The sequence below is a fragment of the Aythya ferina genome (genome assembly GCF_964211825.1).
Source record: "Aythya ferina genome assembly, chromosome: 3".
NCBI classification, from domain to species: Eukaryota; Metazoa; Chordata; class Aves; order Anseriformes; family Anatidae; genus Aythya; species Aythya ferina.
In genome coordinates, this window is record NC_140298.1 from 79,758,551 (window position 1) to 80,046,908 (window position 288,358).

At 39.6% G+C, this 288,358-nt stretch overlaps 5 protein-coding genes and 3 long non-coding RNA genes across 21 annotated transcripts in view; 3 read left to right on the top strand and 5 right to left on the bottom strand.

Moving 5' to 3' along the window:
* Nucleotides 1–16,700: 16,700 nt before the first annotated feature.
* On the bottom strand, nt 16,701–40,118 carry KIAA0408. Its single transcript, XM_084514386.1, has 7 exons — nt 39,894–40,118; nt 31,425–31,531; nt 27,100–27,297; nt 24,508–24,849; nt 24,082–24,161; nt 21,584–22,943; nt 16,701–19,631 (listed from the first exon to the last, which is right to left on the bottom strand). The coding sequence occupies exons 3-7, from the start codon at nt 27,232–27,234 to the stop codon at nt 19,458–19,460; spliced, it is 2,091 nt and encodes a 696-aa protein (XP_084370512.1). The 5' UTR covers nt 27,235–27,297; nt 31,425–31,531; nt 39,894–40,118; the 3' UTR covers nt 16,701–19,457.
* An 888-nt stretch (nt 40,119–41,006) lies between these two features.
* Nucleotides 41,007–70,768, bottom strand: MTCL3 (MTCL family member 3). Its single transcript, XM_084514385.1, is given in 7 exon segments — nt 41,007–41,503; nt 41,506–42,766; nt 43,395–43,466; nt 64,503–64,661; nt 68,119–68,343; nt 68,613–69,607; nt 70,528–70,768. Coding segments are annotated over 6 exon segments (2,685 nt in total). The 5' UTR covers nt 69,543–69,607; nt 70,528–70,768; the 3' UTR covers nt 41,007–41,465.
* Nucleotides 68,301–84,802, top strand: LOC311434292. The gene is made up of 5 exons (XR_014691361.1): nt 68,301–68,379; nt 75,289–75,529; nt 77,356–77,532; nt 82,346–82,599; nt 84,671–84,802. It is a non-coding gene; the product is annotated as an uncharacterized lncRNA (long non-coding RNA).
* On the bottom strand, nt 82,540–89,797 carry LOC311434291. 2 transcript variants are annotated; one of them, XR_014691359.1, is made up of 4 exons: nt 89,731–89,797; nt 86,882–87,019; nt 85,642–85,755; nt 82,540–82,669 (listed from the first exon to the last, which is right to left on the bottom strand). It is a non-coding gene; the product is annotated as an uncharacterized lncRNA (long non-coding RNA). The 2 variants fall into 2 exon arrangements; XR_014691360.1 differs by lacking the exon at nt 89,731–89,797 and having other exon boundaries at nt 86,882–87,573.
* Nucleotides 89,798–93,441: 3,644 nt separating this feature from the next.
* Nucleotides 93,442–108,697, top strand: LOC311434290 (protein LEG1 homolog). Its single transcript, XM_084514387.1, has 6 exons — nt 93,442–93,789; nt 98,084–98,167; nt 102,800–102,984; nt 104,110–104,243; nt 104,749–104,987; nt 108,255–108,697. The coding sequence occupies exons 1-6, from the start codon at nt 93,462–93,464 to the stop codon at nt 108,440–108,442; spliced, it is 1,158 nt and encodes a 385-aa protein (XP_084370513.1). The 5' UTR covers nt 93,442–93,461; the 3' UTR covers nt 108,443–108,697.
* A 6,793-nt stretch (nt 108,698–115,490) lies between these two features.
* THEMIS (thymocyte selection associated) lies at nt 115,491–207,384 on the bottom strand. 3 transcript variants are annotated; one of them, XM_084515268.1, is made up of 7 exons: nt 207,181–207,383; nt 188,391–188,549; nt 179,836–180,294; nt 175,803–176,848; nt 131,262–131,415; nt 122,384–122,540; nt 115,491–117,518 (listed from the first exon to the last, which is right to left on the bottom strand). In XM_084515268.1, exons 1-7 carry the CDS (start codon nt 207,269–207,271, stop codon nt 117,509–117,511), a joined length of 2,076 nt encoding a protein of 691 aa, XP_084371394.1. In that variant the 5' UTR covers nt 207,272–207,383; the 3' UTR covers nt 115,491–117,508. The 3 variants fall into 3 exon arrangements, with proteins under 3 accessions (XP_084371394.1, XP_084371396.1, XP_084371395.1); XM_084515269.1 differs by lacking the exons at nt 115,491–117,518; nt 122,384–122,540 and adding an exon at nt 127,681–127,752 and having other exon boundaries at nt 207,181–207,384; XM_084515270.1 differs by lacking the exons at nt 115,491–117,518; nt 131,262–131,415 and having other exon boundaries at nt 122,501–122,540.
* A 14,337-nt stretch (nt 207,385–221,721) lies between these two features.
* LOC311434803 lies at nt 221,722–225,002 on the top strand. The gene is made up of 2 exons (XR_014691742.1): nt 221,722–221,898; nt 223,703–225,002. It is a non-coding gene; the product is annotated as an uncharacterized lncRNA (long non-coding RNA).
* PTPRK (protein tyrosine phosphatase receptor type K) overlaps nt 224,566–288,358 on the bottom strand; it is a 413,276-nt gene continuing 349,483 nt past the window's right edge. The window contains exons 14-34 of one of the 11 annotated variants that reach the window (XM_084515260.1): nt 265,320–265,458; nt 263,913–263,954; nt 261,732–261,761; nt 258,024–258,184; nt 255,866–255,901; nt 251,595–251,779; nt 249,776–249,863; nt 248,716–248,792; nt 248,506–248,523; nt 245,833–245,869; nt 244,197–244,294; nt 243,342–243,458; nt 242,447–242,601; nt 241,222–241,357; nt 239,190–239,339; nt 238,375–238,548; nt 234,035–234,166; nt 233,679–233,804; nt 229,787–229,950; nt 228,286–228,421; nt 224,566–225,837 (exon numbers count right to left, since the gene is read on the bottom strand). In XM_084515260.1, coding sequence (XP_084371386.1) covers nt 225,784–225,837; nt 228,286–228,421; nt 229,787–229,950; nt 233,679–233,804; nt 234,035–234,166; nt 238,375–238,548; nt 239,190–239,339; nt 241,222–241,357; nt 242,447–242,601; nt 243,342–243,458; nt 244,197–244,294; nt 245,833–245,869; nt 248,506–248,523; nt 248,716–248,792; nt 249,776–249,863; nt 251,595–251,779; nt 255,866–255,901; nt 258,024–258,184; nt 261,732–261,761; nt 263,913–263,954; nt 265,320–265,458 — 2,255 coding nt within the window. In that variant the 3' untranslated portion in view covers nt 224,566–225,783. Of the gene's footprint in view, nt 225,838–228,285; nt 228,422–229,786; nt 229,951–233,678; nt 233,805–234,034; nt 234,167–238,374; nt 238,549–239,189; nt 239,340–241,221; nt 241,358–242,446; nt 242,602–243,341; nt 243,459–244,196; nt 244,295–245,832; nt 245,870–248,505; nt 248,524–248,715; nt 248,793–249,775; nt 249,864–251,594; nt 251,780–255,853; nt 255,902–258,023; nt 258,185–261,731; nt 261,762–263,912; nt 263,955–265,319; nt 265,459–288,358 lie in introns of all 11 variants that reach the window. The other 10 variants (XM_084515257.1, XM_084515262.1, XM_084515261.1 and 7 more) reach the window with 10 other exon arrangements.

Here is a 288,358-nt window from a genome sequence, read left to right on the forward strand (position 1 = left end):
AACAAATGATTTCAGGCCAGACAGTGAGTCTGTTGTCTTTTGGGGCTGCTGTCCTGGGGTAGGAGCCTCTACAGATTTATCTGCAGAGTGTCACAGTCACTTCTCTTACCCCCTTGCTTCCACTGCTTTCTGATGATTGTCAGACCCTGCACAAAAGGCATGTCAGTGCCCCAGCCTGACAGAAGATACTTCATTTTCCTTTGATGGGTTAATTAGTTGAAGTTTTAATGTGCTGAACTGCTCAGCATGTGGTTCAACAGACCCAGAGCCATTGCAACAAGGGGACAGACATAGCTGGAAAGGGGAAGGAAAAAAGAGAGAGATGTTGGGCCAGCCAGCAATTGGTCTCTCACCAGCCTAAATCCATGTACATACCTAGGGGGATACAATTCTTCAGGTCTAATGCTCATTTCTATTTTAGTCTAAAAGGACAGTTCAGATAATGAGCAGTCTCCTTGAAACAAACCCTCAAATTCTCCTCTAGGTCTGACCTGTGTGAACCAGACCAGGTTTTTGTGTGCAATTAAACAGATACAATTTCACACCGTTATCCAAAAGGACATGACTGGCCTGCTGCACACTCCCAAAGCCTCCCTAGCACTGAGGTGGGGACAAATGGCAAAATGAGTCAGGGAATGTCTCAGTCTGGACGTCAGATTTTATTTTTCCCCTGGGCCTGTTTGCAGCTGGATGTCTCCCCAGATCTTGCCCGCCGGGTCAGGGCAGAGCGATGCTGCTGCGAGCCATCCTGGCCACGTGTGCTGAGCTCAGCGTGCACATATGCGTGCGTGACCGTGTCCATGTGTAGATCCTTTCTCACAGACATAGCAGAGTTTTCTTCACAGGCATGGAAACTGGTACACACATGATTTTTGTCCTGACTTGGCAAGGCTTCCCCATCTTGCTGCCATTAGTACATTTTTTCCTCTCAGTGGTCCAGCCCTAGAGACCACCCTGAGCTCTTCTTGGGATATGTTTGGCAGCTAGAGGGGTCTGCATGCCAATTGGATTATATTTTATACATCAGCAGCAGTGCCTGGAACAATGCCTGATCTTTTGGCTTCCTTCTGTGGTGACCTTCTCTTTTGTTCAACTGCTGCATGCTCCAAGGCCTGTCGGTCTGCCAGGTGCCAGGGAAGCAGCAGCAGGACAGAAATCCTCCAAGCATGTACCTGCCCTTCCCACATTGGTATGGGCACTACAGGAAGGCTCACAAGGAGCAGCCTGTGAGCAGTTCAGCTCCTGCTGGACAGTGTCCTCTCCGTCAAGCACTGGGCCAGCAGGAGCTCCTGGGTTTGATAGCTTTGGCTTGTCTGAGTTAACAGCCATGCAGTCAGCCCAGATCCGGCCTGTAAGAAACAATGAGATCTCCTGTTGCCCCTTGCAGATGATATACGTCCTTTGGCTTGTGTCCATGTGAAAGTTTGCACATTTGTACCGATCCTGCCCTTGCTATACAACAGTTTGGTGTGCTCTCCAGCACTCTCTCAAGCTGCTATCAGCCACCTCTTTATACCACATAGTGTGTAAGGTCAAGCTGGTATCCCACACCATGTGGACCGAAGGATGTGGCCTAACTTTTCACAGACCTCAAGATACTGCTAGCATCAATATGTTCCCTGGGAAGGCTTAAGAAAGATGCTATTCTCTCACATCAGTCTGCAGACTGCACGGCACAACCTCACAGACCACACGTAGCAAGGAGTGGGACCACATCACGTGCTCTCCTGGGATCCACAGGAGCCTGACATGAAATGATCCAGCTGGGCTCTTCCCCTCCTGCACTCCCTCCTGCACTTTGAACTCTGCACTGGGAATGGCATGCTTTCTGTCCTCTGGTTATATACTCTGCTTTCACCCTGGAGACACTTTAACAGTCAGGAACTCATGGTGAACCATGGTCCTTGGAGGTTCCTGCAGAGAAGAGGCAGGAGCCCTGTCCTGTGGTCCTGCCCACGGGCACCACTGAGGCTGCAGGCAGCAAAGAGGAGTTCAAGCACATCGCTGAGTGTGTCTGCCTTTGGCACCAGGGGACTGGTTCACTGGCACCATGGGCCTTTCACACAGTGCAGGAAGTGTAAAAGCCCTTGAAGCGAAGTCTGTATCAAGTCATTTGGTGTCTTTACTGCCTATTCTACTGTAAATGAGAGCCAGGCCCCAATATATCCCAGTTAATGTATCATATTGATATAATTTCATGTTGTGTCATACCATGAAGGACAAATGAAGGGTCTAGTCTTGCAAAAAATATTTAGTACCTACAGAACACTCTCAAACAGCCCTTGGTGACTATTTATAGCAGGTGTGCATTACTCCGTGGCGCTCTGAGGTCTGGGGCTGTAGCAGACGGATGCACAATCTGGAGCAAGATGTATTTGCCCATGGCTAGTAATAACAGAGTTTGCTGTAGGTCTTCCACTGCTGTTTGCCTCTCACTTTTAAATGCTACTCACTTTCCCTGCCAGAAAAGTAGATTACTACTAATTGTCAGAATAAACCACACTCCTAATCTCCACTGAAATGCAGACCCCTTCAAGGTGAATGTCTCCAGCTTAGCTCTGTATAGCTATGCTAGGGTGCAAACAGGGGAAAAATAAAGAAGAATATATCTGCACATAGCAAACTAAAAGAATTGTCACGAGTGTTTCCAGTACTATATTTTTTTTCCCATTTTCAGATGTTCCTTTGCTATTGCCTTTTTTTTTTTTTTTTTTTTCACCTTTGGCTCCAGTTCAGTGAAATGTTTGAGCACATGTTCAGCTTCAAGCAGTTAATCGTGGCTTATGTGCTTTGCTGAATTTTGGCCCTGTTACTAACTACCTGCTTCATACTATTAAGGACAGTCCTGTATTACACCATCTGCAGACCTCACCTCAGGCCCTGTGAGGTTACTTCAAACACTGGCCCAAACATACTTGTTCAAGAGCATTGCCAGTTGCTGTTTCCCCTGGGAACACACGGTGCCATCACTGTCTGTCTTGGCCAATGTGTGCCTCATTCTTGAGAGGGCAACCTTGTGCGTCCTCTGCAGAAAGCAGACTCTAAATCAGCGGTTTCATGTGACACTGCACTGTCACCACCTTGCAGCAACAGCACTGGAGACAGCGGACACAAAATTAAACCCTCCATGGCATTCACAGCGAGGGGTAGGAAGAGTATGCTGTCGGCATACAAGTTTCTCTCTAATTGTGTGTGGACTTGCACTGCATCAGCCTGAAGGCACTTTCCTGCTCACGTGCCCATTAATATATACCTCATTCAATAGACATCTGTTTCTCTATTTTTGCACTACAGCTTAAGGTAAAGTGAATCTGGCAGAACACAAACTTTGTTTTCCACTGCAAGCCCATTCGAGAGAGGCTTCTCCTGGGACTGCAGGTTCGTGGAGCGACTAGAGGGAAAGCTGCAGAGCCAGGCACAGAGCCACTTTTGCAGGGAGAGAAGACTCATGTAGTGCCATCTGCCCTGTAAATGCTTTTGGCAGTGCAAACATACATACCATGTCCCCAGTGTGTAACACTTCCCACATAGAGAAAATTAACATCCCTTGATAAATCACACCCCTCTTCCTCTGGATTTCACTCTGCTTGGACAGATTCTCACAGAAATGCTCCTTAAATGCTACATTCTCAAGCTGGCTTTAGTCCCTGTCATTTTATACAGGCATGAATTAGTGTGCTAACAGGAATGCATGTTAAGTGCTTTGTTCATGATTGAGCAATAAGGATGGAAAAGCTTTAATGACTGTTCCATGATGCAGACACTATAAATAGAGTGTATTAAAAGAGGATGGTCTCTAACACATTATGTTCTAATCAATAACAACAGGCTGACTCCAATTATATTTTATTGTGTCTGATTGAGAGAAGTATTTACACTGAAGCACTGGTGTGACTCACAGCAGTGCTTTAGTTAGGAGTCAGATTCAATTAGGAATATTTCAGACGAATGGCCATTGTTTCCTTCACTCAGCCACTGTCCAGTTCACAGGTCTTGTTTCAGTCAACATGGATGTCCTTTCTCTGAGCTTGCATTACCTGCACACATGGTTGTCTTCACAAGGGCGCTCTCTAAGCTCGTTGAACCATACGATTCATGTCCTTGCTGGATGCAAACCCCAAGAGATGTAAGAACTCTTTGTATAGGGAACTCTACAGACCCCAAGTGCATATGATCCTTCAAAAATTTTTAACAACAGTAAACAGGAGAGAGGAAAAAGTACAAGGCAAGAGAGGAACATGACAGGCCAAAGCAATCTGCCCAAAGTTGCACAGCAGATGAGAGCCACAGAGAGGAAAAATACCACATCTCGTAACTCCTGCATTGTTAGATCTACCTGCAGTCTTCTAGACATCAGTTTTTTTTTTTTTTTTCACATAGGTCTGAGCTCTATTGCCTTACCTTGCACCTACATATGGCAGACTAGACGTGGGAACACAGCAGAAGTCTGTGGTACCCAGGTCTTAGCTGACACATGGCAGTCAGTCAACAGTTCACGTGGCAGAGACCTCACGTGCCCATATGAGCCTGAGGAAATGCTTCACTTGAACATGATCAACCTGCAGACTTCAAATGCTCAGAACACAGGTAAATTAAATCTGAATACTCATTAAGTGTGGTAACACCTAATGAGAACTGGGCCTATGACAAGCACATAACTTCAACTTTCAGCCATTTTCCCTCATAAAAAAGAAAGTGATGGAAATACTTAGCAGTGAGAAAAGTGGCATGTTTTATCTTTCTTTGTGTATTGGGTATATGTGACAAGATTTGTTAGCAGGCAGGCTCCATGGGAGGTTTCTGTGAGAACTGACCAGATTTAAAGCTTGGCTAATGCTGTAGGAAAAACCTTCGATCACATACTGCATTATGACAGCTAGTACAATGGTAATTATTACAATTTCATATATCTATTTTACACAGCAGCAATTACGTTCCTACTTAATACTTTCTGACATCTTGTGAAGATGACTTGGGAGCTGAAAAGCAGGGAGGCAGACACACAGTAGAGCATTTGTATCTGCAGTAGAGCAGTTGCCAATGGCAACTGATACTATAAAGATCATTTCTGTCTCCTTAAAGTGGCAAATCTGAAGACATTTCTTGTGTTTTGTTTTGTTTTTTTTTTTTTTTCTTTTTCTTTTTTTTTTCTTTTCTTTTTTTTTTTTTTTTTTTTTTTTTTTTTTTTTCAGCTGCCAGGCAAGGACAGAAAAATGGAAAGAGACAGAAATAGGTAGCAATAAAGACCAACATACATGGTGGTGTCAAAGATAAACCAGATTTATTTGTCTCTCAGAAGCTGTTATGATCTAGAGAGAGGAAGCCCACTGCTGTCAGTGAGTTACAAAAGTTGGAAGCTAGGACTGAAAATATCTATTAGAACATCATTGGAAGGCTAGATCCCAAAATAGCTTTGCCTTTGAGAAATATGAAGTTTACTTTCTGTTAGTCTACATCTCTGAACTTTTGAGGTTATGGGATGTGACGGCATCCTTGGGAGCTGCTAATGTCAGCATCCTGACTTCCAAAGAAACTGTACATTATTGGGATGGACATTCTTATCCATCAATTATTAATAAGCAAAATGTCATTTCTCCCCCAATTTGGAAAGTCTCAATAGCACTCAAGTAGCATAGGTACCATGTCTCACTTGTACTAGGGATGTCCGATGTTTATTCTGACACAAAATGTGAATTTATGTTGCCAACTCACTACTTCCCAAGGCTCCAGGGATCTAACATGCCGCATAAGCATCACGTGTGCTAAGTTACCATGGTCAGTTGGTGACATCCTCCTCCTCTGTTATTGGCAACACTATCCAGTTTCACAGGCAGTACTGAGGCCCATAGGGACCGAATGACCACAGCCGTGTAAATAGCATCACCAGGGTAAATATGTAGACACACACAATGTTAGGAGGAGGTCATGCTCGATACTTTCAATACCAGGCTATAGTTAGTACCTCTGCCATGACCTAGGCACTCAGAAATGAATTACTGCTGATCTCTTGAAACTTGTTGAGCCTCTGGGCTCATTTGGAAGATTTATCTCATTCTGCAGTAAAGAATCTCTTAATATTTGTCTGCACATTTATAAGAAATGTGGGGTTTAGGATACCTCTTGATGTGGTAAATTAGACTAGAGTATTTGGAGATGCAATTGTAACACATATTTTGCCTATAACATTTCCAGAGATAGTTTCCATCTGATTCTGCCTACAGCGTGAACTTTCAGCACAAGGACACTTTGTTGTTTTTTTTGGTCCCTCCATCTCTCGTATTTGTTGTATATTATTCATGCCCATGAGTTCTGATCAATGTTTTTGTATGTGTCTGGCACTATCAAGGCCTGTTGCCTCTAAAAGGTACACCACTAGATTTGTTTTTTTTTCCACATTAAAATACGCCTATTATTATGATGATGTTTTTACACAATTTCCCAGTATATCATTACCCCTTGCTTTATTGTGTCTACCCTATTTTAAAGGATATCTTTTTCTGAACCTAGATTTGGCTGAACACTAAGCACTCTCTTGTAGTCTAAGAGAATAGTTCATTTTTACTGAAACAAAATTATCTATTTAAACACTTTTTAAATCAAGCCAGGGATCACGAGCACTGGCCAGTGCTAAGCAACAGGCCTTTGTGCACTGCATTTACATGTATTAGCTAAGTTACCATGTTCTTTAAAGGAGGAAAGGCCTGTGTTTTACCAAATGAGAAAACTAGCGGCTTTGAGTGAGACTGTATCACAAAGATTTCATAACAGCATGTTCCAGAGTGGGGGCTAATCCGCTTTGTACCTGTGTTGAACTTGCATCCCTACTTGTGCAGACAGCCTGAGCTTAGGCTCCTTTTAACTATCACTTGCCCCATGGCAGGTGGCAGCCTGTGAATTTCTTGTGAGCAGGACTAATTTTTTACAAATATATTTGAAGTGCAGCCTTCAGTTGGATTTTTCCCTACACAATTTTACTGATTGTCTGTCCCCAAGGAACACCTAGTATTTCTACTAGTCATTGGCAAAACTCCTGTGGACTTCAATGCAAGTTAAATTTGGCTGCAGAAAGAGACATGTCATTTAGTCTGTGTGATGGCTTTTGGTCTTTCATTAGCATTTGCTGCCCACTGCTATACAAAACAAAATGACCAGTTTCTAAAAAGAAAGATGAGTCTTCCGTATGCATGTTTTCTAACGACATGAGTAATAAATAGTCATGGTAATTTCATTGCCTGCATGTGAATGTCTGCAGCTTCTAGAAGATCATTTTTCAGAGCCACCAAGTGAACCTGCAGGTCTCGTTAACTGTGACCCTGCTGCTAACTCCATATACAAGCACTACTTAGTGACTCAGAGATAACCACTAAGTAACGTTCAGTGGCTTAGCAGCTCTCAGGTCAGTGCTTGCCCCAGCTCCACTGTTGTTGTGTGGACATGCCCCGGGGCATCCCTGTTAGGAATTAACTTGGTGTTGGCATAGACAGCCACAGAAATCCTCTGCGTGCTTTGCAGTAGTGGTGAAAATAACTAATGTATGTCAGAATGCAAAAAGAAGGGGGGTGGAAAACAGTATGAAATACGCTCTGGGTCATGTGATAATACAGGGAGAGTTTCTTATTCAAAACACAGTTTGCTTCTGCCTATTTTGTGAGGACTGGATGGCATTAGAGGCAAATCCGAAGCATAATTAGAGGCATGGCAAAATTCCCCATAAAGGATGCTTGAGAAGTTTGGGACAGTTTCTGTGGACTGAGTCAAAAAAGGTTTTGTAAAAAGGAACAAGACTAAAAGCATGTAAAATGACCCAATCAAGAAAGTGAATGAGGAAGTTACATTTATTCTTTCTTTCATAAGAGCATGGGGAGGAATGAAAGAAAAGCAGTTAAAAAATGTACATTTTCACCATGTGCATAGACAGCCTGTGTTCTCATTAAAGCAGGCACCCTTAAGGACAGAAAGGCAGGTTAGGTTTGCTTACAGCTGAAAGCAATTTCAAGAGCTATAACAGTACTAGTCCGCAGGGTCCAAATCCTAATCTTAGCTGGTGGGGATGGTCTTGGATGTGGCTGTAATGGTGACTGTGAGAGGTATGGGTTCAATTTCCTTCCCTACCCTGCAATCTCAGTTTGGTGGGGAGGAAGGAAAGACAATAGAGGGCCAGATGCTTAAACATGGTTTGGAAACCAAAGTCCCATGAGAACAACACATGTCAGTGCCTTTAAAACATGGGTCTCTCTGTGCCTCTGCTCTCCAGCTACAGAGTGCAAACAATGGCATTGCACTCCATCCAAAAAACACAGAAGGGCCAATCTGTCAAGGCTTAAGAAGTGAACAGATCCATATTCCTGGGACCAGGGATATGAGAAACATTATCTTCAGAATTAATTAATATTCCTAATTCTGTGGGATTTTTTGCTTGTTTGCTTTTTTCTCCTTGTCCCGAAGTACACGATATTGCTGACCTCTGAGGAGGTCAGGCTAGGCTAGTATGGCAGCAGTGGTCCTGCTCTTGGAGGGGGATATTCTGATGCCACAGAGCCAGGAGAGCAATAGCAGTGCTTGATGAGTCCTGCCTGTGACTCAGCGTCCCTCTCCCCTTTCTGCCTTAAGTTTTCAGTGACTGAGGTTGTATCCATGCCTTTGCTCCAGCATGCACCTTTGATGACAAAGCATCAATGAATGTGATGAAAAGCAAAAGCGAACTCAGCGTGAACCTTGGAACCAACTGCTGGCAACTCTGGGATGAACCTTTACTCCTCTTCCATACACAGGTACTATGCTGAAACTACAAGACCCAGCATGCAATACCACATCTTCATTGAAACAGAATATTAGCTGCATAGGGATTAAACATCTTGGTAACAAAATATCTGCACTTATTACTGTTTGGAGAAAAGCTTTTTTTTTTTTTGGATTTGGTATTTCTGCCCCCAGGAACCTGCATTTGAGGTGTATGATACAGCAAAGTTTGGAAGGCAGCAGGTTCAAAGCACCCCACCGCTACTACAACTACACGAGAGGAAGAAAAACAGCTATGCAGCACCTTTTGACTGCATTCTACACAGAATTGGTATATAAAGCACATAACAAATATCAGAAGATGGACCTTGGCATTATATCTGGCCATGCTTGAATAATCGGGTCAGTCGCATTTGTTCCTGTTCCAACCTCTCCTGCAGATACTGGCTTCCGTGCTTTATTCTGGTTCATGCAGGCCCCGCAACCATCTGCAATTTGGCAGCTTCTACTGAGTTAGAAAATGTCAGCGGGAGAGGGGAGGGGTGGCTAAAGAGAAGAGAAAAGACAGAAACTTTTCCAGCCATCAGCTTGCCTTTCTTTTCAGCATGGTTTGTGTGAGCTCTGCTGGCAATACCTACAGCTTCTTTCTTTCATTAGGACATCTGATTGCGCTAACTGCAGCTGCCCACTGCTTGATTAAAGATGTGCTTTTAACTGACAAGAGTGCAATTAAATGTGAGAGCTGTATGGATCCAAGACCTTAATCAGGGGCAGGAGAATAAAGTATTGCAGACTTGGAGCATACTGCCTGGAATCTGTTAACTCAACGCTGACAGGCACAGACCAGCTCGGTTTTGAATCCAATATGCCTTATATGGAAGATTCAGCAACATTTTAATAATTTTATCCACTAGGTTGATAATAGGAAGTTACTCTGATGACACTCTGTGAGACTTGTGCGCTGGTCTTAGGGATGCCCACAACAGTTTTCCAGAACTAGGACCAAAACTCAGCAAATTTTGCCAAAGTGTAATGTGGAGATACATGTTAATCGAAGAAAGGAATTCTCTTTGCATCTTTTCATGTCTTTCTTCCATGGCTCCTTTCCAGATTACTCTCACAAATTCAAGGATAGGAAATATTAGGTGAAAACTGATCTTAAACATACTGGGCATGATTCAAGACAGAAAAGACTTCTAATGATTTCAGTGGATTTTGGATTTGTTGCTCTTTGTTTTACCCTGAAATAGGGAGTTCGTGTTGTCTCTCTGCTATGTCTGCAGAGTGACTAACATAATCTAAACAGACAAGTCAGCCAAAGAAAGTATTATTATAACCATTATTTTGAAGAAGGGGAATGAAAGTCCAGACCTGCAAAACTATGCAAGTGCCTCACTCACTCCTGCAGAAACGAGCACTGGGTCCCTCTTTGGTAACCTGACCCAGTGGTTTGAGTGAGATTAGCCAAATTGTCTGTTGGTACAAGAAACCTGAGCATAGACCCCCACAGTCCCAGTCCCATGCTCTATCTTGATGCTGTTTCTTTTCTTGGATTAAGATGAACAAACCAGAAAACTAATAGTAAACATGCAGTGATTAGTCCTGAAATGTAAGTACAAGGATGAGGCTCTGCAGAATGCACGTAGATTTTAAAAAGGGACTCTTCAAAGTGTAAATATAGATTTACAGAATAACTTACCCAATGTTACACAGCTCACTGGCTAGAATAAGCTTGACACAGTTATCAGATTACTTGAGATAGTGATCAAATTTCTAAATAACTCATCATACCTTGCTAATCTGTGAAAGCACGTAAAGGCTGTACCCAATGAGTTGCTCTCTAGAGTTACTAGTGAACGGAGTCTGAGCAGAACAAATGCTACCTCCTCAGTCTTCAGTGAGATCTATAGTTAATATAACATAGCTCTGACCTAGTTCATATGTTCATAATGGCACGATAACATTGTCGGACTGGAGCACTCTTCTGAATGCAAAACCAGCTAGGTGTGAGATGACATCAACGACACCATCACTAGACTATGCAAATTAGACTAGTCTGGAAAAAAAAAAAAAAAAAAAAAAAAAAAAAAAGTAAAAAAGACAAACTGAACAAATTGGACTAAACCAGGGTTCTGAATCTGTCCAATTTTGGATGAATTCAGTTTGGACACATTTGACCTCTGTGTGCCAAGTGAATGAACAGAATTTCCCCAAATCATCCTGAGTTGGGGAAATCTTCAATTTTATTCCAAGTCTTTTTTCTACAGCCTTTCTCCAAATCACAGGAAAATGTAGGTTGGGAAAAATATAAGCTTACTCAAACTGGCCCCATAGATACAGCAGCAAACCTACAGTGTTTGAACAAGATATCACGAGAAAGTATTAGGACTGCTTTAGCTGAAATGAGTAATACATGGCTTGGTCCAACTCCCTACCCTAAAATGTCTCAACATTTCCTTTCACTGGGGTGTTGGTTGGGATCCCCAGTCCAGTGTAACGCCACTGTTTGTTTCAGTTTAGCTAACACTGATTCTAACTGTGTATGGGCCCCACTGTTGCTGTTTCCATACAGTGAGCAAAGCAAGGAAGAAGCAATAAAAAATAGATCAATGTGTATATGCACATGTTGTGTACGTGTTCTGTGTACACATGTGTATGTGTATACATATAAAAGCGAAGCAAGCACTCAGAACTGGTGAGCTTTGATTTTTCACAAACACTATAGAGCCCCAGAGGTGGTGTATCCAGCATTACATCATCCTGCTTCTCCCAAACATATTTAAGTGTATAGCTCCTATGAAACACAACAGCTAAGACCAAAAGACATATGGTCTGGCACTGAATGGCACCTCCTAGGAAAAACACAATGTCTAACACATAACTACTCTTAGGAGGTTGTACAGGCAGCATAGTGATGCTTAAATCACAAGACCACTGTTATCTTCATTCCCGAATATTGCAAATTACTCTCATCGTCCACTTTCCACTCATTACGACAGAAACAAGTTGGTTTATTTCCCAGAGACAAGAGTAAAGGGACAAGTTAATTCTAAAAACATTGGTGGGCTGGCAGCAGATCACTGGCTGGAGATTTTTAAACAGCTTTAAATTCTTCTTGGCCCTTTATACATCTTGTTCAGTTTTTGGCTACCTTTCAATAGAGAATGAGGAATTCTTCACTTTCTGTCCAAACTGTTGTAAAGTTTTGCTATAAAAAGAATTAAAATTGCAGAAACCCATCCAAGAGGTGGTTGAGAGAGACAGAAGAGCAGAAAACAAAAGCTTTCTCCCCAGTACAAAAAAAAACAACCAACCACTACCACCACCAACAACAAAATTCAGCCCCAAACTGGCTGCTTTAGAGCTTGTTGCAGGACGACCACAAATGGGACCTTTCTCTGGCTTCTCAGAGACAGGCCATGGAAACCTCTTGTATTTTGCAGGTCTGGAGGCCTGCAGAAGAGGAGCTGAAAGGTTAGGAGAAGCTCCTAGGTAGCTATTTTTACCAATCCCTTTTCTCTTCAGCTTGAGTGGTTGAATCTTTACCTCCCAATGGAAGGAGAGGCAGGGAAGGAGTAAAACTATGGAGGGGGGAAATGGAGATTCAACTTCTCTGCATGGACAAGAATGTGACTTTATTTGTTTAATTTTAAACTGCCAAAACACTACAAAAGTCTCCAAACCATGCAATGTCCTTTTGCAGTGCCTAAGCTAGAGGATTTTTCTAACTCTCTCTATTACCACTCACCTTCCACCTTCTCCCCCTACCCTTCAGTAAAATAGGCAAAATTAGGATCAGAGCTTGTACAGTAGGCTTACAGTATTTGGAAGGAAAAGGTGGTATGTATAAGCACATTTTTCTCATTAAAATATTTGACTGCATTTACTTACTTAAAAGAAAATGAGCTTTCAGAAATGGCTGGATCCCATTAACTGACATGCTGGTTTTAATGTGTAAAGCATTTCAGTACCATTTTTTGGGAGGAGTCCGTTTACTTACAATATTGGAGGTAATTTGCCAATGTTTAATATGAGTCTGACCATGGTACCCATCTATACACAAAATGGCATCCTAGAGCCAAAACAGCTACACTGGACACCGTCAGACTTTCCGGAGGGAAAATTGTTAGCATGTCAGTTTGGAAAATATCATCTGACCCAGAAGATCAAGCACTGTGACATATATATACACAGGAGATGTGACAGGATAAGAGCCAGCTTGTGATCATCTTACCTCCTTTGGTAGCAGGCTACTTCTCTGAGCAGGCATTTTGGTTTCAGAAGAATTCCCCATGGGACTTCTTACCAGGAGTAGCTCAGGTAGTTCATCTGCCTTCGGGTGATTTTGAAAAATGAGTCTTAAACTCCCAATCAGCATGCCTTTATGGAAACTACAAGGATTCTGCAAAGAAACAAGCAGTCCATATGTACACATGTATTTGTCTGTGGTGCATTTCCATCAATAATATCTTAAGCAGCCCTACAACATATATGGTTCCAGAATTGTTGAACTGCTGCAGATATCTCATGATGTAGAAGCAAAACCCAGTATGATTTTCTGTGTCACCATCCAAAGTGCACATACATGTATGAGTGCAATTGTCTTTAAAGTCCTTTTCTTTAGTTCTTTTCTCTCTTCACAAGCATGATTTCTTGATGCTACAAGTTCTTCCAGTTGCAGTAAACTGCTTTAGGGAAATCTAAGGGGCATTGACAAAAGACTATGCAGGCACATCTGCTACATCCCTGTGACATGCTACCAAGTTAGAAGTCCATGCATCCACGGAGTCCAAATATTGAAGAACCTTCACCATTACTGGGGTGACTCGTCAAGAGGTTTGAGCTCACTTGTTATTATCAGCCATTAAACTTGCTTACCTGTATTACACAGCTGTGCAGTGCTTGCGCTCTTCCCTCCATTTCATATTGGTATCACATCTACTCCCTAGTAAAGGGAAACATTATCTCATGCAACACAGCCCAGATATTTAGGGCTCACACATTAGATGAAATGACATAAAAGTAAGATGTAGGGATTTTTCCCTACGATGTCATTTTTTCAGTGATTATTGGCCATGGTGATTATTGACCCACACAAACATGCATCACTGGGAGGAATCAATCTCTGGAACTTTCAACAGAAGCACTGTAGACTGAGATTACTGAAGAAAAGGCTTAAATCAGCAGCCTCTGGATAGGTACAGGAAAATTAGTTCCTATAAGAATAAACACTAACTAGTAGTTGCATATTTTTTTCACTGCTCTTTTACCCAGGGAGTAGTAAGAGATTTTAGACTACATGAAATGGATCTGATCCAAATTCATGAGATGCTCCGTCCCAGGACAGGTGCTACTTCTCCTTCAATCCCCAGATGTCCTTAGAGAAGGGCATCCCCACAGAAAAGACCGTAAGACTATAATTTTTGTCCCAGTCTGGTGAAAAACATCCTGTACAGAGGACTGACATTGCTTGTACTCTTGTCAGGCTGCCTGGCATGACCCATGGAGCTGAGGTACAGCCTGGCTCTTGTTGTACTAAGGCAAAAAGCTGATTTACATTTATGTTTCAGGAATCTCCACATTTCAACAGTGTGACAGAGTGTCCCCTTGCTGGGAATCCTGCGTGGGTAGAAGATACAATCTGCTGTGCATTCAGTAATGTTCATGCCATGAGCACTATCATGTTCCTGGTGGTAAAACCAACTGCTGCCAATGAAAGGATTAACAAATGAAAAAGGCATTCCTCAATAACCACCATAACATCAGATATTGGAAAAGGAAGGATTGGTATTAATCTGACATCCATTTCAGTATCTCTTGCTATTATTGGCTCACAAAATGGGAAAAGGGTACATACAAGGATGCTAATTGAGAGAAGACAGCACATTACGGGAAGTTTCAGGCGGTATGAAGCAGGCAGCACACAGACATCTTCCATCAGAAGCAAAGAACTAGCCACAACAATCACTACAAGTGTTACAGCCTCCTATTTGATTGATCTGTTTCCTTTCTGGCTTTTATTTGCACACTTTCACTTTGATCTTATTGAGGGTTCAAGTCTCCTTACACCCCCGAAAAGCCAATACAGTTCTCTGTAGAGTAACACAGTTTGAAAGGCACCCTTAGGTATGAGCTGCCATAGCCACACAACCAATGAACGAACCGTACACGTCAGGAACACATATCTGCTGACACAAGCACTTTGCAAAACAGAAAAGAAATGTTGGTTAAGGGGTAGAAGCAAGCCTCACAAGCAGATCAATCATCGTTTCAAAAAGCATGAGCAACAGGTTTTATATACTGATGCCATTAACAGTTGATGAAGAAATTGCATTTTCAGTAAAGCGAACCAACAAGTTCTAATATATTTGTGAATGGCAATAATTATATCAGCATTTTTAAGAACAGGCTGTCAAAAAATATTTTGTTGGTGGTACAAATAGAAAGTCCTGTGGTATGGCATATACATAAAGAGCAGTGGCAATAAACAACCTAAAAATATACATCCACCAGGAATCAAGGAGGGATGGAAAGGCCAGAGGCAACAAGGGGCTTTGATTTAGTGCACCGAGAGGAAATGCATTCTGCCTTCCAGTTTAAAAAGCACGTACACAATCAAAGAGTCCACTACAGATCCATTCAATAGAGAAAATCAGCAGTATAATTGCTATAGCTGTACACCGCAGGTCTCAAAGCCAAAGGAATTCTTTGCATAGCAGCACTGTGAGAATTGCATAAGTTCTCTCATGCTAGGACATTTAGGCTCGGTCCAGAAACAACAAAACTCTGAGGGAAATGGCCTACCTGCTGGGCTGCTGTGGAGCTCGCTGAAATGCTGTTGAAGACATTTGGATAGAAAATTCCTATTTACAGGTACAAGTTCTTAAGTAGACAACTGGAGCAATAAACTGGTGCTCTGAGTGCTCTGGAGAGTTATATTACATTGATTGCCAGTTCTTTGCTATACATAACAGTTAACTCCTTTACAGTAACAGTCAAAGAGAATTGCATTGTTGATGGAGAACAAGCAAAGTTCATCCCTTCAGCAACGTTTTAAAGATATATAAGAAGTCTATCACTAAAACTGTAAAGATAAAACATTTAGGGGAAATATATTCTGTCTTTGAGGAACAATATCCAGAGGTTTTGCAGCACTCGGGTGGCCTGCTATGTTGTATATGGAGCCAAGGCCTGACCCTCTCTTCCCTGTGTGTTTCCTCCACACTGTGGTCCTCCCTAAAAGGGTTTGAGGGAAAGATGATGTCTCCATCAGCTTATAAATATTTCAGTGGGCAGCTGATTTCTCGTGTGCAAGAGGGTGCCCTTTAATGTGCCTGCCCTGTTACTTGGTTTAAGGTTTTTACACTTTGAAAATTCTCTGCTGCATTTATTTCAGTGCCCCTAAGCATACACTCACAAGATCCCAGACTTGTTCAGAGCACAGGTAAGAAGACTCTGTATCAACGTTAAGACTTGAGGTGGCATATAGAAGAATAATAAAAACTTATTTTAAAAAATGGCTTAGAAAACAATCAGCGACATAGGCGACAAACATAGGCGACACCAGCATTATGTAATAAGTAGAGTTGATTCTACCTAGGCTATTTATGGTTCTTTTACTAGTGTATCTGTGTGCATGTGTATAGAGCCTCTTTTGCCCAAGAGCTTCCAAGATAACTACATTTTCCTGTCATATGGGGGAACCTGGAGCTCTTTCCTCCTACAGCAAGTGCAATGAAGCCAGTACTACGGTTCAGTAATCACAGTTCTGGGAACTAAAAAACTCACAGCAGTGCACTGCACTGGCCCTGTCATGGGTATGACTGAAAAGGATATTTAAATAGCTTCAGCAGCAAGTTTCTAAAATTGGTATATTCATCTAGCCACCTACAGATCTAAATCACCAGTTTTGATGCTTTCAGGCATCAGAATCATGTCTATAATTAGATGGACACAGAAAATCTTGACAAAATGGACTTATTCTTTATTTCAAAAACCTTCTGTTCATTAAACTTACATACATCAGGGAATGTTGTAAGTATTTGATCCTTTCTCTGTTATTCAACAATGTGATATATGTCCAAAGCAACCAAAAAATAAATAAATAAAATTAAGTGAGCTAAAGAAACACCTTCACTGATTAATTAAGGGAAACTCTTTCATAGTTACATTCGTCAAACAAAAGTGCACCACCATTTTTCAGAACAAAACTGCTTAACATTACCATAAAGGTAACTGAAGGAAGTTTGATTGCAGTCAGCACTCTGAAATTAAGAACTATAATTTTACAGTTCTCTCACATTACCCTTTCCTCAGCTTTAGGCATTTAAAGCTGCTCAGCTACTTAGGCATTTAAAAGGTCAATTTGCAAGGCATTTCAGTTTGCCGGTTTCCACAGTTAGAGAAACTTTTAAGCAATGTTCCCAATTCACTATAAATCATTTGTAATTTTTCTAGTTCTAAGGAAGCTAATGGAGTGCAATCTCTAAATTAGGTCAAACAAGAACATTCATAATACTCTTGATTTTTCACTCGAGCACATGGATTTTTGTGTCTGTCCAAATTGTATATTTTCTTCAAGATTCTCTGTCCTTATACAATTTCCAGTAATTACTTTGCAATAATGTCCAAGTGAATTTTGATGAATTGTTGATCCATTTGAAGCCTTCACAAATTGTTATTGGGTTTCCTGCCACTCACACATAGAAAGTACCAGGAAGTTAAGACTGGGCAAATTATTCTGAGCATGCTTTTGCCAAGCAGGCAGCCATGACAGCATGGCTAAGGTTGGATTTATGGCTCTAATACTTGCTCAATCCAACACTGGCTTGCCCGAAAAGTTATTGATACTACCTTGGAGGGTATATTGCTCAGAACAAGCTGCCCTCTGCTTTCTCTCTCTGCAAAACTACAGTCATGCAGAGGAAAGAAGAATAAGGCCCTAAAAGGAAGCAAAAAGGTGTGGATTCTTATCATGACTGGAGTAAGACAATATATCACTATCAAATTAAGCACAACTAATTTTCCCTATATTGCCACACAAACAATTCACTAGGACAAAAGCCTATACCCTCTCTGAAATCCTTTTTACATTCACATATGAAATGTGCACATTAATGGATCCTGGGATGATTTCTGAAATTCCTTTGAACACACTGTGTTTCTCCAGGAGAAGAAGAAAAGTTGCAAGACAAGATTAGGCTGATGTTGAAGCACCTCTTTACTCCTTTTAACCTAGACATGTTGTTTAAAGGCGACATTTATCATCTTTACCACACTACGCATCCAGCAACAGCCTTGAAAAGGGTGCAAAAATTCCAGGATGAGGGACACCGTCTTTTCAGCAAGAGTCTGGGTAGTATCTGTGTTTCTTTCACACTGTGCGGAGGAACAAGCCAGGCTCTGTACACATCATCGCAATGGCCCATAATGCCGAGTCAGGTGATAGCAAAAACACACTTCCAATGCCATTTGCCTGGGATTTCTGGCACCACTGTGATGATATCTTGATGCAGTATTTCCGTACTAGATGCAGCTTGTTGCCAGAGTGCACGTAAACTTTGTAACTGACTGCCACCAGTCAGTCAGGGAGCGGTACATTAGCAAGTGGCTCAGGCACTCTAGTCTAGGAGGAGAGTAAAAAAGGAGTGTGCCTGCAGCACTGGGAACAACAACGGTCCTTGTTCTCCTGCCTTGAGTGAGAGTAAACAAGTCCATTGTTCTGTGACTTTGCCAAACCTCAAAGTATAGCGCTAGAAGGAAAAAGAAGTTTCACAGAATTGAGCATATACAACCCTTATCTTCCCTTCATAAATTGTATGTTACACTAGTTGAAACTACCGAAGTGTTTACAGTATGCTATATATATAATGGCGCATTTAAGCTTTTTAAAGGGATTCGGTCATTTCAGGAATGTCTCTGGTGCTGAAAAAGGTTAATGTATTACAAATCATATAATATTTTAATTCAGAAAAAATATGTCTGGGTATTTTGACCTAGTATCATAAGGGTTAGGAAACTGAACGAGGATGCCATGAAGCATGACTGACAAATCAGTCGAGCTAGTCTGCTTCAGATACATATTGTGCAAGGCATTATCGCTGCAATCAGTCACAAAAATGCATATTTAGTTTTTGTACATTAAATACTACACCTGTGAACCTATGTAAAAGATATACAAAATATAAATGTCATCAGGACTGTATATTTCAAACTTTTTAAAATAAACACAAAGTATATATATATATATGTCAGCATATAGGTTGTAGTTTCAATGTCAACACTAGCACAGTTTTTCTCTTCTAAATACAGACCTGTATACTTCCTAGTCCAACACATGCACCTACAAACACATGATCATGCATACAGCTTTACGTTCTGCTGTTTGCAGAAGAGTCAGAATATACAGCACTATACATTGTTCCAACTCAAAATTGATTGGCAAATTAAGGAAGATGCCACTCAAAATAAATTCTTTGTGAGCTAGTACTAAAAAAAAAAATAATAAAAAAAGAGAAAACCAGGGATATAGTTGTTCCATCTTAATAAAAACACTGAAGACCATGATGATGACCTAAGATTCAAAATGTTTTGTCCGGCATGTGATGGGGTCATTCTTGGACAAGATAGGATAGGGTAGAACTGGTCACTGTAACATGTCAAACACAGTTACAATGAGGTGCAGAGCTTTCGCAACACCACCCAACCCATCTCTGGGTTCAGACTACTGAAGTCTCTGAACGAAAGGAGACAGAGCAGTTGTATGCCGTCCTTCTCATAGCAGGTGGTGCTGACGGTGATCTCGATGCCCATCTGGAAGGTAAACGTCGATTTGCTGGTCGGGCTGGTCGGGAGAAACCCTTCCCACTTGAACATTTAGCTGGCACAGATATCTGGAACACAAAGGCAGCTCCTTGCTTTAACACGTTAGGGCACAAAAGTCTTTTGTGGAATGCAATAGGAATGTAGGAAGACATTTAGGGTGACCGCAGAGCAGGTGGTCTGAAGCTATTAAAGGAACGCAGCAATGAACAGAATGCAAAAGAACAGCTACTTCTATGTATAGGGCTTCTTGCATCAATGGCAGTTTAAAAAATGTGGAGACAAGTGTCAGATGCAAGGAAAGGGACAAAATGTTAATGCAAGACAGAACTGAACATTCCCTGTTTATTTCTTTTCCTTTTTAGAAGATTTGTGAATGAACTCTGTATACTGTTCTACACATAGAAGTTAGAATGCCATCTTACATTACTGGAGTGTGGTCTATGGACTTTCAAGCACTTTCTGATAAATCCTTTTTCAGCAGTCACATCTTGCTGAGAACTCTTTTTCCATTAGCACAGCATGAAGCTGTTTACTCTTGGTAAATAATTCAGAATGCTTATTTATTAATGAAGTGTCATGTCTGCATGCAGAGCCTTATATACACCAGAAAAACAACAGACTTTGATATTAACTACAGTGATGTGAATCTGAAATAATGAAAATAAACCAAATTCCTCCATGCCTCATGCCACGTGTAGTTCCTTACACCTCTGTGGCATGAATGCTGCTGGACTTAGAATGGTACCCCCTAATCAGGCAGTATCCCACACTTTATACAACATAAACAGCCATATAAAGTGTGAGCAACATAAAGTGAGTGGATAAAATGATCCAATTGGCTTAGTAAAGTTATTCTTGGCTGATATCAACATAAATTCAGCCATTATCTGATCATTATTTCTTCCCTACATACTTATTGATGAAATTTCATTTTCCTATCAAACTTTCACTGGATAAAAAAGAAATCAGAGGTTTTCCTCTATGCTGTAGCAAAGGTGTTTCTACTAAACAAGATGCTGCAAGAGGCTGACATAAAGACAAGCAGTAGAAAATCTATATGGTCAGATTCTCAGCTGTTTAAATTCACATGGCTCCACTGAAGTCTGTGAATTTGTGACAGTTTAAGGCATACCAGCTGACAGTCTAAACCCATTTAAGTTTCTCGGCTCTGAACACATTTGCCTTCTCTTTTCTGAGATGCTAAGGGGCATGTCTATTTATGTTCTTTGGCCAAGGAGCTCTTCAGAAAAACTGATTTTTCTTTCTTTGTGGCCTTTTATAAAACCTGTAACTTATAGTATATTTAAAAAAAATAAAAAAATTAAAAAAAAATCAACACAAACACATCTGTTTCTTTTCTCATTAAGAAAGAATGTTGGCAAAGGCGATACTTCTAAACTTTTGCAAATACATTTCTGCCAAATATAAATTAATTAGTTATGCCATACTCTTCTGTTCCTGTGAGCCTATTCTTGAATATATAGGACAAGCCTGGAACTGAGACATGAGTAAGAGGAGGTCACTTTATTACTGGAAGCTTTAAGGAAGCTACAGCACCCATTTTCAAAGGCAGTTACAAGAAAATCCTGAAACAAGCAGCACCCAGGACAGAAGAATCCTGTCTCCTCTAGGATTTTGACATTACTGTGTGCTTAAGACTTTTGGAAAGTCTTATGAAATATCTAGCCAGCTAAAGGAAAAGGGGAGTGAGTTAAAATCTGATTGCAATTTTCATTAGTTCAGTCCTTGAATAACTGCACTGCAGTTAAAATCTAGTTTTACGTAGCAGCAGCAGAGAGGAGAATCTGGCACACATCTTCACTGGTCATGCTTACTTAAATGCTTCTGCCTAAAACTCTATTATCTTCAATGAAAATCCTCCTGATTCATCCAGATCCTGGCCTAAATAATCTATTTTTATGCAATTATTTACACTGCCAGGTTAGCTTGCCTCACATTAGAATCTGAAGCTCGGTACGAAACTGAACTATTTTGCTCTTGCCATTCTTATGAACCTTACCTCTGGTAACTTCTGTCTCTCCTTTCCTCGCTTGAGTTGCTGCCCAATATGCCTGGCTGAATTCCTCGGAAATTCTTGCTTTCCTTGCTCAATCTGAAGCATTTCTAAATACTGACTCAACATCTCACAACCGCCATCGGTGGATTCAGTGTTTGCCCGTGTCCACTTATCTTTGCAGTGTTTTTCATTACATGGAGAAGTCACTGTGGATTTTTCATAGTTTTTCAAAAGCTTTTCAACAACACCATAGTTTGACCTTGAGTCAGCTGAACGCGGGCGACCGGATAAATTACTTGGTCTCCAGTCATGCTCATGAAGCATGTGTCTATAACTGCTAGTACTTGGAAGTCCATTTACTTGCTTTTGTTGCCCTGCTGATCTGACAGCTTTGCTGGGGTTGCTGGTTTCTTTTTCCTTTTGTGCAGACAATTCAGGATTTGAAACATGAGATGTATCTACAGTTTCTGTCCTGCTAATAGCAGAGTCACAAGGTGGGCTGCAGGGTTTGTGATCTTCTGACGCTGTTTGAATCACCAGGTTTTCTTGCAAAGCATTGCTACGTTTATCTGTGTGGAATACAGTCCGGTTAAACTCATCAATCTTTGCTGCTAAAGTTTCATTTCTTGGGGCCTTTCCCAAAGTATACCTACAGTCTCCCAAAAGATCACTGTGCAGGGTAGCAGGGGCATAAAAGTCATTACTGTAAAAAAGACTGCTATGAGATTTGGGATTTTGTTTCTGGTGCATCTTGTTGCTTTGGGCCATATTTCCATCTGAGCAACTTTTCTGGGATGACAGTGGGGAGGACTCACTTTTACTGTCTTTGCCAGCATCATATGCCCACGTGTTGTGGCAGAAACTTGTTGGTACATTGCACTCATTTTTGGTTACAGGTATTGCAGCAGTTACCACCACAGGACCTTTCACAGTCTGCCCTTCATTTGTCACTGCAGTTTCATTTTGTTTTATAGGCAATGGATTCATCAGTTTCCTTCCACTCCTACAGTCCTGAACTTTGCAAGTGCTTTTGATGCCTGGATCTCTCATGGGTGCTTCAGAAAGCTGTACTACTGCAGAAAGTGAATTTGCTAGGTGTCGAGAAGTGCTCCGTGGAGGAACTGGTGGAGCTTCTTTCTTTTGCCAAGGTCTGAAGTCTGCTCCTCCATCACCAATAAGACCACCATAGGACATGTCCTTCAAACCCTTGCTGGAGCTCATCAGATTCTTCCTATTATTATGCTCCTCTGTTTCAAAAGCAGCTGAAGTCTGTGATTCACTGCTGGCCACACGGTTCATCTCAGGCAGAATAACTGTGTTTTGGGTTTCTTCAAATTCCCCCAGGAAAGGAAGTGACTTCATTCTGGACATAAAAGAAGAGGTATTTTAGGGATGAGCAATAAGGGTTTTCCCCCAGGGGACCTCAGCATGGATCCATTCTCTCTGAGAGCAGGTGTTTTAATGCTGGCTACTTAAAAGGATTTGGGAGTGGTTTTGCTGCAGCTGATACATACAACATATTTGAAAAATACATGAAGAATTTGAAGAAAGCTCAACCCAGGGAATTTTGTGTTCCATTCTCTTGACACTAAAATTATTTTTCAGAGTTTTTAGTGATAGATAGTCAGATGACTAGTTGTTCCCTTAACTGTCCTATAGCAAGGATAGTGGCAATAAAAACTTAGTGACAGGCAGCACATTGACTGTATGGTTGCATAGGAGAGTGTAAGGAGTCCCTCTCATCTTTGGGTGCATGTGAGCTTGCCATGTGCAGATTTCCTAGGGAGCTCAGCAGTCATAGATTAGTCATAGATTAGACATAGCCCGTCTCCATCTCTTTCATGATGTGTCACACCATGTCAGATCATGGGTACAGTCTTACCTTCTGAGCATTTATGCACTACTCAAGAGAAAGTCTGGTGTTTAGCTTGCTAAAAGAGACCATGAGCATTGAATTTTTAATAGATGGTGGAATATTCATTTACTGTACTTTTCAGGGTGTGGTTTACTATCTTTCCATTCATACAAATGTATGATCGTTCTTCCTTCTCTTGCTTTCTTCGCAGTCTTGGATTATAATTCCCTGACATATCTCCAATATTTAAGGCTAAATCTGTGTTTAAGAAACCTCCCAACCATACCCATACAAAATTGTACAGAATTGCATGGAAACAGCACCAGGGCAAAGAGAAATATCTGTTCATTTTCCCAAACCTCTATAAATCCGTTAGAAAAACACGTACAATGTCATCTCATACTTATCTCATACTTATCTCGTTTTGTAGGTTCTATAGATAAACTAAATTCTTCTAGTAAAACATGGTCTTTTATTATATTTCAGCAAATTTAATTTGAAAGTTTTATGCACTGAGAGACTGAGAGGATAGAAACTGCTCAGCTGCTAATAAATTCAAGAGCAAACCTCCCTTCAAAGTGAACAGGAACACAACTTTATTATTAATTTTCTTCCTCTAAGATAAAGAGTCCAAGTATGTTTTTACCTTCTGTGGTTAGACTTCTTTCGAATTTCCTCTTGATAGCTGCATAATTCTTCACTAACTCTGGCAAGTTCTTTAAGAGCCTTTGTAAATATAAGAATAGTCTTTTAACATAAGCCTTTAAATGGTATCTCCGGAATTATTTTGAAACTTGTGGTGATTTGAATTTAAGATTCACAGCAAAGGGAATTAGCAAAGCAAAAGATATTAATATGCCCCCCGGTTAGGAATTGATGTAAAGTGCATGCTGTTAGCACATTTAAACAGTGGTAAGACACACAACAATGGCAAACTGAGGAGGAAGTAGAGGAAATAAAATGTCTGCAAAAATAAAATCTGGAAGATCAGTTCTTCAGGTTAACCCTGGCAGGCCAAAGCTCTCAGTATTTTCCTCACCCTTATAATTGAAACATGGTAGACTTTACTTACTATATTGAGATCACCAATATAATTCTTGGCATTTTTCTTGGAAGTTCTGATGCTGATACTGTCTTCAGGTTCCTCATGGTTCTCAAAAGCCAAATTGTCCATTAGCAGAATATTGTTTTTGCTCTTGGCTCTGGCTTCTTTACCTTCGGGTCCTATTTTACTGAGCAAACTCCCTTTTTCCATCCTGTCATTTACCACATTGTGTTGATAGTTCAGCTCCACTGTGTCACTCTCTTCTGAAGTGGGGGAATGTATGGACAGCTGCAGCATCTTGCTCTGAATGGCCTTATTATCATGGACGTTCATGTTGTTCTCCCTTCTAAGTTTTACCTCCTGGTAAAGCTGAAAAAAACAATACAACTTTCTATTAAATCACAGCACTCTTCTCTATGACTCAGTGATAAGTCCAGAATGGCATATTTGGCAAATGCTGTCACCCCTTTATTTTCTTTCACACTGTCTGCTAAGACCCAGTAGCTTTATTAGTAAATGAAAAGGTGTTAGTTCCTGTTACCCAGCACATCAAAACCAGGGAACTTTGACAAATTATAAAGTAGAAAAAATAGCAACATCATAAAAACCTCTTCTGCTTACAGTATCACTTCTTGTGCCAAGTATCCCATGGCTCTTTATAAACATTCATTCTTAACCTGCTTTTATGAAGAAAGCATAAAGCAAGCACCTCTGGACAGCCATCTGCCTGCTCTTTCACAGTGTATAAGGCCAACCCAATGGCTTTTGGAAAGACGGTGAAAAAGAATGACAACGTGAAGAACATGTGGACATTTCATAGTTAGTGCTGTGGATCTGAAGTATTCTCATGTTCAGAGACTTGACACTTGACCTCATCCTAAACTCTCAAATTCACTAACAAAGCCCAGCTGCTCATGAAACCTGAGGACTAAACTTTGTAATTTCCTAGAAATGAGGGCTCCATATGGGTTCAGCACAGCAATAAGAAAGAAGGATACTACCTCGTAACTTAGCAATATCATCTCCTAAATCACATAGGTCTTCCTGGAGGAATCCATGAACCAAGTTAGTATTTAGTGGGCTAGAGAAAACTACCAAATGAAATTACAAGTTGATAAGGTAGCACAAGTTTTGTTGAGGAAAACCCTCTACAGATGATGGCATTTAAAAGGCATCTCCCCTTTTCTCCACCCTTGTGGCTTTTAGTGAAGAAACACTACGCAACTGAAATCAAGGGTAGCTAGTTACAGACATAGCTTAAGAAGGGACTTTTGGATACCAATAAACTTGGGGTATCATCTCTAGTTTTGTCTGGTCCTGTAATACTCAGCTATTTGCATCATCGATTCCCTTCATTCTCTTTTTCTCTGTCATACTTTTATAATCCATATGCTAATAAAAAACATTGAACAAACATGGCCTTCACTGACATTGTCAGGACTACTAATAATCAGAATACCTTTTCACAACACATTACTGTCATTTGAAAACCGCTCATAAACCTAACAAGCTTATTTTCAATATACACGGATCACACAACTAACTTTTGTAGCCCCCTCACTTTGGTGGTAAAATCAGGTAAGACAGCAAAGAAATGTCTTAACACAAAGGACAAAATGCAGCAGAGACTGTCACACCAAGGTATGTAAAAACTGTAGGTAATATATGGGAGAGCTGACATTATGGAGTTATGTTGTATGCTGAGGGCAGTATATGGCTGCAATTCGTTTTCCTTCTCATACTAAGCAGTCTCTGCCATACATTCCTGTGCTGCTCAGCCACAGGGAGGTGTTGGCAGAGAGCAAGCAAAACTACTCCATGCGTATATTAGCATGAAAAATGTGGAAAGCTCAGTGATGAAAAAACTTGTCTCTGTATGTTGCTAAAGCAGATTCCATTTATGCATTTCAGTGTGTCAGAGGGTTCTGTTGAAGTGACAATTTGGAGATAAAAGAGTAACAAAAAATTACCTGAACTATTTCTGGAAGGAGATGCCTTACAAATGGCACAGAGCGAGTATTTGTTAGTATGTGTAAACACAAGTGGTGTCAGGGCTTTCATACTATTTATTGTAGCCATTTTCTCTACTAAATGCTGTCCATAAATGGAGCAGGTTCTAGCCAGAAAAGTTCTGCATCATACGGCGTTTGATGTATGACTTACTTTTTTAACATTACCATTTATTCTAACAGACTTGTGCCATATAACTCCCTTCCCCCCCCTTTTTTTTTTGCCAGAGAATTACAATACCTAGATTTTTTTGTTACTAAATATGCATTTTCCTAAACCCCATACGTGCAGATCTGCTCAGCGTGTCTGAACATGTATAAAATGAGCACTGTGGCTCATGGCCAGAACTGGCAGCGGTATATATAGCCAACAATACAGCAAACTTGACAGAGTTACATTTAACCTCCTACATCGTATTTGTGAATATTAAACGAACAATGGCAAATGCTGATTAACACCAGGCTCTGTATCCTACCATCAGCTATAACAAAATCCCAGTGACAGATAGGAGATAGGATATAACTCAGAGAAAAATAAATCAAAGTGACCTCTAGTCACTGAAAAGACTCAAGAAAAAATGCCAGTGCTCAGAGTTTTGTTTAGAAGTACCTCTTCAATTTTCTTCTGCATGACCTTCCATTGACATTCCCATTCCTTCCTTTCATTGTCAAATCTCTCCAGCAGCTCCATCTTCTCCTTATTCCAGTTCCTCTCTGTATTCTCCAGTTGTTTACGCAGGTCCATGGTTACAGTCTGTGTAACAGCAACAAGATAGCTCTGCTTTTTTCTTTCTTCCCTGAATGTTTCCTGAAAGTTTATCAGAATAAGTCTTATTTGTCTTTGAATCTAGCTTCCAGAAAAAAAAAAAAGAAAAAGAAAAAAAAAAAGAGCAAAAATTCCACAACCAAATAATTAATGGAAATGAGCTTGCAGGAGAGAGCAGTACAAGATTGCATTATATATATCTGCAGTATGACTGGAAGATGAAAAACTAAGCGTTACAGGACACTAACCTAGGGGTAGACAGGCCCAGTCTGAGAAGAGGAGGGATGCACAGCCAGCATCACAAGATTCACCAGTGTCTCCCACAACAGGCTGTGTACCATGGCCAATTCACATCTTTGATGTTACTACTCACTATAAACATGCTTTCAAAGAAATTCGAGTCTATGTGATACTGAACGGCACTTCAGGACCTTGGGATCCTGTGAGGTCTGCCCTTGAGGGTGAAAGCTATATTTACATTTGTTCAAAAGACAACTGCAGGTGTGAAGGTATCATGTTTGCTGTCTCACTCCTTTTACACACGCATTTAGCATGGAAAAGACTATGACATTCTTTTAGGAGTTAAGACTGTAAACGAGACATGAGAAGAAAGTTCTCATGGCTATATGAATGCTTTAGAACACACAAAGAAAAAGTCAAGAGAAAAGCAAGTAGCAGGTAACAAACACACATAGCATAAAGCATTAATCTATAAAGATTTCATGTATTTTGGATTCACAAATCTACATCTATAAGTGTTAGTTTTAGGACTAGCAGAGAAAACTGGAAACTGTTCTCTGAGAGCACTAACTCAAATTTATTTCAAAACCTTGCTCAGAATATTTCACTCATTTGTGATTCAGTTTCTAAATCCTCTTCAGAACTCTTTGGTTTCCTTGTATGTGTGAATGAAAAAATATTAATAGAACTACCAAACACATATTTTAAAGGAAATATTTTGGATCTTCTCATTTGACATTGGAGCAAAACAGTTACAGATTTTCTGGGCCTGATATTCCTCGTGCTTTGTTAGGCTTACAGTAGAAACTCCACTACTGTCAGCACACTTACTATGCCAGCTAGGCCAAAGTAATGCTCATTCATTCAGTTACAGTGAATTCTGTGGCGTAATGGCTGGTACATGCACACTGATGCTTCAGTTGTTAACTTTGGCTCTCAAGGCATGCTGTTGTGTTATTTAGGTGGACCTGGAGTTTTTTGTGACTTTAATCACAAAATGCCTGTGCATTGCCTTGGTCTCCAACCAGAAACCAAGTGTACAGGCAGGCAAATGGCTTATCAGAGAGTTAACTAGAGGTAAGCCCCAGTTTATGTTACTGGAATTTGTTCATTTCCCTGACTGACAGTCAGTGACTCTCAGCTCACAGGAACAGCCCATTTTACCACCCACATTTTCTTTGATGTAGTGAAAATTCACCCTCAAGCTTCACACAGTTCTTCTTCATCCTGTATTTTATTGGGCAAGTCTTGTTGATTCAGCTGTGGCTACTATATAATCAGTGCTTACCAGTGTCTGCATTATTTCAGCTGACTGGTAAGCTGATGCCAAACTTGGAGTCAGCTTCTTTCATTAGCAAGTGAGCAGAGAGCTCCACTGAGCCCCATTTGTTTTGTGTCACAGGAAGGCCTCCTACAGCATCTTCCACCAGACCAGGCCATCTTGGGCCCAAACCTAACCCCGGGGTTATAGAACCATTAACCCTCAAACAGGCTGGGACTGAGGACTGAGAGAGTAAGCTAGCTATTCTCCAAACATCTCTGCTAGTCTGTTTCATAGCAATGTAACCATGCCACCACATAACCTGGTACTGGAGCTTACTCTTTCAGTCTTTGGCCCACCCCTGACTAGGAGCTCTGAAATGGCAATCTGTCCCTCAACTATTTATGAACAGATTTCAGGCCCTTCTTCTTCCACCTGCCTAAAAATGTGTGGGGCAGTTTTACAAACACATAAAACTTCCTGAAATTAAGAGCTGCTCAAAGACAACACAGCATTCTCATCATGAAAGAGGTCAAGCACTGGCTTGGTTGTGGCTCCTTAGGGAAGGTGGCCAGGCTATAGAGACTGCAGCTCTCCAGGCCAAAGCTTTGTGCCAAACTTCACTAAGTGTTGACCAAAAACAATTTACAAAAAAGAACTTACAATAACAAAGCAACAAAAAAAAAATCTTAAAACAACTTACAAAAAAACCTTAAGATCTGTTGCAATCTAAGCACTTATTTCTAAATAACTTTACAACTGTTTCAATTCTTCCTCACTTCATTACTTCAAAGGTCATAATTTTTAGTAGATTTTATTTATTTATTTATTTTGCTACATTTATGCCTTTATTTCTCAAGACACCTCAGAGAAATAAACAAAAGTCACCTCTCTACTTACTCTGCTCCGCTGGAGCCCGTTAAATATGTGTCAGGAAGAAACAGAAATGTGCAAGCACTGTAAAGTCATGAACTAGAGAGGCAGAAAGAATCTGTCTATAACTTGCAGAAGTGGTGATTTTGTCAGTGTACTGTAAGTAGCAATGGCCATGCTTCAATTGGCAGCATATTAGTAGTAAGAAACACAAGACATCATATCACATCATATATATATATATATATAAGAATACATATGTACTCCTTTCAAGCATGCATATATCATCAAAAAAGCCCCTGGTGGTTTCTTTGTGCTGGGAACTACTTTTGTTATGTTTGCATTCATCTTAACAATTTACAAGCTGTTTCATATGAGACTGTAATTATAAAAAGAACCTGAGATGATCAAAATGCAATCAAGTCTTGGAAGAGGTGAAGAGGCTAGTAACAAAAGTTACAGATCGTTACTTGTAGCTCTAAGATCCACAAAAACCTTGTATTGCTTATGTTTCTCTGATATCCTCTTGACATAAACTCTGAGAAGAAAACAGCTATTTTACTGCTATTGTAATTTCCTCTGAGAGTTTTAACTCCTGTTTCTGTGGCTCTATTCCTGTTTTTATTTTATTTTATTTTTTGTTTTGTTTTGTTTGTTGTTGTTGTTGTTTTTGTTGTTTGTTTGTTTGTTTTCTTTGTTTTTATTGTTTGTTTGTTTTGGTTTGTTTGTTTGTTTGTTTGTTTTACTCCCTACTAGCAATAGAAACCCATGTGTAGTTCAGGTAGTATACTCTCTCTCTGTATGGTGTACCCAGATGTCCCGAGGGATATTGCATATGGCTTAAGCAACGTAAAGGGATGAAAAATTACACTTTTTCATCTGCTGTGTGGATCAGAGCAGTATCTGTGCTGTTGCAGTATTGGCACATTCTGCATGTCCTAGACAAGGTCAGAAGCTCATTGCAGCAATCAGCTTCAAACAAATAATCAATTTTGTCTGCATCATCTGTGTTTTCTCTTAACTTTTCCTTTAGCCCTCCCTCCTTTCAAACAAAACAAAAATGTTTTAAGTTATTATTTGGCATTACTGTTACTATCTGTGTCTTTTTTATCTACCAGTTAAAGATGCACAACAGTTTGAAATCAAATTTTACTAACTTCTTAAAATAATCTGCAGTGACATCAGCTGAGGAGACGTTATTTTTCAACAGAGATTAACTGGATGTTCATGACCATTCAGATACACAAAACTTCCACTGATTTTACAAAAAAAAAAAAAAAAAAAAAAAAAGATATTTCCTACAAGGTACTATATTTTGATATTTTGGATGACTAAAGAAACTATAAAGTAATTTATTTGTTCAATTATAAAAGTGAGTCAGGTGCCATGATACTGTGCACTTTATACTTGGAAAGAAACTACATTTGAGAGAGAGAAAGAGAGAGAGGGAGAAAGGGGCAAGGGGAAGGAAGGAGGAGAAAGAAAATGAGAAAACAGAAAAAGAAAAAGAGAAAGAAGGAAAAAGAAACTCCAGTGCTCATATGATACCTGTCATCCCTGTTCTGTTGATATATCTGTGTTTGCACTAAAGAAACCGACTAAACTAATGCCGAGTCTTTATCTAAGAATAAAAAACATGTGCACCATACATAAAACACCATATAACATATAAATAGAAACATCAGAGAGATGTTTAAATAACTGTTTGTTACATTAGCAATTTGCATTTTTTAAAATTATATTAACTGTTCAAAGCCGTTCAAACCTACCGATTTCAAATAAATCATAACCATACCTTTCATGGAATAAGAAATCCTTCAGAAGTTTTTCAGTCCATTTCTAAACAGCAGTGAAAGCAATGAAGCGCGTAGCTAGCTGAGATCCAGTTCTGCAGATCTTGATCTTGAAAAGAAACAAGAAAGCTAAGCTAACCTTTCACTTGGGACAGCATTTGCAACTCTCTTTGAATAACTCCACAACTTTTGCAAACTGAAAAACAGTTCCGCTCAGCATCATCCCAACAGCTGGCTTCCACGTGACGTCAGCGCACGGAGGATGGCTTTAAAGCCATCTCTTCCAACCCCCAGCTCTGTAACTTTATATCTCCTCATATTTTGTGTAAACAACTCCAAGTCCAGGACATTTTTAGGTTTTATAGTGCAGTCCAGTCTTTAAAGCTTGCCAAAGCAGCCAGTGCTAACATTACAGCTATGACAATAGGCAATTTTAGGTTTCTTTTATTAGCGTCCATGTCGTGAAGGAAGATTCTTCTGTCTCCCAGACCCAGTTTCCAGGGTTATATTTTTTAGTGCAATCATTTTGAGCTTTGCAACTTGACCCTCATAAAGCGCTTTGTAAAGGGAGTTTGTTTAAAGAAGCAGTTTAGCTGTCTAATAGCTATCTTAAAGAGCTAAAAGCAAAAGACTACTCCCTAAAATCTTTTTCTGTGTTCATATACTATCACTTACAAAGTGCAGAATTACTGGGCATTGTGTAATCCTACTGTCCCGCATTCTGGGAATGGTGACAATGGTTTCTTTGGGATATGCCCAAATATTCCTGCTACTTTATAAGCTTTCTGGATCAGATTCCCTGGTCTGTTAGGATACTTTTTATTTCAGCAAAGTGCTTGAAAGCCAACGGAATCTCCTTTGCACAGGGAAATTCATCCCTGGCATAAGGCTAGCAAGGATGGTCCAAAAGCACCTCAGCCTGGACGTAAAGCACTGGGAGTGCCCACAGCAATTGTCAGCACAGGAAGGGACATGGGAAGGGGAAGGGGAGTGTGACAGAAATGACCCAGCAAGTGAGAGTTTGCAGGAGACCCTGAAGCCACTCTGAGCACGAGGAGCTCTGGCTGGCTCCTTGCATCTCTGCTCACCACCATGCCTCGTGCAGGCAGCAAGGCTGTGCCACATGATGTGTGTGTCACACTGCTCTCCTGTGGCACAGCCAGGGAGACCCCAGGCAGGGCTGTGCACACGTACTGCTGACCCACCGGGTACTCATGTCTGTGGGCAGTGATTGGGAACAGCCACAGCCAGAAAACTCACATTTCAGGGACCATTTGTTCCCATGTGGGCCCTGAAAGGTGCTACCACGTACCTGACTAAGGGAGCATAAAACTCTGGGCAAACTGACCCATCAGATGTTTGTCTTCAAATGCACCAAGCAGGGGTGATGTATATTTTTGTGGGCAGGGCAGCTGATGACAGGAGGATCTGGGAGACAGAGGACATGATATGATTCTCACCTCCTTGCTTAGTCAGCACCTTCCTCCTCAGGACAATAAGATGCACGTGTGATAAAATCTACACACAACACACAGATTTTAGCTCTGGGTGCATTTTAAAGTAAATACCAAAGCAGGTTTCAGTGAAAACACATTTTGTCTCCTTATATGGTCTAGCTGTAAGTCTCAGAAAACACATTACTTGGGTGCTTATTCTGTCCCCATGTAACATAAATAATGGGACTTGGGCCATTTGTGAAAATTTTACAGACAATCTAAAACCAAACAAAGATCCCCAAGTATGAGACTGAATGTTCCTGAAGAAAATCCTCAGCCTCCAACTGCTGAGGAATTGCAGTTTTCCCGTTCATAAGGCAAAAGTGTGACTTGTTGGGGAGGTTATTTCCAAGCAGGCCAGCTGCCATGGCTGGCAGCAACGCCGAATGCCTGGGGGCAGAACAGAGCACACAGCTGGAGGCTGGGTGCCACAGTGCTGCTCCTCCCTGCAGCCAGCACAGCTGCACCCTTGCAAATAGAGACAATATGAAGGGATTTTTTTTCCCTTTTTTTTTTTTTTTTTCTCTTTTCTTTCTGTATATTTCCCATCAGTATTGGCTATTATCCTTGTGTATTTAATATTGCTAACTCAACGTCCCTTATCTTGCTATGACAACTCCTGGAAATACAGAACAGCAAAAGCAAAGGAAACAATGGACTAAATCACAGCCTTGAGTTTTCACTCAGGCAAAATCCTGCATTTCTGACAGTGAGAGGAATTAGAAATGTGTGAGACTGAGGGGCTCATGTAGAGCTGGACCCCACTCAGTTGAATGGGGCTCTCCAGGTGACACTGCAGCTTCACATCCAACCTTTGCTGAGATGGTGGGATCTGCATGAGGGTGTAGGTGCTTGGCTTTCACTAAGAAGACAGAGGGCTTCATTCATGAGGACCATGAAGGAGCTCTGCTCCCTCATATCCTGGGCTCCCTGAAGTTAAACCCCCATGGAAGCCAGGCATTACTGCTGTCCTGGATAGCCACAAACTCTATTTCACTCACACTATTTTGCAGGATGATATTTGGAGAAAGAAAATTTCCTGACCTACACATCACACTGGAAGGACAGTTCAGAAACAGCTCGAGGCTGGGTAGGGAAAACTAAATGTTTCTGTGCATGGGTCAAATGGCCATGTTAAACTTCTAATATGGGAAAAGAAGAGCAAAGTTGGGATAAAAACAACAACAACAACAACAACAACAAAAAAAAGTGAGCTATTAAAACCTGGGCTCAGCGCTCCTCACAACCCTAAGTGTAGCAGTAATGGCTTTTGCTCTGGGGGAAAAGTCATCCAACACAAACTGTCCATCCTTCAATATCACCAGAAAAAGTGGCAAATGTGGCTTTCTGGGCTCTGGTACAGGCAAAATAAGCAGGAAGGAAATTTTAGGTTGATTAATTCTGACACATGCCTTCCATAGGCAAAGTGCACTTTGTCCATGCCTGGTATCAGCTCAGCTTGTGTTAGAAGTTAGCACTTCAACAGAACAAGTGCAAGGGCATTTTAATCAGCTCCTCTGCTAAATTTCTCTTCATTGTACAAGGCTGAAGACAAAGGAGTGCAAGTTCAGCATGGGCTATAATCTGATTACATACTCGGGTAGTGTGTGCTGTGGATAACAGCCTGTGCCCAAGACCATTTCAGAGCACCTTTAGTACTAGCTTGGTGACAGCGCACCCATGTTGTTCTGTCAGCATCAAGTGGGTAAGAGGAGGAAAGAACAGCACTGCTGCCACTGCAGTCAACCCAATCACTACACCAGATCCCTGGAACATTACAATTTACACCTCAGTAATTTTGGCAAATACATCTCAGCTGTGGATATATCTCAGGAAACGGGCAGAAAGCAGCACAAATTCTGCCTCCTCTAACCATTGTGCGCTTCTGCAATCGCATCTGTCTTAACGGAGAAACAGAGCCAACAAAGTGTTATGTCATGCCAGTTCTCCAAGGGTACATTGGAAATCGGTGGCAGATACTTTAGATGTTTACTTTAAATAGAGCCACTGTAATTTTCCCCATAGGCAACCGCATGTGTAATGGCAAAAGTTGGGTTTGAATATCACTTCCCTCGGCATTAAATCAGAGACAGAAATGTAAGCCAATGAGAGCTGGGCCCCTGATACCGATGCCTTTAGAAGTCTCCTACTCACCTATCAAATTCTGGGGTGATTAAGGGGAAGGACATCTAATATCCTAAAGCTCTGCTTGTTTTTGTAAACAACACCCAAAGTTCATGTGCAGTTCATCTCTTTTTATAACACATATTTACAGCCATGTTTTTGGCAATTTTCTTTTTTTCCGACTGCCAGGCATATTTCTGCACTATAGCACCTGCTCTCTTCTGGTTTTGATTCTGAAGCACTGGTGATATGTGTCAGCAGACACTTATTCTCTCTCTAACTGGAGCTTCAGGCACAGATATTTTTGGTTGAAAGAAATATCACTGATCCTGGAGAAGACGATCTTTCTAGTATCATGGGAATTCTGCAGTAAGAATAAAGAAAATATTTATAGAGGTATTTTCTCAGGGTATCCAGAGCTGACTCTCAATAGGAAAGAAAATTAATTGTATTTTGCTGTTTGCAGTGAAGTAAAAAATGCATCTATATTCTAAGTGACACAGAAAGTCATCTGATTTACTTCCAATTTATACAAATGTTAAAATATCAGAATTAGATCTACATATGCAAGATCTCTTCTTTCTGAAAGAATGTGGAATGAATTCCCTGGGAATGCAGGATACAGAAATTTAATATTTCAGAGAAATGCAGAAATAAGGCAATCCTGAGGCTGAAATTTAGTTAAGTGTTTTGCAAGAATAGAATATTAATCCCAGCATCCAGCCGAAATTCAGCTTTGCATTAGTTCTATCCACAGAATAAAACTCCAGTGCCCATTTAAAACATGTTGCTTAATTTCATCCCCTTCAGTAAAATGTTGTACAGCTTCTTCGTGCACTTTTAAATCAGATTTCCAACATTTACACCCTAGCATAATGCATTACCAAATTTGTTTTAATAGCCCTATTAGCAGCAGTAGATATTGTATCTCACAGTTTTATAGGACTGCATACTTGTGCAACTCCTACATTGTGCTTCAGAGGAACTGCATTTCATCAGCTGATAAAACGACTTGGGGTGACTTGCACAGGGTAACTGCAGTGGTGATCTGTGAGAGGAAACATACTTCATAAAAAGGTTGGTTAGCTTTATGATGCATGTTCACTTCCTTAACATCTGAGTTTTATGCTATAAAAGAAGACTTCAAAATATTAATCCTACTTATGGAGAATCTATGCCTTTTATTGTGGAAGCACCTTCCTTTCACTTGAAGAAACATATAAATTTGGGTTAATTTAACCTTCTCTCATCATGGGTTTTAGAGAGCAACAATAAACATTTCTTTAGTCTGCGATACCCACCATGTTCTGCTATTGCAGCATGTTCTAAGAAGCACTTTGCTTACAGAAGGGGATTTGTGAATCTCTATAGGTATAACAGATTTGAACTGATAGGTAATGTGGCATATCTGGCTTGTTGCCACATAAAAGCGAAATCTTATATTCTTATTACTGCTCTTCAGAATGAGATGCTGTGCGGCAGACAAGTTAATGAATCAGCAGTGTGCTGTCTGGTTCTTCTCTGTCTGACTCCCACACACTCCTGCTAGAGGATGCAAACGTGTTCAGCTGCATTTATCCGCTCACCTCTGAGGTGAACTTTGCCCACCAGGCCAATAACTGAGAGGAGAAAATCTGCAGCCTTTCTTGGCAAGTATAACTGTCACATTTCTTTGTGAGACCAAGCTATTTCCATTTAGCAAAATACAGAACTCTTATTTTATTGGCTAGATGTTATCTTCTGGCTATGGGTCTGTACTCATTTTATCAGCTTTCTCAGAGGCTTCTGAAATAGTGAAAAATGGAGGTCTGTGAATTTCTCTGCAATACCCAGTGTGAAAGTTAAGCAGCTCTGATCACTCCCTTCAAGCTGAATGCAGCACATGAAGGATGCCTTTTATTTCATAGAATTATAGAATTATTTGGGTTGGAAAAGACCTCCAAGATCACCAAGTCTAACTGTTAACCTAGCACTGACAAGTCTACCATTAAACCATGTCCCTAAGCAACACATCTTACATGTCTTTTGAAAATCTCCAGGGATAGTGACACAACCACTTCCCTGGGCTGCCTGTTCCACAACCCTTCCAGTGGACTTTTTTTTTCCTAATATCCAACCTAAACCTCCCCTAGCACAACTTAAGGCCATTTCCTCTTGTCCTATCACTTGCTGCTTGGGAAGAGAGACTAATGTCCACCCCACTACAACCTTGTCTGAGGTAGTTGTAGAGCAGGATAAGGTCTCCTTGAGCCTCCTTTTCTCTAGGCTAAATAACCCCAGCTCCTTCTCTGTAGTTCCTTCTCTGCACTGAGGTTTGCGGAGGTCCTCACTGTTCTTGCTCATCACAGATTCAAAGACTGTGGGGACCTTCTAAAATGATTTTGGATGCTTCAGGATCCTTTAATTTCAGATTGTAGCCTGTACAACAGCTCCCTAAATGCCCCCAGAAGTCTCAACATTGACTGGCTTTCTTGATGCTTGACATAATTAGGATGAGGAGTTCAACTCACATAAAGGAAATCTAAAACTACATGAAACAAAAATCACCATGACTAATCAGTGGAGATATAATTGCCAGTTCTGTGCAGAGGACTTCTTGGCCTCTTGACTCAATAGATTCATGGTTACTTTTCTGATTTCCAAGAAAGACACAAATCTTTTCCAAGTTATTTCCAAGACATATCCAATGTATAAATTCAGTGTATTAACCTTTCCTACTACTTTACAGTAGTATCCTTACCAATCCACTCAGTGTAAAGCAAGATCTCTCTAATCATCTTGACTACATATAAGGCTGAGAAAGGCATAAACAAGTGTAGGTTAAAACCTGAAAGCCCAGAACTTCAGATCAGGTTTAAGCATGATTTGTCATCCTTTATGGAACTGAGCCTCTAACATTTAAGAAAAAAATAAATCTATTCTTCTCCCAAGGGCAACAGTAAAACAAAAAGAAACTCAAAAAGTCAGTCTTGCTCTAAGATTTAATATGACAAGTTGAAGCCTAGAACTATTATATTTTAATATCCAAATGGCAAAGCCATGAGGAAAAAAACAAACAAACAAACAAACAAAAAAAACAACAACAAAAAAAAACAACACAGAATTTTTCAAACAGTTGCTGCAAAATCTGACTGTGACAAAAGCAGCAAAAAGGCCTTTGCTCAGTGATTTGAGAACTATCTTTAAGGTTACAGAAATTCACTGTGAAGGTAAGTTGTGACTGACCATATCTGGTAATAGTTTCTAATATATGTAACTTAACTTTTAGGCAACTGAGCATAAATTAGAGCATCTTAGAAACTCTTCAAAGTTTCAAACTCTCCTGGGCCTGACTTTCTCTTTAAACAGGACACCAGATCAATTAATCTCTACTTATATGTTGACTATCATTTCTTTTACCCATATCTTGATAACTACAAAATAAATACGAACAACAATATCCCCTGATAGGAGTAAGTATTTGTATTATATTAAGATTAAGTGATTTAACTGATCAGTGTTACTACACATGCATAGAGTACACAGTAGCGCTAGACAAATACGTAGAGCTAGACAAATACGGAGAACACTAAGAGTTTTGTTTAATACTGAAAGTAGTAAGTTTACTATCTTTTTTGTTCTTCTAAAATAAATTCTGTTGTCCAACCTCAGCTTACCTATAAGGGGTTTCTCTAAAGACATTGTCTCTGCTATTTCAGGTAGTGGGATACAGCCCTTGGCAGGATTCTGATTAGTTGGAGAGAGGCATGGAGGTGAACTCTTCTCACACAGGAACACATTAAGTGAACAGAGTGCTGGCATGGAAAGGAAGTCCTTATTGTCAGCTGTAAAAGCAGCTGCTTTATTCACTAGATCCTTTATCATGGCATCTGCACGAGACTTTCATTAATACACTCACTTGTAAATGATCAATTTTGGAGAATTCAAAATTGTGTGACTCTGGTTTCAACACAGGTTGAAAAAAATAGATAAAACTGAGCTCCATTGGGGCACTTCAAATGAGGTTTTCACAGTGGAAGATCTTGTGTTTGTAGTAACTGCCTATGTTCAGTGTTATAGGAAGATCATGTGTGGCCTCTGCTCTCTGTGCAGCCTCTTGTAGGCAAGACAGAAATATTCAGTGGCTGATGATGCACACAGGCCTCCCTGATCTATGATTGCTCACCACCATCCACGTGGTTAAACAAGGGTCACTCAGCAGGCCAAGAGTTACAATGTTCCTTCATGCCCAAACTGGAGGGAGAGAACCCAGGGCCCTAGTAGCTACAGAGCACACAAGAAAATGTTATCTAATGCAGTAGGTTGCTAGGAAAAGATAATTGGCATCAGAGAAGGTGACTTCACCGTCTTTAGTTCAGACTGTATTGTGACCACCTTTCTAGAGCAGAGAATGCAGCCAGCCTACATCTCTCAGAAGAATCCTTGCCTGCTCTGATACCTCCTCCTTTTGTATCTCATTCTCAGGGTTCCAGCTCCTTGTCACATTTCCACATCAGAGTGTCCAATCTCCATTCTCATTTTGTCCCTCCATGGTGTCTAATACACTTAATACGGTGCTGAAAAGTATTATCATCAAAACCAGGCAAAATATATACAGACTGTGAAATACAATTTCAGAACACACATCAAAAGTGGTTTCACTATTCATAGGTGGCTAGAATACAAATTCTTTTTCTGAGAGTGGGAAGACAAAAGGAACAGACTCTTCACACCCACTCTGCATATTTCTATTTTGCTTCTGATTTGGTACAAATTAATGAATATTAAATTGGTTCCAGACACTCAAGAATATTTTATTCAAAAATGAGAAAAAGTAGGCAAAGTGAAAAATATTCTTTTATGTTTGCTTACCTGGAACACTGTGATGAGCAGTCTTTCTATTCAACTGGGTGATTTTCAGGGTGCTTTCTTCAGTTTTTTGGGGGTTTGGTTTAGGTTTGGCAAACAAGTAGTCTTCAGTGTTTTTACAGCAGTGGCTATTACAGAAACTATGTCTCTTGCACGTCTTATCTTGGAGGGTGGACAAAATAAACAAACTGAAAATAATACTACAATGAACAGTAAATGATGAATGGCTTACAGTACAAAAAACAGTGTAAAAAGGAAGACAAGTTTAAATATTGTTGTGTATGAAAGGGATGAAAATAATACAAGGATGAGAATAAGTAAAATGATAGGCTGGAACATCTGGGAAAGTAAATACAAAGACAAAGAGAACAGTCAATTAATGGAATAGCAAGTCCAAAGTTTTAACAAAATAAATAGTGAATCAGACTATGCTTGTGGAGGGACCAAGTGCCCATCTCCCATTGACATCAGTAGGAGTTCTGCATGGTCTAACGTTGAAATGCCAAATTTAATTATTACTGTTATTTGTTCAGAGAAAATACCAATTAGATTGCTTTAAATTTGTATGAACCCATGCAGTGCTCTGCCTCTAAGTTAATGGGAGCTCTACAAGCTCAGAGGTATTGCTAGATCAGAAAGTGAGCATGCCAAATATCTTTTCTGTTTGATTTCATGCAGTACATGTATAGTAAATGATTAGCTTCAAACTCACTGCGTCTGTGACTTTCTGATACAAGGAAACAAAAGACTAATTAGTCAGCATAGGGATAAGAAATAATAGCTTTCAGCTTCACCTGGTACCTACTTTGACTGTAAACTAGCAGGACAACACAAGTAAATTAACATAGCAAGAGACTTACTAAAACATCTGGATAATACCGTGAGCAATAACAGCATTTGCCAACTATAGGATTGCAATATAAGATAAGGGTAGGTAATTTTCATTTTTCATGGCAGAAGATCTTGAGTCAGCAAGGAATTTGCTCCCCAAAACCTCTTTGGAACAACTCTGCACATCACATGCAGGATGCTTGTTGGCTCTTTCCTTAGAGGATGAGAGAAGAATAAAAAAGAACTGCAGAAAAGACGCTAGACACTGTTTCATGTAAGCAGTGACCCACAGCCTTTCAACAAAAGATACAATGAGTTACAGCAATTCCAATATTTACACGCTACTGTGCAGCTCTGTGACTTTATAATTTTTCATGGTTTATTTTTCTCCGTGGTTTGTCATAGTCTTTATAATTTTGGAAACTGTATGCTTCCTCCTGTTTAAAATTAATACATTTTGTTTTTATTAATTTAACAGGGACCCAACCACCAAGAAAATAACCATGCTCATTTATGTGCCAAAAATGCTATCATACACTGCTTTAGAAGGCACAACTCTGGCAAATGCATCTGCAAAGCCAGAAGAAGGAGTAAAATCTTTCACCTCCTACAGTACAATATATTCTCTATTATACCTAGAGTATAATTCTTTTAAATTCATGCAGACATGATTTATTCACTGTTCATGAGTAGGCCCCTTGGTAGAACAAGGTTTCATATGGCCAAATGAGGATTTTAAGTAATTTAAGAAATAGAGACTTTTGTCCACAGTTTAGTGTAAGAATTTTAATATGCCATACATCAAATTTTAGGCTTAATTCATTTGGCCAAGCCTTTTTACCTGTAGGCCGTAATAAGTAAAAGTCTACCTGACTCACTGACAAAGGTTCGTCTGCACTTCGATCATCTGAAGACTTTGGAACTTCAAGTCTGTCGATGAAAGTCTGGAGCTCTTTCCTGAACGCCTTCATCTGCGCGTTGATCCGGTAGAGAAGCTCATGCTCACGTATTCTGCTGCCATCGTCTTCCTCATCCATCAGTCCAAACAGGTCCCCATTAGCTACATAAATTCTTGCCTCTGTTATGATGGTGCTTGTGTCAGAAATTAAGCGATCTATTGTCTTGCCCAGTCGCTCAGCTTCACTGCGAATGTCCTTCATCTGCTGCCTATCAGTGAAGCTTTTCTGCCATCCAGATGGTGTTGGATAAAAAGACCTCGTGGGTGTCAGGCATCGGATGTTTCGTACCTCTTCAGAGTCACTTTCCCCACCAATGGGCCCTTCCCTTTTGCGGTGAGGGGGGCGGGAATCATCATCGCTCTCCTTTTTTCCTGCATCACTTTCTGCATCACTGTCTCTGGGGCTGCCACGGATGCCAAGATGAGAGGCTAAATCATAGCGCTGCATGTTGGACATGAGAACTCTGTTCTCATACTGGAGTTGCATGACTTTGCCACTCAGCTCATTGATCTGCATTCGTGCAGCTTTTAGCTCCTCCTGCAGTGCTTCTGTCTTGGCATTATCATGGTGCCTGGAGCTCTCATGGGCCCCAGACTTGTACTTGTATTTGTTCAACTCAGCGGTTATGCGCTTGTTTTGTTCTTCCACATCAGCTAAATTTCTCCTCAGCAATTCTGTTTCATCTTCTACTAGCTGCAAATGCTGTCGCAATTCTGACAGAGATTCACTCTGTTCTCCCAGGAGCGGATTAGAGGTCCCTGAGAAATCGTCTCCTCTTAAATCATCAAGCTCTGCTTTCAGTCCTCTATTTTCTACTTCTAGCTCCACTATTTTCCTCCCAAGAATGTTAGCTTCCTCTTCCACAAGTCTCAATCGAAGCTTAAGTTCAGCTTCTCTTGTGGTAGGTGGCCCACCTGCTTCACCTTTTGGCAAGGGACTGTCCAAATCCCCATAAAATGATCTGTATTTTTGCAGCTCATGTTCAAATCTGTCCTTCTCCTTATCAATCTTGGCCATTTTCTTCCTCATCAAAGCTGCTTCTTCTTTGACAAACTGTAGCTGGCATTTCAGGTCTTCATTGTCCTCCTTAGGAAAAAAAAAAAAAGGAAAAAAAATATTTGAAGAAATTTGATGTAAAAGAGGAGACCTCCAGTGGATGGTCTTAAATTACAAGATCACCAATCACAGGTACATGGTTTTATAAACAAAGGATTTCCCATGATCATTGTTTTTCATTGATTTGGCAAAAGAAGGAGAAATAAATATTTAAATTTAAAAGAGGGAGAAAGCCTATTTTACTTGCAATGAAAATCTGCACAGTCTCCAGAAAATACAATTGGGGGCACCTTGTATTTTCGAGACTTGCAATGCTGCAACAGACTTTACACCACTCAAAAATCCTGAACTTTGTGTACAAAGAGTCTATAATCTTGTTCCAATGGTGGTCTGTTTACTTATTTTGCCTAAAGTATACAGAGCACATGTAAGCTGGTGGGTTCTGTTGCAGCACCAGTGGTTCATTTAGGTGGTCCCTGACACCATGCAAGATGACTGTAGGTATGGGGTAAAAGTTCGCCATTTGGCAGCATATATACATATAAAGAAAACACCAGAGAAAGCAAGCAGCTGAAGTGTTTATACATCATATACATCATTTCTAGAGTGTCCCTGAAGCCTAAACATGAGGATCCAGAGTACTGATATTTTAACATACCTCTGTTGGTGTCTGCTGTGACTTTTTTTCTGATTTTTGTAGGTCTTTGCTCCCTCTTCTTTTCAGTGATTGCTGCAACAACACAATGAGAGGCACTGAATATTTCACTGAAGATGTATATAATTTAGTCATTCTTTTTAAACAGTGAGACAAATGCAAACATAAAAGCAGTAATTTCTTTTAATCCTTGACACGATGCAAACCACACAGCCAAACCACATAATCAATGTCAGTGACATCCCACCAGCTGACCTGGGCATGTATCTACAAGCACATCTTTCTCTGTGTCCCACCCACAGGCTTCAAGCTTGCAGTGGACTACCATCACTCATCTCACAGGCATACACTGTAGACAAACTCTGTGCAGACAAACACATAGATCTGGTCACTGGGGTCATTCTGTTCTCTGAATGTATTCAATAAATGTGACTTAAAGCTGCTCAGACTACAAAGTCTTACACAAAGTGAATTAGCTTGTGACCAGCACCACACAAACACATCTGTGTACCACCATATGAACATGTTCCTATAGTATCTTCACCTGTGCTATGTAGCCAAAGTGAACAGGAAAGAAATTCCTGCTTTTATAGCAGGATGCACTGGGTTCAAAACCTACTGGAAAAAAATCTCATAATTGCTAACAATAAAAAGTTCATTAGCAGGCAAGCGGTAGCAGTGGAAAACAACTGCAACCATCCCACTGTCAACACTCAATACAGATCATCAAGAAAACAGCAGGAGAGAGGAAAGTGCCTGAGAAAATATGTTAATACATAACATCCCACTTGCAGCTGTTCCCAGTTTTTATGCTCCCCAGGTAAAATGTAGGCCCTGCAGCAGGACAGGAATACAACTGTCACCAACTCCCTCCGAGATTATTCTCTGGTAAAAGGACCCTTTGTGCCACTGGGAATCGAGAAACATGCATTTCCCTGCGGCAGCCAGGGAGAAAGCAGTTGTGTCTAAAAGCCATCCAGTTCTATATGGTGGGAATTCAAATCTGTTCATAATCCTCAAGGAACAGAGTACAATGGGCAAGTATGCTGTATATTACAATCCTTTGCTGTATTCGCCTGCTAGTACCAATTTTTCTCCTTCTTCTACAGATCACCTTCCTAATGAATGTTAAGCTCCATGGACTGCTCACTCCAAAGGAAAAGTCAATGCCATAGAAGTGACTCAAATGTAAATCTAAGCAACCTTAAGAGGTAGTTTCTTATAAGGCTTTTTGCTCAAAATCCCTATAGAGTTATGCAAGAATTAAAATAAGCTCAGATTTAGAAGAACTAAAATTCACAGATGGATTCACTAAGAATCAGAATCAAAATTTTTTAGTCTCTTGAAGGAATGCTCAGTGCTCTCAGCAGATAAGACAATAAAGCCAAAGATGATGCATAGGTATCTAGCTGAGATACTAATCACAGGATTCTAGAAGAATCTAGAAAAGACACAAGAATAGTTAAATTAATTCACCCCTTCCTTTAAAAATAAAGCTAACTACTTAGGGATTGAGTCTACAAATGATTCTTCTCCAGGGTCACCCAGTAGTTATCCTATTACAGAACTGATATGTGCATGTGGAAGGCTTTTTGTTGTTTTTCTTTCTGAATTGCAAATCTATAAAGAGTTAAACTTTCAGAGATACATCTTCCTCCTGTTCATTGCCATTAGTTATACCACTATAAAAAAGCCCCTTTCCAGAAGAGTTATCACTGCAAACTTTGGCTTGCACCAGATTCTTGCCAATGCCACCCACTGATAAAGTAACTAAGGGATAGTTAAGCTATATTTCTCCTTGATTACATAAATTCCTTCTTGCCAAGCTCAGCATCTCTCCACACATAATGAGGTTCTGAAATGCTGAACTACATCTTCTTGTGTACCCTACAACTTTTTGGAAGATATGAGATATATGAAAAAGTTTCAAAAGTTTCAGATGACCAAAAAAAAAAAAATAATCCTAGAGGCCGAAAGTATTTTTATGGACTTGACATAAAACTAAAAACTTATGTTTCTCCTTTCTCTCTTTTATGTTTTTTGTTTGTTTGTTTGTTTTGTTTTGTTTTGTTATTTTGTTATTTTTTTTTATGTTAAAGTCCCTTTTGATATTGTCAGGATAGTTCCATTTTAACTACAACAATAGTTGTGGCTATTTAATGACTAGGCATGACTTTCTACTCTGCTCTACTTGAATTACAACAAACCATGCACAAAGCTTATAATATTCACCAATGAAATTATGGTGTGTATTAACATAATTTCATAGCAGAAAGCAATGAAGAACATACACAATTCAATGGGCCGGATGATTTGGGTAAGTAGGTTAGACCCAGCAGGAATTTATATAATCTCTTTTCTTGTGAAAAACACCAGGACACAATTTCTGTTCACCAGAGGTTAAGATCTCATTTACACACCGCAGCTGACAGATGGCATCTTCAAAATCACAGTGCCCCATAAACATCATGTTAGGACACTGAGGCAATACCCATACTGAATGAAGAATGCCACATATCAAGCAGTATATCCTGCTATAAATAATCAATATTGAGAGATTTATTCAGAGTTCAAAAGTTGTTTGTTCAAAAAGCTTTGTGTTTGATCCTCTTTTAATATAACTCTCCACTTGCTGAGCCTTTTCCCATGTCACAGTGTACCGCAAAGCATATTGTAATTACCCTTAGAGGTCACCTCTACTGTTTCTCAACTAAAGAAAAACAAAACAAAACAAAACAAAACTCAAATTTTAGAACTGGTTTTGAGAATTTGTTGCAAAGGGTAATTTCAGGGCTCAGAAAATTTTTCTTCCATTTTTTTAAAATTACATTCAGTTCAGTCTATTTAATGATGATGAATTTTAAAAAGAGAAAAATAAAAGTAACAAACACAAGACTGCCTTTGTACTATCTGATCAGTATGCTAGCCAGACAGCTTTATGGTTTTAATAACCTCGAACCAAGCTACCCATCTGCAGGAGAAACGAATAAACAAAAAATGCCTATCATACTGTGATATCTACAATGGGGAGTTTGCTAAACTGCTCAAGTAGTATTGAAATATTTCAACAGTGCTAGGGATAATAAGAGCTGCAAGTAGGGCATATATGCCTGTATTGTACAAGCTCTGCTTACCTCTGGAGGAAGGAAGTACACCCAGGTTTGAGCTGACTATCCCAGCATTCACTGTTGTGAGCACACATAAGGCTGCATCAGTGTCCTGGCAACGCTGAGGAATTGCCACAGCCTAGATAAGCCCACAGACAATGTCTGCATTATATGCACACCGGATCACATGCAATGGGCAATTCTGTTGTGATGTTCAGCAGCACCAGTTCTCCAGTGACCCCTCACTGGAGTTATTCCAATGTCTTGCTGGAGATGCTAAGCACTTCTCAAGACCAGATGGCAAAATCCTTCTCTTGCCAGCCTTAAGCTGCAATCCAAATGTGCAATCCTAACCACCTGCGATGCTGAGTGCTTCACGGATACAAAAAGACCTGAAATCTACTCTATAAAAATACAATGCAATGAAATAACAGCATCACACTCCAAGTAGCAAAGCTGTAAAATGAACTCAGTTATCACTGCCTGACTCTAGACTACAGTAAATCTCCCTGCAATTTATAAAGAAGCCCTGAATAAAACATACAAGATTTCAAGACACTTAGGTTGATTATTTCAAGCCTGATCCGAGGGTAAATGATCAATATATAAAAAATATATATATAAATATATATATATTTATATATATATATAATATATAAAAAATCAATATATACAACCACAGGAGGAATTCCCAACACATAAAGGGTTATATGGGTGCACAGGGCTCCCCAACCAGCCCTTATCCCTCCTCACAGAGCAGGACAAGGCAAAGGATGTACAGCGTCTGAACCTCCACAGCTGCAACTGGCCTTTCTCATTCCCACACAGTTGCACTGTACACACTCACAGTTAGCTGCCTCCTAACTGCTGTGACAGATCAACAAAGCTTTCAAAAATCAGAGCAAACCTAACACCGTCTTTATAGTCATGAAGCAACATCTTTACAGCCTTTGATCTGCCTCATCTGGTGGGAGGTGTCCCTGCCCATGTCAGGGGGTTGGAACTGGATGGTCTTTAAGGTCCCTTCCAACCCAAATCATTATGTGATTCTATGAAAAGTCACTGAATATTGAACAACTTTGGGGCAGCACAAACTTGCCGCTGGTACTGAGTGACCGTGATCAGGGAAATGGAAATTTGCCCTAAGACTCTCACTGTACTTTCCCTTCAGGCAAGTATGGTCGGTTAGCTCATGGATCTGGATCAAAGCAGACACAAGACAGATTTTTCAGTTTACTGCCACTGAGTCTAATTCAACATATCAGATTATGTAGTAAAAAATAACTGGACACTCTCCATGCTGTCAAACTGAAAATACGCTGTCTCCTGAAAGCAATCTTTGTTTTTTAAAACGTCTCCTTTATTCTGCAACTCTATCAACCTTCTTCACATACGGACTCCTTAAAATGCCAGCCAATCTGTGGCTGTTTACCAGTAACAAACTCAAGACACTGGCTTTGTCTGTCATTGGTACCAGTATGTAGAATCACACACACCCTCTACTCCTTCCACACTGTTTCAAGGGCAGCAGCCCCAAGTATTTCAGTATTACTTGCCTGCAAAATTAAGGCAAGAAAGAAAATGCAGAGGATATGGGAAATGCAAAGCACAGCACCCAACTCCATGAACCAAACACCGAGCTGTGGTTCTAAGCATACCCCTAATAGCTCTAAAAATGTTCTCTTCATATTAAAACTGGTGTATTTGAAAACACTGCTGAAGAACAATATGAAATGAGATCAATGAGAGAAAAATATATATTATGTAGTTTTTTGAATATCTTCATATTTTAGAAGAGAACAGCTATTCTGCAATGTTTGAATTATTTCATTTTCATTTATGAATTACTTCAGTTATCATTTTCAGATCATTTGCCATTATTCGTTTGTAAATTAAAAGAAAAAAGAAAAAATATAAAGAGGGAAAAAGACACACGCTTGAATTTTACCTAGAGAAATCCTTTACATTTTGTATGAAAAACACATTACTACAGTAAATAATCATAGAATAATAGAATGGTTTGGATTGGAAGCGACCTTAAAGACCATCTAATTACAACCCTGCTGCCATGGGCAGGGATACCTCCCACCAGACCAGGTTGCCCAAAGCCCCATCCAGCCTGGCCTTGAACACCTCTAGGGATGGGGCATCCACAGCTTCTCTGGGCAACCTGTGCCAGGGCCTCACCACACTCATAATAAAGAACTTCTTCCTATAATGTAATTATATTATAATACAATTATACTAAAACTTCTTCCTATAATAATGATAACTCTGTGATGCAACCAGATAAAAACATTCTTTGCAATGAATAAAACAAAGCAGCACATTTGCTTCCATGACACCTGCTTCCTCTGTTTTCCTATTTGAATAAAATCCTGAGCAGTAGAAGATGAAAGCTGCCTTTTCAAAGCTCTCCATATGACCAGGTCAAATAGCCAACTGATTCTGATACTTCATTTTTCTGTGATCGTACACTCCCTCATCTACCAGTATATCTGAAAAGAGTGAAAGAAAATTCCTGAAGAGGAAGATGCCTCCTGCCATTTGAACCTTTTAAATGATGAATGAGCTAGACATGCTTAGTTCCCCAGCACTATCCAACTAGGCTTCATTATGGATGCAGAAATCAGCATCAGCTAACACTCAGCTCCCTAATCCTGAAATGCAAGAGTAAATCTCAGAACATGAATCCTCTGAAGTGAAAACGCTGGAATAAGGTATTTTGTTGCAGAGTGATGCTAGTTAAATCTGTTTACTAGTGCTTGTCTAAATTGCTGTTTATTTGTCAGCTTCATTATTTATGTTTTCTGAGAGAAAAGAGTCAGTCTTTTTGTCAGGGTTTGCACAGTGCCCAGTACAATGCACCCCAGCTGTTATCTGGGACTGCCAGTATGACAGACAGTATACCAACACAGCTCAAAAAACCACCATACAACAACAGCAATAATCATAAATCACAGACATGGACGTGGAAGTTATCAGTAAAATACATCTCAGATTTTACCAAATCAAAATAAAGTTTTACATACACTGCTCAGTAGAGATGTATACAGAAGCTAGCTCTGCAAAGCTGGGGGCTGACCACAGGTGTACAGTGGTTTCAAGTTCATTTTATACTGAAGAGCATGCACAGTCAGCTCTTAAAGTCACTCAGCTGGATTCACAAGGAATGGTGGCATCAACAACATGCACATGTATACGAACTCATTTAGGTTTCCAGGCACACAACAGAGAAAGGAGCTTTGCAGCTCTCCCTACAAGTCTGTGCACCAGAGACAGCACTTCTGGTCACAGGAACAACTCACAAAAAAAAAAAAAAAAAAAAATTTACAGTAGAGAGGATGCAAAAATTTGAGATGGATTCAGTTAGGAAAAATTCTGAAATCTACACTTGGTCTAGAGGTCTTCACAGTGAGAAGGAGATTTTCTGTTAACAGAGGAAAGAAATCCATTTCTCACATGTCAGCAATCACCACTCTATCTTCTCACTAGAAAGAGGGGTCTTCTTTTTCTCTTCATCTCTTTTTTGTCTTTATTTCCTTGGGGAAGTTTTATAGTACATTCTGCAAATTGGCTGAGAAATATTTTCTATATATAATATGACATGAGGGGAAGTTTTAAAGGTGTTTAGGAATTTAGATGATTGAAAACTGAGGACCGGACTGCAGTGCTCTGAAGTTATGCCAGTGTATCACTGCCACAAATTAAATCTATGTTTTGTTGAGCAACTCATGTCAAGAACACACATCACAAAAATGAACCAGGGAGTCTAGAGTTTAAAATGGAGGGAAGACTTTTTTGCAGTTTGGACATCCTCTCACCCACTTTTCTCACTCTATCTCGTATCTTATGCTCTCTGTCTGGTATATTACACTCACAAGCCTGCACCCAGTGCTTTTCCCAGTATTTCTACCAGACAAAGATGGAGATGAGAGAAATAGATTACTGCAGCATTGGCTAGAGCAGGGGACCAGTGACTTGCTTAGATTTTTAAAGATGCTCATTCCCAGAAAGGGAAGGGGCTGTAGATCATAGGCTGACGTAAAATCTGCATGTAGATGTGCTGTAAGATTCTTATTTAAAGGTTCCCTTTGCCAGGAATGAGGAAATTTCATTCTAAAATGAAGTCTTCAGCTCATTATAAATATTTGATCACTGGGATGCATTTTTAACTAGCCGTCATGAGCAAACATCCACTCTTCTGCATTTATCATAAATGTCACTGAGCCAGCAAATCACCTGCAAATTAACACCACAGCAGTCCTAATGGGGTCTCACAGGAATCAATTCTTGGTCCTACGCTAATTAACATTTTTCACTCCTGCCTGGGAAAAACATAAAATAATCATGGATTTAAACTGCAGATGAAGGTTGGAAAAATGTTAAAAAGGAGAGTCACTCATACTACCTAGGTGCACTGAAATAACTTATGTTTAAACATGACTAAGTGTGATAATACACATGTGAAAACAGAATGAAAGCTATGCTAAGACAATAGGAAAACAGCCTAGACAATACAGAAGGAACCTGAAAAGCTACATCTCTGAAAAAGACTACAGGGTCAAAGAGGATAATCAGCTGAAGTGATGTTCAAGTGTACTTTTGTGACTGTATAAAGCTTATAAATCAAGGTTTTTGTAGCAGGGGGGCTGAGAGAGAGCCTAGCAGTTGCCCCATGTCAGATCAGAGCCAGCTCCAGACGGATCCAAAAGAGACCTGCTGCTGGCCAGAGCTGAGCCAGGGAGTGTCACTGGGTGGGCCTCTGGGAGAGCAGATTTAAGGAAGGGGAAAAAATAAAAATAAAAATTATAATAAAAAGGCTGTGCAACAGCAGCTGGGAGAAAGCAGTGAGAAAAATGTGAGAGAAGCAGCCCTGCAGAGCCCAAGGTGAGTGCAGCAGGAGGGCAGGAGGTGCTCCAGGCACCACACCAACAGTTCCCCTGTGGCCTGTGGAGCAGCCCCTGGTGGAGCAGGCTGTCCCCCTGCAACCCATGGGTCCCATGTGGAGCAGATCTCCATGCTGCAGCCTGTAGAGAGGAGCCCCCGCAGGAGCAGGGGGTTTGGGGGGAGCTGCCGCCCACCCATGGGGGACCCGTGCTGGAGCAGTTTGCTCCTGGGGGATGGACCCCATGGTATGGAGCCGTGTGGGAGCAGTGCTTGAAGAGCTGCTGCCTGTGAGCAGCCCCTGCAGGCTCAGTTCAGGAAGGACGGCATCCATGGGAGGGACCCCATGGAGAGCAGGGGCAGAGAGGGACCACGAAGGAGCAGCAGAGATGAAGCATTAGGGACTGACCACAGCCCCCATTCCCTGTTCCCTGGGCTGCTTGGGGCAAGAGGAGGTGGAAGAGGGTGGATGGGGGGAGGTGTTTTTATTTCTCACTGCTCTAGTTTGTTATCAACAGGCAATAAATTACATTAATTCCATTATGCTGAGTTTTATTTTGCCTGTGACAGTAACTGGTGAGTGATCTCCCTGTCCCTATCTCAACCCATGAGCCTTTTTCATCATGTTTTCTCCTCCTGTTCTTTTGAGGGAGTGTGAGAGGGCAGTGAAACCACCATGGTGACCAAATGGCTTAATTAGTCCTAGGAAGTAGATGTCAAAACTGAGGTTCCCTGTGAAGTCTCTAGAGACGGATGTTCCTTTCCACAGTTGTGCCACCCTCAGACCAGTGCAATGAACCACTTTCAAGCAGTGCCCATCTTTCTTCTTCGATGGAGGCCAAATTCCTATCTTAGGTTAACAGCTTTATTTTTAGATGCCTAAATGATATCAACCCTAAGCATGCAGATTAAAATGAACAAACACAGCATTGATGCTAGACTCATCATTCTCATGCTGGAATGTAGCACAGTAGCAGGCTGGTAACTGGCCTTCAGCTAGTTCAGATGAGAAGAGAGGTGCAAAATTTTACCCATTATTAGAACAGTTCAGGAAGAGTTGTGGTAGGCTGTTTGTAGCTGTCAATGTTCACAGAAGACCAGCAACTTTTTCTGAAAAGTAGGTATTGTTTAAATAAAATGTCTTGAGACATTCTGTGACCCATGGTATTCAAGAGGCCAGACTGGCTGATCATATTACACAGTTCTGGCCTCAACTTCAACTGTATGAAACTCTACCAAAGTCTGGGAACTCAGCAACACTACTTGGAGAAGCACGCCACAAGGAAAATGAACCTTCTGAGTGTATTTGTGTCTGTATATCATCAAGGCAACATTCCAGTTCAAAACTCTTTCAGGGGCACTGTTACTGGTGCTTCTAATTAGTCACTTAATCAAAGCTCTAAACTGCAAGCATCTGTAAAAATTGAAATAATTCAGCCAAGCCTGTAATATAAAACACTCTTGGTAATTAGGCCACTTTGATGTCATCATCAGTCATGCTTTACAGGGACATAGAAGCCTCTCATTATACACAACAGTGATGGAAACAGATGCATGGCAAATATACTGTAAGTGCAAGTATTCATCTGTGACCTAAGCAAAGAGCTTGGTTATTATCCTAACCTGAACTCACGGCTGAGACAGTCAAATTCAATTAACACAATCATACAACTAGGATCAGACAAAGCAAAACAGAATTGATATCCACTCACTCTACACATCTCAATGTGCTATTGTTAATGTGAGCAATAGGAAGAAAAAATATATAATATGCCAAAACATCTCAGCAGAAACAAACACTTCAAAAAAATTACCTGCACCTATCAAAGCTTAATCCACTGCCCTTTACTTCAGATTAATAAATGCAATGTTTGCAAATCATAACTGTGGAGCATTATCAAGACCTGGATCTTAAAATGCCAGAGGGTTGCATTTCTTGATCTTACAAACACTGCAGTAAGAATAAACCTCCAGGTTGCAGTGAACAAATATCATAAGCTTGGTGTTCTTGTTCCTGTCTAGTACACTTCAGAAGGGCAGTGTGGCAGATCACAGCGCCCAGCACACCCTATACCTGGATGCTCTTCCTGTTAAGTGACTCGCCTCTATACACCACAAACCATTGTTATAAACATATGCAAATGTAAGAGCCTAATAGAAGATGGCTCAAAACATGCCGTTCTGCTCTTCTAACTGTAGTACATTTACAGGACTGTTAAGAGACAGAGCACAACTAGCACAGTGGTAATCAATGAAGAATCACGTTGCACAATCACAGTCTTTACTGTTGTACAGCCCAGCCACAGCAGCTATTCATTGGGCAGTATTCCCCACTGCTGGTACTTTCTTTGTTATACTTCATTTGTCATACATCACTCCCCTTAATGCATGTGAGGTATCTGTCTGATGGAAGGTTTAATACTCTGCACACACACACAGTGCTATATTGCACAGAACAAACTAGTTGCTCTGTGGGCACATCAGAGCAGCAGGGAAAATGCCCTTGATGTACCTGCATCTGATCTCCTGTTCACTGGCTGTGTTCTGCCTGAGAAGACAATTTTACAGACTCACAAGTCTCCCTGTTTAACAGAAGTAACCTGGAAACCATTTCCTCTCCTCTCTTCCAGAACTGACCTTTTCTACCCCTGTACGCTCTGCTGCAAAATGAGATGTTAGATTATGCTTTTTATTGCCAATTACAGACAACAGAAGTGAGAAAAAAAATCAAAGAATCACGAAATAGTTAAGGTTGAAATCAACTTCTGGAGATCTAATCTAATCCCTGTGCTCAGAGCAGAGTCAAATAAAGCAGGCGTCCCAATGCCATGTCCTGTGGGGTCTTGCGTATCTTGAAGGATGAAGACTCCTTCCTCTACAACCAACGTGTTCTAGTGTTTGATCACCTTCACAGCAAAAATGTTTTCTTATGCTTAAACAGAATTGGCAGCACTGCAATTTGTGCCTATTGCCTGTCACTGGGCACCAAAGAAATGAATCTGACTCCACTTTTTTCCTACCCTCCCATTAGGTATTTATATATATTGATATGATTCATATGCATGCACACACCCCATTATTCTTCTCCATCCAGGGCCCTCATGGCACCCAAAGGTCTGCCTTAGTGGCTCTGACCACCTTCACTCATGCACTCTGCCCATGGGCCCCATTTCAGTTCAGCACAAGGGCTTCAGTCCCTTCTTGAGCAGTGTCAGAGGGTCACTGGCTTCCAGCTCACCACAGTTGTGCTCAGCCATGGATCCTATTGATCCAGTCCCCTGGGGTACTGCTAGAGGCCTGAGCATGTTAATAACCTTGATTACCCTGATGAGCTTCACATGGGGCTTCCATCCACACCACATGGGTCCAGGAGCTCCACCTAAACCTGTGCCTCACAACCCTGCCTGAGCTATGTGATAGCTGTACTCATCTGCAGCTTTGTCACTCTGCTCAGTTGCAGACCCTGTCGATCTTAACCTTGACCTGTGGCCTGAATTTCTAGGTTGACCTTGCTCTTTCTTCATCACTGGACCTGATGCCGACGTGTGGATTGACTTCCCCAACTAATTTCAGACTTTCCTTGTCACCACAAACTTGACAGATGATCTGGCCTCAGCTGATGACAGCTGCTTTCCTCAGGCCTGTTCTTCTCTCCATGCTCAGGCACTGTTGAAGTGGTCACTGGGTGGTGGGGCTCCTGCCCTGCCAGCTGTGTTATTGCATTTGTTTCCTGGCTCCCAGTCATTGAGAGCAGTTGGCCCGTGCTGTTAGAGGTATGCCGCTATACACCAGCTTCCAGATGGACTTTGAGCTGCTGATTACAATTGTTTGAGCCTAGCAGTTCATCAGCCAGTTTGCAATCAACCTCACTGTCCAGTTATCTAGCTCATGCTTCCTCAGCTTGTCTAGAACATTATGAAAGACTGTTGAAAGCCTTACTGAATTTCAGATAAACAACATTCAGTGCTCTACCCTCATCCACTGAGCCAGTCATCTCTTCATAGATAGCTATCAGTTTTGTCAAGCATGATTCCCTCTTTGTAAATCCATGCTGACTATTCCCAGTCACCTTCTTGCATTTAGTATGTCTGGAAATAGCTTCCAGAATTATTTCTCCATTGCCTTCCCAGGGATCCAGGTGAGGCTGGCCAGCCTGTATTTCCCCACATTCTCCTTCTTGTCCTTCTAGAAGACAGAAGTGACATTTGAACCATCACAGAACCACCATTTTGAAAAAGTAATGAGCAACATATTGAATAGTAAATTCTGCAATATCTGTGAGAGTTTTGCTGCATATGGCCCTTTTGTCCATTTTCCCATTTGAGGGCTTGCCAGTCTCCTTCACCTGTTTTTACACTGGAAACTGCACTGATATTACTCCCTGAGGGCCCATGACATGCTTCACAACAGCCATCTGTATTATGACATGACAAGGTTCTTATTCCTCACTCTGGCAGCTGAGTTCAGCCAAAACACAGAGCAGTGCTTACCTCCACAGTGCTACTTTCTGCTTACTTTCCTAAAGCAGGGAGAAATGACTTGCCATTGGCACCAAAGAAAGTAACACGAAAAATTGTTTAATGTGGGGTGGCTGAGGAACTCAATTTAAGACCATGAGGAAAAAAAGCCCTGAAGACAGCAGTGAGTACATGTGTTGAACAAAAACAGAGCCATTGTAATATTCCCTTCAGTCTGAAGCAACCTCAGCTTTGACCTTTATTAACACAGTGCAAATGCTCTGTTTTACCAGGTGTTTCTTGAAGGGACTAGTGCACTTAAGCAGTGGACTGAACACAGTGGTATAAAAGGCAGAAATTATTTATTACTGTTATTCATCAAAGCTTTGGTGAGACTTCCAGTAAGACTATGATACTTGGTGTATATTGATTCTGTACTACAACATGCCTCTAGACCTCTGGTTTGGCACTCAAAAATGTCTCTGTTCTGCCTCCATTCCAGCTGATAGAAAGTACTTTTGCAAAGTCACCTGGATTTCCTCCTAATCTAGAGAATCCTGGTCTACCTCTATAGTCCCCTTCATGCTTCTGTAGCATTATAAAGAGGTTGAATTTGGCCTCTCTATTACTCAATTTCTTTCCTTAATAAACTGAGCAAATCACACATAGTGTCTTACAATTAAAAATTAATAAATAAATCCAGACACCTGCCAAAAAGACAATAGATAAAAATAAAATTGCAGTTGGAATTTAAAAAGCATAATAACCTTTTTAAAAAATAAGCAATTAACAACAAAAGAACCAGCATGAATTATGTACTGTCTGTGCACACAGCTATGGATACAACTGTGGAAGGTAGTATGACGGTTGTTGACATGCCAGCTAGAGCAGGGAGCTCATTTTCACACTTGGACTATAAGTTATCGAGCATCTTTCATTCGAGCAGTCAAGTTGCTACCTTTATGTTTAAATTAAATATTTGGACATTTAATTGTCCACCTAAGTTAAAAAAAAAAAAAAAAAGAAACTGGGAAATGCAAAACTAAAAACTTGTCATTTGTAATTGAGGACCATTGCAAAGTCCCATAAAACTTTATGTCTTTTCCTAGAAAATAAGTAAACTTCTCAAGCTTACAAGCAGCACAGTGTCAGCATGAGATTACAAAATGACTGAAGGTAAACCAAGGAATACTGGATTTCCCAAACCTTCCTTCATTTGTTAACATAGTATGGTACTTTGAGGACCTTTCTAAAGTCATTAGCAACATTGCCTACTGAGGTAGAGATAAAAAAGCCCTTTCCTCCCCTTCAGATCTCAAGAAAGTCATGCCCTAAGGTCTGTAAGTAACAGAGATGTATCTTTTCCAGCCTTCACCTTTGTGAGTTCACGCTCACAAACCATTTTCTCTCATAACCAGTTACCCAAGCCACAGTCACCACACATTTATTACCTATTTTATTTTATTTTATTTTATTTTATTTTATTTTATTTTATTTTATTTTATTTTATTAGAGCTTAATAAAGAGGGACACTGATTTTACCTGTAACATCAATAATAACATTTTTGACTGGAGAACTTGCAAATCTAAGGCTGCTCATATCCATCACAGAGAAAAAAGGCAAATGAAGTAATATCCTGCCAAAAGGATGGAACTCCTTTGCCTCCATGAAGGCAGAGCAATAGTAACATGTTTACAGATTCAAAAATGTTGCTCAAACTTAACTTCATTTTGTGATGGCTAAATTCTTTTCTGTTTTATACATATGCTATATATATTCTTTTTGACTACAGATGCCACTTTTATTAATGCTTTCCCATTAGCAAGCAAATCACCCACTCCTTTTGCATGTCCTTGCAAGCTTTATGCTGATTTAATAAGAATCCACAAAGCAGCACATTAGCTTCAATGACTCTCCAAAAAAAAACCCTTCTAGGCATCTTTTCTCACAAAACCTCTTCACAATGAGATATCTTTCCAGCTTTATTCTTTTGAAATCTTCCACTATTTATTATATATGTTTTGAAGTTTATTATTATTGACAATCAGGCTGCTTATTTTCAGTTCTGATAAGCACACATCTCATGAATTGCTGATGGCTAGCACATAATTAAAATGTAATTTTATGAGGTCTGAGTGTAAACTGCTTTGCAAATATACTTTTTTTTTTCTTTTCCCCTTATGGCATGACATTTTTAGAGAATTATTAATACAGATTTTGTAACAGAAATTAATGTATTTCTTCATTATTATTCTTTTCACATGCTCAGAAAACTAAACTGCAGTAAACTCTGCTTATACTGCTCACTGTGAAATCAGTGGAACTGATCACAGTGTGCTCTGAGCAAAGAAGTCAGAATCACACCCTCACAGATTATGAATAGCATTCCCTGCAGAGTACAGTTTGTAAAGGAACAAATATTTAGGCAGGATACCAAATGTAATAGAAGCAAATCATAAGCAAGTCTGACTAAAGTAAATGGGGATTCTGCATCTGCAGGGATGTGACACTTAAGAGAATAACTGAGCCAGGTTTGGAGACAGGATTTTGTTTGCTTTTTCATGCATAAACCAAGGCAGAGATTTGTTTCTAATCTTTTTTTTTTTTTTTTTTTTTTTTTTTTTTTTTAAAGAAATCTCATAATCATGCTGCTGTTCACCAAAGCAACTTGAATTTTCATGAGGCAACAAACAGATTCCAGATCACTAAAGCACTCTGCTTAAAGGGACCTCTAGTAGCAGTGCTGCCGAGACCTGACATTTGGGTCCTCCAAAAAACCCAGGGAGGAACTGGGCTTGTGAAAGACATATTAAATCCTACCCTGCTGCCATCTGGTGCCAGGAGCAAGTAAATTACTCTTTGAAGAATACTGGTTTACTACAGTGATCCTATGCAGCTGATCAGCTCCGTCAGCAGGTGTAATAACATCTCATCTCATCTCTCTCTCTCTACCTTGTCCCTGCTCCCTCCATTGTAGCTGTTTGAAAAGACATCAAAGTTGAAATGGAAGCATGGGGGTGCAGTTAGGAGGTTACTGGAGGGCAACATGATACAGAATACTCAAACATTCCCTGTCAAAGCAGCACAACCAGGTTACTATCTCCTGTGACTTGTACGCATGCAGCATGGGAAAGAAACACAAGCTAGAAATCCACACCCAGTTACAGAGCTATGACCTTGCTCAGATAACATGGGAGACAGGACAGGATAGCTCACATGCCTGGAGTGCTGCCATAGATTGACATGATCTTGAATGCTGAGGGAAAAGGGTTCTACTTTATGCAAAGTTCAAATGCATTGCACTGTTATGGGTGATGGGCTAGCTACAAGCTATGGGTAAGGATCAAAGGACAGAGAAGCATGGGTAACATCTTTTTGGGTATCTCCTACAGACCATCTGATGAATAAGATGAAATAGATGAAAGCTTTTTTACAAAACTAGAAGACGTGATTTCTGCAATGTGTTGAAGACATTAACACCGGTAGTATTTTAGAACACTTCAGCAAAGTGATACTCTCTCCAAGAACAGAATATCCTGGTTTGCTTGTATTAAGTTATTCTAGCAACTGTTCTTTTGAGGGGTTCCTGTATGCCTCTGTTCTGGAATGTTTTTGTGTCAATATATAATATACACTTTGTGCTTTTGCAATTCATCCAATCATGACTGACCCAATAGTATCCCTTCTAAAATCTTCCATTCCCATAGATCACCGGGTAATTATTTCTTGGAGTTTACCAGTTTAAACTGCAGAAAAATCTGTATTTATAAACTATCACATACTCTCCCTCCCTAGCTGTCAATCTGTACATTTACTCAAGCTGACAGATTATGTTCCAACTCCAGAAGACAATGCCTAATTACTCCTGCTACTATTGCTCCATATTGGTCTAAGAAAGGCTGAAGTCAGGCATTACAACCAGAAACATTTTCTCTTGTGCTCATAGTTGCTGATATAATTGATACAGTTGTGTTTCACAGTAGAGTGAATGATCTTCCACTGCCCTCAATCCAGATGCAAAAGTGAAGAGTTAAGAGAAATCCGTGGTTGTTGTTAGATGACAGAAGAAGAGGCTTAGAGAGAAAAAAAAATGAGAGATTTTTATCAAGGAGACATAGTGGCTGATATTAGTGATCAAAGGTACTGGGACGAGAATATCCCTTACTAGTTCTATTCACAGCTCTCCAGTTTTGTTTTTTGTAGTGGTGGGTTGTTGTTTTTTTGTTTGTTTGTTTTTGTTTTTCCCTTCTTTCTTTCATTGACAGCAGCTTTTGTTGTGAAATCTCCAGCTACTGTCCTGATCTCTGCTCAGCCTGAGCACTCAGTGATGTATGGAGATCTAATCTGTGCCCACAGGTTACATAAACAGGGCAGAACAAATGTTGCAAGAGTAAGCAGAAAGGTATAACTACTTTCCTGTGGTCCCACAGCCGGTTTGTATCAAAATCAGGAACAGAATTCAAATTCCTCCTTGCAAGCCCTGTACCCAGCTCCCTAGATCACGCTGCTGTCTTCCATCTTCATGCAACATACGAAACAGACTGATAAGACAGGCACCACTCCAGGAAAACACAGATCCATGCAGAGAGATGCAAACTCCTCTGCCTGCATTCTGAATTGACTGGGCACAAGATGTCTCTGGTTCATGCCACGTAGCAATGGTTATTGCAAGCTCGCTACCTGAGCTAATAACCAGAGCTCAGAAGAAGAAATTGTCAGCTTGATGACATTACTGTAACGTGGCTGTAAGAACTGAGCTATCTTGCATCTGCCCAGCTTGGAGCATCTATTTCTATCCATAATAATCTATTTCTATCCATAAAGACATATGTCTCTGAAAAAAACACTGTGCCTTCTGCAATTACATATCTGCATTGCAATGAGGATTTATGAAGCCCAGGGTCCAGTACATCTGTCATACTCTCCCCCTACTTTGTTTCTCTCATGACAAACCTTCTAAAACATGGCTAACTGTGCATTTCCTATATAGCTATAGCAAAGGAATGAATTCTTATTTTGTGTTCATATTTCACCATTAAAAGGTCTGTAAGTGTTAATTAGGCTTCAACAAATGCTTACCATACTTTGAATTATTAAGCTTCTGTCAGTAGAGTATCGTTGCCAATTTGAATACTACTTACTTTTCTTACTGCATATCTAAAATGAGTGTAAGAACTAAAAACAAATTAATGAATATGCTAAGGAATGCAAGCCATTAGCTTTTTTTTTTTTTTTTTTTTTTTTACATTTAAAAATTGCGTCTAGCTACAGTTGCTTTCTCTTTATTTCAGGAAACATTTTATGTCTCTAGTTTGTTCTTAGCTTCAAAATAAATAAATAAATAAAAAGCATTAGAATTATTAATATCAAACAACAAAGAGGAAATCAACAGCGGTTCCCAGAAATAAATTATGAAAATTGACAACCTAGATTAAAAATCTTGTGTTTCCATGTGGATGCATGCAGGAATAACACTGCAAAATGAAATACCTGCAGGCTGGGGTCTGCAAGTAAGAGTAACTGATAGAAAACATATGCCTTACTGGAGCACCTTCCAAACCTTGGATGCTTGCAAGCTTCTGCTGCAGTCATCAACTTCTGTTTGTCATGATATATATATATTATATGCATATATATATATATTTCCAAAAGCTCCAAACCGGGAAAGGAAATTGCAACTATTTCCTATCTCTCTGTAAAAATACATTCACAAGTCTATATTCACCCCAAAATGTTCAGTGGAGAACTCTGGATCTGTCTCTACACCCTAGCTTTGTCTACACAATCACATCTGCTAGCATTTATATTATAGACATGTTTGTGGTCAAGTCTTGTGTATTAAAACAATATAGAATCTACACAGGAAACTTTGACTCTGGTCACACTCTGGAGACCAACTGACAAAAAATGCTGTTTCTGCCTCCAACATTTTCTATTAAGTCTTTTAACCTTTCTTTGCTACCTCACACCATTCATCATAAAAGGAGAACAAATTTCCCATGGCAGTTATAAATAAATAGATTTTGAGAAGACCGGGAAGCTTTATCAGCTGGTGCACAAAATTAGGTCTGTGTTTCTGCAGTACGCTAGGTAACATAAAAGTATAGAAATCAGATATATATACTCTGAGCACTGCTACTATGCTGTAAAATCAAAAAGCTTCATTGACTTTAGAGTTACTTCTGTCATTAATTCAAAGCACAGTAAAGTGAAGAACACAATCCAGACAAAAGGCCTTGACTCTGCATTCCTATTTATGCTGATTAGAACTTACTTGACAAGATTTCATTGGTTATAATAGGTGTACCGAAATAAGAATGGGTTGTAATACTGTGAAACCACAAGAAGTAACCCACATGCAAACAGATTAATGTTGTGACTATCTGACAGTGACATACAAAAGCTCCAATTGCTGAAGAATAAGAAAAAGCTTTTGTCACAGAAAAAAATCTAATTCACTTTGGACTACTATGGGTTGTCCTCACAGTTGTTTCATGTTAACATTTTCATAGCTTTTTCACAGATTCTAAATTTCAAATTGTTAAGCATTAGTGTTCTTCATCTGCCTTCTTCCGTTGGTTCCCAAAGACATGGCATGTTTGTAAAGTGCATAATAATTTGCCTTTGCTTCAAACTTGCTTTTCTCTGACTTGCATCTCCTCAACCGTTCTCCAGTATCTCCCATCCTGTGCTGGAAGTCTTAGCCCGACAAGTAGCCTCCTCTGCTCACTGAAACTCAGCAGTCTGTGTGAGATATATAAATGAAAACTCCTGCATAATTCTGATGACACACATAATAACTGGGCATGGCAGCTCTCCCCAGCTCAGTATAAGGATGTATTTCTGACTCTTCATCAGCTCCATCTCTACTCTGGTGTAGAGTCTTAATGCATTTCTCAGCTCTGGCTCAGTGCCCCCATTCTGTGCCAAAGGGAATCATTCATCTGCTTCACCTTCAGGAAAATAGTATCATGTAGAAGAGCCCCTAACTTAAATACATTTTTTGTTCTGGAGCCTGAAGTATCCTTCCTTTGATGGCTTCCAAGGGCAAAGACATAAAGACGCAAATACCTAAGCTAAAAAAGAAGTGGAATATGAGAACAGAAGAGCCACAGTTCAGCCTAGTGGGCCAGAGGGCAGTGGGACAGGATAAGGAGAAAAAGACCACTGATGAAAGAGATGAGGAAGCCTAATTATTGGGTTAATGTCCTGTAGCTACACAGCTCCCAAAGAATGCAAGGTATTAAATTGCCACTATGTTTCACTGTAGTGCAAAGACCCATAAGAAGAAACAAGGAAAAAGCAAACTAGCTACCTGTGGAACAACCCATCACAGGGCAGGAGGAAAGGATTCAGAAATAGGAATATACAGGAAAGTAGAGTCTGAAGGACAACAAACATTGAAAACTTGGAGTAAAGTCAAGCTTAACAACAAATTGTAAGGACAATTACAGAAAGTCCATGCTGTCATAAAGAAGATGGTCCCAGAAACTGAGTGGTATTTTACGGCATAGACCAGAGTAAAAACAGAAAAAGGAAATCTCAGAGAGGAGAGGAAGCTAAATAAGGCTCAGATTTCATGTCCTTTTCAAATCTGCAATTATCTGGAAAAGCAGCAGAAGGTGACAAAAAATAACCACCTGTTTATCCTCTACTAACATGGTTGAAATTCAGTTCCTGTAAAGGAAACATATGAATATTTTTAATACTACATCACTTAGAGTAAGCATTTGCAATTCTTAAAAATACTGTAACTTATCATACAACTGAGAATCTCCTCTCTTTCTTAACATCTCAAATACATCTCTTCTGCTTCATGTAAGATCAAAGTAGATATTGGCATTTCTGTTAGGGAATATTACTAAATGTGAAAATCAGTGTCATTCATTGAATTTTAAACATTGAACATGAGAATTGTTTCTAAAATCTGTTCCAAGAATTCATTCTTATTCAACAGTTTCTCCTTTTACCACATGCTTTATTATCTCTGTCAGCCAGGCTATTACCGCTGTAATACAATTTTCTGCTTACTTAATGGGATGGTATCTTGCATCTATATAATGGCAAATGGAGTAATTTTGTAGATGAATTAGATGTAAAATAAAATTATGCTAAGACTGAAAGGCCAGGTGGAGTCCCCCACTCCCCAGTACTCCAGAAGAGCATGCCTGAACAACATGGAGATGTGTCTCGATTCCCTGTCTTAGTGTGCCTGCCAGTCCCTTGCAAAGGGAAAATACTGGTCTTTGTAACAACGTGGGGGGAACATCATTTGCAAAGTCAGATGCCTCTGACTCCTTTCAACATTCTATCCACACGTCTTAACTTAAGTACCAAGTCTCAAAGCTTCTGAACTCTGTTACATCTATGTTCTACATTTATTATAGCTACATAGTTACAGCTATGTTCTACATTTCCCTCCCAGTCTGGGAAAAACAAAGACACAGTTTGCTTTCCATTTCTTCTAGAAATCACTGAATATTTTAGTTCATTCTCTGCTTGCCAGTCACCAATCTGTATCTCAGCACTCTTTGCTACTTCCAACTTTTGTCTGTCATATTTTTTGCCCCCAAAACAAGTTACAGGAAGAAAAATAAGTTTAACAGTAAGAATTTGAGAACTTCAAATACATTGTGTAGAAGTAAATAGAAACACTAACCTCTTTCATTTTTTCCAGTTCATTCTGTAGTGCTTGTTTTGCAGTTTCAACTTCTATAAGCTGCTGCCTTAATTTTTCATTTTCATCTTCTGTTATTGTACGTTTTTCTTCCACGTTTTCTAACTCATGATGAAGTCTCACTGATACATCTTTTGCAACCTAAATGAAGTGGTATTTCAAAAAGAAGAAGAAAAAAAAAAAAGAATTACAAAAGAATTAGTGCTGAAGTGCTTAGTGTCTAAGCAACCATTTACAGGTCAATTCTGATGTTTTGAGCAGCATGTAAGGAAACATGTAGACAATGGCATACACAGATAGAATTTTAAACAATTCAAAATTCAATTCCTGCAAAAAGCTGGCATGTTCTTCCTATGGACTTCACTGGAGCCACTGGTAACCATTTCTTAGGTTCTGTTACATCAAAATGAAACCGTATCTTCATTATTCCTGGAGTATCTGTTTTCTTTCTACCACTGCCAGCCCCCTGCTTTTCAATGCACTAAGGGATATGCCCTTCAAACACTTGACATGTGGAAGCATCAGTTTAAAAGCAGAGCCCACCTTCTCCAGGCCTACTGTACCTGTCCATTGCATAGAACCACAAATGGATGAACCTTTATTTCTACCCTTTCAGTTTCTCTCTCCTTCATGGACAGATAATCTAACTATTTGGCATTTAGTGCTACTGGTTAATTTAAAGAGTAAAATATGAAAAAGCAACATCCTTACTGACCTTGTATTTATCCAAATGTAATCCAATATTTTTAAATTGAAATAAACATGAGGTGGTTTTTTGTAGTTGTTTTTGATTTTTTTGTTTCTAAATTGCATTTTCACAGGAAGAGCTAAAAGGAACATGACAATATCTAATTCCTTTTCCTTAGGTAAGGTAAAAAGAATTTTGCCATTCAAGCTATTTGCATTCTATTTGATGAAACCAGCAGAAATTATAATCATACACTAAAAATATTTAAATGTACACTAATTCCTGCTATGATGGTGATTTAGACATATAATTTGAAAAGGCAAATTCATGCTTTTTTAAAACATCAGAAAGTAAAATTTACCTTTCCTAACACTATTTAGGGGAGCTCAGAGAGCTCGCGTCAGGGTTATTCACTACGGTATGTCAAAGAACTCTATTTGACATACTAAAGCTCTAAAGAAAAAGTAATAATTGTAAGCAAGCAGTCTAGAAGAATCCGATCTACCAGAAAACAGCAGCAGCTAGTGAGTCAGCCTCCCCTGACAAGAAACACAGTGTGTGTGAATTACTGATACAACACTGCAGTGTAGCACAAGACTATTCAATAACCTCCCCCACTGCACACACACTCAAGACACATAATGCCCAACAGAAAGAGAGGGTGGAGGGGAATTTCAATTATAAGCATACTCCAAAGAGACTGCAGAATGAGCTGAGAATCACACCAAAGGGCTGTATTTTGATGGATTTTCCCATCGTCAGTATTAAATTGCTCATCTAGTTGTCCAACCAAAGTAAATGGAAAATCATTGGGGACATATTTTTAACAGCAACCTATCAGAATCTGTCTGCAGCCCGCAGTTACACTCTGAATCAGTAAATACAATGAAATAACAAAATCCTTACTGGTAGTGATGTTTTGTAACAAAATTTAGTGGAGAGGTAATTAATGCAGGTAAATCCTACAGAGTATTCAAGATCACCTGGGAATAGGGGCTTACTTATTCAAGATGCATTTTAACACAGCTGTATGCAAGACCATACCTCTGAAGAACCACGTCCCCTCGTGTATCACCCTTGTAAAATGGAGAACATTATTTTGGATAGAAATTCTTCAGAAGCAGATTTGGGATCACTACAAAGAACTGCACAGGAGTTACAAATATGGCTAGCAAGAACCAGAAATTCAGTTTGGCAGAAATATGGAACTTGACAAACATCCCTACCCCAAAGCAGGACACAATCATGTGGGAAGGCTCCATAAAATCATTATTCTTTCCCAAGTAGTAAGTTGCATGGTTATTAGGAAAGACACAAGAGAAGTCGTAACTGAAGTGAGTCCTTTCTTCAACCTGAGGCCTTAGCTGGTACCTCCTATGTGGCAGGTGAGCACCTAACTACAGAGTCAACTTCCCTCCCAGCCCTCTGTTTAAATCACTTGCAAATACAAAGTAGCATTGAGCCAACAAATAAATCAACTCTAGAAGCTGGAATCACAACGTTCACTTGGGACAGGAAGGTTCCCATTCAAATTCTGCCTGCAAGGTGTGTAGCACAACTGTTCACATCATTTTGAGCATGCAAAATGCCCCTTGTTTTGATTAGAAATTCTACCTAAGCCCTGAGTAGGGTGCATCAAAAATAACATTTCACTAGTTTTGTTTCTGACCAGGAAGGCACAAGTTTGTCTATAGCCACGTGAGCAGCTACTTACAGAATTGTCGTGGCCAAAACAGCAGATGCGTTTTTTTAATGTGCACGGAAAAGGATTATTAAATAGAAGTACCAAGAAGGATATTAGCATTATTAATGGCATGAGCAAGAAAATTATTGGAACATGCCTTGGCCTGGTATCTACGTTTTAGTAAGAATGATGATAAGCTGGAAACTTTTCAGAAAAGGTGATCCAACTCCTAAAAACAGGGCTGGGAATAACAGACTCTCAATCCATTGTGTTTATCAGAAAGAAGTTTGAATTATTGTGTTTATCAGAAAGATGTATTGAATTATCATTTCCAACTGCAGTCCACAGAATTCAACATACGTAACTAGTCCCAGGCAGTAGCGTGGTCAACAAGGTCCAATTTGCTATAGCAGAGGTCTGCATTTCCATGAGAAATAACTGGGAGACCCATCAACTGAAGAAGGTTTAGAAGTGCTGATTCAGTAACAGCCTTAACAAAATCTACAGTATGGAAGCAAATATAAAACAAATTCCAACTAGCACAAGAAACTTTTTTTTCCCTGTAACTGGGGAAATCTAGAATGGAGATGATGCATTATTTACTAATGTCAGTCTTTAAACAAAGGCTGAAACTTGTCCTCTGCAATGGCCTGTGGTTCATTCAGATGCTATGGATTAAATACAGCTGATGACACACTGAAATCTGATGGGCTGCATCTACGGTTCCAGGTGGATGTGGAAAATCCAGGCTTTGTTGAAGATAAGAGTTTTTCCACTGACACCCAAGAAGTCAGGATTTCATGTATTTAATATAACAGTCCTCTGAAATCGTTAAGAAGGAGTACTGCAATGCCCTTAAAACCAGTGGGACCGTTCAGTGAGGTTGGTTTAATTTTGCAGTGGTAGGACACAGTTTATGTTCATCATAAAAAGATCCAAAACTCTAGATCCCAATTTGTATTTGAGTCACTTATTGCACATTACCTTCACGAAAAACGATTGGACCAAAGCTGAGAACAGCCTACCCACGAAGCCTCACCACTGGGCCACTCACTGAAGGGCTTACATTACTACAGTAGGCTTGGCCGCTGCAATCCTACGTGCCGTGTAGGGTGCGCGTTGTTCAACAGAAGGGATGGAAACGCCTGAGTCATGAGGACTGAGAGCACGTCCGTGTCTCCGTCCCTGGCGCTCCCTCTCTCCTCGACACCTGCTCACACCCGTACCTTGAGGTCCTGCTCCATGCTGCGCAGGAGCTCGCCGTCGATCTCGCCGGTCTGCGCGTAGCGGAGCCTCTTGCGCTCGGCCTTGCGCAGCCGGTACTGGAGGATCCGGCAGTTCTTGTTGGCTCGCTCCAGCTCGTGGCGCATCTCTTGAAGCTGACAAGCGTCCTCCTCGAAGAAGCTGTCCCTCATCTCGTCCATCTCGGTCCTCAGCTCATCTATCTCGTTCTGGCACCGGGGCGAGAAGGGGTGGGGACGCAACAGGTGGGTCAAAAACACAAATGCCAGCAAGCACGGGGGGAGCCGGCCAACACGGAGCGTGGGGACCGGCCCTCATCCCTGCGGGGACACCGCCTAAGTGCTGCCGAGCTCATCAGGAGCACCGCAACGAAGCAGCGAAGCGCGGCTGCGAGCCCACCAGGGTCTCAGCGACCCCACCGGGAGCTCCCACCTCCCACCCCCCGCCACCTCCCAGCCCGCAGCCCCCGGCCCCTCACCTTGAGGCTCTCGTTCTCCTCCCGCAGCTTCTCCATCTCCTCCTGCATCTCGTCCTGCAGCTGCGGGCTCAGGGAGCCCTCGGGGGTGCCACTCCGGCCGCCGCCGCCCGCCTCGCCCTGCCGCAGCCCCTCGGCCCCGGCCGCCGCCGCCATGGCAGAGGGCGAGGAGGCGGAGGATGCCGGGGGAGGCTCGGCCGAGGCGGCGGCCGCCGGGGAGGCGGAGGCGGAGGCGGCGCCGGGGCCGGGGCCGCCGCTGCCGTGGTTGCTGCCCTTGGTTTGCATCTGGGCGGCCGCCGCCAGCCCCTTCCTGAGGTGGAACTGGATGAGCTCACTTTGCAGGCATCCCTCCCTCCAGAACCCGCCGCCGCCGCCCGCCGCCCCGCGGCCCTTGGCGGCACCCGACGAAGATGGAGGCGCCGGGGCCGCCTCCCCCGCGCCCTTCAGCGGGGACCGCCCCGCTTTCCCCCGCCACTGCCTGGGCGGCGGCGGCGGCGGCGGCTGCGGCTGCGGCTGCGGCGCCGCCGCCCCCTCCCGCTCCCGCTCCCGCTCCCGCTCCCCCGCGCCGCCGCCCGCAGGGGGCGCTTCCTCGGCGGGCTCGGCGGCGGGAGAGGCTTCAGCACCGGCTCCGGGCTGGACAGCGCCCGGCGGCGCCGCGCCTCGCCCCGGCCGCTCGGCGGCGCGGCCCCGGCCGCCCCTCGCCGCCTGTCCCGGCGGCGGCCGCGGAGCCCCGGAGCCGGCCTTGGAGGAGGAGGCGGCGGCCGCGGCGGCGGCGGCGGCGGCTGGCGGGGCGCGGGCGGCGGCGGGCGGGGGTCGTGGGGGGGCGTCGCGGGCCCTGGCCGGGGAGGAGGCTCGCGGCTGCTTCCTGCCGCTGCTGCCCTCCGGGTGCAGGCGAGGCTCGGCGGCGGCGCCCCCTGCGGGCGGCTGGCTCATGGCGGCGGCTATCTGCGGGGAGAGTCCATCGCCGGCGGCGTCCTCCGCCTCCTCCGGCCGGCCGGCTGCGGGAGGAGAAGCGGGGAGGACGGTCGGGGGGGGCAGGGGGAGACCGGGAGGGGGCCCTGGCCCTGCCCCGCCGTGTGCCCGCTGCTGCTGCACCTGCCTCCCCCGGGGCCTCCCCCTTCAGCCTTGACAGGGCCCCTTCAAGGGAGGCCTCCAAGGCACAAATCGAGAGCAAAAGGGACACTGAAACAACTTCTACACCCATCTTTGCATCAGTTTGTCTCCCAGAAGCATTGTCAAGACCTAAGGAGCGATTCGGGCTTGTTACCCGTTACACTGAAGCAGCACCGGGGCAAAATCCCTCCAGCGCATTTCCAAAACATAGGGATTAAGGAAGGAGTGCACCCTGGCCCAGCACTAGATGTGGCACTGTATTCACCTGCGGGTGCTCAGGTGGCAATTTTCCCCCTAGGGCCTGACCCTAGTAGAGTTTTCATGGTCACAGCAGATGACTGAAATAGGCTGCTAGGTGCCATACCGTGCTGCAAAGATGTGCCGTAAGGCATTCTAAAAATAATAGCTATGATCCATAAACTGTTTTCGCATAGCCTTTATTCAGCCATCCTTAAAGGGAAAATGTGGGCCAAAACTGAAATGACAGCATTCCTAACGTGGCCTTGTGATTCCCAACTGTCCCATCGCAAAGTACAGAGTAAAGAAAGCCAACTGGTCAAAGTCAATGTAGACATTATGCCCTGCCCTGACAATTGGTTTATTCCCTGCAACACACCAGACAATGACACTGTGTTTACTCTGCACTCACTGGCAGGAATACAAGGTTTCCTCTCAAATGCACTGTCATTATCACCCTGATTTTAACCAATCCATTGAAAATTAATGCTCAAAAGAACATAATTTGGCAGGATTTTTCCAGGCATTAATAAGCAAAAAGGGAGCATGTAAGGGAGTGTAAACCTACCAAAACTTATACTTGCACCACAACACTGATTTGCTTTGCTTCTCTAGCAATCATAAATACAATTCCCAAACTGCTGCTTTTCAGAGCTGGACAGGTCCAAAATGCCACTCTTTAAACCGAAACCTAAAAAAAATTGCAGGAAGTCAGGGCTCAGCCTAGATCCTGCATCCTCCTCTTAACTCTGACTCTTCCCTACTGTTTTTCTGATTTATTTTTTTTCCCCACAACGCAAGCCTCCTTTGAGCCCGGGTCCGAAACCTCCGAAAACCCTCACAAAACTCCGCGACCCCATCTCCCCTCCAGTGGCAAGCCCACGTGGCGCCAGGACGCTGCGTCTCTGCAGGTGGAAAAAGCGCAGAAACACCCGCCGGCAACAAAAGGGGAGAGTCCAGCGGCTCCACCCGGCAGCGTGGGGATGTCCCCAGCCCCTGGCCCTTGTCCCCCGGCCCCTGTCCCTCCTGCGGTGGCAGGTGGCGGGGCACGCCTGCCTTTTGTCCGGGTTTTAGAGGCGTGGGAGGCTTCTCGCAGCTCCCCCTCTACGCCCGGCGCTTTTGTTGAATCTGAATCTGGAGTAACATCCCCCCTACCCCCACCTTTAAAAAAGAAAAAATAAAATAAAATAAAAAGAAAGAAAAAGAAAAAGAAAAAGGAAGAAAGGTTTGAGGGTAAAGCAGCCGGGTTACTCACCACCGCCCTGCCTGCTGCCCGGCTGGCGAAATGCATGCACGGGGAACCGGGCACCGCACACGAGGTCCCCAGCGCTGCCGGAGCCGCTCAGGAAAATGAAGCAATATTCATGAGCTGACCTCACCAGGGCCGGGGAGAGGGAGGAGAGCAGCGGAGGGAAGAGAAAAGAAAAGATGAGACGGCGAGGACCCCGCCCAGGCCTGAAGGCTGAGTTGCGTCCCCTTCCTTATCTATCTGCACATGGTGCCACCGGATTACGGCGCAAATGGGGGAAGGACGCGCCCGGCTTCCCTTCCCGATCCACCCCGGCGATCGATCCTGATCAATTATTTAGCGGCTCCTCCAGGGGAGCCGGCTTGGAGCGGGCGGGATGCCGGGCGCCTTGTGCATCAGCAGCAGGACGATAAGAGAGAGGCTTTCCTTTGTTCGCCGCCTTTATCTGCGCTCGCAGGGCAGCGGATCCGCACCGCGTCCCTTTGACAAAAGCCTGCTACGAGCCGGGAAAGGTGGAAACAAAGGCAAAGCACGGTGGTCTATTGAAGATAACCCCCGGGCGTTATTTCTTCGCGTGAATATTGGACTAACCTACCAGTGACTCTTTATTCATGGCGTGGGCAAAACCCGGAGGCAGCCACCTGATTACCCTGGGGGAGCTCCACCTGCTTGGTGCACCGTCAGCTGAATTTGGCTTTGCTCTGGGGCACCTTAGGTGGCTTGTCGAGCTGAAAACCTTTCCCGATGACAAAAAGGAACAGAAAAGGGGCTTTCAAAGGGGTTTTCCCTCCTTTCCCCTGCCTCTGAGCAGGGCAGCGCGGGCGCTCAGGGCGTGTTTCCACCCCACGGCCCCACCCGTGTGCTTATTCATACATCCATACGTTGTAATGCACAGTATATATACACAAAGACATTACACATACATATGTACATAAATGTTTGTGCATATGCACATGTATGGCACACGTGTCTCAATATAAAGATATGCCTGTGTGTATATATATGTATATATATGTACATTTGTATGGATGCGGGAAGATACTTCCCCTGTCTACACGTCCTCCAGTCCTGAACTGAATGAAGTGGACATAGGAAAATGTGATGAGTTGAGTACAATCAGAAAATGAGAAATGAAAGATTAATGCTGAAGGATACGGGTTTTGAAACTCATCCTAAATATTGACTTCTGTCATACCAACTAAACAGAGTGATTGGTTGAAACATGAGGAATAAAAATACAAAATATTTCTGTAATTGGAGCTGAGAAATACACCCAATGTGCTGTAGTTTTCCTAAGGAAGTGGTGGATAGATTCTGGTAGAAGATAGGTTGTGGACTCCTTGTGTCCCAAATATACAGAATTAAGGCAATAAAGCCATCACAATAAGGGAAAGCGTAGCAATTCCTGCCTGTAAGCACTGAACATCCTTTAGCATCCTTTCTGTTCCCTCTGTATTGTCTGGATAGACTTTCTGTATTAAAACAAAAATGGGGGGTTATAACATCCCATGCTGCCTACTACAAGTTGCATTGTGCTGTTGGAAAGATAGAGATCCTTATTGTCTCATGTTAGTGTCCAACTGAAAAGCAGGTCATCAGGTTATCTTCATCTGATAGTAAAGATAAGGTACTATGACTTATGGTAGAAAAAAATTGCCTGTTTCATTTGGGATTGTTGACTTCCTTCTCAAAATTTCTATTTTAGCTGAAACCTCAGTGCTGACACAGTTATAAAAATTGACATGGGTACAAAAATGATTCTGTTCATATAATTTATTTGAGTGGGGGAGGAAGAGAAAGGGGAGCACAGGTGTAATCCATGCAATACACACTTTTGCTTATAAAAGGTGTATTTCCATTAGGAAATTTTCTGATAGATTCTGTAGGCCTTTTACATGACCAGCAGGTCCTTTTCAAGAATAAGTCTAGCTTGGAAAAAACTATTACAGAAATGCTAATACAATAAAAATTAAATTTATATATACATATTTTTTCAGGTTCTCTAAAGACTTGTGGATGGAAATAATACACAGAAAGAAAGATCTAAATTTTACATAGAAAACAAGGGGCTTTCAGGTGACTACTACCTTTCAGGAATGAAACAGTGTCATGAGGTGAAATACATTAGCACAAATGTCAGTGTCAGGCAAAACACTGAAAGTCAAATATTAGGAATTGCTTAGGAAGAGACAGAACAAAACAGGAGACATCTTTATTGCTCTGTCATAATTCCAGGATACAGATACATTCTGATTTTCAAGTGTCGTTCTGGTCCCCCAGCTCATCACAGCCCTGGTAGAAGGTGCAGAGAGTGGCAACCAGGTTCTGAAGTGGCTCTGTGCAATGGCTTCTTCAGGCTAGAAGAGGGGTGACTGAGGAGAAATATGACTCAGGTCCCTGCTACCCTTAGTAAGGAGGCTAAAAAGCATTACTTCATTTTGTGTTATTTTTTGTGCTATTCACAGTCTCTTCCCATAAAGGATGAGATGCAAAACCAAATGAAAGAAACAAGCAGATGATGAGTTCCAAAATGATAAAGAAGATGGTTCTTGTGGTTAAGCTCTGGAACTCCCTGCCGTGGTGTGATGTGAATTTAATGGTCTACATGGCTTTGGAAAGTGATCGAACAAAGGCAAGGAAGGAAAATCAACTGAAGGCAACTAAGGCAAAACACATAGTTCAAGAAAACCTCTGCAATGCCACTTTTTTATTTGGGAAACTGTCTGGGAGTAATAACATTATCTTGTTTTGTGTTCATCTCTAGCATCCACTGTCAGCCACAGACAGACACCTACCAGTGAGCTAAATAGGTCTTTGGTTTGACTCCATAAGAAAATTATTAAACTGTTATGTATAGATATATCACTCTTTACTTTTGTTTCTCTCTTTTCATCCTTCTGTTATTTTCTTCATTTCTTTTTCACTGTTTTGCCTCAGATTTCTTGTCATGCAGAGCTTTGGTAATCTGCTGCACCCTTGTAGAACAAATGTATGACTTTTTCAATAATTTTTTTTTTTTTTTTTTTTTTGCCTTTAATGGCTAAAAGTATTTTGACCCCAAATTAAAACTGTGAATACCTTATTTTCTAGTATCCATTACTGCTTGTTCACATACAGAAAGATTTCTAAATCCAGCCTGCAACTGTAGTTAGTTATATGTAGTTGTACAAGAGAAATAAAGGCACTGGATTGAAAAGGGAAGAGGGAGAAAGGAGACGCAGAATTTCCAAGCAGAGTTTCAGTCTAAGCAATATAAGTGTTTTTTTTTTTTTTTTTTTTTTTTTTTCCCTAGGGTGAAGATGAGAATGACCTTACATAACACCCTAAAAGCATGACCTCCAGTCTTTCAGTAAAGAATACTTTACCAGCAGATTTCAGAAGCTGGTTTGAGAGGATGTTTTTCCAGGAGGCTCCCTGGGTGGCACTCAGCTGCTGTACTAAGGCCACAACACATACTCACCTTATCTGCTCTCTTGGGAAGGTCCTGGGCTATGTGGGGGCAGAAAGAAGAGCTACTGGAGTGTGCTGTGCAAGCTGCATGGTGCTGCCCCAGCTGTCAGCTTGTCTCCCTGCCCAAGGAGATGTGCTGAACATGACTAATTATACATCAGACCACAGTCTTTTTTCTCTTTCCATGGAAAATTGAAGGTTTGAGACTTCAATTCACCAATGTCTAATATGTTGACTAAATGGCCCTGATGTCTATTGTATCAAGCAGTAATTTGAGAATAAACAATTAATACTTTATCACTGGTCTCTTTTCCTATTTATTTGGAAATGGAAAAGCTTTCCAGATATATTGCATAGCAGAATTGCACAGCATAAAATCATGATACTGGAGAAAAAAATAATAAAAAGCTTTGTGTTAAAGAGGAATAACACTGGGGAAAAAAAAAAGTAAAACTGAAAAACAAATAACATTTAAGTTCATACTACTCATGAAATAGGAATGTGCTGGTAGCACCAACTAGTTTGTTCGAACTGGGTTATTTATTTTGGCATACACTATTGGCCATATTATTCTGTAAGATAATGGTGATACTGGTTTTCACATCTCTCTTCTTTTTTCCTCCTCTGTAGTGACTGCTCCTCAGCCAGAGGCTGCTACAGCATGGCACATTGAGGCTGCACCTTCTGTTCGTCCACATCCTCATACCCACAGAGCCCAACATGGGGACAGCGATGCCATCTGCACCTCCCCAACACTTCACCCCAATGAGAAAAGGATGTTGTGCTGCTTTTGCCACTATGTAAAGGAAACTCTTGGATCTGATCCACTGCCTTCAGCCTTCACAATTCTAATGGATCTCTAATTTCCCAGGTCAGGGAGTCTGCTTGTCATGTGCTGTGTCATAGAGGTCTTGGTCTGTTCAGTCCTTGCCTTTAAACACCTGGGCAGTTTCTCAGTCTCACAGGGGTGACCAGGTACAGAAAAGGAAATTAAGATTAGAGGATTCTTCACAACACCTGGGCAGTTTCTTAGCCTCATAGGGGTGACCGGGTACAAAAAATGAAATTAAGATTAGAGGATTCTTTGGCTTTGTCACTGGGGAATAAAACTGGGTAAAATTAGGTCTGTTGCTTATTAGAACTCAATAGTTGTAGTCATAAAATAAAGGCTCAATTCTATTTTTGTTGTCCAACATTTCATTCAGGCTTTCTGAAGGCCACAGGAAATCTTATGTCCTGCCTTTTATTCTTAAAGAAATCAATTGTGCCTATTGTTTGGAAATAATGACAGAACTGAGCATGCCTTGAAAAAGGCCAGGGCATCTCAACCATTCCTAATGAAAAAATGACCTCTTGCAGGCTCCCTCTGCCTCTCCTGGACTTGCTATACTTTCTGCTACCAGAATGATTTTTTTTTTTAAATAATTTGTGAATTTGGAACTTAAGATATTATTTATACTGGAAAAAAACAAGCAAACAACAACAACAAAACACATAACAGTCTTTCTGTATCACTGTTTCCTGTTACTTTCCTATGGGTCTTTTTTTGTTTGTTTGTTTTTGTGTTTGTTTTTGTTTGTTTGTTTGTTTTGTTTTGTTTTGTTTTGTTTTCATATTCAGAGGCTAGGATTATCCCAAAATTATATAAATCCTACCATGTATGCATGCATCTGTATAGGCTATATATTACATTCCTACCTAAAACTCATTGATTACTTAATGAGGCTACTAGGAGAGGAACTGTACAGAAGATGTTATAGCTAAAACTGTAGGAAAGAAAGACAAAATATGGAATTTCTTTGAGTTAATCAGTCTTGCACCTTGTCTTATTGCATTATATATAAAATGCTCAGTGACTGCTAGAGAAAAAAACACTTTTTTTTTTTTTTCGAACATATTACCAGTAGGCTCAAGTAGCCATTTCTAGAGAGAGCTTTCAAATATAAAGGCAAACGACTGAAGACAACCTCAGAGCTGTTCTCTAGAGCTAAACAGATGAGTACTCATCTGTTTACAGTTACAGAGTAGTAACTCATGAGCAGACTGTGCTCTGGGGTCTGCCCACTTCATCCCTTGAGGGAGGCAGTGTGGACCTGTCTGCCTGCTTGTGCACACCCAGCCACAATGGGTGCATCGTATAGAGCTGCTCCATGTTCAGTGTTAGGGTTTTGTTACTCATCCTAATGCCTAAGGTCCTCATAACAACGTGCTCCAACAGGTTGCACAGCTTCTTACCCCATCACGCTCTACAGCTTAAAGTAACCACAACAGTTACTGCACCCAGGAGCATTTACAGGCTCCTTCTTCTATGCCTAAAGAGAGTTTGGAAGAAGCAGGATTGTGCCATGGGTGGGTGAGTTTTCTTCATTATTTTATTCCAGTAGTTAGTCATTACATCAGTCACATAGGTGTAAAATGAAGCTGCACAACCTTAAAGGTGCTGTGGTGCCCAATTCCCTACGAGTATGAGGGGACTTAGACCCCGACCTTGAGAAGACAGAGGCTGAAGTGAGGGAACAGGTGATGAAACAGCCTGCATTTTGTTATTTTGTTTATGCTTTGTTTTGTATTTATTCATCACTTAATGTTAATATATTTTTTATCTCCATTTTGTTTATTCAGAATGCTCATTTTGATTACATATGATTGTGTATAATTATTCAGGCTGGAACTGTATCTTGTTATTTTGACTTCCAGGTGGCATCGCATTACTACACATGTAAGCTTCCAGGTGCAAAACTGGACACAGTTTTACCAAGATCTGGTCTTAGACGATTGTTTCCCTTCCACCTTTGGTGCCTCCCGAATTGCTCTCTGCCTTATTGTCATCTTCTGACTGATAATCTGTCTCTTCTTTCATCTTTATTCTCTCTGGTAATTATTCACTATAACTTGTATTTCAGGATCAATAGCTTTTTGCATGTATCTAAGACATTTTTGAGCTTAATGCCATTTTTGGAGATAACTCTTGGACTAGAACTTTTGAAAAATGTTGGCAAATTTTTTTGTGTTCTTTATGCTCCTAAATGCCTTTAAGAGCTTAGCATAAGTTGTTTTGAAAATAAGTTTTTAATTCCTATTAAAAAGTCTTAACGGCTTTGGAATATGATGAACAGAGTTGGAGAGTTTATTAGTTAAATTATACTTGCAAAGGCTAGGGAAAAATCACTGTACTTACACAAGCTAAAAATTAATAAGTCAATAGTGAATCAGTTCCTTTGTTTACCAATTTATTGGACCTTCTATCATGAGTATTATGTTGTTATTTACATCCTGGATCATATCCAAGCTTCTTACATAATGCCCTGTTGGTTGTTGAGAAATGGAACAACTGCTGGCACACATCAAAACAGTAAAATCAGGATATCAGGTTCTCCACCTGGTACACATAAACACTGCCTGCATAGGAAAAGCTCTGTGGGTGTTTCGACAAGCACATATAAGAAGATTGGTGCATGACTTTTGATTCAAGGACTGCATGTGAGAATGGCTATTGAGAAAACAATTTGACCCAAATATCCTTCCTCGTGTACACTATTATTGCTTCACAAGGCTTTGAACTAGGGATAGATCATGCCTACAATGGCTTCTGCTCTCTCTCTGGGCTGCCGGAGAGCAGTTTCATGTGTGAATGAGGCCAGAGTCGCAGTTTCTATGGTGACTTCACCCGCTTGTCACCCATCCAGCAGCCCCTCTTCCACAGCCTTTGGCATGTTTTCAGTGCGATCGTGCCCATGTGGGGGTAGGGAGAGGAGGACGAAGCGAGGAAGGAGCCTTTCCAAAGAGCAGCCAGGGAAATCACAGTCAGTGCATTACCTTTGCAGGTGCTTTGATAGTCTCAGATGATCTGGAAATGGGAATAAGAGAGAGATTGTCACTATGGGACAAGCTGCAGGGGTCTGCTTTTCTTCTCCACTTTTACCCCCTGTAGCAGAAGTGCAGAGAGACAAGGCACCGGTAGCCTGATATTTATTATTCTGAGTCCCAAGAGGGTGATGTTACTCAATGCAGCGCGTTTACTCTGGTGTAATTCTTTTAGTGGAGAATTAGCAACCCGGTTCAGTGGCATAGGGGAAGGGCAGGTGAGATCGGCGCCTAGCCACGAGGCTCTGTGTCACATTGGCACAGCGGTGCCTAAACCTGCACAGCTGCCCACAGGGAGTCACAGCACTGTGGGACAGATCCGAGATAATCGTTTATTGATCCAAGGTACTGGAGACCATGATTAAAGTATACCCTTAAGGATAAGGCAATGCTTGGGCAATGGGTTGAAAAGGATGCTGAGGGGACCTTTCTCTCCCCCTCTCCAAGCCTGAACTGGGGGGTTTAGGTTGGTATCTGTCTTAACAAAGCCAGTAATAACTACAAGTTATTAATTAATTAATATTATTTTATTTTATTTTATTATTAATTTAGCCGTTAATAACTCCAAGGTCCATTGCTGATGTCCAAGGAAAGCACAGAAACCTATGCTTCTGCAAACTCATGCTTGCTCAGATCCTATAATGCGCTCTTTCCAAACACACCCTCTAGCCCCATGTTCCAGTTTGCCCTGTAATTGTAAAAGAGGCACGTGTAGGAAGCAACCAAACCTTGTATTACAAGGATCTTCGACGTTCCCTTAAAATCCTCTGGGATTAAATTCTGGGTCCACTGAGGTCAATAGCAAATCTCACACTGTCATTAAAAAGGCCAGGCCAAGACTTTAGGTTTCGTTGGCCATTTTACTTAAGGTCTCTGGTTAGCTGACACAGGTTTGTTCACAATGATTTGAATATTAACAGATTTTATTTATATTTTTTTAACTAAATAAGCTGCCATAAAGTTAATACATCTTTTCATGTCACTGATTATTTCTCCCATGACTAAAAAAAAAGCAATATTCTGTTCACTTGAAATGCTTCATATAACCTAGGAAACTCTACAAATCATAGTAATGAATTGTACTATAAATTCCCAAAATATGTTTAGAAACAAACTTTATTAAAGCAGCAATTGTCTTTGCTATATTTGCATTTTTTGTATGACAGAAAAAAAAAAGCAAAAAAGAAAAAGCAAAATAAAACTCACTTAACACGGTAAAGCAGATGTTCCAAATTTTATTACGAAGATTTTTTTTAGAGATGAAATACTATAGCTACTGGAAACAAGAGGCCTCCATACTCACTTGGGACTGCTGAGGCTTTTGCACAGAGCAGAGAAATGCCTTCTGCTCTCCTGCTGGGTGTATGACACAACTTTGAGTGTCACAGGCTCCTAAAGTCATCATAATATTTGCTACCATCTCTTTCCTTCCTACCCTTGAGATCTAATCCTTGAAAGACCTATGAAAAACAGGTTAATTTAGGGAAGTTAATTCCTTGCTCTCAGACTAAATTGATTTTTTTGCTTGTTTGTTTTTGTTTTTAAAAGTATTTTTACGCACTTTTCTTTTACATGTACTTCCCACCAATCCATAATACCAACAACAAAAAAAGCCACCTGAGTCAAAGCACAATACTATCTTTCAGTTTATCATACTTTTAATAGCTTGAAATACTGAAAACTCTAGTGCTGAAAGCTTCACTATCATTAAAGCGCCCACCCCCCCCCCCCCAAAAAAAAAAAAGACACGTGGAAACTTCTCTTGAACCCAGAATCTCCCTCTTTCAGCAAGGATAATTGGCTTCTTCAGCTACCACTACAGCAATGGTCTCTCTCATTGTAGGATGTTTTGTGAGCCATTGGGAGTCTAAGCACTGAAGCATGAATCTAATTTGATTACATTTATTTTTATAGCCTTTCGTCTGCATTTTCTAGGGCATATGTGAGAATTTCATAACTATAATAAAGCAGTTATATTTGTTTGCACATTGGGTACTCTCTGTCTAAGGCAACAGAGATATATCAAAAACAATGTTGCACTCCGGCAAAAAAAGAGAAATTGAGGAGTTATGGAGCAGCCTCATTTTATGACTTCACAGAGTAAGGAAAGTTCCTGCTAGCATCATTCTTGGCATACTGGCAAAATATAATAGTTTCCCCACATGCACAAAGGAGGGTGTTGATCTCTCCATAAAGCACTTTAATGCACACAAAGAAAACTCTAAGGCAGGTGTGTACTGCTATTGAAGTAATACTGAAGAAACAGAATATGATGGCCATAAGTTCAGGGAAGCTGTATTTCCTCTTATGGGAAGCTGAAGGTGCGTAGAGGGATTAAGTGCAAAAGTTCATCTGTATATTAAAATAGTCTTGATGAGAATGTGAGTTTAATACACCACAGGTAGAAAAGTGTTGCTGACAGTGAGGGCATCATACATCAGAACTTCTCCAATCTGCACAACAGGTAACAGCTTCTGTTCCTCTGCTACACTCTTATCATCTTATTTATGATCAGGTTCAATTGACAGAGACCAGTATTGCTCTCATGCTCAAGGAGAGCATTACAAAACCCTGTGCTTTAGTAGTGATAATGCTAAAATTCAAGTACTCTTATTGCTACAGATCCCTCTTCTCTTTACAACAACAGCAGAATCCTTCCCAGCTGCTCTGCTGTATCTAATCTCAGAACGTGCATCTTTTCTTTTGAGGTGATTACCTCAAACAAGATTGCTCCATTATGTTCTGCTGAACTCTACCCAGTATTGGTTTTTAGACACTAAAAATATTTACTTTATTTCATCTCTGTCTTGATTTTAGTTCAGGATTAAGGCTTACAACTCATTTGTTCACTTTCCTTTATTTATTTATTTATTTATCACTTCTATACATACAAAAAACATGCACATCTGAATTAAAGACATTACATATTTTGTGACTAAACACATTAGAAGTAGTTAACAACCATGATGACCTCAGGTAAGCAAAAGAGAAATTTCTCAAAAGTTGTTAAAAGCCAAGGAGTTCACACCAAAAAAAAAAAAAAAGAGCAGGTATCCAGGTGATCATGGAAAACCTGAGCAAGGAGTCTCACAGAGAAACCTTCCTCTAGCCCAAACAAAAAGAGGAAACAGCAGAGCAAGCACTTGTAGATTCATGATGTGGAAAGGGAAGATAGCCAGCAAGAACCAGCAGAGTTGGAAAGTTGATGAGAACAAAATACATGTTTTCATGTTTGTGAAAAATTTGACAGCAGCAGTGCCTATGAGAAGTTCTGTCTGGTGTACAATCAAGCAAATACCATCTTAAATTAATATCAAATCCACTTCCAAAGAGATCAGTAGCTCATACAATTCCTCCTTTCTCCCTGGATATCCTGGAAGAACAAGCACACTCTTTGTATGAGGACAATAAAAGAATTTCTGTGGGCTCTTGTAACGAATGCACAGCAGCAGCCATTCACCATAGGCTGATGCTTATGTGACAGAACAGGGTGCTAGAGTCTGGTTAAAAATACGGAATATTTTGATTTCCTCATATCAGATCTGACATAAAACTGTGAAAGAACACTGTGATTACTAGGTCTTGAATTAATGAAATACCATAAGACTTTCATCATATGCAAAGTATTTCTTGTACTGGCACAACTATTTTCTTACGTGTAAAGAAACAGAAAAATGCATATAGATATTGCTGTTTTAATGACTAAACATTGGAAACACTTTCTGTCATTTAACTGTAAAATACCAGTTATGTTAACAAATACTTTTATTAATATTATATTTTAGTTATTAGTATTAATGCATGATTGTTTTCTTTGGTACAGCAAGAGAAGAATGAAGCCATCTGTCAGATGCCATTGTTGTTTAGAAGTGGAGGGCTCTTGTGTTATTTGCTCCATCCATCCTTGCTCTGCCAATCAAGAGCTAACCATTGTCACCCAGCTCTCCAACACCTTGGTGAACAAACCTTACACAGCAAGGTTGGAGCCATGGTGATGAGCCTGCCTGAGCACAGGAAAAGAAATGCAAGCCTTGCAGAAGGGCTAGCAAAGCCCAGCACAGCTCTTGCCTGCTCCAGGTGTGTTTTCTTCAGTTCTTGCCGGGGGATTTAGAAGCTGAATTCTTCTTCAACCTCCCTCTGTTCCTTGCTGGGGTAAAAACAGCAAGGGAAAAAGGAGGTATTACGGAGATTGTCATCTTTGTCACAAAGGAGTAACACTGAACAGAGGCAGAGGGATCTGGGCAAGAGCAGACTCACTCCTGTCTCCTTTGAGGAGTGGTCTGCAAGGAGCAGGAGAAGGAAGATAGAGCAGGTCATCCTGGAAACAGCACATGACAAGCAGGGTGTAAGGATGTTGCTATCCTTGACATGTTTTTTTGGTGCCATTTGAGAGCACTCACTGGGTAAGTTATGCAAGCAAAGGAACTGTAATCCAAGTGCATTAGTGTTTTTCAACCTTAAGCAAACGAGCAGATTGGCTAAAAATATTTACACATGATGGAGCAAGTCACCTCTAATAAGGTCACCCAAGACCTCTAATACTCAGTAAGTTCTTTATAAAGTTTGGCTCAGTCACATTCCTGAAAATGATGAATTTGTTGTACATCCATGTAGTGGAAGGAGTTTTTTTGAGCAGTGGCTTGTAAAAGTCTAGAAGGCAAATGAGACTGTTTTTCTGTAGTGCTCACACAAGCAAACAAATAAATAAATAAACAAACAAATAAATAAATAAATAAATACTGTGGTCAGACACCAAGTCTTTTGGAAGCATTTTGCAAATCTTGGTGAAGAACCTTTTAAAGCTATGTCTTGTAATAACTACCAAAGCATTGGAGAATAATCAAAATATTTTTCCAGCAAGTCTAAATCGTAGCTCAAGTCCATGTGCCCTCATCAATTAACCTTTCAGTTACTCTGATTCAGGACTTTCAGATAATGGAGACCTTCACCAGTGATGTGAAATGAGCCCATCTATGACGGCAGAGTAATTTTTATGACTGCCTGATGAACACATTAGTGTGCAGGCAATGTCCCCTGAGCAGGGATTTCTGGAAATTGCATAGATCAATACCTCCCTGAGGCAGGGACAGCTGCTAGTCCAGTTCCCAGACAGCAAAACTGGGGATTGTTCCTTTCAGCATTTCTGAAAATGCTGAAAGACTCAGGTGGAGAGGAACTTGCCTGTATCTCTATCTATAACCATCCTGAGACTCAGATTCAGTAGCTGGATAGTGATTAAATGGTGATTCAAAGATGTGGAATGTGTGAAAGACACCACACATACCTTCTACCCTGCAACGTTTCTCTGTCCTCTTCTCCTGTAGCCAAAATCCTCCTATCTTGATTTATAAAGAAATGTATATTTACATTTCTCTATATATATTACATAAAAATATATATTTTATATATATGTTATAAATATATATATTATATGTATATTATATATAATGCATGTAATATATATTATATACAATGTATATAATATATATAATATAATATATTTATATTTATAATTAAATTTGTATATTTTATATACACTGTTGCGCTCAACTGGAAGTGCAAATCATGCTGTAGACCAGCAGCTGCATAGAGCCTTTGGGACACACTTTAGGACAAGAGTACAGAAAAGTTGCAGTGTGAATTTGGTCATTAGTCCCTTTCTGGCAATAATAGAATATTTATTAATACCGATAGTGTACACCACCATATTACCCCTGGCAGTACAAGTTGCATCTGGACTAAAGCAAGCTGACTTAGTTGAAGCACGCGATGTTTATGCCAGTTTAAGGATTTTTTTTTCCTGACTGCAGGAGCTGATACCTGATCCAGAGGGGGGAAAAAAAATGCTGAGAAAACTTAATTTTTTAACATTTTTGAAAGAACTTTTGCTGTCAAATGTTTGTTAAAAATCGTTATGTATCACATTGCTACAATATTTCTGATCTGGCACAAGGATCCCTAAAATCAGATGCACCCTCTCATTGCATCCATCTGTTAACAAATGCTAACTGGGAGTGGAATGAAGATATTTTTTACTCAAATGCTAAGATTTTGCTTATGTGCATGTTTACCCGTGTATTAAAACCAAGTTCTATTTCAGTCTTCTTTTTTTTTTTTTTTTTGTTTTTTTTTTGTTTTTTTTTTTCAGTTACTTGTGAAAGTAATGGAGATGGAAAAGTTATATAGCATCATCTAGTGGACATGTGTAAATGTACAGGAGCTTGCAATTCCACTATCATTCACTCAAAATATCTGGCATCAGTACTAACTACAAAGGAAAATGTAAGTTAAATTCATTATTTGCAGCTGTCAGCCTGTGGATTGTAAGAAAAAAATATAGTATTAGGCTAGAAGCTGTGTCATGCTCACATTGTTACCATTCACAGTTGTAGAACAAGGATATCAAACACCTTGTTGCAAGCGGGTATTTTTTGTTTGTTTGTTTGGCAAATGAGCTTAAGCCAAAGAATTTTGGTGTGGGGTTTTAGTGTAAGGATGGTAAAAGCCCATGATCAGGGCCTATATTCATTCTAATGTACTCACTTGGCTTTGACAACATAAAATAAAATATTACTGAATTATTTGTTTAAAGGTACAGAACCAGGAGAGGAATGCAAGTTTTCTGGCTCCAGGGCTGAGATTTTGCAATTAGATTAATTAGAAGAAAAAGCCGCATAAATCCAGGAAAGAGTTGCAGACTTTTTATATTCACTGCTCTGCAACTGTCTTCTGCCTCCTTCTCAAATGATAAAGATTTCAAAGTTTCATGATTGTTTGCATTTGACTGTGTGCTATGTTAGTATGTCCATCCATGTTAGCCTGTAGTGAGGTAAATACCAAGGCAAAAACCAGTGCCCTGGTCTGTCATTTAAATCTTGGTGCAATGTGAGACATACACCAGGGTGCAGGATAGTTAGGCTATTGAGGTCACGTTGGGCCTGATGACTATGTCAATGACACTCCTTGCCATCTCTGCCTGGTATTGTCATTCCCCAGGAGCCACAGCCTCTGTCGCTGAGGAGATCAGCAGCTCCCTTCACTACCTGGATGGCATGAGGAATTTGGCTCATGGCTTCCTGTATGATGCTGCCAGATGGTTTCCCTCAGCCTGGTACTCACTGTGGGTAAGCTCCAGGTAGCTCCTCACAAAGGCCATGGTGCAGGCAGGGAGAGAACAAACTCAGCTGGGACCACAAGTCACAGTGGCAGGAGGACAGAGAGCTGTATGCGAGGCTGAAGGAGTGTCGTGGTTTAACCCGGCTGGCAGCTAAACACCACGCAGCCGTTCGCTCACCCTCCCCCCTCCCTCTCTGGGACGGGGGAGAGAAATGGAAAGTGAAGCTCGTGAGTTGAGATAAAGACAGTTTAATAAGACAGGAAAATAATAATAATAATAATAATAATAATACAATGATGATAATAGTACTACTACTAATAATATGTACAAACAAGTGATGCACAATGCAATTGCTCACCACCCGCTGACCGATGCCCAGCTTAACCCCGAGCAGTCCGGCCCCCCCCCCCCCGGCTAGCCACCCCTATATATTGTTTAGCATGATGTCAGATGGTATGGAATACCCCTTTGGCTAGTTCGGGTCACCTGTCCTGGGTCTGTCCCCTCCCAGCTCTTACTGTACCCCCAGCCTGCCTGTTGGCAGGACAGAGCAAAAGTCTGAGGTGTCCTTGGCTTGGTATAAGCACTGCTCTGCAACAATTAAAACATCGGGGTGTTATCAGCACTCTTCTCATCCTAAGCCAAAACACAGCATTCCACCAGCTACTAGGAAGAAAATTAATTCTGTTCTAACTGAAACCAGGACAAGGAGAGACAAATCTTTTATTTTAACAGAGATTATGACAACTAAACATGACAATTAAATGAGACTCCAGTTGAATAAGTTCATGTGTCACATTTGTTTCAGGAAATGGCTCTAAGGGGATGCCAAGGATATTTTGGAAGCTCGGCACTTTTCCCTGTGAAGTGAGCAAGTCCGCAGAGGTTCTAGTTTGATAGCACTTTCTGGGGACTAAAATTAATTCTTTTCAAATCAATTTAAAACACAACATCTGTTCCTCTTGTGTTGCTTAGAAAATCCAAGGCCCAATTTTGGGGTCTTGGGCAAAATATGGGCCAGTGGATTAGAAAGTCATGTCCTACGACAGTTGCCCATGTGTGTTCCGCAGTGTTTTTATTCATTTTCATTATTGTTCCAAGCATGGGGACTTCTGTGGCACTTACATTTATGTTTCCCGTGTAATATAAGCAGATACTAGCCAGCTACAGTAAATATCATGGCATTAGTTCTCACAGGGCGGTATGTGTATCAGGTACCTAGCATAGACATGAGTATATTACCTGTATTTCACAGGAATCTTTAAGCACTAGACACCTGCTTTATGGAATTGTTATCAGTGTATATGAAATCATGGCATATGAAGAATCTCAGAAGCAGAGTTCTTGGGAGCATCCAGGTATTGGAGTTTGGGAAGTGATCTAAAAAGAAATGAAAGTGAACTTAAGTGAAAAAAAAAAAGCATGAAAAGAATGGAGAAAAGAAATAATTATAATATTTTCCAGAAAAACATCTGGTTCTAAAATTGTGTGTTCTCTCATCTTTCAACTAGGTGATGTGACATCACTCCATATACTATCATTTTGTCTCATCTCAGGATAATACTAGTACTGTTGTACAAATATCTTTCCATACCCTATAATTTCTCACTTTTAACATCTGTCCATGTATATGTTTGCTCCTTACACATCTTTTCTAGGTATTATAATAACATGAGAATGTTTCAGAAATTACTGATTTGATGTAGGAAGTATATATTAAATACACATTTTAATTTAAACAGATTTCAAATTTGTTTCTAGTGAGTTATTCACGCTTCTCTGAACAAGTCTAAAATCTATTTTTCTTGAAAATCAGCCTTATTTCCTCTGTCATTGCAAATGAAACAGCAGAGCCAAATTACTGTGTTCTATACCAACACAGAATATCAATTAGAAACAACAAAAGCGTTATGCTTTCACATGAGACAAGTAGAATTAGGCAATAAAGTAAGGATGACTTATACATCATGTCTGTTATTTTACTGCATTTCTTTAGAATTGTCTTGTACCAAAATTTATTTTTCCTGCTTACACAGTAAAACCTAAATTATTTCTTTGAGAAATGTTTTTGCTAGCTCTACTTTCCTTTCTTGCAAGAAAGCTTTTCCCCTCCCCCTCCATTTTTTTTTTTTCCTAAGGAAAATGGCTGCAGCTGGAAGAAGATGAATCACAGTCCTCTGTAAATTTTCTCTGCAGTCTCTGAGTTTCAAGAGGTGAAAATATCTCCTGATTTAAATTTCTGAATTAATTGTTTACTCCTTCCAACTGGCAAAAAGATAAAAACCGGCTTTGGTCCAAGTTTCTAATTGATTCTGTCATTTTGCATACTTCACATCAGATAGTCTGGGTGCTAACATTTAGCTAAAGATTTACTGCTTTGGATGTTTGTGCTTTTCTTTTAATGAATCTTTGCCATTATGCTGATTTTTTCTAATTAGTTATTCCCACTTATTCTCATTTTCATCTAATTAAAATGCCATACTAAAAATATAAGTGAGGATTCAGTTAATTTGTCTTATAAATGGATGCATAATTAATGAAAGATTGAAATAAAGCCAATTCAGAATGTAATTCTGATACTTTTTCTGCAGTTTGCTTTTTCCCTAGTGATATACAAGCAAACAGCCAAAAGATTTCCTTGAGTTTATAAGCAGATTTAGCTCTGCATTTGAGTAACTCTCTCTGGACAATGTAGATATATATTATATTGCCTTTAAACTCACCCTGAAGTTAGTAGGAAGCTTAATTCAAAATTTCCTCTTTTCCTGTTTGTTTGTTGTTATATGTGTATATATATATGTATGTATGTATGTATGTATATTAACATTGGTCCTGCAAGCAGGCCTTGTATGTAGGCTTGATCCCATATCGTTATTTTTACTTTGCTGGAACTACACTTTCTTTTAAAATTAGCAATTAGAACTCTGGAAACATTTCATTTACACTATTTTTTGCAAACACTTACCCAGCCAGCTGTTTACCTAGCCAGCCTCATGGAAAAATGACAGTTTCATCAGGAAAAGACGAACTACGTATGGCATATATCCCACCATAGCTATGAATCTGGTATATATATATTTTTAGAATTTTAGAATTGAAGTGTTTGGCTTAGATTGGGAGCATTATTCATTATAAGTTTATTTTCACTTAATTTTAATTTCTGTATTTGTGTGTTACTGTGTGATCAATTCAGTAGATAGCTCCTTTAAAAAAAAAAAAAAAAAAGTGATTATTTTATTATGCCAATACTTCATCAGCAGAGATTATCAGAGCAACTTAAAGCCTGAATTGTCAGGATCTGCAGTACAGGTTAATTCTTCTGTTGAACTAGGATCAGCAGGTAAGATGAAAAGACTTTTGCAGATGGTAGAACAGGAGAAATAGATAACATAAGAATGATGTTTTCCAAAGGAGGATTTATGGAGGAGCCATGATATGAAGGCACAGCACCTACTGTTTGCTCCACCACACATACGATGCAACTTCCCCTGGGATTCCTGGTACTCTTAGCACAACTTGTATTGCTGCATTAGTGGTGGAGTCCACCCATGTGGCCATGGGCTTTGGCTGATAATCTTTCCTGGCAGCCACACCCAAGAGAAGTGAAGTAGCAATTTAAATATCCCCCTTTTTTTTTTAGCCCTGTCATGGGGTTTTGCTGGAGGACACTGAAGCTAGAGAGATCCTCCTTGCCAAATATTAAAAGCGTGTGACAAAAGGAAATAGAATATCTGTTCAAAGCTGTAACTGCAGACTATAGCAACAGAGATTGGTGAGACTGGTAAACAGTCTAAATATATGCACTGCTACAGGTTTACCCAATAAAATATATGAAGAATAACTTCAACTAAAGTGTGGTCTTCTTTTCCTTGGAAGCACTCATAACCACTGGTGCTAGTGTAAGTGCCACGGCAAAGTGTGCCAGGTGACTGCAAGCCTTTTCCCTACCGATATTCCACTTAGAATAAAACTCATTCATCTTCCCCTTAGGATATTTGCCCTAAATGAGAGTGAGTTAATCCTACCTTTCAGTGCTGTCTTCTGTGACTAAAGAATGGTGACATCCCCAGCTCACCTAAAGATTTTCTCACCTGCAAAGCTCTGCATCAGTTCTGAGTTCATTTGAATGAAGGTAATGATGCCTCTTCTTTACTGGCTTGCAAGTTCCTTCCCCAGTGTCTCATCAGGAGTAAGGATTGGGACCAAACATGGGCCATTATTTCTTCTTATAGTCCACTTCATTGGAAGATACCCAGAAGAAAGACTGCTGGACAAAATCCTGCTGACTGCTCTACTTTGCACTCACTGAAGATATTTTGATATTTTACAGCCTTCATATACATGTTTTTTTTCTGTTTGACACACACACACAAACACACATACACACACCAAGTACTGTTATAGTCCAAATAGCATACTCTTTAAGAGTAAGAGACAATTTGCTTAACTTTAACTGTTTATAAAAATAAAATAAAATAATTAAAAAAAAAAAAAAAAGACGTAACTGTTTAAACTTTATCTGCAATGAATGTAAAGAGGTTGACATATCCAGAAAGAGATTCTTGTTACATCTCAGGAAACTTTAACAAAATGGGATACATTACATACTGGAAGTGTTTGTCTCTCTGCATTGACTATACAAGGAACCTATACAACTTAGACATGATGCTTAGCTGTTATGTGACTAAGATTAGGATAAGATAAATACCACCATAAATGATGGTATCTTGTTTTATAAGCTTCTTTTCAACAGCTTAGTTTTCTCCATTGACACAGAAATAGTGCAGTAAATACATCACCTCAACTAATCTATTTTAGTATTGATGCTTATCAGCAGTTCTGCAGTTATCTTGAATAAAACTCTGCATCCCAGCTGAAAAGTATGTTGTTTTCTCTTGAAAACCTGCTAACAACTACACATCAGTTCAGCATACCACTATCCACAAGACTTTCCAGGTCTTTCTCCTATTGCAGTATGTGTAAAGGCACAGCCATACCGAGTAACTAGTGGAGTGGTTATTAAAACAATGATGAATAAAACAGTGATGCTGACATTACCAATAGTCTTCCTTAACATTCCACTCATTTGAAATGCTGACATACTCAAAGTAATGGTTATGACTCAAGACCTGCCACTGGCACCACTCAGGTCCTGTTGACACCACGTGAATCCTCTCCTCTGCTCAAGGCAGTAAACAAACATGACTGGATTCCAAGCTTGAAATGCCAGTGTGGAGACTTCTCAAAGGCAAGCTGTTGCCCTTAAAGTATTACAAAAACTATTGCAACTTATTTGCCCATGATAATAAGTGGGAAAATAGTGCAAGATCTATAAAATTAATTGTAATATTTTGCAGGATTTTTTTTCTTTAAATTGAACTCATTAAGGGTCAATTGGATTGTTGAAGTCCTGTTAGCAAAAGACAAAAGGTTCAGACTTTAAAAGATGAAGGAATTCAGCAGAAGTTACTAGACATATTTGTATTTTACAACTTATATCATGTAGTCTATAACACAAATCTTTATACGTTAGCTCTAAAATTGGCATAAGGCAGGCATTTATGTCATTGATTTACCTTAATTATTTATTATTTATATAATTCTTCATTACTATATTAAATCTTTTGAGAACTTAAAGTCTGCATCCAGATTAATTCATATTTGCATTTCTGCCCTGAATACTGTTAACAGGGACTGCCTTTCTAGATAACAGAGTGGAGGACAGGCTTTGTGCCACAGTAAATGTTCATACAAATATGGAACAAGTCAATTTGCTACATGCAAATCTGCCATCAGGATATATATATATGGAATTTCTGTGAAAACTGAAGGCATTTTTTCACAGCTCTTTACCGTAAGCAATGAAACTGAAATCACTTGTGTAGTTCTCACTAGGAGAACTCAAATTCTCTACTTTGATTGTATAAAGGCATAGAGAATTTAGACTCCCAAATCAGGCACTTTTGTAGTGATGGTAAAAATAATCCCCACCATTAACCAGTCTTTCATATTCCCAATCAAAATTTCTATCCTAGCATGATTATAGCCTTTACACCCTTTATTTCATAGAATCATAGGTTTCCTTTATATATCTTGCACTTCAGATAATGCCTTTCAGCATCCTTGCTTTTCAGGTGAGATTCACTGCTCATTACCTCAGTCAAAGCCATACATATATATAGAGAGAGAGATAGATAGTGCAGTTCTTGGCATTTACCTTCAAGATTATTTTATAGAATGCCTTTTTTTAAGAAAAACAACTAAATTTTGTAAACATTTCTGAAATTATTACAGAAAATTAAGTAACAACAATATTGATTTCATTTAATATATTTGTTTATGTCTGAAGCTAAGCCTAAATTTCAACTCCTTCTACAGTCAGCCAAGAATAATACATCTCTTGGTGATGTATTTTAAAAGAGTAATGTTCTGGAACATGCTTGATTCTCTGCTTTGGCCATCAAAGAAGTCTGCATAGTTAGATTAATCCTGAAATGTTCACAATTAGCTGAGAAAAATTCAATTCATTTGAATTTAATGAAAGGAAAAGTTGGTTATTTAAAATCTCTATAAGGGACCATGATTAGGCAAAGTGTTCTCAAGTTTATGCTGATCTCTGTTTGGTTGAACACGTCATTTTTCATTGTTTGTTGTTGTTGTTTTTTTCTCATTAGTAGAGCCACAAATAAAAATTGACCATTGAAAAAAATTACGCTGTTTTCTAGGAAGTCTCCTTAATACATAGAAAAGATGGAAAATGTTTGAACTGAACTTATACATTTCTTTCAAGTCTACTGTTCAAATTTGCAGACAACTTCATCTTGCTCTCATCCATGTTGTATGTTTAGGGTACTTTAAGCACACAATGACTGACCAAATCACAGAACTGCTTCAAAGAAAGTAAGCATTTGCGATTTTTCTCATGTGAAAGTATGGCTACAGAGATAAGAAATACATTTGTTTGCTGACTACTGTTTTGCAACAGTTCCTTATCTGAGAAAAAGCAGCTGAATATTATACAATCCTAGAAGTAGATGAGGTGAAGGTAGCTTGACAATTTCATTTATGTTGAAGTGTAACTAATTCAAATACCAATTTTATCAGTGGAGGGGTGGCCTTTGTATTGCGTTTGGAGTCTGCAAGACCATGGAGATTTAACAGGGGACTTCAGGTCTTTATGGTGATCGTTTTCACACAAAACAAACTGACACTAAAATACAGGTAGCCAGTTGCTAGACATCAGCTAGGAACTTACAGCATTTCACATCGGCCATGGAAAGTTGTCCCAAGACCAAAATATAAAGATATCAAAGGCAGCACCTGGCTTATGCCACTGCTGCTCCTTGGTAGGCACCCAGACCCTCCTCAAAGCACCTCATTTGGAGTCACTCAACCCCATGTCTGATTTAGGGGTGAGCTCTTTGATACTGCTGCCTGAGCTTTACCTGGAGGAACTAGGCAGAGAAAGGGGAAGATGGCAATTAGCAAAAATAACAGGGACAGAAAGTTTCATAATACTACTGGGCAAAGCAGTACTGCAGCATGGCTGTCTTTCAGAAGGGTGGGAATAAACTGTGGGCATACATTTCTTGTCAGGCTGATCCCCCTTAAATGTCTGCTCTTGCACCCCACACCTCACCAAGAGGACAGAGGCAGAAGCATTACTCACAGCTTGCTCACCTGGAAATGCTAGGTCAGGGTCACAGGAAAGAAGGAAGGGAGACAGGAGACCTCTGCAGTCTGAGTCATCCTTTTTGCCCAGCCCTCACCTTTCATGATAAAAGCCCTGCAGCCACAAACACCTGGGTCACAAACCTCCACAATGCGGACCTATGGTGGCATATGTGCTCTTCTTCTCATAGCAACTGTTACCCTGAATCCAGCAACTGCTGCAGCAGCACAGAATGACAAAGATGCCACTGGAGAACAGGTCTATCCCCCGCTGTGGGACATTGTCCCTGAAAACCTGCTGAATTTCCCAGTTAAGGGCAACAAAATTGTCATTGATCCTTGGAACTATCGGGAACGACTGGGAGTGTATAAGAGCTTGCTAAATTCTTCAGCCAAATATTTTACCAACTTTGGATCCCAAAATTTTGGCAATATTCTCTGGGGACTACCATTGCAGCATGGGTGGCAATTCCGTACAGGTATGAACTGTGTCCTTAAGTGGCTAGAACAGCTAACTGTTTACCAGACCCACTTTGGGGAGGGGGTCGTTTTTTCCCAAGGTTTCTACCTTGCAAGCCTCCTGTAGCATCATATTGTAATTTTTTACATACAGTGCTAAGCTGGTGGTTTGAAGGAGAAATTCTCAATGAAAGCAACCCTTAATATCTATTATTATAATATCTATTGGATTTTCTAATAAGAAAGGATATTATTAAACATAGAACTGATCAGAATCCAGAGGGACTGTGGTTTAGAAACACTAGCATCTCAAATGAAGAGGGCAGTACTTCAGGTATCCAAAAATCTTTGAAAACATATTCCCAGTCTTTTCAGCTTGTTGCAGGTAGATATTCGGGTCCGTGCTCTGCAGTACTCTTCATAAATTGTTAACTGATAGGCTTTCTTTGGCTGCTAATGTTATGATCTTTTGCTGGTGGTTTGAGTTTAATTTCTAATACATACTGTTGAAAGCCTGCCTCTCCCACCAAGATTTTTCTCCCTCTTTGCCTTATTTGATCAGATTAGAAGCAGCCTTGATACATTTTAAAATAAATATTTTTTTTATTATTATTTTTTTTTCCAAAAAGTAATTTATTTATTTATTTATTTATTTAAGCAGGTTGTTTTTTTGGGCAATCATACTTGTTCTCTAGTTGGCCATGCTGGGAAAGCAGAGACAGAAACATGTGTAAAAGGTCCTTTGAGGCTTAAGCTGCAATATCTTATCAAAGGCTTTGTTAGTGAACTTGTTCTTCCACGTTGCTTCACAGGCAAGCAGCATGCACTGAAACCTTCCACACAAAGCCGATGTTGCCTTGCTTTGTTCTAGCAACTAGGAAAGGTGGGAAGAAGGGAATAATAGGCAGTGTTGTTTGTAGAAACTGGTGCCTGGTGGTAAATTCTTTCTTGCCATGTGTAAGCAAATGCCTGATCTTTTTTTTTTGTTTTATGGGTTGTGCTCTATAGTTTCTTGAGGTCCTGGTTTTACTGAAGGTGTATGTTCACCTGGAAGAAAACAGAGGCATTGTAGCTGGTGGTGAAGAAAGGCTGCCAGCATTTAATTGCACTTAATGGAAAATTAACTACTAAGTCAAAATGAGGAAAAAGAGGTAGAGCAAGCAAAATCTGAGCAGGAAACTAGCTGAAAAACAGAGAGCAGCAAGGAGAATTTGGTTGGATTTTAAGCAGGAAAAGAAAGAGAAGTTGAAGAGGATGGCTGATGCAGCAGGAGAGTTGATCCAATGAGTGGCAGAGACAAAGGTGCTTGGATGCAGAATCTACACTTGAGTGGGGAACTGCTGGAAACAATCTGGTTATGTAGTGTGGCCTCATCTGCAAAGTGAAGCTGTGCCTGGTTGCAGTGACAGTTCCCAAATAGAGATGAGGGACAGGGTGGGAGAGAGAAAGATTTGCACCTGGTTACACAGACAGGTAAAGACTTACTGTCATATAATTAGTCCATAGACAAGGAGATAAATTTTTGAAATTACATGAACAAATGGAGGGAAAAAATAGTAGGAGAAATATTACACAACTAGAAAGTGGTTTATGGAAAGAAATGTAAGAAGTATAGACAGATAAGGGAAAATGAAAGGTTTAAATTTTGGTGTGAATAGTAGTAAAGTTACCAAATATTTAAGCCTAATCCAGATAGGCAGCTGGATGAGATTAGTGAAGAAAGACTGAAGGATTTGTATATCAACATAACAAGCTTGGGCAATTAAAAGGAGGAAATAAATTCATGGTGTGGGAGAACAGATTTCCGCAAGAGCCACTGAAATATGTTGTATTAACTATTCTGCCTGGTCATGAAGGTTATATGGCTGAGAAAACATTTTTTAATGGATATGGTTCTATATAATTCTTAAAGAACAAGTGAAGCTACTACTTTAGTAAGAGTGGTACTAATATTTGTAATGACCATACATGGGCATAAAATGAAATCGTTAATTTGCCCAAGTTTATGGGAGACACAGTGTTTGCAAGGCAGGATGTCTTGATGGGCAAGCCAAAATAGCTGATAAGAATGAGACTATGGAGACAGAAATCATTACTTTGGAGATGGAGACAAACTGAAAGAGTCCTGCCTACACAAACTGAGGAAATTGGGTACTCCCACTTGAAGGAATTGTCATACTGAAGTACAAATCCAGGAGCAAGGATTTTAAGAAAGTTTCAGGTTCTAAAATGTCTGAAGAGCGGGAAAAGTACTACCTGTACTGAAGAAGAAGGAAAAACAGCACAAATATTCTTATTCTTACCTTAACAGTAGGTAAGACATTGGAATAAGCATAACAAAAATAATTTTAAAAAGACATGGAGCTAAATATAAAAATGGATAGATTAGTTTATGCTAATCTAAAATAGATTCTTCTAGACTAACAGGGTATTTTCTTTTATGATATAATTGATGTTTCACCCAAGTCTAGAAATGCATTTCCTTCCTCTATAGAATCAAAACATTGAATGAAAGTTGTTAGTAACACTCTCCAAAATAAAACAGAAAAAGGAAATTGTAAATCTGACAATGGAACACCTAAAGGAGAGTTTAATGATAAGTGTTGCTAAGGGACGTTTACAGCAAAGTGAAGGATACACTCAGAGTTCTTCAGTTATCGTTCTTGAGAACAACTTCTCCTTTATTTTTTTTTCTGTTAACAATCTTGTTACAAAAAAATAGCAAGGAAATCCTGCTAATGAGAAATCATGCACAAACTTGCTAATGATATACAGCTGGGAGGTACTGTCAATATACAAAGAAAGATTGGGATAGCTTGGATATACATGAAGACTGAAATAATCATGTTAAACACAAGAAATAAGGGGGAACGGAGAGGACAAACCTGGAGTGTAGACCTGGAAGTATAGTTAGTGCTTCAAGATGCAAGCAATTCAGACATATCCCATAATTATCACCAATACTTTCCAGGACTCTATTGTCCCAAAATGCCCAGGTTAATTAATGATCTTTGGTAAATTTCATGTATAATTCTTCTGAAACATTTTTTTCCTTTACCTTTGTCTTTCTCCATTCAACTTCTTTGCACACTAGTGAACTACTGATGCCTAGTGATTGCCTGTGTGGAAATATGGCCTCACCCAAAAGAAATAAAGAAACAAAAGATCAAGTCTTTCTGTAACTCTTAAAAAAAAAATAATTAAAAAAATAATCACATTGAACTGTGTTCTTCTCCATTGCAAGTTCCTGCTTGCTCTTGATGTTCTGCTACTGAAAGGCATGGGCTTCAGTTGCTAGTATGCCCCAACACACACCCTCTGTCCAGTCAGATGGAGAGGATAATTAGGATAATCTTAATACAGATGGTTCATGATTCCATTTTCTCTTTGAGCAAAACACATCAGGTACCTAAAAGAAAATTTGTTTTGTCTTTTAAAGAATACGATGAACTTCACTTCTGATCTGACAGAAGTGACAATGTCTGTATTCAGCTGACTTGTCAGAAAGTAAGTGCTTTGCAGGATAGGGGTTGAGAGTTTCTGGAATTGCTCAAGTCATTGAGGCTGACCATGACAAGTTCACGTCATGTACTTAAAGCAATTTTCCTGACTCCCTACCTGACTACTCAGCACATGAAGGACATATCCAAGTGTTTTAAGGAATTCCTCTATGTCATGTGCTCAAAGTAAAATACACCTTACGTGCTGTCACAGAAAACTGTGAAATGTCTTGCATGTTTGTTATGGCACAGATGCTTGAAAACTCTGCTAATCAGATACAACAATGTTTGCATGCTTAGCTTAACTGGAAGGCAATGTTTGTATGCATCATTAAACTGGAAGGAATTCTGTACCACACAACCCAATTAGGTGACACAATTACTAGCACTTTTAATTTGTGCTATTCTCCTCATTAAACAGCTCTCCTGCACTAGCAGCCTTGCAGCTACTGAAAATGATGCATCAGCTATGCGTGTATTTATGTCTGTATGCACATTCATATTTATATCTCTATAAAAAATCATGTCCTAGTTTCAGACAGTTCCATAAACTCTCAGAATACATTTACAGTGAATTTTACAATGTGAAACGTAAAACATAGTCAAATTACTAGGCATTCTGTGAAATATTGACTGAGAAATTCAAATACTGTACCAACAGTATTTTATAAAGCAGAACAACAGTAATTGTTCTGCCTCTCTGAGCAAAATTTTGCACGCTTTACTGGTACAGTTTTTTTTTTTTCCCTCTCAGTGGGATTTCTCATGTAAAAAAGGATGAGAAATATTTGGTGCATTCTTTCATTTTATTCAGGCAGACTAGCAGATCCTTCCAGTGTGACTTCCTGTGGCTATGAAGATGGAGACCTGTGCATATCTGTAAGAAGCTGGTGGTCCTGTAAGTATACATGTATGCTATTACACTGTTACTCAAAATATGATTAGTGTCCTAGAAGGCAATTCAGAGTCTTTCTTCCTCTTGGACTTCTCTACTACAAAGTGATTGCAGTGCTACACAGTTCTTCAATGAAAACTTGCAGCAAAATATGAGTGAAAATGTGGGAAACACCATGATGGGTATCTGTATTTGTAGGCACTTGTAGAAATTACCTTTTTCAATCACTCCTGAGCAGATTTCTTCAGTTTAAATGCTAATTCTTCAAACTAAAACTTAGTGTGAGAATGCCAACCAGGAATCTTTGTGGTTTGGTAGGCTATACAGAATAAAAGAAAGGGAGATGTTTTGTCCACAATGTCCAAATAACTTTGCTATCTTCATCACAGTGACAACATTTTTTCCAGTGGACCCTGAAATACCCAGCAAAACCAGTTATCACTTTGATTTGGCATACATAAGCTGCAGGATAATTTCTATTCACTTTAATATTGGCTTTGGACTTCTAGTAGGCTTAAATCGTATTATTATTATTATTATTATTATTATTATTATTATTATTATTTTGTTATTCCAGTAAGTAGAAACAAATTGAAGACAGAGAGAGAAAATGTAAAGATCTGACTTTCCAACATCAATGTCACTGACACTCTCAATGTTTTCCTCAACATGTCTGAAAATGTACATCTAGATTTAAAAAAAAAAAAAAAAAAAAAAAAACGACATCCAAAATCCCAGGGTTGTTCTGATAATTCTGTTAATTCATAGGTTGCCCCTGTCAATTCATAGGTTGAACTGAGGAGATCAACTAATTGTTTTTGATAGTCTGTGGGTTTTTTCTTAGCATGAGACACACAAGAATTTGATTTGTAAAAATGTCTACAATAGGTGTAACTAAAAATGGGTCTTTCCATTGCACATAAGAAAATATTAGACATAGTAGGAAGCAGTGATAGTGAGATCAAATTATATTTGGAAACACCTTTGCGTAAGGCAATGCCAATAAAAAACAAAGCAACAAATGTTACTGAAGGAATAGCTGTGAGCTAACTCAGCCAAAGTGCTCACTAAATCAGTGGTATTGGCACCTCTATTGGTAGATGTGGCAGAGCACCTTACTCTTATGTGGGATGTAAAGGTAGGTATACTGCATCCTCTGAAAGTATCATGGGAGAAATTATGGTGTGTGGCACAGCAAACTGTAACCAGTTATTTAAATAGAAATGAAAGAATAGTTGTATTCATGTCTAGCTAAGAACTTTGCAGAACAGAAAAGGATGTGATCTGGAATGTGTCACGTAAGTCAAAGGTAACCATTTATTGTTCTGTAGGACAGCCCAATGAGTAACACTTTAAGCATCAATAGAAAAGACTCTAATACTACAATGTTCTTTGTCTCAAGTGCAAGTATTGAGAGCAGCCCTGAGGAAAAGGATCTGGGTGTGTTGGTGGATGAGAAGCTCAATATGAGCCAGTAATGTGTGCTTACAGCCCAGAAAGCCAACCATACCCTGGGCTGCATCAACTGAAGCATGGCCAGCAGGCCAAGGGAGGTGATTCTCCCCCTCTACTCTGCTCTCGTGAGACCCTGCCTGGAGCACTGCATTCAGCCCTGGGGCCCACAGCACAAGAAGGACATGGACTTATTAGGGCAAGTTCAGAGGAGGGCTGTGAAGATGATCAAGGGGCTGGAGCACCTCTTCGATGAAAACAGGCTGAGGGAGTTGGGGTTGTTTGTCTTGGAGAAGAAAAGGTTCCAGGAAGACCTTATGGTGGCCTTCCTGTGCCTAAATGGGGCCTACAGGAAAGCTGGGGAGGGATTCTTTGTCACTGAGCATGGTGATAGGACAAGGAGTAAAGGTTTTAAAGTAAAAGAGGGAAGATTTAGCTTAGATATTAGGTAGATATTCTTTACTCAGAGGCTGGTGAGGCACTGGAACAGGTTGCCCAGAGAAGCTGTGAATGTCCCATCCCTGGAAACGTTCAAGGCCAGATTGGATGAGACTCTGAGCAACCTGGTCTGGTGGGAATTGTTCCTGCCCCCTGCCAGTGGGGTTGGAGCTAGATCATGTTTAAGGTCTTTTCCAATGCAAAACATTCTATGATTCTAAGTACACATAGAATCATTAATGTTGGAAAAGACCTTCGAGATCATGTGGTCAAACCATCCTCCTATTACCAATGTCACCCACTAAACCATGTCCCTAAGTATCACATTCAACCTTTCCTTAAAACACCCTCAGGGACGGTGATTCCACCACCTCCCTGGGCAACCCATTTTAATGCCTGACTACTCTTTCTGAGAAAAAAATTCTCCTAATTTCCAACCTAAATCTCCCCTGGTACAACTTGAGGCCATTCTCTCTTGTTCTATCACTGGTTATCTGCAAGAAGAGGCCACATGTGTAGTTTATTCCCCTCTGCTCTATTTACAGCCAGTGTGCTATGTGGAAATAGAGTTCTCAAAAAATGCTTACACAGATTTTCACAGAGTATGGACTTTTATGAGCCCATAAAAAAACAAAAAAACAACATAAATAATAATTACATTTTCTCATTTGATAAAACAGAAATATTTAAATAACTTGCCTGCACCCAATCTAATATATTCCAAATGGTCTAAATAGAATGATGGTTTTATTTCCATTATAGAAAAGCTGAATTAACACATTCTTTAATAATTTTAAATAATAAAATTTCCTTTTTATCTGATCTGAGTCAAAGACAATAATTTTAAGATCTTTTTTTTTTTTTTTTTTTTTTGTTGTTGTTGTTGTTGTTGTTCGTTTGTTGATTTTTGCTGTTGTTTTTGTTTTTCTGAGACTGGAACTCTGACTCTTTTGGAAAGATTACCTACTTTTTTTTTTTTTTTTTTTCAGAAATGGAACTGGCAGGTAGGACAGAAGGAAAAAAAGAAAAAGCCTGACCTATAGCTTATAATCAGTAATTATAAATAAATGTAATAAAATTATGTAAAACTTTTTTTTTTTTTTTTTTTAAAAAAAAAAGGCTTCTAGTTTGAATATTCTTTCCCTTCATTAGAAAGGGAAGGCTGTCCCCTCCTTTTCATCTCACACATTTTCTCTCCATCACTTCTGTCCATTGCTCCCTCTGCTTTCCTGCTGTCCTGCCACAAGTCCCCCTTTCCACAAGACCTGCAGGCAAGCTCTGTCCCTTCCCTCCATGCCAGTGCTTTATTGTAGAGGCTCTTTGAATGAAGCTTCTGTTCGTGAACCAGCAATTAAATGTACGTATCTTCATGTGATCAAAAGTATGAGCACAGAGTAAATGTAAAACATAAATTTAGAGTAAAATCAAAGCTCACTGTGATACTCAATCCAACTGCTAAATTCAATTTCTCATCTCTGAGGCAGACTAGGTACTCTGGTGGATGGTGTCCCACACAGTGACAAGTATGAAGGGTCATGGCATAGCCCTGTACAAGTGGAGGACCTTCCTGGAACAAAAATCGCATTCCTGCTCTTAACTTACTTCTAAACACTGCAATTCTGCATGATACCACTTTTGTTGCCTCCAGAAAATGTATAAACTCAGTCTTGATTTACCATATTGCAGCAGCAACACACAAAAAGTGTTTCAGACTGCATAGAAATGCCTCTTACTGCTCTGAGGATGTACGTGTTTTTGGTTGGCCTTCAGGGTGACCCTGTCTGGCATGCATAGTCATACCAAGCCAGGAATGAGCTTAAACCAGAAATCTGTATTTAATATGCCCCAAGGTGTGTGAAACCGTCCTTGTCACACTGCTACTTAAGCATGAGCAAATGACTTCTCAGCTCAATGGCTCAGAGCTACCCACCCAGGAGGGAAGATATCCAGGCTTTAGCCTGTTCTTCACTGAAAGTCATTAAAATTTATTTCTACAGAGAAGGATGCAATTAAGGCAAGAATTTAAAAATTTCTTCCTAAATGAAGATCATCAAATATCTGTATGGGCACTCTCACAGGAGATGTGGTCCAGCACAGGCAGGAACTGAATCTGGGTTTTCTACATACTGGAACTGACTGCTCTAACTTATAGATCAGACCACAGGAAGCCATCATCCTAAAATAAATCATACCAAATCAACTGAGGTCATTTCCAATAAGTTTTCAATGAATGAAATGTCTCTTTTAAAAATAAAATCAGTTTCCAGGAAAATATTGCTAGGACTTGCCTTTTCTTTTCTTATATTCTTAGGATGTATACAGAGGTTTTTTTATGAAAGCAATACTTGTGATGCCATGTTGGAGGATCTCTTCATCTTTCACCCTGATCATCATTTTCTCTGCTCAGTTTGCAACTAGCATTTCAAAGGCTTTTAATGTTCTATCCATGGTAACCTATAAAGATCTAATTTTACTTTTAGTTTTTCAATTTCTGCAAAGTATAGAACACTTTCAGCTCATGCAAGACTATAAATGGGCAATATATAAATCAATATTGCAAATCATATCAGAATCAATACAGATATTATCACTAGTGCATTTCAGCACAAACTTCTATCTCACTGCTGAACATAGCAATGGCAATTTGAAATGACCACATTTGGTGCTGGAGAGATTCCATTTCTCTGTGTGGGAACTTTTCATTGCTAGTGGGTAGTGCCTCTGCATTTTTAATTATCATTACAGGTATGAATTACTACTTGGCCGTCATACCCTTTCTGGGGGCAGTGGAAGCTGGCCTCTTTCGAGAGGTACCATATGAGATAGAATTACTGCCACCAGAGGAACGAAGAGATGATTTCTGCTATAGTGTTGCTGACTGCCGTTCTCGCATTCCTGAACTCATGGATAAGTGGAAGGCCTATTTTGAAGTAAACAATTTTACTTTTTTACTTTTCATGTTTTGTAAGAGATGATATCAGAATATTACTTTAGAAGTATTATTATTAAGATTTAGGGAGCTTGATTTGCTTTCAATAACAGCTTGATAAAAAAGTAAGAAATAGAAAAGTGGAAAAGCATGACATAGAGTGACACAATTATTTTGGTGTCTGTCCTCAGAGACTGTTTCATTAACAGTTATACTTGTAGTCTTAATATTAGCATGTTAAATTGCTAACATTAGCATTCAAGATAGAACATTACCCTTGAGAAATGGCCTCATGTTGGTTTTGTAAGGCTCATTTATTCTTCTGAACAACTAAACCTGAAGTTCTGAAACTTCACTGAGTAGCGTATTTATTTATGCAAGTACATACTCTTTTTCCTCCTTATTCAGTTGCTCTCTAATCCCAAAGATATCAGTATTTCTTATTTCATAGATTTAATAACTACTTTTAAAGATAGACTTCTTTATTCAATGTCTTTGTTAGTAGTCAAGTAGTAGATAACAATCAGAAACTTAGAACTGTAAGTTCCTCTTGACAGCTGTGAGCAGAGGGAGAGGTTTTCAGAGCAAGACTGGATTTGTTTTCTTCAGATTCTTTATTGTAAACAGTATGTTTATGAGGTCATTATAAACAATCTACTTCTCAAATAGCCATAATGATAACCATTAATACTCATATTCTTATTTTTTTGAAAACCTGCAGCAGTTGCAGCTGAAAGAGTACAAACAATTTTTAAAGGAATCCAATAGCATGGAAGCTTCAGATACACAAGTCAGATAGACTCAGATACACAAGTCCACTGAATTCTGACAGAATGCCTATATTATGTGGGAAAAACACTCTATTGAAGTTGAAGAATGGCAAATCCCTTTAACTTCAGTGGGAACATTAATTCACTTTATAAATCTATATTAATAATCCTTTTCTTCCTAGGTCAGATATTACAATTACTTACAAAGTAAAAGCAACACATGCTAACTACTCAAAAACAGTTTTCCTTATGTTGTGAACTTACTCTTTTGTGTGATCTGTACATAAATCTGAAAAATTTATTGGGTTTGAATCACCTTCTCATTTCTCTGCCTTTTCCCCTCCCTGCTGTTGTAGTATCTGCAGTTTACAGAGCAAAAAGCTGTGGGCCCTGAAACGTTCTCCTCTTTCATACTGGATGACGCTCTCCATTACATGTGGAAGGCACACGTTGCCTCCATTGCCTACGCACTGCCCAAGTTCCAGGACAGGTATGGGAATCAGAGAGCTGGCCAGGGGACCTTCCCACCCCCATGACTGTTTGTAAGGATAATGTCTGAACAAAGACTCTATGAGGTTTTGGGCTTCCACTCTTTAGGCTCTACCCTTCCATGCCCTTGGTGTGCAAGATAATGGGTGAGAGATGATGCCCTTTAGGCTCTGCTCATCCACTCTGTAGGAGTGTGGGATATCCACTGAGACATGAAGCCCCTGTGCCTCAAGCTGCAAAGGGCAGGCAGGCTATGGGCTAACAAAAAGATGGTGATTCCTCTCTGGGAGCCAGGACCTGAGCCAGAAGCAGTGTCTAACCTGGCCAGAGGCAGTGATGCCAAGAGAAATTAGGTGTAAAGTTCTGAAAGAGACTTTAAGTCACTGTGACACCAAGACCACTCAGGATTTTATAATGAACAAAACACGTTTGGGATAAATGATAAACTACTGTGTTCTATGGTGGATTTCAATTATCTGTTACATTTTTATTTTGATTTATTTCAGCTTAAGATATCTCCCTGATCCAGAAGCAAATTTTGGTGAAGACTGGGCTAATGCTGTAGATTTCATTGCAGCCACACATTTCTGTACAGATTTACAAACCACAAACAACTTCCAGCTTTTCTTGCCTCAGAGGATGCTTGTTGAAGGGGATGTCTTGCCATCCATCAGTGGCTTCAGTCCACAGCAAAACAGAGTCCTGCTCTCAATGAGAGCACTCCACAAAGCAAATAAATTAACAGGTAAGAGCCCCACCTCTCACATGGTGTCTGTAGTCCATATGCACTTTGTCTTGTTCTTTGTTTCAATAGCTTCCTCCACATGAATGCAGTGATTTTCTATATAATATAATCACTTCCTGGAGATAAAACAGTACAGCTAAAAATACAGCCACAAGTAAACAATGCACCAGAGAATAAATGCATCAATGGAATAGCACTGATGGTATGTGGTAAGGATTTCACATGAGACAAAGGCATCATATATTGGAGCAAATGACCTTACTTTTTTTTCTCTCTAATTTGCACATAAAGTTTACAAACAAACACTAGCTTGCATTTCATCATTTAAATTTGGAACCGTTAAAAATGTAAATGAACTTACTAGATCAGTTGAATTCATTACAAAAAATGGAGAAAATATCACAAACAACGTTTTGTGTCAGCAAGTGTTCTGTTGTTTTGTTGTTGTTGTTTGTTTTATTTTGCTTTCCTTCTCAATCTTTTGTCTAACAGAAGATACCTCCCCCAGTGAAACAGTTATTCTTAGACAATCGCTTCATCTAAAATAAATTCTGCATCACCATCCAGCGGTGAGACATAGAATTACACTCTTCCGAGGTTTCAATTCATTCGTAGAGACGGCTGGGCTGGATGGTTTCGTTTTGTTTTGTTGTTTGGTTGGTTGGTTTTGGTTTTTGGCCTTTATGAAGGAAAGCTATTTTGAATCTTTAAAGGAAAACAGCATATAAAAATACAATGTAAAACTAGTATCCAGAGCCATAGCACTTTTTTTGAGATCTTTTGTCTATACACTTCAGTGAAAATTTTCTCTCTCTCTGTATTTTCAGCTGGGAAAGGCTGTTTGATGAAGCTATTCAGTCTTACAAAAGAGCATCCCAGAGTTTTGCCTTGCATTTAATGTGAGGGTTGCCTCGTAGTTTGAATAAGGAACTTTACAGCTCTGTCCTGTGCCTCGTAGCTTATGTTATAGTTCAGGGTTTCTTTACCTACCTCTAGGTCGTGTCCCCACAGTGGGAGGGGAGGAAAGCACAGAAAGTAAAAGCAGGACCAACAGGGCAGGAAGCAGGGAGCAGAGAACCAGGGCAGTGGAGCAGATGAGGGCAGCACTGGAGGGAGAGAGGATAAAAAGCATGGATGCTGAAGGCAGTAGGGAGAAGGAAAGAGAAGGATTAAGATATTTCATGTGGGTGCAGCTATAAACTGGAAAGTATCTGGAGTTACTGGCTTTGCAGGCTGGAGATGTCCCTGACTGTCTTGAAGGAATGGGCTTTGGATTCATCTGAGAGTTAAATGCAAGCTATCTCAACCTGGTGATAGCTTTGCAGCTCAGAAGTGGAGCTCTAAACTATATTTAACTATACGTGGGTCTGGATCCACAGTCTCAGAGGGGATCTGAAAAGCTAGACCTTGTTGCTACAGCACCCAGATGACAAAAAGTGACATACTGTTGTTTTCGTAGAGACAGATTCTTCAAACTTTTAAATATGTTCTGTGAGAAGTGGAGTACTCTTGTGGTGCTGCAAACTTCGGCACAAGAGAGAAGGTTTCAGTAATTCATAGGATAGGACCCTGTCCAGCACACAGTGAGTTTTGATTTCTTGATTCAGTCTGGTTACCCTTTATTTCCCTTTAGCTGCCTCTCCCAGTTTAGCAGGGAGCCATATGGAAACAGTGCGATGCTGCTATGGTGATTTCATATGAATTGGCAGCTCAGCACCACCATGCTGCTCTCTCATTCCACCTCCTCAAAAGGATAGGAGGAGAAAATATGATGAAAAAAAGCTCATAGGTTGAGATAAGAACCAGCAGATCACTCAGTAATTATTGTCACAGGTAAAACAGTCTCAGAGTAGGAAGATTAATGGAATTTATTGACTACTGATAACAGACTAGAGCAGTGAGAAACCAAAAGCAAACTAAAAATACTTCCCCCTCCATCCACCTCCCTCTTCTGTTACTTCCTCCCAAACAGCACAAGGTAATGGGGGCTGCGGTCAGTCCCTGACACTTCGTCTCCTCTGCTCCTTCACAGTCACTCTCTGCTGGAGCAAACTGCTCTAGCACGGGTCCCCCACGGGCAGCAGGGGAACTGCTGATGTGGTGCCTGGAGCTCCTCCTGCCCTCCTTCCTCATTTGGTGTCTGCAGGGCTGACTCTCTCACATTTTCCAACTCCTCTCTCCCAGCTGCTGTTACACAGCAGGTTTCCACTTTCTGCTCTACTTGACATGCAACAAGTGTCACTGCCTGGCCAGCAGCAGGTCCCTTTTCAAACTGTCTGGAGCTGGCTCTGAGCTAACATGGGGTAGCTGCTGGGCTCTGCTCTCAGAGGACAACCCTTCTGCTCCACCCCCCCCACCCCTGACCTTGCCATGTAAACCCAGAACAGCTGCCTGTTAAGTTTATCCACTAACAAACAGTCAGAAGAAGCTTTACTGTTCGTGCTCTGCCCCTCACGGGTATCTGAAGGCATGGTCAGCAGCCATGTTAGCTGAGACCTCTCCTGCTCTCCTCACAAGACTACCTGGAGTATGGCAGGATCTCCATGGCTGCCAGGACAGTCAGGAGGACAGACAGCTAGTTTCCTTCTCTTCTTACCTCACCACTTCCCTGATAAAATATGGTGGGAATCCAATTCTTCATGTTTTGCAGGTGAATAAGGAGAATAATTAAACTCCTCATGGTTTTCTTGTAGACTTTTTTTTTTTTTTTTGTTCCCCTTCTCTTAAATTTCCCCTCTGGCCCGTTTCCATCGTAAAGATACTGGTGCTAATGCTGGATGGGTCAGGCACACTTCATGTAGAACAACTGGTTGTTGCCTGAATGAAAATGTTGGGGTCATTTGCTTCTTTAGCTTGAGGCTTGGCTGGGCAGAAGGGCAAAATCTTGGTAGATTTAGAGTGAAAACAGTGATGAGCATGGTTGTAACCACCAGGCCATTGTTTCATAAGCTATGAAGCTATGTGCAATTGCAGAACAAGACCCTAACATGCATCTTCAATCATTTTGACTTGCAACACTGGTGACAAGGGAACAAGCCAAGTTGTCTATCAATACAAAGGAACCTGAGCTGAATGAATGGCCTGTGTCTCCCTACATAGCTGTAGGCAATTATTACCCCATTGGCATGTTCCAGCTTTGTCTACATTTCACTATCCACAGGAGAGTGGTAGGTGTTTGTTGCCAGACAGGCACTTTATCCCTTGTGTGCCGTGAGCTGCGTGTGCTCCATGTTAATTTGACAATGTCATGTTGTGTTTCTTTCTAAGGAGGACTGCTGTTGAAGCTCTGGAAAAAGGCTATGTCTACTGAAGCAGGAAGACAAATAGGCCGAAAACTGATTGAAGACTTGGCTTCTGGCCAGAATTATGACCCAGTGGGAATATATAATGATTTGAAAAGAGTTGATTTGACAACACGCAGTTTCCTGAGAAAAAGCAGTTCCAACATTGATTGATTTAATCTTTTAGCAGCTATGTATCTGGTAAACTGGTCTTGGTATTCTTAAAGCAGGATTTCCTGAGTAGCCATGTGCAGATCTCTCTCATATTGAATCAATATTTTTATCCTTAATTTTCCTAATTAGCTCATTTGCTTAACTTGTTTCCTTATAAATAAAATGCCTCACAGAATATCTGACTTTATTACTTTTTTGACTTCGGAAATAATGTATCATTATTGGAGAAAAAATAAATAAAGGCAAATTATATTCTGTTTGACTGTTGTTTTTTTATTTTTATTTTTATTTTTTATTATTATTAGCAATATTATTTTTCCCTATATACAGGGATCTCACCAGATATGTAATTACTCAGGCCCTTTGTGGTCTAACAGATGATCACCCAAAACTTTTCTTCGAAGTTATGATCAATACCTTGACAGTTTCTCACCAAAGTTATTTTACAGACCAGCTGCAAATAACTTTGAACCTATCAGGCTTTTCAGATTAAACACTTGAATGCAAGTGGATTTCCTTGCTATGATGTTATGTAACAAATAAGTGCCTTACCTGGTGCTCAGGAGCCAGTCCTGAGAAGTCCTGAATTCAATAGCTTATTCTGCAGAAGTTCTTACATGACTAATAAAGATTTCTGTTATTAGATTTGTTACACTTACCACGAGAAAACATTGATCTATCTACCAATTTATGTAATTATGTAGTCTTTCTGTAGCCACAGGTTGCTTTTCCTGCATTAGATGTGATTATTGAGAAAAAAGGACTGAGTTTGCAGTATGCATTGTCCTGATGTCTAGCACACTCAGACCCAGATGCTTTCCCAGTCTTCTGGATGATAACAGAATATGAAAAATTAATTATAAAAACTTAGTATGAGAGGTTGAGGAAACTTCATCAGAAGAACAGGCATAGTTGGAGATCCCTTTCAATAACGGAGGGCACAGGATGGTGGCACAGCCACTGCCAGCTGCATCCTTTCAGGTTACAGCTTGAACTACATTATAGTTCAAAATAACACAAGCCTTAGAATCATGTCAAAATAATGGAAAGCAGCTTTGCTTTGCCACCATTTAGGTCTGCCCTTACTCTTTTGGTAGTACCTAGCATCTTGGTTAGTAACTGTGTCCCATTGGCCTCTCAATACACCCTGACTTGGGGTGAGAAATGCACGTAGCACCCTCTCTTTAGCTTCCTGACACAGGCACAGCAATCAGAAGTTTTCCACGGATCTCAGGAAAGAGAAAAGCTCATCCTTTACCTGAGACGCAAGCTGTACGCTGGGGAGAGAGGAGGATGCTGCAGGTGGAGCCACAGCACACGACATCTCAGAGCTTGCAAGCATCTCTGGGATGAGGAAGCAGCCCCCAGGGCTCCTGCTGCAGCGTGTCCCCATGCTGCAGGAGCTGTGCCAGGCAGCCTGGAAGCAACACTAAAACCGCAGCATTTCCATATCAAATGGGCACCCGCCCTGCTCCCTCCAGGCGCAAGCCCGAGTGTCTCTTTGCACCTGCGCTGCAGCTCCAGAACACCTGAGAAACAGCAGGTTGTGGTATTTCCTGGGAGTCTCTGCACCACAGTGGCAGTCCTGGATTATTTGCTGGATACTGGGTCAATGAGAAAGAAAATATTTGTGTCTTTCTAGGCCACTTTCCCAGTTTGATCAGTTCTTTCTCCCCAAACTTGCATGATATTTGCACTGTAAATTAAGAAATAATCATCAAGACATTGAGTGGTTAAACACTGTTCTGTCCTTTAATGTCCCAGGATAAAGGTTTCAATTATTCATTGTCATTTTATGGATAAACTCTTAATGTACCATCATTAGCTAACAATTTTCAAAGGAAATAAATTAATGAGGTCTAAGAAAATGCAGGAGTTTTTACCTTAATTACCTGGTTCATAGATCAGAGTAATTAGATTTCAACAGACTTTAGGTATAATCTTAAAGTAATTACTGCAGCTGCCAGCTGTTAAAATATTAGGTTAATTGTGCTCCAGAAAAGTTTGAAAACAATTTTCAATCTTTTCTGTGGTTAACTTAGATTTAACCTCAGGTGACTGTTAAGAAAACAAAAATAGCCATTAATACAAATAGAGAAAAGAAACTCACAAACTTGCGAACTTGCTAACTGCTGCACTTGAGGGGATATTGGTAAAACACGTATTTAAAGAGCTAATATTTTACTGCCTAAATTCATGACAACACTGGGAAATATTTTAGTGTTTTGAAAAAGAACCAACTTAATGAAACATCAGGCATTTATGTATTTCAAACACTTTGTGCCTACCAGTCAGGTAAAGTCCTTAGGAACTGGGCAGCAATTGGGTTTCAGAGATTGAAGCACACATAAAAGTTTAGACAAAGCACAGGTTAGTGGGTTTCTACAAGGAGAGCAGATCCAGATAGCTTGAAACAGAACAGATGCACCCTAGTAAGAAAACATACAGGTGTCAGAAAGTAGGGAGAGAGAAAAACAAGAGAAGGCAGTACAGATGTGGTGAGATGTCTCTGGAAGAGGACAGGAGAGGACTGGAAGAGTCTGCTCACTCCTTATGGCTGGCAAAGGCTGACAGGGTTTGCCAAAATAATAATAATAACGAGAAAAAAAAGAAAAAACAAAAACAAACAAGGGTTTGCCCAGCAAGGCAGACTAGCAAAGTTTAGGTGTTCTTGCTCAGCATTAACCTGGCATTTTCAGCCCTATTCTCATGCTTTTCACATATGTAATCTCTTTGCTGAGGGCTGCTTGGTATTAAGCAGGGCCAGTCCCTGTTTCAGAGAGGTGCTAATAGAAAAAACTGCAAACACATCTGGCTGCAGCTCCAGAAAGCCAGGAAGTTCAGCTCCTTTACACACTTGCAAATAACGAGCCTCGGGGGACTGAAACAAAAAACGTTTGGGATGCAGGGAGGGAAAGGCTAGAAATGGATATCTGCTAAAGAAAGAACTTAGGGAAAAAAATCCACCAGGAAAGAGCCTTGTCATTCTCAAAGCCTGGTCAATGGTGCTGAACCCTCCTGCCCTCCCACAGCTGCACGGGGCTGGTGGGAAACTTTCCTCTGGAGTCTGCTTTGCTCACTTGCACTATGCAGGCTCACATTAGGCATATCAGTTCTGTATTTCCCAGGTACGTGACATTTCCACTGCCTTTCTTACAGGGCTGACCGCATGTTTGAAGAAAGGTCAGAGATGAGGCTATTGTCCTTACCTAGGTGGTTGCAATTGGGAATATAGCTGGTGCAATTAATCCAGCCACATAACAGACCTGTGCTTTAAGAAATAGTGTCCCGAGTCATCACATAATGGACATATATAAGAGATGACCTCTTCAACGATCTCCTTTTTTATTTCATGAAGGGAAAGGCTCTTCTCTTTATTTAGGATAGGTACTTCTGTCTTCACAGAGCTGTGAGCAGGCACCAGCAGGCACTTTAGCTTTCTTAGTCATTAGGACATAGAGCTTACAGGGCTCACGTGCAAAGAAGTCATAAGCAAAAATGTAGAAAAACATTTTTTCTTTCAAGCAGGAACTGGATTCTTGATTTTGCCTTTCCCTGTGATCCCTAATCTGTGCAGAATGATTTGGGCTCTCTTCCTTTCCAGCCTGTGCTTGCTAATGCATAATTAAGTGCTTTTTGCTAGTGGGAGAAATCTCTCTCCTCTTTGTTTGCTAGGTGTGGAGTGGTGAGAGCAAAAATGTTCTTGCTCAGAGCAGCCTTTAAACTGGTGGCTACTGGGCTCTGCTGGGAAGCAGAGGAGGTCGATTTGGACCCAGCCAGACAGAAAACAGAACTGAACCTAGTATAAATACTCTAACTGCTGGTGCACAACATAAAGACCTGCATTTCCCCAAAGCAAACTGTTCAGTTACTTTTTCAGACAAGGATGTGTTGACTCCTCTCATTGCAAAGGTATTGCCAGCTGTGAACCTTCAGTTCCTGCTGCCAAAGGGGGTGAAATTGAAGGCAATGCACTATTTTTACAACATTTCTCTCACCTTAGCCTCACTGGCTCCAGGAATGACATGTTGCCTTTTTTTGATCTCATGTTGAGCTTTCATATATGAAGTGAAAAGAGCAGGTACCTGTAAAAGTTCTGAAATCTACTTCAGTTTAATTTACAAAGAAAAATCCTGGCTTGATACCACCTCTCCCATTGCCATTTCATTTTTGCAGTAATGCTGGCCATCAGAGCACTTGCTGGGCTTTGTTCTATTTAAGTCTGCAGTGCTTACAGTCCATATCCACAAAGGCATTTTGGCTCCTCACACCCAACAGGATGTTTTCAATATGATTTCACAGTGTGAATATGCTTGTAGATCTGAACCTGGACTCATGAATCTTCTCTTCCGTACTACAGAGGAGACGAAATGGGCCATGAGGTGTTTGGAGAATGACTCTGTGTGTGAGGGCCGGGCTGGTGAGGATGCCTGGGAGAGTCTAAGGGCTGCAGAGCTGTCCCACTGCACCAACAAAGGGATGCTCCAGCTGGGAAGCACAGGCAGCCACTCAAAATGGGGTGCAGAGGGCAAGGAGAGAAGGTAGAACCATGTCAAAATTAGTCATAAGGTCATAAGGTATTTATACCTACTTAAAATGACTGAATTTCTGTAATATGTTCACCTAGAAAAAATAAAACTTTTTTTTTTTTTTTTTTTTTCTTTCTGTAATTCATCCCTAGCCAAAGTCTTCAGGATGAAACTGCAAGGAAAGCAAAACTTTGATGTCTCCCCCTTCCATCTGCAAACCATTTGTGACTGTGGAAGAATTGCAGGAGCTATTTGTGTGAATGTTTGCAGGAAAAGACTGCATCAGGTACGGCTGGACAGATAATGGCCATATAAGCCAGTCTTGGCAACTGGAGAAAAGCTTCATTTCAGAAAGAAATTCTGCTTCTACCTCTCGTTTTGTGCAACATTAGGTCCCCAGGTAGTAACAGACCTAAGGCCTATCTGGTGTGGTAACAGTGGATTTGGAGCAGAGTGATAAAGAAAGGGAAATCATGAGCAATCCTCCCTCTTGCGCAGCCTCCAGCAGCTGCCAGCCAGCATGAGCATCAGCCCCTCCTGCTTCCTCAGCTTGATCTGCAAAGGGTGTCCTAGGGCATACAGAAACCCAAGGAAAGCAACCACCTGCCACTAATAGGTGAAGTAGAAGAGAGAAAACTCTTTTCTCTTCTGGAACTACTAGTTTTAATATGGCATCAAGAAGCTGTAAATTAGCACAGTACAGGGGCACCAAGGTGAAAAATGTTAGGAAAACACTTGAGTAGACTTAGGAGAGGTAGGAAAAGTACCAGATATGTTAAGTGAAGAGATAGCAACAATATATAGCACTTATTGGGAAGAGTGTCGTAGATAAGCATTTGTTTGACACATTGTATTTAAACAAAAGGGTTTTTGGCATTTAAAGAAGAATGCTGAGGGAAGATTCTTCTTATCTTAACAGACACAAAGGCTGGATACATAAAAAGTGTGCATGTTGATCATCCAAACAGAAAATACCATCTCACTAAGGGCTTATGAACACATGGAGTGCTGCAGAAGCAGCTGTTCCTGAGCAGGCCTTCAGTGAGAGCACAGTGGAAATACTCCTTAGCATTAAAAGAGATAAGACCTTAAGCTAACAGGTCTGTGCAGAAGCTTATGCCAATCTTTTGCAAAGCAAATATCTTATTATTTAAATATACTTGTATTCTCTTCAGGTATAGCGAACACGGTCTGTGTTCAGCTGAAAATGGCTTTCCCCTCTTCAGCGCAGTCTTCCTGAGCAGCAATGTCTGGGAGTGATAACCAGGTCCCTCATGGATCACGGTGACATTACAGCTTTGTCAAACACGTAATAGCAAACAACATGAAATCACTGTGGTCATCTGTACAGCATAAGGGAATCTCAACACTTATCAAGTCTTAAACATTGAACACAAGCCTTCTACGACAGTCTTGCCTCATGCCTCCTCCCTCCCCTGCATTTTGCCCAGCAAGACAGTGTGTCCTCTACCCGCAGCACAGCATCACAGCCTCTCTTCCACACCACTAACTTCATGCAAGTGCCACTGCCCCTCCGTGTTATGGGAACGGAACAGCCAGGCCTGTTCTCTTTCCTGCGATAAGATGCGAAGTTGACTGATGTGCCTGAGGAAGAGATACTGGAGACATCTCTGCTACTAACATATTTACAAGGTTCATGAAATCCACCGCCTTAACTCACATGAACAATACTCATTGAGCTCAGCGAGGTTGAATGTGCAAGACAGGATTGTTGCACATGACAGGGGTGGCAGGATGAGACTCCTTATGTGACAGAATCTATGCAAAGAAAAGAAATCATTTCTTTGGAAACATTTTAAAAGAAAGAACCTGCAAAAAAAGGGCTGATATGTCTTAGTTGTGGGGTTCTTTTTGTTGGTTTGTGGTTTGGTTTGGTTTGTTGTTGGTTTGTTTCCACAAACTAAGTCCCAAATGCTGTTACAGAATGTCTAAAAGATCTTCGGTTCGTCAGTAAAGTAGCTGCATCTCCCCTTATTCATACTCATCCAAACACCTAGGAAAACTAATGAGAGGTTTTTTTGTTTGTTTCTTTGTTTTCCCTAGGCTCTCTCGGCCTTTTCTTGTATGTCAGGTGATCCAAACCCCTGATCACCCTCATGATCCTTTGCTGGACTCCCTCTTGTGTGCCCATGTCTCTCTTGTGCTGGGAAGCTCAGAAGTGGACTCCAGGTGTCTCACCAGTGCTCAACAGAGGGGAAGGTTCACCTTCTTCGACTTGCTGGTGACATAGTGCCTAGTACAGCCCAGGGGGCTGTTGGCTTTTCTCTCTTCATTTCTAGCTACAAAACTCAGGCTTCTGATATTTCAGGGCAAGAAAATTGTGATGGTAATATATTATGTCTTTCAGAAATCCAACAGAAGACATCACATTCAGAAGAGAAAAAAGAAAGAAAGAAAAAAAAAAAAAAACACAGTAAAGTACACAATAAATGCTTTTTATTCACATACCAGACTATGTTTGCTGGTATTAAAAATAAAAAATGGCTGTTTTGAGCTGCTACAATAAGAAATATGGATTTTTGTGCAAAATTCTTCAAAAGTATTTCAAAAACCCACAACTGATATGTCAGCCAGTTACAAGATCTGTACAAAACTGCAAGCCCCCGTAATAGCAAGTGATATTCAAAATGCTGTATGCTACATATGCATAGAATCAAAGCACTCTGAGATATTAATACTTAAATTGCAACAGATTTTAATGAGCACAAGCATTTATCTTGAATAAATTAATGTAAGACAATATTGAGAAATCCTAAATTAATTTGCATTAGTGAAAATTAATCATTCAGTAGAATTTTAATAGGAAATTCTGAAGGTACTGTACTGTCTGCTTCAAAAGACTTCTTTAAAGCATATTAAGGCTTTTTTTTTTTGTGAGCATTTGCTTTTTAACTTATCAGTGGGATGAAAAATATGGTATGTCTAGGCTTTCTAAACATGTTCCCAATCTCCACCCTAAAACTGTCTGGGAAGTTTGACTATTCTGTGCAGCTGTCTGGCATTTCTGGATATGCCACTCTGATCAAGCTGCTGTGAGTCTGGAAACTCTTGGCACATCAACTGTGTATTTACACATCAGTTCTCAGTAATTTTTCCCCTTGAGAGTTAAAGCATTGCCAGAGGTGTATATGTTTGCCCCAGATCTAACACATCCAGATACACAGCACTCACTATGCATGTGCTGCCCTGTTCTTATTTTATATGCCATAGGTGGTGGGCATCAGATTCAGTCTGCAGGCAACTACACTCCTGTTCTCTGCCAGAACATGAGGATTAGGTCCAATGCCACACAATAATGTTAATGCTGTACCCATGCAGCTTTGGGGTGATTGCACACAGGGATCTCAGACAGGAATATGACAGCTCTAATACCAGCACTGGTTATGTGCTCTCTGCCAAGTGCACGGAGATACTCATCCATGTAAGCAGAAGCCCTCACTGCTGCTGCTCAGCATTCACAGGGAAGGGAAGGGGCTCACAGGAAGCTCCCTCCTTATGGGCTCAGGAGGTTTTTTACAGATACCGTGTAAGCATTTGGCTCGTTTTTCATTTTCAGAAGTATAAGCTGAAAGAAAATGCTATCCTGAAAGCAAAGTCTCTTCTTCCAGGTGCTTCCAGGTGCTTCTGTGGGAAAGCAAGGTACCAGAAGGAGCAGGAGAAGCTCTTCAGCATTGCTTTTCCCTGACCTCTCAGAGGGCAGAGTCTTCCTTTTTCTTGGTTACAAGCACTGGCATGGACACTACTCCTTCAGTGTCAGCTTCTGTTCTTCCTTCCTGGCCAGGTTTTCAGCAAATTGCTGAACATAATAGCAAAATCTACAGATCTAGTGTGATTCTAGAGAACTATGGCTGTGCAAGGAGCCATGGAGATGGTGGTATTGCCTAGTTTAGGGAGTACCAGTCCTACTGAGTAACACTTCCCCCCTGGGAGGACTGGCGTTGCTTTCCAGGGTGAATTACTTGTGTAACATTACTACTTGTGCAATAAAGGATCGCTCATCATCTGAAAGAGTGGAAAAATCTTGCCATTTGTAGTTTTGAGCCTTAACATGCAGCATATGTGACCACCTAAAGAAATTTAAATTCACCTTAGACAACCCTTCATTCCCTTTTCTACCTAAAAAGGAAACAACGAAACAACTGTGCAGCTGTTTCAGTAAGGGATTTTCCTTTTGCATATGCCCTACAGTAGTTCAGAAAATCAACTGGTATTTCAGGTGCAATAAGAATGAAGGATTGGACTTGGCATCATTACCCAAATTCATGAATAAATATGTACAAGAAGAACTTTGTCCCTTCAAAGGGTCATGAGACATTATCTGGTTTGACTTCTTATTTAGGATGAGTAAGCAGTTTAGTTTCTCAGGGGATTATTATAGTTAAATTATAGCCTCATATGCTCTTCATGAGACAAGGATGCTTTCATGAGCAGCTTTTTCATACAGTCACGGTTGATTTTATTATGTGAAGGATACAGCTTCCTATTTGTCTCCAGATAATTTCAGCATTATTTTGCTTCAGATGTCTCTGAAAAACAAAACAAAATGACAGGGTGAAACAGGAAACCTTTACATTTGGGTTTAAAAATTACACAGGGAGTGCAGGTGAATGAGCTCTTGAGTCAAATTAGTGGCTGTGAGTTAGGGCTCATCTGTGCCATAAAATGGTTTGTCAGTGCAATTATACCAGTAATCCCAAGACTGCAGCAAAAATAAAGTTAATATATGACTCTAACACAGCTATGCCAGCAACTTAGCCTAAGTGTGCAAAACTCAAACCAGTAAATTTTTCTTTTACTAGCATAGTTTATGCAATTTAGAGAAATATTTGACCTATGTGGGTAAAATAGCTCATTTAGTCAATACAAACTGTGACTCCAGCAAAGATTTTTTTCAGTGTGTCTCCAATATGACTACACCCATGAAGCCCATGTGGTGTTGCTGGTTTAAGAGACATTGGAGTAGAGACACCACCATCTTGGTGAGGGCTCCAGAGGCTGTGCTCTGGGCTGGGGTAACATAGCCACAGCTCTGGAGGGAAGTTAATTAATAACTTCATCACAGAATCATACATGTATAATCACAGAATCACAGAAAGGTTAGGGTTGGAATGGACATTAAAACACCATCTAATTGCAACCCCCTGCCATGGGCAGGGGCACCTTCCAGCAGACCAGGTTGCCCAAAGCCCCATCCAGCCTGGCCCTGAACACCTCCAAGGATGGAGCATCCGCAGCTTCTCTGGGCAACCTGTGCAAGGGCCTCACCACTTTGCTGTTAATACTTAACACCCATTGTTAACATTTAACAGCAATATGCCAATGGGCTAAGGCTTCATCAGTGGGCTCCATTCCCAGCTCTCCCACACCACAAAAATGCACATTTTAATCTGTCCTCTGGAGGAACAGCAAGGTCAGTGTGTGTTAGATAAACATCTAGATAATCATGGTAGGTGGCTAGGTCTCCCCTGCCCTTAGGGTCTTTAAACCTACAACTGCTTTGAGATGGGCTTCTTGAAGTCCTGCTGTCTTTGAATTGCAGCTCTCAGAGCAGAACCCTGTTTGTTTCCTGTCAACTCCTTCTTCCTTCTGCAATCAGCATTGATTGTGCCATGGAAAATAATCTTTGGTTCACACATTAAGAAAAACTGAAAACACCAAGCAGAGAGAAATTACCAAACAACAAAAACTGTCAAAGTAGGTGATGCTCCTAAATCTGCATTGAAAATCACTTAGGAGTAGGAGTACTTTCAAAAGTGTTGAGAACATACTACTCCAGTTATGGATTTGTCATCCTAAAATTTCAATGTCCCCAATGCTGCAAAGTTTGCCTCAGCCACTCAGCTAAGAGCAAGGGATGCTAGGAAAGAAATGGCTATCTTGGCAGAACACTGGTTTGAAAAGTCCAAATACATGTCAGAGAAAATCAGTACCAAAGGATTAATGAAGATGCAGTGGGTCAGAAAGGTTGGTTTTCATTTCTAGCACTGACTCTAACCTTCTGCCATACAGGAACCTTCATCTTATCATAATCAATGCAGAAAAAAGCTCTACCTCAATCTGTTTCATACAACTGCTTAAAAATAAAGTAAGTCCAAATTTAAAATAATAATAAAGAAGCTTTGTTCAAACAAAGCCACCAAAATGTTCAGCTTGTGGCAGAAGGAAAACACAGCTATGTAGATTTTTCATTCCCTGCTGCATTTCTCTCTTTTCTACTTTTTGTCTCCCATTTAAAATGCACCCAGGTTTAGTCAACTGAGACTATTCCTTTTGCAGCACTCGTGTGATGTTCAAGTCCAGAAAGCAACATCCCGAAATAGCCCGATGCCAGTGTACATTTTCAGCTCTCCAGGTGGCTGGACTGTGTTGTTTCTGTCCTTTCCCAGCCACGAGACTACATGCAGCTATCAGCACTGGAGGCAGAAGCTCCCTTCACTTTTTTTTTGCTATTCTTTTACATTACTCCATGCCTCCATCTGATTTTGTTTCCAAGAACATGGGATAAGACATTATAGCAGCATCAGCGCTATTCCAGCTCAGTTCAATGAACCTTCTCTCTCTCTTTTTCTCACACCCAACAAAAACAGCTATTAACATTTTTAACGTCTTCTAAAAGACTGCCAAACCAAGGAGTTTCCTTATTAAAACCAAACCAACCAACCAAACAAAAAACCCATGGCAGTAAAAGGAAAAAACTTGTCGTGTCCTTAAAAATAAAGCCACACATTTAAAATACTTTTCGGGGTTTTCCTACTTTCTCTTGTATCTTTAATGAGAGGGCAAAATATGTTAATGGTGGCTGTTGCTATAGCAAGCTAAGGCATCTGTACTCAAGTCTCTTGCTTAATTGCTTATTGCTCTGGAGTGATGAGGTCATGTTAACATCATTGACCCTCTGGGCACATTTATTCTATCAAAATTAACATAGAAATGACCCAAGGCAAATCCCTGTTCTTTCTTTCTCCTGCTTGCTTAGGGTGAGGACTAGCTCTAACTAGTACGACTCTGGCATTCTTTGGCCCTGACTGTGGAAGAATTTTTTTCTGGCACTGATGAAACACTACAAATAAAAAATACTGATTTTCTCACAGAATTACCAACTGTTGAAGATTGCTTTTGAATTTCATTAAAACACTTTTTTGTTTGTTTGTTTGTTTGTTTTTCCTAATAACTATATACTGTAGTAATTTGGATCACTAGATTTCATTTTGTTACCTCATATATCCAAATACATTAAAAGAAGATATTAATAAGTAGCATAAATGTCCTGATAGAGAATGGGACCATGGGTGGGAAATGGCTTACTGCTCAGTTCTTGAAGTAGAACTAACATGCTCAAATATTAGGCATTTGGCAGAGATGCAAGACACAACTAAGTTTTTTGTATTATTTGTCTGTGAGTCCCACAGTAATCTTTTTAATTGCACCCTACATAGAGCTGTGTAGCACACAGCTCAAAAGCTGATTTTTAATCATCAATCATTTTACCTGGCTAGAAGTTTTATACTCTTTTGCCCACACTAAATGTTAATTTCACATGCCTATGTTAAATCCATATTTCTTAAAATGTTCACAAGTGCAGGTGAGGAAACCATAATGGAAGATTTCTGATGGTCAGTGGGAGACCAGCAGGCTGGAGATGCTATGTGCTTCTTGGCTAGCTAATGATTTCAGAAGGTAGATAGTTCTGTCATCCACTGAGGATGACAATTTAAGGGACTGCTTCATAATCTAAGACAGATAGTGATCTCCCCCATAGGCAGCAAAGGTCCTTTCTTTCATGTTTTGCTAGAGCCCTCAAATAAAGCAACTAATAAAGTGAAGCCTCATCTCTCTTGATAGTGAGTTTAAAGGGCAGATGGATAAAGACTTAAAGGAGCTGATTTAACAAGAGTAAGTAGAATAATTACAGGCTGATTTTATAGGCTGGCATTGCTTCTTGAAACTGTACTTCTGCTTTCATGCACAAGTCCTGACATTCTGTAGTCAATAGGACTATTTTAGACAAAAACTTTCATTCTCTCTTTCTCTGCACTACAGACAAAGCTCACATGCTCAGTGGTATGTGGACTGAGGAAGTACGTGAAGCACCCTACTTTGTTTCATTTTTCAGTCTTTCCTGTAACTTTTCAACTTCTTTGGCAGTGAGCAGGAGAAGAATTGGCCACACAGATAAGGTAATTGCCCTGGAAGGCATGGAAGTTACTGGATAAATCTCAATTAGCTGCAATGTACCACTGCCAGTGCTGGAGGAGGGGGCAGACATCTCCTGCTCACCCTCCTTCCTACTGATGCATGCAGAGCCTGGGAGAACCTCCACTGCCTCAAGTCCTCATTAAGAGCCACTCTTTGTGCTGAGTTTAGAGGGCAATTTTTGTGGGGGAGGGTGAGGAACCAGTGGGATAACTGAGAGAAAATGTAAGAAACCTTCTTTGGGGAATACTGGATGGGGAAATTGAGGGCTTCTATTTGCTTTTGTGTCATATTTCAAGACAATTCCACTTGATTATATATGTTTTCCGTCATGTTCTGGGGGTTTTGAACTTCCCATAAAATAAAACAAAACAAAACAAAACAAAATAAAATAAAATAAAATAAAATAAAATCTTATTTCAGATTCAGTATACTGCCGAACTCAAATGCAATAGAAATGTTGCAGGCCATTTTAAAATAAAAATGAAGTATATTTTGAAATAAAACAAAAACAAAAGATAATAAAATGTTTTTCTAAATCATTAACACAAATTTCAAATTTCAAACTTTATGGGGGAATTGTGTTTGGCTGGAAATGATGCTGGAAATTTTTTAGAAGACAAAGTCCTCTTCACTAGCACTTTAAGTCTTCTACAAACTGACAGTGCAGAAAAACAAGAACTTAGTGGAAACAGAAATAATTTCCTGGAAGTTTTTCAAGAGACATACCTTAATTGTGGACTACAGGGTGTCCAGTTCTAACAGAGGAGAAAGACTGTATTTGTATCAGTATTTGCTGCACCAAACTGGCACAAATCAGAAAAAATGACAAGTTTTTTTGTTGTTGTTGTTTTGTTTTGTTTTGTTTTGTTTTGTTTTGTTTTGTTTTCAACTATAAACGTTGATCTAATTAAGATTTTTTCTCCACCTGCAAATCTGATCATGCCTATGCACTTATATCACCAGAACAACCACAGGTCTAACTTTGACAAAAGGCAACATTGCTAAGAGCAACAGTGGGTCACCAATAGTTGTGTCTACCTCCAAGGTGCACACTGTTTACAGAATATACGTGGCAATGGTGGTGGCTCCCATGGAAAACGTTTCCTCATTGTGAAGTATGATGGTTACTGGTAAATCTGAAAATCACTCTGAATGCATTTGTTTGCATCCATATATGATCATAAGGCTCACTCACCTTCTATCTTCAGAGAGTATGTCCTTATTTCTAGTGGTGGTGTCTTGAAATACTTTTCTTATGTTTTCAATTATGTTTTCATCCACATACTCATAGTTGTGCTCTTCTTCCTGTTCCTTTTCACTCTCCCACTTTCCAAGTGGGTTATTTGTTAGACCTGAGTAATCAACAAATAAATAACTGTAAGGAAATGAAAGATACTGCCCTTGCCCAGAAAAATGTACAATTCACACACTCAACCACAAAAGTCAAAAACAAAGGAAGCAGTGTTCACTTTTCGCATTTTCACAGAGATCTAAAGAGACTTGCTCAGATTCCCAAACAACATTTGTACCAGATCAAGAATGAAACCCAGATGAGCATTTTAGAAAATTGTCTTCATTCTTCTAAGAATTCCTCTTTCAGATTTTGCAAAATACTTGTGCTTGAAAAATCTGTGGACAAAACAGATAATCTGTTGTCCACTCCCTGATAGCTATCTGTCCACAGACAAATCTAAGGTTTAATAAAATGGTTATAAAGTCCAGTCACTGAGTGTAAAAGCAGACATATAAAACTGTCTTATCATATAAAGAGATGAGTAGTCCACCTATCTCATGCAGCACCTACCAACCCTATTGCAGACTTGCTTCTGTGCTCATGTGTTTCTTTGCCTGAAGAGAAGAATCTGTAGCTAGGAAACTGTGATGTTATTTTGGGATTTTCTAGAACTAAAATCCCTAATTTCTTCTTATTCAGAAGGCGATAAAACAAAGAGAGATGCAGGCTTGGAAGTGGTGTGAGGTTGAAGTGAAAAGATTTGAAGTACATTTCTTTGTGTCCACTGAGCACTTTGTGTCTACAGCAAAACTGAGGACAAACCTTTCAAAAAGTGGTGGTCTTTTCCCACTAGGGCAGAGACCCTCACAGAAGGCCTGTTTGCAGCTCCAGCTCCTGAGTGTTCTCTGCTCTGATTCGTGGCATCGCAGCAGCTTGATGCTATCATTCACATTGATTGACAGTCTGCTGCCAAAAGTCCCCATGGTCTCCTGCCTTGCCCATGTGCTCTTATTGCACCCTTGAAACTTAAGGTAATGGCACGGGACACATGGAACTGTTCATCACACAGAGAAAAACCTTACAAGGATCAGTCATTGAGTGCCCCATGTCCCCTCTCTGGACCCATCATGTCTCTTGGCATTTGCTGTGGTGGGGAAGAGATGCGTCAAGACAAGAACATGGATAAGAACATGGTCAAGACAAGAGATGGGCAGGACAAGAACAGACCGCACTTTGGGTTTGTCCACATTTAATGGAACTGGGAGGACACTCTTTCAAAAGGAAGAAGTTTCATGTGAAGTGGCAAAACTGTGTGAAAGGCTGCTTCTGGAACAGCTGTTCCTGTCTGGTTAATTTGCTACAACATAACCTGAAACAACCTGCAAATGTGTCAAGCCCTCACAGCCTATCTGACGTCTAAGCAAGGCCATGTTTATCAAATATATCCTTCTGTATGGCACTGAGTTTCTCAAACAAGAATTCTCCCAAGCTTGTTCTTGGGATTATGGTGCTCCCCTTCACCAAGAAAATACCTGTATATTCATTCTCTCAGCAATCTCCAGCCCCCACTTGTGTTTGTCCTAAAACTCTCCATTGCCGAGGTGTCTCTCCCTGAAAAACTGGGCAGGAGTGATGACTCCTCTTTCTGAAGTTGTGATCCACTCCCTTTTAGAAATTTGAAGGCTAGAAATAACCATTAAGTTCATCAAGTATACAATTTACCATGGACCAGTTTACTCACAAGTACCCCTGCTACCAGATCTTGATATCAAAAGGGGGAGAAGAAAAAAACAAAACCAACAACCACCACTGTGTGATGCAAATTTAATGAAGATCTCACTCAAACATGTGGCCACTCTCTTATAAATAAACATTTCCAGGTTTGCCGTTCATTTGCAGGTTGGCTGTGTTTGATATCAGTAAAAGTAAACTAATGAATAAAACAGGCACCGAAGGAATAAGCTAATCCTTGTGATTCAGCAAGGGAAATATTGTTTGTGCACTTAGACTTGCTAATACGGATATAAAGTACAGGTTGCACATGGATGGCATAGCTAGACTTTCTTCTTTCCCAAACATACACAATCAAAATGATTGTGTCTTGCTTCTAAGCAAGACATCTCAAGGAGAAAGGAAATTAATGTCATCAGGCCAGACTAAATCACAGCTGTCCCCAGTCCAAATCAGTGTAGGATGCCTTCTGAAATGTATATATTTACACTTCAATAAAGCATTAAGCAATGAATGGGACAAGCTGAATGATCCCAACGGGATTCTGAACAGTGAAATCAATGCAATTTGTTTCTCTGCTTGAAAAAAATCCATTAGTCTCAACACTGAATTACTGAATCAGATACGCCATCTTAGCCTGCTAAGAAAACAAGGTTTATGTCATCATGCTGTCTATCCATCCATCAATCTTTTCAGTACTTTTAAATTTTGTATTATTTTTTTTTGCCAATTTCAGTCAAATTTGAAAAGGGGGCAGAAGTCACAACGTGGTTATAACAAAGAGAGTTGAATTAGTTCCTCTATTGAAAGAAAGGCATGCAGAACACATCTGTTACACACTCCACTTGGCAGCAGACAGCAGGATAAATCAGCATGTTCGTATTGGTTGGCCACTCAACACAGACATAGCTCCAGACCTGCTCTTTTTCATTTGATAGGAGTGCCATAAGGAGAGTTTTGGTTATTATCAGGGAATGAGGGAAAGGAGCAGTGGGGGACAACAGACCTGAACCCTTATTAAACCAAATTTCATTAACTCTGCTCTTCCTGGAACAATTTGTATAATTATGTTTGGCTTTATAGTGGAAAGGGAGTACTCTGTAGACAAATAATTTCCATTTATCTCACTCATATCCTCAAGTGGGTAGTTGTTTTGTTTTGTTTTGTGTTTTTTTTTTTTCTTGTTGATTTTTCTTTTTTCTCTTTTTCTCTCTCTCTCTCTCTTTTTTTTTTTTTTTTCCATCTGAATATACTTACAATTCTTTCACAGACTTCAAGATCACAAATAGTTGTTATAACTCTCCATTCTGGCCTTTTCCAAAATGCAAGCAACAGAAGTAACTTAACCTATCAGTCCCACTGCTAGAATGCAATCAGTGCTAAAAACACAAGTTCATACAAGGCCGCACAACTAAATATGCCTTGCTATGACCATAACACAGTTTTATAGCTGTGGTAAATATCTCAGCCCATGATTTATGCTGCATAAATTAACATTCAGCCACATTAATAACATGTAATGCTTATAGATATGCCTAACCTGAAAACAATAGTTCTGAATAATTATACACAATAATACCGTGAATTAAACAAGGTGGAGCTATGTCCTTATTTCTGAGCATCACTTAAGTGAAAAAGCACAGAAGTGAAGAGCATATGCATAAGCCAAAGAGTTTTTATGAACAGTAGTTCTTTATTTGCTGTGGCCCTGGTTCCGATGGTCCTCGATGTTAATGAGAGCTAACTCCTTAGGGAGTGCTACTGAAAGCTATTGAGTGATAGCAGAATCAGAGCCAATAAAAGCAATGAACTGTTTCCTGGGCTGGTATCCATCAGTCATTCTTTCATTTGGTGATTTAGCATGTCTTTAAAAACTGTTAAGAATCAAAATATTTCATATGCACTGTAAGGTTAAAATTTAATTTATATTTAATATTTATTATTTAATATTTATCTGTGTCTGGAACTTAATAGGCCATTGTTTGGAAAAGATAAATCTTAAAGTTTGTTTCTTAATAAAAAATAGACTTCCAGAAAGATACAAATATTGACTTCTTTCACTGTCCTTTATTTCCAAGTATTCTTCTTTGCCACTGCTTCTCTAGTCTACCCTGCTGAATTTATTGAATCTTTACAGTCACTGATGTCCACTATTCCATTACTGCTTCTTTCTTGTAAAATAAACCCTCAGTATATCAATAACTCAATATATCAATAAATAAATAGATAAGACCGGGACAGGCTAGAGAGATGAATTGGAAGAAACCAAATGAGGTTTAATAAGAGCAAGTGTAGATTCCTGCACCTGGGAAGGAACAGCCACTTGTATCAGTACAGGCTGGGGGATGACCTGCTGGAGAGGAGCTCTGAGGAGAAGGACCTGGGGGTCCTCGTGGACAATAGGTTGACCATGAGCCAGCAGTGTGCTCTTGTGGCCAAGAGGGCCAATGGGATCCTGGCGTGCATTAAAAGTAGTGTGGCCAGCAGGTCAAGCTCCCCCTCTACTCTGCGCTGGTCAGGCCTCACCTTTAGTACTGTGTCCAGTTCTGGGCTCCCTGGTACAAAAAAGACAGGGATCTTTTGGAAATAGTCCAGCAGAGGGCCACAAAGATGATACGGGGCCTGGAACATCTTCCTTATGAGGAAAAGCTGAGAGACCTGGGTCTGTTCAGCCTGGAGAAAAGACTGAGAGGGGATCTTACCAATAAATACCTGAGTTGTGGGAGACAGAGGGATTTGGCCAACCTCTTTTCAGTGGTTTGCAGGGACAGGACAAGGGGCAATGGTCACAAGATAGAGCACAGGAAGTTCCACACCAACCTGCAAAAGATTTCTTCACGGTGAGGGTGACAGAGCAATGGGACAGGCTGCCCAGGGAGATTGTGGAGTCTCCTTCTCTGGAGATATTTAAGACCTGTCTGGATGACTACCTGGGCAGCCTGCTCTAAGGAAACTACTTTGGCAGGGGGGTTGGACCCGACGATCTTTCGAGGTCCCTTCCAAACCCTTCAATTCTGTGATTCTGTGAACTCTTACCGATGAGAAATGTTTACCACAGGTTTTAATGAATAGCATGTTTTGGGTGTCATCGTACCTCAGCGCAGGAGGGTACAGAGAAGGTCTCAGTGCCCCACCATGCACCCCACCTGCTCTCAGCTGCTGCTCTGCACAGCTGCTTCCTCCCAGGGCTGGTGCAGCTGGAGAAATGCCACAAAACTGGATGGCACAGGCAGAAAGTGGGAGAAGTGACTCATGCAAAGTCCCCCCCCCGGTCACCTGGCATGTAATCTTGCAACAGCTCCTTGTAACTGCTTCTACATGCTTCTGGAGCCTCTGCATATTACTGCAATTAAAATCAGTCAGATCTAATAAATGAGGGAAATACAAAAGGATGCAGAGCACTTTCTGTCCCTGCTGTATGTTAGATTTTAGTGAAGAACAAAACAGATTGAAAATCTTTATGCATAATCTACCAAAGTGTACTCACCATCCTATTAAATGATGCAATCTCTTTATTTTATGTCGTTTTCTTACTTTTTCTTTTTTTTTGGCTTATCTCAGAAGATGCATCAGCAATGAATATGTTTTTTTGATAATGGCTCAAAAAACAGGGAAAAGAGTACAATTATTTTTCTAAAGATAGTGGAGCCAAAGGATGTAATAACAGTTTTGCCTTAATCAAATATAGAATTAAAGTATAGAAGCTGGAGGGAATTGTCATACTTGTACACATGTACACAGTATAGAATTCCTAATTCATATTGCTTATCCTTATACATCAATTCAGAACACTAGTGTAGATTTCCTGAGACAATGTGAGAGTTTTTGTTTTGTTTTGTTTTGTTTTTGTTTTTAATTATTTTGTTTTGTTTTCAAAATAATTCAGAATTCTATGTTTTGCTTAAAGCTTTTGAAAATATTAAGTTCAATTCATTGTATTATTTGGTTTAAAGTATAGCCACATAACCAAATGTATTGCCCTAAATGATAAAATGATAGAACAGCAAGCTACAGCACAGGGGCAGAAATTTCTTAAACCATTTTCACGTCAAAGCTAGTATACATTTTATGTGTACTCTGAACTGCAATCAGAAGCCCCCTTCCGAAATCAAGTGCCTAAAGTCAGAAAAGCATAAATAGCTTCCCTAAAATATCTTGGCATCAATAAACAAAATTAACATAAATATTTTTTTTTTTATTGCAGAATGTAACAACTCCAGAAAGCTAAGGCATATACAAGAAGATTAGGTGATGTTTTCAAGATGCCACTTAGAATAAATTTCAAGGTTAAAGCAAAACAAACTGATATAGCAGATTTCAGATGAGAGTTATGATCCTGGAGAACTGCTGCTATTTCTAATGAATTCAAACTCAGTCAAATCTAAGAAAATAAGATAATATCTTTAGTGGCCAATTCAAGTTTAACTGCAACACAGGAGAAAAAAAAAAATGTTCTATTTCTTAGAAACAAAGATAACAAATCCTATCTTCACTAACAAGAACTCTGCAAGAAAACACCGTAGAGGCCTTAAAACTGAAAGAAAAACGTTGCCTTTTCTTTTCAGATCTGGCCTATGGTAAGAAGTAGTAATTGTGCCTGTAAATGTTTTGTTTTTTTTTGTTTTTTTTTTTTTTGAAAGCACAGATTCATTATCCTTATTAGGAATTTGAAGCAGGTTGGTGCTTTGGAGGGTGGCTTAACATTCACTAGTAGAAGTTTAAAAATTAGTCAGTGAATGGTGCATTTCCTCCCACTCAAAATCCACAGGAGTGTGTCTGTGTTATTAGTCTTGACATATTTTCTAATCCATTATCCTGTGAATTAGCAGAGCAGAGAATACTCTCTGGAACAGACAAGCTTGCTGCACGCAACAGTGGACTCCTGGGGATCCCTTGACTGGCCAGGAAGAACTGCTTTATCATCTAATCCAATCTCCTGTATAATTTTGCAGTTATCTTTGAATTAAGCCCAGTAATTAGGGCTATACTAACACACAGCTTTCAGAAAAAAACTTTAGCTTTGATCTGGGTATGTCAGTGTACAATCCATCACAATTCTTTGGTCTAGGTTATTAAATCTGCCTATCTCCAACATTTAACTCACACTATACTCAAATTTAGGTAGTTTGAAAAGGGAGGTACTCTAAGGCGGTTAAACAAGAGTTGTTTGGAAATGGGCTGGGAAGCCTCCTTGCTGAGGATGAGGAGAGCAACTGGACCTCATTAACCATGCACATCTTAAAGTCAATACGCAAGCCTCAAAGAAAAATGTATCTCTAAATATTTTGAATTGAGATCTCAGATGGTATCTGGTCTGGGGCCATCTCCCTCCTGACTTAGATCTGCTCACTGTACAGAAAGACAAACCAGTTGGGCAGCAGCCGAAGTGATCACAACACCTGACAGTTTTATGGCAATATACAGAAACACAAGCTAGTCCCAACATAAAGAATGGAAGGAAATGGCCACCTCCAAATGCTGTTGTTGGACAAAAGCCTTAGCAATGGTAACTCCAAACTTCTTTTCTCAGCCAGGGTATCTCAGTTTAGAAACAACTGCATAGTTCCCGTAAGAGGCACAGGAAACAACAGCATGACACTGCTCCTTGCTACAGGAACTGAGCTGCTGAGTTCAGAAAAATCTCTGAAAAATCTTGACTATAAAGGCATTATGTGACTTCAGCCTTTGTGGCTTTTCCAGTCTGTTAGGAGTCTAAACCCACCAAGGTAAAGCACCTTCATGAGCACTGAGACCCACATTATGATGTCCTCATCATAATCTTTAAGTCTGGCTTACTTCAGTAAGGATGCCTTTGTCATGTTTTCTTCAGATGTGTCCCTCCCCACTTCTTGTGTCTGACTCACCCCACAAGACCAACCCATGCAAGTGATCCAGCTGATCCCTGCATGGACAGAAGTGATGTGCAGGTAGTTTCATTGACATCAGAGAGTACATCGTTAACCCATCCTGGTAATAACCTTGTTCTAGAGCTTAAACAGAGCATGTCATTCTCTTCAACTGCCAATGTGAAAACTTCACTATTTACCACTATAAAATCTAATCAGATCATTAAACAGTAACAAAATGGATCTTACAGGGAGATTCTTCAAAGTCACAGAATAACAAATATGTGACTATCTTTCAAAACAGCCAGATACCTAAATACCTTCAGAAAAACGGTCCCCAAATAATCAGCTTCCACAGCAGTACAAATCAGTGAATATTCAACATGCTACAGTAATCTTTCAATATAAAAGTTATGTTGCATTTGCGTAGGTTTAGATAGGCTGACCTTTTTAGGAATCTCACACACTGAATGAGAAGACAATAAAGAGAAATTTTGTGGGAATTATTCTTACAATGATATCAATTATCATTTAACAAATACTGTGGGAATGAGTATTTGTGTCTTAATCTTCCAAATGTTCCACTGTTGTAATTAATGTGAGGTGTTCATATTTCAGTTATAACCCATGACTGACAGACCAGTGAAATCAACTGATTTTTTTGTATTAACTTCAAACTATTTTGTACTTGTCCTCATATCATCTAGCTTCTCAACTTCAGTATGTTCTGAAAAAAGGAAAAAGTTGAAAGATAAGTAGAAAACCTAACCAGTTATTAAATAGTCTTGGGAAATCCAAGCAAATGGCAAATTTTAAAGCAATTAATGGTCAAGTAATTTTCTCAACATTAATTTTCTTCAAAATACAAAAGTATGAGTTGAAGACATCTTCATATACTTAGTGTAAACTGCTTCCTCATCCTTAATACCTGCTAGAATCAGCATTTTTTGTCATAAATTATATAAAGTTTCCCAAAGGAAAAGGAAAGTGCATCTTTCCACACAAGTCTGTTCCTATAAACTACTGAATATTCATGTTACAGTGTCAAACAGAGTTTAACACTATGCTGCTGTTGAAAGCTTGGATAAATTTGCCTTATAGCATTTATGGAGGAAGAACAGAAATGTTTGCTTTTTATTGTTTTTGACAAATCCACAGATTCCAAGTGAAATCACACAAAATAATCCTGCGTGCAAATTATTTATTGGGGTTAGGGTTAAGATTTGTTGTATTAATAACTTAAACCATAAATCTTAACTGACCTTTAATCACAGCGGCTTCTACTAATGTAGGTTTCCCAGTCATGTCCTTCACATTGTCATGATGCACCAAATCATTTTGACAACTAACTTGTAATTCTGAAACATCAGCAGCTTGATTTGCACATGATTTCTTGGTGGTGTCTACACAGAAATTCTGAAATTACATAGAAGAACACATTGACTTCACATGTAAATTGTTGCTCCAAACTGGATACTTTCAGAGATGTGACTCATAAAAGCAACATTCTTTGGGCTGCTTTTGTGAAATTTAACCACAAATTGTCAAAGCAATTCATTAATAACATTTCCCATAATGCTTGTCTTTACGACAAATACTTCACAAAATATCATGATGAGAAGACACTCTTGGTGAAGAAATTACCTTTAGAACGTATCTCAAGACTGCCTTTTCTTTATTTGTGTGTATGGACTCATGTAAACACAGGGAGGTATATTTACTTATGCCTTTTGGTTGACACAGGTTTCTTTCTGATTAACTACTTTTATTGTATTGATCTTTCATTTGATGGGTTCTGATATATATTGCATCACAAGTTCATATGAACTCTGACATTTCAATTACATTTATACAGTGGCATTCATAGCATGGTGAGTATAGTTAGATGATAGAAATAGATGATTAAGACATAATTAACTGTAGTATTATAACATTGTGGAAAGTAAGTTATGTGGCAGTAATACTTTACTCCTTGAATTTCATGCCTGATACGTATATTTTCATAATTCTGTTTTTTTAATTGTGAGTTATTAGTTATAAATTCTTTCAGTCGGGAAAAAAAAATACCTGTGCAAATAAGTGTCAATTAAAAGTGTCAAAAAGTGTATCTTCATTGAAGCTATACAGTAGCTGCAGCATTCTTACAGTCCAATTATAATCATTATACTAGAAAGTCTGCATTTGTTTTAAATAATAAGCATAGATTTTTCATTCAAAAACATATGTAGATTTTCCTCAGCAATGATAAAATCATTTCTATTCAGAGACAGAAGGTTGCATTGGTAAAACTGACAGTAGTGACCCAGCAATAGTGTCTGATCTTTTCAGAATCAACCCACAGTTTGTGAAAGCACAACATGAACTCAGTTTTTATGACAATCTGCCCCTTCTGAAAAGATATGAGCTAGCAACAGGAAAGTCTCTGGTAATTGAAATAGAAAATTTGAGATAGCATATTAAGTGGAAGAGCTCAGGATGAAATCTGAAAAATGTATGGACAATTTTCTTCGGTAGGTGAGTCATGACATGACATAATTGGAAGACCATCATTTTTCAGTTAGAAGAACCCAAGGTAGTTATCTCCATTTTCTGAAATAAACACTGAAACCTCAATCTGCAGGGGCTGACTGAGTTACAGTATTCAATGCAAGTTTGTGCAGCACAGGCTGTACAATGCTGGCTAGCGCTCTTCGTGATTGCAGAAGAACCTCTGATACCAAGCAAAGCTTAAAGTAGTGATGTAATTCATGGAAACATCAGGGATTTGAACAAAAAGAAACACAGCTGAGGAATATTTTGCAAAGAGGACAGAAATGTCAGAAGAAGTTCTTAAAAGAAAAATAACCCAATGGAAAAAATGCTGTTCAAACTAGGATGATACTCCAGCGTATTGTAGAACAGCTTCACTGGAGTTACAGGACCTTTGTCTTTCTTCCACCAGCAAAGTGTGGCCTTTGTTTTATTTCTGGTTCTTTTCCTGACCATCTGCACCTAAACACACGTATGTGTTGCCAGCCTACCCTGGCAATATAAATACATTTTACAAGTACTTAATGAGAAACATCCACCTTTTGCTTGAGGAAAATACATGCTTAAATAACAATTTTTCAAATGTGTCACTGAATTTGTACTGTCCTCTGTATCATTCATATCTGTTTGTCACAAATGAAAGGTCTTGGAAGAGGCAGGGAGATATTTTTATTCATTGGCAGATTGTTCCTGTGTTCAGGTTATTGAGGATACTGGCCACACAGAATGCTTTCACTCAAAAGACAGTTTTCAGGTAACTGGGGGACCTTAATTTAAGCACTAGAAATAAAAAAATAATGCTTTCAACACGATTTCTCTCTCTCTCTCTTTTTTTTTTTTTTTTTTTTTTTTTTTTTTTTTTTTTTTCCAGTCAACTCCCTATTTACTATATTAATCCTAGCAATCAATATCAGGAATGAGTATGTTCAGATTATTTGTTTTGTGTTACCTTAATTAACTTAAAAACAAGCCATGCTATCAAAATGGAAAGATTCCCTCATTAGGAAGAATGTAACTGAAGGTTGTGCTAATCTTATCAGTCATCAGCAAAACCACACACTGTGATACAATGGTTACCTGGGGCACACTGCAAATAAATTTAAATATGCAGAACTCAAACATTTAAGAACAAACAGGATAACAGAAACTGGACTGTCACTTCATTATATGCTGAAATCTGATATCCCTTCAACATTCTTACTGGAGCTATAGATAACAGTTATACCAGAGACAAATAGAGATAAGATGCTTTTTAAAACTATGCACACACACACACACACACACACACACACACACACAAACAAATTAAAAAAAAAAAAAAAAAAAAGGCAGAGCAAAGTCTTACAGTCATCTTCCAAATAAATACTAGGCAGGCTTAACAGTACAGGGTTTTCATCTACTTGGAGTCATTGCTCTGCTGATTTAAAGAAAACAGGATACCAGCCTTGGTTTTCAGTACTGTTACTGCCAGAAGAAACACTGAATCAGTTAAAAACTTTATTTTTTCAGTCACTTCTTTTAACAGGCTACACAAGAGGATATCCCAAATCTCAACAACTACAAGTGTGTGAACTAAAAACAAGTTACCTCAATAGCTAAGCATTGCCCATTACATCTCTAGGTTCACTCACTGTCCAAGAACACTGTCTCAGAAGACGGAGTCATAAAGGTAAGGTAGCGTAAGACTGCACAGTCCTTCTCAGGAAATAAGAGGTGTTAATTCAAACAGGATACAACAATGTGTGAGGCTCATGTGAGAACTAAAGATCTGGGGATGAATCATCCTAGTAAGAACAGAAGTTGCAGCATTCTGCAGAAGCTGTAAATGAGTCCAGAGTTTAACCAAGACACATAAACTGAAAACACTGAAGTAGCAAACTGAGTTTCAGAGCAAACAGTTTGAATGAATTTCCCTTGATTACCTGAAGAGCTTAACACACTACTGCTTGTGTGCATGTGCATGAGCTCATATTATATGTTTCCCTCCCCTTGCCTGCTCCAAAAGCAGTGACATCTGACATCATTCTTGTTCTTATGAACAGCATCAAAGAAATAGCAATGTTTTGCCCATCTACAGCACCTGACCAAAAAAAAAAAAAAAAAAAAAAAGCTTTCAAAAATGTCAATTTCCCCTGAAATTTAAGCATATGTTAGCATCTCCTTCTCACAGTTACAAAGTATATTCTCTGTCTTCAGAAAATCAGGCTATAAATAGTTGCCTCCCTGCAAATATTTCTTTCATTACTATGTGTAATTGTTTTTGAACTCATTTACATTTCTGATATCAACATCATGTGGCAATGAGTTTGAAAGTTTACTTCTGCATTTCTGCATTTTGTAAATTGTCCTTTTTAAAAAACAGTCCTACCAAATAATTTCATGCAGCCATTGTATTCACTCTCTGTTTACCTGTTTACCTTCTCACCGCATTCAGGTTTTTACAGACATATTTAACCTCTCTCCAGAGTCCACTCTTGCTCAGGCTGAGGAGCTCTAGTCTATAGCATTTTTCCTCTTAAAGGAGCCAAATTGTAATCCATGATGCAATGGATCCTGAAATTTCTGCTTCTTTTCCAGATAGCAGCCTGAAAAACTACTGAAGGCAGTTCAGTATACTGCATATACTGCTGGCAGCACTATTTGGTCACAACTGCTCAGTAAGTCAAGGAAAAATACTCTGGAGGAGAGATCCAGGAAAGCTACTATAACCACTGAGACAGAATAGAAGAAAGTGAAGCTCTTAAAGTACACAAGGTGAAAAAGCTGTTAAATCTCTTTATAAGGAAAGGAAATCATACATGTGTTCATAATACACATTATTGTTTTGGTTGCTTTTTTTTTTTAAGGGAAAAAAAAAAAAAAAAAAAGCCTCAACAGTATCTAGAACATTCAGAGTAAAGAAGGAGAAGCAACATTTGTTTAAAGTGCAGAAAAATGTGGGAGTAAATATGAAACCAACAGCTGTCATAGTCTCTGAAAATGCTGTGAGAGATGTAGTGGCATAAACCAGTCTGACAAAACTATGCCTTTCCAGACAGAAAGTCAAGCTGTTATATGATTACAAATGACTCTAGTGAAGAGGAGTACTCATTTGTCGGAGCAATCAGTGCTGGACATGGCACTACACCTTTGGAGTACATTTATTGTGAGTCACCCATGCTAGCAGATACAGATCATAAACCTTTTACTGCAATCTTTAAAGACAGTTTGGAGTGGCACTCTTGCTGCCTTTAGAAACTCAAGCCAAAGCTCTAGACATATATCTTTGCTTTGGCATATTCTCCACTGTTATATTTACTTGTAAAATGCTTAATTGCTGCACGTACCTTTCCAACAGAAAAACAAAACAAAGCAAAAAACCTGCATATATAGAAAGAAAGTGTGATAAATGGTTTTGCAGTCAAAATACATTGCACTCTTTCCAGACAAAAAAGACAATTTATCAGAACAACCTACAAACAAACGTTCTACAAGAGAGTCAGACAGCAGAATATTCATGGGGAAGCCCAAACCTTGGCAAACAATACTTTAGTTTTTAATATTTTGGAGAGTATTTTAAAGAAATTATGAGAGGGAGGCACAAAGAGACACATCAGTACAAGTATAACAGGGTAGTCGTAGTTGCTGATATAGAGAAAACTTGCTGCTATATAGAGAAAACTTCATGAGTTTCAGAGCAACCTACAGAATGAAAACCTACCTACAGCAATAGAGATAATCAATAGAGATAAACTTTTTTTATATCTGCATGATTTTCGGTAGAAACAATTAAGAACTGCAGTGAATCAGAGAAGAATCCCAGGTTTTGATTCCCATACTGTACTGATACAGAACCAGGATAAATGCTATCATAATCAGAGCCATAGACAATCCTGAGGCAGAGACCAAAATTCTCTCTCAATTTACAAGACCATAAACTGGAGTAACTACATTTCTTTAAAATTTTTCAGTCCAGATTTTCATATTAGTCAAATATTAGTCAAAATAAATAAAATTTCACCAACTATATAAACAGAAGAAGGAATGAGCACTTCCATGTAACAGATGGGAAACACAAAATCAAATAATAGAAATACACAAATGGAAACTGCTGACACCTCTTAAGAAATTTGCATTATTATGTCAGACAGTCAGGACTGATTTATTCCACTTGAAAGGAAATAATTACCTTTAGATTATTACTCATTTGTATCCCAAGGTAGCCTTCTTACATGATCTATTGGTGAGACAACTTATCCTGCAGATCAAAGTAATTTTTGCAAGGGCACAGTGTACCTGTGGTTAAGGGTACTGACAAGGGTCTATGATTTTGTAGTGAAGAATTTTAACAGCCTTCCCCATTGCACTGATTCCAATACATGATATCAAACCTTCATTTTCCACAGTCCAATGGAGTGTGGAAAAGGAGAAGAGCTAGTTAGAAGACGCTTGAGAAAGGCCATGGGCAATAAAGAGGATCCTCATTTAGCCTCATTAACATACAGGACAGGAACACTTTGGAGAATTATTATTTGCCTCCAGAACTCGTAAGGTACTATAAACTACAGATGAACTATTTTTGCCAAAGAAGGGGTCAAGGTTATATCATTTCAAAGGCAGGAACAAAATTACATTAGTTTGTGAGCTCTTTTCTGCCTAAAAGGCACATGGAACCTCTGGTTAAATTACTGGGTTTTGATCAGGGTTCAGAGCCTTAACTAGTTTCTCCCTCACCAGGTACTTTCTGTATGTGCTTACAATATTGCAATTAATTTGATGTTCATTGTCAATAGTCCAGGTTTTCCCAAGGGTTACAATGAGGATGTTACATAATAAAGCCATGATAGACCATAGGCAGATGCCACTGCAGGCAAATTCTTAGGGTTCAAAATGTGCATTTGAAATGCAGTACTTTCCTGAAAATAGGGAAAGAATTAGTTTATCCTTGCTCAAAGCATGAATAAGAATGTCTGGATTTCAAAAACAAAACAGAGCAGAAAGTCATGTTTTAGCTATATCCGTTTCTAAATAAATAAAACCAACATATCAGACTGAATGGTCTTCAAGAAATCAATGGTACGTAGAACATGCTGAGCTTGCATGACTATTGCGATGGCATACTAACAAAGAATAAACAGTGAAGGAAAAGACATTTCTGTAAGACGAGAACAAACTCTTCTCTTCTGGTAGGCAAGGAGGATGCTTGCGGTGGACGGGAGCCTCGGCAGCCGCTAGATGGCTGTATTCCCTGCCTTATGCCAGCCTGGGGACGTCAAACTTTGCAAGGGTTTACATTTCATCGGTAAAACAATAGGTAAAAACTTAGCACACCCTCTCTCGCCTGAGAAAGATTTCTCCTTCTGGTCCACCCGCTTCCCCCCATCTGAAACCAAAAGCAAAATAAATCTCGCAGTTGTATCTGGGGCTGGGCAGAAAGAAAATATTCATCTAATTTGATAATGTATTGTGTAGTGTTATGCATTGAAATGCTAAAACCTGATGACTAAACAGACTGAGGTTTGATCATTTAGGGGGAGCAGAAAATGGGGAAAAACAAGCGTTCCAGACAACATGATAACTTTTAAATTAGGGCTGTTGTATGTGCACGGCACAAGCTTTACAAGGAAATCTCATGATGGCTTTGAGAAAGTAATTAAATACTGCTACTCTTCATGGATAGTTCCCACACTTCAGGTAGAAAATTGAGCTAAAATAAATTGTATTATGTTATCAATAAAAAACTTGCAAGTGTGTACCTCTATTACATTCTACTATAATTCTTTGCTTGCTCCAGAATTTCAGAACCCCAAGATTTCTGTTCTTAATCTAATGACTTTCATGCACACATTCAATGTTCTCAATACTTATTTAACCATTTATTGCTGATTAAGATCTTTTTCTTTTCCAGAGTCTGTCCAAGACTGGCACAGAGTATATCTTAAGAGATTTTGAAATGAAGCTTTGCTACCAAAGGGTCCTTTATGCCTGTGGGCAACTAGAACTGTCAGTCTCATTCCCAGGCATTTTTCTGCTGTTTCATGGTTCCATGTGTATATAATAATAATAATAATAATAATAATAATAATAATAATAATACAGGGCATCCTTGACTGGCCTGAGTTGAAACAGTCTTATTTAGTCAGCACAAAATCACCAGGCTTACGTTGTCAGATATTAGTAATACAAATCATAAAGGGTATTTTAAGATCTTTTTTTTAGCAATAGTTTAAACGCAAAATACAGAACTCTCTTCATTATCCCCTTCTCATGAAATACATAAAGGGGTAAGTTGTTCCCCAGAGCCTCACTGCAGAGAACAGACTTTTCTCATCTTTATGTAATGTATATGATGTCTGCATTACATTTGTTTTTGCAGATACACCTGCTCATCAAGGCCTGTCTTTTTTTTTTTTTTTTTTTTTTTTTTTTCCGAGCAATTAGTCTTTAGCATCATTAGCAATCAAGTATTATTTTCCACATTTTATATGCTGGCAAAGTGAAACATGCTCTTGTCCACAAAAGCCTCAAAAACTGAGTTGGAACCAGTGATGTCCACCCAGCTGCCTCCTTTCCACCCATCCCACCTCCTTGCCATGCTTTTGGTGCAGGTGGCACTGCCTGCCCACCTTGCCTGTTCATCTTAGCCACAATAGTGAGTGCTCAGATACAGAAAAGAGGCCTCGGTTGTCTGAGGTTGGACAAAGAAATGCAGTTAGCAGCCACCTGTGAAAATTCCGGTTTCCATGACACTCACTGCATGAGAAGGCATCTGTGAGCTGAAGCAAGAACAGGACCCTGTTTTTGTTCAGGTGCCTTAGCTCCAAGGCAGGCTCTGCTCTTCCCCTGGCCAACTCATCCACTGAGCAGTAAACTTCTTGGGAGGAAAAAAAAATCTTCTGAAGGTGTAAATTATTAAGGTGTAAATTATTATGCTACTGTATCACAAATACATCTCACCTCAGCAAATGGAAGTGCTTGTTTGTTCAAAGACTATGAAATGTTGTATGTTGTGAAATCACCACTTAAGCAGAAGATGCGAATTCTTCTCATTTATCTTAATGGGACATTAACTGGAAATTTAATTACAAGGGAGAGCTAATTATCTGCAGGTTTGCCAAACTGCAGATGGAATCTACTCAACAGAACGAAATCTGAATGCTGAAGTCAACGCGAACAGAAGTTCAATTTAATGTGGGAAAATTTGAACTGAAACCAAATGAGAAGAAGAAAAAAAGATCCTGTAACTCCTCTCAGAGAATCTCAAATGAGACACCCCTCACTGCACCATTCTCCTGGCTGCCTCTCCCTCAATCCTCTGATCTTCTTTGCCCCCCCAAGAAAATAAAAAAATAAAAATAAAATAGTAATAATAATAACCACACTAGTCCAGGTCAAAATACATCTCAGTATCTTTTCTTCACCATTGTCATAAACAGACACAACGGAAGAGCAAGGACAGAGCCAGACTATCTGTTCCCTCCAAACGCACTCTCGGCCTCTAACTATATTCAGCTCAGGGAATTTCCTAAGTTTGATGTGGTTTGTCTATTAGTAACCCTCAAACGGTCTCTCTTCTAAGTTTTTGTCTAGTCTCCCCTTGAACTCCTGATCCACTTCCAGCCTTGTTGTGGCTCCCCTTGGTCTGAATGCATCCTGCCCCATTTCCTCTAATTGTGGCCCTGCCGAGACAGCTGGGGAGAGGGAGCAAGAGTTTTAAAATAAATTGTTTTCAAGTTCTTGCTGCTGTGCTGCCCTCCCTAGCATTAGTCTGCAGGTCCAGCTGCAGAGCTCACACTGTGCTTCCTCTTACTGAATGACAGAAAATGCTGTGTGTGGCAGACAGCAGCCTCAGTGAAGCAGCAGGGCATCGCACTGGTAGGAATTAAATACTTCAGAGCAGATTCTGATCTCAGAGTCTGTGTGTAAATCTGGAGTCACTCCGTGCAGCTCAGAAGCATTATCCTGGATTTACTTACTCATATGTGAGTTCAGAATCAGGCTTCTTGTTTTTCAAAATCATCTGGTTTCCAGGCCACAGTGGGGAATATAACAGCAGGAGTGCAGGAGAAATGGGTTATTTTATTAGTAAAATGCATTCCTATTCTAACAGGTATTTCTGTAACATTCAAATCCCTTCAAGAATTTACCCTCTCACATACTTACATACATATAAATGTACATAGAGATATAACTACATAAATGTTTCAGCTTGTCCACTAGAAGCTAAAATGTTTTGACAGAAAGAAACTATTCTGCCCCATTTTTACTTCCTCATTTACTCTTTGTCATCTGATGTAATTTCAGAAATTCCAAAATGGAATTCACTCACAGCTGTGTTAAACTGCACACTAGTGGTTACCAAATTTGGATAAGTCACTGGGGTTTTGGTTTATTGTTAATATTGAAAAACATACTAAGGATTCCTTCTCATGAGAAAGTAAAGTTTGAATCCTGACATTTCTAATTGTGAGTATTTATAAAATATATTAAAAGGAGACATTTCAGACTCCTGGAAAAAGTGAGCTGTTACCAGTTTGGATTTTGAATTTCCTCATTTCATTCTGGGGAATGAATGTAAGGGGAGAGTAAACCTTCAAGAGTATGTTGTCTCTGGTAACAAAATAAAACTTTGAGTAACACAAAATGCCCATTTCTGCTTCACACATCCCTCCACAGACCATCCTCCTTCCTGGGCACTGGAGCTGGCTGGTCCAAGAGCTCTTCTCAGCTTATCTCCATGGGAAAGAGCAGGCCTTGGTCACCAGCTGGCTTCAGAGCCAGGCTGTGGGTTCAAACAATGAGCTGCCTCAGTACCAAGCTGTGAGATAAGAATTACATATTCTCTTGTGCTCATAACAGTTTTCGAGTGTTTTTGTTACATCTGTTCCGTTTCTGTGTTCTCTCCAGAGGGATGGGGTTATAGGACAGACCTGGTACTCCAGTGATCTTCAGAGCTACACCTCTGAGGCCTTTTAAGCCCATCAAAAAGCCAGAGGTCAGCAGAGAGGATCTGGACAAACACCAGCCTGTTATTTCTTGCATTGATGTTAAATATTGGCTTGCAGAAAAATAACTGGAAAGCTGTCCTAGTAAGGGTCATGGAAAAAAGTGACGGCAGTACTTTGCTTGTACACTAAGAGGTCTAATGGCAGAAAATGTGTCATATTCAGTCACTGTATGACATATCATGGAAAGCCTGTAACACATGTTCATGTTCATATGTAACAGGTTAGTTCATAACTGTTCATAATACATAGATGGACTTGCCATATCACTGACTTCCACCACATCACAACTGTGTTTTACTTCCCTTTTCTTCTTCATGGTTATGTGGCAATTACGCATTTTCTTCCCTTGTGATTGTAACTGTGTCCTTGACAGTCTCTTTTGATGCTCCTAAAGGAACCACTCTGGAGATAGTAGTTACTCATTTTCAATGTATTCTGTTTATTTAGGATACTATTAAAAAGATGGAAATAAAAATGTACCCTGTGCCTGTATTGCAGAGCTACGGCTTAAGTTACAGCTACAGATCAGATGAACTAAAATTTTCCAAGTATTGCCTCTTAAAATTAAACTGTCTTTCACACTGAAACTGGAACTAAATCAGGTGAGAAAGGATTAAACACAGTTTAAATCTAGAACTTTTCCACAGCTGCAAAACACATAAAACAATGGAGAAACTCTATATGGGAGAGTAGAAAGTTAGTTAAATAAGATAAGAGCTCTTTTTGTTGTTGTTTTTGTTTTTTAGTTTGTTTTTCAACAAAACTCCTCAAAGTTATTTCACTTTGTGAAATAAATGGTATGTTATTTTAGCGAATGCTCTTGTGGAAACCAAATGTACATATTACCCTTTATTTGGACTTGAATGTTTAAGGGAGCAGAAGAGTGACTTCTGAACTGTTCATCTTCTCCTCCTCCTCCCTCTTTCCCATTGTGAATGCTACATATTTGTATTGTATGATGAGTAAACACTATGCCTATCAAGGAAACAGTGTAGAGTCTGGTTAGACATGCCACATGCCCTCCCCCAGTAGTGGCACAGAGAACAAACTCTCCAAGATTTTGAGATGTAGCCAGTTTTCAGTCTGCATCACTTGATCTTTCAAGACTGTCTGACTCAAAACAGTATGTACAGTGGTGGGATGAAAGTGTACCCCATACCATTCAGATGATACAGGTCATCTCCCACACACAACCAAGGATTTTAGACAGACTTGAAGATAAAAGCAATTCATCTTCATTGCTCTGATTTTATGGATGTATCATACAAGACAGGCAAGTATTTACAGTTGAGACAAAAGGCCTGGGTGAATCACGTCCGGGTGAATGTAAAGTCTGTATTTGATGATCTTGGAAATGTCCTCACACAGCCCTTGGGGAAAGTCAATCTTAAAGCTTACAGGAAGGACCGAAAGATCTTTCTTTCATTCTCAGTCCCTGGGGAAATCTATTGCTTACATTCTCAGTTCATGCCATTATCAGGATCCACCTTGTCTCCTCGTGAGCTCTCCCAACACTGATCACAAAGCTGACAAAACTGTGTTCAAATCAAACAGATTTCAGCCAACTCATTGCCACAGACTGTTTTCCATATGTAGTCATGCTCCCAGACATCTGTCTTGAGCAGCTGTCTTCTTTATAGTCTACCTACAAAAGGCATTGTTCTTACCACAGCTATGGTAGATTGGCAGTCCATTAAGTAAATATGCATTGAAAGCATAATTAAGGGAATCCTGCTTTTACAGGAGTCCATATCTGGTTTATGGACATAGAAAGGTCTTTGATAAAATCTTGTAAGGTATTTAAATATTTAGGTTATTTTTAGAACTTTAAGACATTTTTTTTTTCACAGTCGTACAGCATGTTTGACAAATAGGTCTCCTTTCACTGCTTTTCTCATTCTGATACGGGACAATTCCTTCATTATAGAATGATACTTCAGCTATAATAATGCTTGGGTTAAAAATAGGAGAATCAGGATTTCATTAATCTCACTGAATAGCTTTTTCTCACATTTGTTCATTGAGTGCACTAGCTCAAAAGGAGAGCATGAAACTTCAGCCATGTAAAGTGTGCATTTGTCTTAAAAACTAATTATACCCCAATAATGCCTGAGTTGTTAGTTCCGCCATTCTGCAGATGACACTAGTGATTACACAGCCTTGAAAGTGGATGTTGTTTCTCCCAAGTTCACGTTCATTTGTATTCAGTATATGTCCAACTTCTTGAAATATTGAATTTTGCATATAGCCTCGATGTGCTAAATCAGGCCTTCTAAAAGGCTTTCTCAACATCTTTCTGGAAGATCCCATGTGCAGAAAACATTCTAAATGATAAGTATCTGCATATCCTGACCAAAATAATGAAGTAAATAATTATTAATTTAACAAAACCCAAGAAGACATTCACACTGTTGTGTTTTTTTTTAATACTTTTGCAGCTGATCAATGTATTAACAGCTGTTGGCATGGACAGTCCTGCTGTGTCCTGTCCTAATGGACACTGCTGTTAAATTTTGAGCTGTCAAGACAACTACACACATCTTCAGAAGTATTTGCCAAAGTGACCACAGACACATACCAGATGGAAGATTCTTTGACCAAATACCTAATTGCTTGGTGGACAATGCTTGGAAATATTTCTTAACAGGAAAGCACTTTTCAGATTGCTCTGAGGTCAAAGTTGTAGATCTCTCATGAGTTTTATCACATAGAACTCTTTTGGTTTCCTCAGTCAATTGAATTACCTTGGGAATGTAGAAAAAGTTTTATTTCTGCAGCATAAAATTTGATTTTGTTCACTCTTTGAACAAGCTTAATTGTTCATTTGCTTTTCAGTTGAGCAACCATCCTATAATGCTGTTTTCTCCTGAGACTTCATGCTCAACATTCAAATGGTCAGCCAGGTCTTTTTTTTTTTTTTTCTGGTGTGAATACTTTTTTTCTTAAGAGATGGAAAATAAGATGACCCCACGCAAGCTCACAGATTTTTTAGAAAGAGATTATGCCATCAATCATGAGTCAGTCTTGAGAAGTAACGTTTGTAGTCCTACTACTTACCCAAGTGAGACAACTTTCGCACACTTATCAACAGCAAGTAGTTTGAACATGCAGAACTGACCTTCCCTACGTGATAAGTGTCACATCAGATTATTAGTAGAGCTTTCATCTGTAACAACTTATGGGCAAGTCCAGATCTGACATATGCACTGATTTTGGCTGGTTTCACTCTCCTGTAGGTAGTGTGATTGCATTCAGCTAGTCAAATGCAGCAAGAAGAGGGAAGCCCTGCACCTGGGGAGGAACAACCCCAGGTAACCAGTATATACTTGGGGCCCCTCACCTGAAAAGCAGTTTTGCAAAAAGAACCTAGAAGTCCTGGTGGACACCAAGGCCCCCTAGTACAAGAGAAACAGGGATATACTAGAAAGAGTCCAGTGTAGGCCCACCAAGACGATGAAGGGACAGGAGCACCTCTTCTATGAGGAGAGTCTGAGAGATGGGACTGTTCAGCCTGGAGAAGAGGAGGCTCAAGGGTCATCTTATCAAAGTCTATAAATAACTGAAGGGAGGGCGCAAAGAGGACAGAGCCACGTTCTTTACATTGGTGCCCATTGCCAGGATGAGGCAACAAGCATAAACTGGAACACAAAAGTTGTGTCTCAATATCAGGAAGCACTTCTTTACTGTGCAGGTGACTAAGCACTGGCACAGGTTGCCCAAAGAAGTTGTGGGGTCTCCTCCTTGGAGATCTTCAACAGCCATTGGGACATGGTCCTGGGCACCCTGCTCTGGGTGTCCGTCCCTGCTTGAGCAGGAGGTTGGACTAGATGGCCTCCAGAAGTCTTCTCCAACCTGAACCATCATGTGATTCTGTAATAGTCTGGGAAGGTTCATTGAGGGACATTCTCGTTTTCAGCTTGATCTAATGAGGACAATCTGGGAAAATAAGCAATGCCAGTACCAGCTAAACTACATATAGAACTAGGTATGGAATTGGCAAGAAGCTATGGAACTGGTATTTTCTGAGCTATTAAAACTTTTTCACATTACTTCCACAGCTTCCATTATAAACCCATGTCAGACACTAATGAAGTTTTTGCAGTTTTAAAAAAATCTACCTGCAAAACATTTCTTTCTTAAAAGGAACCATTCATTCACTCTACAAAAGCCAAACAGATTTGTGTAAAATACTCTGGAAAAAAACAGCAACCCTCAAACCCTGCCATCATCCATCATGCCTAGCATTCTCTGGCAGAGGTGCAAATAAATCACATCACTACAAAACTGACCAAGTGGGACATAATATGCATGTATTACATGCCAAACCACTGGTCCTGTATGCGTGGAGCATATGCCAGACCATTGGTCCTGTTCATCATCTGTCTGCCTCTTTTTCCTGTCACATAAACTACACAAAAGGTATTCTACCATAATTCACAGTACAGCACAGAAACTCATTAGCACAACTTTAGTGGCAGCAAAACCATATGACTTCTGAAGACCTTGCCTTTTTCAAAGGAGAAAATTGGAATAGGCAAGCACCTCTATGCATTGAGACCAATGTCACAGCTGGAGGGTGTACACATCCTACATTGGCCAGCTCTGAAATCCATCCAGATCCCAGGGAAGTCCATTGATCTATGTTTACTAATCAAGTTGATTAAACTGTACCAAATATTATTGGTGCTGTGTGAGTCCTCTGCTTTGTTTCCTCAAGCCTTGTTTACTTTTCTCAAGCCGCTGAGGAGCCTGTAGGCAACATGGTTGGCTACCTGGACCTGGACTGCTCTCCAGGCCCACTGGTTCAGCTCTCAGATGCAGGTCCAGGAGCAAAAAGGACAGCTGTCTGACTGAGCTGGCAGCATTGCCAGCAATGGGACTATGTTTTCTAAGCTGAAATGAGTGCTGATCTCCAGCATCCCTTCATTTTCTCTGTCTAGATTGTAAAATGGTGGAAGGTAGGAGAGAAGGAGGCCTTCTGGCTGTGGTAGAAGGAATTAATTGTGGCTGTCTCAGGAAACTACCCAGCTCAGCCATCTCAGCCATCTGTAATCACTCGCATCAGGAAAGAAAGATTTGCCACAGTCAGACGTGAGAAGCAATATCTCTCTCTAGATCTGCTCTTTGCTGTTTCTTTCACCAAAAATACAGTGTTGTAGATGAGCATAGAATTGAGCAGATGATTGATAGAAAAATGCTCCAGTATTGGAAAGGCTGGTCTGTCCAAGCTCTGCCTGTGGCTGGCTACAGAGAGCAAATGAAGGCTGCTGTAGATCATGCATGCAAAGAGGTATGTGGCAGAGGTGAAGTTGCCTGAGCTGAAAAAAAAATGGCAAACCTGAAACTACTCCCACCAAGTCAAAGGGAGATGAGGTGCTTGCTGATTTTTTCAAAACGGTTGAAGAGTGGCTTGCTGCAAGTTTAATGAAAGCAACACACATTCTCTAAAGTATTTGGCTGGTTTGGGCCATTGTATGCTTCTTGCCCCAGTGAGAAACAAATCAATGCAAGAAAAATTCCTAATCGTCTGAAGTAAATTCTGTTAAAATCAGTGTGCATACTAGTATGAGTAAAGCTATGTACATGTGTAAATGCCTACAGGAGCAGAGCCTTAAAGGCTTCAACCCTGCCAACACTTTCACACCTACTTAAGTTTACTACAGAGAATAATCCTATTTGGCAAAGGGAAATCTCACTGTGGTGTTGTACAAGCCTAGGAGCTGGCAAGATCAGGACCTTGGACTCTATGTTTTCTACAGCAAAGCATATTTTTTGGCACTAAGGAAATCATAGAACATAGTTGAATAATCAGATACACAAAACCTATAAGTCTTAAACTGAAAGTACTCAGGGAAGGAACTATATTCTTCACAGATAAAGTCAGTGTTTAATAAATCGTGGGTGCTACCAAAATTCAAATAATAAATAAAGAAAATAACTTAGCATCATTTATTTATTTCCTTCTTTGTGGATTAATGAGAAGGTTGACATGAATAAAAGAAGAATGTACAGCTTTTTATCATTAATTCTGTAGTTTAATAGTATTATATTTACTCAGGTGTAGAGACTTCAAAACTACCTGAGTGCATGGTGACATTTGAAAGAATATATAAATAATGCAGATCTCAGGTTAGCCTCACCCTCCAACTCCTTGGATAGCTAATAAACTTGACAGCAGGCAGCACTGCATGTGACAATGGCTCCTGAGAAAAAAAAAAAATATAAAATTCTCTAATCTACTTGAAGCTGGGCTAAAATCTCTCATTCATTTTACATGGATCATCAGAGAGCATCTGTGAGATACCAACAGTTTCTGGATAACACAACAGAGCCTGCCAGCAAAAGCCTTCCCTTCAGCATTACTCATTTCCTAAGACAAGCAGTCTCAAATTCAGCATTCTTGACTAAAATCATGGAAACTAAATATTGAGAATTAAAAAGCCGTGTCATGGGCAACCTGAGGATACTTCCAAAGCCTCCTTCTGAGCCAGAATTTATTGGGTCAGCAACTTATGGCTCCTCCTAGCCCATTTGGCCACTTGTATAACCAGCATGTTAGCAACAGGAAAACATACCCCTCTGTGACAGTAAACAGCTCCCATTTTGAGGCCTCTTTTTACTTTGGCATAGCAAAACCAGACTTCATTGCAAATAAGTAGCCCCAGGGAGGAACAAGAAGCCATGCTTGCAGTGTAGAGCTCTTTGAAGCCCTTGAATTTCATTGCACTCTGGTTTTAGCAAACCTTTACAGAAAGTGGTCTGTGTGGTGCTGTGACCCAATTGCTTCATTGTAAGTTTGGGGGCTGGGTGAAAGAAGAAATTTGGGAAGATAATGGGCAAAAGATTCACACATATATTTGTAAGGTTCATGATGTTTTTGCTGAACTGCCTGATTTCTAGTCCAAAACAGAAATGTTCCTGGAATTTTCCAGTAAAATTTCTAAAAGCTTTAATTTTGATCCATCATATATATATGTGAAATTTAAAAAAATGCATTTCAAAACAGTTTTTTTCAATATTTCTAGTAGTCTACAGGTTTTGCAGATTAATTTAGCAAATGTTAAAAAAATATTTCTCACTGCCTTAGAACTGAATATTAGTAAGTCTGCAGTTATAATAGCTTTTTCAGCAAAAATGGTTTGCAGCATTCATATAATGAAAGATAGAAAGCAGAGGCTATAAAATACTCTTCTGATAAAAGCAATATTACTGATAGAAATTTCTAGGTTTAGATAGTCCTCATCATATTTCTCTTACAAACTTAAGAATGTTCTTTATAACAATTTCATAATGTAACTATCTAAAACTTCTCTATTAAACCCTGGATTCAAGCAGGTATTCATTTTTAGTGATTTTACAGACACAATTGGTACATTGCTCCTGGCAGACTGGCAAGATAGCACACAGGAATTATCTCATTTAACTGTAGATCAATGCCATGACTGCAACTATAAAATTGTAGGCAAATTGTACAGTAACTACAAGGTTATTATCAATCACTTTTAGCTCTGCAGTGGCACAGGAGAGAGGACAGATACCATAATAGGCTCTCTGCTGAGTACATTTCATTAATATACTCTGTTTTCTTCCAGAGTCTTGCACATCTCTAGCTCCTGACGGCTACTTTTGTCTTGCTAGTGATAAAAGTAAGGAAATCAAACCAGGTTCAGAGCTGTACAGTAAATACATCAGGATCAGTGATGTTTTTCTTCTTATAGATGAACGACTTTATTTACTTCTATGGTATTTATTAGAAATGCATCACATATGCATTTAATAGAATTAACCAGTATATTTCTGCTTTCACTTAGTAATTATTAGGTCTCTGCTTTAAGCAGAAGACAAAACCAAAACAAAGCCCCTTTGTGGATTTCCATTTTAGGCAGGTTATTGAACATGGTAGCATTACAGAGGCATAAAATCAAGAGGCTGATTAAACCCCAGTGTTGTTCCTCAACAGTTCATCAGGTTTTAATAGATAATGCACAGGCATAGGAACAGAGCCACGTGCTTTGTCACTGCTGTTCATTATAAATGGCTGCAAAGTCATTAGAAGGAAGGGATGCTGCCCAAACTAACCTGGATAAGCTTGAGAAGTCAGACCATGTGAACCTCATGAAGTTTAACAAGGCCAAGTGCAAGGTGCTGTACCTGGGTTGGGACAATCCCAGACAGGAGTACAGGCTGGGTGGAGAAGTCATTGACAGCAGCCCTGCAGAGGAAGACCTGCTGGTTGTGGTGGACAAAAAACTCGACATGAGCCAGCAGTGCATGCTTGTAGCCCAGAAGGCCAACTGCATCCTGGGCTGCATCAATGGGATGCAGCCCTAGGATCAATGGGAGTGGCCAGCAGGTCAAGGGAGCTGATTGTCCCCCTTTGCTCTGCCCTTGTGAGGCCCCACATGGAGTACTGCATCCAGGTCTGGGGCCCCAGCACAAGAAGGATGTGGGACTGTTAGAGTGGGTCCAGAGTACGACCACAAAAATGGTCTGAGGGCTGAAACACCTCTGCTATGAAGAAAGGCTGAGAGAGCTGGGGATGCTCAGCCTAGAGAAGAGGAGGCTCTTGCAAGACCATATTGCAGTGTTTCAGTAGTTAAAGGGGACCTATAAAAAAGATGGAGAGAAAATTTTTACATGAGCAGATATTGATAGGGCAAGAAGGAATGGTTTTCAACTAAAGGAGGGGAGATATAGACTAGATGTTAGAAGCAAATTCTTCACTGTCAGGGTGGTGACACTCTGGCACAGGTAGCCCAGAGGAGCTGTGGATACCCCATCCATGGAGGTGTTCAAGGCCAGGCTGGACAGGGCTTTGAGCAACCTGGTCTGGTGGGAGGTGTCCCTGCCCATGGCAGGGGAGGTGGAACTGGATGGTCTTTAAGGTCCTTTCTTACCCAAACCATTCTATGAGTCTATGAAAGTCATTTAAAAAATCTGTCCATGAGGGAGACAAAAATTGATTGATCTGCACTGTTTGCACACAACCAGGGAGCCAACAAATGGGGTGCTGTGGTCGTCTTGCCCCCACCAGCTGCAGACTCTGCACAACACTCCCTAAGTATTCAAGACCTGTTTTTACTCCACCTGCAAACCACCTTTTTAGATCTCTTGTGAATGACACCCGTCAGAGTATCATCATGTAACTCCTGGGCTTCTAATCATGCCATCAGCATCTATCAAACACTTACTCTTTCCAGATTTTGCCATGCAGTCAAGCTTTAGGCTACCTTAGTGTACTGATAAACTGGACAGATCCAGATTTGAAGCAGCAGTGTAGGACTTTACCCTTTCCTAACATAAATGTTTTCTGCCCATCTCAAATATTTCCTTATAACAGTACCCTGTTAAAAATATTTATTTAATTCCTGACCCAAATCCTTCATTTCAGGTAAACCTCAGACTTCATTTCTCTTGTGGACATGGTAGAACTTAATGTTCTGGAACAGGGACACATTTGTAACACATATTGTCACCAGAGGGTCTCTTGAAGATTTTACTCCAGAGGAAAACTGAATATGGCAATTACTTGCTCGAAGATTTCTTCTTAGCTGCCTGTATTTCATCTTTACACCATGAACAGAGGAGGAGGGGCTTCCTGGATAGTAAAGTGGTAAATTTATTCCACCTATCAGTATAAAGAGGGTGTCATTCATGAAAGAACTGTCTGCTGATGATCCCTAACTACTTTAGAATAATTTCCCAATAGTAATACCTTAGAGTATTTCACAAGGCTGTTCTAACACAGAACTTCTTGATAGGCTTTGATGTAGATGTATAGGGACACATTACATCCTCATGACATATGCATCCTTTCATTAATTCGACCACAGCATTAATTCGACCACATAACAAACTCCTGGCTTAGAAATTACACAGTTCTTGTGAATTCAGTGTATAGGGTAATGGTTCAACAAGCTTTGTGTCTGGGATCTGAGTCTATTTTCCTCCCCAAGAGCTACAGAGAAAAATTCACATCCAGAGAGTTAGTTCAGGACAAAACAGGTCTGGTAGCCAAGAAACCTAACCACTAACCTGCTGAGTGTCTGCAGGCAAGTCATCTGCTGTCTTTTCCCTCTGCCATGCATTCTCTATCTATGAGGATGTCTGCTGGTACTGCTGTTCACTGCATGTTTCTGCAGGGCTAAAAGACTCTGAGACCCTCCCTCCACATGGTTCTGTAGGTGATAACGACTATAAGTATCTATTCCAGGAGGTTTTACCATCACACCATTTCTTAGTGGAATTTCATTTCATCCAAATATCCCACTCTTATTTTCCAGTGATTAGTCAAATCAAGTCCCCAGATGTGAGTAACCCTCCAGCTGCTTAACTGCTGAAGCTTTGGACAGCTGTAATACTATTAAATATGTCCCCAGGATCCTTATAGCTAGCACTAGTCTTTTATTTCCTCTTTTTTTTTTTTCTTTTTTTTTCTTATTACCCTTATACAATTGTTTTGTATAGCTGGTGCAAAACCAATATTAAAAATAAACAAACAAAAATGCAACAACAAACACCCATGACTTAGTTCATTTGTCTTTATAAAATAGACACATATACACACATACATTTATATGTTTATAAAACATACATATTTTGGATATGGAATGCTGGAAACCTTCTAAATGTAACGGAGGTATGAAGTCAGAAAACTTACAGTAAGATATGCCTAAGGATTTAAAGATGTGTTAATTTAAATATAGTCTGCCAATAAAGAAAACTGTTTAAATTTCTGTGCATACTATTCAATGAATCCTGCCTCCAGCTATCTACTTGTCCATCACCAGTAATCAGTGACCTTGCAGGGGTATCGTTTATCTGAACCCTGAGAAAACCTATATTAGCAACTCTAAGAAAACTTAAAACTGATTCCTCAAGAACAAACTGTTGTGTTTTTTTTTTTGAAGGTTCACTGTATATTCCGGTCACCATGACAATAATTACTGAGCATTTCACAGTGTTATCTGAAACACCACAGGGACCTCACTTACACAAAATAGAAAACAAATTGCAGTACACTGCATTCCACTGGGCTATGGCAGGTAAGTATGGATGAACACCAAGATTAAACGACAGGCACAGAATCAAATACTGGTAAGCAATAGGATCAGTTCATAGCTTCCCCCACTGCCCATAATGTCTTCATAGGACAAATAAGCTTTCTATTTCAGTTACATCATCTATAACACTAGCCTTAACTTTGCTACCTTTCTTTCTGCCTATTCTTTTTTTCAGATGGCAAGCTCTCAGCGAGGATCACATCTCTTCACTGCTTGTGAGCTAGACAGCCCTGACACATGTTAAGCAGCATTTACATAGTTACATGTCTGTTTTCCTGACTTCAAATTAATTTTGTCAGAAGTATAAGCTAATATGCAAGAATAGCAGCATCATAGCTAGACCAGGGTTACATGGAAACAAGACTCAGACACAGCTAAGACAAATACACCAGCAATTAATGCTGAGGAGAATGGACTGCAGAAAACAGAACACAGCCTTTATGAAATTACCAACATGAGACCTGAAAAGGAGAAGTACTTCACCTGGTGTAATTGCTTGGCTCCTCAGAAATGAAGTGCCCCATTAACAGCTATATTTCCAGTGTGCAGGTGAGACTGTTGTCAAATCTCTTACTATTCAGTCAACAAACCTAGGACAAAATTATGTGTTGTGCAGCAGAAAACTTACAGCTGAGAAATCTTCTTATCATGCAACTTTTAGCTGCCCCAGGAGCTATAACTGACATCAACCACTTTTATGCCCTACTACCTTATTTTTTACCAAGGCCCTTCAAAACAGAGGGAACATTGCAATGAAGTACTTGAGCTACCATGCAAGGATGTATTTATTTCAGTCAGATATAAAGAAGAAGGCATGCTCGACAGAGGAGAGATGGGAGATAGGAGAGAGAACAAAATTAGGGAAGTGAAGAGGAGCTGTTTAAATTAACTCATTGCATCTGTCTTAAGTCATACAAAAAGATATAATTTTACCCAAGAGCAAGCCTTCCAAACGGCAATTTATTTTCTAGAAATAATTTAATGACACACCACTACTTGAGTGCCTGGTACTTTACATACAAATAAAAATGGCAAGTCCCTGCACTTCAGCGTTGTCATCTAAATTAGACTTTTGAGACCAAGTCCTCTGCGGGTATAAATTAGCATAGCTCCACTAACAGTGGAGGAATTATTTATGCCAGCATGCACCAGAAGGGGAATGGTATTGGGAAGAGACATTTTTTGACTGCAAATAGTATGGGGAAAAGGCATTTGTTGACTGTAAAACACTACCCCAGTCCTGACAGTTTTTATTTAAATTATTAATCCTCTGGGCATCTATAGTGAGTCAATGATTTTTCAACATTTGTAGCTCTGAACATCTGTAGATTTGTAGAGATGAATCCATATATAGATTTTAAAAGCCATAGGAACAGACCTTGCAGCTTGCAAAAAGAGGTAAAACAAGCATGAGACTTGTAGAACAAGGGGATTCTATAACCAAGGCTTTTCTGTTGTTTACGTAAAGCGCCTGAAACTTTTGCTTTAAAGGCCATGGACATCATTAGGATAAATGGTCATAAAAATTAAATATGCTCACATTTAAAACAAACAAGCAAAAAATCCTGGTGTGTTAATTATTGTCAGAGCCATTGTATTCTCTGAACTGTCAGGTAATTTGCTAGAGAATATAAATCTTTCTAAAGAGAAGTAACAAGCAGTAGAGAAGGCATGAGCACACTCCTCACATCACTGGTCTGTGCAGTTAATAGTTAGTATCCACAAATGAAATGTAATCTCCTGCCTGATGGGATATCAGTCATGAAAGCACGGTAAAATGTTAATTTTTGCTGTAATGGAATTTAATGTATTTAAAAAAAAAAAAAAAAAAAAAAGTATACAAATTACAGCCAGAAGGAATCATGCTTTTAATTCAGTTTAGTGAAGAAAAGTATCCAACATGTTACCCATCATGATCACAGGACTCAATGACATGTCTGCATTCAGGCTTGCCTTGGAGCCAAGGCATTTGTAATTTATTGCAACTGGTTATGATTTCATCAAACAGAAGGACTACAACTGGTCAATTCATCTTTCAGTGATACATTGATAGTCCTTCAAAGGTCATACCATATTGCTATATTTTTTTTCTTTTTCTCAGGAGATGTTCAGTAATGGTACTTCTACCTGCTGACATGCATCAAGACAGTTCATTTCTGAAATGTTCCTTGTGAATATTGGGAAGCCAACAACTATGCTCCCATTTTATCACTGCCAATTTCTATTTTAAATATCACTGATGTGTTTCTTCTTATCAAAAAATATATCCAAGTGGACCTACAAGATGCAAATCAGAAAAGCAAGAAGAATTCTAAAAATATGTTTTAAAATATGTTTTACAACATAAATTTAAAATATTTATTTATATTTATTTAAAATATATGTTTAGTTATTTAAAGAGAAAAATTTTTGCAGCAGTAAGAGATTAAATAGTGTTCTGAACAGAAGCACTACCAAATACTTCCTTCTTTGGACTTGTATTGAATATGCTTTATCAGGAACTGTTCAGTCATCAGTCATGTTCTGCAAGTTGAATGACAGTGATGTTTTCCCAGGCTGATCAATTCATTAATGGGGATTATATATCACCCCATTTATTGTAAAGTGTAAAACAAAGGCTAAGTGGATAAAAAACTTTTTGACAGATGAATATTGCATTTCTTATTTGACTAGACAGAAGTGAATCAAATTCTAATATGAAAAATGTGCTTTTTCTGGGCTTAGTTTCTTTCTCCAAAAAAGTTCTGTTTAAAACAGTAGAGATAGCATCTTTCCTTAAGTGAGCAAGCTTTTAAATGAAATGCAATGTTAGGTGTACAAATGTTCTCTTACTGGTGGAATATCAGCAAATAATCCTATCAGGTTTAATAGAGTCTTATACAAGGTTATCTGAGTATATAAGATATGACCATTTCAGGTAAATTGATTAAAAAAAAAAAAAAACAACACATAACTTAGTAGGTTTTAAGTGAGGGTTACCAATATGGTGTGGTGTTTTATAAATCATATTTATCTGTAAATTAAATCTATTCATATAAATCTTCCAGATATGAGAAAAATTAATAAAATACAGATCAGAAAGCACCATGCAAAATAAATAGATATATTTTATTGCACATGTTAATGAAAATATGGAACCTGAGTGACTAGAAGCTGGGGACACATTTATTAAATACTGAAGAAAAAATGAGAATTTCAGTATAAAAATTATTTTGTTAATGATTTGTTTTATCTACCATTGAAAATTATCTAGGACAGCAATTCTGTACAGTAAGTTATTTGTGTAATGAGCATGAATTAAATGGATGTATAATATTGAAAAAGAAAAATAAATATGTTCAACTTTTTTTTATTTCTGTGGTGCTGTATTTGGCAATATCCAGTGAGGAAGAGAGGGAGAGGAGAGGAGAGGAGAGGAGAGGAGAGGAGAGGAGAGGAGAGGAGAGGAGAGGAGAGGAGAGGAGAGGAGAGGAGAGGAGAGGAGAGGAGAGGAGAGGAGAGGAGAGGAGAGGAGAGGAGAGGAGAGGAGAGGAGAGGAGAGGAGAGGAGAGGAGAGGAGAGGAGAGGAGAGATGTGTGCAAACTTTCTGCTTACAGGAATCAAAATTCATGAGAGAAGTACAAACCATAAACGTTTCTTCCAATGTAAATGTTTTTTTTCAAATTTAAATTTATGTAATTAAAGTCTTCCTTGTCACAACAAATGTATTAAAAGCTTACTAGAGGTCTTTTTTTTGTTTTCTTTTTTTTTTTTTTTTATTAACTCAAACTGCTACTTTACTTCTTCAACAGGAGTGAAGATTAAGGTTTCAGAAATCCATGTTATACTTCTTGTTGTAAGAAAAACACAAGACATCCTATAAGGCTGAACTGTCAAAATAAACACCTTTCATCTTTTCTAATTAATTTTGTGTGGGCACATTTGCAGAGAAAAAGGGCACTCTTCAAGAATTTAAATTATCATGACAATATTTATTTTTATGTAAGAAAAACAAATCTGAAAAAATCAAAATTTTCCCAGCCCTACTATGGAATTCTGCTACATCTACATTTTTGTTGATCATTTTTTCACTTAAATAAGAATGCTATATGCACAGCAGGAGAGCATGAATCCTCAGACCTTTGTTCTGAGGACCTACATGCAAATTAAATAGTGTTTATTCTTGATTCCTTGCAGAAATGAACTTCATCCTTGATATGCAAACTTCCAGACCCCATGAGACTCCTGAACAAGACTGAGACACTAAGACACATGCCACATACCTGGAAGAATGAAAAAGGCAAGTTCCTAGAGCAGTTCTTCCAACCTAGAAATTCTGTGATTTTGTGATTCTGTGATAAGTGTGGAAATAATCCTCCAAGAATGTGATTTTCCCAGAACAGATGGTGTGTCACAGGCTCCAGGAGGACACATGGACAACTAAGCCTCAACTTCCCCTGCTGAAGCTCTAACTCCTGAACCAGGGGTTCAGCTCATCCCTCAGACCTTGCAGCCATATAGCCCTGCAGTGGCCAAGTCACAGAGCCATGGCCTTGGGGCTTCACTTGGACTGGTTTCAGGCCTCATGAGTATCAGTGATTGTAACATGGCAACCCTTTCTCTAAACAAAGGCACAAATCACAGCTCTGTCATGAAAAAAAAAAAAAAAAAAAAAAAAAAAGATAGATTCATAGGATTACATACTGCAACATGGGCAGAGTTCACTCCAGATAAGGGCAGAGTTCACTCCAGATAAAGGCACACAAAAGTAAATAACTACAAGTACCAATCTAAATGCTCCACATGTTCTTGCTTTGACTACAGGCAGGAAACTTCATTAATACAGTTAAGAGGTGATTCAGCTAACCACAAAGTGGCTACTTAGCTCTCTAGGCACTGCTGACAGTACAGGACATAATGGGAGCTTACAAATGTAGCACACACATGGCCACCTCAGAAATGGTGCCTTTGTCTGCAGTGGAGCTGTCCCAGCCCATCAGTCACTGCAACATGCTGGCCCAGCACTGAAGAAACATGCATGCCATCTTCCTCTCTAAAATAAATAATTAAATAAATAAATAAATCTTCCGAATTCACACTTCTTGGAAAAACTTTCAATTCCATTAAAACAAATGGAGCTGTATTTGTTTAAACCAAGTCTGCATGTATCCCAGGAGGTCCATCTATCCAAGCATGGACAGACTAAAACAGAACATAGGCGTCAAGATACAGTCACAGCTGAGCAGCTACAAGAACAGCAAAGCAGTCAAAAGGATGCTCGTAGTATGGGTTTCAGAACGGAAACAGTTTGGCACGGCCTAATGAACTGTGTCAACTAGAAAAACCAAACCTTCTGACAGGTGTTTTCATACTGGAGTAGAGGTTTCGTTGTGGTTACATTTACATGTTGAAAAAAAAAACCCTACGCATGACATTTTGGTTAAGGGTGCATACAATATATAAGCACTTCTGAATATATAAAACACTTTTAAAGGATTTTTGAGATCAATAAATGAGTATAGCAGAATGTCACTGTGCTGTACCTGCCATCAGGTAGAAAATTGTATTAATATTTGAAAAAGTCAAGAAAAAATATTCCTAGTGATGTGTCTTTTGAAATTATCTGAAAAGTTCCACTAATTTCAAGTTGTTTGCATATTCGATTTATGTCATCACGTATCAAATCTCATTTTGTAATTATATAAGAAATCATAACCAAAAAATAAATAAAGAAAGAAAATCTGTTTAGGTGCTCAGGAAAGACAAACTAGTTTAATCTGTTGTCCATATAATTTTTAAAGTTATATACTACTGTTATTGTTTTTCTTTTTGAAAGCTGCTTTGATTTATTACTACTAACATATAGCTACAAAATGAAAGCATAGATTAAAATGTCTCCTACTTGACCTTTTCACAGACATCCCATGAATATAAATTTTAATTTTATGTATTCAACAGCTGCTGGCCAGGTTATACATTGCAAAAAGTATTATTTGAAATACTATTCCACCATATGAATTACATAGTTCCATGGCAAATGTTGTTGGTTTTTTGTTTGTTTGTTTGCTTTATGCTAACAGGCATTTTAGAAACCATTGGATTACCTCTACAAATTTATGCTACTTGAGTGATTGCAGAGTTATATAAAAGCTTCTGGTCTATGACTGGATGACCTTGGCACTTCATCAACACAAGAAATACCCTGATATTAACTTTTCCCACAAAACAAATCTTGACTTTATGTATTTAGAGATGAAACATCAGTCAGCTATTCATGCACAAAACTTTGTAAACAAATGCACAACAACAGCAAAAAGCACTTTCCTAATTCTGCTGGAACTTTATTCTTGTTCACATTTGCAGCACTTCCACTCTTAGCCTTGTCCTTACTTCCCTCAGGCACTGCAGTCTCCATAAATTCTAAGTTACCTCTGCTTGGCACAAACACAAGTAAAATATAGTAATGAGCTGTACTGAATGAAGGGGCCACAACCTCCCCAGGCAGAAGTCTACACCCAAAAAGACCTCCCAAGGACTGGACAAGCTGCCCAGACCCTCAGTTGCAAGGAAATCCTGAATCTGGAAGTCCCCCTAGGGCCCGAAGGCAGAGATGGATGTTGTGAGTGCAAGTGTGCCCAGATGGATGAACATTTTGATCAAGTCATGATGTTGCAAAAGGAGTTCACCAGTCAGTGTAGTATCCAGGATTCTGAGCAAGGGATTGGTACATAATATTGTGCACTGACATGGGCTGAGCAACAGCCCTGCCTTAAGTCCTGTCAATAGGAAGGCAAGCCAGGTTCCAACCTTGAGCTGATGGGCTTGACTGACTCACAAGACAATGGAGACCGGACCCTTGTCTCTCCTTGGAGCCAAAGGAAGAGTCTTCCCCTTGCCCCCAAAGTGCCCCTATGCAACAGATATGATACCCTGGGCCTAGAAAAAAAAAAAAAAAAAAAAAAAAAAAAAAAAAAAAAAAAAAAAAAAAAAAAGGAGTGCATGAGTCAAGACCTAGGAAAGGTCAACTATATGTAGTTGGACCAACCAACCACCTGTATTAGAACCTGTGCCACCAATAAAAGTGTGAAGGGCATTAACAATTGCAGATTCCTCAATGAGAGGCACTGAAGCACCTATTTGTTATCCAGACAAATTCTCTAGAGAGGTTTGCTGCCTGTTGGGGCCTGCATTTATGATGTCACAAAGAGACTACCAAGCCTGGTAAAGCCAGAGTACTACTACCAATTCCAGCTCTTTCTTGTAGGGTCAAAAGAGGCTGCAATGAACAGACTCTGAAGTATCTAAAGGGACTGTAGATATCCCTCAGAAAGATGTTGAAGTGAACGGGAGCGCAAGTACTGTTTTCCTCTATCCTTCCAGCTGGAGAGTGGGACCCAAGAAGAAGGAGAAGAATGGATCAGGTGAGTAACTGTCTGTGTGGCTGGTTCCATACACAGGGTTTTGGGTTCTGTGATCTCAGATGTACCTTTAAGAGAGCAGGCATTTTGACATCAGATGGGTTGCACCTGAACAGGTTGGGCAACAGATTGGTGTTTGGGAAACAAACTGGCTGGACTCATCAGCAGGGCTTTAAACTAGATTCACTGGGGGAAGGGAAGTGACAGAAGAACCAGGAGGCACTTCAGACAGCAACAGGAAAATACCTGTGAATTGTCCCAGAGGAATTAGGGAGGGCTCCTCTTAAAATTTGGTGCAGCTGATAGCCCAGCTGAAGTGCGTCTACACAGATGAATGCAGCATGGTAAACAAGCAGAAAAAGTGGGTGCACGTAGAAAACTATGACCTAATTGTTATCACAGAAATCTGGTGGGATGAATCACAAAGCTGGAAAACTGAAGTTGGGGGCTACAAGATTTTCAAAGGTCATGGAAGGAAGAGTGGGTGCGTTGCCTTCTATGTTAAGAAATGTATAGGTTGCAAAGAGCTGCCTCTCAGAAACAGCCACAAACAGATTGAGCTTTTGGGTAAAAGACCAATAAAGGACCAGACCAATAAAGAACACCTTGTGGTTGGGGTCTACTACAGACCATCTGATCAAGGGAAGCCTGTAGACAAGGCCTTGCTTCAGTTACAAGAATCATTCTCACACGCTCTCATCCTATTGGGGGATTTCAACCACCCGGATGTCCACTGGGAAAAAAACACAGCAGGCCGTAAGTAATCCAGGAGACCCCTGGAGTGCATCAAGGATAAATTCCTGGTCCAGGTATTGACAACCAACCATATGAGAAGTGTTACTGGACCTCCTGCTCACCAGTGTGGACAAACTCATTAAAGAGGTTACAATTGGAGGCAGTCTGGGCTGCAGTGACCATGCTTTGGTTGAGTTTGTGATCTTGAGAAATATGGGCTTGGCAAAGAGCAAAGTCATGACTCCACAGAAGAGAGAATTTTCATCTGTTTAAAGAGTTAATGGATGAGATCCCCAGGGACACTGACCTTAGACACAGAAGAACTGACCAGAGCTGGCAACTCTTTAAGGATCCTTTTCTTAGAGCACCAAATGGGGCTGTGTCAGGCTGGCGGGCGGTCACCAGTGGGGTCCCTCAAGGCTCCATTTTAGGGCAGGTACTTTTCAATATTTTTATAAACGATCTGGATGTAGGAATAGAGGGTATTTTGAGCAAGTTTGCTGATGACACCAAACTTGGAGGAGTTGTGGACTCAAATGAGGGCGTAAAGGCCTTACAGAGGGATCTGGACAGGTTGGAGAGCTGGGCGATCACCAACCGCATGAAGTTCAATAAGAGCAAGTGCCAGGTCCTGCACCTGGGACGGGGAAACCCTGGCTGCATGTACAGACTGGGCGATGAGACGCTGGAGAGCAGCCTAGAAGAGAGGGATCTGGGGGTCGTGGTAGACAGCAAGTTGAATATGAGCCAGCAGTGTGCCCTGGCAGCCAGGAGGGCCAATCGTGTCCTGGGGTGCATCAAGCACGGCATCGCTAGTAGGTCAAGGGAGGTGATTGTCCCGCTCTACTCTGCGCTGGTGCGGCCTCACCTCGAGTACTGTGTGCAGTTCTGGGCACCACAGTATAAAAAGGACATGAAACTGCTGGAAAGTGTCCAGAGGAGGGCTACGAAGATGGTGAAAGGCCTTGAGGGGAAGACGTATGAAGAACGGCTGAGGTCACTGGGCCTGTTCAGCCTAGAGAAGAGGAGGCTGAGGGGAGACCTCATCACAGTCTACAACTTCCTCGTAAGGGGGTGTCGAGAGGCAGGAGACCTTTTCTCCATTAACACTAGTGACAGGACCCGCGGGAACGGGGTTAAGCTGAGGCAGGGGAAATTTAGGCTGGACATCAGGAGGGGGTTCTTCACAGAGAGGGTGGTTGCACACTGGAACAGGCTCCCCAGGGAAGTGGTCACTGCACCGAGCCTGTCTGAATTTAAGAAGAGATTGGACTGTGCACTTAGGCACATGGTCTGAACTTTTGGGTAGACCTGTGCGGTGTCAAGAGTTGGACTTGATGATCCTTAAGGGTCCCTTCCAACTCAGGATATTCTATGATTCTATGATTCTATAATTCTCCATCTCCCTGTGTAAGAAAGTGAGCAAGGATGGCAGGAAATCAGGATGGCTGTGCAAGGACCTGCTGGGCAAACTGGGGCATGAGAAGGAAATGCAGAGGCACAGGAAGCAGGTACATGTGGCCTGGGCAGAGTACAGGGATGCCATCTGGATATGCAGGTATGGGATCAGGAAAGCCAAGACACAGATGGAACTGAGCTTGGCAAGAGATGCAAAAAAAAAATAATAAGAAGGGATTCTATAGGTACATTGGCCAGAAAAGAAAGACCAAGGAGAGTATACCCCCTCTAATAAATTAGAAGGAAAAACTAGTAACAACAGACATGGAGAAGGCTGAGGTACTCAACAGCTTCTTTGCCTTAGTCTTCACTGCAAGTCAGGCTTCCCACATCTCTAATTTCCCTGAATCTGTAGATGAGGGGTGGGGGAAAAAAGTCCCTCACACTATAAACAAAGAGGAGGTTCAAGACCACCTGATGGAACTGAAGAGGTACAGGTCTAGGGGCCCTGGTGACATGCATCCTAGGGTCCTGCGGGAACTGGCTGATGGAGTTGCCAGGCTTCTCTCTATTAGTTAACCTATCAGACACATGCCTGCCCAAAATGAGAACCTCATAAAGACTTGCCAGACTTTACACCAGCTGTGCCAGCTTCTCATCAGTTCTTTTGCCCCTCTTTACTTTCTATTGAAGCAGATTGATTTTTTTTTTTTTTTTCTGAATTATATTTTTTTCTTGGAATCAGTTACATCAAAACTACATCTTCAAGCCCCCCTGTAGTGATGTTCCTGTAGTGATGTTTCCTATCATATCCATAAACAACAAATTTCTTTCCTGGTTCACAACAATTTTCTGATCTTTACACAGGCCCGATAACATCAGAATATTGTTTGCAACTCATCCTACAAGACAGTGGAAAAAAAAATTGTACCTCCTTGTTTGCTAGCTTTTTACTATGCTTTGAAGTGCTACTTTAAGTTTCTGTTAATTGTAACCACAATGGTACATTAGTAAACAAGAACACTTTCTGGGAATTATCATTTCAGCCGTCCCAGAGAAGTTTATTTTTTAAATTTAGTCTAAGTTACACTATGCGTCCTTAATGAACTGTGGCCTCCATGGAAATAAGCCACCTCCCTCTTTTACACCCATGGAATAGGGGCCTCCAACATGCAATTTACATATTTTGCCAACTGAATCTTTTCTAAATTACACTTATTTGAGGTGCTTTCCAAAGTGTTTTCAGTTTCAGCTTGAATATTTGTTTGTCTTTAAAATTTCTCAACTATTTTTTCTGTCTTTGGCCTTGTTTATAAAGGTTGTACTTATAAAGATAGTGAGAGTAGGAGCATATAGTTTCTTGCCATGAACTCTTTGTAAATATTACTATAGAACATTAAACTGCCATGGTTTGAGGCAACTTAATCCTTTCTCAATACCATGTAAAATATTTAATACTTTCTGCATACTGAGTGTCCACAAAAAAGCAACAAATTAAAGAAAAACAAATTAAATGTAAATTCACAGCCTAGCACACTTCAAGCCATCTATTTCAGTTAATTCTTTGCAACTGAGTTTTAGTGATGATATGCCAGCAACCCCCAGAAAAGGTTTCATTTTCTTATCTTGCTTTCACTTTCACTGTCTTGACTCTGGAGCTGGTACCTCAGTGAGAGAACCTTATTACAGTAACGACCAAATGTGACACACAGCAAGGATTAAAATGTTATCCAACTTGTACATGCATAAGCAGGCTCCCTGGAAATAGAATTCAGAATGATATTTTCATTTGCGAACCTGTATTTTCCTGCATCTGAGCAGTCAATGGAGCATCTTCTTTTCTAAGTAAGATCCAATTATAATGAGAACTTAGATTGACAGAAAACATCATTATAACTGAATGAGCTGTCAAATCCATGATTAATAAGGTTCTTCATTTAAGTTCAACAATAGCAACATCAGGCCACTGCCATATTATTATTCAATAACTTCTAACATTTATAAGAAGATTTACTTTCCATTTTGGAGGGTAGAAGGAAGTCTCTCACATTCAAATGTTCACATGGGGCAGAAGTGGTTTCAATATTTCATGAGAGGATTTTATCTCCGTGTTTTTTGAAGATGAACACTAACAATAAGCATTATGCAAAACCTAAGCCTGCTGTTTAAGGAGTTAGCTTCTGTTTTCCTCCTAGCTTTTGTATTTTGCATCCATTTTCTTACTGCCTGAACCATGACAGCAGAGCAGGAACATCAGCAGTGTTAGAGGCTTGTGGCCTGGGTGTCCATAAGGTCAGATGTTGACTGACTGTACGGAGTACAACTAAGAGACAAATCAAAACCACTCTGGTCCTTCTCTATTCAGTGAGGCTCAGAGCTGCAGATAAAAAGCAGACATTTCATGCTCACTACAGTGTGTGTAAGCATTTTAAATCATTTTATGTCGTTTAAGCAGATTTTATTTTTTCTGTACACTACTTTTCCTTTTGCTACATATGGAGTGGTAATTCGTGTCAAGAAAATGGTTGATATTAATAAACAAGGGGGAGATTTGGGAGTGTGGCCATGGGGGTCGGAAAGCCCCGTGGTTAATGATAACATTAGACTCTTAACGATGAGGCCATCAGGAATATAAAAGAGTTTAGAAGGAACAAAGAAGGGTGATTCAGGAGACTCCATCCAGTCTCGGGTTGCTTGTTCTCCAGCCGTTAAGGCAGGGAAGTTTCTGGGTGTTTGCTGTTGTTGTTATATTCAAAGTTGTTTGACCAATGAAAAGTTGTTTTGAAAAGAACTGCTGTGGAGAGAAGAGGGGAGCCTGCCCTCAAGATAAAAAAAAAAAAAAAAAAAAAAAAAAAAAAAAAAAGCAACACGATTAAGTTGTCATCAATAAAGAAGCAGAAAGAAGGAATGAAAAGGAACAGGCTAGCAGAACGGAGACCAGGACGGGAACAGGTACATTGATCGCCTCATGAAGATGGGTTCGGCCAAATTCAGCAAACTGCTCAGAGAAGCTCGTACAGAAAGTCGCTGGAAATAGGCGCACCGGAGCTGGAAAGCAGCTCAAGCTGAGAGAAACAGACCCGTGCACACAACTGCCTCTCGCTGGTAAGCAGCTGCCCATTATAGGGAATCATACATCCTTGGAAACAAAGACTGTCCTGGTAACCTTGCAGCTTATTCTCTTTATTAACAATCAGACAGTTTATGGGACCAAATTGAGGTCAAGGTGTGGGACTCTGCAAATAAAAACGACAAGGTGGCAGTGGGATTGCTCAGCACCTGGCTAGCAGTCTCTGAGGCCTTAAAGAGCCATGTGGGACCACAGTCAGAAACGTGTAGTTTGCCAGACAGTGAGGGAACTGGTCCGCCCATCCTTCTGCTACACCACCGGACCCCCACCGCTACAGCCATCGAAGGCTTTTGCTGTTACGCCCCCTGTTGACCTGGACGTACCTTTTGATCCAGACTCTATTGGCCTCGAAAAGGAGACGGATATGTTTTTCTTCGATTCGGGAAGAACGGGATACGTAAGGCCCAAAGACCGAGTTGCTTGACAACTTAAAGCAAGACATATTGTTCAAAAGGAATGGAAAATGGAGACTGTTAAGTCATGGAACTTAAAGGATTGTTTGTTACCTTTTCTGATTGTATAGGAATACTCGGGTTTAGTATATAAAAGCAATGTTCTGTATATTTAGAATGTTTTATGTTCGTGTGTGCGTGTTGGCGCAGCATAGACTCCCTGCACACCCAGCGCTGTTTACTTGCCTTTTATACCTTTTATAAATATTCCTTTTATAAATATTACTAAATTCAGATTGAGTTGAAACTTCATTTATAACGCTTTTTATGTGAGAAACAATGAGGTCAGGATAGTTATAAATTAGGATGTTCACAAGGACAAAGTGTCATATTTAGAAAGAAAAATCCTCAAAAAAAAAAAATCGTGTAACGAAAATGCAATTCTCTCCATCCTATATAAATTCTGCCTTCCCATCCCATTTCACAATTTGATAGAAGATAATTGGATATCCCATTTTTGTTTAACTAGTTCTCAATTTCACATTCCTAGCATACTTCCTTAATCCTCTCTTCCATCCTAATGGGGGTGCTGCTCCATCACTACAGGCAGTATAAATGATTTGGCTGTAAAAGCTATGTGTGAGGGTTGACTTGGAAAAATGGCCTTTTGGGTCAGCATTCATTTATACATCATCAGTTATGTTCCACTACTTTTTATCCAAATATGATCCATCAATAAAAAATACATATATAACCCACACTGTAGCAATCTCTTTCCTCATTTTCTTTCTTTGCTGACACCTTGTATGCTTACACAAACTAACCTTTAACATGCAACTTTTAGTTTAATGCTATCATCTGTCAAAGTCCTACAGACTGGGGAAATTTAAGGAGGCATTCTGAGAAGTGTCTCAATTTCTATCCATAACCTTTCACGTCTCTAAAACTCGCTGATACATTCTGTAAGCCACCAGGTGAAGACATGGCTTAAGATGCTAGAGATGCAACAGAAGGTGCAAACAGGGAAGCACAAAGGCTCATGTCTACCACAAGAATAAACTTTGAAGTGGTTAACAAAAGATCAAGCTTAAAATGTGCTAGTGAGCTTCAAGGTTAACACCTTGCAAAGTTATATGGGACAAGTTCACACCTCTCTTCTTTCTTGTTTCTTCCTCTTTCAAATATCCACACTTCAGAATTAAGCTGTCCTAGAGACAGCCAGTTTCATTTTGCACCTGTTCAGTAAATTAACTTTCAGTTGAAAACTTTTAAGTAAGGTTAAAACATGTCTGGGTATTTCATTGTCACTATTTTTCTGTTGTTACTGAGGTCCTTTTGTGGTAGCCAATGAATAAAAAAAAAGGAAAATGAAAAAGCTTTATATATATATATACGCATAAATGATGCCTGTCTCTATAAAACACCCCAGAAAATGGGAAAATGAAGCGTTATGTCCCATTTCATAGAGAAGACAGCTACATGAACAAGTTGCTACAAAGTAAATGAGTGTGGATTTACAGCTCATTAACTACTCCATGGCAACTGTCTGGGTGGTTAAGGCTCCAGAGTAAATGTGAGGTAGCTCTGACCCTTACAGGAGGGAGGGAATGTATCTTGCATTTACCTGAGATTTAAGTATCCATATAGAGTAACTAATGAGCTGGAAATCCACACCCTCGCTTCACACATGGCAGTTCCTTCATGTATCTTGAGGCAATGATAGTTATGCGATTTGCCTCCTGTCACAGAAGGGGCATCTAAAAGACAAAGTAATGTAACCCAGACCTGAGGAGCTTCTGCCAACCCCACTCCTCACGTGGCCAGAATTTTCTTGTAGAGCTGCTGTTCAACTGCTTGGAACATCTTCCTTCAAATGAGATCACTTCACAAGCAAACTCAGCTACTCTTTTCCTTGTTCATACTGCAGAACAAGAACATACCACTTCTTATGTAAAACAGGTGGATCAGTAAAAGTACCTCTAGATACAATTCTTAATTTCACATATAGAATATTATTATTATAATTATATCATATATCTGTATATGATATAATAATAATAAAAAGATGATATGGGAGAAGCTTTATTCTGCTTTATGCATCAGATTTCAACCTCTTCATGTCAGATAGTGTCATTCCTGGTCTTTTGGAGCTAATCTGGACTCCAATGTTCTATACTCTAAGCATTCTTTAGCCACAGTGCTGCCCATCAGGGTAGTGCATGGCACACCACAAACTAACAAAGAGGCTTTTTTTTTTCCCCTGCAGTGTTTCCTGCCAAGTGATATTCTGATAAGACTCATCATGCTCTTTCAAGTGAATCACTGATACAAGCTACTGTCTACAGCCACTGTAAGCCTGAGAGCCATGCTCTGATTTTTCAGTGGCACCACTGGAATGACAATAGCTATAACTACAGAATGACTTGTGCCTCCTCGAACCCCCTGTTGCTATGTACACACACACATATACATATATATAAAAGAACTAATGGGAGAAAAATTTGAACCACAGTTTTGCAAGATATTGCCATTTAAAATATTTACCAGTAAAATTATTTAATGTCTTAGGATAGAACAACAGAATAATGATGTTAAATACTTTGACAATGTTCTGTCTAAATTGTACATCTCCATCCACAGAGAAAATAAATTCATTTTCTCAGTACAGTCATTGAACACATGATTTTCAGCCTTTATAAACTCTCCTATAGTAATTGATAAGCCTCACTATTAATTTTATTATCATTCTATTTCTAATATTGTCTATGTACTAACATATTCAAAAAGCCCAGAGCTGGGATTGTCTTTCCAGGTTTTAATGGATTTGATGAGTCTCTCCCTGGCATTCTCCATTTCCTCATAATCGTTGAATTCCTCATTGTGAGAACTCTGGAAAATGTGAGTCATGCCTACAGATACTTTGGGCTTTGACCCTGCTGTCACACTGACAGCAAGTTTCTCATTTCATTTCATAGGGCAATGTATTTCAAAGCATAATCCCAACCTGTAGGGATACTTCCAGTTCTGGGATGTCTGGCTATGACAGTACTGAAAAAGCCTGAATTTCATGAAGAAAAGCATAATGTGAATGGGAAATGTTAGTACTTTCTTTTACACTGACTGTATTCAACAGTGCAGTGACTCTGATGTACATCCTTGATGTACATATTTTCTTTTTTTTTTTTAAAAAAAAAAAAAAAGGCTGCTAACAGATTGGGAACCTGCATATTTGCCCCTGCATGTCACTCGAGCATATTGCTCTCTTACTGGGTTATCCTTATCCTCAAGTAAAGCATCCAGAGAATAATTATTTTAACAGAAGTTCCCATGGCTGACTGTTAAACTGCTCAACACTGTTTCATTTGTGCTACTCCGCTGTAAGTGCCTGTGCATGCCCAGTAGAGAATGAAGTTTTCAGAAACTGGACTCTGGTCCTTCTTATTTCAAACCTCATCAGTCACCCTGTAAGGCTCAGGACCCTTGCACTGCCCAAGCAGCAAACAGGGCTACATCAATGCTGCCTGATTGAACAGGTTGGTGCCTGTAAGCATTCGTGGGCTCCACTTCAACCTGTGCCAACAAGCTATTTCTCAAACTGCTCCTGGGTACAATCTGGGCATTCAAACACCCCAAGGCCCACTCCAGAATGCAGTTTGCAAGCAGCCAAAGCTGGAGACTGAAAGAGTTACTAGCAGAGACATCAGGCATTTTATGCCAGTTGGTCCTCAGAGCCCAGAAAAGTCCCTGAATGTGTTTAAGCAGGCATGTGATAAGTGGCACTTCAGCAGCCAGCTATCTGCAGGCTTGATTTTCTGACCTTCTTGCTATGAAGAGAAGGGCAAATTAAGGCAGTGCAGACTGGATAACAGTGACATTGGAAGTCAGATGGCAAGGAACCCGGGCTGGAAAAAGCATTTCAGATCCCCCCAAGTTATATTTTTTTGGAGATTTATTCTGCTGCAGTGCAACAGACTTATTTTTAAAAAAAAAAAAAAACTTTCTTGTCCAACTTTGTATTATACAAATGTACGATTTTATGTTGTTCGCTTTCTGCATGAGAGAAAAAAAAACATTCCAGCCAATTCTGCTCCTACTGACGTTAATGGTTGTTGGCTTAAACACGCTGTCCAGTATTTTCCTTCTTATCAAGGGTGCCGTATTTTTATGCGGTTGATATATATATTTTTCAACTAGGCATCCCTTTTATTTTGATATTTCTTATCTCTTTGTTCTCCAAGACATTCACTTTTAGCTCTAAATTATGCAATTTGCTTTTAACCAGTTGGCATTTACGTCAGTCAGCATATCCAAATGTTCATCTGTATTTCCTTAATTTCATGTACTGTATCAGCAATTCCTGCAGCAGTAATGGCTTTCTGCAATGAGACTTACACCTCAGATTGCCCTGCTAGTTTTTCAGGCAATTATCTACTGCCTGTCCTTCTGGCAGGCACATTGCTATCTTCCCCATTTTATTTTGGTTTTGAGAATAACATCAATCTACAGTAAGTGCCTACTACAGACTTGATGCTTCTCTGTGGAAATTTTAAGCTTTTCATATTATTTAAAAGAGAAAAGGATCTTAATACCAGTTCTTCATACTGAGAAAATTGGAAAAACTCCAGACCTTTTTTAGCTGGGTCTTCAGGGTTTCCTACACCTTTAACTCCTTCCTCCTGATTCATACAAAGTCTATCAGTGGTTCCAATCCTCCATCATCCAGATCAGAGCCATCATTGCCTGGTCTAGTTTTCACAGAGACCTGGGACACAAAAGGGGATGGCACACATGCAGGCCTCAGCCCAATGTGGTATCAAGATGCACAAAGGGTTGCCAGGAAATGGTCATGGTCCCTCATGTATAGACGTAGCTATAATGGTCTCTGGAACAGGTCACCAATACAAAGTCCTTCAGCTGGGACTCTTCAGCCTACAAGAAAACACAAAGTGGCTTGACACTTGTCAGCACCTACAGCCCACTCCAGTTTTACTCCTACAAACCTGGCTGAAGATCAATGCTCTGCTAAGGTTTGGAACGTGCTGCTGGGGAAGGAGATGAAAACCCATGTGTAACTTAGGATGTTCCTGTAGCTCCTGTCTGACAATGGCTGCGGCCTTGGCTTCAGCTCGCTGCAGGACTGAAGAGCAAAAGGAGGAGGATGTTTTGGAAGAAACAAGCTTCTCTGAAAGCTTGACATTTCCTTGGGGAACCAAGGACACAGAGGTCTAGGGGGAGCTGAAGGGCACTGACAAATGCAGTGTAGGGGGACTCAAGGCACGTAGGTCTGGGGAAAATCAGGCATGTGTCAAAGGATGGGTGTTAGGAGGAGAAGAACCCTGCAGCGCATTGTGTGGTGCTTGGAAGAATGAGAATCTGTGGCATGGGGGAGTGTGGAGGATTTGGAGCCTGACTCACCAGGCAAGGCCACAGTGAGGATGAGGTTTTGACAGATTTCAAGAACTGATCCACAATGACAAGGTGGGCTGGTCATAAGCATTAAGGGCTGTTCTTCCAGCCTTCCCATCCTATTTATGAGGGATTTACAAAGCTACTGGAAAGTAACATGGAGAAATTACATGGGATATGTGGAGAGAGAGGGTCAAAGGTTGCAGATCAAGGGTCGAGGAGAGGAGAGCTTTTTTTCAGTGGGCATAGAGATGGAGGAAGAGGAAGCACTGCTGCAGCCTCAGGAGCCACAGCACTACGCTTGTCAGAGAGAAACCCTCCTCATGCTTGCACATGCATTTTTGCATCCACTAATGAACTACATTTCCCTACCTCATTTCTAGTGCCAGAGGATTATTAATTCCTGAAGTCTGTTCATATCTGCTCCTTTCTGGCTTTTCTGCATGCATTTCCTAATATGTATTTATTTAAAAAGGTTAGTAATTTGCTGCACAGAAGAAATATTTGTATTAAACCTGCTGTATAAAGGCCCCAAAACCATGAAAAATGCTCTGGAAGCAGAAAAGAAATAGTTAGGAGGAAGGAAAGAAGGCACTGCAGGAAAACTCATTTGCTGAAAAATGCAGCTTATGTCTTATCAATTTAATTCCAGATAAGTCTTCATTTTGCTGTGAAGACAGATGCGATAAATATGTTAATGGCAGATTTCGGTAGTTCAGTTTGTAGAACTGTAAAGCCAGATGGAAGTGATAATTTTTCTTTCATTTTAATTTTGAAATAAAAAGCAAGAAAGCAAAAAAGTTCCTGATATCGTAACACTGTAATGACTTTTTGAAGGATAATGGACCTTAGCATTGAATGACGATTAACTATCATGCCCTGATACTTACTATTTTATTAAATTCCAGTTTCCCTTTCTGGAATTCTCTCAGCTTTCTTGATAGAGCTGAGCAGATTACTGCCTGTGACTGACTTTTCCAGTTCCACATTCATAAAGGTATTTAGCAGCAATCCCAGCTTGAAGCTTGTGAGTATTTCACTGATACTAATGTTCCTTAGGCTAAATATATGCCTAAGCAGACCACTGAAAATAGCCCTGGTTGGAGCTAACCTCTCTTATTGTTAATCAGAAGCCAAATGCTGATTTTACTTATTTATTTATTATTGTTCCTTAGGAAGTGCATTTAGTGCCTTTGAAGAGCATCAGGAATAAACTGTTTTCCACAAATTGATTACCATTCCCCCAGTACTAACATTCATTTTTGAATGAATATTCACTCATATTTGGTGAGATGTATTTTTTCAATTAAAAGAGTAATAATAATAAAATCTACTTGGGGGACATGGCTCAAGTGAGGAAATGTGGATTTCCTTTGTGTGCTTTATCCCAAGTTTTGCCATTCAACAAAGGGTACAATCATTTTTTCATCACCATCCTTGACTGGTGGTAGAAAGCTGGTAGGGTTTGTGAGTAGAGGTGGCTAGAGATAGCATTGTTTATTAGAGTTTAATCATTCTTAAATACCAGATTCGTTCTGTAGTTCAGTGCATGCTGTTTATTTCATTTATTTAGTTTGCATGAATTTTCTTGGGGGTTTCTTTTCTTTATTCAATTAACAACTAATGCAAAACAGCAAACATATGTGGGCTAGATGTTTCTTAACCAAATAAAATGACGAGATGAGAGGGAAAAGCAAGGTCTACAGTGCCTTGCAGAGGGGAGAGCAGGGATCCCCAGGCTCTGGAATTGAAAGCTGCATCAGCAGGAGCTGAGCCAACTTAATTAGCCTTGTGAAGAGAGTGGGCAGAGGGTTTGGTTAATGCAGCTATATTACATTTGAGAATTCATCTGATGTCTCTGGACTTTGCTGTACTGTGCAGACATACCTGTTTCTGTAGTACTGCACCTTGCACACAAGCTGAGGCAGTTTGTGCACTCATCTGAGGTCACAGTCCATACTTGCTGCCAGTTTCAAACAATTCAGTGACTAACATGACCAAAGACACACAGGGAAATGTGGGCTGTATAGTCCTGTTCATGGCCCTAGTGTTCCTGTAACCAAGGCCAGGGAACAGCATGCGGAGACAGCTGGAGCTTCTCCACAACTCACAACCTTTCTGGAAGAGCTAAAAAGTGATCAAAGCAGAAGCCATAGCTAGAGGTGACCCCTCCCTGGCAGAGCATCCTTCAGCATTGACATAAAATAACCAGATCTTGGTCCTTTGTGGACTCATGCAGCAGCAGCATTTAATCTTGGAGCACCAGGCCAAGCAGAGCTTCCCAGCCAGTGAGCAAGGAAGCCAATCACCACCCTCCATCAGACAGGCAAGCAGGGAGCTGCTTGCAAGAGGAGCCATGGCAATTCATGCATCGCTAAAGCTTATTCCAGGCTGCCACTTGTCAGGCTTAAGTTCAGCTCATTAGGACACTTGTCTGTTATTTATGCAAATAAGTCTACACAGAGTCACAAAATATGCAAAGTGTGCCATTTATCAGTTTGGCACCATCTCCAACTTTCTGAACCCTCAGACATCCCTGTTATATTCAGAAGAAAATGCAGTCTCCCCTACCACTGTTGCTGGCAGAGAGGCCAAAGCAGAGTTTATCAGCTATGATCCACGTCCTCTCAGAGGACTTGCTGTGCTTGGGATAGAACAGATAACACATTCTCTCCGACTCTAAACCTATTACATTAACACTCAGGATGTTTAATCTTATGAATAAGGAATCTCTACTTATTTAGTCTTTTGAGGAAGATTTATGAATCTGCATAACTCAAAGCACTCTGACTGCAATTTATGACTTATTTATAACAAGCATGTGACAAAATATGTCCTCTGGAGCTGTCTGCTTAAATGTGCTTCTTTGTTTGGACAGTTGCAGTCTATGGTTGCACTCATTCAATGAATGTGCAAAGGAACCTCAGCCCATCCCTCCCTTGTGCTTACTGCTCTCTCCTTGCTTCAGGAAAACAGTATTTTCTGCATGAGTCTAGTCTAGAGCCAACATCTACCTGTTGCTCCCTACACAGAGACACCAGTCACAGCAGGAAGTCTGAGTCCCCCTGACCATACAGCTCTACCAGAAACATAACAATTAGGGAATTCCTCCCCAGCTCTGTACCACAAGACAGTGCCAGGTTGAAGGCCCTGTTAGCCCCAGGGCCTAGCTTCTCATCAGTCCTCCCTAGTCTAGCAGAATGGCTTATTTAAGCTGCTACAGGCTTCACTGTATGCAACGTTTTGCTGTATTACCCTTATCTGAGGGACCCACCCTACCCCCTTCACTTCTTCTACAGTCTGTTGCAATTACCTCCCAGGACCTCTGTGGAGCTGAGGACCTGCATGGGGTGTTGGAACTGGCATGATGGGACGGACACTTCCAGCAGGGAAGGAAGGGGACTCATAAAATATCCCCTTTCAAGGCTGCTAGAGTTGGAACTTAGTTTGATGGCAACATTAAAAACAAACTAACAAACAAACAAAAACAAAACACCACAAACAAAAAAAACCACCACCTTACCCCGCACCACCACCACCACCTTCCACCCAAATACAATGTCATGAGTTATATCACTTTTAAAGCACAGCACAATCACTCTGCCGTCTCATTACTCGGCCTCAGCCAATGCCTGAAAGCATTTCCAATGTATGCCTGTCTCCCTCCACAGGAAACTTGCATTTGCATGAGACAGAGAAACTGACCTACTGGACACTCTTTCACTGAAGTTCATCAAACTGCCTTTCTTTAATTCTTTCAATTTATGCAAGAAAACTATCATGGGTTGAACCCAACAAGCAGCTGAGCACTCACCCAGCCGTTTGCTCACTCCATCTCTGACATCAGGACAGGGAAGAGAAAAAATGAGAAAACTCATGAGTAGATGTAAAAATAAATTTATAAGTGAAAGAAAGAGGAAGAAAAACAAGTGACGTCACTCAGCACCTCCCACAAGCAGGCTGATGCCCTGCCAGTTTCTGCACTATGGCCACCCTCCCAGAACAACCACTCTGCTCCATTTCCTTGCTGGATGGACAGACTGGGAAAGAAAAGGTCTTGATGCTGTGCATATACTGCTCAACAACAGTCAAAACACTGGTGTGCTATCAACGCTGTTTTAGTTACAAATTCAAAACACAGTATCTCACAGGCTGCTGTGAAGAAAATAAACTCCATCTCAGCCAGACCCAATATAAAAATTAATGAGCAAATGCATTTTCTTAGATTAATCACTAAGAAAATTGTCCTAGAAGGGGCACTTAACTTTCTTAACATCAAAAGTTATTCTAAAAAAGCTGCCCTTTTTATTCCAGATCTATTTGCCACTTGGGTATGTGCAAAAACATGCACTCAAAAATATCTATACAACCTGACTTTCTGCGAATTTAATTTGGCTGTTTCCAGCTGAGTAAAATTCTCTTAACAAATATCATGAAAACATATGCTACCCCTTAATAAACATTTAAATATACCCACTTCAAGTCTCTCCCTTCACTTCTGCATTGGTACAATTAAGGACTATCTGTCCTAAATTATAAGGCCAAGCTTTCTGCTGTGAGTCGGCATGGTTCCATTGTTTTTCACGGATCAATTAGCACACACTGGAGATTTTAACCATTGTTGTCTATAATGGCTAATTTGCCTATTACAGGGAACTGGGAGCCATCTGTATACAGTACTATAAGGAAATGGAGATTATGAACCTACAGAAAATGACTTATGATTGTAAGAGATTCAAAGACATAGACATGGTGCAATACCTTACCTTTGTAGCCTGTGGTACATCAGATATAACTTGCTTAGATACTGCAGAAACAGGTTTTGGTGCAAGTGCTGCTGGCTTTTTGGGTGGCCTGGGAGGTGGATGTAGGGTTTGGTTTTCAAATCTTCGTACCATATAGTATTCCTCTTCGCTGATCTCTTCCACTGTTGTCTTAGTCATGGGAGGTAAGACTGCCTGGACATCCTTGCTGAGCAAATGGACTGACATGTTTAAGCGATACACAGGAATCTCCCAGCTCTCTACTGGACTGCTGGCACTACTGATCAGCAAATAAGAGTCTGTGATTTCTTCTTCAAGCTGCAGACCAGGTACAGCAGCCAAGACATCCTCCTTAATGGAAAGGTCCCTCACAGACACTTTGACATTAAAAGGCAAACGAAATTCTTTGCAAATCTCAGAAAGCTGGTACTGCTTCTTGTCATGAATCACTTCCACAAAGCCACCTTCCATATACATAGGCAGGAGCACTTCCTTATATGTATCACTTAGTATTTGTTCACAAGCTAAAACATCTATGACTTTCTTTCTTCCCTCGTACAGAACTTCACTAGTCTGACGTTGCTGAACTAGAAATTGATCTCCAACTGAAACAGAAAAGAGCTCTGTATGAGGAGAATCAAAAGCTTTAGTTGCTACGACATGAAGCTGTTCCCTTTCACTTCTTGCTATCTCTAAGTCATAGGCAGTTGGAAACTCCCGAGGTCTTCTCTTGAACTTTCCTTTGTAGGTCATAGGGATTAAAAAATGTCTTTTGGGGGAGTCACTTCTGATCTCAGAGGCTAGGACTCTTGTAGCCTGGTACTTTTTGTAGATGACAATCTCTTTCCCTATATGCAATAAATTATAAGGTTTCTGTCTTCCTAAAGGGCCCTCCATTACCTCAGCAACCATGGGAAATTCCTTACTTGTTCTCTCAAATACATCTTCCAAAGACAGTGGCTGAAGGAAAGAGCTAATATCGTAACAGTCTGTTATATCCTTGACCTCAACATCCAAATCAGAGAGGATATGAACTATGTCCTTCCGAACTGAAAACAAAAAGAAATACATTCATTTTGTTTGTTTGTTTGTTTTCAAACTGATATTGGAATAAAATATACGTGTCATGTTAGCCAGATACAAAAATTACCTTCCCAGTGTGTGCAACTCCATATATGCCTGTACAATTGATTGAGCCAGTCAAAGTCTAACTGTTTTAATTTGATATGTATGGCTATCAGATATGCAGCAGACCTCAGAAAGGAAGAGAGAAATGAAATGAGATAACATGAAAATAATGTATGCAAATATACAAAGTTTAAGAAAAAGGAAGAGGAAAAATCCAGTTTGCTATCTTTCTTACAGCACCTCCAAGTTTTTAATTATCTATTCCTCTTACCAAACACTTTTAATTGAGTACAAGATGTATTTCTATTCTTTTATTTCATAGTAATTTGTGTTTTCTTCTAACAAATGGGTGGGGAAACACTTTTAATTAAAAAGAATGTTTGAACCCATTAACATAAGAGGTTGTTATGGCGAATCTGGGACAAATAACTTTTTTTATATTTGTAAGAATAAAGAAAGCATCAATAATTATTACAAAATAATATGACTTTTCTTAAAAGGGAAAAACGCTTGTATAACAAAGTCTAAGTTTACTATTACTGAATGAGGAAATTTCCACTATAATGGTCCTCTGTGGATCTCTTGTACTTTTTTCTGAGGCACCTGGTTTTATTTACTATCAGAACTGAGCCATTGTCTTTAACAGTCTGACAGGGAACAACAACACTTTTATCACAAATGAACTTGCAAAATTTTGGATGTAAAATTTCCAAGCTCAAAACTGACTATGCAATTAAGGTTTGTTGAAGAATTTGGCTCCAGATCAGTGGTACCACAGATCGCTGACCAAGGCAGTAAAATTTAACAAGCAAATATTATTTAATGGCTCTCTTCATTAAGACTTATGCTGCATAGACATGCACACATGTATAGTATATGCTGGTCCCACACTTCCTTGTAGCAGAACATACTAATATTTTATACCTAAAAGTTAGTATCAGACATGTATTTTACGTGACAGACTTCTATGAGAGTGATTCAGGATTTGTTTACTCCCACTCTACTTTTCTCATATTAAAACACTCAGGTGACAAATATCCTGACCACCACAAAGAAAAGTCAATGAAGGAGGAACAATTAGAGAAAATGAAAGAGAAAATGAGCAACTCAGGGAGTACCAGACACAAAATTTTGTTCATTATTAAGAATGAATAAAAGTACAGAGGATTCCTGCTCACAGCCTGTGAAAATGTAATCTTCTATCCCTCTTATCAGGAATCCTTTTTATTTAATTGTGGATAGTATTTCTCATACTTTATCTTATGTCTATTTATAGTTCTAAAAATGGTGCAAATGCATTTTTCATGGTCCACAAGAAAGTAGTTAATCATGTACCATGAAACCTACTTTTGAGGTTTGTATTAAATAGTTACTTAGGGCATATTTAATGCTTCTTAAATGTTGAGCACACTATGAAACATAAACAGGCACACAAATAAAATCTACAAATAAAACTCTCATTGGAATATCTGATTGGAAGACAACCGAATACGAAACATTTCTAAATCTTCTAGAAGTTTTTTAGAAACATTAAATTCTTACTGATCCTGAATACATATCTAAATGGTCACAGTAGTACACTTAAGTGAATCCAGCTGGAGGAGAGAGGCAAGATCCCTGAATATAGCTAGAGCTGCAGAAAACTAAATATTTTATCTTGTGAAGATATACTTTCCAAACTCACACATTAAACCACATAGCAAGCACCGTGGATATCTCATGAAAAGCATTTAGCAACTATTGTGATAGCAGTCTCTGCTCACTTTTATTTCTTTCTCATGTATTTTATCTCTTTACTTATGTCATTCCCCAGAGAAACTTCCACTGTGAAACTTTCCTGCTTACTATCCTCCTGAGTGACGTATTTCTCTCAGTATTCCATTTCTGTGTAGTTTAGTGGTATGTTTCCAGTAGAAGGAACAGGCAGCAAAACCTTCCCAAAAGCTAAGCTCCTGTCCTCCAAACTCTAACAGGTTGGGTGTATCAACACGAAGAACTGCAGAAATTGTCTAAGTGTTTGGTGCTGTCCTCAGGCAAGGTCGAACATTTTAGTTTAAGCTGATTTTTTGCTTATGTAGGAACCTCAGTTCAGAGAGGGTATGCTATGCAAGCATACATGGGTCATTGCTATAGCTCAGCTATTCAAGTCACAGTAACTCAGGAACATTTCACTGTGCACTTATACCTTCAAATTTTATTTCCACAAATAATTTCAATAACAGGTTTAAACTAAGACCATTGGTAAGAACAGAACCTAACACTTTTAGTGCCACTTTTAAGTGGAACAACTAGAACAGTATTGACTTAAAGATATTGGATTTCTAATTCTTTCCTATTTCCTAAAACCCAGAGGTTTAAGAAATTATCTGTTTATATTCTATCAAAATTTCTTTCCACAATAGAGTAAAGTAATAATGGTGTGCATTCTGCAGAATCCTCAATCTCAAAAACACAGTGCAGTTCCTAAATTGTAGTTGAGTGTGCTATAAAACATACATCTATATATTTTTTCTTTCTCTAGCCAGGGCCATAAATGATCAAGTGACTTTGCCATGGCTTCTCCATGAGATACAAACAAACAAATAAAATCTGAGAATTTGATTTCCTAAGCTCTGCTTTTCACTATGCAATATATAACCATTTGAAAGATTATTTAATTGTAGTGTACAGTAAAATGGCAACAGAAAAAAATAATAAGGAAACTATCTGAATTAATATCTGATAAAGGAATAAAAATGGCAATATTATTTTTATCTTTCTGCAACTTGAAACCAGCATCAGTGGCAAATATGGGTAAGGAATTCTCAACCAAACTCAATTTTTTCTGCCTATTTTGAGCAACTTAAGTGTGATTCATTGTACTCTGCTATACAAATAAAACAGATCATTGACTTTAATCTCTACTTACATTTCATTACTGCCTGCACTTCATAGACAGGTGTTAGAATCAAGCAGCCATCAAAGTTATCTGGCAGTGGATTAGAGGAGTCCCACGTATGTAAAGTGTTGGAAAGTTTGACAATCCGGTTTCTGCACCTAGGGATTTTCCATTCTGCAATCTCTTTCAGAGTGTATATTTGATCATCTTCGCATTCATAGAATTTTCCTTCTTGTGAAAGGGGCAAAGTAAAGGAATGAGTCTGGTTGTTTCTGACCACACCACAGTTGACAGCCATTGTTCCATTTACCTCTTCCACAGAGTTGAAGTTGATCTGCTCACCTTGTTTGATAGTGAGGTTTGCCAATTTTATATCCTCAGAGCTGTAGAAGCATGGATGGCCAAATCTTGTTGACCCAATAGCAACTTTTCTTGTAATTTCTTCAATGCTGATATATGGAGTTTTATCTGCCACAACCTTATAAAGACCTAAGAACAGAAAACTTGCATTATTATAAAAAGGAAATGTACAAAACAGGCTGTGCCAAATTTTAGACTGTGCAATAAAAATGGGGAGCAAAGCATATCAAAGAGTTCATGGCTGATAGTTCAGTTGCTAGAAATGTAATTCTACACAGATAACATCAACAATGTGATATAAAGCATAGGGAGCTGGAATTAGCCTTCTGCACTCTGCAACTACTGTATTTCTTACATCCAGTATTTTTACATTTGTGATTCAAAAATAAAATTAAAAAAAAAAAAAAAGCAGGTTTTTTTTCTTTCTTGCTTGCTTCAGAAACAAAAGATGTGTTATCTTAAGTTCTTATCTTTCTTCCCAGGAAACCAGCCTTTAAGAAATAATTACAGACAAGATATAAGGAAGAGCAACAGAAATGCGATCAGTGAAACACGGGTTGAAGTTTCTCCCTAAACATCAGTATCACATATTCTTCTACATGCAGACTGAGGATTCCAAGACCAAGTATGTTTCAAGAAATAGCACAACTGAAAAAGGAGCATGTAATGATAAGAATGAGCAAGGGAAATTGATCTTAGCATCTGCGATAGCCCAGACCATCAAACGGAGTGATTCACAGTTTGGGTGCTGGAGCACTGTGGCACAAGGCAATTAAAGTGCTGAAGTACTGCGAGGCAGGAGATGCATCTGAGCTTCCTTAGCCCCCAGGGACATTATTATTTCATGTTAGTCATGCCCCTTGGAGCTGTCTCATTAGGAGTTCACATCAGAAGAAAAATGTGTACATTTTTATATTTGTGTGAGTGTTTTCACAGAGGAAGATGAAGTGGACAGTTTAGAGGACTAAACAGTAGGGTTTAGCTGAGCTGTATGATTAAGCTCTCTTCTTCCCAAGATGCAGCAGTGTGAATGTTGCCTCATGGCACAGCAACTTTTAAGTTGCAGCTACAGCTGCAGTGACAAAGAAGCCAAGCTCCCAGGGGGATGCCGTGCCTTCTTTCCTGTCTCCCTCCAAAAACAAAAAGCAGAAACCCCATGGCCCCATTGCTCCACATTTTTGCATCCTTTGGACCATACAAAGGGCACTGTATCCTTGTGGTAAAGGAATACTCCCACCTTTGCAGTTATGAAGGAGGAATGTGATGGGGACTCAAGGAATGCTGCTAGAGATATTTTCATGGCAGTTCTACATCTCATAAGTGGTTCACATCATGTAAAAGGGTTTAAGTACCCCCTTTGCCTCCCTCATCATTTAGTCTGGGAACTGGGGCAACACTGACTACTACTCCCTTTCTGTGGTGAAGGGAAGGATGCCCCAGCAGATACCTGAATCTCAACCAGGCATGACACTGCCAGAACACAGTTTCTGCTAGATGCTGGGAAGATACTCACTCCTATCTCCAGACTTTCCCTTGATTACAGGTTTGTTTAACAAATTAGATCCAGGGATTGCTTCATTTAAAAATAATCTCCTTTTTTATTTATTTCTCCCACACCTTTTTCCCTACTAAGCTTATCTCCATAAATACATGATCAACAAAATTGTGGAGCCTGTGTGGAAGCAGGGGCGGCACCTTAGGATAATATTCTTTAAAAATGACTTTTTTTTTTTTTTTTTTCCCCTCACAGAATTGCTGTGCTTCTGGCTTCACTGTAACAAAAACTGCTACCTTTACATCATAGCTTTAGTACCCTTCTTGTTAAAGACACAAAAAATCTGTTTGGTGAATAGCTTTCATTTGATTTATCACCAGATTGGGCATGTTTGGTTCTAGGTGTCTCATGAGACCACTAGTAACTGTGGCAACTAACAGCGCTGAGCACTTGTCAGCAGCCTAAACAGCAATAGTCTATTTGATTTACTGCAGAAATAGTCACTAATTGTGCCTATGTAACTGTTGTCTGCAATTCTGTGCCTTCACACTTGTCTGTATGACAGTTAGCTTTTCCTGTGTGAAATTAGTACCCTTGTGGAAATACATCTGCTACATATCGGTCCTCAATGTAGCACTATGGGAAAGTATTCTGACTTTTTTTCCAGCTTTCCTTTTTTAAGGAAGCCGCATCCACGAATGCAACTGCACAGATAAAACCTTACCACATTTCTTTCTCAATGATATTTTTAAAGTTTCCCATAGCTGTTTTTTAATACAATTACTAATAAACAAGTTAGCTACCCCAGTACTATTGAAGCTGCCAGTACAGATTGAAGCTGCCAGTACAGATTGAGACAAATCGATTCATCAGCATTTAGAAAATATCACAGTGACAAGGCACCAATGACAAACTGCAATTGTGGAAAAGACAGCATTCCCAAACAGTGTTCCAATGTCATGCTTTGCAAGCATAGGATGGGCATCATCTCTTGATAATGCCGAGAGAAAGGAAATAGGAATATTCTTCATTAAAAGTGCATTCAAAGTACATATGATATATCCAAAAGGCAATAACTATGTTTACTCATCTGTGATATAGGTGCATGCCTATTGCCCATAGAAAGCATCCAGAATTACATTAAAATCCTCCATAAACTATGCTAAAAACATTTCCAGTTGAAAGTGTCTGGCAATACACAGGCACAAGAAACCTTCCTCTTCTCTGTAAGTTTGACTCTAAACTCAGGCTTAGTAATTTCCTTGGGACAATGGATATATTTGGAAGACAGCTATTTCAGCAGCAAGCTGATGAACATGCTGGATTGGAAAGCAGTTTTCATATGGAATCAGAATCATCAGTTATCATACAAAACAGATAACTGATTACCCCTAAGGCCCAGGCAGACTGACTGTCAGGGCTGGGAGCAGAAAAATCTTCATCATCTATTCTGCTTGTTTTCTTAATTTCAATAACAGAATGTATGCATAGACAAATAAAGAATCATGTGGACTTGCATATTTAGCTTCTGTACTGATGGGGCCCGTGAATTAGAGGCCCCTAATAACCACCTGTTTATCTTTATGAGCATGTAAAGTTCCATATGTTTCTATCTCTATAGAAAAGAGGTGAATATATAAAAAGTTATTCTGGTGTGATGGGGGAAACCACTGTGGTCCCCATCTAACTGCCATAATCTGTCACAGTATCTTCTCATAAATGTTGTCCTTGCTATGACATATTTATTCATTTTTTATGGGGAAATGTGCTTTAAAAAATGTTATTTGGAACTATTCAGAACCCCATTAAAAACATTATGAATCAAATTACAAAACCAAATGTTTTCCAAACCTAACTTAGCAAAGAATTCTCCAGAGTAGGAGACATATGGCAAGTTTGAGATGCTAAAGTTTGGACGTTTTGAGGTCAAAATAATATTTTTGTACTCTTCCATAAATCATAAAATGACTGAATCAAATTCACTTAGACTTCCCTGAGAGAGCTTGGTGGACTATTAGGGGGATAGGCAGATGGAAATAGTGGATCTGGAAAGAAGTCCAGCTGGTTTATTGAGAGCTGGCATTGTTGCTCATATAGATCTATTTTGTAAATAATCTGAGATATGACCAAAACACACTGATCCCCATTAGTTGGGGGAAAATTACAGATAGAGACAAGAGTCACTACACATACATAGTAACTACAGGAATGCATAACCATTGTCACACGCCATGAATCCATATCACCTGGTAGCATTTCACTAGGTGAAGTGCCTGCCTAGCTATAATATCATAATTAGCAAGCCTCAAATCTAACTGCCCCATAATTTTCAAGAAAAATTTTAAGCACTGACTTATGCATACGGGAGTCTGAGAGAATGATTTTTACTGGTATTGGAGAGAAAGGAAGGCCCATAGATCACTTGTTTTGTTCTGTGGGAAAGTATGTTTTTACAGAAGAATGTTTTTACCACCTTTTTACAGAACAACATATGCAGCTCCCTTTTACTGGCTACATAGTGATAAAGCACACCTCTCTGTAGTTTTATAGGCTTCCTGTTTTCAGTCCTAATTAGATTCCTGAAGAAAAGGAGTATCCTTTTTATTCTCTCTTTTTCTTCTTTGCCCAACAGAAAACTGAAAAAAAAAAAATCAAAAATCAGGCTCACCTAATAGAGCAGCGAGTAGTCTTCAAGTTAAAACTAGCTGAAAGACTTTCTGTCCTAGACTACCAGTCTCTGTTCCCCAAGGTAACGCAGAAGGGGATCATTTCAGTTCCCAACTTCTCTGGAGCTGACTTGGTTATCATTCCTCCACCATCCACACTTCCACCTCCTCTGCTCCAGTGACCTCTTCACATCCTGCCCCAAAGCCAAACCATCACTCTCATCTCACATCTGCTGCTTTTTTTTCCCTTTGCCAAGGATGGTGGGGTTTTCCTTCTTACCACCTTCCCAGTCTGTGCCAACCACATTGACAGTCACAGTAAGACCTCCAGCAGATTGTCAGTCTATGTTCAGCATCACCACTGGAGAGCCATGTGTTAGCAACCACCCTAGCACAGATTCTGGGGATTGATTTTCTCATCATTCCTGTTTTGCGGGGCATTCACTTTGCTAAATGGAAGTCCTTCAGACTGATAGCACTTCAACTCCTCTCAAGGTGAGCCTTTCAGTGCCCAACCTCAGCTTTTTCACACATGCATGGCCACAGGCAAATCTCCTGCTTTGTGGCTTGTGAAGGCTGAGAGCTCAAAGGGGTGCTTGTGCTCAGCTACGTCTATCAGGTCCTGTAGGAATGAGCAGCAGCAGCTGTCACAGACCTCCTGAAAACAGGGAGAGCTCAGCAATATTTTTGCAAAAGAAGGAATATAACAGAACAAAATGAAATCATTTGTGCTGGCACACAGTTCAGGTGTTGTGTAAATTACCTGTCTCTGCTAACTTGTTAGTAGTGAAAATTGTAGTTCAAAATGCTGTTAGATGTAGCAATCGAAGTGTCTAGAGTAAGAGCAGATTTTTATTTTTTTTTTCAATGTATGAGTACAAAGAATAGCCTGGCCCTCTGAGGCATGAAAAAAGAACAAATTAGAATGAGGAGAAAATGAAATAACATAGATAGCAAACTTGCAGTTGCAGCATTTTTTCTAATGCAAAGGCCAGATTAGGACTTTATCAAGAATCTGATTTGCCAGAGCAGAAAAAAAAAAAGTAAAAAAATCTGTAGACTGCAAATACATTCAGGAAGACAAAGAGCAAGGATCGTTGAGAGCCAATGAGCCTGGTTCTTCTCTCAGAGAGACATTATTCCCAGAGTAACCTAAACAGGCACATGGCTTGCTTACGCCAGTGTGCATACAGTGAAAAGACATATGGTCCCATCGCAGGCAAACGATAACTCACAACAAAGGAAATGGAACATAACATCAAAAAAGAAGGTTTCTTTACATCAGCACTAACAAGAGAGCCCTGTAAGTACAGTGTAAATACAGCATCAGAGTCTAGAGACCTGTGGATGTTTTTACTGAAGTAATTCAACAACAGTGTAAAAAAGATCATTCATAATCCAGTTCTGTGCTTTGTTGTGGAAATGGGGCAAGCCAGCAATGTTCTTAGACTAGCATCGTATAGTTCAGTTGGAAGGGACCTGCAAAGATCAAGTCCAACTGTCCCATTCAGAGCGTAGCATGTGTACATAATAAGTGACCGCTTCATAAAAGGTTAAGGGTCAAGAAGAAGAGACTGGGACATCTTGACTTTGTAAAATAGACTCATTCTTCAGTGAAAAAATAAATCAAACATATGACAAATTTGCCTCTTACCAGAAAGCTCTTGAATGCACAAGGATACATATACGGAAGAAAACGAGAGAAGTGCTCCCTGTTGGGCTAATAAGAAGCGTCATTATCCCCCTCTTCAGCATCGCTGTTCAGTACCACCCATCATGTGGTGGATAACAATGATAAATTTCAGCAAAAGGAACACTGAATTTATATTTCTAGTGAAATAACTCAGTTTTCTAGAATACCAGTTGGGAGATTACATAAATATGTATGTAAATTGTAGTGATTATACTGAATTTTAAAATATTCTCAACAGGGTAACAACATCCAAATGCCAAGTTGTAAAACTGATCACTTAAATGCAAACAAATCCAAATTCACCAAGTTCAAGCATTTCAAATCACAGGTGGTTCTGTTCTAAAAATCATGAGATTCAACATTAATAAATATAGAATTACTTTTATCACTCAGTTGTGTTGGATATTTTAGGATTCAAATGTTCAAACTCATCTGTCAAACAAAATTTAGAATATAACTTCCTATACGTATGTATATTTTAATGATGATTGTAGAAATGTTAATAATAGCAAAGAAACTTGGAATACAAGAAAAATGCAAGATATCTCATGAGTTCACAGTATAGCAGTGCTTCAATATCTCTAGATAGCCACAAATAATTAAGATGTCTTTGATGATTACATTTGGGCCCTATCAGTACATGAAAATGACATTCAAAAAAAATAATCTTTTAATAAGTGGTCATACAAATGGTTCTGATTCAAAGAATAAGAAAAACATGAAAGTAAATTGAGGATCCACTAGGGAAAAGAAAATGATATATAGGACTACTTCAGAGAGAAATCTGTATTGTGCAGATGGAAAATGAAGGCACAGCAGAAGATACTTTCCTGTGGAATTCAGATGAAACATTACATTCTCATCTGTTTTTACATTTTATTTGCTTCGAGAAGTGTGTCTTGTCTCTCGCTGCAGAAAAAGCAAATGCCAATTTGGGTTCTGGCATGACCTAAACAGTATATATGCACATGCACACAATCTCACGTGCACTGCAATACAGTAGAAGAACATCAGTGATGTTACTAAGTCACTCACATACTGGAAAATATCCACATTACACTTCCTTGAGCAGCATCAGCTTAGCCTCCCACATGGTCGCATTACAATACAATTTAAATTAAATGCTTACATGCTATTTTTCTCTATAAAACTACAGCTCATTTTATAGATTAGCTAGATTGTTGGCCCAAAGTGAATTCTGGATGTGATCTCAGGCTCTTGAGGACTGCGGTACTGTCATATGTGCTCTGTCCCCACATCTCTCACTCTCAGGTGTCCCATAACTTCTGTCCCAGGCACACATGGGCTCCCTCCTGCACGTACCACTTCCTCTTCACACTGCTCGCTGCTTTCCAGCCTCTTCAACTCCTCTGCTGCTACTATCTCTGCTGCCTACAAGACTCCCAGCTTATGAAATGCCCTACATATCTATACTTGTTGGGTTGTGGTCCTCATCTGATGGACCAACTGACTCTCAGCTCCAGTGCCTGTTCCTCATATATCAAATCTTTACCCTTCTCTTATGCTCCTAAGTACAACATTTTTCTACAAGTTTCCCAACCTGATTTGCCCCCTTCCTACACACATACAACCAATACTTCCTCCACTGCATTTCAGTCACTTCCCTATTTAACACAGCTGGGCCCTTAAAGCAGGTGAATTGAGATGAAAGCTGAATTGAATAATGAATTAGAATGACATGTGTGATGAACTAAGTAGCCCAGGTGCAGTATTGTCCACTTCTCCCTGACAGGCCACATGATCGGAGGATGATATTTTCAATTTGAATATCAAGTCAGTATGAGATGCAAAATATCTTTAGTCCATGCTCCAAAATGTAGGTATTTGGGTAATTCTTTATATATTTTCCTCTAATATTGTTTCCAGGCATGTAGCAGCCACTTTGGCCACTGGAATTATAATAACTAATAATAAATAAATAAATAAATAAAAACATAAGAAAGTATTTGTAATCTTTTCTATTCAAAATAATAAAATAATTATACACTAAAAATAATGGAATTATATTCTGTACACAAGGCAATGAAAATAGCTCAAAGTTTGGCAAAGTCACAAATAACTGAGAAGACAGCTTTGTAACGATTCTGACACTGAGTGACCTCAAGTATAGAAAGCATTCTTACCGAACATTATAACATTAATAATTTCTATTCAGGCACAAAAGAGAACTCTAAGGGTGGAAATTTAAAAATGAGTGGATTGTGTCTTGTGCCATCTGATAAAATTGTATCCTTGACAGATGAGATGTAACCTCAAACAAATATCAATCAAGGCAGCAAATCAATAAAATGCACAAAGGTGATTATTCAGGGTTATAATTCCTCAAAAACGTATTCATGAAATACTATACCAGGAAAATTTAGAGGTAATTCCACTTTGGCAGAAAACTGGCTGTCTTCATTATTCTCACAGATACTTGCTATGAGCTTATTAATTTTGAAACCAGTAACTTTAATCACTTCTCCTGTTGACAGGCAGCATTCATTTCCAAACATCTCATAGATGGAACCTGAAAAGCAAACCAAAAGAAAAGAAAAGTGTTCAACATTTTATCACTTTTTCAAGTATCTTTCTCTCTTTGAATGAAAGTAAAAACACTTAAAATAAGTTATATGAAATATTCTTATCCTACAGTAACTAGTCAAATCTTCACTTTCTCCCCTAAAGATTATAAGAAAATTCATCTTGTGACTTCAGTGATCTTGGAAGAGATCTTCACTGATCTAGTATGCACTGTCCTTAGATGTGTGTAAGGACATTAAGGTTTGAAGAACTTGCATTTCAAAGTTGTAAAACCAAAACATAATGAGGCAGAGCATAGACTACCTGGGTCATAAGGAGCTGCCTTGTGAAATCAGCAGGTGGTGGAATCTGGGCAGGAAAGGTGCCTCTGCACAGCACAGGACACAGCATAGAAAACAATAGACTGCAACAGAAGACAAAAACTATAGACCCTACAAGGTACCCAGGGAGAGGCCAGGAGACATCAAAGTGAAATCAACATTTGAGATTTCCATAGTAACAGGAAATCTGAAGAAAGTGAAAGAAAATTGAAGGCTGGTAAATTAACAGTGGTAATCCCTGCCCCATGCTGAAACAAGCCTATTGATTTTTTCCTGGAAGAAAAGGAAAAAAAAAATAATCCTTTTTTTCTTGTGATGTTCAGAAGATTGAGTTCAGGAACAAAGCAATCCAACTAAGCATCTCAGAGATTCCTCAACACAATCTGGAACTGCCGCTTGCCCTGCCAAAAACACCCTCCATTCTCCATACTAGCTGTGGTCCATCTTTGATGTTTCAGAAGTGCATGTGTGTTGGGGGTGTGGAGGGTGAGGGGAATAATAAAGCAAAATCATAACAAAAGCCAAGTTATGCAGAAGGGAAATTCTTCCTGGTCCCTGCAGATTAGCAGAAGCTTTGAGGCACAGGATTAATTAATTATATATGAAGGCAGTGCAGCAAACACATGGCGATTAAGTCTTTTTTCAGCTACATTTGTAGATAGCATTACTTTGAACAAAAAAGCCTCTCATCAGAAATGTTAACTTTAATTCTAACTTCTATTCTTCTGATGCAGTGCATTTCCTTCTATGAACTTATCAAGCTCTATCCTGAACCGATATGGAAGTGTGGTGCTTGGAATCTCATCTCAGAATTTCATTTCCCTCATGGTGAGAAACCTTATTCTCATTTCCACTCCTAATTTATTGGTGACTGTATTCCTTTGCTCTGCTACTAACATTGTACTGCTATTTAAAATATTTCTGTTTTACTCATTTCCATTTCTCTTTTTCCCAAAGTGCTTCCAAGGTTAATTTTACCCTGTTTCTAGTCACATTTTTAACAAAAATCTAAAAGAAACAAATTCTCTTCATCTCCTCTGACAAGACAAATTTTTGTTCCCACAATCCTCTGTGGAGAACAATCAGACTTGTTAGCATCACTGATAAGCACCAGCCTTAGGCAAAGGGGAACTGAGCAGCTTGCTCTTATTTATCTCTTAGACAAACTTTGTGGGTAGAGATCTGCAAGCTTGGTATGAGAGGTTGCGGAGGGGGGGAGTCTTGTGTTGGTGGGATAGCCCTGTTTTGGCAGCAGAACAGAATCTTGAGGGCCATGGTGCCCAAGTGAAACCTTTTGCTTCATTATGTGTAAAAAGAAGTTAACACCCTGAATATGATAATGAGCTTAATGAATTATATGCTAAACATATATGACTATAGTGTTTGACTCTTCACCCAAATCATGTTAAATGTCACCCCTGGAGAGGGAATGGATAAGGTTAGGATATAATAGAGTGCTAAGAGTCCATGGGGGAAAAAAAAAAAAAAAAGAAAAAAAGTTAGGAAAAAAAAGAGAGAGAGAGAGAGAGAGCAAGGAAAAAAGAGCTGCTGGGGAGGAAGAATTGGAAACCTAGTAGGGGCAGCTGATGGGCTGTGCTCCTTCTTCACCAAAACAGGGACACTTTCTTGGTAAGTTCTGCGCCTTCACCCTTTGATGAGGAATACCTGGGATAGCATTTTGCCAGCACTGTTATCATATATTAGCACTATTGCAATAAGTGTGTTTAGCAACAGCAATTCCCAATCTGTTACGTCTGTCACCTTATTAAGTTCAACATTGTGAAGCTCATTCAAAGCCCTTAGCAGGGCTTTGAAATAAACAAGTGTTTTACTCTCATAAGTCCTCCTTTAATACAACAGCTTCTAATAGCCCTTTCTTGCATCTTGTTCAGTTGAAACTCCTGTCTTTTTCTTTCATCCCTTTTAACCTAGGTAGCCAGAATGGTCTCAGGCAATGACGGATATTTAAAATCTGACCTCTGGTTATATATAGCAATCAATAATTTAGATAGCCTGTACTGAAATATTGCCATTGCCTCCAGAACTTACTTCCCACAGAAAGTAACAATCTCTACTCTAAAGCTTTCCTTGTAGGTGGGGGAGGAAAAAAAAAAAAAAAAAAAAAAAAAGGTTGTTTTTTTTTTTTCCTAAGTGTAATATCAAAAATGCAACTATTAACCCAGCAATTTTCCTAAGGCTTACTCAATATCAGTTCCAGTCACTCTGAGTATAAGACATATTTATCAACTTTGCTACAGTGCTTTCAGGCAACAAGCACTTGGCCACCACCTTGACCTCACTGGAAGACCAACCTGAGCAAAAGTCACCCTCGTATTAGCCTAAATCTCAAAGCCTGAGAAGAGCACCACAAACTAATAGGTTTATGTCAGCACAGGAGAATGAACAAGAGTAACATGAAGCAACCGATGGAGTTCACTCCATCAGGAAAATACACCCAGGAAAACCTGCAAACCTTTCTGTTGCTTGTGCTATCCTCTCACAATTAAGATGGACACCAGGGAATCTCCAGCTGCTCCCCTGAAGAAGACAGATATAAATGTAGTTTTTAACCCTATGCAGAAGGAACCTAAGCAAAAAAATCCAAATAAAAATTAAATATATATATATATATATATACAAATAAAAATAAAAGCACGTGGCAGATGCTTTCAGAAGACTGAATGTACAACATTGCCTGATTTCCCTTCCAACTGGTGAGGCCACACCTTGAGTACTGTGTTCAGTTTTGGGCCCCTCGCTACAAGAAGGACATCAAAGTGCTCGAGCGAGTCCAGAGAAGGGCAACAAAGCTGGTGAGGGGTCTGGAGAACCAGTCTTACGAGGAGCTGCTGAGGAAGCTGGGATTGTTCAGCCTGGAGAAAAGGAGGCTCAGGGTGACCTTATCACACTCTATAGGTACCTTAAAGGAGGCTGCAGCGAGGTGGGGGTTGGTCTATTCTCCCATGTGCCTGGTGACAGGATGAGGGGGAATGGGCTTACGTTGCACAAGGGGAGGTTTAAGTTAGTATTAGGAAGAACTTTACTGAAAGGGTTGTTAGGCATTGGAATAGGTTGCCCAGGGAAGTGGTTGAGTCACCATCCCTGGAGGTCTTTAAAAGACATTTAGATGTAGAGCTTAGTGGTATGGTTTAGTGGAGGACTTGTTAGGTCAGAGGTTGGACTAGGTGATCTTGGAGGTCTCTTCCAACCTAGATGATTCTGTGATTCTGTGTAATATAGGACGAAGGGGACTACCGTACTCAGACTCTAAACTTTCCCAGAAGGCTACTTCCTGTTGCACACCAGGATGGCAATTAGCACATAGTTCTGGATTACAGTGCCACACAAATACTAACCACAGCCAAGTGAAAGAACATGCTGTTTATGCATTCTTTCAACCAGTCTAGTACCAACCAGAAGATCAAGAGAGTTGCTGCCCTTTAACTATAAAACAACAATCTAGTTTTCTTATTGTAAAGATACTGCATAGTTGTTTTCTCTCCCCTTAGCCCCTGAGCAATTCAACACCGACTAACCCAGCTTTCTCTGCTAGATATTGTTACAGTTCCTATCGGCAGCGTAGCTGCTGCTCTAATAAACACATGAGGAATTATTATAGCTCTCTTGCTTTAGCTGAGCTCTCTAGGATATTTTATGACAGTCAGAAAAGAGTTTGTGCAATACTTATTACATATGAGAGTGAGAGGGAGAGAAAATTGAGCAGCCTCAAAGAGAGTAGTATTCCTTTTGTGCTGAACCTCCTCACTCCTCACATAAGACGCAGCAGAAATCACAAGCAACCATGATATTTTGAGGTATGGGGAATCCCAAAGGACCCCACATGATGAGCTCTGCATTACAGAAACATCAAAAAATGAGCAAAGAATTCCAATATTCTCACTCTTGAACAAATATTTGCAAAAACATGTTCAAAATGGGAGCTCGTGGCTTCCAGAGGCTTTTATTTATTTATTTATTTTTTATTCAGCGCAGATTTAGACACAGAGTCTCCAGATTACCTCACTTGAAAATAGACCCCAAGAAACCATTTAGCATATTGAAAGTAACTCCACTGTCTAATTACAGGCTTCGGGCACATTTACTTTCATCTCTGCTAGTCAGCCTTCGCAAGCACTGCCTTCGATCCACGTGGGACCCGCCGTGCACCCACACGCTGGCGGTGCTACTCTGTAAGAGCACAGGCATTGAGCGGTGAGGGTTCGGTGGCCTCGCTGCCTTGGGGAGATTAGTAAATAATATGGTAGATTCAGTAAAGCAAACCAAGTAACTGCTGTGAGGGGAAGAAGGGAAGAGTTAAGAGGCTGATCCTCTCCAGAAAATGCTGTGATTGATGAAGATTTAACCACTACTTCAGCCTGTATCTGCAGCAGAGTGGAAAATAAAGAAGGGAGGCAGAGGACGGTCCTGCTTCTGGTTATGGCTGGTTCTAAAGGACTTACTACTTTCATCAGGTTTGCTTTTCCTCAGGCACACTATCTTTACTACAGATTGTACTGCAGAGAGTTTGAGAAGTACAGCCCTCCACCACACAATAGAAAGTATAAGCAGAGCTTGCAAAAAAGTGAAAACACTTTTAAGTTAGTGGTGAGTCTGAGGTTTCAGAACCAATCTAGCAGTATCCATGAGAAGAGACTAGATACACCAAACACTCAAAAACAGATGACTGAATGGCCCAAAAATTTGCCTTTGACAAAGCAAGAAAAAATTGCCAAACATGAGAAATGCAAATAACATACAAGGGGTGAACAGCAGCCTGGCACTGTAGAGATGGCAGAAAGTCTAAAAAAGTACAAGAAAAGGGTAAAATACACAAGAAAGGAAAATCTGCACTTATAAAAGAGACAAAATACCTGAGGCAGACAAGCATATGGAGTTCAAGCTGTAGTCTACAAAAAGCATTACATGGAGCTGCAGGCTCAGTTTGAAACATCAAGGGCCAAGATAATGCATTCAGAAAAAGATGGATTATAAACACCAGACTGCAAAACACCAAGGAAAGTGCACAGAATAGACACAAGGGCTGTCACAGCACCTTAACTCCCAAGGTCTTTCATCTGAGCAAAAATATAATGCTGGGGAAAACAAATGGATTGACATTCTAAAAGCACCAGTTCTAGGAAAAATGTGAAAAAGGAAAAGAGAAGGGAAGGGAAGGGAAGGGAAGGGAAGGGAAGGGAAGGGAAGGGAAGGGAAGGGAAGGGAAGGGAAGGGAAAAGGGAAGGGAAGGGAAGGGAAGGGAAAAGGGAAGGGAAGGGAAGGGAAGGGAAGGGAAGGGAAGGGAAGGGAAGGGAAGGGAAGGGAAGGGAAGGGAAGGGAAGGGAAGGGAAGGGAAGGGAAGGGAAGGGAAGGGAAGGGAAGGGAAGGGAAGGGAAGGGAAGGAAGGGAAGGGAAGGGAAGGGAAGGGAAAAGGGAAGGGAAGGGAAGGGAAAAGGGAAGGGAAGGGAAGGGAAGGGAAGGGAAAAGGGAAGGGAAGGGAAAAGGGAAGGGAAGGGAAGGGAAAAGGGAAGGGAAGGGAAGGGAAGGGAAGGGAAGGGAAGGGAAGGGAAGGGAAGGGAAGGGAAGGGAAGGGAAGGGAAGGGAAGGGAAGGGAAGGGAAGGGAAGGGAAGGGAAGGGAAGGGAAGGGAAGGGAAGGGAAGGGAAGGGAAGGGAAGGGAAAAGGGAAGGGAAAAGGGAAGGGAAAAGGGAAGGGAAGGGAAAAGGGAAGGGAAGGGAAGGGAAGGGAAGGGAAGGGAAGGGAAGGGAAGGGAAGGGAAGGGAAGGGAAGGGAAGGGAAGGGAAGGGAAGGGAAGGGAAGGGAAGGGAAGGGAAGGGAAGGGAAGGGAAGGGAAGGGAAGGGAAGGGAAGGGAAGGGAAGGGAAGGGAAGGGAAGGGAAGGGAAGGGAAGGGAAGGGAAGGGAAGGGAAGGGAAGGGAAGGGAAGGGAGAAGGGAAGGGAAAAGGGAAGGGAAGGGAAGGGAAAAGGGAAGGGAAGGGAAGGGAAGGGAAAAGGGAAGGGAAGGGAAAAGGGAAGGGAAGGGAAGGGAAGGGAAAAGGGAAGGGAAGGGAAGGGAAGGGAAGGGAAGGGAAGGGAAGGGAAGGGAAGGGAAGGGAAGGGAAGGGAAGGGAAGGGAAGGGAAGGGAAGGGAAGGGAAGGGAAGGGAAGGGAAAAGGGAAGGGAAGGGAAAAGGGAAGGGAAGGGAAGGGAAGGGAAGGGAAGGGAAGGGAAGGGAAGGGAAGGGAAGGGAAGGGAAGGGAAGGGAAGGGAAGGGAAGGGAAGGGAAGGGAAGGGAAGGGAAGGGAAGGGAAGGGAAGGGAAGGGAAGGGAAGGGAAGGGAAGGGAAGGGAAGGGAAGGGAAGGGAAGGGAAGGGAAGGGAAGGGAAGGGAAGGGAAGGGAGAAGGGAAGGGAAGGGAGAAGGGAAGGGAAGGGAAGGGAGAAGGGAAGGGAAGGAGAGGAGCTGGTTGTCCCATTATCAGAGAAATAAACTGTTACATGGGTACATAATTCGCTGGTAAATCTAATGCCTAGTAATAATAACAAGAAAAGTGAACCCATTATTGTTTTAAATAAAAGAGGAACAAAGGAAAGACATATTTTTGGCATCATTAAGAAGGGAAAGGGAATTAAGCAGATAGGAAGTGTGCTTTAAATCTTCCAGAACAGAGAAACACTTTTAGCGGAGCAGATGGAGAGAGTGCCCAAGTATCCCACGACTTGTAGGTGCAGGACAGGTACCTTTCATCCCAGAAGAGAGGCTGGATATAATGCTTGTACAACCACCAGTGGAAGTGTGTTATAGCATTTTCCACCAATTAAGGAAGTCAGAGACCCACCTTCAACAGCTTGTCAGTAGTGATACAAGAATAGACTGACAGATAGATATGACAGTATGTAAGTATATAGATGGGTATCTATCTATATGACCATTTTCATGGGCAGCTTGTAGGACTTCAATTACCTCTTCCTTTAGCAAATTCATTTGAAATATACCAAGAGGTTGAAAGACTCTTCAGGTGAGAGGTTGGGAAAAGGATGTCTAATGGACCTAGACTGTCATTGTAAAAGCCTCCTTTTTAATAATACCAGAATTAAAAAACAAAACATAACATTTAAAATAATAAAAATAATAAAAATAATAATAATAATAATAAAAAAAAAACATAAAAAAATGAAACTCTGCCATCCATACAAGATCAGATCCACTTTGAGGGGGTGCAGTTGTACATACAGTATTGATTGTAATTACATATTTCTCTGCAACTAGATTGCCTTAGTCCTGATTTTAGCCCTTGCTTGGAGGTTTGCCTGGAATAGTACAATGAAGATTACATTCAGACAAGAAAAATGTTACCTATGTGATTTGTCATATAGGCATTTACAGCAAATATTTGTGCTGATAAAAGGAAGGGAGGGAAACTGCATGGTTTTCAAAAGGGAAAATAAAAATACTTTTTCCTTTAAAAGCCACAATAATTAGTCTTAAAACACTGTGAAAATACCTGCTGTGTGACAACATGACCCAGAAAGAATTTATTCAGTCTGTGTGATGTTGACCCCCCCCCCAAAAAATATATGAAAAAAAAAAAATTAAAACTAAAATGGACCTTTTTGTGCATTTATTTGCTGTTGCACATAAAAGTCACTGTGTTTTTCCCATTCAAGTCACAAAGCAAGTATAAGACATTGAAAAGTAAATCCAGTAAACTTAAGGATTGAATCTTTTTGATTTGAGAAAAATGTATGCAGTAGAGTGCAAAAAAAAAAAAAAAAAAAAAAAAGCATTTTAACAGAACCCAGAATAAAGCAGTTTATTTACAGTGATCAAACAATGCCCCTGAAGGCTGTAATTAAAGAGCTTGTTGCCTTTGAAACCACCTTTTCTGGATTGCTACTTTGTTCAATAAAAAACACATTTATATCCTTTCATAAACTCATCTCTAGTTTGACAATCTGTATTAGCAATTGCTGTGATCACATCAAAGCAACCATAACAATTGCTTCAGCATCTTTCTCCTCCATCTTCCCTAAAATGTTAAGCAGCCACACCAGCATCGTCCCTATCATGAGCCCTTTATTTGAGTTATTTCTTATTAAATGTACAAGAAAAGTCTTTTCATATTAAAAACAACAAGATAAAATATAAATATAGCTAATGCATGAGATGGATCTTGTCATTCTTCATGTCAGGGCATGTGACAGTACTACTGAGAGAAAAACCTTGTAATACAAGTTAGAACGACAGCACAGCAACCATCTCAGTAATATTTCTCTTTTGCTTTCCAGTAGCTTAGAGCCCCATTCGGTGACTGCTCTAGGAGTGAATGCTTCAGTGATCCTTATAGGAAGTGTTGCTCAAAATCAGATCCATGACTAAACAGCAATAATACATCACTTCTACATAACTCCCTTTAGTCACACAAGTCTGGGTGCTTCAGTGAGGAGGGCTGGGGAGAGCGATGCACACCAGACAAAAGACCTGACCGCAGGGGCACAGAGGGCCATTCAGCAGGGCTGGAGCTCAAGCCCAGGCTGGCCGACTCCCAGTCCGACAGCCTGTCTGCTACAGGGTGCTGCTAAGCACTTCCAAATACCCGCTATTCTGTTTTTCAACAAAGGCCACACTTTTCTACTAATGCAACCAAGTAACTTTGCAGGCAGAACAGTAGGCATTGACTCCCTAGCCCCATGAGTTTGCATCCTTGAAGGAAAGAATTCGCCCTTTTCATCTCTCAGTAGCACCCACTGAATTCATTGTAGCTGGCAGGCTGAGATGTCTTTGAAAGAAGATCCAAAGAACCAGGAGCCTGGCTGCTTTGCAAGGAGATGACAGATCTCCTGACAAGTCTTGAAAGAGGAGAACTTTGTCCCAGTGTCCTTCTCCGAATGTTCCTTTCTCCACTATTATGTTGTCATCGGTTGCCCATATGGGTGCTGTCTTCCCAGATCAGAGGTGCCTGTGTTTCAGTGGCTGCTGAAATGATTCTGCTTTCACAGAAAGGCACAACACTCTGGTGTAGCCATTCCACTGGAATTGCAATAGCCTGTTCTCTGCTGTGACATAGCTTGGTTAAAATCAGTTTTATTAAGGCTGCTGCAGGCTCTCAAAGTAATATGAAGGGCATAATGCATCTATAATTAGAGTCAGTAAAAAAGATATCATTCTTTATGGGCATTATGTGGGGGTTAGTCAATTGTCCAGAGTTTATGCTCTTTAGCAAGAAGTGAGATGTATTTTAAAGTTGTAGGGAGGAGAGTTTTGCTTAATAGCATTAACGGTATTACACTCTGCTTAAGCAGAAGGGAAAAGCAACCAGTTTCTGACAAGAGAAAGTTACGTGTCTTTTTCAGTCAAGTATTTCCCAACCACTTTAGAGGATAATCAGCATGCTGGACTTTAAAGTTACGTGTCTTTTTCAGTCAAGTATTTCCCAACCACTTTAGAGGATAATCAGCATGCTGGACTTTCCCCATTGAACCCCACAAACTAACAGCTTCTGGGGAAAATACAAAGGCTGAAAATCATATACACAATGGCAGGCAAAGAACAAAGCATGCCCCAGCTTCTCTCTCCAAACCCAAGCTGTGAGAGTAGCTGCAAACCACATGAAGCTTTCATCCGCCCCTTCCTTCCTACCCCTGGAAGGTGTGCCCACTGAGAGTGGGTGATCACAGCTCCCCTGTGTTCCATCCCACACGATGCTCCAGAGGCCCAGGGTTTGTGGTCGTCATGAAGGTGGCATGAGTTTGTGTACCCAGTCACCTACCAAGTCACCCTATCAAGTGACTGAGTGACTTACTGTTTTTTCTAACAGGTCTTCTCTTTCTAAAGTGTCCTAAGCAACAAAAATCTGTACATTTGATCAGTCTGGGACAAAAATCCTCCAAGGAGCTCCATGGCTAGATTGCCATGAAGGTAAACTCCCTTCAAAAGGCTCTTTGAAAACAGGGCATCCTATCTTGATCTTATCTACTTAGGCTGCAGAGGGTCTGATTTTTGAGGGTCTGATTTTTGCCAGCACAAAACCGTCAAAAAACAAAAGCTGTAAGATTTATCTTTAGCCATATAAAGTCAAACTTTAAATGTCAAGTGCTTTAAGCCATTTCAATCATAATGGAATTTAAAAAAAAAAAAAATTACTTCTGCAGTTTCTGATTTATTTCTTTCCTGATGGGTTTATGGCTTTCTTTTTTCCTTTTTTTTTCTGATTCTCATCTACCCGGAGGGCTGTGTGGAAGCACCGGTTTTGTGCATGCAGTACCCACTATAATGGAAAGAGCAAGTGAAACCACAGCTCCAAATTCAACATCTTTGACCTTTTGTTGGTTTTACCCCCACCAGTTGGAATTAATGTAGTAACAAAAAGAATGTCAAAAGCTTCTTCTGAAATCACTGCTGTTTTAACAGTTTGTGATTTATTTAGTCTTATTCATTTGCTTTGCAGCATTAATTTGATTTAAGTTATGCTTATTGAAGTAGATATTTTGCAGCACATGTACTTTGTTGGACTGGGTTTAAGAAGGCTGCTTAAATTGAGTTACAAGATCAGGCCAGAGTGTGGAGCATCACAGATGTAGCCCCAAAATGGCAACAAGTTTAAGCACCTTCCCCCACTGAGTCCACTGCATGTTGCCCCTTGACCCATTACTGTCTGCCCAAGGGAGCTAACCAGAAACTGTGAACCTGGGCAAAGGCCACATCCCCTCACACATAAATCATGGCTGGAAGAAAAGTTATTGTAGAAAAAAATACCCCCCACTAAAGACCTGAAACTCATCAACAAGCATGGTCATGGACTTGTGTACCACAAGAAGTTTATACCAGGACCTTCCTACCCCTCCCATTTGCTGTAGTTGTCCCCTTACCTCCCCAGAGCCCAGGTTTGTGAAGGTCACTGCAGTATTTTTACAGGACAGCAGGCTGGTGCTCAGGAAAGCATGGCTCCTCCTGCTGCACACCTTCTCTTTTCATCCCTGGAGGCCACCCCCAACAAGAACATCTGGGGAGCCTGCTCCCTTGCAGGAAATCAGCACATTCCAGGCACCTGCAGCATGTCAGGGAAGATCCTCACATCAAAATAAGCCAGGTATTTTGGATATCCTACCCATCTGTGGTGCCATCCACAGAGAGGCCCAGAGCTGAATCTCACATGAAGAAAATGTCCGTGATCCTCAAAAAGTCTTTGCCTCTCAACGCCAACTACTGAGGGTCAGGTTTTTCACACTGTGTCTGGATGAGTCATCCCATGGAGGGCTGCAGCATGAATAAAATGAGCAATATCTGACCCATAAAAGTCAGGTTTCGTTCGAATGCAATACTGTATTCATTGAAAGGCAGTTTCCCTCTTGTTCAGAATAAAATATGTTTTTGAAGCAGTCTGAACAAGTACAGGATAGTTTCAGTGGTACATATTAATAGAGAAAATTTATTAACATCTTCTGACTACTGACCACAAAAGAGAATTCAAACAATCTGTTGTTACTGTTGTACCCAGGGATCTCACTCCTAACTGCTGAATCAAGAGGAAAGGAAATAACTATGTTCAAGGGAAGAAACCCTTTCATTTTCACAGACAGATTTGGCTTCTATCTCTGCAAAAATGAAGCAAATCAGCAAGCACAAGGACTGAACCACAAAGTTCTACAGATTCTCATGCAATTCTCCCCTTGACCCTTTCACTCGAAGAAGACTCCATCCTGTGAAAACACAGGTCATTTTTATTATCTTCCACCTCTAAGAAGTACAGCCCCGATTATCTTCATCAAAGTTGTTCAAAGTTGTCCACAATTTTTCCTCTGTTTAAACAGTGTGGGCTTTGTTGTTGCTTTATTTTTATTTTGGTTGGTTGGTTGTTGTTTTTTAAATAGAAAGTGCCTTTATTAATCATGAAGAGGAAGCTTTCTTGATTTATTCATGGGTATTAAATACTACATATCCTAGTTTTCATTGACTCACTGGCTTCTTACACTAAGCCAGCAGGGTTTGTTTCCTCTAGGTTGCCTTAAAAGGATTAAAAATCATTCCTTCCTACATGATTGTTTTCTAACTATTAGTGTTGAGCATGATTTCTTGCACAAATAAGACTTGGGGCAGCGGAAATGATGTACGAGGATTTCTCTTTTATCCAGTTTGCCTAGATGCAGTTCCAGGATTAACAGGACTTTTTGTAATTGGTTGCAGTGCTCTGCTAATGGCTGGCTGAACCCATGGCTCTCCTGCAAGGCTCACAGAAGCACGCTCTGGAAAGATGCTGCTTCCTAGTAACAGAAGCAGAAAGGGTGAAATTGAAACTGCAGAGGCAGCGAACAGGCATGGATATGCAGACAACCAAGAGTAACCATGAGCCTGAGCATGCTCATGTTCTTCAAGGTTCACCAAAAAGCATTTGTGAATGGAGCTGTTCGCATTCACCAAAGAAGGAACACGTCCCTGTGGGATTTGTTTGGCATCACCCCTTGCAACTTTCAAAGAGCACCAAATAGTTGCATGGGGCTGGGAGATGCACACCTGGCAATCTTGAGCATCTTTTAGACCTGCAAGAGCATCAGCCATGAGTATGCATGTGACCCCACAGCTATCTCTTCCCACTGCTTACTCCCTGCACCCAGAGACCTGGAACTTTCCAGCCCCCCAGCAGTGGGAGCAGAGCAGAGCACTGCATTTGCAGCCTGCTGCTTTACTGTACCCCAGACCTGTGGAGTTGGAGGCTGCTGCCTTCAAGCTCTCTTCTCCCCATAGAAAGGGCATACAGCATAAACTTTCCTAATGATTTTCATGGGTCCATCATAAAGAGACATTCTGGCATTGCAATTTACACAGCAAGTGCTGCTTTGGAGCAGCTCAACTATGTTGAGGAACTACCAAGTCTCCCCATACTGTAACAAATCCCAATTCTTGGGATCCTAATCCCATAGCTGAAGTGTGCTTTAGGGGAATAAAAAATGCAACACAGGATTTCTATTTATACTGAGTAAAAACTGGGAATGCTGTGGGTAGGTAATATGGCTAGTGGCAAGAAACACCAACAGAATAGGTGCCTCGAGCAATGCAATTCCACATCTTTCACAATTAAAGTTTGACACTTTTTACTATTCTGCCACTGGTTAAATTAAGCCTGCAGAATATTAAATTCAATTACCCATAAAATAATTATATCAGTATTAAAACAGACATAATTTTTGCAACATAAAGATGAAAGCTCATACTTGCATGCTATCTGTAAAAAATCAGTGGCCATACAATACTTAGCTCAATAAGCATCAATATTTACTAAAATGTTCAAAGAAAGATATTCAATCAATCACATCAGTTTCTAATGGAGTTTCGGCAGTTTAATTTGTTAATAACATATTTTAATGAGCTATTAAATTGTCATGTACTTCAGACTGCACCGTAGTTCCTTTCTAATCAGTGCTGATTACTAAGATATTTGTATGTGACAAATTTGCTTTCAGCTTATACTCAGCCTTCCTATTTCCCTTAGCAGTCCGGTTTCTGCAGAGGTGATGTTATAACAAGGACGGTGAACTTCAGAGTCCCAAACAGCTGCCTTAAGAGGTATCCCTGGGGCTGGCAGTACTGTGCTCTTCTCTCAACTGTGTTTCTGTTTGTAGACCAGGGATGACAATAATTTTCCTACTTCTATATGGCCCATCGAGTATGATGAATGAAAAGCACTTCAGAAGAAGTCAAGGCTGTTACTAAAAACTCATCTTCCTGACACTGCATAGCGCCAGACAGTCGCAGAGAGTGACTGCAGGCTGGGACTCTGAGCATACAGCCACACACTTGTAGAAGGGAAGGTCACGAAGAACATGGGAACTTGAGTCAGCCCCTCAAACCTTGACCTTCCAGCCAAAGGCAAGCTGGCTGGGGCTTCAGATCACCCCAAAGTCCAGTATGGCATGAAAAACATTGGAACTGCTGCTGCTCTCATACCGCTAAGGTAAAACCTTACAGGAAACCCAACCCTCAGTTCAAGCCAAGAACAGAAAAGGGAACTGTTCTGCAGAGAGGAGTCTATGTTGTAGCATTCATCACCAATCACAAAATTTCAAATGCCTTTAGCTTAGGGGTCTATATACATGTAGGCTTGTCCCTTTGAAGTTTTGGAAGGTACAGTTGTAGTGGGTTTATGTGGCAAGGTTTTGGTAGCAGGGGGCCATAGGGGTGGTTTCTGTGAGAAGGATCTAAAAGCTGCCTCTTGTTTTGTAAGGGCCCCACTGCTGACCAGAATCAAGCCAATAAGCGATGCTGTTTTGCGCCTCTGTGAGAGCATATTTAAGACAGGGAAAAAAACACTGCACCACACAGCAGCTGGGAGAGTGAGAGGAGTGAGGAACAGCCTTGCAGGTGCCAAGGTCAGTGAAGAAGGAGGGGGAGAGGTGCTCCAGGTGCTGGAGCAGAAGTCCCCTGCGGCCTGTGCTGAGGACCATGGTGAAGCAGGATGTCCCCCTGCAGCCCATGGAGTACCATGGTGGAGCAGGGTTCCACGCTGCAGCCCGTGGAGGAGACCACGGTGGAGCAGGTGGCCCTGCACCAACGGAGGCTGCTGCCTGTGGAAGACCCCTGCTGGAGCAGATCCCAGGCCGGACCTGTAGCCCGTGGAGAGGAGACCACACAGGAGCAGGTGACCTGGCAGGAGCTGCTGCCCGTGGGGGACCCAGGTTGGAGCAGTTTGCTCCTGAGGGATGAACCCCGTGGTACGGACCCATATCTGGAGCAGCTCTGGAAGAGCTGCTGCCTGTGGGAAGCTCACGCTGGATCAGTTCATCAAGGACTGCATCCTGTGGGAGCGACCCCACAGCACAGGAGATGAGAGTGACCGAGAAGGAGCGGCAGAGAAAAAGCGCTGTAGACTGACCATAACCCCCATTACCCCGTTCCCCTGCACTGCTCAGGGGGAGGAGGTGGAAGAGGGTGAATGGGGGGGGGAAGGTGCTTTTGGTTTCTTTCCTTTGTTTTTCACTTCTCTAGCTTGTTAGTAATAAGCAATAAATCTTACTGTCTCCCTTCGCCAAACTGTTTTGCCCGTTACAATAACTACTGAGTGATCTCCTTGTCCTTATCTCAACCTTTGAGCCCTTTTCATCATATTTTCTCCCCGTTCCTCTTTGAGGAGGGGGAGTGAGAGAGTGGTTGTGGTGGAGCTCGGCTGCCCACTCGAGCGGAACCACCACAACAGTTAAATAAATCACAATTCCATTAATATTGGCTGGGACATAATTTGTATGGGCAAGTAGAGAAATTTATGGCAAAATGGGTACATACCCCATATTTCCAATATTCTCCACCCGGTGCTGTAGCAGGTAGGCTTGCATCTAAAAGGAAAGACCTAGACTGTATTTGGTGCAACATGGTGTGAAGGAAGACAGAATGACGGAACTTTTTTTTTTTTTTTTAAGGGCTGTTACCTTGTTCAAGGGCAATCAAATTCCCACTCTCTTGCCCCAAAGCCTGACTTTGCGGCTTCTAATAAAAACATTTCACCACATGGACAAAAATACACCGACCCTTACATTACAAAGATGTATAGCATTATGTTTTCCTTATGCTTCCAGAGGTACTGAAACTCTGTCAAGAGCAGTTACACAAATTTGCAAGTCATATATTTTTAATATCATTTAGACATAAGTGCATTTTGTGCAAAATGTTGCTTCCAGATTGAGTAAATGAAGATTTTCATCCCCACAGCACATCAGTGCACCACAGAAAACCAGAGCATGAATTAAACTCCACTGTCTCTTTACCAGATATATGGTTACAACCTTCATTCGCTGCCTGCTGCAGCTTTGATCTGACAGCTCTTAATGGATTTAGTAAATCATTATTTATTCCACTTGCCATTCTGTGTAACTGTTTAAACTGGCATTAAGAGACCGTGCAGTATGTTTGTTTTTGTTGTTGCTGTTTTATTTTTGTTTCTCCTGTGGAGAACTCAGCATGTACATTTCTCACTATTGTACACTAGTACAATATTCTCACTAGTGTACAAGTTCTCACTATTTTAAATTCTTATGTCATGAAATTATTCATCTTTTGCTACTGACCAGTTTCAAACAATCTCAGCAGTGTGATGATTTAAAATACATCTTTTCTCTTATTATCTAAATGTTGTACTGAGAAAGGTTTAAGATTCTTACAAAACCCAGCTCCATAAATCAGCTAATCCAGGTGGGAATCAGCTGACCAAGCTGCCTGTAGCAGGTTGGCAGCTACTAAAATCATGGCATGAATGCTGTGATTTGGTCCCTGCAACCACAGCAATAAACCCACATTGCTGTCAATAGGCAAGGCGTGACATTACCAACACCATGATTGCTCACGTACTGCATGCACCGGTACGTGTGTCAGTGGAGCACCTAGCCTGCTGGTGGGGAGGCACAGAGCCAAGATGAGAGGAAACCACCGGGAACAGAGGGCAGGAAGAGGAGGTGCTGCTGGCAGCTTAAGGAGAACCAGAGCAGCATGAGGCACATGCCACCTGCTCCTAGGTTGGGCAGCCCTTGTCTTAGAGACAGTTGCCAGTTAAGAGCCTTTTCCTCACATGAGAGAGCACTGCTACAGTGTGGGCTGTGCCTCCACCGTTGCCTTCTCCTCGCGCTCCAGGATCTACACAGCAAATGGAAGCCTGTGCTGAAATACACCCTGCTCTGAGGGTGTAGAGCTTTGCCACCCACCAGCAGCAGGGTGCAAACTGGAGGGACCCAGAAACCTGTTGACAGCAGGGCTGCTGTAGTTTTATTTTAGTGTTTTGTATCTATGTATGTACCTCACAGTATTCTGTGTGTGTATACACACATATATATGCATATAAATTTACATCTTGTATTTATGTTACCTCTGCTTTCTATCTGTATGGAGAGAGGCAGTTACGGTGGCTACTCCAACTTTAAAAAGTGATTTTTTAATTTAAAATCATCACCTAGGTAGCAGCCTCCTCATCAAGATTTTCATTGATTTCAGGCTGGAATCAAGTTCTTGGGCCATTTTACACAGTACAATTTGAGCAGGCCACGAGAGAGGCCTGCTCAGAAAATCATATTTTCAAAATTTTCTGGTAATTTTGGCCAAGTTAATCTCCTAGAATACCTTTTTGCACTTCAGCACTATTCACAGGCCCTGGGCAGTCTCCAAGCAGTTAGTCTGGGCAGTCAGGACAACACGGCTGCCTACCACAGTTGTGGCAGAAGTGTGGCCTTCCCATCCTCCTGCCTGCCCAAGAGCAGAAGGAAGGATCGCCCCCACCAGCCCCAGCTCCAGGAGGGCAGTGTGGATTTTCCACGGCCACAGCTCCTCTTTTCTCCTACTGTGGGGCAGCACGGGGATTTTTAGAATGACGTAAATGTAAATATTGTGGATCCTGAAGCTTGAGATCATATCATAAAGCACCCTCTATTTTATGTAGTGTGAGCCTAAGTTTACCCTCTTTCTCCCCTGGCTGCCAGGAATTTGTAAAATCTGCATGGTCCAGCTAAGACATTTATTTACATCAGGTCCTCACTTAATCCCTCTGCAAACCATTGATCTGCAGTGACAAGCAGGTAACCTACTTTTCCTAGACTGATACACAGGCTTGACATGGTGTTTTCACTGTTATTAAATGCAGTCTTATGCCCTGACCAAGTGCGGAACTTCTCCCTCCAGAGCAAGCCTCTTTACCATCCTTCCACTCTACTTTGTGTACAAGCACAGCCCAGCAATAATAAATACAGCATTAAAACAAACAAGCAAACAAAAGCTAGTGCAGAAAAACAGAGCAAAATATGGCCCCTGTGGTACTCCTATCTGGCTTATACCCATCCCTTCGTATTAGCGCGCAACTGAAGCACCCTCAAAAGCAGCTCAGAACTTCAGGAAAAAGTTTTTCCTTATTATCCTTCATGGTCACTTTCCAGACTGTTTCTTTACTTTGAAGACAGAGATTATTGCTCCATGCCAATACCAGGACTAGCATTAATCGATTAACTGCCGCAAGGTGATTCACCATTTCTGGACTGATTTCTGAGCCAGTGCAAGGCAAATTCGTGACTCATTCCAGTACTATTTCCAGGATATGATGAGCACTAATGACTTCACCTTTCTCAAAACCTGTTAGAAGACCAGATGCACACCACTCCAAAGACTTCCCAACAGCATCCTTACACTGTTTTGTTCAAAGGGGGTAAAAAATTGGAGGGAAACCGCCAGGAGACAAGTCTGTCAACATCCTCCCTCCACCTCCACCCCCCACCCCTCACAGGGAGTACCTGGTTTCCAAGAAGGACTTGCAAGACCTTGCCAAAAGCACGCGCTGCTCACCTTGGAAATAGATGCCTGACTGGATTTGGAGGACCCTGGGAAGGGCTCTGGGGTCCAAAGAATGAATGAACTTCTCAAGGGTAGATGCCATGGTCCACCACAAGGCAGCATGTGTGTCTGGCACCTAACGGTTGGTGAGAAGCTCTGGAGCATTCAAGGCTTGCAGCCTGGCTTGTGCTGCACCCCGAGAGCTGCAGGGCTCTGAGGTGGGGAGGAGCAGCACAGGAAGGTACTTCTGCTTCCTTGCTTCGCTGGCCGCTTCCTCCCACGGCTGCAGACGAGTGTAGTGAGAAGAGGGGATGCTGAGCATGGGTACCTGGCCCCACCAAGAGGTGCAGGCACCGCTGTGGGGACCAAACTTTGGAGTTGTCGGGGGCATCTGCCATAAAACTCCATCTCATTGGTTACTGATTCAGTGCCTGGAAATACTGACCCCCGCAGAAAGAGGACATCCAGCATCTTCCCTGCATAAAGTGATGAAAAGACACCATATTTGGGTGGGTTTGTTTGTTTTGTTGGAGCACGGCAAAATAACTTGGTGTTTGTTCTCTTCAAAACCACAAAGAACCTTTGAAGAGAAGAAATGAAACCATTTTGTTCTGATGCTTTTTGCTCCATTAAGTATTGTAGCTGGATTTGAGATATAAAAAGGCAGTACAAATAACTTTGACATGTAAATGGACATTAAAGCACAATGCTGCTATGCAAAATGGCCAAGATGTTTTAATGTCATCAGTGACTTGTGGGGATTTGAATTTGATATGCTACAACTGGGAATTAATTTTTAGAGGCTACTGCCCAGTACCATGTGCAAATCTGACTGCACTAAAGGCAACATCCCAGCATTGGTCTCAGACCAATTCGGAACTTTATTGAGAGCTGTTACTGCAGCAGCACTCCTCAGAACATCAAGACTATGTAGCAAATAAGGGGTAGAATCAGATCACCAGGAAAGCTGAAATGCCTGATTTCATGCTCCCTCACACCAGTCTCGCACTGCTCTGAGGTGTCAGAGAAAGCAGGAAGCATGATGTTATGACAAAATGGAAAGCCAATAATTTATTTTAAAAAAATCTCTGTAGCTGTATTTCATCTATATGTAATAATTCACAGGAGACAATATAAGCTTCCTCATATTTAAAAAAAAAAACAAAAAAAAAAACCAAAACACAACATGTTTAAAGGGAGTACTCAGGTTTTTGAGGTGCAAGGCTGTGGCATATGAAGAGTTTGTTAACTTGGTCTTAAGAATTTTTGCTGCAGAGCGTGTGAAAGAGTGTTTAGAAGCAGGGAGGCTGCAGGTGCAGAGCTCGCTGTCACCAGTTGTTAACACTGCAGGTGCTGCAGGCAAAATGAGTAACAGCTTTGGGTCTAGGAGGTACAGGTGTTAGTAAAAACCAAGCTAGAAAGCTAGAGTATATGCACAGCCAACCACTCATCCACTTGTAACACACAGGAGTCCTCCCCCTCCTTACCAACAATACACATGAAATTAATCAAACAGCACTGATCTGGGGAAATCGCACACATTCAGTGGCAATCAAAAGGTTGATGATGAAAAGCTGATTTTTGCAGGGTCCAGAGCACTGAAATATGTGAGTAGTTTCAGTTATTTAGGTAGGACGTCTTTATAAGATTAAAAATTGTGTCTAACTCTAATGAATCAAAGCCAATTTTCCTAAGGTACCTGCTCTCAAGATTCTCAGGGATTGTGTCAGTGCCAGAATCTGGGCTTTACCTGTCCACATTGTTTTGGTCTATAGATAAAGAGCCCCTAGGGCCATTTTTACTGTTCCTGAATACACTTGTATTTGGATCTTCAATTTGCTAAGAACACCACCACACAAAAAAGAAAGAAAAAAAAAAAAAAAAATATATATATATATATATATAAAACAACCATGAATTGCAAACACACATAAAAATTAATAACTGGCTTTGAAACCAGTTGGTTCTAGCAAAGCAAGCATACAAACAGGAATGGATTTTGTGCAAGACAAACCAGCACAAAAACAGTTGTAGTCTGCCAAACCCAGAAGCCCAACAGCAGCAAGGCTGCTGCAGATCCATGTCCCCAGGACCAACCAGCTGTATGTGTCCACACACGTGTATACGTGCACACACACACACAGAGCACATCTATACATGAATACAGCAATACAGCACTGGCCACATAGGTAAAGACAGAAACCACAGTGCTCGTACAAGCTCCAACAGCCTTGTCCCGGTCCCCTCTCTGTCTGATCTGGCTGACAGCTCATCAGTGGGAAATACTGACATACACTTGCAGTGCAGGAGCTGGGCTGGTCACTGGTCTTGGACCCTTGATCTCCCAGCTGCTGGCAGCAGGGCAGGCGAGCAGCCCTGGAGGCCACTGCCCTGAAGGCCAGAACCCCATGCCAGCAGCTGGCCCAGACCCCTTTACAACTGAGGCCTAACCCTGAGGCTTAGCCCCCTCAGTTGAGGTGCCCTCAAGAGCTTTTTCCCTTATCTCCTCCTGTGATGCCCTGAAGGGGGTCTGGGCAGGATCTCTTTTTTTCTGATGGGTTATTTAGGTTCCCAGCTGCTCAGTGCCTCTCTGTTTTCTTCTGTGGGCAGCTGGACTGATGGCTTTCCTTCTCTGGGCCCTCAGCGGACTAATGGCTCTCCTGTAGTGTGACTGGGAATACCCTGAGCAGGGCACCTCTGGGGTTCTCCCACCTGCCATAGCTTTTCTCTGCTCCTTTGTGTGCACAGAGACCAGCTCTTTGTTCAGCAACGTAACAAAACAGGAGGTGCCATGTATATACATTCTTCCGAAACTACAATCCAGATCAGAAGTACTACTTACCACTCATGCGTTATCAGAGGAATCTTAATTTCTGACAGCACCTAGAGTGGTAAAGGATCTGTTCTCCATAATGCTCTGCAGGAGCTTTTTCCAGCCTGCTGTGCAATGCAAAGTGCAGAGAAAAATCCTTTGCCATCTCCAAAACATTCTTCATCCCAGAATGGAAGATTACTACATCATCATCACAGGCTGTTCTTAAAAAGGGATCTTTTTGGGCAGGTTAGCATATAGAAGAATAAATACTCAGCAATATCTTGACTTGGAAAATTTTATTCTGCTTCATCCAAGTCTCAATACTGAAGAAAAAGACAAGCTGGAGAAAAATACAGGTAAAGTGTACTGAGTGGAGACGAAATCTGGGCCCGTTTTTCCTATAGAAAGAACTGAGTCATAAACTTCTCCTTACCACACCTCCATCTCTGAGTTATTGCATTCTGCAAATAGAGCTTATGGGGACCTCCATGTTACCAGTATACTCCGTGAATCTGTAGACAACATTTGGTTTGGCCACGCCATCCCCACGATTCCCCAGTGGGATATTCTTCCAGCATGCTGATGAACACTCATTTGCTTTACTTCCTCATTTCCAGGAAGTCAATGCAATGTTTGAATTTTCTGAATAAAATCATTTCCGAATCCATGAAGGTGGTTTGTTGTTGTTGTTGTTGTTGTTTGTTTTTGTTTAAACTCAGACCAAACTCCTGATAAATGCAGCCATTAGTTGAGCTTGTTGAAGGGACTCTAAAATGGTCCAGTAAATATGAAACCAAGCATTATGTCCACAGGAAGATATGCCCTACTTACTGAGTTTATAAACACAATGTATTTGCAATTTGAGCTGGCAGGGCTATAATTCCAAAGAGGAGGATGCTTTAGGGAAACTGGGAACAGCCAAGACCTGGAGGGCAGATGTGCATGAGAGCTATATTGAATGGTTATGCTATCTTTTGAATCAAACTCAAGGCACTGCAGAAAGTTCAGTATGCTTATGTATTTATTCCAGTGAAAGGTAGAAACTCCACCTGTCTTTAAAAATAAAGTCAGATTAAACTGTAGGGAATTCTCCCTGACACAAGTGCATTGGGCTGTGAAATAATCTCTGAAGGGAACAAATGTACACTTGGGACATTTAGGCCTCAACTAAATACAGGACTCAAAGACCCTATTAGGAACTGTTCTGATAAACACAGGGAAACAAGCGATCTGTTCCTATAGGTGAGGATCAAGCTGCACTGTTTTCCTTCATTTATAGGAGTCTTCTGGCTCGATAGCTTGGTGGGGTGAACAATATTACACTGAAACTTCTCCAGAGGCAAACCCAGCATGAAAAGAAGCCACAGAGACTTCAGGATCTGGCATCTTCCTCCCCCCTATCAACAGCAGTTCTGGTAGGACCATTCAGGTTCCCTGCAGGCACCCCTAAGAAGCACCTGACTCAAATGACAGCCAGGTCTTTTCGATGGCCCTTGTGATGTACATTGGTGGTGTCAGTAGCTTCTTGCCTCATCATACAAAAAAAATCTAGCCCCTACAGTAGTGTCCCCAGATTTGTCCCAGACAGACAGGAACAAATTGGCTGAAAATCTAATTGCCAATGGAGCATTACAATGTGACCTTTGTGTACATTTTTTTCCCACTGATTCTGTATGCATAGATAGATGGGCCAGTAAAACCAAAATGATTGTACCTGAAACACTGAAGTCTTCCTTCCAAAGAAACACAGCTCTGAATGGCTAACATTTATGTAACATCCTCCCACATCTGCAACAATTTCTTCTAATTTCACTTTCAAATGTAAAGCATTCATTGTATGGCATATTTCAATGACCAAAGATATATATGCGTACATCTTTTAACATTCCCACTTCCACGTGCAGTCTCTGCACATAGTCTCCATAGGATGAGTCAGTTTGGGTAGAGGACTTTTTAATTCTGCAAAGGCATAGCAAGATCCTGCTGAAATTTGAAATAAATATCTGTGTTAAAAAGCAAGGATGATTAACCACAGAAACGTATAGTATTTCACTATCAGCTGAAGCACATAGATAAAAATAAAATCTGACCTTCTACAGATATAATCTTGCTCTGCTCCAAGCTGTTGGACTAGGTACAAAAATGACTGGGTGAAAAATCCTAACGCCTTCACAAAGCAGGCAGTCACCCCAATGAATTGCAATGGCTCCTGGCTTTAAAATCCTGGAACATTTTAATGCACTGTGATTGTATTGTGAACTTTCCTTTATGTTTTCAGGAACTACACTTTGGGTTCTTTGACATTTCTTTGCAGCTCGGCAGAGAGATCTTAGACGTGTTCTTCATATGAAATTTAAATGGCTTAGCAGGTGTGAACAAAAGCCTGTTAGTAAAAGCTCCTGAGCCCAGAGGGTTGTTTGCCAATGTTTGACTCCAGCGAACAGCCTATTGAAGAACTGGGATCCCCCAGTGCTTTTAAAAGTACTGAAGCACATGTACACACATTACATTTCGAAAAACAGTAAGTTTTTGGCTGACTGTTTTTATGGACTGAACAATAATAACCTGTGGGTATTTTCTACATTTTATTGATCGATTCTGTACCTACTGGAGCCAGAAAGGTCTTTCCATTGATTTTAATACTGGTTAGCGCAGATTCTTAATAAGGAAGAGTTATGGCTTTCAGTTGGTTGTGGCTTCCCATAAAAACACCTTGCTGATAATACTATTTTAAGTTACTGTCTTGCAAAGAATATTGACATCCATTTTTCCAAAGTTTCTTCAACAAAGAGTAATTGTTCTGTATATATCCATGAACTATAGGAAATATATCTCCAGAACTCTGTCCCCATCTGTAGGTAAGTGTTTTTAGCACCATGGTCTTACTATGTTAAAAGTTTTAGCACTATGCATGAATTTGACACTCAAAACCCTGAAATGTTCAAGTGCTACATAGGCAGGCAGTGCTACAAATGTATTGTACAACCACACAAAGAAGGATGTGATCTGAGATTTGTAACCTCCGCACTTCTGTGGACTCAAAATCTAAAGTCAAACATTCCCTCATTGACAGGCAGGTATTAATTAATGCTACCTTCCTTTATACAAATGTTAAGAGGGTTAATTTGTAAGTGTTCATAAATTACACTGAAGATAAAGTAGACTGCAGATGTTTAGTACAATAGGAGTTCCAATACAAAGAGGAACCTGTCAAAATGGGTAATGTTTACACAAAATGGGCCATACAGGTGACTTCCAATTAGTGTTACTACGTTTTAGTTAACAATGCAGCATGGAAACTCAATATTCCCATGGGAATATTCATATGTCTATACAGGGCATCACAATGTAAAAAACTATTAAAAAACCTAATCCTCAGTATCCCAATAATTGTAAAGCAAATATTTAGCGTTTTTGACCTCTATCTTCCATTTTTCTCTCCCTCTTATAACTAAAAAAAAATAATAAATAAATAAATTAATAAAAACACAAAAGACAAATAACAACAAAGCCTAGGGGAAAAAAATAAAATCAAAGCCACATATCTTTGCAGATTTCATTAAATGTCTGTTTTTTGTGGAATGCTGGTTCAGGGAGGGGGAGAGCAGAACAAAAAGGAAGGGAGGGATCTAAAAAAGAACGACAATATTTTTAGGGAAAAGTACAGGTCCATTAAAGATTTACTTTGAGAGGAAAAAATACTTGAAATATCTTCAAATTACAAAAAGTGTTTTGAAATATGTTTGGCTTATCTTCAATGTATTTTTTGACAGCTGGAGACATGTTGGAGAAATTTTTTGCATTAATTTTAAATATCACTCTCTCCCTTTGTGATTCCTTCAGTGGGGTATGCTGTAATTTATTTTTAAAGAGGCAACATAGGTTTCTAGATGCCATTAAAGGAATCCAAAATAATTTTTTGCACCCTGCCACTGTTCAAAGAAAAGGACACTGCATTCATTTAAATATATTTGTGAAAGATTGAGTCCCCCAGTGGAATTTACACATTTACTTTCACTAATTATTCCTGAAGTTTCACCTATCAGCTGACAGTTTTCTACAGACAGGAAGCAAAACAGTTTGACTCTTCCTGACAGCAAAGAGCTTAGCAGAAGCAGAATGAAAACTGGCATCTCACACTTCTTACCTCTCAAATGTCTACATTACAGGAAGAAAGAGCACTAACAACCCCTTTTTATGTGAGCATTGGAACCCACAGTTTAGTCTACACATACAGGAAAAGAAAGCAGAAAAACATGTATTTTAATAATGGTTAGAATTTTTTTGTCATCCTTAATATTTATCTTAAATGACATTCTTTTTGTCTGACTTTCAAATTAATGATAAAGTGGTGGCACTGAATACGTTTACCTGTTTGTATTGGAACTGAAATATCAGCTGCCATTCTAAAATGCTATAAAATCAAACATTTCTCTCTCTCTTCTCTCCCCCCCTACTTTTTTTTTTTTTTTTTTTTTCTCTTTACCATCAGTAGGAACCTTCTTAAAGAAGGTACACAGAAAGACACAGTCTGTCAAGCACACAATGTTATTGGCCTGATTTTGGAAACAGCTTTGGAAAGTTGGAGTACAATCTTAACTGCAATTACTTCCGCTCTGTTTATGATGTTGAGTCTAAAAACAAATTGTTTCTGCAGCAAAATTGGGTGTTCATCAAAGAATCAAGGCTGCATATAAAATGCAGTTAACACTTGCCAATGTATCAGTTAAATTGATTCTGATTTTCTACCATTTTCAAGGCATTGATATTACCCTGCTGCAAGGCATTTTGGCTATCAGTATTTTACAATATGAAAGCTCAGCTGCATTTGCTGCTTAACTAGTCTGCAACAATGGCCTTGTTCCAGGTGTTCCTCACTCTTTCTTAAGAAACTGTCCAAAGGTTTCATTAATTGGTGGACCTATTTCATTTTGTTGTGTTGTGTTTTTGTTGTTGCTATTGCTGTTTGTCTTTTGAAATATATAGGAGAATGGAACATAGACGAGGGCATTTGAAAAAGTCCAAGAAAGCTGTGCATGAACTAAGATCTGTAATAAAGAAAGTCTAAAGGGTGATTTTATTGGAAGAGGCAGCCAGACTCCCAGGCTGGCACCTGCCAGAGTTTTAGCCCATAGAAGAGAGGACCCAGGGCATTTTCCATCTGCCCTCAGTGCTCCTCAACCTTGGGGACAGCAGGGTTGGAAACCAGGACATGCGTTTATTTTCTTAAAGACAAAGACATAACTAGTGCCCTGTTGTGTAGTTTGTGTCTTTTGTTGTTGTTGTTTTGTTTTTTTACTTACCAATTACAAAGAATTCTGTTTTCAGGTATGGGTTATAGTGCAATTAAATAGATAATGTTTTTTAAAGAATAGAGAATAAGGTACACCATCTGGACATTAAAATAATAAATAATAATAAAAAAAATGGGTCCAACATAAGCTACATTTGTTTATTTGCTTCACATTTGGCAGAGCACGCCCTTCTTTTCCTCTTACAGAGGAAAATTTCCTCTATTTTTCTCATCCCTAGAGCAGTGTTGTCTTCTCCACTGTGCCTGGTACCATTAACATAAATAGAGCCATCACCAAAAGCACCTTAATGTCCTCAGGGATGGCATACACACCATCCTCTACTTCACACAAGAGGGGAGCACAGTACTTTTAATGGCTGCTGTCCAGTTTTTTCCAGTACTGCCTAATCTTCCCCCTGTACTCAGCTCTGGTGAGGCTGCACCTCGAGTACTGTGTTCAGTTTTGGGCCCCTCGCTACAAGAAGGACATGGAGGTGCTTGAGCGGGTCCAGAGAAGGGCAACCAAGATGGTGAGGGGCCTGGAGAACAAGTCCTATGAGGAGCGGCTGAGGGAGCTGGGCTTGTTCAGCCTGGAGAAGAGGAGGCTCAGGGGCGACCTTATCGCTCTCTATGGGTACCTCAAGGGAGGCTGTAGCGAGGTGGGGGTTGGCCTGTTCTCCCACGTGCCTGGTGACAGGACGAGGGGGAATGGGCTAAAGTTGAGCCAGGGGAGTTTTAGGTTAGATGTTAGGAAGAACTTCTTCACTGAAAGGGTTGTGAGGCACTGGAACAGGCTGCCCAGGGAAGTGGTGGAGTCACCATCCCTGGAAGTCTTCAAAAGACGTTTAGATGTAGAGCTTAGGGAAATGGTTTAGTGGGGACTGTTAGCGTTAGGTCAGAGGTTGGACTCGATGACCTTGAGGTCTCTTCCAACCTAGAAAATTCTGTGAAATTCTGTGAAATCTTTCACCATCTTTGTGTCGCACGCTACAATAAACAGGGAGATCACAAACAGCACACAGAACACTTTTCCACTCTGAAAAGTTATGCCTTTAGAGCTGGAAAACAAATGTATTTCCTTTTTGAATTGGTCACTGAGCCTGTCTTTCTAGTTGTGGAGTAGGAAAGAGTACAGGGATTCTTCTCCAAATTAACCTGTAAAAAGACTGCTTTTTTTTTTTTTTTTTTTTTTTTTTTTTCTCTCTTCAAGAATGCATAGATAGTATTTATTCTAACTTTTCTAGAAGAACTTCTCCAACTTCTCTCATGTTTTAGCACTTTCCTATTGAGATACTCAGTCCGTAAGCTTCACCATGTATTTTCTTACCTGTCTTGTCTGCCTTTCCAACACTAAACAAATCTCATTACTTCTCATCTAGAGTGGTAGCTTACTGGGTAGCATACACTGTATCCATTTCCAGACAGCCTTGCAATATGGAACATATGCTACAATCCAGCCAAAGCCCTTTTACCTTATACTTCTCCACAAATTTCACTTAAATTATCTAAGATTTCAAACAGTCTGTAAGGAAATGTCCTGGGGCTCTCACTTTGGACTTTAAGTCTTTCTGCCAGCCTTTCATCTTGTTTTCAGTTTGTTGCATATACATTTCTTTGACATCCAAGAGCATTTGTGACCCTTGGGCATCTCCTTCAATGTGTTCCGAGCACATGTTCTCCTGGGTGAAACATACAGCACAGCAGTTGGACCCATCGCCTTACTTCTCCGCACCATAATGCTAGAGCTGCCAAGCCAGGGGGTGCTGAGAGCCTGTAGGGCACTACAGCATCCTGGACCTTCTGGTGCTGACCACATTGTGAGCTCTAACAAACAGCCGGCATGAATAGATAGATTCATTTTGAAAAATGAAAGACTACAGCTCCCTTCACAATTCTCTGAGGAATATATTTATAAATGTTCTTATAGCATTATGTCAACAAAGTAATTCAAACAGACTTCCCGTGGCTAGAGGATGAAATCTGAAATCTGGAAAGCTATCATCTACACCAAAGTCCATTTTATGAACAACATATTTTGCTCGTTTCTTTTTCTGCATTCTGTTCTCTGCTCACCTACAAAATCTACCAACGCAGTACAGCCATAGACAAGCTTGTCAAGGAAGATCTAATATATAATATAAGAGAAAGTACTTAAAAAGAGGGAAAAAAGCATCCAATACAAACACTCAAACTCTGTGGAAGAGAGAATAAAATAAAATCAAAGCAAGCAGAGCTACAGCAAAAACCAGGCCAAAGGTTGAACAAATACAGCTGAGAAAATTTGCTGATTCCTATTTTTATTTTTATTTATTTATTTTTTAAACACAGAGTTGAGGATTCTGTACAGCTTCCTGAAACTAGCAGGTAAGCAGATCCCCGTGTTCATCCAAGCCTGCCCTACCATGGGCACTCATCAGTATGGCACACCCTGGAGTCATCCTCTCTCCTTGCTCGGACAGTAGTGAAAAGAGCAATCAACTTAAGAGACACTTGCAAGAGAGGGTGCCTCACCTCATTTTGGACAGTTGTGGTCTTCCCAGACCACTGCATTTCTGAATTCTGTCCAAGGACCCTGTGTTTTAACTCAGCGCTATGGCAAAGAGATGAGAGCACACCTCTCCTCTCCCCTGTGAACACCAGCTAAAGTAACATTACTGGAAGCGAGTGTGTGGAAATTGACTTTTACCACAATCCCTTCACTGGTTAATGTTTATTTTAAATTCACCTAACTTCAGCACACTTCAGCTACTGTCACGAGAGAAAAGTTGACTATACAGTGCAGACCAGAGTGCATGTGGCCAGATATTCATATTTCCTGTCCCTTAACCTAGGATCTTTAATCGTTTTAACCAATCCTTCCCGTAAATTTCTGGGTTAATTTTTTTCTTTAAGTCAAACACATCTAGGCACATCGCTAACCAAACCTTTTCCTGTGCAGGTTCACATTGCTTTTAAGGCCCACAGACCATTAAAAAATTGGAAAAGAGCAGGCTTTTCCACTGCCTCTCCACTCAAACAGCACTCAAAGGAACAAAAGAGCAGTTGCAGTTGTCCCACTTTGTAATTAAGTTCTTGTTATCATGCTTAACACACTCACCAGACTCTAAATGACAAACAGCAAGAAGCTTGCTTTCAGAGGTGCCAAATGATCTTGCCTAATATAAGAGCATGGGGGTGTTTTGTGTCTAGCTATTTACTGTTAATTTGAAACTACTTGAAATCTTTTCTGCTGAAAAATTGAAATGCATTGTGGAGGGAATGCTATGTCCCATCCCTGCCTGCTTAGCTTTGGCTTGTGTTAAAAGCCAAAGATATAAAGAATGAGCAGAAGAGGAAAAAACATTAGAGAAAACAAAAATTGGAGAAACAAAATTAAGCAAATTATATTTTCAAATAGGCAGTATCCAGTTACTGGATCCTAGTCAAATACTAAAACCACTGAAGGGAGAGCAAAACCAACTAGGTATGAGAAGTTATATGTAGGGTCTAGTTTGAACAACACAAAGTCTTGAAAAGAAATGATTAAAATTAAAAGTCCTCCTCCTTAAATGTTTGTGTGGCTTTTGACAATTACAAAATAGACACCTCCTTGGAAAACTCACAGGGAAGAGCAAGCGCGGCACATCATGATACTGAGATGAGTCTTTGCATGACCAAGTAGGTGTTACATAAAGACCTAATAGTGGAGATACAGAAAACACAGTTTATATTATCAAGTAATTGTCAGGTTTTATTCTCTTTGCAGGGCCATCTGCTTCTTCAGTTTTTACTTTGGTGTGCTGGACTGTAAACAAAGATAAACAACTTGCAGGGGCATGTGGCCCTCCCGCACTCAATTTTTGCTATTTTCCCCAGACACTAAGTGGTGTAGGACTCTGAAGCTATTTCATTTATGAAACTTGCTTCTGTTTCCAAGACACTCAGAATTTCTCTCATCTTTGAAACCTTCCTTTACAGTGAGTGGCTCCCCTGAGGCCATAGTCAAGCAGCTGTCTCTCAGCAAGCTCTCCCCAAATGCTTCCCCCTCACCCACAGTTTCTAATTCTGTTTTTCTCAGTATAAATTTTCTTTTTCAAAGAAAGGAAAAACAAAACCAAGCTATAATTACATTAAGAAATGAGAATCGGAAACAACCCTGAGACGTCACATTTGGGTCTTGATTAAGAGGGAAGAAAGGGATGAGAAATCACGTGCTTGAGCTATAACTTACTGTCAAATTTACTTTACTTCTCATCTGTTGCTTGCCCTCAAAGCTAAGATAAGAAATATCTGAATAATAATGCCCAGCTTCACAAAAATGTTCTCTTCTTTTTCTTGATCTACTATGACAACAATGGTATCACAAAAATTGCACCTTGTGGGCTTCAAGGCACTCAACTGAGTTCAGACACCAAACAGAGGTTGTTGGTAATAAAATGAGTTGTGCAAAATAATCTCCAAGCCTTTTGTCTCTACTAAGCCTGTTTTGTAGGGGAAGTTTTTCTTTAATGACACGTACTCCTTCCTATCTTTCCTTTCTTGAAGGAGATGCTCACATAAACTGCCCATTTCTTTTCTTGCTATTGTCCCTTACTCAACATCTTTCATCCTCAGTGTCCTGAGCCATTTGTTCAACCTTACTTGATTATAGGCATACCATACACTCAACATTTGAAACTTTTTCACTGACTGGGGAGCTGGGGGGTTCTTTTTTTTTTTTTTTTTTTTCTTCCATCTATTTCATAAGTAGTGTTCTAGGGAAGCCCCCATTTGTTCTAGATTTTTATACTCTCCATCCTGCCTACACTTACAAGTACTTCATATACTGTTGCTCAGATAACTGGGGAACAAAATTCATATCCTCGTGCAGGTCCCAGACAGTTCACAGTTTTTTCTCTTTCTCTTGCACAAAGATTATAAAACCCTTATGAAAAAAGTAAAAGGGTTATTTCTGGGGCCTCCACCCATTGCAGTCCCTCACTGAATGCACTAAGGAATCTATCATATCTGTACATGCTCCCTTTATTCCATATACTAACAGCTTACTTGTATTCAAGGACAGAGACTGCTATAGCCTGTGACTCTGACTACTTAAAGGAATAACATCCTACAAAGGGTCTACTTTAAGCAAGGTTATTATTTGAAGTAAACAAGAACCTGAAAGGAAGGCATGCTGAAATAGAAACAAAGACTGCACTTCTTCCCTCTTTTCATTTTTTTTTTTTTTAAGAAAATTTTAAAAGCCTTTGCCACAGACAAAACCACACAGCTATTTTCTCACAGCTGTAATTACAGCTCACTGTCACACTAGCTGAACCAGCTCATCTTGCTGGAGGAGAAATATTAGATGAACCTATACTATCCCTGGTGCTTTTATGTTCCATTTTTATCCTCATCCCTGAAGTTGTCTGACCTGTGGGAAGTACTGCTCGAACACTGCTGTATTTCTTAATGCAAGGTAAGCTGGAAACCTTGATCATTTCCGAAGATGAAACTAAGCAGCAACCTATTTAACAGTTTAAACTGCATCAAGTGAAGCTTCAATGATACAATTTTGTGCAACAGAAAAGATTGCAGCACTGCCACAGCCTCCTAAGTCTATGATTTCTACCTAACTCAAAATGAATGCATACACCCCTTCAGCAGGTGGTTTCAAGCGTTTTCAGTAAATAGAGGCAATTTTGTGTTTCTATTCTGTATCATCAGCAAGTTTCATAACAACTTCATCCTGAAACTGGGGAAAAAGGCTAAAGCACCTGATTCTGTCCTACAGATAGCTCAGAGTGTTGGTCTGGATGGGCTATCTATTTATTGTGCCTGCTCATGGGTACAGCCAACGGATCAGAAATGCTAATGAAACATGACTAGTAAGACTTACATCCTTGACTGTAAATGAACTGGGATTTCACCTGTTGGGACTGAAGTCCACAAGCACAATTTCTAGCACAACAACAAACAACTTTTAAAACTTTTCTGAAACTTCTCATAGTTTGTCTTTATGTCTGCTACAGAAAACAACTCAATCTGGTTATCTCGGGAGATAAACTCTAAAAATACTATAATCTCCAGTTTCACGTTTGCTATTGGAGTGCAAAAAGACAATAACTTTCCTCAAAATGGGACTCGGCAGAATACTGTGTCATTTCAGTTACTGTTCGACAAGCAATCAGATACAGATAAGAAAGACCAAAGTTTTCCACCATGAAACGGAAAGAGCTCACATTGCTTTGCACCTGGCAGAAAAATATGCACATCTTATCACAATCTGGAGGTCCTGTGTTTTGCCAGATGACATTTTGTGCTGATTACCAAAAAAGCTCCAGAATACTCTAAAGCTTGGAAAAAAAAAAAAAAAAAAAAGTTTGGTTCCAGGTTCAGAAGAGGTATTTCATTGCTGTTCCTTTAATGTATTTTTTTTTTTTTTTTTTTTTTCTGCTTACTTAGTGGGTTTGTGAATCTCTGAACATATGGGGTTTTCAAATTTATCTTGATATAATTCATGAAGTCAGAACTATTTTCTGATCCAGATGGAAACTAGGAAGAGTTACAAGGGTCTGTTGAAATCAAGCTTTTGCATCTCAACAAGGCACAAAACCACCTGTTTTTTGCTGGCCAAGCCACAGTTAATAACCATTATTACCAGGTAAGCATCCTTTTGCGCCTGTCATCACACATGTCAATCTCTGCATAAATTAGGAACTTAAACCCCAGAGTAGGGAAATAACTAATTTCTGAGGAAAGTTAGGCAAACTAATGCATATGCCTGTCAACCATCACCATTCTCTCACATTATTCTTTTACTCAAGTTTGAAGAAAAAACATCATCAAGCTTAAAATAATTCAGAAACACTCCTATATTGCACCTCAAATTTTGTTCGAATTGAGCTTTTAGTTAAATAATAATAGTAATAAAGAAAAGGTTTTGGTGCATTTAGCTGAGGGAAACTTACAGGGCTAAACCTCTGCATATTCTGAAAGTCACCCTCAGTATATAGAAGCTGATGCAAACAATTATTCAAGTCCAAAAGGTAAAAACAGAAGTGAATATTCAAAGATATCCTTGACTATCCTGGCTCTGCAGAGGCTACAAGACCTTTGTCTGTTTAACAAAGGAAGAGCACCAGCAATAAACCACCACAAAAGCTCCTTTGTGAGATTAGGATCACTTAACTCAATTCAGACCTCTATGTGACACAGGAAAGTACAGCAGAAAATGAGTTACTTTTCTTTTCAGTACAGAGCAGGGCACTATAAAAGCAGCTTTTACATTTATTTCAAGATCTCAGGGTTTCTTCTGACACAGCAGCAGAATGAAGCTTTAAAAAGGCCTTTTATACAGTCATTTGTCAGTCCAGGTGGCCTGGCCATGCAATGAGTCTGCAACATTTTTTCTCAGGCTTCCCCTTGTCCTTTAACGTTTCAATTCACTTTGGAGTCTCAATGACATAGCACTTGCCTACCATTGCTTTCCATTGCTTTCTTCGTTGGCTTTATTAGACCTTAGATTTTGGAAATTGTTAACCCATTTGAAATAGCAGACTCCTGCAATAGTTTTTACTTTCTTATTTTTCCAAAGAATATTGTGTTTTTAATGTAATATCCTGGGCAAGGAAAAGACTTGCCATAAACAATACAATTCTATTACCTGAGTAACCTCTTGAATAAAATAAATTGCAGTAACTGCTTGCATACACTGGGCATTCTAGCTTCAAACTTATTTATGCCTGTGACAGTTATCCAGGAAGGCACATTCTCGTTAAATACTGTAGTTTCTTGTTGACAGCATTTACCCAGAAAGTAGGAAATATAAATGCTAGGATCTCATCAACCAGCTGGAGACTGATCTTTCAGTACCTTGATAAACGCTCAGCAACTGGGTCCCTTCACAACTGCTTCTGCTGGAGGTGGGTCACTACGAACAGGAAAGACAGATTCAGAAGGCAAAAAAAGTAAAAAAATCTCTCTCACGCTTATTTTCAGTAGCTTTTGTTTTAGCTACTTCAGTCTCCATGACAGAAATATCATTGTTTTAGACTCATCTATGTATTTAAGGTGCTTGAAGCCTGATATGTTCCTTCAGTGTTGGATGCTACAATCTGCTTATTTAGGGAAAACCCAAATAATTTGAACACATCCCTAAGTTATGTCTTTGGTTACTGTTCTAAAGTAAATGAACCAAAGCCATAGAAGTGTCAATCAGCACTTCCACTAGCAACTATGGAGACTAGGACACTGAAGTCATTATTTCTCAGTTTTACAGCAAAGAATACCTGCTTGTACAGAACAATCATGTTTTTGGCAACTTGTACTCATTTAACCTTATTTGAAACTTGAATCACCTCTCATTCCTCCACAGATGAAATCTTTTGTACCTCTTTCTACTCTGACTTGATGCCCATTTGCTCACTGTTTACTGCTTATGTTAATCTTGTCTTCATTTCATGCAGCTGAGGAAAGCAGAGCCTATGTGCCTCACAGGATGTAGCCACTTGGCCATATCTGTGCTAATACTTCGTCAAGAGTGGAGCCAACAGCAGGATTTTGATCAGTCTTGAAACCTGTGGGTTGTTCCACGGCCAGAGCTGCTGACACATGGTCATACTACTGCTGGTGGCTTTTATAGAATCATGGAATGAATGTCTTGGGTTGGAAGGGACCTTAAAGACCATCCAGTTCCAACCCCCTGCCACGGGCAGGGACACCTACCACTTCAAGACCAGGTTTCCCAAAGCCCCATCCAGCCTGGCCTTGAACACCTCCAGGCCATTGTGCAAGAAAAGAAAATGTATTCTTCTAAGATCTGGAAGAGGTGGTTCTGTAAGCAATACAGATGGGGATACTGAAAAAAAAAAAAAAGTGAGAAGTAGAATTTCTATAAACATTTCTCCACCACTCAGAAGGCTAATTCCATGTGCCCAAAGAAAGAAAGAAGTTTAATGTACTTGTTTTCATACATGTGATATGGAGTCTTTTAAATATTCCCTGGAATTCTGAAGTGAAAAATAATACAATTTTCTTTTAAGATCTTCCTTATCCGAATGTATCCGTCTACTGGCAAAAATTACTCCTTAACAAGGACAGTGAGAGGTTGTCAAAATAGGAAATAATATAAAATAATCTTTAAATAAAAGTTTAATTCACTCTTACTTTACAGAATATTTATAAGCACCTTATCATTTTACTGTCAGTTCTAAAAAAAGACCAAAAAGAGACTGGAATGATTTTAGTTAGCAAAATATAGGAAACCTTGCAACCAAATGGATACAAGCTAAGCAAAAGCACAGTAATATTTTGTACACCACAACTATAATCAGAATCTGGCATTGGTTTATTCAAATTTTGCTTTCTTGGAAGCAAAGCTTACATGTTCGTAAACATCAAAATAAACATTGCTTAATTTTACAATTTGCTAAACAGATACTTTTCACCCCAAAGGGCAAGCGTAGAGCCATCTATTTGCCTGGCAGTTCTCCTGTTGATCTGTGCTTCAATATTTTTCAAACAATCAAATCCCTTAAAATTCTAATGGTGCTTAAAAATTTCTTCCAATGCTGTGCAAGTCATAGGCAAGGCCATTTTGATTTGTACCCTTCCTTATATTGTTTTTGATCAGTATTTAACTAATGCAAATGTGAAAAACTATACATTTTCAGCAAAATGTTCTGATTTTGGTCCTCCAGTAAAAGACCTTCTGTAACTGTTTACATGGATTTGAATCACAAGCATGTACACAACAAAACCACTATACCAATGTTTCTTGGTCTATGCATAAAAAGTATGTCTTCTACTTACACTAAAACATACAAAAAAATAAACTACAAAAATTGTTTACACTTGATTTCGGCAAAAAAAACAACGGACTTTCTTCAAGAAAAATGATTCTTCTTTTTTCAGCCATCAAAAAAGGAATGCGAGTAAACAATAAATACATGTGCTTTCTCCATATAGACATATTTACACTTGAGTCTTTGGCTTATGTTTAAGTTTCCTTATAAAGATCTTTATGTGATCCAGCCATCATTGCACATTAAAACAAAATAAGCCAGTTTTTTTTAAACTATATATAATATATATATGCAACACTTGAAACGTATAAAGAATGGATCTTACTATCAATCTGCACTGTTATTGTACTTTAACAATGTATCAAAAGAAAAAAAAAGGAAAATTAATACCATATAGGAAATATCGATACATGCAACAGGTGGTCGCTCTACTGTAATTGAGAGACGGCTGCATATACAAACACTTTGCATATACAAAGTCCTAATTTGCGCAAATCTCTTCTGACTCTGGTTTTCATTAAATAGTATTTATGTGGCACTAAATGTTGATACTGTATACAAGCATAGAAACAGATTGAGATCTTTTATTAAGATACACAACTTCATAAGAAAAATACTTTGCATTTAAAATTTACCCCCCCCTCCCCCTTCCCCTAAAATCTTTCTTCACAGGATCAAGAACTGTTGTCAAAACAGCTTATTGAGATTCATATATTTGGTGAACTTTGTCACATCCATTCCAACTAAGAGGTTTCCAGGTACTCCAGTGCAATGTCGTAGCAGAAGCGATATTGCTCCTTTAAAGGGGAGAGAAAAAATAACAGAGAAAAAGTTAAAATCAAAATTCTAAAGCCATAAACAGCAACAGTATCTACAAACAAGAATACATTTTGCCAACTACTATGCAACTTTAACTTCAAGCTTGACTTTTTTGTTGTTGTTGTGTTTTTTTTTTTTTTTTTTTTTTTTTTTTTTTTTTTTTTTTCCCGCTCTATTACACAAGCATATTACCAGCTCTGATTTAAAAACTAACCCTAACCAGCGAAGTGGAAAAAAACCCTGACCATGAAATGCAATGATTTGCTTCTCTGATTTTTTCAGCTTCTGAACTGGTTATCGGACATGAAAAGTTCTCATATCAGCCAGAGCATTCTTGCAGTGAAGCAGCTCAACTCTGATACGCCATTTATATTTAAGTTAGCTAATATTTAGCAGGTAACTAGTGCCTGCTGCTTGGATGGCTGGGGAATATTGAACTATGACACCAAGCTCCCCTGGGCACTCGCTCAGCCCACTTTTTCAGTAGTAATGATGTAAGGTACAGGAGATGAGAATGCACATTTAAAAGAGAAGTTAAAGTTCAAAAGTTCATCATGCTTATTGTTTCCCCTTAATAATCCCTCTGTTCAGAGCCAGTACTTGTGAAGAGGGAGGAGAAGGCAGCAAGAAGAAAAACCAAGGAAATAAATTCAATCCCTATTGTCCTCACAACAAAACAAACCTGCTTTTGTGATTTATTTTTGTTTGCAAAGTAAGCCAGTGTGATCCATTAGCAGGAAGTGGTGGGGATATCTTAAAGGTTTTATTGTGCTGCTCTTTTTTGTTATCTGATCATGCTGCTGAATGTAGGGCACATGACAATGTTGTATATTGGTTTTCCTGGTTTGTTTTCTAACTAACGACTCAACAGCTGCTGCTGTTCAAGAGTTCTGAATAAAAACCCACACAGCACAGAAACATGTAACTACGGAAATTCAGTACCTGCAGATGAAAGCTACAATGGAATTCAGGACTATTTTAAAACTATAAGTTTTCAGATCATTTATCAGAAACATACACAATCTACCTTGGCCTCTCTTTACAGTGACACAAGTAATTTTCCATGTGATCAAACCTGTTTTCCTCACAGCAGTGAACTGAAATCCAGGCAGCAATTCAATGTGTTGTGTCTGAGAAGTCTATAGCACGGCAGATTGTAAAGTATTTGCAGCTAAACCAGCAATACCTAGACCAATGCTATTGCTGCTGCAATATGTTCTAGCTGTTAATATGTTAACCATTTTTTAATTTATGCAGTAGCAATGGATGGAAGTGATACACAATAATTAAGCAAATTGTGCCATGGAAGCTACTTGATACTAAACAAACACTGACACCTGGAAAAAGGGCAGTGTGGGAAAACACAGCTACAGCCATTTTGCTCAATATGTAAGTTCACAAGGTCAGAAGCAATTTTCAGGATGCATAAACTGCAAAACATTTTTAATTTCAATTGGCATCCCTGAATTTCATGCTGTAGGCAGCCATCTGGCTGAAAAGTGACACTGGCTGCTGGCAGTGTGAGAGTCAAATGGCAGAAGCACCAAAACACTGTCTAACCTGCTTTCACATTCAACTACAAGGGAGAAAAAAAATCTACTTGGGGGATGAAGACATTTTTTAAGCCCTTTCCATGATGTTCAGTTTTGGTGACTCAAGTGATGACATGGACAGACATGCTGTATGCACACACATTCAGAAAAGTGAAGTTTGTTTTGAGTTCTGGCAATGTGTGAGTTCTGGCAATGTACATAGAAATATTGTGTTTTGTCTTGTGGTTTTGCTAATTTAGGCTTCTATTGGTTATTAATTTCCAAACACAAGATCCAATAGTCTTTGATTTTAAAGTTGAGGTATCATTTTGACTACTATAAATCTGAGTAACAAACATTACCATTATTCAGTATAGTTTCCAAAACAGCAGTTGTTATTAAATAGTAAAACATGACAGTCTCCATTACAGCTAATTCCTACCAAGAAGAAATACTTTGCTTTGTGAAATTTCAGGATGTTTGTGTGAGCACAACATGCCACAACTTCTCGTCAAGTAGACCAGGTTATTTTGAGAGATTAAAGTTCACACTGTTAAATAAGAATGTTTTCTGTGAAAATAACAGTACCACTAAAAGATGAGTAGCATAAATGCTTAGCCTGGCCTCTCATGGTGCTGACTAGTGTGTACATAACAAATTTCCAACACAAAATGTAACATTTCCCAACCTTATTCTTACTCTAAGAATCAGACCAGCCTCCACTGCATATATACTACAATGGGAGGCCAAAATCCAGGTCCTTTTCTTCTTTTAGCTGAAGTTCCACAAAGGTTGCTCTGTTTTATGGACACAGGACTGAGAACACAGCTCACACAATAAGACAGCCTCCAGCTCCCCGGCCATTTGAAGTAACCCTGATGGACTTGTGCTTACCGGAGTTTCTACCATGTTGGGTTTACTGTTCCTCAAAGTCTTCACAGCATGGAAGACATCGACCACATTCTGCCTTTTTACCATCTCAACCACAATTCCGATGGCACAGAACATCCCACTCCGTCCACCACCATTTCTGTATGCAAAGAAGAGATGATTAAATGTCACTAGGGCGTAATAGAGCATCCAATACATACTTCTGTTCTTTCGCTTGGTAAGCACAAGCAACTCCCACAAAGAGACTGGGTTTTAGCAATCACCTTGCAGTTCCAGTGCATTTGGTCTGAGACACTTGGTGTTTCCGACCGTGTTCTCGGTAATTTGAATTCTGCCCTTGCAGCCCACCATGCCATCCAACTATGCTATAGCCCAGTTAAAATAGGTATTAGAAATTAAAAACCAAGCTCAATGACAAGTACAATGTTTTCCATTTACTTCTGGAAGAAGACTCATTTAAATTGTGTTAGAATATGAGGGTTATCTAGCCAGAGTAATGCCAAAGCATCATTGATTTGGTATCTTGTTGACCTCTGGGGGCACTTCTGAATTATTTTAGTCTTCACTTCAAAGAAATTCAGGTACTTGTTTTTTCTTGTTAAATTTAAATTAGCCACAAAGTTCCAGGTATACTGAGAAGGGGCAGGCAGAAAGGGGCTACAAGGTAATTCCAAACATATACACAGAAGCCGTTTTTTAAAAAAGGAGAAATGTGTAATTTAATTTCTAAGATTTTAACTCTGTATTTAAATCTAGAGGAAATATAAATATGGATACAAATATAAGTACAAATATAAATATAAAGGAAAGAGATTGATCATCCTCTGCTGAAGTAGACAAAGACAGTGCCGTTTTGAAACCCCCAAACTGTTTCTTTTTTTTACATGAAATTTTACTGGTAATACATTTAATGAACTGAGCACTCTTTTTAGAATATTAGACTACTCAGATAAGTAGTCAGTGGTCATTTATCAACAGTACTTTTAGGATCACATTACAGAACTTTTGTTACATTTCTTATATCTGTATCTTTCAGTCTAAAAACCTAAATAATAGGTTTTAATAAAAAAAAAAAAAAAGCAATACAAGATATGCAAGAGGTACACAAAAAATAATTTGGCATTTGGCCAAATTTATTCAGCATAAAATGCTTCCTCTTACCACAAAAATTCAAACTGTACAGAAGAAAATCATCTGTAAATAATTTCCACTTGAAAAAACTTACTATTATGTACAGGGGAGACAATGCACAATATCACTGTAGTATCATATCTAAAATACTCATAGCCATGGTACTTTGACCTGATACAAACCTGAAAGTTGACCAAAGGTTGGCCTACAGTACCAGTGATACATTTTGTTTTTCTTTTATTTTTAAGCAACAAGGACACAAAAATAAGCACACAATAATACTGCCTTTAAAATATTGGTTGAATTTAAAATATGAACCAATTTAAACACATTTATCTGAAGAGTAGCAACTGACTTTCTCAAAACTACTCACAGACAATGAATGATGGTCCGGCCTTCCCCTTCTTCACATTCCTCTTGCCATTTTTCAACCTGGAGGATTAACTTTAAGAAGGATCTCTTGGAAGCTGGTACATCTCTGTGAGAAGCCCATCCCAAATACTGGAACTGTTGCACCATCAGATAGCCCTCTTGTGGCTGAGGGGAAATCAAAGAGGTTTAGGTCAATAGGGCACCCTTACATTTTGGTTTAGAAAACCAAAATATAAAAGTAATATGATACCTAAGTGTTTTTATTGTGGACAGATTACAACATGTATACATTGCATGATAGGTCTGTAGTTAATTCATACTCCTTGGGCTCAACAAAGATTTAAAAAACAAACAAACAAACAAACAAAAAAAAAAAAAAAAAGGAGAAAAGGTAAAATAAGTAACTACATCGAAGATAACATCAAAGTTTATCAGTCAGTATTGCAACCTATCCTGACTAAATGTCCAGGGTTCTGCCTGTCAAGAGGTTTCACTCTTAGCACCAGTAATGAACAAAAATACATTTGTTAAATTTTGAGACCTACAGAAATGAAGAGGCATACCTTTGGCTCAGTTTTAAACTTTCCCATGCATGAACTGGCCCCATTAGAAATAAACAAGTAATATTGGTGCACAAGTATGACCTTTTTCCTTAAATTATGTCTTCCCTTTTCGCCACACTATTATAATCATTGCTGATAGTCTCTGAGCCTTCCATGTGTTAGATGCTGCATGGGAAGAGTTTTGAATAGAATTATGACAACAAGAAAGGCCTCGATTATTGGAAAAATAAATAGTCTGCTCAGTTTCTTGGAGCCAAGGCAGGTGAACAGGAATAGGAATGTGGATTTTTGAAAAGGAAGAATAGTGCAAAGAGAATAGGAAGAATAGAGCACCCCAGAAGGCTGTGCCGCCATTCAGAGGGACCCCAACAAGCTGAAGGGTTGGGCTGAGAGGTACCTCATGAAGTTCAACAACGGCAAGTGCAGGGACCTGCACCTAGGGAGGAATAACCCCAAGCACCAGTATAGGCTGGGGGCTGACCTGCTGGAGCACAGCTCTACAGAGAAGGACCTGGGGGTCCTGGTGGACAGAAGGCTGACCACGAGTCAGCAATGTGCCCTTGCATCCAAGAAGGCCAATGGTATCCTGGGGTGCATTCAGAAGAGTGTTGCCAGCAGGTCAAGGGAGGTGATCCTCCCCCTCTGCTCAGCCCTGGTGAGGCCACACCTGGAGTACTACGTCCAGTTCAGGGCTCCCCAGTACAAGAGGGACATTGAGCTACTGGAGTGAGTCCAGAGGAGCGCTAATAGGATGACCAGAGGACTGGAGCATCTGTCATATGAGGACAGCCTGAGAGAACTGGGCCTGTTTAGCCTGGAAAAGAGAAGACTGAGGGGAGACCTCATAAATGTGTATAAATATCTGAGGGGAGGGTGTTGAGAGGATGGAGCTGGTCTCTTTTCAGTTGTGCTCAGCGAGTGGACGAGAGGCATTGGGCACAAACTGAAGCACAGGAAATTCCATCTGAATATGAGAGGGCACTTCTTTACTGTGAGGGTGACAGAGCACTGGAACAGGTTGCTCAGAGAGGTTGTGGAGTCTCCTTCTCTGGAGATATTCAAAACCTGCCTGGATGCCAGCCTGCACAATGTGCTCTAAGTGATCCTGCTCAGCAGGGAGTTGGACTAGATGATCTTCAGAGGGCCCTTCCAACCCTGGCCATTCTGTGATTCTGTGATGTTTAGAAATAAGATGTAAAGGCAAAATGCACAGGAAACAAAGAGAAGTAGAGGAGTAGAAAATCAAACCACAGTAAAAAAGAAATGGAATAAGTGAAAATAAGAAAGGAACCCCTCCCCCCTCTCTTACTCCCCAAAAAAGGAAATCTCAGCATACAACAAAAAATTGATGTAGTGTAATATTTACCAGTGTGCTCCACACCTCTGCTTCCTGTAGTTTCCAAACAGTGTATGAAGAGCTAAAAATGTTTTTCTTAACTCTGAATATAAGCAAAATAAAGGGTTTGGATAAAATACTAACCACATGCAAACTGATCTCTGTATTTGGAAAAAATCAGTGTGACCAAAATGATGAAGATAAATAATTCTTTATATACACAGTAATCTGTGCCTTGCCCACACCTATTCTTCAACAGCCAACATGTCTTCACTAAGGGCAGATCATGCCTGACGAATCTGGTGGCCTTCTACGATGGGGTTACAGCATTGGTGGATAGGGGAAGAGCAACTGACATCATCTACCTGGACTTGAGCAAAGCATTTGACAGTGTCTTGCACAATATCCTTGTCTCTAAATTGGAGAGACATGGATTTGCTGGATGGACCACTTGGTGGGTAAGGAATTTGCTGGATGGTTGCACTCAAAGAGTTGCAGTCAGTGATCCAATGTCCAAATGGAGATCAGTGAAAAGTGGTGTTCCTCAAAAGTCAGTATTTGGACTGATGTGGTTTAACATCTTTGTTGGTGACGTGGACAATGGAATTGAGTGCACCTTTGCACCCTCAGCAATTTTGCCAATGACACCAAGCCAAGCTGTGTGGTGCAGTCAATGCAGGGACAGGATGCCATCCAGAAGGACCTGGACAGGCTTGAGAAGTGGGCCTGTGTGAACCTCATGAGGTTCAACAAGGCCAAGTGCAAGGTCTTCCGCCTGGGTTGGAGAAATCCCAAGCACAAATACAGTCTGGGCAGAGGATGGATTGAGAGCAGCCCTGAGGAGAAGGGACGTGGTCCTTCAAGGATGTGGTCAAGCATCGCTCATTTGTGGGAAGTAGAGAGTAATTTCTTTCCTCTGCACTTCCACACAGCTTTTACTTGCCTTTTTTTTTTTTTTCCCTTTCCCCCTCCCTTTTCCGCTTTCCCTTTTTTCCCTTTAGTTAAATTGTTGAATTAATAATAATCTTTCCTTAATATATATTTTTTTCATTTTAATTAAATTATCCTTATCTCAACCCATGAGTTTTTCCTTCCTTTACTTCTTCCCCTCCTCTTCTAAGGAGGGGGAGTGAGAGAGCGGTTGTGATTGAGTTCAGCTGCCTAGCACGGTAAAAAACCACCACAGGTGGTCACTATCTAATATTAGATGGTGAGCTGCTCAGTATTAGATGAAAGATAAGAAGTAGTAATGATAAGAAGTAGTAGTTAACTAGGCATTGCTGGTTAACCGCATAGACAACTGCATCATGTGCATCTGTAACTCTTTACCTGTATGCAACATTAGTAAGTAATTTATAGAGGTGAGCTAGAGGAGGATACACCTTGGCAAACAGGGCTAGAGAAGATGCTGTGACAGTGTGAAACAATTTGGGACAGCAAAAAGACAAGATGGTGCAATGCATGAAAGAACTGACGAGAAAGCAAGACTGGCATTGGTACTGAAGTCAAGAAAAGGTGACAAATTTAGGTCAAAGCACAGTGATGCAGAGTTCTTTAGAGGAATTTTCATAGTGTTTTCACACTTCACTTTGTAGGGTGTGTGGTTCTTGTACCTCAAACTGAGAAGGTGATGGTGATATAACCACCCTGAGTACTGCATTTTCTGATTCAGGACAGAAAAGGTCATATGAAATGTATGAACTAAATGCCTGTCACCATATATTACTTATGTGGATACCTCTTTCACAGCACACCAAACAGAATCCTTCTCATACGCATCAGGAAGAACATTACAGAACAACTATCACTCACCGTTCTCTCTGCTTAATGTGCAGCTGTAGAAAAGTTCTGGAAGCTAGCATTAGATTGTGATGCTACATTCTTTTCTGGGTGATGTCTTAATAACATTAATATTTGACTATTGTTCAAAATTAAAAACCATAAGAGTCCAGAGAGTGTTAACAACAGTTACATATTGTTATGATAATACTTACTCTTGTTAGATTGCATATCCTGAAAATTCGGTTTATTACATCACAGTCCATTGAACAGGACATGCATTCCACTTGGATGGGACCGTACCGCAGAATCCCTTCTTCGGGCCAGTATTGCGGGCAGCCCTGTGCCAGAGCAAAATGGGTACAGTTAAATGTTTAGTTACAATATGAGCATTGCCTTGCTCCACTGCAGACATTGCATCTAGCTTTTTACCAGTATTCATTAGTTGCTGTAAAGCAGAGCCACAGAATAACTGTAAAATAACTGCACTGCTCTACATTTTGATCATGTAATGGATTCAGAGCAATTAAAGTACATGACAGTGTATGGAAAACTCAAGCCCCAAACTAACCTGTGCTAAGTCGACTTCATTTAACATGACAAGAGAAGTACAGCCGTAGTCATACACTAATCTCCAGAAATCTTTCACAGTGTTTGGTAAAGGATGTTGCGTGACAATGAAAGCTGCTGGTTGCCTGTAGCTCTGCAAAGGCAAATGATTTTATTAGCATTGGTAGAGGAAGTACTTCATAACTTCCACTCAAACGCTGCAACAGAAATAAAGTATAAATAGAACAAAGCTGTGACATCAATTACAACAGATTTCACTGAAGCTGATGTTAAAAATAACATTGCTGCCTCTAGTAAGAACAAAAAGGCTGCTCTGCTCAGGTCTGCTATCTCCTGTTATGGGCCATGTCTTCCTGCAGTTCAGATGTGCAGATGGAACTGAAGGGGCTCCGCTGGACTCTGCTGAGCTGAAGCTTGGTCCATGCCACTCCAAGCACTGTGCCATGGAGACCCAGCAGAAAACTTGCTCTCTGTTTTGCAAAGATGGTCAGAGAGGACTCAGAAAGTCACCCTGTTTACACCAGGCCACATGTGAGCTTGGAAGCTGACCTGGACACTAAGCTCATCCCCAAGTCCTGTTTCAGTGCCACAACCACAGATCCCATTTTTTTCTTACATGGTTCAGAGTCTTTAATGTTCACTAAGGAGTTTGCCCCAAGAATATCTCAAGCAAACTGTCACAGAAGAACTCCTCAGCGCAGCAGCAAACTAAAACCTTTTAATTCCTCTGCAAGAGAACTCTTCACATTTTGCAAGAGAACTCTTCACATTTTGTTTTCCATAGACAGCGCTGCTAGTTTGAAAGAAGACTCCAGCAACAAGAGCCAGAGAGGAGTGAAGCAGAGCATTGCCTTACAGTGTACTAGGACTCAATGTCAAGCTGGTGGCAACTTTTATGGGACTTCAGTACCGACCTTCAGAGTTACTGGGGCTAATTTCCACCAGAAAGCAGAGGCCAAACAGCAAAATACTATTTTCAGAGGATTCCATTTTCTGCATGCTTCATAATACACAAGTGCAAATAGGGCTTTCCAGCCCTGCACATGTTGCCTCAGATACAAGTGGAGGCAAAGGGGCTATGCCTCTGCAGTACATGAATTACTAGCAGCAAACACAAAAGGAGAGAATAGAAGTTTTTTGCAGATGATATGCACGGAAGAGTTCTGCAGTGAAGGAATACAGATATGAACTGGCAAGGAAGCAACAACAGGTTAATCTGAGAAACAGAGTAAAATGGTGAATACTCTTGTAGGCATATGGGAATTTAAGTGGCCAATTTGAAGATGAAGTACTGGGACTGCTGTTTGCAATGCAGAGATCCCCACATTAAGTGTTTAGCACCTGTGCTAGTAGCACTTGAGCAGTTTTTTACTGAAATAAGTAGATTAAGTTAGTCTAGCACAGAGACCTAGTAGGGTAGCTAAACCACTTCTGGTATATGACCTTGCTTGCTTTCAGATTGACATGAGGGATTGTAATATGCAATGTATTAACATGCCCTCAAAGAGCACAGTGTGAGGCCCAAAAGGAAAAATAAAACTTTTTTTTTTCTTCTACTTACTGTAAATTGTGAAGATAATAAAACTTTTAGCATCAGTACCCATTTGACAACAGAACAAGGAGGGTGATATTTTTTTCCTATTGTTTGCTATTTTTTCCTAATGTGTGAAGCACATTGAAGGAGCAGAATGGACACACAGCCTGTGTCCTACTTCCTCAGTTTGCCCAAGAAGCAAATTGTGAACATCACCTGTCAATTCTTCCCTTATATTTTTAAGAAATAAAACATGTACCAGAGGATGTTTTTCTAGCCCTTTTCCCCATCATTTCTGGTCTTTCCTGAGACAAGAGAACATACTGAGATTAAGATTAAGACCACGTTTTTAAAAAGAGCAGGCAGGATACTTGCTATCACTCTGGGAAGCAGACAACTTTTTGTGGGAACATAGGGACAAGTAAATGTGGAAAGTTTTTGTTTCTGTTTTGCTAGGAAAGTCTCCTTTCCTTTCCCACTGCAGTGGGGTTCCCCTTTCCAAATGAATCAGCATTAAAAGTCAGAAGAAAAAAGAGCATGAAAAAAATTCTATTATCCAAAGTTTTAACCCTGTTCTCAAAACCTTGTTATATGTCTTCATTGTAATGTGCTGCTTTTCAGCATTTTTTTTTCCCTTTAGTACTATCTTTTCTGTCTGTCCTTAACTTGCTTCTGATTGCTCATCCATTATTACATTGCTTGGTTTCTATCTCTGCCTGCCATATACTGGTACACACTCAGATTCCTCCTGCCACACAGCCTTTCTGTCTGCATTGTCCTCTTTTCTCCCCAGATCACACAGCTGTGTTCATTGGTCCCTATCACATCAATTTTATCCAGGTGTTTAATGTAATTTTAACTGCAATTCTAAACAATTTTGGTTACTACCAAAATCCTACTCACTACTCAAATTCATCCATTCAGCCCCTATGACTCTCTAATGGATTGGTCTCACAAATGCTAGTCCTCTATTATTCTAGCACAATAGCTAATTGTGAGATTATGAACTGTATCTTGCTAGCAGATAAATGCTTCCTGCACTAGCTCAGGCAGAGCTCCAGGACAAATACCACTCAGTCCTGATAATTTTTGTTGCTATTTACCATTTTATTTCAGCATCTTTTCTTCATACCACAGTTTCTGACTAATTCATTTTTGAGAAAGTGAGATGCTCTGAAAACCAGGCCACTTATTTATGTATTTACTGTAAAAGTGTCTTTAGGCCCCTAACTTTGGAAATGCACAGGCAGGTATCTGACAGCACATGTGCTGAACTATTTTATCTACCAGACACTGTAAGCAGCTTCACCTCCATTCATCCCATCAATTAGCCTTTTCCCCAATGGTACTTCTGTTGTTCAAGCTCCAAAGATTTTTAAAGATCTGCAACTGCAAATACAAAAAACAAAACACTACCCTATCCCCAAACATGCCAAAGAAACATTTTGTTCTTCTTCCTCTTTGCATAAGAAACAATGTGACCAGCAGGGCTAGGGAGGTGATCGTCCCCCTGTACTCAGCTCTGGTGAGGCCGCACCTCGAGTACTGTGTTCAGTTTTGGGCCCCTCGCTACAAGAAGGACATGGAGGTGCTTGAGCGGGTCCAGAGAAGGGCGATGAAGCTGGTGAGGGGCCTGGAGAACAAGTCCTACGAGGAGCGGCTGAGGGAGCTGGGCTTGTTCAGCCTGGAGAAAAGGAGGCTCAGGGGCGACCTTATTGCTCTCTACAGATACCTTAAAGGAGGCTGTAGCGAGGTGGGGGTTGGTCTGTTCTCCCACGTGCCTGGTGACAGGAGGAGGGGGAATGGGCTAAAGTTGCGCCAGGAGAGTTTTAGGCTGGATCTTAGGAAGAACTTCTTTATCGAAAGGGTTGTTAGGCATTGGAACAGGCTGCCCAGGGAAGTGGTGGAGTCACCATCCCTGGAAGTCTTTAAAAGACGTTTAGATGTAGAGCTTAGGGATATGGTTTAGTGGGGACTGTTAGTGTTAGGTCAGAGGTTGGACTCGATGATCTTGAGGTCTCTTCCAACCTAGAAATTCTGTGATTCTCTGTCTCTCCTGCTCCAACGTACACAGCCTTTCTCATAAACTAGTGATAGTAACTCCATGCTTTTTTTTTCCAAATAAGGTTAACAAAGCTGTTGAAGGGTCTAGAGAAAAGTCTTATGAGGAATAGCTGAGGGAGCTGGGGTTGTTCACTTTGGAGAAAAGGCGGCTCGGGGGGACCTTATTGTACTTTACAATTACCTTAAAGGAGGTTGTAGCAAGGTGGGGATCAGGTTCTTCTCCCAATCACTAAGTGATAAGACAAGGGGATATGGCATTCAAGAATCATGTAGATATGGTCTTCAAGAAGCATGTAGATGTAGAACTTAGTAGCATGGTTTAGTGATGGACTTGTCAGTACTAGGTTAAAGGTTGGATTAGAAGACCTTAGAGGTCTTTTCCAACCTGAATGACTCTATGATTCTGTGCTCAGGTAGGTAATATTTACTTGCAGACAAACAGCAGATATTTTATATGCTGCTGGGATCAGGAGGGCTGGAGAATAGAGCTTTATGTAATGTTCTTGAAAAGGAGAGCTTTCCAGTTGGTCTCATAAGGGTGCAAACAACTAATTATAACAAAACTTCTGAACCAGCAACACAAACTAGTGGGGTTTCCTACCCGTGCCCCCACCTTTCTTTGTTAGCACTGTTTCACTGGGCACTATAGTATGAAAAAATTACCCTTTCTTAAACCAGCATTTTCTCTCATATTATAAAGCTTTTCATGGCACACTACACAGACAAGGGAGATAGTCTCTTACGTCCATAAGAGCAGCATTGATATAGTTGCTGCTCTCCCCATCAATAGTGATTAAGAAAGGCAGACATCTGTCAGGTGGCAGCATATCCATGAAGCGGTTCTTGTCATGGTTCCTTGGCAAGCAGGCTATACTGCAGTCCTCGGCTTGCAGGCGAGGGGTGACAGAATTCAGGGTCTAAGGGAGAGAGGACACTGGCTTTAGCACGTTGACCTGACAGACTTCACTCTCAAGACTGCAGACTCTCAAGAGTCTCTAAGTTATTAATTTAAAATATTGTAATGTGGGAAAACATGAGGCATTAGCAAACAGACATTGGACATTAGCAAATAAATAAACTAATCCTATTTGTCTGATGGGTGCAAAGTTACATTAGCAAATAAGAGATCCTATTTGTTTGATGCTTGTGTTGGAGCTTTTGGAGGGCATTAAACTGCAGGTGTAACAGGTGTTTCACATATCATCGAACAACTTCCACATGACACCATCCCCTCCAAAAGGAATAAAACAAAGAGGATCCTTTGGAGCCCAAACAAGCTATGCCTTAGCTGTGCAAATGCAAGCTAACGCTCTCTTTGGTTCCTAACCAGTGCTCTTTATTCCAGACAAGTACTTACTGAAATTTTATTTAAAGAGGGGTATTTCATATTTAAAACTTCACAAAGCACAAAAAGGTGTTTTTTATTTTGTGGAATACCAGTGAGGGACAAAATACTATAAATGTGATAAAAAACACCTTTCAATTAAAATAAAATAAATATCCATACACACACACACAAAATATTGTCACATGAAGAGTTAGTAGGAACTGCAAATACCTGAAACTCATCTTTGAGATGTGAAGAGTTTGTCTGAGAGTCTATCCTAATCATATCAAAATAAGCAGCTTTGAATTCGCAGACAGGAATGGCAGTTTCCCCACACAGGCAAGCTTCTAGAATGGCATCATGAATAAAGATGTACTGCTCCTACCAAATTAGGCAAAGAAACAAAAATTATTGTCATTGAAAAGCAACCAATCTTTCCTTCCTTTAGGAAAAACGGATCTTCTGCATACTGTAAAACTCAGTCAAGGTAGTGCCTGTCCATCAATACATTAAAAATTGCTTTAGTACAGACACACGCTTGTCATAATTCAGATGCACTTAACAAGGATGTTTTCTTCAGAACCAGTTTATCATCAGTATAAGTTAAACGCACAGACATAGCAACTGGGGGAGGGGGAGAGCAGAGTGTCAGTTTTCTTGTGGTGCTTGTGGGTTTCTGTATGTATGCCACTGACTTGCTGGCTTTACTTTTTTTTTTTTTTTTCATTTTTATTTTTTTCCCGGAAAAAGCTTTCAGTCTTGTGACACAAGCAGAAAGTGTAAATTGCTTCAAGAACTACCTGTGATTAGCAAGCTGATTCTCCTTGTGTGTGTATGCAAGCTAGTACACCCATTGCCTAGTAGTTAGGCAAGTCATAAACATATCTCAATAGGAACAGTGTTTCTTTCCATTATTATTTTTTTTCTGTCTTTCTTGAGAAATCCTGAGTCCTAGACAACTGCATTCCTATTTCAGTCAGGCTTTCTATCAATTTTTACACAGCACCTACACTATTTATTCACCTCAAGAGTTACTAATAGACATAAATCATGTCTATACAGCAAGGTGTGTGAAGTGATCCAGCTTTACCTAGGTCCTGTGGATAGCAATGAGGCTATCCAGCACAAACTTTAACATGTGCCTATAACAAGAGCACGTATCCAGAGAGCACAGCTGTATTCTTGCTGTACAGCTTGTGCTGCCTTATGCATATCACTATGGAGGCATTGCTGTCACTATTGTCTAGATGACCATCACAAGAACCTGCTGCAACTCCATTATGCAGCTCCAGTTAGCTGAATAAGTATGAATCTCAGAGAAAAGATGAGAGGTAAAAGGCAAAAGGGAGAGGAAGAGTAAGGAAGGGTAGTAAGGCTGTTAATTCACATTCAACAGCTGATTAAACCAGGATGGTTGAAGTAGTCAGACTGAAACAGTTCACTCCACACACTTTCCAAAGATTAATGGTCCTGTAGCAGGATTAGTTGATCAGGAACATTTATTCATTCCATAACAGCCATGCCTTGCAGCACAGAACAAAGACTGCAGTGAACTACACTGATATGCATGGCTGCCAATTGCAGAGAATTGCACATAGTCACATTCAACATTACAGGTGAAATAACTTCTCAGGGAGATGTCTGCATGAAGGACAGTGAGATGGCGAACTAGTTCAGAAAACTGGGCTTAATACAGATCAATAAACCAAGTTTCTGTGGCAGCTCAGTGATAATCAGATGGTAGAATGGGAGCTATGACACTATGGCAATGTTTTTTCTGGGGGGCTGCTGAAGGCATAATGGAATACAAGAGGGGCAGAATAGGAAAAAAAGGCTTGGGTTAACAAAGCAAATAAAAGACGAGTTGAAAAGGGAGGATGAAATGTATACAAAGGTCCAGAGGTAAGCCAATTTATGGATAAAGGGAGTAGAGACAGTCCAAAAACGGTGGTAACCAGCTTCAGTTTGGGATTCCTGGAATTACTGTTAGTGGAGCTTGGAAAAGAAGTGACAGACAGACCTACTGTAGGACTAACAGTCCTCTCTGCTTTCCTTTTGTTACAAAGCTAGGTGGGCACTCACTTGTACGAAGACAGAAAGAGCTGGCAGGTTTGTTGTACAACCCTGGCTCTGGGCACTGTTTGTACTGAGTATTGCCTCCCAAAGGAGATAATAACCCCTCAGCACTGTCTGCTCTTTGCCAAATAACAGTGAAATTCTGACCAAGCACGTTTCAGAAAGCTTTGAAGGAAAACTGCCGTACCTCTGTCTGTACCATGTTGATGCGACGGGACCGTAAGGCTTTCACACAGTTGTAGATATCCACAACTCCTTCTCTTTCTGCCATATCTAACATGATATCGATCACAATATAACAACCTGTGCGTCCAGCACCAGCACTAAAAGGATCAGTAAATACTGTTAGGAATAGTCCCATTAAAACAACTACAAACCCATTACTGAGAGTATTTTTACAAAGCCATTCAGTTCTTCTTCATCACAACCACTATCTAATATTTATCTTCTCTCCTTCTCTTCATAATGTCTTCTAAAACTTTTGATGTGCCCAAAATAACCATTTCCCATTAGATTTGATTCACTACATAACATCAAAAAAAAAAACTAAAAAAAAAATCTGTTTTTCTCCTTTTATCACCTAGATCAGTACTTTAAGTAAAAAAATAAAATAAGTTAATTAAACTTAAATCTGGAAAATAATTAAGATGTACTTCAAAAATATGACAGATCTTGTCCCTATTTAATAAGACTAGGGATGATTTCTAAGTGATACATTACAGTAAGAAATTAAAATGTCCATTTTATCAGCTAAACACTAAACTGGCTTAGGCAGCACGCTATCCAGAATACTCCTGCTTGATTTGTTTTTACATCAGCACAGAGAATTTTGCACAGTGAATTTTAAAATCTGTAAAGGGATAGTAACTGTCTATAGAATGTAATTAAACATTTCACAGCAGTGAAAGGAAATTCTGTTTGTGAAAGGACTATGTCCCAACAACATAAACCTTGCAAAACTTGCACAGGAAACAACACTGCGTGTCTGTTGCCACTAACCTCATTCCATCTTCATTCATATACTTGTTTACTTAGATGTAAATTAATAATCTGTTCAGACACTTTATACAACACCAAGCTATCAAAGCAGCTGTATCTACACTTCTCGAATGCTGTCACAAAATTTTTGTAGGCTACCTAAAAAGATAGCCTGGAGTTTAATATGCTTTAGTTGGTGCAGTTCTTTAGAAAGAAGATGTCTAGTTAGTCTATTTAGGAAAGCAGTATTAGTATCTGTTTATTTCCAAAACCTGCTTTAGACAGCCAAATCCTACTGTAGTGTGAATTCAGGCAATTCAAAAAGAAAACAACAAAATCCAAAATATTTCAAAATGATGAATGCTTCACAAGAGACTATTGTAAATGATCATATACATATGTGGAAAAAATCAATCTACTGCATTTGTACACACCTGCAATGGACGACAATAGGTCCTGCACTAGGAGGGTTAGATAATTTGACTCTCCTTATAAATGAAAGCAGGCCTGTGGCATTGTAAGGAACTCCATGATCTGGCCAGCCAGTGAAATGAAACTGTTTAACTTCACGGATTTCATTGTAGCCTCTCTGTAATACAAAGGCAAAAAAAGGTTATGAATTTCAAAGTATTTCATTGACAAGATATCCTCTGACTCAAATAATGGATACCACTGATAGAATCTACATGCCATTTTCATTATTTCACCAATTATTTAAAGCAAAGAACATACAAAGTGTAAAGGCGTTATTGTATTTTAATTTCCATTTTGAAGTTAATCATTCTTACTTTTGCTACTACAGTATGCTAGTTTTTGCCTCATTAAGTATTTTTTATATACATAGATGCATTTTGCATTAATTTTCAGAAGTTTTGCTAATTAAGACAATGACCTGCAACATACACAGGGAAGTAAAAGGACGTATCAGAAGACCACAGTTGTATCATATATCTTGCATTTACAGAGTTTGTTCTTTGATTAAGTGAGATTGGCTCAGCTGCATTCAGGGCAGAGTGAATGGAGATGAATGACAGGCAGGATTCAAAACCAAGTACTTGAGCTCAGCTCAGAAATTTGGCTACAGAGAAAAGGTGAATGTGAGAGAGGGGAGGGTAGCAGTCAACGTTTCTGGCAAATCTAAATCACAGTGTGGCATGCATGTTTGGATAGCCCTGATGCAACACATTACACCCGCAGTGAGATATGGCTGCTCACACTGTGGGCCTGTTAACCACACAGAGGGACTTCATATCCCACAGGAACATGTGCAAGCATACTCCTTGCTACCAGGGAACAATATTTTGCTGAGCCCTTTCAAAATGTGCTCACCCTTCCAAGAGTGAAGGTCCTGACGACGTACTCTGCCAGGGGCTCCACCTCTACACAAGTCACTTTGAAGTCACCATAAACTTCAGTGTCGTCAGGCCAATACTTGTAACACTTGACCTAAATACAAAATGAGGATGTATTTTACACCCAAGAAAAAAATAAAAGCTTGAGGATACATTACTGCACATACTGCATTACCTCACACATTTCCAAAATGAAACTGTACTCACATAACTTGTCATGGATAACGGTTCTGTTGAGTAAAGCACTAGCTGCAAGGAGTTTACACTGCTTTACGTGGCTGTAGTTAGATATCAAATTCATTTCTAAAATGATCTTTTTATTATTTATTTTAGTGCTGAGTTATGCAACACATTTCCACTTTATGTTTAACTGGGATGCATTTCATATCAGTAATCAAACTGTTGCAAGTAATCCCAGATGCTTTATATTACTCCCTGAGGAAAGTGTTACTGCTAAACTGTAAATTGCTGGTTTCTAGTCACTGATATAGAAGTACGTTTTCTCAGCAGTATACTTAGCTGTGTTCATTTGAGTGACCTAATATGGAAATCTGTTTTGCAAAAAAACGAATTTTGGATTCAGACGATTTTTCACTAAGTGAACCCAGCATAGCTTCATTTATCTGTGGTGGCTCTTCAGAAGTTAGCTTTGTTTTAATGCAATACTGTAACCTGCAACAACATGTGGACTATCAACCTGACCCCTTCCTCTGTTCTCTGGATGCAAGGTGGTCCTTCACAAGACTCATCTACATTCTGCTAGTGGTATGTTTTGTCAGCAAGTTTTTCTTGAGGCTTGCAGCATTAAAAGAAAAGTGAAACAAAAACTTACTCTTCCAACTTCCACTAAATTCGTGACCATCACAACACAAGCTGATTGCTCCTGCCATATCATTCTCCAGAAATCATACACAGTCTCATGAACTGGACCTGTAAGAAAAACGCCAGATACAACTGTGTAACAAAACAACAGACAAAGCAAACACTAAAAATAAAATCCATAACTTTACAGAACTGACACATACAAATGCACTTGTTCAAAGATGAAAGCTTCATGAAACCACATCATCACACCTGTTTCTAGACTACATTGTTATTTCTAACCAGTGCTGAATCTCCTCAGTTTAACTGAATTACCACTTGAAAGAAATGAAGCACTGGAAGTGCCTTGAAAACTACAAGGACACAGTAACGTGCAACTACATCTACACTAAGTTTGCTTTACATGAACTAAATAATGTGTTAAGTGTGAATTTCTTTGTGATGTTCACCAAGGTGCTGGTGATACCAGTGGTGAGGCTGGTGGCACAGACCTCGTGCACTACCATCTTGCTCCCAGGAAAGCACACAGCCATGAGCAGATGCTGAAGCACAAACTTCCCACTGAAGGGCATTTAAACTAATTTAAGTACTTTTTCATGAAGCGAACAAGGAGCACTTATTTAAGGTATGCTCCTGCTCTGCTGCAGAGACGAGACATATTCAGTTGAGGGGCAGTAGCTTTTACCCTGTTACAGTCATCTCGGAAACAGCTCCCTGACCACAATGCGGTAGTACTGTATGTTTACTGTGCATGATATACATCTGAGGGCTCAAGAATGATCCTTCATGCGCCAGATCAGAGGCTGCACACTAAGGCAGCAACATAAGTGTATCCTGTACACACTACAATGTGCAGACATTTAGTAAAATAGAAGTAAAATACAAATGTAGTAAAATACAACTGCCATAGAGATTCCAGTTAAAACCGCATTTATACAAAAATAAAAAACTGTGGACAGAAATTTAAAAAACCTGCTTTAAAACAAGTGTTTAGTTTGCCCATTTTTGTGTTCATGTACAATCAAGCAAGAGCATGAATAATGGGTTATTTCCAGCCAGCTATCTGATTGTACTCACAGATCAAATAATGACACATCTAAATCTAATTATTTTTATTTTAATTCATAGACTATGATTTCCTTCATTTCTTCTCATTTCTTTCTGCAAAGAGGCTTTGTCCCTCTTTGGCCTTACTTCACCCAGATTTAGTGAGACAGTGTTTAATTTATCATTATTATCTTCACCATCTCCATCATGGACAAAATCCTTAACAGTAAAATAATATATTGCAAAATGGGAAGAAAAAAAGGCCCTGAGGCAGGTTGAAACTGTTCTCTTCTCTGTCCACATGCCTCTTTTCTCTATTCATCTTCATAAATGGAAATCATGGTAGTAGCTAGTGACTTTATTAGCTGAATTTAGCACTTAAAGAGTTGCTCAATATCTAATTAACATGACAAATTAGTGAAACTTGTGCATTTATTCACATTCCAACTGAGCAATACTATGTTCATTTACCATAACACAAAAAGACAACTCACAATATTGGATATACTTTATTTTCATCTACTTTCATTCTAGCAAAATTCTGCTGGACATTGCAAAGAGCATTTATTAGGTTTGATTAATAGCAGCCATATCCTTACCTTGGGTTGCAATGTAGTGACTTGGTCTCTGATATCCCTAAAACAGCAATACAAGTTAGTCTGAGTATCATATTACTAAGAGGGAGGGGAAAACAAAAGCATAATGTACAACAGAATTCTTATGTCTAGACAACCTTTTCAGAAAAGACCAATATTTAAGAGTAGCATGAAGCTCAAAACCTAAAAAAACCTGTTAATGCTGAAAAGGTTTGAATGACAACAAATAAAATGAAAATAACAACATCCGACTTAAACAGACACCATAGTATACCAGAAAGGAGAATTTTAGACAGGTCCCTTGGGCATAAAATCTCATCCTCCCTCGGCATTATCTTCCTAGCTGAGTAAAATGGAGCATTTGTTTAAAATTTAGTAAAAATTGTCTTTGCCACCAGATTATCTCAATATTCAATCAGTGCTCCCAACAATTTCAACAGGAAAAAAAAATAAAAAATACACATCTTTTGCCTTCTTACAAAATAGAAAATTATTGCAATGCATGTGCACAAAATCAAGGCCTTACTGCAAGGGAATCATCTGCAAAATATTTTGCGCTACTGCACAAAGTGTGCATGTACTACACTGCACATGATACACATGAGTATATACACATACATATATATAGAGAGAGAGAGGTAAATAGACAACCCTACACAACCAGGTTTCCACTTATCTGGGTATATGCCAACTCTAGCTGTACCACACAGCATTAAACAGCAAATGTCTGCATAGAAACTAAAAGACAAATGGATTCACCTCTTGAGGAAGTCATTGAGAATGTATTTTGACCAATACTAGCAACAATAGCTACAAAGAGGAAGAAAATATATATTGCTGGTGAGAAGACAATACAAAGTTTCACAACGTGCAAATGTGAAAGGACCAATTATTTCATAGAATGGCTTGGGTTGGAAAGGACCTCAAAGATCATGTAGTTCCAACCCCCTGCCATAAGCAGGGAATCCACACATTAGATCAGGTTGCTGCTCAGGGCCTCATCTAACCTGGTCTTGAACACCTCCAGGGACAGGGCATCCAGAGCCTCTCTGGGCAACTTATTCCAGTGGTTACCACCCTCTGAGTGAAGAATTTCCTCCTGACCTCTAAACTGTATCTCCCCTCTTTTAGTTTAAAACCATTACCTGTTGTCCCCTTTTTGTTAAGGTACAGTTTTATTAAGCCACTTGAATCAAGTACTGCATTACAGGAGATCAGGCTCAGGAGCCCTTGGATTCCCAGTACTCAATTCTTGCTACTAAACTGAAGGATTTCATTGTACCCAAGGAGTTTATATCCTTTCCCATGGACTACTTAATTATCCTGTCTAGACAGAGAACACCTTCCTCTTGGGTTTATGAAAAGACTTCTGAGTATCCTACTCTTGACTTCAGATGAGATGAAGACTGCATCAAAGTACTAAAAAAAATTCTAACGGAGTCCTTGATATTAAGCCCCAGCTTCAAATTATTGAAGTGGAATCTGTGTTACCCTCCTTTGCACTTGATAATGCTTTCCAGAAGAAGGTAAAAGTGTCACTTTAAAATTGCAGAGTGCCAGTTCTAACTTGTTGCCTTCCTGTCTGGTTATAATGAGATCTTATTTACTTCCAAATAAGAAAAAAAAAAAATCCTCAAGGAACTGGAATTACTACATATCTGTGAGAATTTATCTGTTTAAAGCCCCAGGCAAAATATCATGGGCCTAACACTTCAGAGATTGCCATATAAAAATATATAAAAATATCAAAATAAAAAAACATCTATATACCTGGAGCTAAAGCCTTATACCCTGGAGAGTCTAGATAATTTATCAACTAACAGAGGATGGAAAAAATTAGTAAGGTGCAATTATAAAGGAAAATAACCAAAACTGTGTATTCTAAAAACACTTGTACTACCCACTCCAATATCCTTTGAATTATTATGAATACCACAATTCTTTAATTACTCAAGTGTTAAAGCTTTATTTTGTAAATCAAAAAACATGGCAGAAATTGTTCAAATTTCCTATTCATATCAGTTTCTTTTTAATTTATATTTTAATAAAAGTATGGAATTTTAAACTTGAGACATTTTCTGAAGAAGTGAGGAGATTACTGCATTAAAATACGCATGTATATATGTATGTTTGTGTATATACTTTGTAATACCTAAAGTAGCACCTTAAGAAAAATATCAGCTAAATATTCAGTTTGTCTAAATTGTTGTTAAAAACAAACAAACACAACACAAGAGGCCATAATTCCTCCCTTTTTGGCAAACAGATCTACTGCCAAACATCTACTTCACAGGTACATTTTTAAATTACTACAGAACAGCATACTATCCACCTTCTCACATATAAATGAGGAAGGGAAAAGAAAAGCTAGTAGCCAAAATCATCATCATTAAAATGAACAAACAAAAAAGTGAACACCAAATTTTCTTTAACTGACAGATTCACCTGACTTATCTAAAAATATTCAGAGCTACATTAAAAGTCTGAATTAACTTTTCAAAATACGTACAAAAAATATTCACACAAAAGGAAATTTTTTAAATAAACAGATGAGATAAATTAGATGAGGCATGCATAGTTATCTCATGATAAAATAGAAGAGCAAACTAATTAATAACAATGTTTATATTAAATATTTACAATAGGATGCTGTTATTCACATATAGTGGTACTTACATCCCTGTACAGCCAAATCTACAGCCCAAACCAAAGTCAGATGTGAAAGAAAGCACAACAATGTCAGTGAGTACTAGGACGTAGAACAAGGAAAGTGTACATTTTGTTCTTAATAAAATAAAGCTTTCAATAAATTTGTAGGCATAACATGCAAAAGTTTCACATAGAGAAGCTAGCAAATTGAGAGAGAAAGCTGTGCAGTCCACTCACATCTATGTAGTTGGCATTAATGTAATCTGAAGATGGATCATCTTCAACAGGCTGCAAAATCACCCTGGAGTGGTCATCTGTAAAAACCAAGTGGTTATGGTGCCTTTTTGAAGTGTGATTTTAAAGCAAAATATTATGGAGAACCCTCTAGAAAACCAAAATCAGCTGGCATAAGAACCTTACAATTTACAACCCTTAAATGTAAGTGTTTACACAGAATTACAAAGAGTCATTTTCTCTGAGGTCTCCAATTACTTCAAAAACATTCATTAAACTTCATTAACTGTAGCTGAAAGGTATCCCAGTGTAACATGGTGAAAAGACACAAAGAATCAAAGTTACTTGCTCAAAGTCCCTTTCAAAATCAGCTCCACTGATGAACATCTAGAAATCCAAAAATAATGATTACTGTTTCCTTACTTCCAGCCCCAGCCCGTTCAAGTTCATACTGACATGTTAAAGAAAATAAGGAAGTCACAAAGTAGCTGTTAGCAACACACTTTTGATTTGATGAAGGTAACTCTACCAGTTCAGGGACCTCTCCAATAGCTTCATTCCCATGCAATTGTAAAACAATACCAAATTTCATTACCTCAGAGGGTGAATCTAAACTACTGAAACTTTATGCCTAAAGACAAGAGACGGAACTTTCTGATATTAATCACATCTTTTATTCATCAGCTTTAAACTACTGCAGTTCAGACGTACCAACTACAAACCACATAAAACAGAAAAGTTTTGAAGCTGTCAGAATTACTTGAAATAAATTATAACTGGAGAAAACTACTGCGGAATTAACAAACAGATGACTGCTAGCTTGTCGCTATTATATGCTTACCACAGCTTCTACAACAGGGACGCATATGTGAAATTCAGCCTGAGTAATAAAAGAACGAAAGTTGAACTGTGAAGGACAAAAATCCTGGAAAAGGCACTGCCATCCTTCTCCGGTTGGGGTATTATGCAGGTATGCCACTGGAGACTTTTTAAGCAAGAGAGAGCACAGCACAGGTAGTACACAGCTATGTCTAGCACTAAAACCACGCACACTGATACTCACATGCTATAATGTTTCCATAGCGGTTCTTTGTTCTGTTTTGATCCTTCTTAGCGACATCCCAAGAAGCTGACTGCCCCTCAAAGAAACTCTATAAATAAAAATGTTCCGAAAGAAAACATTCCGACCATTAATTTATTTCCAAAACTAACAGTTTAAAAGAACTTCTCTACCATAAAGTAAGCTCAGCTTTGCTCATCTGCTCTGGTCACCCAGACGGCACCATGGTACAGAAATACATCTAGGGAGGCAGGGAGGCTCTCGCTCCCTGTGACTTTTATGGATCAATGGGCAAGTCATTGAGGGACTCCAGATTTCAAATCCTGGAATAGCTGGGAGGCTAAACATGCACAGACCCCCTTGTTATGGATGAACAACTGCAAGTTGAGATAACACAGGTAGATTGATCACCCTTCTTACAAGACACCATAATATATAGCCTCAGTTCAACAGCATTACATTACTTTCCTCACATTGCTTAGCACAGTGTTTTGTCTTCCTACAGAGACTTTGGAAGCCTCCTCTGCCAATGTTTAGTGGTCGTGTTGCTTTTACTCATGTCCCTCCCTCTAACCACTAGCAAAATTATTTTGTGTTTTCAAACTCTTCTTAAAAGTCTGATCTCTCAGTAGTGATAGACGAAGCTTTTGTTCTTCCTTGGGTTTTTCTTCATTGCCTGTAGGTATTTTACAGCTGTTGCAGGTCTATACTATTCCTTCCTTCCAGATGTTCTTTTATCCTGAGCGGGACAAGTTAGCTCCAGGAAGTATAGAGCAGCCACGGAAACAAAACTTTAACGCACACGCAGAAGCCCAAGCCAAAGCAAAGATGTTATGCATAGCAATAGAGACAGTAGTAAGCAGGACAACACCCGATATAGGATCAGGGACAACCCTCCCCCCAGCAGTCCTTGACACTGAAGGTAAGCAGAGTGTAACGAAGCGTATTTAAGTAAAAGAGAGGAAAAGAGAAAAATATTCTTTTAAAAATCACATATTTATTTATTCCAGTTCTTATGTTACAGTAGAGACAGCTGCAGAAAGGAGAGAAGGTTGAAAACTGAGTCAGAAGAGATTACTTACTCATAGAAAACTCATTTTAAACCTAGCTGTATTGCATGCGACCTTGGCAGTATCATTCCCATCTTTACTGTATGCACTGCCTGATATTCTAATTCCAAAGAATCAGAAACAGATTCACCGATCAGAAGTAAAATGCATCTGTACTCATCTACCTCCAGTGCTGGGAATTTTTGGTTTATCTTTGCTCAGGCAGGTCTAATTAGAAATTCAGGAAGTTTCTACCCTTGGCACTTCTTTACTGCTTCTCAGCTGGAGTTTAGCCCCAGTATTGCCCTACTGAGATGCTACAATAGAGTGCTTCCAGTCTGTGCTTCTGGCAAAACCAGCCAGGCTAAATCATTACTTTAACCTGATCCAGGAGATCTGCATGGAAGACGGCTAGGAAAACTCACATAACTAATTACAGCATTTCAACTAAGAAGCAGTGACAAAGGGGTGGAAATTCTTACAATATGTCAAAAAGATTCATCTGGGCTTGTCTTCTTATGCCCTGTAGAATACATACAGTATTTTTTCCAGGCACTTGTAATGACTCAAACCATTGGACTTCACTTACTATTTCACCTTTGGGTTAGATACCAAGGAATCTTAGGCCTGTTTATCTTTATTTTTTTTTTTCCACTTAATCCCATTACATTTAGTTGCATCCTTTTGTAATGTAATGTAAACAAAAGGCTGCAGCTTTCAAAGGGATTTTTGCTAGCAAAATATTTTGCAAGTTAAACCACCAAAGATCTCACCTCATACTCCTCTTTAAATCCATAGCTGTCAGAGGTCTTCATCAGGTTAATATGCTGCAGTAAGTCAGCCACTCTGATGGCAGGGTGCAGCTGCCCAGTCTGATACGGGGACTCTGTGCCTTCACACAGATAACGAGGAACATCCAGGAGGCGACTGGATTCTGCTGTTGCGCTATGATTTTCATCTGCGTTCACAAGAAAGCAATGCATTAGGTACCCATGGGGCAATAACACCTGCTGCTATAAATATCAAGATCTATTTTCAGTCTCTTCCTTCAAAAACATGTCTAATTTCCGCGAATGCGAAGTACTTACTCCCCAATACATAAATCCTGGGAAGTACATAAAATAATTTAACTGCAAACACATACAAAAGTTGGCTATCCTTCATTCTGCAATAGAGATGCCTGAAGGGCATTTTATTTGGAGCTACACAACTTTATGACATTCATGTTCTTGGGAACTCCAGCCTCGATCACCAAAAGTAACTTTTTTAATGACTAATATGTATCATTGAAAATACTACACCTTAAAGAATAAATTAGAATAACTCTGTAGTGGTATCAGCACATCATTTGTCTAAAGCCATCAAACGGTAAATTGAGATCCAACTAAAAAAATTAAGCAATTTTGTTACAGCTTCAGAACATCAGCTCCATCTGGGAAGAAGAATCAACACTTCAGAGTGGTCATTTTAACTCAGATATTTTAGTAGAGAAATAAAACTGGGGGTATGTGATTTGAGCTGCAATTTTTACTCTGTATAAACAGTCTCCTTCATTGTCCTGTGTTTCTTTTATCAAAACCAAACACCAGAACTCGAGGAAATGATGACACTTAGTCAGTCTCTTCTGTGAAACATTTTTTTTTTTTTTTAATTAGCAATCAGCAATGTAGGTGAATTTAGAGAAGAAGAAAAATTGTAGTTGAAATCTTTAGGAGTGTAGCAACAGAAACGAGCAGTGGATACCTGACCACTCGCATATTTCTTTGCAATCAGTCTACCATTTCCCTTGCAAAGGATTCAGGAATTAAAACTCCAGGAAGAAAAAAAAAAAAAAAAAAAGAGGGGAGAGATGGATGGACTCCCCAAGGGAGATTCTGCCAGTGCAAAACCTGTTAATGCCTTCCAAAATGAGATCTCCTAGTAAGAAACCCGTTTCTTTGAACTGTCACACAAGTTGCTAATTTCAGTACATTTATGCCTCACTAAACTGCTCAATAATGTGAGTGACACACAGCAGTCACTCTTTATTGTAGTGTCACACATATTAAATGATACACATTTCTAACCACCTCAGGATTTTCAGTTTCCCCCATTCCTTGATGTATACTTACCAGTAATAGGCACTTTAACCCATTGAAGCAGCAAAAAAACAATGAGTGAACAGAACATAAGAAATTTATTTCAGGACAATATTAGAAAATGACTAAAAGAAGATGGCATTAAAAGTTGTTAAAGCTTCACAACAGGCAACAATGAAAGCAGTTTTAAAAATACAAGGGCCATATTATGCTATCAGTATAGCAATAGGGACTTGAGAAAAGCAAAATTGTCACACTAACTCTGTGCTAATGTACAAAGAATGGAGTGTGGCATTAATAAGATACACATGAAGAAAAAGACATCTAGTACAGCTACAGAATGAAAACAGCTTCACACAAAATAAAATTTTCTATAACTTAGAGTCCATACAATTTTGCTCATCTCTAAATAAAGCAGAGGAAAACTGTGTTGTGATGCTGGGCCAAGTAAGTTATGTGGAGAAGAAGCATGCCAAGTGATCTCAGCTACCCCAACCCCTTCTACATGGTGTGCCCAGAAGCTTGTCTACCTCTTTTCACTGTTTCAGTCCCTGTAATGAATAATATTACCTCTTCCAACAAGCATTGCTTTGCTTGTAGCAGGAGACTCTCATGCCCAAAACACCACTACCAGTAGATGGAAACACAGACAGGACTGTTAATCTGTTCTTCAGTTAATCCCTTGTTTTTGCTGTTCACAGCTGCCTATGTCTGGTTATCTACCACAACACAGTGGCAGCAGATTGGCCTTTGCAATATGCTCAAAGCCCAAATGAACTGTTAGGAATAGCTTATTCAGTATCACCAGACCGTATCTATGTAACTTGTGTGAGCCTGAAATGAAGCTAAAGGATATGAAAGGGCTTACAGGAACAGACTTGTTTTTAAATAAACTGTAAATCGATTGATGTAATTTTAGTAAGTATTGAGGATCACTGAGTCTAAGCCATTGCTCTTTCAGGCACCTGTGACATTTCACCTCTCCTCACAAACTTGTTAAACCTTGGTTAGGTTTTCTTGGGTCTAAAGTGGAAAACTCAAGCAGATGGTCATAGACTTTCTAACCATGCTTAACTGTTATTATATTAATGAGAATGCCATTTGCAACATTACCAAAAAGAAATGGGCAGAATATGGCTTGATAAATCTCCCACACGGTGAGTACACACTACCTTGGCAAAGACCAAAGACCACTCAAAAAGCAGTAAATAATGATTTGCTGTCAGTCTCAGAAGACAATTGAAATGAATATCTGCAAAGGCTCCTCCTTTATCAGTATCTTTACCTACAACTTGCATAATGGGATAGAAAATGCCCTGAGTATATGGGCAGAGGGCACAAGCAGTTTGCAATTACAGGATCAAATTTCACAGTTATCTTGATTATTTGGGACACATGCAAGAATCAACAAGGTGATTAAACAAAAAATGAAACATGTGGTGTGTGGAAAAGGGAAGTCGATATAAAGCTACAAAATTGACTAGTGAACAGGGTAATGATAGTTGGGATTTTAGAGGATAACTCAATACAAGTCAACTACATGAGCACAAGACAATACATGGTTCAGGCAGCAGGGACACTAAGCAGGATGTAGGAGTACCTATTCCACTCTACTCAGCACTGAGACATCTCCTAAGAGCTGTACCTGATTTGGGGCACCACAATTTAAAAATTCAGGCTATGGGTTGGAAAGTGTTCAGAGGAAAAGAATGACAAAAATTTTTAGAAAACGTCAACTACAAGATAAAGAGTGAAAGAACTGTGTCTAACTCAACTGGAAGAGACAACAGAGAATGTATGACCCTTTTAATAGATAAAACACTGTTTTACAAGGACAGGAGTGTGTCAGTTCTCTGTATTTTTTGAGTCTCTCAAAAGGAAATAGGTAAATTAACAGCAATGAAGATTTAGATTAGACAATTAAAAATTAGGAGTGGGAAAAACTAGGAGTGATTAGTAATAATACTCAGTTAATACTAACTAGTACTCAATCAGAAAACAGAGTTTTGGTCCCAAATTCTTAAAACAAATAGCAAAATCAATTGCCAGAAACAGTCTAGATTGTAATTATACTAAACCATCTCAAAACAGAGGAAGGATTAAATTGTTTCCACATCCCTTTAAACTTCACTTCTAGGAATCTAACTTTCAACCTCAGTTTATATTCATGTCCACTTCCTGATATTTGTCTTTTATCCTAAAATAACCTCAGCAACTGACTGAAACTCAATATTGCACACTGTCTTTATCATACTAAAAATCTGGGTACAAATTACACTTTTATTTTTGCATTTTGGTTTTAAACTCAACACTTAAAAAAAATGTTTACAGTGTTAGATTTGGCATAGAAATAAACAGCCTGGCCACTCCCAACATCCGTTTCTCTTTTTGAAGTAATCACAAAGTTGAGAAGCTTACTAATTAAGGTCAATTGAAACATGTAATTAATATAGCAATACAAGGATATTTGTACAGAACCAACGCATGAAGTTGTTTCTCTTGGATTTTATAGATGCTTTTTCCCTTTTACATTTTTCTTTTTATTAAACAGTTAGAAAATTAAGCTTTGGGTGCCAAGTAATACTAATACAGATCTTTTTTTTTTTTCTTCTTTTTTTTTTTTTTTAATGTCTCTATTAAGTTAAGAGAATTCTAGTTTCACATGTTAGCTCATCTGAACTCCATTTCAATGTCCTAGGGAGAAAAGTTTCAGCATTTTCGATTTATCTATTTACTTATTTATTCTTCAGTTAGCACTGACTACGAATAACTTCTTAACGAGAACATAAAACATTTTTTATTCTAAAAGCAGTGCCAGTTTAATTCTAAATTGATAAACTGAGTGTAAAGTTATTTTGTGACAACAGCATAGCTATCTTTTACATTAAACACGCTGTTTCAATGTTCAACCATGCAAGGAGAGGAAACTCATGCAGGAATGGATAATGAAGGACTACGGTCCTCACCTAACACAGCTGTCGGCACAAGTGGATCATTGGGCACTGTAGGAAAACAAAGCTCATGAAGAAATACATTACCCTCAATTTGTGTATTTTTAAGAATAAAAACAACATACTTAAAGAGAAAAAAATCCAAGTGATAACTAAATCCTATTAATTTTGTTACAACAGAAAAAAAAAACACAGAATGAATACAGAGTTCCATCCTGAATAAAAGAGAAATGAAAGGCAGTGATTTTGGACTTCAGAAATGTAATGATAAAGGCAAAGAGATCTTACTGAAATGAAATAAAGAAGGCATTACATGCAATTTAGTTTTTGAAAGGGCTCCTCCTTCACTATTGTTCTTTCTTCACAATAAAGGTTTGTATTCATAGAACCAGGTCCTTTCCTTTTAAACCCATTCACTCATGTAATGCTTGAATATCTCATCTCAAAATAAAATGGTATTTCTTTAAAGTCTTCCAAGTAATTTAAAAAAAATGCATATTTACAGTTAATAGCTTTTTTTAAAAAAAAAAAAAATAATAGTGCTATAATAAAGATACCGCTCTTAACGATTATAGGAAAACCACAGATACACAGATGTAAATGTTTGAATAAAATGCACAGAATTTTATCATTTGTTATAACTAGAACTGTGCAGAGACAAATAAGCTGTCTCAGAAAGGAATGTCAGAATCCAGAATTTGGTTTTGTTCCAATGTGGAACAAAAAATTAAAATATCAACAGCTCTGTGACAAAATGGAATTCTAATTCTGAAGCAATCTGTCTAATAGTTTGTCCCAGAGCTGAAACCCTGGAAACCTGAATAGTTCATTGCCTCAGAACAGATGATGGTCTAGGGAATTGAATCCTCCAACACCCCAAAAATCACATACCTAGGAAGCTGGAAAACAGTGGCGCCATACTCTTTTGCCAACCAACCAGGACAGCTGCAGTGGCTGGGGCTTGTGGGCTCTTGGCTTCAGGCTGATCCATGCAGAAGGCTGCCCAAGTGCCTGGCAGCCCCAGCTCACTGATAGCCATGTAGGTTCCTGATGGATACTTTGCCTGGGATCCACAATAACTTAGGCCAAATCAAACTGTAAAGCTGTCTCCGTGAATTTCAGTGCCAATAAGACATCAAACTTAGGGGAATTTTCAAACAGTTCTAGCTAAAACTGTGCACAAAAACTCACTAACCTACCATTTTTAATTGATTATGAGATGCTTTAAATGTTAGCACTCTGCAGTTCTGCAGTTTGGTAAGCTTCAATAAACAGCCATAACCCTCTTCCAAACTCCATTTTACTTGAAATAATCAGGGAATAATTTAACAGCCTAAAGGGGTGCGTTTTGCAGAGGCATCATAAGCAGTACGGGAGACAGGAGAAGGGAGATGGGAGAAGGGGTGCCATGCCCAAAAGATAGAAAGTTCAGAAGCAGCTCAGACTGCTCAGAACTGTTTAAAGCCAAGCCCAGAAGTACATGGTGCCGTGAGGTCATGTTACTGCCAGCTCTGTGGTGGAACTTGTTTAGAGATACAGTCAGTGGAGTATCTCCCTTTTGTGTAAGCCATAGAGCAGATGCTGGAAGGCAGGCAGGCTGGACTTTCAGTGGTAGCTACAACCCAGACACTTAACAGTCAGAAACCCAAACTGCCAAACTTTGTCAAAACCAGACATCTGACAAGACTACAATAAAGAAATACAAATATAGAGAAAATCTGCTGGTATATTAACAAGCTTGATCCTAAACTTCACAAACAGCAATGAAAATTGTCAATGTTTCCTTCTGTTATAATATCCTTACTGCCAAAATAAAGAAATTAATTTGGACCTCAGATTATTATTCATTACAGACATGGTGTTATGCAGTAATATTTAACATGTTGGTATTAAATGTCCTCATGAAGGAAAACTATTTCAGAATTTGAGACATTTATGAAATGCATTTTTTCACTCGGAACAACAATGCATACTGAAAGTACATAAAAATATTTAAATAATTGTCCATACACCACTACCGATAACATATGAATATCCTTATTCAACCCTTGCATATACCTGTCCTTCTAGCAAACCTGGAGATTAGAATCATTTTCATAAAAAAAATAGAACTGTTTTCCATGTTCCTACATGGAAACCTACTCTCTGGAATATCTTTGACTGTTGTACTTACATCTGGGGCTGAAGTTATGAGAATCCATAAATGTGATAGAAAGGGGATCCTCTGCATGCAGGGTGCTCTGGTCAGCATAACTTCTGTCCATTGCATTCACCATGTGTGTCATTTCCTGTCGGGTGGTTCCCATGGCATCCTTGCGCTTCTTTGCGAGTTTGCTGCCCAGCCAAAAGAAAAAACCCCAACCACCTTAATGTTTGATGAACATTGATGTCTATGATAATAATTATCTATAATCCAAATGACTGAAAAGTTTGGCTGGTTTTCCAGCACGAAATCGATAAAACTATGCACCCTGCTATAAAAGAGTTATGACAGTATGTTTTCCGTACACACATGAATGCTGTAATTAAAGTTCTAACTTCTGTACCCTGATAATATCTTTTTCCTGCAGAGTAATTACACTAATATAAACAAATTAGAGAATATAATTACATTTTAACTGAAATGAAAAATAAGAAGCATCTGTGCGTGCAGTTTTATCAACCATCTCCATTTAAATGTGTTTTGATTTTATAAATGGATAAATCAGTCCCCTTGGTTTCCTTATTAGGAAGAAATCATTTAACCTTCTGAATTACTTTGTTAGTTTATAAAAACAAACAACACACAACCATGAAATAACAAAAGAAACATAATTATTCAATATGGATTCACATTACCTTTTATGTTAGAAGTCGTTCCTCCCATTTGGTACAAAAGATATGACATGATACCATGCTATCTTTGCTCCTGACACTGAACTTTTGTTATTTAAAAAACAAACAAAAAGCTCCTCACCATTCTGCATGCTGTTTGGGGATAGCTTACATTTTGATACTAACAACCTTATACTCAGTATCACAGCAAAGCTGCTAGCAAAACCCAATTTGTACAACTAACCCCCCAAATTAACAGTCAGTGCCCTTGAAGTGCACACTTAAGTGATATCTCTCAGATCTTTCCTTTTGATTAAGAACTGAAGTAACTTTCACTGTCCTCAGAAGTCAGATGGAAGCAGACTATATTTTAATTATCACTTTCAGACAATATTCTTAAAGCACAACCTCAAGTAGTACAAAGTATGAAAAGCAGCTTAAAATGAACCTTGGTTCTTCAGTAATCTGTAACATACATTAAACTGTTCTGTAATCTCAATATTTTCTTCCAGTTTTCATCTGAAGCTTTTAATTGTAATGTAGCAGATAGCCAGCTTATTAGGATAAATCTGACACTACATGGGAGAGACACAATCATCACTGAAAATACTATATTCTCAAAAATATATGTTTAAAACACAGCTTAATTTCATGAGTCTTTTCTACATGAAGTACTGTGAGATATCTGGGTAAGTGTTTGCACAGCACTGATCTTACATTTCTGTACATAAAAGGACCGTATGCTGTATTCTCTGACAACTTTTAGGATTCTGTGCTGCATTCTAGTATTAGTAGACAAAAAGAACAATAGTGGAAATTATCAACCCCTGTACATGTTAAGCCCTGGGAACATCCACCAGAAATGACCTACATCATTCTCTAGGTGAGCAAGCACTTTATATTTTGTGTATTTTCTTCCCCAGTGTTGGAGAACTCTCTCTCAATAGTCTTGGTTCAGAATAAGGGGCTAAAAAGTAGACTACAGATGGACAAAGCACACCTGAAAATAACAAAGTTCTTCCACTAATCAGACTCATCTCCTTGTGTTTTTTTTTTTTTTTTTTTTTTTTCTTTCCCCTTTCACAGTATAATGGTTGTTTTTTGCAACTCCTCTTTTTTTGCAACCAAAATCCCAAAGGTGGTCTCTAAGCTTATCATTTTTCATCAAATCTTTGTAGTGTACATGAGAATTCTGTATATTTTAGTTGTTCAGTGAAAAGTAAAAAGCAAACAAACAAAAAAGCACCCAACAATAACAAAAAAAGCAAAACACAAACCAGTGACAGCTGGATGTCTCCCCTGAAATGCATTATTTTCAATGTTTACTCCCAACATTCATATTTACTTAAGAAAAGTTAGTTTCAACAATACTCTGGTTGAACAAATATTTTAAATGAATATCACCAAAACTTCCAGAAGCGAAACTGCTTGAGCTTTATAACTGGTTCTCAGTGCTATCAAAGCTTTCACAAAACTGGCATTTCTAGTTCAGACTTTTTTTTTTTTTTTTTTTTTTTTTTTTTTAAGTTTCAAAGCCTTTCAGATATCCTCCGTACACTGAAGACTGTATTTTTCTAAAGCCACCTCAGGAATGGAACAAAAAGACTATTACATCTCATCTGTCGACTGTATTAAGCCCTTCTTTGAAGCATCGCTTTGTAACAAAACTTGCTAGCTACGCTAAATAAATCAACAGCTATTAAGCTTTCAAGTTATTAGCTTATTACAGTAGCTAGGTTTCTAATTCTTATGCTCTGCTTCAAATTCTAAAAAGGCCCATTGTGTTCTAGCACCGCTGCTCAATGTGAGGACAATTTTATTGTTTAACAGCTCCCGACTCCCTGTAGGCTTGACTTTTTTTTTCCTTTATTCGGCTAAAGGCATATGCAATCGATGCTTGACACCAGTTAAGCAAATCATTATGTAGCACTCAAGGCTGGCAGAAGCATGAAGGGTTCTCCTTCCATGCCGAGGGACCCCGTGGCCTGACCCTGTGCAGGTGGGTGGTGTGGTGGGAGCTGGAGGGGAGAAGCACTCCATCCGTTCTAGCGTGAAACTCTGCAGTTAATTATCTCTGGCTGAAGCAATTGTTATTTAACAAGGAAATTAGAATTTGTCACAATAAACTGGAGAATGGCAGTTAGCTAAGCCAGCTTAGTTTTTTTTAATTTTCAAGTTTGTTTAAAGAAGTCTTAATCTGCTTAAAAATGTAGTAGAGCGTCACTATCAGACACCACCAGTTCATCAAACGAGTCGAGTGCACTCTTAGATCCTTCACTGAAGTCAAGGGCTTTATGCATTTCTTTAAAATCAAGAATGTGTTCAACTGCTTTGCTCAGTCACAGTCCAAACCGCTGCAGCCCTCACAAACTCACTTGGGCACCACCACATAGAAAAACACCACTTTCACTTCAGTGAAGCAAAACGTTAGGCAAACCAGCGTCATACAGTAAGATCCACACTTTAAAATGTGTCTGCAAAGCACCTGACAATCCAATCAACAGGTACAGACCTCTTCATAAAATATGTTTCTGATAAAAATAAATAAATAAATACAAATCTGAAACTGGTAGGGCGGCAACCTGTTTGTAAAGGTCTGGCATCTGGGCATCTGTGGAGGCTAAGTGCTGCATCAGCCACTTCTGACCTGATTCACTGAGAAAGCAATTTGTGATTTACAAGCACAGGTCTCTACCTAGGAAATCAGAAAGCAGATTTTTTTTTCTTAGTGTGATGTGTCAATGTGAACCATAATGCAAATTAAATTATGATTACAATAAACTAAAGTGATAGTTATGGGAAAAACTAGCAAAAAGCAAAAGTGTCAATATACAGTTAGAAATACAATATCCCTTAAAAAAAAAAATAAAAACAAACCAGACTAAGAATAAGAGAAACAATGAAATAAGCAGTTTTTCAAACCTGAGAATAAGGAGAGATAATTATCAATAAAACTTTAGGCAAATTACAAAGACTTTTCCTTTTTTTTTTTTTTTTTTTTTTTTTTTTAAAGGGATACTGCATCTTTAAAACATGTAAAATAGTAAGTCACCCGTATTCTACTTACAGATAGTAGGAGTAAGAATAGTAGCTCCTCCTGGCAAGCAAATCACAGACAGTGGAAAAAGAGAAGCAATGGTGAATGAAAAGCGTGACTCTGTCACATTCAATAAAGCAGAGAAATGTGCGTTTAAAAAAAAAAAAAAATTGAAAAATTCATGTTTCTTTGGTTAGCATTTCAACTTGCTCATGCACAAACTAGGCTTACTTTGCCATGCAATTTTAAAAAAATACATTAGCATATAAAAATGATTGTTTTTTTAGAAAGATCACTTGAGAAAATTACATGCTGAGATTTCATTTATTGCCAAAAAAATTGAAAATTAAATGGATTGTGTACTTTCAACATGCAGTTCAGCATAATATAATGATCACCACCTAAATGTCATGACAAGTGAACAGCTGTGTACAGATCTTGTGCAGAAAATATGCTTTTTACTTTTCAGTTACAAAAAATAAAGATTGCATTAATAAATACAGCTAATCAGAAATTTCATGTAATTCATTTCAACATCTTTTTTGGTACACAGGTGTATACATATATGTTTGTATACATGTTATATGTAGCTATATGAGTACACACATTTTAGAGGATGACATTTACAACAGGTATGTGTGTACTGACATATACCACACATTCCCTGAATACAAACATACACTTTATATTTTAAACTCTTATAATTGGAAATGCTGATGTATTCATGCTAAGCATTAAAAATATGGAAGGTAACAAATGGAAGGAAATGAAATACATTTGGAAATAGTTCAACAATGACTAAAAACAAAACAAAACAAAACAAAATGGCATTGCTTGTTAAAGATGCAGTATCCCTTTTCTTAGTTGGTTTGATTACTCCAGTAAAACTCCACAAGAGCTGTTAAGCACTTAATTCAGTAAAACTTCAAACCAATTCATACAAAATGATGAGGAGAAGCCTAAAACATCTCAAGCACATGAAAAAAACTGCTTAGTACTCCATTTTAAAATAAAAAATAATGCTGCATTTAATCAGATTTAGGTATCTATGGTAGTGCGTGAGGCTTTAGAAAGCAAAGAAGATGCAGAAACCATTGTTTTATTGATGTTTCTGTGTAATAACTTTGTGGTCAATTCAGGCATCAAAAGGGATACTACATAATGGATCAGTGAACATGTGCACTACAGCAGATGATTAAAACTGATCAGTTTTCAGTCCCACCACGCTAACTGAGGTGTGTTTATGTATGTGTGAATGTGTCAGTGTTGGGATGACTGCTCCTGGCTTGCTTATACGAATAGCCCTGGTTCACTAAATGGACTAAGTTACCTCAGGTGTACAGTCTGTGCTTGTCACAAGAGACCCTGACTAAAGCTGAGATTAAAAAAAATTGGCCCACTTTCCCGTGGGAGGGGAGGACCCACCTACAAAATACACAACAGACAACCAATTAAACTACCATGATGAAAAATTACCAAACATTAAAGATTCATTAAATGGGTTAATTTCACACCTATTTTGAATACAGAATAGTAGAGGAGCTTAGAAATGTTATGTACTTTAGAATGATGATCAAGTATCATTCCCTAAGAGGGTCCTGCCTTCACAGGGTCAGAGAAGGGAAGGGAGAAAGGGAAAATTTTAAGGTATCATTTCACTGGCATAATTAACTCACTTTCATCAGACAACTAAAGTACGAGTCTCAAATGACTCAGAATGCACGAGCTAAAAAGGACAGTACAATCAAATCAAACAAATGGAGTTTGTGCCTATTTGTTTTGTTACTTGCAGAACTAGCCAAACCCACCTGGAAGTGACTGACAATACACATCAGAAGACATTCTCTCTCTCTTTCTCTCTCTCTCTCTCTCTCACACACACAGTCGTCTATTAAACATGAGGGGAGCACTGCAACACACAGCAAGAAGATGGCACTCCCCAGCACGTATCTCGCAATAATCATATAAAATTGAGATTGCTTCCTGAAAGCTGAAAAACAACTTGTTGGTTTTGTTCCTCAAAAGTTGTGTAAATAAAGAAAACTGCCTGACTGCATGTCTTTTTTTTTTTTTTTTTTTGCACATGATGGGTTGGATCTTTTGCATATGTGTTAATTCTCAACCACAGAGGTAAACAACAGAGAAAAGTAAAAGTGATTTTGGGAAAAAATCACATATGTAGCTAACTAACACAGAACACTGTAAGCATACCTAATGTTTCTAATGCAGACGTTTCTTCTCCAAGTTATATACCTCCAGGGATAATCGTAAAGAGGCAATAAATTAAAAAAAATCTAATGGAAACCAGTAATTATAACATATAGAATGATCTTAGGCACAATTTTAATGTTTTCTTACTTTTTAAAAAGAACAGAAAGCTGTATTTTCAGAGGAACATTTGCAACAATCACAAATATACCCTTCATTAAGAATTCTGCAGAGGGAAAGGGAAGGCAGTGCACAACCCCCTGGAAGACAAAGGTCTCATTCTACGCAAGAGCAAAACAGTTCGTGCACTGTGAAGGGCCAGGACGGGCCAGGGAAAGCGTGCAGAGAGAGAAAAAAAACCTGTATCAGGAGCTACGGTGCTATGGCTACAGATTCATAGAGACATGTTATGAACTTTTATGCCAGGTTAAGAGTTACAACTACTGGGAAGTCAACACTCTTAAAAACTGCACAAGCAAGGCTTTATCACAGTTTACACGCAGCAGCGCTTTGTGCTGAAACACAATTTACACGCAGCAGTTTTTTGCTGAGTTCTCATTTTACAGTTCCCAAAGATGGCGCTATTGCTTATTTTCTAAGGAAGCAGTAAAAAATTAAAATTCATTCAGATAAATACACTTTTAAACAATTTCATGCGCTAAGGACTCACTAGATAATTTTACAGTGATGTGGTATGACTTTTAAGAAAAAAACTAGGTCTACAAGAGCATAAACAGAGTTGTATAAAATTACATTATTTTGCAAGTTGGATAATATATGGATACAAACAACTCATTAGAGCTGCATATAGAAAACCAAATTCATTAGGTGATTACAACATAAAAAGTGCAGTAAGTTACTCTTATTTTGCCTCAAAAAAAAATAGGATCCATTAATTTCAATTCCACTCATTCTAATGTTTTATACATTCCTCCAACTGCAACTTATAACCACTTGGAAATGAGTAAGTATGAGAAAAAATATAGTTATTGGACCGCAAATATAAAATAATTCTCTCTTTAAATCCATCATAAGAATCACAGAGAAAAGGAAAAGGAAAAGGAAAAGGAAAAGGAAAAGGAAAAGGAAAAGGAAAAGGAAAAGGAAAAGGAAAAGGAAAAGGAAAAGAAAAAGAAAAAGAAAAAGAAAAGGAAAAGGAAAAGGAAAAGGAAAAAAGAAAAAGAAAAAAGAAAAAGAAAAAAGAAAAAGAAAAAAGAAAAAGAAAAAAGAAGGAAGGAAGGCAGGAAAAGCAGGAAATTCAATGAACTCATCCAAAAGCTGATGTGAATTACTGCTCCTGAAACTTTATTTATTGATTTTTTTTAAAGACCTGTAAAAAAAAATCCATTTAGTTATTGTTGTTTGATGTAGAGGACAAAAAAGTGGGATCTTCACAGATCGTTTTCTTACCTTTTTTTGACGATTAGTATGACAACAAGGAGAAGCAGGATGAATACCAGAATTCCAGCACTTATTCCTGCTATTTTCACCACTCTATCTGTCTGTTTTGCTGGATCCGGAATCACCTCAGGTTCTTCTGTTGCTGCTGCTAAATGAATCAAAACAAAAGTTGTGTAAATTTTGTAAGTACTAGAGACATGAAAATTAACATTGATGATAATCTCCACTATTTGTGTATGTTAATATAGTAGCCAAAATATGGATACATGCATTGCGTGGCCAAAAGATGGCTATATATTCATATATGTATATAGATACGCTATCCATTTCAATCTATACGACATATACATCTGCAACACCAAGTATGTGTGTATAAAGGTGCGTATATGTAATCTCATGTGTACAGAAGTGTTACATGCATCTGGATTTTCAAACACACTACTGTATTTATTACAAACCAGAGGTATGTTTTTTACAGAGACAATCTATCAATTGAATCACCATTTCTACCTTCACTGTTACTTTTTCAGATACTAAATGTAGAATATTATCACAGAAGAGCAAGATTATGTAACTCAAAAACAGTAAATCAAGCTTTCTTAACAAAGATGCAGCCGGCACCCAAAACTCTAGTCCTCTCTCACATCCAGCTCCAGTTCACCTTTGTTGACTAATTCACCTAGCAGCATCTGTTCTGAGACCTGCATCCTATAACGTAAATCAGTTTTACTGTAAGTATGACTTGAAATTTTGATTCTCCACATAAGGCCATCCACAACTGTAAGCCTAGTCAGCAGTAGTTTTATTTCTGTGTATGAGCCCTGAAAAAAAATCACTGTTCTATACAGAGATGAAACCACTCTGTAACACAGCTGACTGGGCTGAGGCCACAGGTTACAGCAGAGAGGAAAACAGAATGTTTCAAAATGCACAGCCATTCAGTCTGCACCTTGCTACATCACAGTCTAGCATACAAAGGATCAGGAACATGGGATTTTTCAGCCTGGTGGAAATATCAAAAATTATTAATAAGTTTCAGCCAGGGGTAAAATCCCATGAGGTGTTTACTTGTAAAACAGCTAACAGTTCTTCAGTTTTCTGGTTCCTCCTCACTTTCCAACTCTGTGGCTCAATGCTTTGCCTTTCCCCTGCTCCCAGGTATGGGTACCTTCTCTCGCTCTCTCTGGCCAGTTTCCCCTCCCTCTCTAACAGGTGCACAGCAGATGCCACTCAACCTCTCCCCTCTCACAGCAGCCACATGTGAAGTATATACAAGTCAGTGGTGTCACTGTGCCTATGTTGTTACATACCAAGTGTCCTTTACACTGAAACCAAAATGCTTCTCAGGAGACCAACAAAATGAAAAAGAATGATAAACTAGGTAAAACCACACCAGAGAAAGACTATCATTCCCTCAAAAACTTCCTCAGAGCTCCTCTCAGAAAACCACTGGAGTCAAGAGCAGTGATAATTACAGCCTAATGCTTTCTGATTTTAACCATATTACTCACAACATTTCTATTTGGGCTTCCTGTGCTGAAAGACTAATACCTTTTGAGGGAAGGATCAGGCTGTATTTAAAAATATTTCTCTATTACTTGCTTCCATAACCTCCACCACAGCAGTATCTTAACCACTTACTAACACCTTATTCTCAGAGGTAGGAATGTGCTGTATTGCAGACACCTCTGAAAGAGCTGGGCAGACAGTGAGAAATCTGGCAGTGTTTTAATCATAAAGCTTAATCAGCATCATAAGACTTCATCACCATCATCATCTCTGTCCCCTACAGCTTGAACTCTATCCACCGAGAAATACTCTGTGTAAATACATGTCTGTCTGTACCCTCGTTGGACTTGATATTGAACATTCTGTTTGTTTTATGTGTGTTGTTCACATGTCTGGGGGCAAGAGTCTGGATCAGGCAAATGGTGTGTGTATGTGTAGCTGCATACACATAAAATACTCTCAGACAAGCTAGAAGTAATGCCAGCGAACCATATGATGCTGTCTAACAGGAAATGATGGGGATGACTTTTGAGGTGGAATTGAAAGAATAAGGTGTTCAAGATTCTCAACACTCAAAATCAATCAACTGGCAACCTACTGGGTTGAATATGACAAACGTGAACGAACATTTGAGAAGTAGAAGAGCTGAAAGGCCAATGGAAGTTAAACTATAAATGGCTTTATGTGTGAATGGGAAAAAACTCATGTTTATTGTACGGGATACTGAGAAGCAGCAAGGATGTGGGAATGGAGGAGAGGGATCATGCTGGAGCACAATGGGAGCTGTGGGGTGTGGAACCACCTCGAGTACCGTGAGTGCGGCCATGTAGCTGTGACCATGCAAAGGTAAGAACTACTCAAGCTGCAAAATAACAAAGGCCTGTACAAGAGACTTAGTTGTGTGAATGGATGTATGGAGATTTAAGGTCCAGTCTCTGAGACATTGCAAAATATGAATTACAAGAACTGGATGTGACTTGAACATGCACTTTGAAAGCTGAAGACTCAAGAATGCATCCAAAGCAGAAGCTTTGACCCATGATGAGGATGGTGGTATTTTCACAGGAGTATTAGCAAGAGATGAGTAGAGGGGAAGGAGTTAAGGCAGCTGTCTCAGACTTCTCTGTAGAAAGATACAACCTCTGTTGCTCATTACAGTAACCTGCAGAATAGATTAGAGTCATGTTTTAAAATATTTCTTCACTACACGCAATGTTATTTCATTGACAAAGTTACCTTAGAATAAGAACTCTATACTTCTGAGAAACTCCGAAGGAAAGATAACTGAGGGAGTTTACTTATTCTCCTAGCTTTGGCAGGGGTGTTTTGTTATATATTCCGTAATAAATAGTTGAGTATGGATGTTCAGTAACTGTTCAAAATGCAGCTTTCTGTCCACTTTTTTAGAACAACAGCAGAGAACCAGGAGAATATCAATTGCTTGTCCACTTATTCTGGTTTCTTCACATTATGGGGTTTGAAATAAGAGACAGTAACTCATTCTGAGAGCTGTAATGCTGTTTAGGAGATAAAGCTGCTGCCCACTGGAAACATACCACAGAGTCCTAAATTACAAGAGAAAAATTACACTGAACAGTTATAGACTAAGAAAGTATATACCAATGGTTGAGTAACATATATCCAAAATATTAAAATATGTGGTGGAAATGCTACCCCCCTCCCCAGTATCAACAGTAAAATGACTTTCAACTTGAACCCAGAATTATTATATGCATGTTTCAAGCAACAGATAATATATACATTCTCCAAACTAAATGTTACATTTGGGGATTATATGAAACCAATTACTGTTATAAATCACACTGCAATTGATTATTCATATGCATGTGCATTGTATGCACTTTTTTATTATTTTGAAGGAGCTATTGAATGTAACATAGAATTAGTTAAAGAAATGTACAAATCTGAATATTTTGTATTATTTTTGTTTTAATTTTTATAGTTATTTTATTGATTTATGCCTTTGACTACTTCTGGTCTTAGAAAGCATCTGTACCAACAATCAGATATAATGTAGGAAGAAAAAAATTTACACAGGAAATTAAAAAATATATCTGTATACATAATTGTGTTAATTATGTGGTGCTGGTGTCCTGTAATTGTGGCAAACATGCACATTTTGATAATCTATGACTTATAAAATAAAGCATTGCCAGAGAAAGAGTACCATGTTCCAGACCAGAGCATATTATGATACAGCAAAGGCTTGTGTAAGCTTATTACACAAATAGATGCAAAGGACAAAACCACAGAAATCTGTGCCTGTGTTAAACCCCCACTATAGGATCATGTCTCCTGGTTACTGATTGCTCAAGGACTACAGTGCTGAGAGTTTCTCCAAGAATTTGCTCTCTCTGTCCTCCAAGACCACATGCCTGCTAGGAATTTTCTTTTTCTCCAAAGTGGTTTCTTCTGTAGGCTAAATTGTTTTTGTCAAACAAAGCAAAACAAGGAACACAGCAGCTTTCAGGCTAATTTCTTATGCATTGGCTCCAAAACTAGTAGACCACTGTAGGTTCCTATGTATATTTTGGGTAGACTAGTACTTTTCACGTAACCACATCCACCCTTTTTATCTATCAATTACTACTAATTTTTTCATCTTTCTGCTTTTACCCATTTGTTTCTAGAAAAGGACTTTCCTACATTAATATTAACACATGTTCCATGTAAGATTAGCTAACACTACTTCACAGTTTCTCTTCTGGTGATTTGTGAAAACTGAAATTATTCAATTTTCCATTACATTATAGTTCTAAATAAAGCAAGATGTCAAAAAATATATAAAAAATCCTGTCTTACTCATTCCTATTTATTTTTATTTTATTTTTTTTTTAGCAATCTTATCTTCAATCCTTTCAGATACTTTGAACAGTAGACTGGATTAAAAGACACCTTCTCAAGTTGAAAAAGAATCCAGCATGATAACAAATGATGATTCCATTAAAATGGACTCTATATTGGATATTAATTCCTTTGGCCTTTCTAACAGGCATTTAACTAAGCATATGATTTTACAGCATCTTTGCAAATCTGTGTATTACTATCTTTTTCAAAATTTGACCCTACAAGTCTTTATGCATCTTGCATAAAACTTGCAAGAAGAGTTTTTGGTCTGAAACAGGGAGTAATTACATTTTTTCCCCCTTTAGGAACACCTGTCTACACAGAAGATTTATCAGTTGAATTGGGAAGGGAACACTTGATTCTTTGACTTATCTGCTTTCTTTCCTTGTGAATGAATTAGCAGTATCAGCAATCATATTCCACAGTCCCATTCACAACATTTGTAAACCACTTCATCTAGTGATTTTTGCTCTGTACATTACCAGTAATTATCACTATGGAAGTAGCCATTTTCCTTGTTTTCACTGATACTTAAAGACTAGTCAATCAGTTGACTTCCATGAAGAAGCAAGAACGTGAACTGTGAACTAGGACAGGTAACACTCTCAAGGACAGCAAAAATCTAAATCATTGTTGAGGTAGTGTATATCTCATTCTCATAAATTTCTGTTTTATTAAATTCCTCTAAAATTTGTTACAATGTTTTTAATCACATACACCTAAAATTCCAACACCTACTTCTAAAAATGCCTAATATTCATACGTAATTCTTAAAGTATATTGTGGCATAAGGAATCTAGTCACGCCACATATTGCTTTCCTGTCTTCTCCTTCCTTCCGTGGCTCAGAATTTACACATAGCCTTGCAAAATTGTCAGAAAATTTATGAGACTCAGCACAAAATCTATTCACATATACCTTCCTAAGGAGATGGTGCTGGAATGAATATAATGATATTCTACTTGCTCATCCAAACAAAATTATTCAGGCAGAAAATGCTGGTAGGATTTTGTAGGGCTGCTTGTATGGTCCCACTTAGAGAATAGCCAGCCTTCTAAAAGACAGCCTTTAAATCAGAGGTTTTGAACATAATTTTATACATAACCTTCTTAACATACTGTTTGACTCTTTGAACATTCACACCATTTTATGCTGTATTTCCTTTCTGTGAGTTAGGGAAGAAATTCTGTTTTATGCATGATTAAAGCTGCTATTTGATTACACTGTATTTTCTTTGAATGTTAATTTCTGTTTGTGGCAGGTCTTTGAATTCTCACAAACTGGTGTTATTGCTGCATTGCTTGATATTCAAACTAACTCTATTCCAGATAATCTGGTCTGCACCTTTGTTATGTGGCATTCAAAAACTTTTAATTAAAAACAGGAATGACGTCTGAATGAGTTCAACAAGGTAACATCAGGATAACATCAAATGAAACTGGTGCTTCATCAGCTCTGGTGATATGTCAGTCTACCACCTGAGAAAAGAGCTCTTTGAGAAACTAAGTGAGATTCTCTGATAAATATTTTCTTTCAGATTGGTCTGCCTTGCTTTTTAATCATCTGCCCAGAAAGACCGTTCTGTCTCCATCAGTTTTGTTTTGCTGCTGCTTTGCTAGAATGATAATCACTGTATAATTATGGATTTTTTTTTAGAAGTTTGAAAGTTAATTAATAAATTCAAGTTCAGATAGAGAAGATGCCTAACCCCTTTTAGCTTAATTGCTACCCCCACTCCCCACCCCTCCAAAAAAAAAGTCTTAGCTGATTCTATGTGATGAAAACATTTGAATGCACTTTTGCAGGGAGCAGCAAGGTGGAATATGCAACTTGTTCCAGAAAACAGTGCACACAATTCATGTAATCTTACAGGCTTCCTCATGTGAGCCATGGTTTAGCACACTGTGGGCCTCTCTTTAAGGAAGAAGATTTTTCTTCAGATCATAAGCTGAAAATAACAATGGAAGCATTTACTGAGGAAGGAGCGCCCACAATTATTCCTTCTCTACTTTTTCCAATGAGCTCTTTTGGAGTACAGCTTCTGGAAGATGAAGTCATGCCAGGAATTCACTAGTTTGAGCATATCTAAGCAGTTGTGTCCAGGACTCTAAATTACAGCTTTCTATGGTAATGTGACTAAGTAGAAAAATTGTATTTGATAATGAACTGAAAACATGATTCCCCGAGCTGTGTTTTGAAGTGTCAGACTCATCCTCATCACCATGGTAATGTTTGCCCCAATGTTTTTCAGGCTCCACTGGTGGAAAGGGGATGCCTGATACTATCAGTCTCCTGTTCCATGCCCATCCTCGAGGAGGAGGGTAATGAGGTGATGCTGAGATGACACCTGCTGCTACTGGTGCTACCTCACTTTGTATTGCAACATACAGCACCCATCCACATCCTCGCATGTGCCCCTTACCAGGGCAGAGGGGGAGGTGTTACAGAAGTCACAAACTATGCCTAGTAGAGGGGGGCTTCAAGGTCCCAAAGCTTTGTGAGGTTATGATTTTTCCTCTTTATGGAAAATAGTCAGATATCACTGTTCTTCATATAGAAGTTATTACTGCAGAAATGGATATAGACACTGTTTCATTGGCCACTACTGAAAAAGCTTTGTGACTTCTCTCAAAGGATGGCTTACATGAAAAAATTACAAAAATACAGCTTCAGGCTAACCTCTAGTCAGATTTGGGATGGTATAAAATGTTGTAGAAGTTAAGCACAGAAAGTCCTACGGGCGGCTTTGCATACAAAAGCAGTACCATGTAAACAGGTGAACACTTTTCTACATGTCCTGTTTCCCAGATAATGCAGAAAAATAGCTTGAACATTTATATTTATTTATATGCAGTTTTCAATTAAACAAACTAACACATCGTATCTTGCCCTATAGTAATGAGAATGCTACCTGGAAATTCCAATAAATTATATACGTTTATATATGAGAGACAGATTTCTGGATGGTATTGTTAATATAGGTAGATATTGTTTTGATAACTCACATATAATCAAAAAATATCAATGCCATCATTTCCACTCTCCAGGACTTTCACGTCAGCCTACTGTTTATTACTATTTTGTTAGAAAACCACAAGAAAAACATAATCAGATGAATCAAGTGCCTTCTGCTACTAGGGACTGCTACTAGAATTAATGAGGACTTACTCTTGCAATGTTCCACTGAAGTTTACGACTACTACACAAACAGTAATGTTCATGAATTTATAACCAATTATGACAGAGTTGACCTTAAAAGATTCAGAAGGATCAAGAGAAAAAGTGCTGAATCTGTTTGCCTCACTAACCGTGAAACCTTGGACAATGTGCAGATGAATAGAGCTGAAGTCAGAACAGTGCTGAGGAGACAATGTTCCAGCAGAACTCAATGCCCTGCTGTCCATAGGTCACTTTAGAAGAACAGATTAGTGCCTTCACTGCATTTCTACACCTGCCTTTTAGACTTGTGCATATGCTTTGTAGATGCTTTAATATCCTACCAAATACTGCAAGGACAGGACTTGGCTATAACAAATTAAGATGTTCAGTGCATCTTAAAATCTCCAGGTTGTACAGATTCTGATTTGCAAGTTGTTATCCTAATGCGAGAGAGGGCAGTTTATGCAAACATAACTAAGCTAGCCATGAGAGACATTTTGCTCCCCTCTCAGCCTCTTCCATACCACCTTATCTTCAAAACAAATGAGAACAAATCTTTAGGCCCCTTTTCAAATGGGAAGATGTTAAAGAGACGTTAAAGATATTAAGGATGTTTCAAATCTTTTGAATTCTTTTTGGAATAAGACTCTCTTGAGCCATTTGATGTAATTCATACAGTAGTCAATATTCAAGAAAACTAAAGACTCACACCATTTTTTTCTTCATCACATGTGTAGCAACAGACCTTGAAAAAATGTAAGAAAAAAAGATTTACTAAATATATAAATGAATGCTGTAAAGTATCAAAATGATACAATCAAGTTTAAAACAGCATTTCTCCCTGATTTTCTGGAAAGGGATACTGGTCAAGAAGGTCCCCTAATGTGGATCCACCTGACTGCAACCACTTAGCAATGACTTGTTGGATAGAGTGTTCCCTAGAGTTCCCTAGAGATAGAGTTCACTGTGACTACTTCCTATGAAGATGGGGTCTGTTACTAAAGCTGCTAAGGCATTTTTCTATTGAGAACATATAAAGGCAGCCAGCCTTTTGGTAATAAGATCATTTACGAACTTTTTTTTTTTTTTTTTTTTGGGGGGGGGGAAGTTTGACTGCATTACAAATTAATCATGTTTCAAGTTTTAGGCTGAACAAACAGCCTGTTTTCCAACATGCGTTTCATTAAATAAATTCTCAAGTGACTTTAATTATAAAAATTCAGCTATGCAAAACACTGCATTAGAAAATTGTCTGGTTTTGACAATGACTCCTATATGGCTTGTTAGCTCAGAACTACACCTGAAAAGAAAATTACTATAAAAGCAATGTTTGGTAACAAATATGCAAAATATCCAATATTTACGTGTCTTTGCACCAGGTAACACTTAAGAAGTTTAGTAGAAAAAGTACATCATAATGATCATTTTTATATGCACACAACATAGTTTATGGGAAGAAATATTACTATCAAATGTCTGAAATGCCATTTTGCTACATTTATTGAAAATAACATTCTGTGAATAACTTTTGCTCATGTAAGCAACTATAAAATTGTAAGTGAGAATCTATTGGCAGTGTAGAAGTAGCTGAGTTATTGCAGATCTGTGCAACTGCACTGAGGAAAGCAAGGACAGCTTACCTCTCCTCCACCACAAAAATGCAGTCTCAACCCAAACTATACTCATGCAGTACAGAAATTCCCAAGATGAAAAATTATTCCAGATCAAGTGCAGTGCTAAAAACATTAAGGATGGAATCAAAAGACAAAGGTAATAAGTAGGAACAGAAGTAGGATGTTTCCTCCAAAAAAGACTCTGACCATGGTGGCCGGTGAGAAAATAGATGGAAACCTTCTCCAAGAAAATAGTTAATTCTTCTCTTGGGGGTTAGGTCCCGGTTTTTCCAAACCCATACAGATTCAAGCTCATACAGTGCTAAACTATTCTTTAATAGCACCCATCAGTTGTTAGAATCCCAGATTCTTACTGCCAGCTATCAGGATTTAGTTTCCTGTAAAATTTGGTACTTTTTCAAAGAAAGTGGAAGGGTAAATATAAGTCACCTGAGATAATAATAACGATATTTCTTTCATATGAATTCTATTTTTCCATCTACGGAATCTCTTTGCAACTTCTTCAGTTATACAATACTCTCTTGCCATGAGTCAGTGTCTATAGGAGTCCACTGGGATAGCCAGGAAACAACAGAGGATGATGCTCTGGTGTGCAGTGCCTATGTCAGAGAACTTCTCTTTAACATCTTCCCATCTGAAGAGCACCCACTCTCAGAAAGTTACACTGGTCAAAACTCTTGAGGTTCTCCTGAACTCCTCAGTTCTAATAGGTGTCTGAACAGCTGGATGCCTGGGAGTATAAGGGCAAGGCAAATATCCTCTTCCAAGCCAACTAGATATTATCCAGCTGCACATCATGGTGCAGTGTGCTGCAACTACTAGTCACAGACATTACCTTAATTATGCAGTTGCTCACACATCTGCTTATCCAAATATATCTGAAAGGTTTTATGCCAGCAGTTTAAGCTGGGTCACCTGATTTTTGTAACAAATACATCTAAGAAGCAGTGTTTATACATGCTAGTCTACCAGCTTTGATGTGAGGGCAACAGCCTTTAGCAGACTGAAAGCTTTGACATCTTCAGCTACACCAACCAGTTGCAAAACAAACATGAACCTAAGCCTTAAACCCTGTATAAGAAGTCACAAGCCTGTTTATAGGCTTGTTTACTACATTTGACATCTAGCAATGGAGCCATAAGCACTGTGAAAGCATTCAGCTAATGCAATGATGACTATGAAAAAAACCACGCTGATGTTTATAGCTCTAGGTTGATTGCCATTGAGTTGCAAGTTCAGATCAGGATCTGTAATAACATTAAAAGCCTTTCGTACTGTGTCATTGCCTCTCTTTTCACAGCGGCATCTCCCTATATTACTAACATGTCAAAGAAACTCAAGCTGGAGGAAGAGGTGGCAGTCAGACAGACTGCAGGACAGAACACACTCTTGAAAGAAAATAGACTGTTCATGTGCATTGCCACTTTCTGAACCTTTGGCTTTACCTTTTGACATTTTTTTTTCTTTTTATACAGAAGTCTTGTTGCCTTCAAACCTTAAACTCCAATCAATACATCTTTTTTGAAATAAATACAAGACATTTTGTCATTTCCATTATTCAAGAAAATACTCGCACAACACTGTGATGGGGGAACCAGATGCAATAAAAAGCCTTGATGATTAAAATCAGACAAATTTTTCATAACTGGTACTACTCTGGTTCAGAAAAAAAGTAAAGATGAGTCAGTTTGTAAGCACAGAGTAAGCACAAAGCTTACTCTGACAGAAGGCAGTCAGGCTGTATAAAAAGTAGTACTATATTGTGCAGTATGCAGAACTAAAATATATCAGTTTAAAAGTGGATTTGTAGTCCCCTTGGCTGCATGTTTGCTGGGTAGTGGAGCATTTAGTTGTTTTTATCCAGAGGAGGAAATTAGCTGCTCTGTATTGGATATGCCTTGGGCTGTAGCTTTCCCAGCTAGCTTCTCTGGGAAAATACAACTGTATCAAAGGAAAAAAGAATATCTAACAAAAGCTTCAAACCCACAAGGAAGTCAAAATAAATGAAGCCAACTATAACACACAAATATTGTATTATGATTTATGTAATGGGTTGCTGGCAAAGAAGATTACTGTACTGGTATTTTTGCTTTAAATCTGGTTTTAGGGTTTTCAGCTAGTTGTGATCTGATTAAAATGTGACTGATTTGGAGGAGAAAATCACCTTAACTGAAGGAGTGCCAAGAACTCTTACAGATGAGGTGGTAAAAATATCTACATTGAGGCAATGAGCTTTGCTAAAAATGAGAAAAAACAAATTTACATTAAAAAAAAAAAAAAAAGTGAAAACTGAATTAAACCAGGACTGGCATGAAAACAACATGCTCTAGTGTTTAGGGAGACAGCCTAAGACACACCTGTATGTACCTGATTTAAATTGTCCCTTAGGCAAAATGTGACTTGAAATTTGAAACACACAGCCCACTCCACAGTGTGAGCTTCCATTTATAAGCAGACGCTCCTGACCATTCATGGCGAAAATGGCCTTTCTTCTCTTGAAGGAGGTGAAAAATGGCATTACTCAGTGACTGAACTGATATGACTATAATGAATGACTCACTTCAGCTTTTTATTCCTTAAAAAAAGTGTTATCTATCAGTTTTCTTAGAGACGGATGGCCAAAAATTTCAAGCTTTCACAGATGAAGTCACCCTATCACACTCAGCACCAACACAAGAGATGACTTTCTGACAGCTTGAGCAACTCTGAAAAATCAGATATACTGTTATATTTTAAATATCCACATTTGAGAAGAAATACACACCTGGGAAAACATTAGCCAAACAATGCTGTAATGATAATATCTACAAACAGTACTTCTTGCCTACGTTGCAATAACTAGACTAATAAGTGTTATATGAAAACATAGCACCATCCTGTATGATTATGTCTGCTATTTTTATGGAATGTCTGAAAAGTAAAATTAAATATAAAACTGCTTCCACAACTCAAACATTCAAGAAAGAGAAAATAATAATGTGTTTCTAAACTATGTAATGGGTTTATGTGCCCAGGTTTTGGTAGATGGGGGACTGCAGGACCAAAGCCCAGCAGCTGCCCCATGTCTCAGCATATTTAATTTTTAATAGGAAGATAATTTTATTAATCTCCCTATGCTGAGTCTGTTTTGCCTGTGATGATAATTAATGAGTGATCTATCCTTCAACCCTTGAGCCCTTTTCCATCATATTTTCTCCCCCTGTTGCTCTGAAAAGGGCGAGTGAAAGAGCAGTTGTGATGGAGTTTAGCTGCCCAGCAGGGTGAAACCACCACCACCTAATATTAAACAACCAGGTACTACGTTATGCTTCATAACAAGAAATAGGAAAAAAAAAAAAAAAAAAAAGGTTTTTGATCACCAGACCACTTTAGAAGTGTTTATATAACAGTTATTTTCAACAGAACAAACGGCTGAGAAGAAAAAGAAATGAAAATGTAAATTTTGATCTAAAATCATATATAATACTAAGTTGTTTTTACTGTACAAAAAAGTACAAATCTTAGAAAATCTAGCATATTTAAGTTTAATCATCTTTGTTAACTCACTGATCATTTAGAAGAAAATACACCTACCATTACCCCACCCAGAAAGGACCTAGTAACCTTTCTTTTCTACAGATAAAGGTAAAAGTTTTATTCAGTTTAACTGGTAAAAGTAAGTGTGGAATTCTGTATTCCCAAACTTGAACCAGGACAGGATATTTCCACTCAGCTACTTCATTATATTATGGGGAATATAATATATTATATTCTTTCACCTACAAAGTCAAATGTAATCCAAATACTGTATTGTTTTATTTGAACTGAAGTCAGCAGGTTGAGGAAGGTGATTATAACCTGCAATATGCCTGACCAATCTGGTGGCCTTCTATGATGGAGTGACTGCATGAGTTGACAAGGGAAGACTGACTGATGTCATCTACCTGCCCTCCTGTAAGGCTTATTACACAGTCTCACATGATGTCCTGATCTCTAAATCAGACAGAGATTGATTTGAAGGGTGGACAGTTCAGTGGATAAAGAATTGGCTTGAAAGCTGCACCCAGGGAGTGGTAGTCAACTCCTATGTCCAGGTGGAGGCCAGTGATGACTGGTGTCACTTAGGTGTCTGTTTTGGAACTGGTACTGTTTAATATTTTTAACAATGATATAGAAAAAGGAATTGAGTACACCCTCAGCAAGTTTGCTAATGACACCAAGTGGAGTGGTGCAGTCGATGCAACAGAAGGAAAGGATGTCATCCAAAGGAACCTGAACAAGCTTGAGAAGTGGAAACTCATTGAGAGCAGCCCTGCAGAGGACTTGGGGGTTCTGGGTAGATGAAAAGCTTGACATGAGCCAGCAGTGCATACTTGTAGCCCAGAAGGCCAACTGCATCCCAGGTTGCATCAGAAGAGGAGTGACCAGCAGGTTGAGGACGGTGATTGTCCCCCTCTGCTCTGCCCTTGTGAGGCCCCACCTGGAGTTCTGCTTTCAGCTCTGGGGTTCCTGGCACAAGAAGGATGTGGAAATGTTAGAGCAGACACAGAGGGCCACAAAGATGATCAGAGGGCTGGAGCACCTCTCCTGTGAGGAAAGGCTGAGAGAGCTGGGGATGTTCAGCTTGGAGAAGAGAAGGCTCAGGGGAGACCTCATTGCAGCTTTTCAGTAATTAAAGGGGGCTTATAAAATAGATAGAGAACAACTTTTCACTCGGGCAGAGAATGGCAGGATAGGGGGAATGGTTTTAAACTAAAAGAGGGGAGATTTAGGTTAGAGGTTAGGAGGAAATTCTTCTGTGTGTGGGTGGTGAGTCCCTGGCACAGGTTGCCTGGAGAAGCTGTGGGTGTCCCATCCCTGAAAGTTTTCAAGACCAGGTTGGATGAGGCCCTGGGTAACCTGATCTAGTGAGTGGCATCCCTGCCCATAGCGGGGGTGGGGTGGGGGGTGTGTGTGGAACTATACGATCTTTAAGGTCTCTTCCAACCCAAGCCATTCTATGATTCTATACTGCATATGCGTGCAACCATCCAGGCTACTGTGCCCATTTTGGGCTCACCACTACAAGAACCAATGCTGAACCAAGTCTAGCAGTAAGCCAGTAAGGTTATGGAAGCACATGGTGCATATACAGAGGCTGAAGGAGCTGGCTTTGTTCAGCACTCCCTTTGTTAGGGATTGCTGGAGGAAGGAGGGAATTGATCTTGTTTCACAACTTCAGCTGCCTCATGGGTGGACAGACATAGAGACAACACCAGACTGGCATGTGCTCTGATAGGTCCATATCAGACTATGGACTAGAGGCAACAGATATGACTAGGGAAACTCCCAAGTAGATAGTATAAATAAATCACAGTGAGGGTGGTCAAACTCAAGATCAGGTGCTCACAGAGACTATGGAATCACCCACCCTTGTAGACACTTAAAACTCAGCTCAATAAGGCCCTGAGGAACCTGATTTAACTTCAAAGTTGGATTCAGTTAAGCTTATTACATCCTGAGCAAGGGTTGGACCAGATGACCGTCAACCTAACATGTTCCATGACTCCTACTTTATAGATGATTACATCATCTGAGACTCTGATTGCCCTAACAGTTATTATTGCCTTTTTTTCATAAACAAATGCATAAAGCAGTATTCCCTGAAACACACAGAATGCAGTTTTAACCTTGTATTTCTTCCAGTTTCAGTATTTCACTTAGATTCATGTTTGAGTTTTTTTTTTTTAAAGGTTCTCATAATTTCAAAAACAATCATCTAAGTTTTCATGAGAGCTGGCTCCCAGACACCTTTTAAAGTTGACTGTAACTTTATGCTTATGGCCCTGAGTACTTCACACAAAAAAAAACCTAAAAACTCATGTTCTGGTTTGCTGAAAGATTTTCAGTGGCCACTGATGGCCTACATAGATGAAGACTGTTCTCTCAGGTCTTGGCTCTCAGTGTAAAGAAATGCGGAAAGAAAACAGAGAAGAGACAATGCCTGATTTAGTCCTTGCTTACCAGAACGCCCTGATCAGATGAAGTTTCATTAACTGGTGAAGGAGAAAAAAGCATCCTTTTAGGATGCTCTTAATATGGCTACATACTGGGTTAAAAGAACTTACTGCCTACAGCATTTGATTGCTTTCCTCCCTGGAATACTCTCCTCATTTCCTTGAGGACCTCTCCCCAGGGGCTTCCCAGGGTAGGAGAAACCCTGCAGTAAGAAAGAGTGTAGAGATAAAAGAGTGGTGATTCAGGATTTAGCAGCAGAAAGCTTATGGTTAAAGGAGCTGCCATAGGTCTGACAGAAGAACGAAAATGAAGAGATGTGATAAAGTTAATGGCAAGGGAAATCAGAAATGAAAAGGAAAAAGTGTCTGGAAAACAGATATGCAGAACAAGGAAAGCATGAAATCATAATTAGCCTATTAGGAAAACAGCAACAAACAAACAAATTTGCAAAAAGGAAAACAGCAAAATAAAGCAAGCATACTGAATTTAAAAAAGGAAAATTGAGGTAGAAAATGTTTAAAATTTAAGTGATAAATCACTTTGAAATTTAAGTAATAAAGTGATAAAATTCAAGTGATTGCATTTAAAATTTAAGTGATAAAAATCAATGATTTTTGACTATACCAGTGACTTTTAGTTGTATATGTCAATTTAAATTGTTCTCGATTTGTATTCTTTTGCTAAATTAATCTCACAACATAGTGCTATGGTGACGCTAATGATAACAGAAGTAAAACCACATGTGAAATCTCAGTGAGGAAAAGAGGAGGCTTCTTTCTTGCTTGCTTTCAAAAGGCACAATCCCAGACCTTTTAAAAACATTAATTTGTGGACTCCGAAACAGTCATCCTCTGTGCTGGTTAGGAATGAGAATTCAAGATGTTACTACACATGCTCCCACAAAACAAAACTACCACATAACTGTACTTAAATTGTCTTTTTGTGAGATAGGCAGAACAAGAACGTAAATAGCATTACAAATCATGGCTGACATGCACTGTCAGATCTAGGTGTAGTGATTTACAGACCAGACTCTTTGTGGTATTTATTACCTCTGGTCACTGATACTAATTCTTCAACTTTAGTTTTATCAAATACACTCCTCTCTCTTTCTTACTTTGGAGTTCAAAACAAAACAAACAAAAATGAACTGAAATGAGCAAAGTGGTATTGCCTCCTACTCAACAGAAAAACAGCATAAATATCAAAAACAACTCCAGCCTCCAACTATTGCACTGCTTTTGCCCTTAATGTTTTTTATAAGACTTTTAAGCCTGTGTTACTTTTTTTTTTTTTAAGCATAAAGAAATTATTTCTCAAAGTATTCTTCACTGACCAAATTGAACTGATATTAAGCCTAAATGCAAGCAAAGCAAGGACCAAATTTCAACGTCCATTTACTCATTAAAATCTTTGTTGTGTGTATTGTAAACACAGATGAGGATTTTTTTTTGTTTGTTTTTTAAGGTACAAACTTAAAAAAAATCAAAAATCAAAATGTTTCTGTTTACTTCACTTATTTTCTGCACTCATATACACTCTTGAGATCCGGGAAGTCAAATAACTAAATATACATCCAAGGCTGCAACTTCAAACGAAAATCAGTAAGGCTCTGCCGGTATGAGCAAACAGGAGTGATCCAACCAGTCTTAAAAGAACAAACTAATAAAAGGAAGACTTACTTCAAGTCTCTTCATATTCTGCTTCATCACATGTAGTGAATAAAGATGACAACTTAAACACTTTCAGTTCACATAAAAGCAATATCTATTGCAAAATCGTTTGATAATTCATTAGATGTATTGGCTATATGCTCCCAGCAGAATCATACACAAATAAATCTTACTTCCATTTATTTACAACAAAATGTATTTATGCCTACTAACCAAAAATACTTTATTAAACATTCATAGATATTGCAAGTAATTATTATATCAGTTTCATCACCAGAAGATTTTTATATAGTATCAATTCTCTATCCGCATATTTACAAAGGCTTGTAAAGAGTTTTTCAGGAAAGTAAAATATATGAAATGTTTTACTACGTAGCAATACACTAAATTTAATTCTCACTCAGCTCATTGACTTAACGTTTACTTAGAAAACAAGATTCATGACATTGAAGTGTCTTAACTTTTGGCAAGAGTAAAAGTACCATTAATATTTACAATTGTAAATAATTACAATTGCCAGTTGAAAATGCAGTGACAGCAACAGCCAAATTCAAGCTCTAATTTTTAGAAGCCAAATTTTCCTCAACCTGTAACCACCACCCTGAAAAAGTTGTCATATGTTGTACATCATATGATACACTTGCATGAAAACTGCCTCATTAAAAGCAAATACCCTTCTCCCATAGTATTGCCACCATGCCTGCATTATGGCAGGTGGGTACCAACCGACCAGAAGCTACTGCTCAGTGCTGTGCACAGACCCCTCTCACGTTTGGCCCATCAAATACTCTGTTAGCAAAATAGACTTCAGCCTGAATTTCACTGATGTCTTTAACATTGGATGAAGGAATATTACAGCTGAGATTGGAGTGAATTAGGTTCACATATGTGCTATGCCTTCTGCTGCAGACAGGGCTCCTTGTACACAAGGGGCCATTCCAGACAAGACAAAATGAACAGGAATGGTTTGGAAATCACTTCAAGGGTTAAAACAAACACTGTAAGGTGCTATGTTTTGGATTTATGACTACAGCAGTGTTGATAACACACCAGTGTTTTAGCTATGGCTGAGCAGTGCTTGCACAGCATCGAGACCTTCTCTGTTTATCCCACTGCCCCCAGCAAGGAGACTGGGGGTAGGGAGGGGACACAGACAGCACAGCTGGCCTCAAATGACCAAATGGGTATTGCCCCAAAGCCTCAAAGTTTCCTTTCGTTTGTTCTTCTGATTCTCTCCACTAGTTCTGTCGGTGGGGAACTCAGTGAGCAGTCGGGTGGGTGCTTAGCTGCTGGCCAGGATTAATCACCCACAGAAAAGCACACCGAGACATGGGCAAAATGAGCAACACTGAAAATTGTTTCAAATCTTAAAATCAAACCAAACCAAAAAACAACTGATACCACTGGCCACTTATATTCAGCTTGGTTATCTGAAAACAAAAAGCTCTCTCATCTTCTCCAGTTAACAAAAAGCTACTTATGCTGCTCTATTCAGACAGTTTACTACATCATAATTCACGTGCCATCTCTCCTCCTAGCTGTATCTTTAAAAGTCTTTTCAGGTATTAACTTGGGACAGAACACTCCTATTTAACACCTGAAAACGCTGATAAGAAAATAAACAAGCCTAGGGGTAACAAGGGTCTCACACTTAGGCAAAAAATGTTTGTAGATAAAGGCAAGGTTTGGTGTAACCTACACTTTCCTTGCTTTCCTCAGTGCTTCCCCCCACCCCAACACACAGGTAAGGTAAGGTAAATTCATATCAGGTTTAGCAACCTAAAAGAAAAAAAAAAAAAAAAAAAAAGAAAAAGCAACCTGTATTTACTGGCACTTCTTCACACATTTCTTTTTGCTACACCCATCCTTCCTCCCTTTTTCCCCCTTGACTCTTTACACAGTATTTCAGTCTGCTTAAATGATTTGAATGACAGACTTGAAAGGTAAAGCACTCAAGTTTACCTTTTTTTTTTTCTATAGCAACAGAGGATGAATGGAAAGGGAATAAATGACACAGTAGTCCTTTTATACCCCCTTCTTTTTTTCCAAAGGCATTCTTTTTTATTCCCCTTGCTTTCAATTCAACCCATTCACAAAGGATTAGCATAACACATCTTTTTATGCTTGTAAGGGTTACAGCTGTAATCGCTTCACCTCATCACTTTACTTAGAAATCCTGTCTCCAGAGGAGTAATTCGATTACTCACGACAATCCAACTTCTGCCTAACCAAATAGAAATTCATTATAATGCTGTGCTTGTGCATCAGTTTACTCTGAGTGGATGGAAAAATAAAACCCAGCAACCTGAATAGTTGGTGTGAAAGGAAGAACGCTATTGTTGCCTAACAAAAAACTAGCAACAAAAGACAGAATGACTAGCAGACATTCCTAGTCTCACCAGCATAGTAGCCTCCAAACTAGTAATGACCTGTACCTTTTAAAGGCCTTGGGTTTCAAATGAGCACAGAAAGTCTATAAATTGAGCATCAGATTGCTTCAAAGTGACTAGTTTTTACCAGGTATTGGGTAAGTGTATGTAAAAACCTGAGACAGAGCTTTTGCACAGGCTGAAGAATCAGACAGGAACACCTTCTGTTGGTGGGAAATATCTGAATATGCACTCATGCTCATCCTTGCAAAGGCTTCTCTTGCCTTCTGCTTCTGAAATTCCAAAATGCACACAATGATGATACTACCTATCTGCCTGCTACCATCGTTAGCAACTGACAGTGGATAAGGACAGAAGAAAAAACAATAAGAGGACAACTGGCATCTCCAAATTACTTCCAGTTGTCCATATGCCCACAAGCACGAATCTAAGAAAAGCTCATGCTGACTGTTGCACAGAAGGATAGCACTTGGGGCAGAAGCACAGATGCCAGGATCATGCCTTCTATTTAAAAGTTGAACATTTTAGTTTATTTTACATTATTTCCGTAGAATGATTTAAGAAGACCAGATATAATGGAATAAGTTCTCAAAGGCAACATTTGCTATGCTTAGGTTTAGGATTATTAGGGTCCAGCTGACAAATCTTTAGCTGTTAGACTGACTTAGGTCTGTTTTTAGCTTTTGGAGCCCATTATCATCTACTTGATTTTTATTTCCACAGATTTCTGTAGATTTCAGCACAACATATGGGTGGCATTAAGGGCATTAACGATTTAAAAATTTGTATCATCATGATAAAAACACAGTATGAAATGTATTTGGAGTTTATACATATACCACTTGTGGTCAAGCTATATGTTGATGTGTTCATGTCTGCATTAAGAAGGAAAACAGAAAACATCTTGTTTACAGTATCTGTATCAAGTAAGCATTCCAGACTTAGCCATGAAGAAAGTAATTCACTGTGTTTGCTTAAGTCTGATTTCTTTCTAATCTGGATTTTTTTTTTTTTTTAATTAAATATTTTGCTCTTTTACATTCTCATAGGCACTTAACCTTTATTGTGATGTGTGTGTACTTTATGGTGACTGGAAATCAATAATAATTCCTTTTTGTCTTGAAAAACTTAAAATATCCTTAAGACAGCATCTTTCTTCAATACCACCCATGGGAATTTACTAATAATCATACTGTTAGAATGGAGAGGAACTGAGCTTGTGGAATAAAAGCCATACTTTAAAATGAAAGAAAGCCCTCAGAGCATAAAAAGAATAGGTGGCTATTGTTATTTTGCAAGTTCCTGTTTAACATACACACAACTTCAATAACAATGTTCACTCCATAAGGGCAAAATATCAGCATCTTTTTCCCTTTACTCCTTAGCTAAAAAAAAAACAAAAACAAAAACAAAACAAAACAGAGAAGAGAGCAATCCTCCAATCACAATCTCACATTCTGACCCTAGTGAGATATCCAGGTCCAAGGGGGAAATCTACAGCTAGGCAGAGAAATGAAGCATGATAGTCCCAGTGTTCAGCCTTGAATTCATAACACACCTCAAGAAATGGAGTGAACCATTCAGGTAAAGTGCATACATTCTCTTTTGCCTCTTGACATCTCTTGATTTGCCATTGCTTTTTTTTTTTTTTTCTTTCTGAAAATTAAATCACAATATTAATTTCTACAGGGGTGTGCTGTTGAAGAAACAAGTTGTTCTGCTCACAGATGAGAACTTCTGCCACACTGTGCAGAGAATGCAGGCACAGTTAGGAAGGGCAATATTATATGTTACAATGGAAAAAAGACCTTTCTGTTTAGTAACTTTCACCAGAAAAGTGGAAATACATCATATTAAACTGGACATTAATCATAATAAAATTTATTCACAAAGAGCACAATGCTTTTGGTAGACACAGTGAAAAAGCTTCAGCACAAACAAGAAAGCATGGATTCATATTTCATATGCCTTACCCCAAAATAGAGACAAGTCTTCAAAATGTTTAACCAAGTTACAAAACATGTTGCAGAACTGTAAACATCACAAGTTAGCTACCTCATGCTTATCAGATACAGTACTTCTTATTCTTTGTCATTATATCTTTCCTTGCTTTGCTGTAAAACATCTCATTAGACATTCAGTCAGAAGACAAACACCCCGTAGTTCTCAAAATTAATGCTACATAAACATTGGACAGTAGAAAATGGCTAAGAGTATCTTTTCTCATCAAAATGAATTTAAAGCACAGTAGTCAGTTTCAAAGTGGAAAAAAGAAATGTATCTTAAATCTGTGTTTAGTTTCTGGTTTAGGGAATTTTCATGTATCTTCATGTCTCAAAACATTTATACCACAACATAAATTGGTTCTAACTACCTTAATCATGTTCAAAGAGGGAATAGCTACATCTTCAGAGGGGAGGGAAAAAGATAAAAGACTTTCAGTCAGCTTATCTTGTATTATTTTATTTCTCCTTCAGCCTAACAAATGGGCAATGACAAGTGTATGTTACCTTCTTAACTCCACATACATTTCATAGGAAATTACACACTCAATGACTACTAAGTGGGTTTTGTAGGAAAATTGGATCAGTATCGGTGCATTTCCATTAGCTGGTATCTCTAAAGGTAATCTCCATGAACCACTTGGAATTGGAGTCAGGACACAGACCCCCTCTATCTTACTCTTACCAAAATGATGTTGAGTAAACTGGTAAAACAATATATTTAAATGCCTACTGATGTTGCTGTATCTGTTTTCCTGGAAGATCAAGGTTTAAAATAGCCTTTTGAATACCTCAGTCATGCTAAATTTATTTCTTTAAACAAAAGAAGTTCCTTAAACTATTAAAATTTTATGATTATTCATGATGAAATTACTTGAAGAATGCTATCGTCAGAGTCTCAATACACCATATATTCAAAGTCCAGTTGGTATCATTATGATGATTTGTTGCAAATCTTGTACTACCAGCACTGGGAATGACACACCTTTGCTTGATAAAATAATTCTGTATTGGGCTTGAGAGCTCTCCATTCATGTCCAAAAGGAGAATGATGTACAGCTGATGTGCTTTGCTTTGAAGAGAGGTCAGTGAAGCCAAAGCAGTTTTAAGAAGTTAAAGTTTATCAAGTTTTATCACTTGATAAAAGCAGCACTTGTTTGTTATCGTTTTGAAATAATACTCAAGTATCCTACTCAGTAGATGGACACATCCTAACTTCCCCAGTCCTAAGAAGGAGTAATGACAGCTATCAGAGCTCTATCATTCTGGCTGCATGACCCCATCTCAGCCATGACAGGGACTGCACCCCAAGTTCAGACTCACTCACAGCTTTATTCTGAGGGCCTAGCTATGCACATTGTGCTACATATCTGTCCAAACTGCTCACCGTGTCTACAGGCTGGCTGGTGAATGATGAGGAAGTATACACTTGCTCATGCAGCAACTCTGCCCAAGTGGCTGTTCCTCTTCTCCTACAAGCTACAGGCATCACGTCGTACAAAAGTCTACCAGCTTCAGGTCCAAGAGCTGGGTCAGCAGTCAGACATCAAATCTGCAAGTCCAACATCCTCACACTATACTCAAACCAATGCAACTACAGTTTCTGTGAAGAACAAGGGCTCTCCAGAGCTTTCCTAATCAGAACACAAGGTGATCTGGGAGGCCTGATGTGAAAAGGTGAACTATCGTTCCTTGTAGCTGAGCTTCTGCCGGTCAGATGACTGTGCTCCAAACATTCCAGCACTGGCTGCCTGTGATCTACTGTGTTACATTATGATCTACCCAAGCAGCACAGACTTAGTCCTTGAACAAACCAAATTCTGTTATGTAAGGAAT

Coding starts and splice junctions, on each gene's coding strand:
- LOC311434290 (XM_084514387.1), top strand. CDS start 93,462: ATGCGGACCTATGGTGGCATATGTGCTCTTCTTCTCATAGCAACTGTT. Junction 93,790..98,083: donor TGGGTGGCAATTCCGTACAG/GTATGAACTGTG, acceptor CATTTTATTCAG/GCAGACTAGCAGATCCTTCC. Junction 104,244..104,748: donor CTGCCCAAGTTCCAGGACAG/GTATGGGAATCA, acceptor GATTTATTTCAG/CTTAAGATATCTCCCTGATC.
- THEMIS (XM_084515268.1), bottom strand. CDS start 207,271: ATGGCATCTACCCTTGAGAAGTTCATTCATTCTTTGGACCCCAGAGCC. Junction 188,550..207,180: donor GTCAGGCATCTATTTCCAAG/GTGAGCAGCGCG, acceptor TTTGCTTTTCAG/GTTCCATCTATGAGATGTTT. Junction 180,295..188,390: donor ATTACCTCTAAATTTTCCTG/GTATAGTATTTC, acceptor TTCTGTTCTTAG/GTCTTTATAAGGTTGTGGCA.
- KIAA0408 (XM_084514386.1), bottom strand. CDS start 27,234: ATGGACCTGCGTAAACAACTGGAGAATACAGAGAGGAACTGGAATAAG. Junction 24,850..27,099: donor TGCAGAAGAAAATTGAAGAG/GTACTTCTAAAC, acceptor TGTTTTTTTCAG/CTTTACCAGGAGGTAAAACT. Junction 22,944..24,081: donor AAGAAGTCTAACCACAGAAG/GTAAAAACATAC, acceptor TTTTATGTCCAG/AATGAAGTCACTTCCTTTCC.